The sequence below is a fragment of the Ranitomeya imitator genome, chromosome 3 (genome assembly GCF_032444005.1).
Source record: "Ranitomeya imitator isolate aRanImi1 chromosome 3, aRanImi1.pri, whole genome shotgun sequence".
Taxonomy (NCBI): Eukaryota; Metazoa; Chordata; class Amphibia; order Anura; family Dendrobatidae; genus Ranitomeya; species Ranitomeya imitator.
In genome coordinates this window covers 305,580,264-305,868,621 of record NC_091284.1, presented here as the reverse complement: position 1 = coordinate 305,868,621, position 288,358 = coordinate 305,580,264, and positions in this window count along the sequence as shown.

Genomic DNA, 288,358 nt, shown 5'->3' with positions numbered 1-288,358 from the left:
TAACCGGCTGAATAGCGCAGATTGCGCTATTTTCCTTGAAGCTGCGCAGTGGATTCGCCACTTGGACATGCGCACACCACTACGCCACCAACGGAGATCTGGGGGAGAAACAGCGCTGTTACCACGCCCATATGACCTGACCAGCCTGAGTGACAGCCCAAAATGGCGACTTTACAAAGGTATTTTGGCAGCATAGGTGGGGAATAAAGGCTCCAAAATACACTAATGTAAAGCACAGCTCTGCCCCTATTTAACGCTATTTTTAGCTCTTCTTGAAAAAACGGGGTGACAGGTTCCCTATAATGAGTAACATTTCCCACATGTCTACTTTACATCAGCACAACTTAGGAGCTAAAAAATTTTTTGTTAGGGAGTTATAAGGGTTAAAAGTTGACCAGCAATTTCTCATTTTTACAGCATCATTTTTTTAAGGGACTACATCACATTTGAAGTCACTTTGAGGGGTATATATAATAGAAAATACCCAAATGTAACAACATTCTAAAAACTGCACCCCTCAAGTTGCTCAAAACCACATTCAAGAAGTTTATTAACCCTTCAGGTAGTTCACAGGAATTTTTGGAATGTTTTTAAAAAAAATGAACATTTAATTTTTTTTTTTTACAAAAAATTTACTTCAGCTCCAATTTGTTTTATTTTACCAAGGGTAACAGAAGAAATTGGACCCCTAAATTTGTTGTACAATTTGTCCTGAGTACGCTGATGCCCCATATGTGGGGGTAAATCACTGTTTGGGCGCATGGCAGAGCTCGGAAGGGAAGGAGCGCCATTTGACTTTTCAATGCAAAATTGGCTGGAATCGAGATAGGACGCCATGTCGCATTTGGAGAGCCTCTGATGTGCCTAAACATTGAAACCCCCACAAGTGACACCATTTTGGAAAGTCGACCCCCTAAGGAACTTATCTAGATGTGTGGTGAGCACTTTGACCTACCAAGTGCTTCACAGAAGTTTATAATGTAGAGCCGTAAAAATAAAAAATCATATTTTTTCATAAAAATTATATTTCACCCCTAATTTTTTTATTTTCCCAAGGGTAACAGAAGAAATTGGACCATAAAAGTTATTGTGAAATTTGTCCTGAGTACGCTGATACCCCATTTGTGGGGGTAAACCACTGTTTGTGTGCATGGCAGAGCTCGGAAGGGAAGGAGCTCCGTTTGACTTCTTCAATGCAAAATTTACAAGAATTGAGATACCATGTCACGTTTGGAGAGCCCCTGATGTGCCCAAACATTGAAACCCCCCACAAGTGACACCATTTTGAAAAGTAGACCCCCGAAGGATCTTATCTAGATGTGTTGTGAAAACTTTTAACCCCCAAGTGTTTCACTACAGCTTATAACACAGAGCCATGAAAATAACAATTTTTTTTCCACAAAAAATATTCTTTAGCCACCAGTTTTGTATTTTCCCAAGAGTAACAGGAGAAATTGGACGACAAAAGTTGCTGTCCAATTTGTACTGAGTACGCTGATACCCCATATGTGGGGGGGGGGGACCACCGTTTGGGTGCATGGCAGAGCTCGGAAGGGAAGGAGCGCCATTTGGAATGCAGATTTAGATCGATTGGTCTGCAGGCGTCATGTTGCATTTAAATCCGATAAGAAAAAATGTACACAGGAACCAATTATATAAAAAATTACAATTTTATTGACAATAAAACAAAAGTGAAAAACATACAAACATAGGTATTAAAAAGTGGGAAACCAAAATTTGGCAGAGGAACGCACCATGCTTTCTACAGAGGCACTACAAAAAAACTAAACACACCGATGTAATAAACATAGCTATACGTCAAACACCAAAATATATGAGTACATAATACAAGATTAGTATAACTATAAACGTAAGGTAATTGCATAAAAGTGTCCAATAGTAGTGTAAAAATTATTACCTATGGTGGGTGCCAATGCCTGCCCCTACGCACGTTTTGGCAAACTGCCTTCTTCTGGGGGTGGCAACACACCAACAAGAGCAAGGTTATATAGTTTAAAAAGACCAATCACATAAAACATAACAAATCAGCGACAAACTAACAATCCCTCTCTATGGTTGATACTGCATCCATCTAAAATCAGCAAGGGGGGTGTAGAATAACACATGTATACACCCAATTATTGATCACGACTACCACACAGGCCATATTGCCCGCCCATCTAATTTACATAAGAGCATATACTGCACTATAGAAGTGGGTTAAACATTGTATAACTAGCGGCCAATCAAATAATAAAGGTGTGTCCCAAAATCAAATTCGTATACAGGAGACACCCCCAAAAAAATAGTGCCTATCAAATTTGTAAAAAGACATCCAGTGAAGATGAACGAAATGTCTACAATAGTGTACCAGATACTTGCAGCGCACACTGCTCCGTCTGATGCGGAGAGGGACATCGTGGAGCCCATCAGAGTCAATGATCCGGACACGAACCAGACTCCGCCGAACACGTGGGCAAAAATCGGGTCACATGACCGGAGCGCCGAGTCGAAAGACATGCCCCGCGATGCCCCCAGGCCCCAAAGGCGGCAGCGCGTCCGCACATCTGCACATCATATGGAGCACCGAATCATAAGGTATGTAACCAAGGTGCCTGAACGTCACGCATACTCACAATCATCTACCAATCATTCGCATACACCCACAATTAAACATGCCCCAGCATGGAATGTATTACCATGCTGAGGAAAAAAGCCTAAAAAGGTGACTGTGCATATACAAAAATAACATGCATATACAGGTAATAGTAACATAGTAACATAGAAACATAGTTAGTAAGGCCGAAAAAAGACATTTGTCCATCCAGTTCAGCCTATATTCCATCATAATAAATCCCCAGATCTACGTCCTTCTACAGAACCTAATTGTATGATACAATATTGTTCTGCTCCAGGAAGACATCCAGGCCACTCTTGAACCCCTCGACTGAGTTCGCCATCACCACCTCCTCAGGCAAGCAATTCCAGATTCTCACTGCCCTAACAGCAAAGAATGCCCCCTTGTGCCCGTCACCTTCCTTGGTATAAACAGATCCTCAGCGAGATATTTGTATTGTCCCCTTATATACTTATACATGGTTATTAGATCGCCCCTCAGTCGTCTTTTTTCTAGACTAAATAATCCTAATTTCGCTAATCTATCTGGGTATTGTAGTTCTCCCATCCCCTTTATTAATTTTGTTGCCCTCCTTTGTACTCTCTCTAGTTCCATTATATCCTTCCTGAGCACCGGTGCCCAAAACTGGACACAGTACTCCATGTGCGGTCTAACTAGGGATTTGTACAGAGGCAGTATAATGCTCTCATCATGTGTATCCAGACCTCTTTTAATGCACCCCATGATCCTGTTTGCCTTGGCAGCTGCTGCCTGGCACTGGCTGCTCCAGGTAAGTTTATCATTAACTAGGATCCCCAAGTCCTTCTCCCTGTCAGATTTACCCAGTGGTTTCCCATTCAGTGTGTAATGGTGACATTGATTCCTTCTTCCCATGTGTATAACCTTACATTTATCATTGTTAAACCTCATCTGCCACCTTTCAGCCCAAGTTTCCAACTTATCCAGATCCATCTGTAGCAGAATACTATCTTCTCTTGTATTAACTGCTTTACATAGTTTTGTATCATCTGCAAATATCGATATTTTACTGTGTAAACCTTCTACCAGATCATTAATGAATATGTTGAAGAGAACAGGTCCCAATACTGACCCCTGCGGTACCCCACTGGTCACAGCGACCCAGTTAGAGACTATACCATTTATAACCACCCTCTGCTTTCTATCACTAAGCCAGTTACTAACCCATTTACACACAATTTCCCCCAGACCAAGCATTCTCATTTTGTGTACCAACCTCTTGTGCGGCACGGTATCAAACGCTTTGGAAAAATCGAGATATATATACATATATACAAACATATATACTTAAAATAATATAAGTGGTGAATACACCAAATTAATGAAATATAAAGACACACATTGTTAGGGCTAGCGGAACGCACCAAATTATAAGAGAGATGGTATAAGGTGCGTTCGCAGCCCGGGGTCCACCATGCAGAGATGGAACCTGCTGCTGAGTAATGACGGACTATATGGCGGTCCAATGTGGATATACACACGGGTTAACTTCACCCTGTGTGAGGGAAGCAAACCCTGTTGCGTCACAGGGCCGCGGTACCGCACCAAGAGAGCAAGCAAGGAGTCACAGGACTCTATCCCAAGGTACAGGATTAGAGTACATTCAGACCACTTGCGCTCGACACCACAACTGGGGTGTCAGAGTAACTGAAAATATAACTTAAATGCACAAGAGTGCGTGCTGTGCCGCGTTGGCGGATGCCACTAACCACCCAGACTTGGGATAGGAAAGTGTTGTGAATTCTGTGGCAGAGCTCCCTCCTGTGGTCACAAGTGGTACTTCGGCTGGTTCTCTCTGTGAGCTTCCGTTGGTGGAGGAAAGTGGTACTGCGGCTTCTGAGTTTCCTTCCTCAGGTGATGTGGTGAAGTCGTTAGGTGCTGCTCTATTTAACTCCACCTAGTGCTTTGATCCTGGCCTCCAGCCAATATTCTAGTATTGAACCTGTTTCCTCCTGGATCGTTCCTGTGGCCTGCTGCTCTGCATAGCTAAGTTACTCTTTGCTATTTGTTTGCTGTTTTTTTCTGTCCAGCTTGTCAATTTGTTTTTTCTGCTTGCTGGAAGCTCTGGGACGCAGAGGGTGTACCTCCGTGCCGTTAGTTCGGTACAGAGGGTCTTTTTGCCCCCTTTGCTTGGTTTTTGTAGGGTTTTGTGTTGACCGCAAAGTTACCTTTCCTATCCTCGCTCTGTTCAGAAAGTTGGGCCTCATTTTGCTAAATCTATTTCATCTCTACGTTTGTCTTTTCATCTTAACTCACAGTCATTATATGTGGGGGCTGCCTTTTCCTTTGGGGTATTTCTCTGAGGCAAGGTAGGCTTATTTTCTATCTTCAGGCTAGCTAGTTTCTCAGGCCGTGCCGAGTTGCATAGGGAGCGTCAGGCGCAATCCACAGCTGCCTTTAGTGTGTTGGAGAGGATTAGGGATTGCGGTCAACAGAGTTCCCACGTCTCAGAGCTCGTTCTTGTTTTTTGGGTTATTGCCAGGTCACTGTATGTGCGCTGACCTCTATGTCCATTGTGGTACTGAATTACCTTTCATAACAGGAAAGTGCTCTAATAGCGCACCGCGCCACACAGGCGGTCAGAGCAATTAGATGCTGTTTCGTGTGTTTATTGCTGATAGCTCAGCCGGGCGCTAGATAGCAGACATCCACCTTACGCGAGCAGTCATACACAAGGGAGGGAATGACTAAAGAACGACTTGCACTCATCAACACACACACGTTTTCAAATGTACACTAGCGCATGGCCGAGCGGCCATGCAAACCTTTTATAGCGGCAGTGGTACAAGACCTCCCAGATGGACCAATAGGAGCCACAACAGGACCTGAGCATGTGACCCCCGACCTCCAATGGGAGGTCGTCCCATGGGCATGCTCAGTATGGGAAAAACAGGACTTAGTCCCAGAAAGACCTGCTCGCTGCTGAACATTGCTGGCTACAAGGGCAGAGCCTGGAAGGGCAGTAGTAACCTGTCGTCCAGTATCAGCCTGAGCTAGACGCTGGGACCGACGTCTCCGCTGAGCAGACTCCACTGTGGCTGGAGAAGAATGAGAGACCGCAGTGGAGATGGTTCGAGATTTCCCCTGTGCAGAGGCAGGAACTCGACACCTAACACACATAAAAATGAATTGTATATATAAGGCTATAGAGCATGGCATTGATACAAATATAACAAGCACAATAAATATAGTGTAGTTAACATCATATAGTATAGTGACCAACTATAAAGTGAAAAAAATATATCATTCTTCACATTCATCATGAGTAGAGTTGAGCGACCTTGACCTTTTTAGAGTCGAGCCGGGTTTTGCGAAACCCGACTATGTCCAAAGTCGGGTCGAGTGAAATCGGCCGATTATGACGTAAAGTCGGGATCGACCGAAACACGAAACCCAATGCAAGTCAATGGGGCAGCATAGTCGGCAGTGAGTGGGGGCCAGGAAAACACCTAGAGTACCCATTTTAATGTCAAAACCATCCATTCTTCTTAATGAAGCTTGTCAAGCGTAATTTACCTTATAATAATTGGAAGGCATTTGAAATTGGGGGTCATTTGGCTAAAGTTGTGGGGGGTAGGGCTGGTTCAAGTAATTAGTGGGCCCAGGAAATCTGGACCACGTCACGGCAGTGGAGCAGGGAGAGGTAAGTATTTCAACTTTGCAAGTGCTGTGAACCTGAGCAAGCAGGGGGGGCCCACTCGTTGGCATTGGCACTGGCACAGGGCCCCTCAAAGTACAGCGGTGTGTTTGCACGGCGGGGGCGCCTCCCACCGGCAGCAACACTTTTGCGTACTATGAGAGGCCCTGTGCCAGTGACGTCGCCAACTAGTATTCCTCCCCCCACCTGATGAAGGAACCTGCACTTTCATCTGTACCTTCCTCTTTGTCCCCGTGTAAGGTGGTATGGTATGCGGGAAGAGCAACCTGACTTTCAGCAGGGTCACAATGTTGTTGTGTAGCGTGCACGGGGAATGTTGCGTTATGGGTCAATGTACCAGCAGACTCATCTATCACTGGCTGGGCAATGGGCACGATGAAGTGGAAACACAGATATAGGCCCAAAGAAGAAAGTGGGCTAAATGCAGTTCAAAATTGGTAACACAGGAATAACCAGGGGGCATTGCAGTGGAGGACAACTGGAATGAGAGGCTGACACAGAGAGTAGGGCCAAATCAGTAAGTAGTCGAAATGCAGTTCAAAATTGGCAACCGTAGTAAACAGGCGGCACAGCTTTGTTCAGTGGAGGAGAACAGCAAGGAGTGGCAGACACCGATAGTAGGCCCCAACCCAACTAGTAGGCCAAATGCAGTCTAACATTAACAACTACTTAACGAGAGGCTGAAAATGGAATTTCAGGACAGGAAACCAGGAGAACAGCAAGGAGTGGCAGACACCGATAGTAGGCCCCAAACCAACTAGTACGCCAAATGCAGTTGTTCCATTTAACCACAATTTAATGAGAGCCTGAAGATAGAAGCTCAGGAAAGGCAACCTGGGGAACACCTTGGAGTGTAACACACCATCTCTCTCCACCCCATACCCATTTTGTAGGCCTAATGCTGTGTACTTTTCTACAACTACTAAACGAGAGTCGGAAGACCGAAGCAATGGCAAGGAAACCTGGGGAACACCTTGGAGTGTAACACACCATCTCTCTCCACCCCATACCCAATTTGTAGGCCTAATGCAGCCTACTTTCCGACACCTACTAAACGAGAGCATGAAGATCGAAGTTCAGGAAAGGCAACCTGGGGAACACCTTGGAGTGTAACACACCATCTCTCTCCACCCCATACCCATTTTGTAGGCCTAATGCAGCGTACTTTTCTACAACTACTAAACGAGAGCATGAAGATCGAAGCTCAGGAAAGGCAACCTGGTGAAAACCTTGGAGTGTAACACAACCTGTCTCTACACCCCATACCAAATTTGTAGGCCTAATGCAGCGTAGTTTCCACCAACTACTAAACGAGAGCCGGAAGATCGAAGCTCATGAAAGGCAACCCGGGGAACACCTTGGGGTGTAACACAACCTCTCTCTACACCACGAAAGGGCTGATTCTTAGGAAGGAAGGCTGTTGTAAATAAGCATTGCGCGTCCGAGGGTGATTATATTCTTATTCGGTATCTACTCACCCTCGGACGCGCCATGCTTCTTGATTTGTAATTAATGTTTATTTGCAATGTGCTTTTGACTTACTCAATTATTTTTTTAATTATTGATTTTATTAAATTAATAGTTTAACATCTTATTGGAAATAATTTAAAGGAGACGCGACAGGACAACACTCGGTGGATGCCATATCTGTGTTAACAACTCCAAAAAACTTTCAGTTAACTTCTTGCAGGAGAAAGAAATTGTAGCTGTTGGACCTTTGTAGTACAGTTCCAGATATTTGTTGTGTGTTTGTTTTGATTGTTAAAATGTCTGCATTTGAGATCTCAACACGATCTTATTTTTTATAATCAAATTAATTTTTTAAATATTTTATTAGGTTGGTTCAAGGGGTACACGGGCCGCAGTAGACAGGTCAGTGGAGGCCTAGTGGAAGGAGGGACCGCAGATGCGCCACTGTTTCACCCATACACAATTAGTAGGCCTAATGCAGCGTAGTTTCCAACAGCTACTAAACGAGAGCCGGAAGATCGAAGCTCAGGAAAGGCAACCTGGGGAACACCTTGGAGTGTAACACAACCTCTCTCTACACCACGGAAGGGCTGATTCTTAGGAAGGAAGGCAGTTTTAAATAAGCATTGCGCGTCCGAGGGTGATTATATTCTTATTCGGTATCTACTCACCCTCGGACGCGCCATGCTTCTTGATTTGTAATTAATGTTTATTTGCAATGTGCTTTTGACTTACTCAATTATTTTTTTAATTATTGATTTTATTAAATTAATAGTTTAACATCTTATTGGAAATAATTTAAAGGAGACGCGACAGGACAACACTCGGTGGATGCCATATCTGTGTTAACAACTCCAAAAAACTTTCAGTTAACTTCTTGCAGGAGAAAGAAATTGTAGCTGTTGGACCTTTGTAGTACAGTTCCAGATATTTGTTGTGTGTTTGTTTTGATTGTTAAAATGTCTGCATTTGAGATCTCAACACGATCTTATTTTTTATAATCAAATTAATTTTTTAAATATTTTATTAGGTTGGTTCAAGGGGTACACGGGCCGCAGTAGACAGGTCAGTGGAGGCCTAGTGGAAGGAGGGACCGCAGATGCGCCACTGTTTCACCCATACACAATTAGTAGGCCTAATGCAGCGTAGTTTCCAACAGCTACTAAACGAGAGCCGGAAGATCGAAGCTCAGGAAAGGCAACCTGGGGAACACCTTGGAGTGTAACACAACCTCTCTCTACACCACGGAAGGGCTGATTCTTAGGAAGGAAGGCTGTTTTAAATAAGCATTGCGCGTCCGAGGGTGATTATATTCTTATTCGGTATCTACTCACCCTCGGACGCGCCATGCTTCTTGATTTGTAATTAATGTTTATTTGCAATGTGCTTTTGACTTACTCAATTATTTTTTTAATTATTGATTTTATTAAATTAATAGTTTAACATCTTATTGGAAATAATTTAAAGGAGACGCGACAGGACAACACTCGGTGGATGCCATATCTGTGTTAACAACTCCAAAAAACTTTCAGTTAACTTCTTGCAGGAGAAAGAAATTGTAGCTGTTGGACCTTTGTAGTACAGTTCCAGATATTTGCTGTGTGTTTGTTTTGATTGTTAAAATGTCTGCATTTGAGATCTCAACACGATCTTATTTTTTATAATCAAATTAATTTTTTAAATATTTTATTAGGTTGGTTCAAGGGGTACACGGGCCGCAGTAGACAGGTCAGTGGAGGCCTAGTGGAAGGAGGGACCGCAGATGCGCCACTGTTTCACCCATACACAATTAGTAGGCCTAATGCAGCGTAGTTTCCAACAGCTACTAAACGAGAGCCGGAAGATCGAAGCTCAGGAAAGGCAACCTGGGGAACACCTTGGAGTGTAACACAACCTCTCTCTACACCACGGAAGGGCTGATTCTTAGGAAGGAAGGCTGTTTTAAATAAGCATTGCGCGTCCGAGGGTGATTATATTCTTATTCGGTATCTACTCACCCTCGGACGCGCCATGCTTCTTGATTTGTAATTAATGTTTATTTGCAATGTGCTTTTGACTTACTCAATTATTTTTTTAATTATTGATTTTATTAAATTAATAGTTTAACATCTTATTGGAAATAATTTAAAGGAGACGCGACAGGACAACACTCGGTGGATGCCATATCTGTGTTAACAACTCCAAAAAACTTTCAGTTAACTTCTTGCAGGAGAAAGAAATTGTAGCTGTTGGACCTTTGTAGTACAGTTCCAGATATTTGTTGTGTGTTTGTTTTGATTGTTAAAATGTCTGCATTTGAGATCTCAACACGATCTTATTTTTTATAATCAAATTAATTTTTTTTATATTTAATGATGTTGGTTCAAGGGGTACACGGGCAGCAATAGACAGGTCAGTGGAGGCCTAGTGGAAGGAGTGACGGCAGACAGGCATCAAAGGCCTAACATTGGGCTGGCTGTAGGCAAGTTAAAATTGGTTCCAGGGGAACACGGCCATCAGTGGCCTGGTCAGTGTAGTTGTAGTTGAAAGAACGGGACGCAGACAGGCTTCGAAGGCCTAACATAATAACATAGGGCTGGCTGTAGGCAAGTTAAAATTGGTTCCAGGGGAACACGGCCATCAGTGGCCTGGTCAGTGTAGTTGTAGTTGAAAGAACGGGACGCAGACAGGCTTCGAAGGCCTAACATAACAAACTTGGGCTGGCTGTAGGCACTTTTAAATTGGTTCCAGGGGTACACGGGCAGCAGTGGTCTGGTCAGTGGAAGTCTAGTGGAAGGAGTGACCGCAGACAGGCTTCCAAGGCCTAACATAACAAACTTGGGCTGGCTGTAGGCACTTTTAAATTGGTTCCAGGGGTACATGGGCAGCAGTGGTCTGGTCAGTGGAAGTCTAGTGGAAGGAGTGACCGCAGACAGGCTTCCAAGGCCTAACATAACAAACTTGGGCTGGCTGTAGGCACTTTTAAATTGGTTCCAGGGGTACACGGGCAGCAGTGGTCTGATCTGTGGAAGTCTAGTGGAAGGAGTGACCGCAGACAGGCTTCGAAGGCCTAACATAACAAACTTGGGCTGGCTGTAGGCACTTTTAAATTGGTTCCAGGGGTACACGGGCAGCAGTGGTCTGGTCAGTGGAAGTCTAGTGGAAGGAGTGACGGCAGACAGTCTTCGAAGGTCTAACATAACAAAATTGGGCTGACTGTAGGCACTTTTAAATTGGTTCCAGGGTAACACGGCCAGCAGTGGCCTGGTCAGTGTAGTAGTTGTAGAAAGAAGGGACCGCAGACAGGCTTCGAAGGCCTAACATAACAAAAATGTCAAAACAATGGTATTGTCAGTGCCAGGCATTGAAGGATGTCAGCGCCTAGACTACACATTGGTGAAGCTGTGAGAGATAATTTTGCTAGTGGTAGAGCACTGTTTGAGCTGGGGGGGGGAACTGTCTTGTGGCCGGCGGTACAGGCACAGGGCCCCTCATATTACAACGGTGTGTCTGACGTTGGGTGCGCACCACCACCGCCAGAGACACTTTATTGTACTATGAGGGACCCAGTGGCAGTGCCGTCGACCAAAAGCGGCCACACCCACCTCTTCAGACAAACAGCACTCTCAAGGGTCCAAGCGCAAAGTGGCGATAGCACGGCCCCGTGTGGGGAGTTTGGCCATTTCGTGAGGTGGAAACATGTCGTATGCTGGACAATCAGGTGAAGAAAATTACGAGATTGGAAAAGTCATTCAGAATAGTCCACAGGCAAGACCTTTTCATAGGAAAGCTAGGTGTCAGCCGGGCAGGGTGGGGCAAAAGATTTTGAAATCCAGTTGTGGTTCATTTTAATGAAGGTTAGATCATCTACATTTTGTGTAGCCAGACGAGTCCTTTTTTCTGTTAGTATTGAACCTGCAGCACTGAATACTCTTTCTGATAGGACACTAGCTGCCGGGCAAGCAAGCTCCTGCAATGCATATTCTGCCAATTCTGGCCAGGTGTCTAATTTGGATGCCCAGTAATCAAATGGGAATGACGGTTGAGGGAGAACGTCGATAAGGGATGAAAAATAGTATGTAACCATACTGGACAAATGTTGTCTCCTGTCACTTTGAATTGATGCTGCAGTACCTGTCCTGTCTGAGGTCATAGAAAAATCACTCCACAACCTGGTCAGAAAACCCCTCTGGCCAACGCCACTTCTGATTTCTGCCCCTCTAACACCTCTGGTCTGCTGGCCCCTGGAGCTCGTGTGAGAACGATCACGGGCGCTGTGTGCAGGGAATGCCAGAAGCAAACGGTCAACAAGAGTTGATTGTTTTGTTGCTAATATTAGTTCCAAGTTCTCATGTGGCATAATATTTTGCAATTTGCCTTTATAGCGAGGATCAAGGAGGCAGGCCAACCAGTAATCGTCATCGTTCATCATTTTTGTAATGCGTGTGTCCCTTTTGAGGTTACGCAAGGCATAATCCTCCATGTGGGCCAAAGTTCCCGTTGTCAAATCTGCGGTTGTGCTTGGTTGAGGGGCAGTTGCAGGCAAATCTACGTCACTTGTGTCCCTCAAAAAACCAGAACCCGGCCTTGCCACGCCACCAATTTCCCGTGCCCCCGGGAAAGCTTCCTCATTAAAAATATACTCATCCCCATCATCCTCCTCATCCTCCACCTCCTCTTCGCCCGGTACCTCGTCATGTACACTGCCCTGACCAGACAATCGCTGACTGTCATCAAGGCTTTCCTCTTCCTCTGGTGCAGACGCCTGATCCTTTATGTGCGTCAAACTTTGCATCAGCAGACGCATTAGGGGGATGCTCATGCTTATTATGGCGTTGTCTGCACTAACCAGCCGTGTGCATTCCTCAAAACACTGAAGGACTTGACACATGTCTTGAATCTTCGACCACTGCACACCTGACAACTCCATGTCTGCCATCCTACTGCCTGCCCGTGTATGTGTATCCTCCCACAAAAACATAACAGCCCGCCTCTGTTCGCACAGTCTCTGAAGCATGTGCAGTGTTGAGTTCCACCTTGTTGCAACGTCTATGATTAGGCGATGCTGGGGAAGGTTCAAAGAACGCTGATAGGTCTGCATACGGCTGGAGTGTACAGGCGAACGGCGGATATGTGCGCAAAGTCCACGCACTTTGAGGAGCAGGTCGGATAACCCCGGATAACTTTTCAGGAAGCACTGCACCACCAGGTTTAAGGTGTGAGCCAGGCAAGGAATGTGTTTCAGTTGGGAAAGGGAGATGGCAGCCATGAAATTCCTTCCGTTATCACTCACTACCTTGCCTGCCTCAAGATCTACAGTGCCCAGCCACGACTGCGTTTCTTGCTGCAAGAACTCGGACAGAACTTCCGCGGTGTGTCTATTGTCGCCCAAACACTTCATAGCCAATACAGCCTGCTGACGTATGCCAGTAGCTGCCCCATAATGGGAGACCTGGTGTGCAACAGTGGCAGGTGCGGATGGAGTGTTTGTGCGACTGCGGTCTGTGGACGAGCTCTTGCTTCTGCAGGAGGACGAGGAGGAGAAGGAGGAGGAGGGGGTGCGAACGGCTACAGACAACTGTTTACTAGACCGTGGGCTAGGCAGAACTGTCCCAAACTTGCTGTCCCCTGTGGACCCTGAATCCACCACATTTACCCAGTGTGCCGTGATGGACACGTAACGTCCCTGGCCATGCCTACTGGTCCATGCATCTGTTGTCAGGTGCACCTTTGTGCTCACAGATTGCCTGAGTGCATGGACGATGCGCTCTTTAACATGCTGGTGGAGGGCTGGGATGGCTTTTCTGGAAAAAAAGTGTCGACTGGGTAGCTCGTAGCGTGGTACAGCGTAGTCCATCAGGTCTTTGAAAGCTTCGCTTTCAACTAACCGGTAGGGCATCATCTCTAACGAGATTAGTCTAGCTATGTGGGCGTTCAAACCCTGTGTACGCGGATGCGAGGCTAAGTATTTCCTTTTTCTAACCATAGTCTCATGTAGGGTGAGCTGGACTGGAGAGCTGGAGATCGTGGAACTAGCGGGGGTGCCGGTGGACATGGCAGACTGAGAGACGGTGGGAGATGGTATTGTTGCCGCCGGTGCCCTAGATGCAGTGTTTCCTACTACGAAACTGGTGATTCCCTGACCCTGACTGCTTTGGCCTGGCAAAGATACCTGCACAGATACAGCAGGTGGTGCGCTAAATGGTGGTCCTACACTGCCGGAAGGGATGTTGCGTTGATGACTAGCTTCATTGGCCGAGGGTGCAACAACCTTAAGGGACGTTTGGTAGTTAGTCCAAGCTTTCAAATGCATGGTGGTTAAATGTCTATGCATGCAATTAGTATTGAGACTTTTCAGATTCTGACCTCTGCTTAAGGAAGTAGAACATTTTTGACAGATGACTTTGCGCTGATCAATTGGATGTTGTTTAAAAAAATGCCAGACTGCACTCTTTCTAGCATCGGATACCTTTTCAGGCATTGCAGACTGAGCTTTAACCGGATGGCCACGCTGTCCTCCACCAGGTTTTGGCTTTGCCACGCGTTTTGGGCAAGATACGGGCCCGGCAGATGGAACCTGTGGCGATGTTGATGCCTGCTGCGGCCCCTCCTCCTCCTCTGCTTCAGAACTGCTGCCGCCTGCACCCTGTTCCCCCAATGGCTGCCAAGCGGGGTCAAGAACTGGGTCATCTAATAACTCTTCTTGTACCTCCTGCGCAACTTCGTCTGTGTCACCGTGTCGTTCGGTGGTATAGCGTTCGTGATGGGGCAACATAGTCTCATCAGGGTCTGATTCTTGATCAGCACCCTGCGAGGGCAATGTTGTGGTCTGAGTCAAAGGACCAGCATAGTAGTCTGGCTGTGGCTGTGCGTCAGTGCACTCCATGTCAGATTCAATTTGTAATGGGCATGGACTGTTAACTGCTTCACTTTCTAAGCCAGGGACGGTATGTGTAAAGAGCTCCATGGAGTAACCCGTTGTGTCGCCTGCTGCATTCTTCTCTGTTGTTGTTTTTGCTGAAGAGGACAAGGAAGTGACTTGTCCCTGACCGTGAACATCCACTAACGACGCGCTGCTTTTACTTTTACCAGTTTCACGAGAGGAGGCAAAAGAGCTAGAGGCTGAGTCAGCAAGATAAGCCAAAACTTGCTCTTGCTGCTCCGGCTTTAAAAGCGGTTTTCCTAATCCCAGAAAAGGGAGCGTTCGAGGCCTTGTGTAGCCGGACGACGAACCTGGCTCCACAGCTCCAGACTTAGGTGCAATATTTTTTTCCCCACGACCACCTGATGCTCCACCACTACCACTACCCTCATTACCAGCTGACAATGAACGCCCCCGGCCACGACCTCTTCCACTAGACTTCCTCATTGTTTTAAAAACGTAACCAAACTAACGTTATTTGTTGCAGTCACACAACTTACACGGTGAGCTATAACTTCAGTATGATTTAGCTACCCCTTTACAGGTTGGTGAGACCACAGCGAAAATCAGGCCCAATGTTACACACTCTTTTTTTGGTGGCTGCAAATTAGAGAGATGCCCCACACGCAGGACTGTCACTGAAGCACAAATGTTAATATTAATGTCACACTATTATTTTTTTTTTATTTTTATTTTTTTCAGGAACACTTTAGAAACCCCCCCCAAAAAAAAAATAGATTTTTGCAGGGAGAATTTAGAAAACAAATGTAACAAACTATATGCTTTCTATGGGCCACTGAGTGAGAGATGACGCACACAGGAATCAGGAGTGGCACACAAGCCCAGAGGCCAATATTTTTCTACCAATGATTGATGGAGTTATTTTCTCTGGTAGATTTTGGAACCCAAATCAAGGAAAAAAAATATAGGCTTTCTATGGACCACAATTGGAGAGAGAGAGAGAGAGAGAGAGAGAGAGAGAGATGGCACACCCAGGAGTCAAGACTGGCACACAAGCAGAAAGGCCAATATTAATCTCCCATTTTTTTGGGGTTTTTTTTTTTTTTTTTTTTTTTTTCAGGGAGACTTTAGAAAAAAAAATAATAAAAAAAATATGATTTTATCAGGAAGAATTTAGAAACCAAATAAAATAAAATTATTTTTTCAGGGAGAATTTATAAAACAAATAAAAACAAAAATAGGCGTTCTATGGCCCACTGACTGAGAGATGACGCACACAGGAGTCAGGAGTGGCACACAAGCCCAGAGGCCAATATTTTTCTACCAATGATTGATGTAGTTATTTTCTCTGGTAGATTTTGGAACCCAAATCAAGGAAAAAAAATATAGGCTTTCTATGGACCACAATTGGAGAGAGAGAGAGAGAGAGAGAGAGAGATGGCACACCCAGGAGTCAAGACTGGCACACAAGCAGAAAGGCCAATATTAATCTCCCACTGTTTTTTTTGTTTGTTTTTTTTTTTTTTTTTTCAGGGAGACTTTAGAAAAAAAAATAATAAAAAAAATATGATTTTATCAGGAAGAATTTAGAAACCAAATAAAATAAAATGATTTTTTCAGGGAGAATTTATAAAACAAATAAAAACAAAAATAGGCGTTCTATGGCCCACTGACTGAGAGATGACGCACACAGGAGTCAGGAGTGGCACACAAGCCCAGAGGCCAATATTTTTCTACCAATGATTGATGTAGTTATTTTCTCTGGTAGATTTTGGAACCCAAATCAAGGAAAAAAAATATAGGCTTTCTATGGACCACAATTGGAGAGAGAGAGAGAGAGAGAGAGAGATGGCACACCCAGGAGTCAAGACTGGCACACAAGCAGAAAGGCCAATATTAATCTCCCACTGTTTTTTTTTTTTTTTTTTTTTTTTTTTTTTCAGGGAGACTTTAGAAAAAAAAATAATAAAAAAAATATGATTTTATCAGGAAGAATTTAGAAACCAAATAAAATAAAATGATTTTTTCAGGGAGAATTTATAAAACAAATAAAAACAAAAATAGGCGTTCTATGGCCCACTGACTGAGAGATGACGCACACAGGAGTCAGGAGTGGCACACAAGCCCAGAGGCCAATATTTTTCTACCAATGATTGATGTAGTTATTTTCTCTGGTAGATTTTGGAACCCAAATCAAGGAAAAAAAATATAGGCTTTCTATGGACCACAATTGGAGAGAGAGAGAAAGAGAGAGAGATGGCACACCCAGGAGTCAAGACTGGCACACAAGCAGAAAGGCCAATATTAATCTCCCACTGTTTTTTTTGTTTGTTTTTTTTTTTTTTTTTCAGGGAGACTTTAGAAAAAAAAATAATAAAAAAAATATGATTTTATCAGGAAGAATTTAGAAACCAAATAAAATAAAATGATTTTTTCAGGGAGAATTTATAAAACAAATAAAAACAAAAATAGGCGTTCTATGGCCCACTGACTGAGAGATGACGCACACAGGAGTCAGGAGTGGCACACAAGCCCAGAGGCCAATATTTTTCTACCAATGATTGATGTAGTTATTTTCTCTGGTAGATTTTGGAACCCAAATCAAGGAAAAAAAATATAGGCTTTCTATGGACCACAATTGGAGAGAGAGAGAGAGAGAGATGGCACACCCAGGAGTCAAGACTGGCACACAAGCAGAAAGGCCAATATTAATCTCCCACTGTTTTTTTTTGTTGTTTTATTTATTTTTTTTCAGGGAGACTTTAGAAAAAAAATAATAAAAAAAATATGATTTTATCAGGAAGAATTTAGAAACCAAATAAAATAAAATGATTTTTTCAGGGAGAATTTATAAAACAAATAAAACCAAAAATAGGCGTTCTATGGCCCACTGACTGAGAGATGACGCACCCAGGAGTCAAGACTGGCACACAAGCAGAAAGGCCAATATTAATCTCCCACTGTTTTTTTTTTTTTTTTTTTTTTTTCAGGGAGACTTTAGAAAAAAAAATAATAAAAAAAATATGATTTTATCAGGAAGAATTTAGAAACCAAATAAAATAAAATGATTTTTTCAGGGAGAATTTAGAAAACAAATAAAACCAAAAATAGGCGTTCTATGGCCCACTGACTGAGAGAGAGAGAGAGATGGAACGCTTAGTACTGGCACACAAGCCCAAAGGGCAATATTAATCTCCCTTTTTTTTTCAGGGAGAATTTCTAAAACCCAAAAAAAAAAAAAAATAGGCTTTCTATGGCCCACTATTTGTGAGAGAGATGGGACGCTCAGGACTGGCACAGATGGCACGCTCAGGACTGGCACAGAAGCCCAGAGGCCAATATTAATCTCCCTTTTTTTCTGGGAGAATTTATAAAACCAAAAAAATATTTAAATAGGCTTTCTATGGCCCACTATTTGTGAGAGAGATGGCACGCTCAGGACTGGCACAGATGGCACGCTCACAACTGGCACACAAGCCCAGAGGCCAATATTAATCTCCCTTTTTTCAGGGAAAATTTATAAAACCAAAAAAAAAATTAAATAGGCTTTCTATGGCCCACTATTTGTGAGAGAGATGGCACGCTCAGGACTGGCACAGATGGCACGCTCACAACTGGCACACAAGCCCAGAGGCCAATATTAATCTCCCTTTTTTCAGGGAAAATTTATAAAACAAAAAAAAAAATAAATAGGCTTTCTATGGCCCACTATTTGTGAGAGAGATGGGACGCTCAGGACTGGCACAGATGGCACGCTCAGGACTGGCACAGAAGCCCAGAGGCCAATATTAATCTCCCTTTTTTTCAGGGAGAATTTATAAAACCAAAAAAAAAATTAAATAGGCTTTCTATGGCCCACTATTTGTGAGAGAGATGGCACGCTCAGGGCTGGCACAGATGGCACGCTCAGGACTGGCACACAAGCCCAGAGGCCAATATTAATCTCCCTTTTTTTCAGGGAGAATTTATAAAACCCAAAAAAAAATAAAATAGGCTTTCTATGGCCCACTATTTGTGAGAGAGATGGCACACTCAGGACTGGCACACAAGCCCAAAGGCCAATATTAATCTCCCACTGTATTTTTATCAGGGAGAATTTATACACCCCACAAAAAAAAATACAGAAAAATGAAAAGGCTTTCTATGGCCCACTATGTGAGAGAGATGGCACACACAGGGATGGCACTCTAGCAGAAATGCCAAATTGCCAATCTTAATCTCCCACCAAAAAAAAAAAAAAAAAAAAAACAGGGAATGTCCTACAATTACTATCTCCCTGCCTGCAGTAATCTCAGCCAGGTATGGCAGGCAGCTACTATCTCCCTGCCTGCAGTAATCTGAGCCAGGTATGGCAGGCAGCAATAAGGAGTGGACTGATGCACAAATGAAATAAAAAGTGTGGACAAACAAAAAAGATAGCTGTGCAGAAAGGAAGGAACAAGAGGATTTGTGCTTTGAAAAAAGCAGTTGGTTTGCACAGCGGCGTACACACAGCAATGCAGCTATCAGGGAGCCTTCTAGGGCAGCCCAATGAGCTACAGCGCTGAGGGGAAAAAAAAAAAAAAAAAAACTTCCACTGTCCCTGCACACCGAGGGTGGTGTTGGACAGTGCAAATCGCTGCAGCACAAGCGGTTTTGTGGTTAATGGACCCTGCCTAACGCTATCCCTGCTTCTGACAAAGCGGCAGCAACCTCTCCCTAAGCTCAGATCAGCAGCAGTAAGATGGCGGTCGGCGGGAACGCCTCTTTATAGCCCCTGTGACGTCGCAGACAGCAAGCCAATCACTGCAATGCCCTTCTCTAAGATGGTGGGGACCAGGACCTATGTCATCACGCTGCCCACACTCTGCGTTTACCTTCATTGGCTGAGAAATGGCGCTTTTCGCGTCATTGAAACGCGACTTTGGCGCGAAAGTCGCGTACCGCATGGCCGACCCCGCACAGGGGTCGGATCGGGTTTCATGAAACCCCGACTTAGCCAAAAGTCGGCGACTTTTGAAAATGTTCGACCCGTTTCGCTCAACCCTAATCATGAGTATAATACAATAAACCAAATGCGATAATAATATATAAATATAGAAAAATTCTTCAAGTACATCTTCATCTGTTCAAGAATAAATAGTTCCTCCCAAAAAAAAGTAACAGAATCACACCAAACCCCGAATGCAGCCACTCAGCCAGAGGGTACATAAGTAATAAACACTTGACTCTAAAATTAAAAACAAAAATAAATACAAATTAGAAAGATAATACAGGTATGATAAAAGTTGATGTGGGATGATCAGAGAAAAGGACCAAAACTAAGGGCTTCATTAAGTCTATTAGGATGCATTGACCCCAGGGGTCCAGATCCACCTCATCTCTAAACGAGCCAGAGCACGACTTACTTCCCCTCCCCTAGCCCCTAATACAATTCGGTCTATACCCCTTACCTGAAGACCCCTTGGGTCACATTGATGGAACAATTTAAAATGTCTTGGCAGGGTACGTAAATAATCCACATCCCTCTCCTCTTTGGCGGCAGCAATATCACGAACATGCTCTCTTATTCGGACTTTTAGTGCCCTAGTTGTCAGGCCTATATGGATTTTATTACATGGACAACGGGCATGGTAAATTACAGTCTTCGTTGAGCATGTAATTGTTTGAGTAATCTTAAATTCCTTACTGCCATCTGAGGAGTGAAACGTGGTAGCGCATTTAATGTTCGGGCAGGCTACACATTTCCCACAAGGGGAACACCCCCATTTACTTCCGTGGGGTTGTGCAAAAGGAAGTGTTGTTTGATCACTTTTATTGTAATGACTCTGTACCAAAATATCTTTAAAATAACGGGCCCATCTTGCAGTGATACTCGGTCTTGGAAGTAGGTATGTCTGGAGTGTCTGATCTGCCAAAAGGATTGGCCAATATTTTGTAACAGCTTTCTGCATCAAATTCCACTGTGAATGATATCTAGTAATTAGCCTAACCTTATTGCTTTCATTATTAGATTTAACCTTACCCGAACCTGATGTATACAGGAGAGCATGTCTATTTTGTTTCCGGGCTCTATTATAGGCCGTCTTTATTTGTCTATTACTGTAACCTCTTGCACGAAAACGGTCCTTCAGATCTAGTGCTCTCTTCTCAAAATCAATGTCCAATGAACATAATCGACGTATCCTCAAAAATTGTCCAGTTGGTATCGACCTGATAACCTGTGGAGAATGTGCAGATTCCGCATGCAAGACCGAATTAAGGGATGTCTCTTTGAAAAAAAGGTCTGTTTGTAAAAACCCATCAACATTGCGTTTTACCGTTACATCTAAGAAGTCTATTGCTTCCTTGTGAGTATTATATGTAAAATGCAAGTTGACATTATTGATGTTGAGGTCTTCAAAAAAAGTTACAAGTGCCTGTGGACTTCCCTGCCAGGTCATAAACACATCATCAATGTAGCGCGCCCAAAAAAGGATGTGGTCCATTGATAGGTGCTGATCCGACAGGAATAGGTCCCTCTCCCACAGCCCCAGGAACAGATTAGCATAGGAGGGCGCAAAGGCTGCTCCCATGGCTGTCCCCTGGAGCTGTAGGCAGAAGGACCCACCAAAAAAGAAAAAATTGTGTTTGAGAGCAAACTCCAATAGATCCAAAATAAATTGGGCTTCCTCTACCGTAAAGGTAGTCATTAACAAATAATACTGCTTCTAAGCCATCCTTATGTCGTATACTAGTATACAACGCCTCGATGTCACAAGTAACAAGAATCGCCCCCTCATCTATATTTATAGAATCAATTTTTTGGAGAAAATCTCCTGTATCTCGAATAAATGATGGTAAATTTTCCACTAAAGGTTTCAATTGTGTACCTATGTATTTGCACGCTTTTTCAAGAAAGTTACCAGTACCCGATATAATGGGTTTACTGGGAGGTGTTTTACAATCTTTATGAACCATAGGTAAAAGGTACAAGGTGGAGATCCTAGGTTCTGCTACGATCATTGCGTCACATAATTGTTTGGAGATAATTTGTCTCTCACAAATCTTAAAAAATGCCTCTGTGTAAGATGTCAACGGATTGAAAGACAGTCTCTGATAGCATTGTTTGTCACGCAACTGGCAGTAGGCCTCCTTCTCATAGTGTTTACATGGCCATACCACTATGTTCCCACCCTTGTCCGCAGGCTTATATACAACATCTTGTATAATTTAAAGTCTATTCAAGCTCTTCCTTTTGTCCACTGTTAAGTTGTCCCTGTAAATCTTATTTGGGATATTCCGCAATTCTTCAGATACCAACTTCACAAACAGTTTGACATTAAGGCATGTGGACAAGGGTGGGAATTTGCGCGATTTCTGATATAAACAATGCGGAATCTTACCCATATCAGCTTCATCCTGTTCTTTCAATAACTCCTCCAAAGTTTGCAAGACCTGTTGTTCCTCTTTATTTGGAAAAGTCTGCTGTAAATCCTCATTATGGAACCACTTCTTAAATATTAAAGTTTGACCAAAGATATGGAGGTCTTTAATTACTGTAAAGAGGTCAAAACGTGAGCTAGGTGAAAAAGTTAGGCCTTTTGATAGCAGTTTCAACTCAAGTGCAGAAAAGACATGATCAGACAAATTAATTACCTTCAAATGACCAGATTCACTTTTGGACTGCTTGGGTTTATTACCCCTCTGAGTGGTTTCCCAGTGGTGAGTTGTTTTCTTCTTACCCAACCGTCTATTAACAAAAATCCCAGATGTCTGTGAAGCATCAGATTGACCACTAACAGATGATAGATACAGATGAAATAGATGCAGATCTGTTCGGTCTATGGTTAATTCTTGATTTCCTCCATCTATACACTTTTCTTTGGGTGTAATCCAAAGTATCCCTAGTTAGTTTTTTTGACTGGGTATCCTGAATTTGTTTTTCCCATGCATCAGAGGAGGATTCCATTTGTTCATTAAAAGCAATCAGTTTATCATTAGGAATAGAATTCTTCAGAAGTGAATATGAAGTATCCAGTTTTTTTTTCAATATTATCAATCATTATCTGATTATGTGCAACAACAACTCCATAAATTTATGTGAACTATTGTTACACCCATTTCAATATAAAGTTCTCATCTTCGATAGGGAACGAGGGGAACACCTGGACCCTGAGGCCACGTGGAATCATTTGTTTAGCCAGGATTCCCTGGCCTGGGAATCCTCCTGGTGTACTAAACTTGACAAGGTCTTTCAGAGTGAGGCTCCCAATGATGTGGGCGATCAGAGGAATGTAATTGAGGTACAACAAAGGCGTACAAAAGTTTGGTGGAACAAAGTTTTTTTAGAGTATTATGTGGCTAAACAAATGATTCCACGTGGCCTCAGGGTCCAGGTGTTCCTGTTATTGGGGCCTGGGGGCATTGTGGGGCGTGTCTTTCAACTCGGTTCTCGAGTCATGAGACCCGAGCTTCGCCCACGTGTTGGGCGGAGCCTGGTTCATGTCTGGATCATTGACTGTAAATGAGATGGGTGGGCAATATGGCCTGTGTGGTAGTCTTGATCAATGATTGGGTGTATACATGTGTTATTCTACACCCCCCTTGCTGACTTTAGATGGATGCAGTATCAAGTTCTGGTAGCTACTCTGCCATAGAGAGGGATTGTTAGTTTGTCGCTGATTTGTTATGTTAAATGCTCCAACTACTACTACCACCATCATCATCTTCTGAATAGAGGCAGTCACTGCGCACATTGAAAGTCTGAGGAGCAGAGTGTGAACTCTTGGGCGGTGTTGTACTCTGTCTCTGTATTACGAAGGCGTGTGCTCCCACCAATAAAAACGTTACAGGCAGAAAGCGAGGAGCCATGTTCACAGTGACCGCCAGAGAGCGAGGCACCGTGCGCTCCATCACCGTGAATACAGCGCAGGTTCGCAGTAGATAGATACAGTTCATGCTCTGTGTTCAGCTTTGCCAAACAATAATTAAAGGGCACAGAGGAATGACAGAGGATGTTGGTACAGTCAGCAATGTACTCCCTCAGCATTTTCGCAAACAAAGCACTCCTTGTGAGAGTCCCCCATGTCTCAGGGCCAGGGCGATAGGAGGGTCTGAGAAAACTCTCCCCGAGCTTTGACACTGTTCCACTGCCTCTGCTGGATTGGAGTTGTGTCTCTCTCACCTGTACTCCTTGCTTGGCCAACGAACTGTGACCTCTTCTGTCATTGTTTTCAGATGGGAATTTTTTTAATAATTCAGCAAGAAAGGCCCTATTGTCCTCCAACATTGTAGTACACCTATCTGCCTCTGGAATAAGAGAAATAAAGTTCTCCTTGTAGCGTGGGTCAAGAAGTGTCACCAATCAGTATTCCCTGTCACCCAAAAGGACAGGAGGGTGATGGGGAAGGCAGCGGAACATAAACTCAGCCATGCGTGCAAGACTGCTAACAGTCGATACTTCCGTGTCATCACCAAGAGGACAACTCACCATGCTCTCCGCCTCCTCTTTGTCCTCAGGCCTCCACAACTTTCGACAAACCTCAGTAATATCATTGTAAATACATTCCCCTGTAGTTTTTATCTCCTACACCTCATTGTGGATTGTAAGCTGTCACGAGCAGGGTTGTTTTATTTCTGTTTAATTATTGTATTATTGTTATCGTTGTTACTTAGGACTGTTGTGTTTCAAACTGTAAATATGTTGACGCTATATAAATAACTATAAATATTAATATTAGAACACAGAGAGGCAGGATGGAGATGTTAATTATGGTGTCATTGCCGCTCACCATCTTGGTGAATTCCTCAAAGTTTTGGAGGATGGTACATATGTCTGACTTCCATCTCGACTCTTGAGATCTTATGTGTGAAATCAGAACTGAATACCAACGGCCTTGTTGATGCTGGTAGTCAACAACTGCCCTCTTCTGCTCACAAATCCTTTCCAAAATGTGCAGTGTAGAGTTTCAATGAATGGGGAGGACATCACACACCAGTTGGTGAGCCAGAAGCTGCAAGCGCTGCAGAAGCGCGGCAAGGGCAGATGAAGCTCTAGCTGACTTCCTAAAATGGGTACGCAGGGCGTCGTACTTTTCCTAGCAGATCTGGCACCTCCATGTCGCTTTTCAGAAAACGTTGAACAATGAGGTTAAACACATGGGCCAGGCACGTGTGTGAGCTCACCTCGACACAGCGCAGCCATCAGGTCCCGGCCATTGTCACACACGACCATGCCTGGCTGTAGGTTCAGTGGTATCAGCCACAGATCTGCCTGCTCTTTCAGAGCTGTCCACAACTTTTCATCATTGTGCGGTTTGTCACCTAAGCATATTAGCTTCAGCACAGACTGTTGCCGCCTACCTGAGGCAGTGCTGCAGTGCTTCCAGCTTGTGACTGATGTGTTACTTTCGGAGATGGAGGCCGAAAAAGATGCGTAGGAGCAGGAGGTGCAGGAGCTGTAGACTGTGGTGGCAACCCTGATTGATGTAGGACCCGCAATACTCGGGGTTAGGAGGACGTGCACCATCCCAAGGTCGGACTGGGTCCCGGCTTCCACTATGTTAACCCAGTGTGCCGCTGGTGTGATGTACCGTCCCTGACTACAAGCACTTGTCCACGTGTCTGTGGCTAGGTGGACTTTCACAATAGCAGCATTTTGGAGGGCACGGGAAATGTTGTGGGACATGTGCCTGTGTAATGCCGGGATGGCACACCGGTACAAATAGTCCCGCATGTTCAGGCCCTCGGGGTGATCCTCGACGCTGCCCTCTCTTTCAAGATACATATCCAAGCCCTTGCCTCCTCCTGCCCACTTCAACTCAAAAACATTTCCAGGATCCATACATTCCAAGAAACTGCAAAAATGTTTGCTCACGACCTCATGATCTCCCACCTCCACTATTGCAACCTTCTACTCTCTGGCCTCCCCTCTAGCACTCTTGCACCACTCCAATCTAATCCTAAAGTCTGATGCCTGAGTAATCCAACTGTCCCTCTGTTATTCCCTAGCCTCTCCTCTCTGCCAGGCCCTTCAGTGCCTTCCAATTGCCCAGAGGCTACAGTTTAAAACCCTAACTATGACAGACAAAGCCTTCCACAACCTGTCTCCATACATCTGAAACATGGTCTCCCAATGTCTGACTGGGTCATGGCTTCCTCTATGCTAACACAGTGTGCCGTCAGCGAGATGTACCATCCCTCCCCACATGCACTTGTCCAAGTGTCCGTGTTTAGGTGCACTTTCCCTGTAACAGCATTGTAGAGGGCCCAAGTAATGATGTGGGACACAAGCTTGCTTGTGTAATGTCGTGACGGCAGACCGGGAAAAATTGTGGCAGCTGGGTAAAAAGTACCTTCTGATGGTCACCGGCATCAGGTTGCGGAAAACTTACGTCTCCCACGGGCCTAAAATGCAACTTTAAGAGAGCAAGCAGACGAGAAATGTATGAATTTAGTACTGTGGTATTGGCTGCTTATTTCCGCTTGAGTTCCAAAGACAGGGGTATGGACAACTGAACACTGCGCTGAGACAAGGACGTGGACGTGCTTGTTAATGGTGCTAGTTGAGTTTGTGTGCAACTGCAGATGCAGGGCATCTTTGCATGCACCATGGACAGGGGATTGGCTTGCACGCATAACATCGGAAGAAGCAGTGGTATCACCCGCAGACACTGTTCATGGAGCCTTGTGTTCAAACAATAAAGTCGGGTGCTTTGCTGCCACGTGCCTGATCATGCTTGTGGTGGTTAGGATAGGAGTTTTGCTACCCCTGCTGATTTGGGCATGGCATTTGGGTCAAATGGCCTTTTGGGAGATATTGGCAGAAACTTTAAAAAACAACCAGGGTGTTACTGGGACATTCAGTGTCTCCCTCTCCCACACCACCTCCTCACCTTGACCACGGTCTTTCGGTGTTCCCCAAGGCTCAGTTCTAGAACCCCTATTCTTCTCCATCTACACCTTCGGCCTGGAACAGCTGGTATAATGGCACGGTTTGCAATATCATCAGTACGCCGTTAACATGCAGATCTACCTATCTGTACCTGACATTACCTCCTAACTGACCAAAATTACACGTCTTGCCGCAATTCCATCCTTCTTTTCTGCTCGCTTTCAAAAAGTGGGCATGAACAAAACAGAATACATCATCTTTCAACCATCTCACGCTAAATAGACATGAGAGCTGTGTATGCATCATTCGGTACCACTTTAGTAAGAGGGAACGTTTGCCCAAGAGAAAATGATTTTCCAGACATTCACGACCTTTTTTGCATATTTTTTTGCAGCTATGATCTTCATCTTCTTGGTGTTGATGTGGTAAATGATGTGGTAAATTTCAAAGTCATCACCAATATCATCATCGTCCATATCTTGTAAAGAGGAGATCTGGTGTTTCTCAGGGTCGTGGTTATCTACGTTTAGTGGCATTCCTTTAACAGTGTTCGTTACACTAGAACAAATAATTTTCGACTGTGACATTTGGATATTATTGGTAATATGTATGGGTGAAGATGAAGAAGCTTGTGCCACGGGTGTGTTTAAAGTTACCGACGGTGCCCTCTTCTTTAAACTTAGTTTTTCACAAGCATCCATCAGTTTGTTTGGTTTTCCTCCAACACTGATCTGCTTTCTATAATTCAGCATCTCACGAACATGTTGCACTTTGCCCTTTAGACAGACATGTGTGTCTTTGGTTTGGCAACATATTTTTGACAGGCATTTTTTAGGCCGAGTCAAACACGTGCATCTATTACACTGATCTTCTGATGGGCATGAAACACATTCTGGTAATTGGTGGTGGCTAAACGACTAATCATTGTAGGCTGTATCCTGGATCTCATACCTCCCATTGCCACTGCTGTTATTAATCATGTACGTTCCCATTCCTGTCATCACCATGCCCCTTTTCCTGATCACTTCTTCCAACAATTCGTCCGCTATATTTTTACTAAAAACCTGCACCTTCCTAGCAGCAACTGTGTAGGAAATCACTTTACAGTTTTGCAAGGTGTTTATGATGCCCGTAAAATATATTTTTTTAAATTGCCACCCACCCTTGTGGAAATGTTTGTCAGCCCATGCACTTAGTGTATGGGCATTACAAGTCTAGGAGATCCGCTCCTTTACATTGGACCTACTTTTTAATGAGGCCTTCCTCCACCTCTCATCATTTTCCACCAGTAGATCACCAGGGTTTATGTGTTCCGTGCTGCTATACACAGTCAATTTTTTGGAAAGGGTGTCTAGGATGCCCATAGTATGTTTTTACTAAATGTGTCCCCCTTGGGGAAATGTTTGTTAGCCCATGGGCACTTAGTGTATGGGCATTACAAGTGTAGGAGGCACAATCCTCTACATTGGGCCAAGGTTTTAATGAGGCCTTCAGCAATGTCTGTTCATTTTCCACCACTAGATCACCAGGGTTCACATGTTCCGTGCTGCTACAGACAGTCAATTTTTGGGAAAGGGCGTCTAGGATACACATGAAAGATTTTAAAAAAAATTAACCACCCTTGAGCAAATGATTGTCAGGCCAGGCACTCCATTACAAGTCTAAGAGACCCACACCCCTACATTGGGCCTACTTCTTAACTCTGTCTTCTGCAATGTGTCCTTTACTTTGCCACTAGATCACCAGGGTGAATGTGCTCTGTGTTAGGGCTGGCAGAACGCACCAAGTTAATTTGAGAGATGTTATTTGGTGCGTTCACAGCCCGGGGTCCACTGTGCAGGAGAGGACCTGCTGCTGGCAAATGGCGGACCTATATGGCGGTAGAAACGCACTCTGTTACTTCACAGAGACGCTGTTCCAGATCTCACTCTGACCCTCGGTGGCTTTTAAGCCCGCGCCAGAGGATGCCCCGAGTCAGCAGCTGAGACTTTGGCAACTAAGAAATGCGGAACCCTGTTTACTTTACAGGAGTATCCAGCAACTGTCGAGCTGAAGGCAGTGTGTGGCAAAACAAACATACAATCTCCTCACTGGAGGAGCCGGTATTCTAGGGGCTTATTACAGCCGGGGCCCTAAATCCATGCACACAATCTCCACGCCGGAGGTGCCGGTATTCTAGGGGGTTATTTCAGCCGAGTCCCTGAACACACATAAATGTGACCACACTGGCACATGCACATAACTGATTCAATACTAGCGCATGGCCGTGTGGTCATGAGAGCCTTAAATAGCTGCAGCAAGTACAGGACCTTCCAAGAAGGACCAATGAGAGGCTACTACAGAGCCTGAGCACCTACAGGACCTTCCTAGAAGGACCAATGGATTTAGCTGCAGTATCTGAACATGTGACCCTCGATCTCCACTGAGAGATCTTACTCTGGGCATGCTCAGAACGAGAAAAGCAGGACTTAGTCCTAGAAGCGTCTGCGCACCGCTGCCCAACACTGACTTCAATGGCAGAAGCAGGAAAAGCAGTAGTAACCCTTTGTACAGAGTTAGACTGAGCAAGACGTTGGGACTGACGTCTCTGCTGAGCAGGCTCCACTGTGGCAGGAGAAGAATGGGAGACCGCAGTGGAGATGGTTCGAGATTTCCCCTAAACACTCTGTATGGTGCATTTTGGGCAAGGGGGCTGTGATGGCACTATGTTATTTAGTAAAGAAATGACCCCACATTGAGGAATTGGGCATTACATTACATTGGGCCTACTTCTTAACTCTGTCTCCTGCAATGTGTCCTTTACCTGCAACTAGATCACCAGGGTGAACATGCTCTGTACTGTTATAGGCCGGTGAAGTTTGGGCAAGGGGCCTGCGATGGCACTAGTCTATTATTAAAAAAGTACCCCCATTGGGGAATTGTTTGGCAGATCATCCACTGCATTACAAGTCTCAGAGACACATACCACTACATTGGGCCTAATTCTTAACTCTGTCTCCTGCAATGTCTCTTGTTTAACTGCCACTAGATCACAAGGGTAAACGTGCTTTATACTGTTATAGGTCAGTGAAATTTTGGCAAGGGGGGCTTTGATGGCAATAGTATATTTTTTAAAAAGGTAGAAGAAGAAGTTTTCAAGCTCCTCGCTTCTGCTTGGCCTATAACCCCATTCCTTCTCATATCCTGCAGTCTCTCTCACCAGTGGTCACCACTCACCTGACTAAAATATTTAACCTCTCTCTTTCTTCAGGTATCTTTCCCTCCTCATTTAAACACGCCATCATAACCCCTTTACTTAAAAAGCCATCCCTGGACCAGAACTGCACTGCTAACTACAGACCTGTCTCTAACCTTTCCTTTATCTCTAAACTCCTGGAACGCTTGGTCCACTCCCATCTAATCCGCTATCTCTCGGATAACTCCGCTCTTTACACTCCACTGAAACTGCCCTCACTAAAGTCTCTAATGACCTAATAACAGCTAAATCCAAAGGTCATTGCTCTCTGCTGATTCTCCTGAATCTCTCTGCCGCATTTGACCCTGTGGATCACCAGCTCCTTCTCACTATGCTCCACTCTATATGCCTCAAGGACAGAGCCCTCTCCTGGTTCTCCTCCTACCTCTCTGACCACTCATTCACTGTATCTTTTGCCAGTTCCTCTTCCTCTCCTCGTCCCCTTACTATCGGGGTTCCGCAAGGCTCAGTCCTAGATCCCCTCCTCTTCTCTCTTTACACGGCCCCTATTGGACAAACAATCAGCAGATTTGGCTTCCAGTATCATCTCTATGCTGATGACACCCAATTATCCACGTCTTCCCCCGACATCACCCCTACCCTAATTCAAAATACCAAGGATTGTCTGTCTGCTGTCTCTAACATCATGTCCTCCCTTTACCTGAAACTTAATCTCTCCAAAATGGAACTTCTTGTGTTTCTCCCTTCTACTAACCTCACTCTACCCAACATCGAAATTACCCTAGAGGGTTCAACCATAACTCCCAAGCAGCATGCCCGCTGTCTTGGGGTCATATTCGACACCGAACTTTCCTTTACTCCCTATATCTGATCACTCACTCGCTCTTGTCACCTGCATCTTAAAAACATCTCCAGAATCCGACCTTTTCTCACCGTTGAAACTGCTAATACTCTTACTGTCGCTCTCATTCATTCCCGTCTGGACTACTGCAACTGTCTTCTGATCGGTCTCCCTCTTACCAAACTTTCTCCTCTCCAATCCATCTTGAAGGCTGCAGCCAGAATCATATTTCTGTCCAGCCGCTTCACTGATGCCTCCATATTGTGCCAGTCATTACACTGGCTACCCATTCGCTACAGGGTCCAGTATAAACTCATCTCTCTCACCCACAAAGCTCTCCACTGTTCTGCACTGCCTTATATCTCCTCTCTCATCTCTGTCTATCGCCCTACACGTGCCCTTTGTTCTACAAATGACCTAAGACTAACATCCCCTGTAATCCGAACCTCACACCTCTGTATCCAAGATCTCTCTCGTGCTGCGCCAGCTCTCTGGAATGCACTTCCCCAGACGATCAGACTGATACCTAGCCCCGACCTGTTCAAGCGCGCTTTCAAAACCCATCTCTTCAAACAAGCCTACCACATCAACTACTCAGTAAACTAACTTTGCCCTGTTCCCTCCTTCCAAATATTATTCTGAATCTACACCCTACTATTCATCTGTCTCCACACCCTCCATACACATGATAACTGCACTTGATACTTGACTATTGCACTTAAACACACGGGCTGATGACCAAATCATGCAGCTTTGTATGAAAATCCCTATTTATTATAATTGCCAGACCTGAAATAACAAGCACTTTTCACCTATTGTGTTTCCCCATTTCCTTGTAGATTGTAAGCTTGCGAGCAGGGACATCACTCCTAATGTCACTGTTTAAATTGTCTTAACTCGTACCGAATTTATTGTTTGTACATGTCCCCGCTTAATTGTAAAGTGCTGCGGAATATGTTGGCGCTATATAAATAAAAATTATTATTATTACCCCACATTGGTGAAATCAAATCCTTGTTGGCAAAGACTTTGTAACATTTGTGTCACGGGGCTACTGCGACAGAGAGGTTCCAGAGAACCGCAGCGCTCTGGGCCTCGTTCACACACAGTGAACAGAAGCTCTTCACCTGTATTCTGACCTGGCTGCTTTGTGCGAGCAGTGCAGGAGTTAAACTTATTGCTGAGTTGCTGAGAGCTGGGTCTCTCTCAGCTGAAGTGGATTTCGTAATCTGATCCTCTATATAGACCCAGTCCTGACTTCAGCTATTGTCAGTGATCAGTTCTACTGCCTGGCTTAGAGGTTGAAGGAGCATAGTGTTGGTGTTGGAGGTTTATTTACAGAGAGTGGTGTCTGCTGTTTTGGTTGCATGTTTAACCTGTTTTCCTTCCTAGTTTATTCCTTCTCTTCCCTTCTCTGTGTTTCCTCTGTGGTTGTGTGAGCATTTGGTGAGTTTGAGACTTTTAGTTACCTTGTCTGTATACCCTGTTATTTGTTGTATTATTACACTGGTGCGGTCCACCTCCTTTGGGGGGGCCACTGATAGGGCCTGCACAGGAGACAGGGATACGCTGGTGGCTCGGGCCTCCTAACGATCATAGGTACCCCTGAGACAAGCGAAAGCCAGGGCCCCATTAAAGTGGTAGGGACAGGTGTGGGTCCCAGTACGCCATCCTGCCTCTTTAACGCCACTTACGGCGTGACAGTATCACTGACCTTAAAAAATTTTCTTGGTCCAATATGGACCCCATTGCTGCTTTAGCTGGACAAATGCAGCAACTCAGTTTAGAGGTGGCTGACCTCCGCTCGGCGGTTGTGCATCGCACTCCAGTGGCCACTGCAGGGGTTGCTACACCTCCACAAGCTTCGCTGGAGCCTAAAATTGCATTACCTGACAGGTTCTCTGGGAGGGCGCGACAAATATGTTACTTTCAGGGAGGCCTGTAAATTGTATTTTAGGTTGCGTCCTCACACTTCAGGTTCAGAGGAGCAGAGGGTTGGAATTATAGTATCGCTCCTACAAGGTGACCTTCAGGCCTGGGCATTTTCACTTCCCACTGACACTTTGCCGTTACGGACTGTGGAGGAGTTTTTTCGAACCTTAGGTCAAGTGTATGATGATCCTGACCGCGTCTCCCTCGCTGAGTCCACAATACGCCATCTTACACAGGGAGACCGGCCAGTAGAGGAATACTGCTCTGAGTTTCGGAGATGGACTACTGATACAATGTGGACCCTGCACTCCACAGTCAATTTTATCAGGGCCTATCTGATAAAATAAAAGATGCCTTCGCCCTACAGGAGACACCAACCACACTGGAGGCAGCTATGTCTCTTGCGATCCGTGTGGACCACCCCCTGCGCCAGAGACTTAATGAATCGCCGCTATTCAAGGGTAATTCAGATTTGGACTCACCAGAATCTGAGTCTCTAGGAGAACTTATGCAGTTGGGTGGCGCTTCTCGTTCTAAGGGGGCTGCAGTAGTACGGCGTAAGGAAGGTGCATGTTTTTTTTGTGGCAGAAGGGGTCATTATGTGAATGTGTGTCCTTTTAGAAGACAACCGCTGGAAAACTATTGAGCCCTGGTTGCGGGGAGGTTGGCAACTCGGGTGTACTAATTTCCTCCTTAGGTACACCACAATTATTCCTACCAGCCGAGATTCGTCTTGGTGAAAATAGGTTCAATATCTCTGCCTTTCTGGACTCTGGGGCAGGGTTTAATTTAATTGATGCTGGGTTTGTTCAGGCACATGGGTTTAAGACTCAAGAGTTGTCTAGACCCATACCTATAATTGCCATTGAATCTGCACCCTTGAGCCAGGGGTCTTTCACTCAGATCGTCCATAGGGTGAGTCTACAAATAGGGGTGTTGCACTCTGAGTCATTATATTGTTATGTGTTGGGGGGTTTGCCGTCGCCTGTAGTTCTCGGTTTACCATGGCTCACGTTGCACAACCTGGTGTTAGACTGGCAGACTCGGGAGATTACTAGATGGAGTGAGTTTTGTCAGGAACATTGCCTTGGTATTCAGCTGGCCGGATTGAGTTCTCAGGTTTTGCCAGAGTTCATCTCAGATTTTGAGGATGTATTCTCTGAGGAGGGGAGTTGAGAGCTACCTCCACACCGTTCTTATGATTGCACCATACGTCTCATTCCTGGTGCTAAACTGCCTAAGAGTAGGCTATACAACATCTGTGCCCCAGAGAGACAAGCCAAGGACTATATCACGGAAAGTCTGGCAAAGGGTCATATCAGACCCTTGTCGTCACCCATTGCTGCCGGTTTCTTTTTTGTTAAGAAGAAGGATGGTGGTTTACGCCCATGCTTAGACTTCCGTGAATTAAATCAGATTACGGTTCGGGATTCTTTTCCGCTCCCTCTTATTCCAGACCTCTTTAACCAAATTGTGGGGGCTAAATGGTTCTCCAAATTAGATCTCAGGGGGGCATATAATCTCATTCGGATGAAGGAGGGGATGAATGGAAGACGGCGTTTAATACTCCAAAGGGACATTACGAGAACTTGGTTATGCCTTTTGGGTTAAGTAATGCTCCTGCTGTGTTTCAACACTTTGTCAATGATATACTTAGTCACTTAATAGGTAGGTTTGTGGTGGTATATCTCGATGACATCTTAATTTATTCCCCTGACCTCGAGTCTCATCAGGATCATGTACGGCAGGTCCTTCAGGTACTCAGGGACAATAAACTGTTTGCCAAACTTGAGAAATGTGCATGTTCGCGGTTAAAGAGATTCCGTTTCTGGGTTATTTCTTATCCTCCACAGGTTTTCGTATGGATACGGCTAAGGTCAGGGCGGTCTTGGAGTGGGATCATCCTGAGGACCTTAAGGCTTTACAGAGGTTTTTAGGTTTTGCAAATTTCTATCGCAAATTTATTAAATACTTTTCAGTGGTAGCCAAACCATTGACAGACATGACCAAGAGAGACACGGATTTCTCCGTATGGTCCAGTGCGGCCAGTAAAGCTTTTGAAACTTTGAAAAAGTGTTTTTCCACTGCACCCATATTAATACAGCCTGATATCACTCAGCCATTTGTGGTAGAGGTGGATGCCTCTGAGGTAGGGGTGGGAGCTGTATTGTCTCAAGGGATTTCTCAGAGTAAGTGGCGTCCGTGTGCATTTTTCTCTAAAAAATTATCTCCTACGGAGAAGAATTATGACATTGGTAACAGGGAGCTGTTGGCAATTAAATGGGCATTTGAGGAATGGCGTCATTTTTTGGAGGGAGCACTTCACCCTCTCATGGTGATCACAGATCACAAAAATCTGTTATATTTAGAATCTGCAAAGCGTCTTACACCTAGGCAGGCAAGGTGGTCTCTGTTCTTTGCCAGGTTCAATTTCTACATTACGTACCAGCCAGGAAATAAGAATGTCAAGGCTGATGCGTTATCCCGTTGTTTTTCGGGGGTGGGGATAATTGTGAACCAGGTCCTATACTGCATAAGGGTGTAGTAGTCACCGCAATTATTTCTGATCTTGAGAAAGAGGTGGTAGAGGCACAGGGGGACGCCCCAGCAGCCAGTCCGTTAGGTAAACTTTTTGTTCCAGCTAATCTCCGTCTCAGGGTCATAAATGAGCATCATGACTCGGTTTTGGCCGGACACCCTGGAAGTAATTTTACCGCGGACCTACTCACTCAGCATTTTTGGTGGTCTGGGTTAAGACATGACGTACAGGAATATGTCGCTGCCTGCAGTGTGTGTGTGCGCGTTCCAAGTCCTCTCGTTCTCGCCCGTCTGGGTCTCTCCAACCTTTGGAGATTCCCAATAGACCTTGGACTCATTTGTCAATAGACTTCATCACTGACTTACCGGTTTCGGAGGGTAATACAGTTATTTTAGTCGTAGTTGATAGATTTAGCAAGATGTCTCATTTCATTGCGCTCCCCGCATTACCAAATGCTGAGACTCTGGCACAGGTCTTTATTAAGGAGGTTGTGAGACTGCATGGTATTCCTTCAGATATTGTCTCAAACCGGGGGGTGCAGTTTATTTCTAAGTTTTGCAGGGCTTTCTGCAGCCGGCTGGGGACTCATTTGTCGTTTTCTTCAGCTTTTCATCCTCAATCCAATGGTCAGACTGAACGTGTAAATCAAAATCTTGAGACTTATCTCAGGTGTTTCATCTCAGAGAATCAGGAGGACTGGGTTAAATACTTACCGCTAGCAGAATTTGCTATAAACAATCGTACTCATGAGTCTACTGGTAAGTCCCCGTTTTTGGGGCATATAGTTTTCATCCTCAATCTAGTTCATTTAATAGGAGGGATTCCTCAGGTGTTCCTGAAGAGGAGAGGTTTTCTTCATCCATCACGTCCGTATGACAAGGGGTTCTTGAAAAATTGAAGAGGATGGGTTCCAGGTATAAGAATGCGGCTGATTGGAGACATGTGGAAGGTCCAGACCTGTGTGTGGGTGATTGGGTTTGGTTGTCCTCAAAAAATATTAAGCTGAGAGTTCCCTCATGGAAATTGGGCCCTAGGTTCATTGGCCCTTATAGGATTGTGGCCGTCGTGAAATCCGTTGCTTTTCGGCTGGCTTTGCCTCAGTCATTTAAGATCCATAATGTTTTTCATCGCTCCTTACTCAAAAAGGTTGTGGCGTCATCCAATCAGTCTCCTTCACCTCCATCTCCAGTCCTTGTTGATGGAAATCTCGAGTTCCAGATTTCCAGGGTTATGGATTCTCGTTTAGTCCCTACAATATCTGGTACACTGGAGAGGGTACGGTCCTGAGGAAAGGACATGGGTACCTGCTGCCGATGTCCATGCAGTTAGGTTGGTTCGGGCATGTCATACAGCTCATCCTGAGAAACCTGGTCCTGAGGTTCCAGAGGTCCCTCGCAGAAGGGGGGGTACTGTCATGGGGCTACCGCGACAGAGAGGTTCCAGAGAACCGTAGCGCTCTGGGCCTCGTTCACACACAGTGAACTGAAGTTATTCACCTGTATTCTGACCTGGCTGCTTTGTGCCAGCAGTGCAGGAGTTAAACTTATTGCTGAGTTGCTGAGAGCTGGGTCTCTCTCAGCTGAAGTGAATTTTGTAATCTGATCCTCTATATAGACCCAGTCCTGACTTCAGCTATTGTCAGTGATCAGTTCTACTGCCTGGCTTGGAGGTTGAAGGAGCGTAGTGTTGGTGTTGGAGGTTTATTTACAGAGATTGGTGTCTGCTGTTTTGATTGCATGTTTAACCTGTTTTCCTTCCTAGTTTATTCCTTCTCTTCCCTTCTCTGTGTTTACTGTTATGACCTGGTGGTCAGGACAATAATGGACCTGGTGGTTAAGAGCACACGGAATGACCTGATAGTTACTGATAATAAAGGACGAGCTCTGGGACGTGGGAACTCTGCTGACCGCAATCCCTAATCCTATCAAACACACTAGAAATAGCCGTGGATTGCGCCTAACGCTCCCTATGCAACTCGGCACAGCCTAAGGAACTAGCTAGCCCTGAAGATAGAAAAATAAAGCCTACCTTGCCTCAGAGAAATTCCCCAAAGGAAAAGGCAGCCCCCCACATATAATGACTGTGAGTAAAGATGAAAATGCAAACACAGAGATGAAATAGATTTAGCAAAGTGAGGCCCGACTTACTGAACAGACCGAGGATAGGAAAGGTTACTTTGCGGTCAGCACAAAAACCTACAAAAAGACCACGCAGAGGGCGCAAAAAAGACCCTCCGCACCAACTCACGGTGCGGAGGCGCTCCCTCTGCGTCCCCGAGCTTCCAGCAAGCAAGACAACAATAAAAATAGCAAGCTGGACAGAAAAATAGCAAACCAAAGACACAAAATCTTGAATGTTTTGTACCCATGTAGTGAGATTATCCATCCAAGAGGACAGACCTTGAATGTCCATGTTAACACCTGTGTCCTGAACCACCCAGAGGTAAAGGGGAAAAGAGAGACAAAACACACTGCAAAGAAAAAAAAATGGTCTCAGAACTTCTCTTATCCCTCTATTGAGATGCATTAGTACTTTGGGCCACCTGTACTGTTATGACCTGGTGGTCAGGACAATAATGGACCTGGTGGTTAAGAGCACACGGAATGACCTGATAGTTACTGATAATAAATGACGAGCTCTGGGACGTGGGAACTCTGCTGACCGCAATCAAAATAGCAAGCTGGACAGAAAAATAGCAAACCAAAGAAATACAAGCTGGAACTTAGCTTCTGCTGGGAAGACAGGTCACAAGAACGATCCAGGAGTGAACTAGACCAATACTGGAACATTGACAGGTTGCATGGAGCAAAGATCTAAGTGGAGTTAAATAGAGCAGCCAACTAACAAATTAACCTCGTCACCTGTGGAAGGAAACTCAGAAACACCCACCAGAGGAAGTCCATAGACAGAACCAGCCGAAGTACCATTCATGACCACAGGAGGGAGCCCGACAACAGAATTCACCACTGTACCCCCCCCCTTGAGGAGGGGTCACCGAACCCTCACCAGAGCCCCCAGGCCGACCAGGATGAGTGTTATGATAGGCAATTCAGTAACACAATGTACATAGCGATCAGAGCACATACAGTGATCTGACAATAACCCAAAATAATAGAACGAGCTCTGAGACGTGGGAACTCTGTAGACCGCAATTCCTGATCCTCTCCAAACACAACTAGAGGCAGCCGTGGATTGCGCCTGACGCTCCCTATGCAACTCGGCACAGCCTGAGAAACTAACTAGCCTGAAGACAGAAAAATAAGCCTACCTTGCCTCAGAGAAATACCCCAAAGGAAAAGGCAGCCCCCCACATATAATGACTGTGAGTAAGATGAAAAGACAAACGTAGGGATGAAATAGATTCAGCAAAGTGAGGCCCGATATTCTAGACAGAACGAGGATAGGAAAGATAACTTTGCGGTCTACACAAAACCCTAAAGAAAACCACGCAAAGGGGGCAAAAAGACCCTCCGTACCGAACTAACGGCACGGAGGTACATCCTTTGCGTCCCAGAGCTTCCAGCAAAACAAATAGACAAGCTGGACAGAAAAAATAGCAACAAATAGCAAAGAAGCACTTAGCTATGCAGAGCAGCAGGCCACAGGAATGATCCAGAGAAACACAAGTCCAACACTGGAACATAGACAGGAAGCATGGATCAAAGCATTAGGTGGGGTTAAGTAGAGAAGCAGCTAACGACCTCACCAGATCACCTGAGGGAGGAAACTCAGAAGCTGCAGTACCACTTTCCTCCACAAACGGAAGCTCCCAGAGAGAATCAGCCGAAGTACCACTTGTGACCACAGGAGTGAACTCTGCCACAGAATTCACAACAGTACCCCCCCCTTGAGGAGGGGTCACCGAACCCTCACCAGAGCCCCCAGGCCGACCAGGATGAGCCACATGAAAGGCACGAACAAGATCGGGAGCATGGACATCAGAGGCAAAAACCCAGGAATTATCTTCCTGAGCATAACCCTTCCATTTAACCAGATACTGGAGTTTCCGTCTTGAAACACGAGAATCCAAAATCTTCTCCACAATATACTCCAATTCCCCCTCCACCAAAACCGGAGCAGGAGGCTCAACAGATGGAACCATAGGTGCCACGTATCTCCGCAACAATGACCTATGGAATACGTTATGTATGGAAAAAGAATCTGGGAGGGTCAGACGAAAAGACACAGGATTAAGAACCTCAGAAATCCTATACGGACCAATAAAACGAGGTTTAAACTTAGGAGAGGAAACCTTCATAGGAATATGACGAGAAGATAACCAAACCAGATCCCCAACACGAAGTCGGGGACCCACACGGCGTCTGCGATTAGCAAAACGTTGAGCCTTCTCCTGGGACAAGGTCAAATTGTCCACTACTTGAGTCCAAATCTGCTGCAACCTGTCCACCACAGTATCCACACCAGGACAGTCCGAAGACTCAACCTGTCCTGAAGAGAAACGAGGATGGAACCCAGAATTGCAGAAAAACGGCGAAACCAAGGTAGCCGACCTGGCCCGATTATTAAGGGCGAACTCAGCCAAAGGCAAAAAGGACACCCAGTCATCCTGATCAGCAGAAACAAAGCATCTCAGATATGTTTCCAAGGTCTGATTGGTTCGTTCGGTCTGGCCATTAGTCTGAGGATGGAAAGCCGAGGAAAAAGACAAGTCAATGCCCATCCTACCACAAAAGGCTCGCCAAAACCTCGAAACAAACTGGGAACCTCTGTCAGAAACAATATTCTCTGGAATGCCATGCAAACGAACCACATGCTGGAAGAACAAAGGCACCAAATCAGAGGAGGAAGGCAATTTAGACAAGAGTACCAGATGGACCATCTTAGAAAAGCGATCACAGACCACCCAAATGACTGACATCTTTTGAGAAACGGGAAGGTCAGAAATAAAATCCATAGAGATATGTGTCCAAGGCCTCTTCGGGACCGGCAAGGGCAAAAGCAACCCACTGGCACGAGAACAGCAGGGCTTAGCCCGAGCACAAATCCCACAGGACTGCACAAAAGTACACACATCCCGCGACAGAGACGGCCACCAAAAGGATCTAGCCACTAACTCTCTGGTACCAAAGATTCCAGGATGACCAGCCAACACCGAACAATGAAGTTCAGAAACACACAAAACTCCTAGACAGAGCATCCGCCTTCACATTTTTAGAGCCCGGAAGGTACAAAATCACAAAGTCAAAACGGGCAAAAAACAATGACCAACGAGCTTGTCTAGGATTCAAGCGCTTGGCAGACTCGAGATAAGTCAAGTTCTTATGATCAGTCAATACCACCACGCGATGCTTAGCTCCTTCAAGCCAATGACGCCACTCCTCGAATGCCCACTTCATGGCCAGCAATTCTCGGTTGCCCACATCATAATTTCGCTCAGCAGGCGAAAACTTCCTGGAAAAGAAGGCGCATGGTTTCATCACTGAGCAACCAGGACCTCTCTGCGACAAAACAGCCCCTGCTCCAATCTCAGAAGCATCAACCTCGACCTGGAACGGAAGAGAAACATCCGGTTGACACAACACAGGGGCAGACGAAAAACGACACTTCAACTCCTGAAAAGCTTCCACAGCAGCAGAAGACCAATTGACCAAATCAGCACCCTTCTTGGTCAAATCGGTCAATGGTTTGGCAACACTAGAAAAATTGCAGATGAAGCGACGATAAAAATTAGCAAAGCCCAGAAACTTTTGCAGACTTTTCAGAGATGTCGGCTGAGTCCAATCATGGATGGCTTGGACCTTAACCGGATCCATCTCGATAGTAGAAGGGGAAAAGATGAATCCCAAAAATGAAACCTTCTGCACACCAAAGAGACACTTTGATCCCTTCACAAACAAAGAATTAGCACGCAGGAGCTGAAAAACCGTTCTGACCTGCTTCACATGAGACTCCCAATCATCCGAGAAGGTCAAAATGTCATCCAAGTACACAATCAGGAATTTACCCAGGTACTCACGGAAGATGTCATGCATAAAGGATTGAAACACTGATGGAGCATTGGCAAGCCCGAACGGCATCACTAGATACTCAAAATGACCCTCGGGCGTATTAAATGCAGTTTTCCATTCATCGCCTTGCCTGATTCTCACCAGATTATACGCACCACGAAGATCTATCTTAGTGAACCAACTGGCCCCCTTAATCCGAGCAAACAAATCAGATAACAATGGCAAGGGGTACTGAAATTTAACAGTGATCTTATTAAGAAGGCGGTAATCTATACACGGTCTCAGCGAACCATCCTTTTTGGCTACAAAAAAGAACCCTGCTCCCAATGGCGACGATGACGGGCGAATATGCCCCTTCTCCAGGGATTCCTTCACATAACTGCACATAGCGGTGTGCTCAGGCACGGATAAATTAAACAGTCGACCTTTTGGGAATTTACTACCAGGAATCAAATTGATAGCACAATCACAATCCCTATGCGGAGGTAGGGCATCGGATTTGGGCTCATCAAATACATCCCGGTAATCAGACAAGAACTCTGGAACCTCAGAAGGGGTGGATGACGAAATTGACAGAAATGGAACATCACCATGTACCCCCTGACAGCCCCAGCTGGACACCAACATGGAATTCCAATCCAATACTGGATTATGGGCTTGTAGCCATGGCAACCCCAACACGACCACATCATGCAGATTATGCAACACCAGAAAGCGAATAACCTCCTGATGTGCAGGAGCCATGCACATGGTCAGCTGGGTCCAGTATTGAGGCTTATTCTTGGCCAAAGGTGTAGCATCAATTCCTCTCAATGGAATAGGGCACTGCAAGGGCTCCAAAAAAAACCCACAACGTTTAGCATAATCCAAGTCCATCAAATTCAGGGCAGCGCCTGAATCCACAAACGCCATGACAGAATACGATGACAAGGAGCATATCAAGGTAACGGACAGAAGAAATTTTGACTGTACAGTACCAATGGCGGCAGACCTAGCGAACCGCTTAGTGCGCTTAGGACAATCAGAGATAGCATGAGTGGAATCACCACAGTAGAAACACAGCCCATTCAGACGTCTGTGTTCTTGCCGTTCAACTCTGGTCATAGTCCTATCGCACTGCATAGGCTCAGGTTTAATCTCAGGTAACACCGCCAAATGGTGCACAGATTTACGCTCACGCAAGCGTCGACCGATCTGAATGGCCAAAGACATAGACTCATTCAAACCAGCGGGCATAGGAAATCCCACCATGACATCCTTAATGGCTTCAGAGAGACCCTTTCTGAAAATGGCTGCAAGCGCAGATTCATTCCATTGAGTGAGCACGGACCATTTTCTAAATTTCTGGCAATATAGCTCTATCTCATCCTGAGCCTGACAAAGAGCCAGCAAATTTTTTTCTGCCTGATCTACTGAATTAGGCTCATCGTACAGCAATCCAAGCGCCAGGAAAAACGCATCGATATCACCCAATGCAGGATCTCCTGACGCAAGAGAAAATGCCCAGTCCTGAGGGTCACCACGCAAAAAAGAAATGACGATCCTAACCTGTTGCGCTGGGTCACCAGAAGAGCGAGGTTTCAAAGCCAGAAACAGTTTACAATTATTCTTGAAACTCAGAAACTTAGTTCTATCTGCAAAAAACAAATCTGGAATAGGAATTCTCGGTTCTAACAAAGAATTCTGAACCACAAAATCCTGAATATCTTGAACTCTTGCCGTGAGCTGATCTACACATGAAGACAGACCTTTAATGTCCATTGTAACACCTGTGTCCTGAACCACCCAAATGTCTAGGGGAAAAAAAAGACAAATCACAGTGCAAAGGAAAAAAAATGGTCTCAGAACTTCTTTTTTCCCTCTATTGAGAATCATTAGTACTTTTGGCTTCCTGTACTGTTATGATAGGCAATTCAGTAACACAATGTACATAGCGATCAGAGCACATACAGTGATCTGACAATAACCCAAAATAATAGAACGAGCTCTGAGACGTGGGAACTCTGTAGACCGCAATTCCTGATCCTCTCCAAACACACCTGGAGGCAGCCGTGGATTGCGCCTGACGCTCCCTATGCAACTCGGCACAGCCTGAGAAACTAACTAGCCTGAAGACAGAAAAATAAGCCTACCTTGCCTCAGAGAAATACCCCAAAGGAAAAGGCAGCCCCCCACATATAATGACTGTGAGTAAGATGAAAAGACAAACGTAGGGATGAAATAGATTCAGCAAAGTGAGGCCCGATATTCTAGACAGAACGAGGATAGGAAAGATAACTTTGCGGTCTACACAAAACCCTAAAGAAAACCACGCAAAGGGGGCAAAAAGACCCTCCGTACCAAACTAACGGAACGGAGGTACACCCTTTGTATCCCAGAGCTTCCAGCAAAACAAATAGACAAGCTGGACAGAAAAAATAGCAACAAATAGCAAAGAAGCACTTAGCTATGCAGAACAGCAGGCCACAGGAATGATCCAGAGAAACACAAGTCCAACACTGGAACATAGACAGGAAGCATGGATCAAAGCATTAGGTGGGGTTAAGTAGAGAAGCAGCTAACGACCTCTCCAGATCACCTGAGGGAGGAAACTCAGAAGCTGCAGTACCACTTTCCTCCACAAACGGAAGCTCCCAGAGAGAATCAGCCAAAGTACCACTTGTGACCACAGGAGTGAACTCTGCCACAGAATTCACAACAGATGAGCCAAATGAAAGGCACGAACCAGATCGGCAGCATGAACATCAGAGGCAAAAACCCAGGAATTATCTTCCTGACCATAACCCTTCCACTTGACCAGGTACTGGAGTTTCCATCTCGAAACACGAGAATCCAAAATCTTCTCCACCACATACTCCAACTCCCCCTCAACCAACACCGGGGCAGGAGGATCAACGGATGGAACCACAGGCACCACGTATCTCCGCAATAACGACCTATGGAACACATTATGGATGGCAAAAGAAGCAGGAAGGGCCAAACGAAATGACACAGGATTGATAACCTCAGAAATCTTATACGGACCAATGAAACGAGGCTTAAACTTAGGAGAGGAAACCTTCATAGGAACATAACGAGACGACAAACAAACCAAATCCCCAACACGAAGTCGGGGACCCACACAGCGCTGGCGGTTAGCGAAACGTTGAGCCTTCTCCTGGGACAATGTCAAATTGTCCACCACATCAGTCCAAATCTGCTGCAACCTATCCACCACAGTATCTACACCAGGACAGTCCGAAGACTCAACCTGCCCTGAAGAGAAACGAGGATGGAAACCAGAATTGCAGAAAAACGGCGAAACCAAAGTAGCCGAGCTGGCCCGATTATTAAGGGCGAACTCAGCCAACGGCAAAAAGGACACCCAATCATCCTGATCAGCAGAAACAAAGCATCTCAGATATGTTTCCAAAGTTTGATTAGTTCGTTCAGTTTGGCCATTTGTCTGAGGATGGAAAGCCGAGGAAAAAGACAAATCAATGCCCATCCTTGCACAAAAGGATCGCCAAAACCTCGAAACAAACTGAGAACCTCTGTCAGAAACGATGTTCTCCGGGATACCATGTAAACGAACCACATGTTGGAAAAATAATGGCACCAAATCAGAGGAGGAAGGCAATTTAGACAAAGGTACCAAATGGACCATCTTAGAAAAGCGATCACAAACCACCCAAATGACCGACATCTTTTGAGAGACGGGGAGATCCGAAATAAAATCCATAGAAATATGTGTCTAGGGCCTCTTCGGGACCGGCAAGGGCAAAAGCAACCCACTGGCACGAGAACAGCAGGGCTTAGCCCGAGCACAAGTCCCACAGGACTGCACAAAAGAACGCACATCCCGTGACAAAGATGGCCACCAAAAGGATCTAGCCACCAAATCTCTGGTACCAAAGATTCCAAGATGCCCAGCCAACACTGAACAATGAATCTCAGAGATAACTCTACTAGTCCATCTATCAGGGACAAACAGTTTCTCCGCTGGGCAACGGTCAGGTCTATCAGCCTGAAATTTTTGCAGCACCCGCCGCAAATCAGGGGAGATGGCAAACAAAATTACCTCCTCCTTGAGAATACCCGCCGGCTCAGGAACACCCGGAGAGTCAGGCACAAAACTCCTTGACAGGGCATCAGCCTTCACATTCTTAGAGCCCGGAAGGTACGAAACCACAAAATCAAGACGGGAGAAAAATAACGACCATCGAGCCTGTCTCGGATTCAACCGTTTGGCAGACTCAAGATAAGTCAAATTCTTGTGATCTGTCAAGACTACCACGCGATGCTTGGCTCCTTCAAGCCAATGACGCCACTCCTCGAATGCCCACTTCATGGCCAACAACTCACGATTACCAACATCATAATTACGCTCAGCAGGCGAAAACTTTCTAGAAAAGAAAGCACATGGCTTCATCACCGAGCCATCAGAACTTCTTTGCGACAAAACAGCCCCTGCTCCAATCTCAGAAGAATCAACCTCAACCTGAAACGGGAGCGAAACATCTGGCTGGCACAACACAGGGGCAGAAGAAAAACGACGCTTCAACTCCTGAAAAGCCTCTACAGCTGCAGAAGACCAATTGACCACATCAGCACCCTTCTTGGTCAAATAAGTCAACGGTTTAGCAACAGTAGAAAAATTAGCGATGAAGCGCCGATAAAAATTGGCAAAGCCCAAGAACTTTTGCAGGCTCTTCACAGATGTCGGCTGAGTCCAATCGTAAATGGCCTGGACTTTAACAGGGTCCATTTCGATAGTAGAAGGGGAAAAAATGAACCCCAAAAATGAAATCTTCTGAACTCCAAAGAGACACTTTGACCCCTTCACAAACAAGGAATTTGCGCGAAGAACCTGGAACACCATTCTGACCTGCTTCACATGAGACTCCCAATCATCCGAAAAGACCAAAATATCATCCAAATACACAATCAGGAATTTATCCAGGTACTCTCGGAAGATGTCATGCATAAAGGACTGAAATACTGATGGAGCATTGGAAAGCCCGAATGGCATAACCAGGTACTCAAAATGGCCCTCGGGCGTATTAAATGCTGTTTTCCATTCATCGCTTTGTTTAATACGCACAAGATTATACGCCCCCTGATGACGACGGGCGAATATGGCCTTTCTCCAAGGATTCCTTTATATAACTCCGCATAGCGGCGTGTTCTGGCATAGATAAATTGAACAATCGGCCCTTAGGAAACTTACTACCAGGAATCAAATTAATTGCACAATCGCAATCCCTATGAGGAGGTAGGGCACTGGCTTTGGGCTCATCAAATACATCCCGATAATCCGACAAAAACTCTGGAACTTCAGAAGGAGTGGAAGACAAAATAGACAAAAATGGAACATCACCATGTACCCCCTGGCAACCCCAGCTGGACACAGACATAGATTTCCAGTCCAATACTGGATTATGAACCTGTAGCCATGGCAACCCCAAAATGACCACATCATGCAGATTATGCATCACCAGAAAGCGGATATCCTCCTGATGTGCAGGAGCCATGCACATGGTCAATTGGGTCCAGTACTGAGGCTTATTCTTGGCCAAAGGCGTAGCATCAATTCCTCTCAATGGAATAGGATACTGCAAGGGCTGCAAGAAAAAACCACAGCGCCTAGCATACTCCGAGTCCATCAAATTCACGGCAGCGCCTGAATCCACAAATGCCATAACAGAATAGGATGACAAAGAGCAAATCAGAGTAACGGACAATAGAAATTTAGACTGTACCGTACCAATGGTGGCAGACCTAGCGAACCGCTTAGTGCGCTTAGGACAATCGGAGATAGCATGAGTGGAATCACCACAGTAAAAACATAGCCCATTCCGACGTCTGTGTTCTTGCCGTTCAGCTCTGGTCAAAGTCCTATCACATTGCATAGGCTCAGGTCTATGCTCAGATAATACCGCCAAATGGTGCACAGCTTTACGCTCACGCAAGCGTCGATCGATCTGAATGGCCAAGGACATAGACTCATTCAGACCAGCAGGCATGGGAAATCTCACCATGACATCCTTAATTAAGGGCTTCAGAGTGACCCTTTCTGAAGATTGCTGCCAGGGCACATTCATTCCACTGAGTGAGCACAGACCATTTTCTAAACTTCTGACAATATATCTCTGCTTCATCCTGACCCTGACACAGAGCCAGCAAGATTTTCTCTGCCTGATCCACTGAATTAGGTTCATCATAAAGCAATCCAAGCGCCAGAAAAACCGCATCAACATCACGCAATGCCGGATCTCCTGGCGCAAGGGAAAATGCCCAGTCTTGAGGGTCACCACATAACAAAGAAATAATGATCTTCACTTGTTGAACAGGGTCACATGAGGAGCAAGGTTTCAAGGCAAGAAACAATTTACAATTATTTTTGAAATTCAAGAACTTAGATCTATCACCAAAAATCAAATCAGGAATTGGAATCCTAGGCTCTGACATCGGATTCTGAACCACAAAATCTTGAATGTTTTGTACCCTTGTAGTGAGATTATCCATCCAAGAGGACAGACCTTGAATGTCCATGTTAACACCTGTGTCCTGAACCACCCAGAGGTAAAGGGGAAAAGAGAGACAAAACACACTGCAAAGAAAAAAAAATGGTCTCAGAACTTCTCTTATCCCTCTATTGAGATGCATTAGTACTTTGGGCCACCTGTACTGTTATGACCTGGTGGTCTGGACAATAATGGACCTGGTGGTTAAGAGCACACGGAATGACCTGATAGTTACTGATAATAAAGGACGAGCTCTGGGACGTGGGAACTCTGCTGACCGCAATCAAAATAGCAAGCTGGACAGAAAAATAGCAAACCAAAGAAATACAAGCTGGAACTTAGCTTCTGCTGGGAAGACAGGTCACAAGAACGATCCAGGAGTGAACTAGACCAATACTGGAACATTGACAGGTGGCATGGAGCAAAGATCTAAGTGGAGTTAAATAGAGCAGCCAACTAACAAATTAACCTCGTCACCTGTGGAAGGAAACTCAGAAACACCCACCAGAGGAAGTCCATGGACAGAACCAGCCGAAGTACCATTCATGACCACAGGAGGGAGCCCGACAACAGAATTCACAACAGTTTCCTCTGTGGTTGTGTGAGCATTTGGTGAGTTTGAGACTTTTAGTTACCTTGTCTGTATACCCTGTTATTTGTTGTATTATTACACTGGTGCAGTGCAACTCCTTTGGGGGGAGAGGGGGCCACTGATAGGGCCTGAACAGGAGACAGGGATATGCTGGTGGCTCGGGCCTCCTAACCATCATAGGTACCCCCGAGATAAGGGAAAGCCAGGGCCCCATTAAAGTGGTAGGGACAGGTGCGGGTCCCAGTACGCCATTCTGCCCCTTTAATGGCGCTTACGGTGTGACAATTTGTGTACCTTAAAGCTCCCTTAAAAAGCTACTTTTTGTGTTGCCTGGTTGCTCACATTGGACACAATACACTTCATATAAATTTGATAAAGCAATGCTGTCAGTTTGGCTCAGTAGTTCATTAAAAATATAGCTTTGTCCACTATATTAGTTTCTCTCCTTGAGAGCCATAACTTTGGCTGCCTCAAATGTACAAATGGCGAATATACAAATGGCGATTTGTAAACAAGATTGAAATACTGTATACCGAATGCATTCACACAACCACATAGCTGCATTTCTTGTAAAACATTTACAGATGTGACAGACAATGCTCATAGTGACATAACCTTGATAAATATTTGTTTATTCCCTTCACAAACAGTTCTAAGCCTCTATATGTTTGCTGTTTGTCATTGTAAAACATTAAGGTTTACTGAAACTCTGCCTGTGGTGGTTTGATCTAAATCCTTGTGGCTTTTATTTTCTAGGGGTTTATGGCCCCTCGTCTGATGACTCCATGATATCTCAGTTTCATCCAACCTTGAAAAGTGGCCACTTGAAGGTCTGGGTGAAACTAGAGTTACTATATAGTGTAAATCACTATATAAGACCAGAGAAACATGACTAAGACAGATGCCAAAACTGGGGTACCTGTACATGTACAATCTGCTGATACATAATTGGGGATGCCCATGCAGTGTAGGTAATCTCCCAGGAGTTCTCTGTCTTGGTGTTGCTTCTCTGATATTCCAGTAGGATGATGTTTGAAAGCCTCTTGGTGATGATCTAAGTATACTGTATATAGTTAATCTTCATATACACGTAATCACTATATTTATTTAATCCTTATATGTACTTATTAACCTTTGTATGTAAACATATACAAAAGTGTACGCACTCACACTATTCAATCATACTATTCCTTGAATTTTGTGGTTTGCAGTTTCCAAGAAGTATCGTTTCTCCTTGCGGAGAGTGACATGATAAGCATGTCGAGGTGAGGAGATTTAAAGCCGCAATGCTCCTCTGGGAAATATGCAAATTGTCTCTTCAGAGAGGGAGAGGACTGGAACTCTAGTGCCACCTATTGGAAGTAGCAATCCTAACAGTCAATGTCGACCCTTTTAAGGAGCCTTGTCACATTACTTAGGATAATAGCCAAACCAGAATCTCAATTTGCAGACACTGTGTTTCGGGGTACTGCCCCTCGTCAGTGCAAAGTGGAGATCTGGTTTGGCTGATTGAGAGGCGTCTGACCGGGATCCAAGAAGTATCGTTTCTCCTTGCAGAGAGTGAAATGATAAGCATGTCGAGGTGAGGAGACTTAAAGCCGCAATGCTCCTCTGGGAAATATGCCAATTGTCTCTTCAGAGAGGAAGAGGACTAGAACTCCAGTGCCACCTATTGGAAATAGCAATCCTAATAGTTAATGTCGACCCTTTAAGGAGCCTTGTCACATGACTTAGGATAATAGCTATACCAGAATCTCAATTTGCAGACACTGTGTTTCGGGGTACTGCCCCTCGTCAGTGCAATAAAATTGCTTTGTATGGCAAGTATTAGCCTTTTTTAAAGCCGTATCTGAACCTTAGTGTTAAAAACATAAAATTTCCAAATTCTCCTGTAAATAATTCTGCAAAGAGTGAACCATCATACCATTAAAAAATACGAGTGGATTTTCATGGGCCCATTCAGTATGTGGGTTCCAAGGCGTAATGGGGTGCATATGACTGACTATGCAGCAGTGTATACAATAAACTCAAATCGGTTGTAAGGTGAGTTACAACCGATTTGAGTGCCAAGTTTATTGTATACATTGATTGACGGGTTGGAGACCCTACTTGAGCACCATATCTCACCATCCAGCAGAGTGCCGTGTTTTGTACCTTATTTGACTATGCAGCAGGGCTGGCCTTGCTGCCAATGTGTAAAACAAAGGAGTACAGGAGTACAAAATGAATATTGTGAAGTGGATTTTCCTGGGCCCATCCAGTATGTGGGTTCCAAGGTGTAATGGGGTGCATATGAATTGCTAGCAGGGTGTGGCGTCCCACGGTCCTGGTCATCACAGTAGCATTGCTCTCCTCTCGGAGAGAGTGATGTTGCACCTGGAAGTGTGAAGGATAACTCTTATCAGGTAACCACCACACACACAACATGTTCACACTCCAGGCCTCAATGGGGAGCTTTTGATCCTATTTCATAGGTGACTCCCCTATATATATATATTGTGGTTTGGAGGGAAAGTGAGAGAGTTCATGCCAGACAGCAGACTGGAGCAGTCTGAGGCAATAAGAGAGCAACCTAATGGACTGGAGGGGCCGTTCAGCCAGAAAGTGCTGAAGCTCCTGGGCAGAGATTATGTCGACAGCTGAACATCGTTGAGTGAGCGTGAAGGAGAGTGAAGCACAGGGGAAAGATATCAGGGGAGACCAGCTAAGAGCAGGCTGCCTCCCTCTGAGGCGCAGATAACCGGTAGCCGGACCACCAAGGTTGTAAGGACTCTATGACTTACATCAGAGACCGGCAGGACAGCTGAACTGCAAGTTACCTGTCCGCCTTAATACCCAGGAGACACGGTGACACCTATAGAGCCCAGGGCGTGTTAGAGTCCCTGTAAAAAGTCTCAAGTCACCAGTCATATGGGTTATGTCCTATCCTATATGGGGGACAGATAGAACAACTGGGAGGACCTTAAGTGAAGCCATAAGCAGTAAGGGACTACAAGACCACCTGAGTAAGGCTTTTAACTCCCACCTAGTAAAGGGGACTCTGGATTCGCTTCCAAGCCGGCCGGACCCTGCCTGCCCTGTGATCTGGTGCCCTGGACTGTGGCTGCCTGAAGTCTTCAGTAAACCAGGTAATGAGACTGCAAACCTGTGTCCTCGTTCTTTACTGCGCCATTCACCATCTTTCATCTACACACCGGGAGCCCTGGGGACACAGTTCACCTGTGGGAAGCTATACCATCTAGCTGCAATAACATCACCCCAGTGGACCCCTTAAAGCAGCGTCGGTCCCCACTGACCGAATACCACAGGTGGCGTCATGAACATAAACTTTATTCAAAATCTACCCTTTTACATGGGTGCCCAGGGCCACGGACCGGGTCACCGCCACGTGACATCCCCCTGGGAACACCAGACCCGGTACCAGGTACCCCGTGGCCCTGGCGGGAGACTCATCTTGACCCTGAGATGACTGACCCTGAGAATAGGGTCATGTGCACCTTAAAGACTGTGCCTGAACTGTGCTTTATTGAGAGACTGTGAACTGTAAATTGCCGCCAAAACTGCCGACATTACAGCGCCACGAGAAGCGCCGGAGAAGAAGGGCGTGCCAGCATGGGAGGAGACTGCCAGAGCGGTGCGAACAGTGATGAATGCCCACTTTACATGTTATTACACGACGAGGACGTGCCCATCTGCCAAAGAGGTCCGCCTCCTGATATACTATGGCGGGAACAAGGGGGAGAAGAAGCCCTGCCCCCGGAAGAGAGAGCAGCAGCATGCACATGTGGCCGCAGACCCGGGAGAGAGGATGGTGACCAGCAGTCACCCGGAGCATGGGGAAGCAGCTGAAGAGAACCCGGACTCATCATTGCCAGAGAGTCCAGACTTCCTGGAAGCACAGGTGGAGGAGCTGAGCCGCCAGCTCCTGGATGCCGAGCTGACTGCAGTGAAGAAATGGAAAGCAGCCCTGCACATGAAGATCGTGCTGGAGGAGCCACAGCAGCAGCCAAAGTCAGCAGCCTCACCAGCGGAGCGGATCGACACCGGTGGAACCACATCAGACGCAGGTATAGGAAACGACCCTGCCCCGGTGACCGACCCCGCTCCCATGACTACTCCTTCCCCAGCTAGTGACCGTGCTCCAGCGACTGTTCCTGCCTCAGCCACCGACTCCACTACCACGACAGCTCCTGCTCCAGCTGATGGCCCTGCTTTAGTGACTACTACGGCTGCCACCGATGAGACATTGGTAGGCCCGCTCCCCGCTCTATCAGCCCTCCGATCTGGTTGGGGCCACTATAACATCCACATCCCCTGGTATCAGGACTCCGGGATGAAGAGGCACCTGAGCGCTCCACTAACACCCATCGGCACCTCACTGGAGGTGAGCGCAGAGGGTGTAGTCTTCCAATGGAACAAATTGAGAGCAGAACTAATCGGGTTTCCTGGGAAGGCCCAGCCAGAGGGATCTCATATAGAAGTCTTCACTTGGGTGGAGTATAGCCAGCGTCTAGAGCTAAAATGGAGAAAGGAGGATGAGAAGTACCAGGCCAGGTGCAGAGATTTTAATGAAAGGGATCTACACGCTAAGGCTCAGGCCCGCTAGGACTGACTAACAAATCAGGCCCCGATAAGGCAGGGCACAGTGGTAACCATCAAGCTAAGGGGAGGCTGCAAATCTGTGTCCTCGTTCTTTACTGCACCATTCACCATCTTTCATCTACACACCGGGAGCCCAGGGGACACACTTCACCTGTTGGAAGTTATACCATCTAGCTGCAATAACATCACCCCAGTGGACCCCTTAAAGCAGCTTCGGTCCCCACTGACTGAATACCACAGGTGGCATCATGAACATAAACTTTATTCAAAATCTACCCTTTTACATGGGCGCCCAGGGCCACAGATTGGGTCACTGCCACCGTGACATCCCCCTGTGAACACCGGACCCGGTACCAGGTACCCCACGGCCCTGGCAGGCGACTCAAGGGCAGGCCTTGAATTCAATGCAACACTTTTTCAGGAGTCCCCACTGAACATCTTATAAAAGGGATATTGTGGTGCGTCGTAATTCTTGGCAGCCCATCCACTCACAGCCTAGGCTACAACAGCTTAGGAGACCCACAGTTTAATAATGGCCCTTTAAGAAGATTAATGCCGCCTGATGCACCAGTAAAAATAGGCTCTGTGACTTTAAGAGTCCCTCCTTCATAAATGAAACAAGATGGGTCTGCGTATGTGGTCACACACCACATGGCCAGCTAGGGTTGTTAAATGTTACAATGACATTTCCCAGTGAATGCGTTTGTACTGGTTGAAAGCAATGTTAAAGTTGAAAAACGCTTACAAAATGCTGCATCTGAACTAATACTAAATGGGGGAGGAAATTTTCAGTCTGGGGTTAAATATTTGGCCTTACAGGCAAGTCATGAACCTGCAAAGGATGTACCTTGTCATATTTCCCAGCAAAACCAGTTTTGGTTTCGTTTTAATGTGTTTTTTGTGGTATCGGGAAAAATGGCATGAATCTCATAAAACAATGATTAAGGCTGTGAACTAGGAGTCAGGAATGCTTCCAGGGGCGATCCCCATGATGTCCCTATGTCATTTGAGCAGTGTTTCCATCATTTTCAGATGTTTTTACACCTTAAAAGGACCCCCAGGGGGATCGCAGTAAAAATACTCGGGTCTCCCATAGACTTACATTGGGCTCGTTGTTCTGGCCGAGTACCCGAGTATACCAATCTGCTCGACCCGAGCAACGAGCACCCAAGCATTTTACTCCTCACTCATCACTAACTGAGACCCATGTGTTTATCTTCGGAGGCCTTACATAGGCCCAGGCTGATGGTCACATGGGAGCACGCAGGGCTATCTATAAAGCCCAACGTAGAGCACCACAGAGTTTAGAAGACGAGGCTGATGGAAAGCCAGAAACTGAAACAGGTTTGCAACAATGGTCCAATTGTCCTGAGCATCTCATTTGATTGAAAGAAAACCATGGATTTCTCTGAAATAAGACTTCAGATCGCAGATATCAAGGTATCATCTTATTCAGCTTCCTATAACCTGCATGCCCAAATAGACAGCTTAGGAGGGTTAATCTTATAGACAGATTTGCTTTAAATATGCAAACATATGACCAAAGATCATGAACATATTTGCCACAGCATGGCTCTCTGTTGCTGAACAATAATAAATGACGCTGGATAACAAGCAGTACATAGGTGCTTTGTAAAGTCTATCCTTGTAAATGAGTCTTGGTCTTTACTTTCAGCTTCCTGTAAGGTGTGAGAAAACTTAAGCAATAGTATATTTGTCAAATTGACATATTGAGAGGCCTAAGCGCTGACCCACATCCTCACTCCTCAGTGAGTGCTCAATGCTCTCACCAGTATTGCAACAAATAGAGAAAATGTCAATTTGGAGATTTAAAACTTACTTCAACTTTGCCTTTAATTTGACAGCTTTATTTTTTTTATTATTTTTTATTTTTATATAGCGCTAACATATTCCGCAGCGCTTTACAGTTTGCACACATTATCATCACTGTCCCCGTTGGGGCTCACAATCTAGAATTTTCTCTAGTAACACAATTGTTTTAATTCTATCATTGCTCATGCTTGTTGCACATAACAAACTAATGCATCATTTCTACCTTGTGCTGAAACAAGTTTAGTGACACTGCTGAGAAAAGAATTATGAGTTACACTTTGTTTCCATTTCATAAAGGAACAAATTCCACACTAATTTCTTAAACAAATCTCAAACTTCTTTGATCACTCTTCTACCTTGACACATAATAATCAATATAGTTTTCACAAAATCAAAGAGTCACTCTACAAACTAAGATTTATTTATTTTACTCGCATGCATAGCACCGTTAATCTCTTCATGAGTGGGCAGTTGTCTGTTTTTATATTTTCGTTTTTTCCTTCCTTTCTTCCAAGAGCTATACCTTTTTATTTTTCTATCCACATACCCATATGAGGGCTTGTTTTTGGGGGACAAGTTTCACTTTTGAATGACACCATTCATTTTATCATGTGATGCACTAAATTACAATTGAGTTAAAATTGCAAAAAAAAGTGCAATTTCACCATTTATTTTTTTCGTTTTTATTTACTATGTTTACCATATGGTAAAACTGACTTGGCAATATGATTCTCCAGGTCAGTACAATTACGCAGATACCAAACATGTATACCGTAGTTCTTTTTTTAATTTAAAGGGTGAAAAATAAATTGGAAATTTGTACATTTTTTTGCTTGTGCTGACAGTTTCCAAGACCAGTAACATTTTACATTTTTTGGATATGGGGCAATGGGGTAGCTTATTTTTAGTGCCCTGAGATAATGTTTTGATCACATCTTATTGCATTTTATTGCAATGTTGCAGCAGCTAAAAAACATAATTCTGGTGTTTCAAATTTTTTTCTGGTTTACTGATCTGAATCATTTATTTTATATTTTGATAGATGAGACTTTTACGAATGCAGAAATACCAAATATGTGTATTTTTTATTGCTTAATTTTAAAGGGGTGATTTGAACTTTTACTTTTTTAACATTTTTAAATCTTTTTTTTCTTTCATTTTTTTACTGTATTTGTTCATCCCCTTAGGGAACTTGAAGCTGCGTTCATCCGTTCGCTGGTACTATACTAAGCAGTGCATTAGCAAAATTCTTGTCCTCCTATGAACGTCAGGTAAACACTGTCGTTTACAAGAGATTCATGATGTCCAGCACGGAGGTCTTCAGCAGATCCCATGTCTAGGCAACCCATCAGCCCCCCCCCCCCCCCCCCCGCAATCATATCATGAGCATGGAATGACATGCCCACCTGCTGCTGCGTGTTAAATTCCACTGTCAGAGATGGATGGCAATATTTAACATGTTGTGGTGGGTCTCCACTGTCTGTGGGGGGGAAGCAGGGCTGGACTGGCCATCGGGCAGTTCTGGCATTTGCCAGAGGGGCCGCCCCTGCCGTAGGCCGCTCCCTCTGCAGGAGTACTGTTGTGAAATCTGTGGTCGAGCTCCCTCCTGTGGTCATGAGTGGTACTTCGGCTGGTTCTGTCTATGAGATTTCTCTGGTGGATGTGAGTGGGGCTGCGGCTTCTGAGTTTCCTTCCTCAGGTGACGAGGTTAAGTCGTTAGGTGCTGCTCTATTTAACTCCACCTAGTTCTTTGTTCCTTGCCTCCAGTCAATGTTCCAGTATTGGTCTTGCTCTCTCCTGGATCGTCTTGTGGCCTGTCTGCCCTGCATAAGCTAAGTTCTGCTTGTGTTACTTTTGCTTGCTATTTTTTCTGTCCAGCTTGCTATATTGGTTTTTCTTGCTTGCTGGAAGCTCTGGGACGCAGAGGGAGCACCTCCGTGCCGTTAGTCGGTACGGAGGGTCTTTTTGCGCCCTCTGCGTGGTTGTTGGTAGGTCTTTGTGCTGACCACAAAGCTATGTTTACTATCCTCGGTCTATTCAGTAAGTAGGGTCTCACTTTGCTAAAACCTATTTCATCTCTGTGTTTGTATTTTCATCTTTACTCACAGTCATTATATGTGGGGGGCTGCCTTTTCCTTTGGGGAATTTCTCTGAGGCAAGGTAGGCTTATTTTTCTATCTTCAGGGCTAGCTAGTTTCTCAGGCTGTGCCCGAGGCGCCTAGGTCTGGTCAGGAACGCTCTACGGCTACCTCTAGTGTGGTGTGATAGGATTAGGGATTGCGGTCAGCAGAGTTCCCACGTCTCAGAGCTCGTCCTATGTTATTAGTAACTATCAGGTCACTTTGTGTGCTCTTAACCACCAGGTCCATTGTGTTTCTGAATCACCAGTTCATAACAGTACTGGAGGCCCAAAGTACTAATGCATCTCAATAGAGGGAAAAGAGAATTTCTGAGACCATTTTTTTTTCTCTGCACTGTGTTTTGTCTTTCTTTTCCCCTAGACATTTGGGTGGTTCAGGACACAGGTGTAGTTATGGACATTAAAGGTCTGTGTTCTTGTATGGATCATCTCGCTGCAAAAGTACAAAATATTCAAGACATTGTGGTTCAAAAATCTATGTTAGAACCTAGAATTCCTATTTCTGACTTATTTTCTGGAGATAGAGCTAAGTTTCTGAATTTCAAAAATGATTGTAAACTGTTTCTGGCTTTGAAACCGCGCTCCTCTAGTGACCCAGTTCAACAAGTTAAGATCATTATTTCTTTATTACGTGGCGACCCTCAAGACTGGGCATTTTCCCTTGCGCCAGGAGATCCTGCATTATGCGATATTGATGCGTTTTTTCTGGCGCTCAGATTGCTGTATGATGAACCTAATTCAGTGGATCAGGCAGAGAAAAATTTGCTGGCTCTGTGTCAGGGTCAGGATGAGGTAGAGATATATTGTCAGAAGTTTAGGAAGTGGTCTGTGCTCACTCAATGGAATGAATGTGCGCTGGCAGCTATTTTCAGAAAGGGTCTCTCTGAAGCCCTTAAGGATGTCATGGTGGGATTTCCTATGCCTGCTGGTCTGAATGAGTCTATGTCCTTGGCCATTCAGAGCGATCGACGCTTACGTGAGCGTAAAAATGTGCACCATTTGGCGGTATTATCTGAGCATAAACCTGAGCCTATGCAATGTGATAGGACTTTGACCAGAGCTGAACGGCAAGAACACAGACGTCGGAATGGGCTGTGTTTTTATTGTGGTGATTCCACTCATGCTATCTCCGATTGTCCTAAGCGCACTAAGCGGTTCTCTAGGTCTGCCACCATTGGTACGGTACAGTTGAAATTTCTTTTGTCCGTTACTTTGATCTGCTCTTTGTCATCCTATTCTGTCATGGCATTTGTGGATTCAGGCGCTGCCCTGAATTTGATGGACTTGGACTTTGCTAGGCGCTGTGGGTTTTTCTTGGAGCCCTTGCAGTATCCTATTCCATTGAGAGGAATTGATGCTACGCCTTTGGCCAAGAATAAGCCTCAGTACTGGACCCAACTGACCATGTGCATGGCTCCTGCGCATCAGGAGGATATTCGCTTTTTGGTGTTGCATAATCTGCATGATGTGCTCGTGTTGGGGTTGCCATGGCTACAGGTCCATAACCCAGTATTGGATTGGAAATCTATGTCTGTGTCCAGCTGGGGTTGTCAGGGGGTACATGGTGATGTTCCAGTTCTGTCTATTTCATCATCCACCCCTTCTGAGGTCCCGGAGTTCTTGTCGGATTACCGGGATGTATTTGATGAGCTCAAGTCCAGTGCCCTACCTCCGCATAGGGATTGCGATTGTGCTATCGATTTGATTCCTGGTAGTAAGTTTCCTAAGGGTCGACTGTTTAATTTGTCTGTGCCTGAGCACGCCGCTATGCGGAGTTACGTAAAGGAATCCTTGGAGAAGGGTCATATTCACCCGTCGTCGTCGCCATTGGGAGCAGGGTTCTTTTTTGTGGCCAAGAAGGATGGTTCGTTGAGACCTTGTATTGATTACCGCCTTCTAAATAAAATCACAGTCAAATTTCAGTACCCCTTGCCGCTGCTGTCTGATTTGTTTGCTCGGATTAAGGGGGCTAGTTGGTTCACCAAGATAGATCTTCGTGGTGCGTATAATCTTGTGCGTATTAAACAGGGCGATGAATGGAAAACAGCATTTAATACGCCCGAGGGCCATTTTGAGTACCTGGTTATGCCATTCGGGCTTTCCAATGCTCCATCAGTATTTCAGTCCTTTATGCATGACATCTTCCGAGAGTACCTGTATAAATTCCTGATTGTATACTTGGATGATATTATGATCTTCTCGGATGATTGGGAGTCTCACGTGAAGCAGGTTAGAATGGTGTTCCAGGTCCTGCGTGCGAATTCTTTGTTTGTGAAGGGGTCAAAGTGTCTCTTTGGTGTTCAGAAGGTTTCATTTTTGGGTTTCATTTTTTCCCCTTCTACTGTCGAGATGGACCCTGTTAAAGTTCAGGACATTTATGATTGGACTCAGCCGACATCTCTGAAGAGTCTGCAAAAGTTCCTGGGCTTTGCTAATTTTTATCGTCGCTTCATCAATAATTTTTCGAGTATTGCTAAACCGTTGACTGATTTGACCAAGAAGGGTGCTGATGTGGTCAATTGGTCTTCTGCTGCTGTAGAAGCTTTTCAGGAGTTGAAGCGTCATTTTTCTTCTGCCCCTGTGTTGTGCCAGCTAGATGTTTCGCTCCCGTTCCAGGTCGAGGTTGATGCTTCTGAGATTGGAGCAGGGGCTGTTTTGTCACAAAGAAGTTCTGATGGCTCGGTGATGAAGCCATGTGCTTTCTTTTCTAGAAAGTTTTCGCCTGCTGAGCGTAATTATGATGTTGGCAATCGAGAGTTGTTGGCCATGAAGTGGGCATTCGAGGAGTGGCGTCATTGGCTTGAAGGAGCTAAGCATCGCGTGGTGGTCTTGACTGATCACAAGAACTTGACTTATCTCGAGTCTGCCAAACGGTTGAATCCTAGACAGGCTCGTTGGTCGCTGTTTTTCTCCCGTTTTGACTTTGTGGTTTCGTACCTTCCGGGCTCTAAGAATGTTAAGGCGGATGCCCTGTCTAGGAGTTTTGTGCCCGACTCTCCGGGTTTGCCTAAGCCGGCGGGTATTCTCAAAGAGGGGGTAATTTTGTCTGCCATCTCCCCTGATTTGCGGCGGGTGCTGCAAAAATTTCAGGCTAATAGACCTGACCGTTGCCCAGCGGAGAAACTGTTTGTCCCTGATAAATGGACGAGTAGAGTTATCTCTGAGGTTCATTGTTCGGTGTTGGCTGGTCATCCTGGAATCTTTGGTACCAGAGATTTGGTGGCTAGATCCTTTTGGTGGCCGTCTCTGTCGCGGTATGTGCGTTCGTTTGTGCAGTCCTGTGGGATTTGTGCTCGGGCTAAGCCCTGCTGTTCTCGTGCCAGTAGGTTGCTTTTGCCCTTGCCAGTCCCGAAGAGGCCCTGGACACATATCTCTATGGATTTTATTTCGGATCTCCCCGTCTCTCAAAAGATGTCGGTCATTTGGGTGGTTTGTGATCGCTTCTCTAAGATGGTCCATTTGGTACCCTTGCCTAAATTGCCTTCCTCCTCTGATTTGGTGCCATTGTTTTTCCAGCATGTGGTTCGTTTACATGGCATTCCGGAGAACATCGTTTCTGACAGAGGTACCCAGTTTGTTTCAAGGTTTTGGCGAGCCTTTTGTGCTAGGATGTGCATTGATTTGTCTTTTTCCTCGGCTTTCCATCCTCAGACAAATGGCCAAACTGAACGAACCAATCAGACCTTGGAAACATATCTGAGATGTTTTGTTTCTGCTGATCAGGATGATTGGGTGTCCTTTTTGCCTTTGGCTGAGTTCGCCCTTAATAATCGGGCCAGCTCAGCTACTTTGGTTTCGCCGTTTTTCTGCAATTCTGGTTTCCATCCTCGTTTCTCTTCAGGGCAGGTTGAGTCTTCGGACTGTCCTGGGGTGGATACTGTGGTGGATAGGTTGCAGCAGATTTGGACTCATGTAGTGGACAATTTGACATTGTCCCAGGAGAAGGCTCAACGTTTCGCTAACCGTAGGCGCTGTGTGGGTCCCCGACTTCGTGTTGGGGATTTGGTTTGGTTGTCGTCTCGTTATATTCCTATGAAAGTTTCCTCTCCTAAGTTTAAGCCTCGATTCATTGGTCCGAATAGGATTTCTGAGGTTCTTAATCCTGTGTCTTTTCGTTTGACCCTTCCAGCTTCTTTTTCCATCCATAATGTATTCCATAGGTCATTGTTGCGGAGATACGTGGCACCTGTGGTTCCATCCGTTGATCCTCCTGCCCCGGTTTTGGTTGAGGGGGAGTTGGAGTATATAGTGGAGAAGATTTTGGATTCTTGTATTTCGAGACGGAAACTCCAGTACCTGGTTAAGTGGAAGGGTTATGGTCAGGAAGATAATTCCTGGGTCTTTGCCTCTGATGTTCATGCTGCCGATCTGGTTCGTGCCTTTCATTTGGCTCATCCTGGTCGGCCTGGGGGCTCTGGTGAGGGTTCGGTGACCCCTCCTCAAGGGGGGGTGGTACTGTTGTGAATTCTGTGGTCGCGCTCCCTCCTGTGGTCATGAGTGGTATTTCGGCTGGTTCTGTCTATGAGATTCCTCTGGTGGATGTGAGTGGGGCTGCGGCTTCTGAGTTTCCTTCCTCAGGTGACGAGGTTAAGTCGTTAGGTGCTGCTCTATTTAACTCCACCTAGTTCTTTGTTCCTTGCCTCCAGTCAATGTTCCAGTATTGGTCTTGCTCTCTCCTGGATCGTCTTGTGTCCTGTCTGCCCTGCATAAGCTAAGTTCTGCTTGTGTTACTTTTGTTTGCTATTTTTTCTGTCCAGCTTGCTATATTGGTTTTTCTCCCTCCTGGAAGCTCTGGGACGCAGAGGGAGCACCTCCGTGCCGTTAGTCGGTACGGAGGGTCTTTTTGCGCCCTCTGCGTGGTTGTTGGTAGGTTTTTGTGCTGACCGCAAAGCTATCTTTACTATCCTCGGTCTATTCAGTAAGTCGGGCCTCACTTTGCTAAAACCTATTTCATCTCTGTGTTTGTATTTTCATCTTTACTCACAGTCATTATATGTGGGGGGCTGCCTTTTCCTTTGGGGAATTTCTCTGAGGCAAGGTAGGCTTATTTTTCTATCTTCAGGGCTAGCTAGTTTCTCAGGCTGTGCCCGAGGCGCCTAGGTCTGGTCAGGAGCGCTCCACGGCTACATCTAGTGTGGTGTGATAGGATTAGGGATTGCGGTCAGCAGAGATCCCACGTCTCAGAGCTCGTCCTATGTTATTAGTAACTATCAGGTAACTTTGTGTGCTCTTAACCACCAGGTCCATTGTGTTTCTGAATCACCAGTTCATAAGAGAGTACTATTGATGTGATAGGACAGGAGCCGCGCAGGAGAAGGAGGCATGGCCTCAGCTGCTCTGTACATGTGAGCAGCAGCAGTGAGACACAGGAGTCGGCAGTGAGGAGGAAGGGCAGAGGCAAGGTGGAGGGAGGAAGGGCTCCTGCTCATGGCCGGCCGGATAATTTACATACCTCTCTGGTGGCATCAGATCCATATCGCCAGCACAGCTGCTGACTGTAGCACCCAGCCAATGAAAACAAGCAGGACAGCTACAGAAACCAATGAGGAGGTGGGCGGGGCCAGTGCTGTGAGGAAAAAAAGAATGGAAGATCCCAGCACTGAGCTCCTCCAATAGCAGCTGCAGCGTTCCCTCCTCTGCCGTATCAGAGCTGGAGGATTCAGGGCTGAGAGAGGAGGGATCAGGCCTGTGTGCAACCGCTAGCAACGGAGCTGAAATTCCCTGCTCCTAGGAAGTAAGGTCACATGAAGAAATCCAGCTGCCTGCAGAAAGGAGTGAGTATATAGGCTTATGCTCAATGTGTGTATATGTGCAAGTCTTGTGTCTGTAGTTTATGTATATATATATGTACTGTGTATATGTGTATGTATATGCATGCACCTTATGTGTCTGTATATGTACTGTATGTGAGTCTGTGTATGCACTGTATGTGTGTGTATATGTACTGTATGTGAGTGTGTCTGTATATGTACTGTATGTAAGTGTGTTTGTGTATATGTACTGTATGTGAGTGTGTCTGTATATGTACTGTGTGTAAGTGTGTGTCTGTATATGTACTGTATGTAAGTGTGTTTGTGTATATGTACTATATGTGAGTGTGTCTGTATATATACTGTATGTAAGTGTGTGTCTGTATATGTACTGTATGTAAGTGTGTGTCTGTATATGTACTGTATGTAAGGGTACTTTCACACTAGCGTTTTTTGTAAATCCGTCACAATGCGTCGTTTTGCAGAAAATACGCATCCTGCAAAAGTGCTTGCAGGATGCGTTTTTTCCCCATAGACTTCTATTGGCGACGCATTTGCGACGGATTTGCACACTTCGCATCCGTCGCAAGACGGATGCGTCGTGCTTTGGCGGACCGTCAGGGAAAAAAACCCTACATGTAACGTTTTTTTCTCCCGACGGACCGCTTTTTCCGACCGCGCATGCGCGGCTGGAACTCCGCCCCCACCTCCCCGCACCTTACAGTGGGGCAGCGGATGCGCCAGAAAAATGCATCCGCTGCACCCATTGTGCAAAGCGTTAAACGCTAGCGTCGGAATCTCTCCCCGACGCATTGCGACGGGGAGATTCCGACGCTAGTGTGAAAGAAGCCTAAGTGTGTGTGTATATGTACTGTAATGCTGCAGAATCACGCCCCCTCCAGGCTGCCCACCCTGTATGTCTGTGACTGGCATTTTACTGCCCTGTGTTGCAGATTTGTGGACACAAATATATTTATAAAGGGAACATATCACCAGTGTTTGAGTCTTTCAACAAATGCAGCCGGCTTTACCTGCTCTGTGCTGCATTAGGGTATGTTTCCGTGTGGTGTATTTGGTCTGGATTTGCTGCGGATTGAACGCTGCGTACAGCCGCAGCGTCCAGATGTTACAGCATAGCGGAGGGGATTTTATGAAATGCCATCTCCACTATGCGTACAGGGATGTGGGTGACACACCTGAAATTACGCACATGCGGCGTGTCTTTATAGACCACAGCATGTCTATCTTGCGGAGACGATCAGTCTCCACAAGATAAATATCCCTCTTTTATGTATAGGATGCACTGATGCAGTGATTAAGCATGTGTTCAAAGAACACATGCGGTATCACCGCATGTACACAGGCGGCAGCGCTTTGGGTGGAGCTGGTTATCCGCTGTGTCCAAAGCGCTGTCAGTACGCAGCGTGGAGACATACCCTTACACCGACATGTATATTGACTCCTAACCCCCTGCCTAACCCCAAACAAAACATTTGAGTTGCTCCCACGCTGTATTTAAGTGAGGCTGGTCGGGCGTCATCTCTGTGGTCCGTGCGTCTCCTTTCTGCTCCTAAACGTCGTCCTTCGGCTCTGATAAATATGGATGACTTGTCATCCACATAGCACAACAAAATCTTATGCCTGCACAGTAGCATCGCTGTCCCAAGCAGGCACACTTTCACCGGTGCTGGAATTACATCTTTGCCACATATCCAATAATGTGCCTTGCTCCACCCGCAGAGCAAAGTGGACGGGCCGGCGATGCTACTGCACAGGCGCAAGATTTCGTTGCACTATGTAGATGACGCAGGACGAGTCATCCACAACAATCAGAGAAGGTGGATGGTAATTAGGAGCAGGAAGGAGGCGCACACACCGCAGATAGTTTGCGGGTTATACAGGAGAAGGTAGGAGTCAATATACACATTTGTGTAATGCAGCACAGAGCAGAAAACAGAGGTGACACTGGTTGATAGACTCAAAAACTGGTGACAGGTTCCCTTTAAAATTCTAAATAGCTTTAAACACTTTTTTTTTCTTTTCAATCTGCTTTTTTTTGTGGGGTCGGTGGGGTGGTCCTATGCCTCCATCTACCTTTTTCTTTAAATGACGCATTCTTTTAAACTGCAGCAATTTTCAAATAATTTTTTCTTATAACATGTACATGACCACCGACCAGCTATACACACCTCAGTCAGCATCCTATACGGCCTATTGACACAGGAGGACCGCACTTCTCTGTGCACACAGTGACTGTTAATATGTTTTGTGCACATAGAATTTCCTGTCCTTGGGAGCGTATGTCCTGTTTACCAGGGCAATATGCTACCAAGAACCTTGATTTTTAAGCAGGTGATTACTGACCTATTTAAATGAGCCAATAATCAGGAAGATGCGCTCTTACAATGACACATTTCATAATTATTGGCTCATCTAAATTGGCCATAATTCAGTGGCTGATGGCTACGGAGGTCCGCAACACAAAGCGTTTTGATTGTATGCTGCTGACCTGTACTTAGACTATCTAGAGAGCAAGAGTACAGAAGTTACAAGACGTGGGCCTGTGTTCTTAAAAATGCCAGGGCTGAATTTCAAATAATGTACAAAACACGGCACTCTGCTGGATGGTGGGGTATGGTGCTCAAGTAGGGTCTCCAACCTGTCAATCAATGTATACAATAAACTTGGCACTCAAATCGGTTGTAAGGTAAAGTTGATTGACTTTATTGCATGTCCCAGAAACAGTTTCAACAGTTAAACGTTTTCGGTCCCACTGGACCTTCTTCAGAGCAATTTCCCTCTCTGGCGATCCAGCGCCACGCAGATCTGAGCTCCTCATCCTGATTATGGGCCACAGACTCCATTAGTGGCTTAGTTTGCCTAGACCCCCTTCGTTTTTTCATTTGTTGCATTGCTCCACAGTTTCTCGTTAGAAGGTGATTTTCCTTCCACATGTTGTAACCAGCTTAACCAGATAAATTGGAAATTGTTCTGAAGAAGGTCCAGTGGGACCGAAAACGTTTAACTGTTGAACCTGTTTCTGGGACGTGCAATAAAGTCAATTAACTTTACCTTACAAGTTACAACCGATTTGAGTGCCAAGTTTATTGTATACAGGGCTGAATTTAAGTCCCAGTCCGGCCCTGGGGGGAAGTACTCACTTGGCTGGTCACTGAGGAATATATCCGGGACACTCAGGGTTAAAAGTCCACTCAGATTATTTGTACACAGCATAAACCTCTTTTCAGGAACTTGGTGACATACAGCATCCCGTGCACAATCCAGCAACCATTCGGCCTCATAGCACCTACAGTCCTTGTTGAGCTATGGTATGTCTAATGCTGGTTAGAAGTAAAAGAAAAATTACCGCACACTCGAAACTGGTATGATGCAAAAAGGTATATGCCAGATTTATTAAAACAAACAACGTCGGGTTTCTATCTACGAATTATCACAGTGGCAATTCTATTTGTTGACTTTTTTTTTAATAAATCTGGCATATACCTTTTTGCATCATACCAATTTCGAGTGTGCGGTAATTTTTCTTTTACTATTGACTTGACCACACGGTCTGTTTTACCAGCACCTCCGTGTCCTTGACCAGAGTGCACACCATTATCCTTGTCCTTAATGCTGGTTAGAGTCCGTTACCTGTCAGTAATGCCCGCACAGGTTAACCAGATACCTCTTATTCTCAGAGGCAGGGCCGGCTGCAGGTTTTCATGGGCCCTGGGCGAAAGAATTCCGGTGGGCCCCTTTAACACATACCACAATTCATAATGCACCGATACGGCAGAGAAATATAGGTATAGTACAATGCCAAAGATTTCACGTCTTACATTGCATGAGTAATATCTATTGCACATTCTACATTAGCTCAGAAACCAGACAGTATAGACCTCTATACAGAATAATGAGCCCCATATATTGCTCCAAACAGAATAATGAGCCCCATATATTGCCCCATACAGTATAATGGCCCCATATAGTGCTCCATACAGTATAATTGGCACCACACAGTCCTCTATACAGAATAATGAGCCCCATATATTGCTCCAAACAGAATAATGAGCCCAATATTATTCTCCATAATAATAATAATAATAATTTTTATTTATATAGCGCCAACAAATTCCGCAGCACTTTACAATAAGCCGGGACATGTACAGACAATAAATTCAGTACAAGTTAAGACAATTTAAACAGTGACATTAGGGGTGAGGTCTCTGCTCGCAAGCTTACAATCTACAAGGAAATGGGGGGACACAATAGGTGAAAAGTGCTTGTTATTTCAGGTCTGGCAATTATAATAAATAGGGATTTTCATATAAAGCTGCATGATCCGGTCATCAGCCCGTGTGTTTAAGTGCAATAGTCAAGTATCAAGTGCAGTTATCATGTGCATGGAGGGTGTGGAGACAGATGAATAGTAGGGTGCAGATTCACATGCAGATAATATTTGGAAGGAGGGAACAGGACAAAGTTAGTTTACTGAGTAGTTGATTTGGTAGGCTTGTTTGAAGAGATGGGTTTTTAAAGCGCGCTTGAATAGGTCGGGGCTAGGTATCAGTCTGATCGTCTGGGGAAGTGCATTCCAGAGAGCTGGTGCAGCACGAGAGAAGTCTTGGAGACGGAGGTGCGAGGTTCGGATTAAGGGGGATGTTAGTCTTAGGTCATTTGTAGAATGGAGGGCACGTGTAGGGCGATAGACGGAGATGAGAGAGGAGATATAAGGCGGTGCAGAACTGTGGAGAGCTTTGTGGGTGAGAGAGATGAGTTTATACTGGACCCTGTAGCGTGTAGATGGAGGCATCAGTGAAGCGGCTGGACAGAAATATGGCCCTGGCTGCCGCATTTAACCCCTTAGTGACAGAGCCAAATTTTTGAAATCTGACCAGTGTTCCTTTATGTGGTAATAACTCTGGAACGCTTCAGCAAAGCCCAGTGATTTTGAGATTGTTTTTTCGTGACACATTATACAGGGTGGAGCGCGGTAATTTGCTTTTTTGCACTGCATGCTGTGGCGGCACTGTCGGTCGAAGAGAGGGGAGAGTGGGTGTGGCTTACAGTGGCTGATGGGAGATTTGTATTCCTCTGCCTTTCAGTTGCCATCATGCAGTGGACACGTGAGGAGAGGTCATTTTGTGTTGAAGCGTATTTTTCAAATGCCCACTCGATCATTGCAGTGCAGCGTGCTTTTCGTTTACAATTCGCTGTTCCTCCACGCGGACGTGTTCCTGGACGGCAATCAATTGTAAATTGGGTGAATGCATTCAGAACAGCAGGGAATGTGTCATGTGTACGAAGGGGACCTGAGAGAAGGATTACAACACCACAAAACATCGAGAGAGTTAGAGCAGCAGTACTGCAATCTCCGAAACGCTCTGCTCGGAAGCAATCATTTGCTCTTGGCATTTCAAGACGTTCTCTCCACCGGATTCTTCATGATGAACTGAATTTTCACCCGTATAAAATGTGCGTGGTCCAACATTTGTCAGCATGGGACTATTTGACACGGCGGACCTCTTGTGAAGACATGTTAGCAACGATACCCCGTGACGCAATTGTGTTTTTTTCTGATGAGGCACATTTTCACCTCATTTTCACTGTGTGGTGCGCCATATCACGAGTAGGCATCATTGGTCCTTACTTTTTTCAGGATAATGGTCGTGCCATAACTGTGAACTCCGAACGGTACTTGTCTATGATACAGGATTATTTTCAGCCGGCTCTTGAGGCAATGGAACTAGAGGATACATGGTTCCAACAGGATGGTGCCACTGCCCACACAGCGAGGGTTACCATGAATTGTTTGAGGCAAATGTTTCCTGGACGGCTTATCTCTTTGAGGGGAGATGTGAACTGGCCAGCACGCTCACCAGATTTAGCCCCATGCGATTTTTTCCTTTGGGGTTACCTGAAGTCTAAGGTGTATATCAACCGTCCCAACACCTTGGAAGACCTAAGGAACAATATTGAAGCTGAAATTGGCAGAATACCAGTGGACATGCTTGTTAGAGTTCATGAAAACTTCAGAAAACGTATGCAGCAGTGTGTGGATAGCGAAGGTCGATATTTGCCAGATACACTATTTAAAACCATGTAATTTAAAAATTCCATTACTGTTCAGTATAATTAAAATATAAAATAAATTTTTCTAATGATCATAATTTTTTTATTTCATTCCCAAATCAGCAAATTACCGCGCTCCACCCTGTACTTTATGATAATGGTAAATTTAGGTTGATAGGTTTTGTGTTTATTTATAAAAAATATCAGAAATTTGAAAAAAATGTTAAAAAATTAGCAATTTTCAAACTTTGAGTGATTATCCCTTTAATTCCGATAGTCATACCATAGCAAATCATTAATAAATAACATTTCCCACACGTCTGCCTTACATCAGCACCATTTGCAAAATGTTATTTTATTTTGTTATCATTTTAGGAGGTTTAAAAATATAGCAGCAATTTAAATTTTTTTCAAGGAAATTTACAAAATGTTTTTTTTTAGGGACCTATCCATGTTTGAAGTGAATTTGGGGATCCTATATATAGGAAAACCCCCACAAGTGATACCATTTTAAAAACAGCACCCCATGACATATTGAAAACTGCAGTCAGGTAGTTTATTAACCCTTCAGGTGATTTTCAGGAATTAATGCAAAGTGGCATGACAGAAATGAAAAAGTGTATTTTTACCACCTAAACGTCACTAGCTTCTGAACAGATTACTACAGCCGGCAGACTTTAAGGCCGCTATTAGGTTGTGAATTGCCATGGTAAACATCAGGACCACACAATCATGATCTGAGGGCACCAATTGGGATAAAGAGGAAACCCCCACGCTCTGTTAACCATTTACAATGATGTAGTCACTACTGACAGCAGCATCTAAGGGGTTAAATAGATTTGGATGGTGCAAAAACTGATCATGGTTGATGCAGCAAGTTGTCAGCTATAGTGTCCAGTCGACAGCTGCTGGATTGTCGCCTGTATGGGGATATAAGTCTCTTATATATCAGGTCAGTTAAAAGGCGTATTGGCGGTCATTAAGGATGGATTGGAGAGGAGAAAGTTTGGAAAGAGGGAGACCGATCAGAAGAGAGTTGCAGTAGTCCAGACGAGAATGAATAAGAGCGACAGTAAGAGTCTTAACAGTTTCAAAGGTGAGAAAAGGTCAGATTCTGGAGATGTTTTTAACCCCTTTCTGACATCGGACGTACTATCCCGTCCATGTGGGGTGGGCCCCTATGACCATGGACGGGATAGTACGTCCAGCGCGATCGGCGGCGCTCACGGGGGGAGCGCCGCCGATCGCGGCCGGGTGTCAGCTGCCTATCGCAGCTGACATCCGGCACTATGTGCCAGGAGCGGTCACGGACCGCCCCCAGCACATTAACCCCTTGCACACCGCGATCAAAGATGATCGCGATGTGCCGGCGGTGCAGGGAAGCACCGCGCAGGGAGGGGGCTCCCTGCGGGCTTCCCTGAGCCCCCCGCAGCAACGCGATGTGATCGCGTTGCTGCGAGGGTCTTACCTCCCTCCCTCCCTCCCTGCTCGAGCCCCGGATCCAAGATGGCCGCGGATCCGGGTCCTGCAGGGAGGGAGGTGGCTTCACAGAGCCTGCTTAGAGCAGGCACTGTGAAGGCTGCAGCGCTGCATGTCAGATCAGTGATCTGACAGAGTGCTGTGCAAACTGTCAGATCACTGATCTGTGATGTCCCCCCCTGGAACAAAGTAAAAAAGTTAAAAAAAAAATTTTCAAATGTGTAAAAAAAAATAAAAAAAAATATTCCAAAATAATGAAAAAAAAAAAAAATATTATTCCCATAAATACATTTCTTTATCTAAATTAAAAAAAAAAAACAATAAAAGTACACATATTTAGTATCGCCGCGTCCGTAACGGCACGACCTATAAAACTGACCCACTAGTTAACCCCTTCAGTAAACACCGTAAGAAAAAAAAAAAAAAAACTAGGCAAAAAACAACGCTTTATTATCATACCGCCGAACATAAAGTGGAATAACACGCGATCAAAAAGACAGATATAAATAACCATGGTACCGCTGAAAACGTCATCTTGTCCCACAAAAAACGAGCTGCCATACAGCATCATCAGCAAAAAAATAAAAAAGTTATAGTCCTGAGAATAAAGCGATGCCAAAATAATTATTTTTTCTATAAAATAGTTTTTATCGTATAAAAGTGCCAAAACATAAAAAAATGATATAAATGAGGTGTCGCTGTAATCGTACTGACCCGAAGAATAAAACTGCTTTATCAATTTTACCAAACGCGGAACGGTATAAACGCCTCCCCTAAAAGAAATTCATGAATAGCTGGTTTTTGGTCATTCTGCCTCACAAAAATCGGAATAAAAAGCGATCAAAAAATGTCACGTGCCCGAAAATGTTACCAATAAAAACGTCAACTCGTCCCGCATAAAACAAGACCTCACATGACTCTGTGGACCAAAATATAGAAAAATTATAGCTCTCAAAATGTGGTAACGCAAAAAATATTTTTTGCAATAAAAAGCGTCTTTCAGTGTGTGACGGCTGCCAATCATAAAAATCCGCTAAAAAACCCACTATAAAAGTAAATCAAACCCCCCTTCATCACCCCCTTAGTTAAGGAAAAATTAAAAAAATGTATTTATTTCCATTTTCCCATTAGGGCTAGGGCTAGGGTTAGGGCTAGGGTTAGGGCTAGGGTTAGGGCTAGGGTTAGGGCTAGGGTTAGGGTTAGGGTTAGGGCTAGGGTTAGGGTTAGGGTTAGGGCTAGGGTTAGGGCTAGGGTTAGGGCTAGGGCTAGGGTTAGGGCTAGGGTTAGGGTTAGGGCTAGGGCTAGGGTTAGGGCTAGGGTTATGGCTAGGGTTAGGGCTAGGTTTAGGATTAGGGTTAGGGCTAGGGTTAGGGCTAGGGCTACAGTTTGGGTTGGGGCTAAAGTTACAGTTAGGGTTTAGATTACATTTACGGTTGGGAATAGGGTTGGGATTAGGGTTAGGGGTGTGTCTGGGTTAGAGGTGTGGTTAGGGTTACTGTTGGGATTAGGGTTAGGGATGTGTTTGGATTAGGGTTTCAGTTATAATTGTGCCTAAACAGTGGAAACCCCACATCAGGGGCTCTCCAAACGCGACATGGCGTCCGATCTCAATTCCAGCCAATTCTGCGTTGAAAAAGTAAAACAGTGCTTCTTCCCTTCCGAGCTCTCCCGTGTGCCCAAACAGGGGTTTACCCCAACATATGGGGTATCAGCGTACTCAGGACAAATAGGACAACAACTTTTGGGGTCCAATTTCTCCTGTTACCCTTGGGAAAATACAAAACTCGGGGCTAAAACATATTTTTTGTGGGAAAAAAAAGATTTTTTATTTTCACGGCTCTGCGTTATAAACTGTAGTGAAACACTTGGGGGTTCAAAGTTCTCACAACACATCTAGATTAGTTCCCTGGGGGGTCTAGTTTCCAATATGGGGTCACTTGTGGGGGGATTCTACTGTTTAGGTACATTAGGGGTTCTGCAAACGCAATGTGACGTCTGCAGACCATTCCATCTAAGTCTGCATTCCAAATGGCGCTCCTTCCCTTCCGAGCTCTGCCATGCGCTCAAACGGTGGTTTCCCCCAACATACGGGGTATCAGCGTACTCAGGACAAATTGGACAACAACTTTTGGGGTCGAATTTCTCCTCTTACCCTCGGGAAAATACAAAACTGGGGGCTAAAAAATAATTTTGGGGGGAAAGATTTTTTTTTTTAATTTTCACGGCTCTGCGTTACAAACTGTAGTGAAACACTTGGGGGTTCAAAGCTATCACAACACATCTAGATGAGTTCCTTAGGGGGTCTAGTTTCCAAAATGGTGTCACTTGTGGGAGGTTTCTACTGTTTAGGTACATTAGGGGCTCTGCAAATGCAATGTGACACCTGCAGACCATTCCATCTAAGTCCTCATTCCAAATGGAGCTCCTTCCCTTCCGAGCCCTCCCATGCGCCCAAACAGTGGTTCCCCCCCACATATGGGGTATCAGCGCACTCAGGACAAATTGGACAACAAATTGTGGGGTCGAATTTCTCCTGTTACCCTCGGGAAAATACAAAACTGGGGGCTAAAAAATAATTTTTGTGGGAAAAAATTTTTGTTTTATTTTTACGGCTCTCCATTATAAACTTCTGTGAAGCCCTTGGTGGGTCAAAGCGCTCAGCACACATCTAGATAAGTTCCTAAGGGGGTCTACTTTCCAAAATGGTGTCACTTGTGGGGGGTTTCTACTGTTTAGGTACATTAGGGGCTCTGCAAACGCAATGTGACCCCTGCAGACCATTCCATCTAAGTCTGCATTCAAATGGCACTCCTTCCCTTCTGAGCCCTCCCATGTGCCCAAACAGTGGTTCCCCCCACATATGGTGTATCATCGCACTCAGGACAAATTGGGCAACAAATTTTGGGGTCCAATTTCTCCTGTTACCCTCAGGAAAATACAAAACTGGGGGCTAAAAAAATAATTTTTGTGGGAAAAAAATTTTGTTTTATTTTTACGGCTCTGCATTATAAACTTCTGTGAAGCACTTGGTGGGTCAAAGTGCTCACCACACCTCTAGATAAGTTCCTTAGGGGGTCTACTTTCCAAAATGGTGTCACTTGTGGGGGGTTTCAATGTTTAGGCACATCAGTGGCTCTTCAAACGCAACATGGCGTCCCATCTCAATTCCTGTCAATTTTGCATTGAAAAGTCAAACGGCGCTCCTTCCCTTCCGAGCTCTCCCATCCGCCCAAACAGTGGTTTACCCCCACATATGGGCTATCAGCGTACTCAGGACAAATTGTACAACAACTTTTGGGGTCCAATTTCTTCTCTTACCCTTGGGAAAATAAAAAATTGGGGGCGAAAAGATAATTTTTGTGAAAAAATATGATTTTTTATTTTTACGGTTCTACATTATAAACTTCTGTGAAGCACTTGGTGGGTCAAAGTGCTCACCACACCTCTAGATAAGTTCCTTAGGGGGTCTACTTTCCAAAATGGTGTCACTTGTGGGGGGTTTCAATGTTTAGCCACATCAGGGGCTCTCCAAACGAAACATGGCGTCCCATCTCAATTCCAGTCAATTTTGCATTGAAAAGTCAAATGGCACTCCTTCGCTTCCGAGCTCTGCCATGCGCCCAAACAGTGGTTTACCCCCACATTTGGGGTATTGGCATACTCAGGACAAATTGTACAACAATGTTTGGGGTCCATTTTCTCCTGTTACCCTTGGTAAAATAAAACAAATTGGAGCTGAATTAAATTTTTTGTGAAAAAAAGTTAAATGTTCATTTTTATTTAAACATTCAAAAAATTCCTGTGAACCACCAGAAGGGTTAATAAACTTCTTGAATATGGTTTTGAGCACCTTGAGGGGTGTAGTTTTTAGAATGGTGTCACACTTCGGTATTTTCTATCATATAGACCCCTCAAAATGACTTCAAATGAGATGTGGTCCCTAAAATAAAATGGTGTTGTAGAAATGAGAAATTGCTGGTCAACTTTTAACCCTTATAACTCCCTAACAAAAAAAAATTTTGGTTCCAAAATTGTGCTGATGTAAAGTAGACATGTGGGAAATGTTACTTATTAAGTATTTTGTGTGACATATCTCTGTGATTTAATTGCATAATAATTAAAAGTTGGAAAATTGCGAAATTTTCATAATTTTCGCCAAATTTCCGTTTTTTTCACAAATAAACGCAGGTACTATCAAAGAATTTTTACCATTGTCATGAAGTACAATATGTCACGAGAAAACAGTGTCAGAATCACCAGGATCCATTGAAGCGTTCCAGAGTTATAACCTCATAAAGGGACAATGGTCAGAATTGTAAAAATTGGCCCGGTCATTAACGTGCAAACCACCCTTGGGGGTAAAGGGGTTAAGATGCAGGTGACAGGAGCGAGTGAAAGATCGGATATAGAGAGTAAAGGAAAGTTTGGTGTCGAATATCACCCCAAGACAGCGGGCATGCTGCTTGGGAGTTATAGTTGAACCCTCCAGGGTAATTTCGATGTTGGGTAGAATGAGGTAAGTAGAAGGGAGAAACACAAGTAGTTCAGTTTTGGAGAGATTTAGTTTCAGATAGAGGGAGGACATGATGTTAGAGACAGGAGACAGACAATCCTTGGTATTTTGAATTAGGGTAGGGGTGATGTCGGGGGAAGAAGTGTATAATTGGGTGTCGTCAGCATAGAGATGGTACTGGAACCCAAATCTGCTGATTGTTTTTCCAATAGGGGCAGTGTATAGAGAGAAGAGGAGGGGGCCCAGGACTGAGCCCTGCGGAACCCCGATAGTAAGGGGACGAGGAGAGGAAGAGGAGCCAGCAAAAGATACAGTGAAGGAGCTGTCAGAGAGGTAGAAGGAGAACCAGGAGAGGGCTGTGTCCTTGAGGCCTATGGAGCGGAGCATGGTGAGAAGGAGCTGGTGATCCACAGTGTCAAATGCGGCAGAGAGATCCAGGAGAATCAGCAGGGAGCAATGACCTTTGGATTTAGCTGTTATTAGATCATTAGAGACTTTAGTGAGGGCAGTTTCAGTGGAGTGTAAAGAGCGGAAACCAGATTGTAAGGGGTCAAGAAGAGAGTTATCCGAGAGATAGCGGATTAGACGGGAGTGGACCAAGCGTTCCAGGAGTTTAGAGATGAAGGAAAGGTTAGAGACAGGTCTGTAGTTAGCCGTGCAGTTCTGGTCCAGGGATGGCTTTTTAAGTAAAGGGGTAATGATGGCATGTTTAAATGAGGAGGGAAAGATGCCTGAGGAAAGAGAGAGGTTAAATATTTTAGTCAGGTGAGTGGTGACCACTGGTGAGAGAGACTGCAGGAGAGGTGAAGGAATGGGGTCACTATTGCAGGTTGTAGGCCGAGCAGAAGCGAGGAGTAGGGTTGAGCGACTTTTACTTTTATAGGATCTTTTTCAAAAGTCGGGTCGAGTGAAATCGGCCGATCCTATAAAAAAGTCGGGGTCGGCCGAAACACGAAACCCAATGCAGTGCATTGGGTTTCCAATGGTTCCCAGGGTCTGAAGGAGAGGAAACTCTCCTTCAGGCCCTGGGATCCATATTTAAGTGTAAAATAAAGAATTAAAATAAAAAATATTACTATACTCACCCTCTGACGCGCCCTGGTACTAACCGGCAGCCTTCCTTCCTTAGAATCAGTGCGTGAAGGGCCTTAGATGACATCGCGGCTTGTGATTGGTCGCGCGACCGCCCATGTGACCGCTCACGCGACCAATCACAAGCCGCGACGTCACCGAAGGTCCTTCAAGCGCTGATTCTTAGGAAGGAAGGCTGCTGGAAAGAAGCAGGGCGCGTCCGAGGGTGAGTATATACCTAATAGGAATATACTATTCTAAGGAAGGAAGGCTGCCGGTTAGTACCAGGGCGCGTCAGAGGGTGAGTATAGCAATATTTTTTATTTTAATTCTTTATTTTACACTTAAATATGGATTCTGATACCGATTTCCGATATTGCAAACATATCGGAACTCAGTATCGGAATTCCGATACCAGATTCAGAAGATCGCCGACCTCATGGCCGACCCCACACAGGGGTCGGGTCGGGTTTCATGAAACCCGACTTTGCCAAAAGTCGGCGACTTCTGAAAATGGCCGACCCGTTTCGCTCAACCCTAGCGAGGAGCTTGGAAACTTCTTCTTCTGAAACAGGCTCAAAGATGTCTAGTGAGCTTGAGGTGCGGCAGGGAAGGGGATCCAGGCACTGGGGAGATTGGGCTGAGATATCCTGATGGATGTGGTTGATTTTTTCTAGGAAATAAGTGGCCAGATCCTCACCACTGAGATTGGAGATGGGGGCCTGTACTTTAGGTTTCAGGAGGGAGTTTAAGGTTTCAAAAAGTCGTTTTGGGTTGTTGGATAGTGAGGTGATGAGGGTGGTAAAGTAGGATTGTTTGGCCAGAGAAAGGGCAGACTTATAGGTTTTGAGCATGAACTTATAGTGGATGAAGTCTTCTGCTAAGAGAGATTTTCTCCACTGCCGCTCTGCACACCTTGAGCAGCGCTATGTTTGCATAGTGTGCCAGGGCTGCCGCTGTCTGTGTCGGGTCTTTCTGCGTGTAGAAGGTGCTGCTTCATCCAGGGCATTCTTCAGTGTAATATTGAAGTGTGACAATGGTAAGTCTGGACAGGAGAGTGAGGAGACGGGGGCTAAAGATGTGTGGAGGTTGTCCTTAAGCTGCTGGGTATTAATGGTACGTGTATTCCGATAAGTGTGGTAAGTGGGGGTATCCTGGGTGAGGAGACAATTCTTGACAGAGAAGGAAAGAAGGTTGTGGTCCGAGAGCGGGAGAGGGGAGTTAGTAAAGTCGTGCAGCGCTCCGGGACGGGAGAAAACCAGGTCCAGAGTATTCCCGTCCTCATGCATAGGAGAATTAGTAAACTGTGAGAGATTGAATGAAGAAGTTAGAGAAAGAAGATGAGAGGCAGATTGGGAGAGGGGATCATTGATGGGGATGTTAAAGTCTCCCATGATGAGGGCGGGGATGTCACAGGATAGAAAGTGAGTAAGCCAGGTGGCAAAGTGGTCTAGAAACAGGTGGGAGGAGCCTGGAGGGCGATAAACAACCGCCACCCGCAAGGGGAAGGGTTTAAAGAGTCTGATGACATGGACTTCAAAGGAAGGAAATGTAAGTGAGGAAAGCGGAAGGATGACCTGGAAAGCACATTGTGATGAAAGGAGTAAACCAACACCTCCACCCTGTCTGTTCTCAGGTCTGGTGGTATGTGAAAATTTCAGCCCACCAAACGAGAGCACGGCAGCAGCAGTGGTGTCTGAGTGCTGGATCCAGGTTTCTGTAATAGCCAGAAGGTTAAGAGAATTAGAGAGGAAAAGATCGTGAATGTAAGTTAGTTTGTTACACACACAGACCGTGCATTCCAGAGAGCAAAGTGGAAAGCAATAGGAGAAGGCATGCACTGAATGTTAATAAGATTAGCAGGGTTTCTATATGTAGCTGGAGGAGAGTAATGTATACAGAATAATGAGCCCCATATAATGCTCCATACAGTATAATGGGCACCACAGAGTGCTCCATGCAGAATGAGCCGCATATATTGCTCCATACGGAAGTGACCCCATATAATGCTCCATACAGTATAGTGAGCCACATATAATTCTCCATACAGTATATCAGGGGTGTCAAACTGCATTTCTCAAGGGCCGCAAACAGGTCATGTTTTCCGGATTTCCTTGTATTGCACAGGTGATAATTTAATCACCTGCACAGAGAATGATTCGAGCACCTTGTGCAATGCTAAGGAAATCTTGAAGACATGCACAGTTTGCGGCCCTCGAGGAATGCAGTTTGACACCCCTGCAGTATATGATGGGCCCCATCTATTGCTCCATATATAATAGGCCTCATATAATGCTCCATACAGTATACTGAGTCCCATACATTGCTCCATACAGAATGGGCCCCATATGATGCTCCATACAGAATGGGCCCCATATGATGCTCCATACAGAATGGGCCCCATATAATACTCCTTACAGAATGGGTCCCATATAATGCTCCAAAAATATTTGGCCCCATAAGACGCTCCATGTATAATGGGCCCTATATAATGCTCCATATATAATTGGCCATATAAAATGCTCCATGTATAATTAGTCCCATAAGATGCTTCATATATTATTGGCCCCATATACTGCTTCATATGTAATTGTCCCCATATACTGCCCCATATTGAAATGGCCCCCATAAGATGCTCCATATTAAATTGGCTCCATATTAAATTGGTCCCATATAATGCTCCCTATAGAATTGAATTCATAAGATGCTCCCTATATTATTGGCCCTATAAGATACTCCATATAGATTTAGCCGCATATAATGCTCCATATATGGGATGGTCCCCATATATTGCTCCAAATATAAAAAAAAAATGAAATACTCACCTCTTGTTGCTTCTCACTGCTCTGCTCTGGACTCCTCACCATCGGCATCTTCCTGCTCTTTGTGCTGCGACTGCTCAGGCAGAGGGTGTGCACTGGAGACGTCATCGCACCCTCTGACCTGAACGTCACAGTCAGAGGATGGAAGACGCTGCAGCGCTGGAACCGGGAGAGGTAAGTATTGCAAGTGCCAGGCCGGGGCCCGGAGCAGGCGAGGGGTCCACTCACCGGGGCCCACACTATAGCGCGCCAGTGTCCCCGACGGTGAGTGGGCCCCCTGCCTACTCAGGGCCCCGGCACTTGCCCCGGTGCGTTGGGTGCTGACGCCGGCCCTGCTTAGAGGCAACCTGCAAACACTTTTCACTCTGGCTCAGACTTGCCAGCCCTGCCACCCATGCACAAACATACAGACTCCATCTTGGGTCTCTAGACACACCCCATTGGGTGGGGTATGTAGATGAATAGACCCACCCATCTCTCCAAATCTCCTGGAAGCCTTCCCAAGGTATAGTAAAACCCTCAGCAGTAAATCTGCTGAGAAAACAAGCTCAAACTTCCATCACAGGGCCACCCACCTCTGCAATACATACAAACCATTAACCACATGACCAGTGGCCATACCACAATGTTAACAGCCGCGAGCTGAGTTCCTCCCACGGCTGTTAGATGCAGATGATGGCTAAATAACACAGCCATCATCTGCCAGGAAAGATATGGGCTTGCAAGTTGAGCTGGCCATGATATATGAAGTAGTTGTGTGTCAAATGTTGGGAAGGAGTTTATTTACACAGTGCTTTACATCTTCACTCTCCTCACTGGTGTTCACAATCTAAATTTGAAAACAAGTTCAGGATTTCCTCACAGGGCCACCTACCTCTGCAATACATACCGCCCATTAACCACATGACCAGTTGCCGTACCACCCCCTCTGCCTAAAGCCATGCGGCTTGGCAATTTCCATTACCCGACCAGAAACCCTTCTCGGTTGCCTTTGAAAGTCAAACCATCTGTCAAAACCCAGCCCTGTCACTGAACTCTGTTGGAACATCCTCAGATAGGGTTGCCCCTTTGTCAGATCACCCCCATCCCCGGCGATCAGTACAGTGTTGCGATTCCCTTGAACCCATACCTTCTGTCTGGTCTGACTTTTTGTAACCATGTCCACTACCAGGTCTCCCGCCTATACCACTCAGCACTGAGCTAACAAAGGAGCCTCTACTTCTAACTCTTCCATCAGGCCACCTTCAATTGTCTCTCTATTGGCCATTTCTCCTATTGTCTTTATTACCCAGAGAGCAGTCATTCCATTTATCTCTAGTTTTCATTTTAGCCTCAGGCTTACTTCCACCTTTTAGAGAACCCCTTCATTTCTCCATATCTTGGGTTGAAAATGGCCGCCGTCTTCTTTGCATTTCCACTGTTTATTGATCTGCAGCATGTCCAGTCTTAGCTGCTCTACCTCTCTTAAGTACACCACATGATCTTTAAGGAGTATTTGGATATTCTTAAGGCTCTCCATTGACCCGACAGTGAAAAATGGAACCATCCTATCTTCACCAGCTATCTGGGTTTCCTCATCAGCCATAATCCTCACTGTTTTCACACCAGTCTTATCTACGATTTCCTGTATTAACCTTACCAGTCTTCCAATAACTTTTTTCACCAGATTCCTGGGCACATGACCAATGTCCTTCACCAATTCCAACCTACTTTGAGCTTTCTTTGCACGCTCCAGACATCAAGCGTCTTCCTCATTCCTCAACAGGATACTCTGTTTTGTGTGAAGACAGTGTAGGTGCATGTCACTCAGGATAGCCACCCGCTTCACCGTGACTTCCCTAGTCGACAGTATAACTAACTGCTTAGACTCTGGTGCCCAGTTCACACTACAGACTTTCACCGCCTTTCTAATTTCCTCATGCACAGCCTCACTGGCACAAGCTTCTCGCAAGTCCTCAGGTACTTCTACTGCGCACTTGAAGAGCGAAGTCTCATCCTCTCCATGGACGGGCGGCTCCTGGTTTGCGTTGGACAATTCCCTCAAGTCATCTACCATCACCGGATGATCATCTTGTTCAGCTTTTAGAGCAAGCTCTGCCTCCTTACCACTCTGGCACTGCCGCTGTACCTTTGCGACCACCACCTCCTTCTCCTGTAGAAGTCCCCTTAACGCTTGTCTGAGCACCTCCATATCTTCCGAAATGGCCTTGTTCACGGTTTGACATGTTGACAGATGATCTCTGAGTTCATAGACTTCCTTTTCCAGCTCATCAACTTTGTGTTCAGCCGCTTGTCTCAGGATCTTTTCTCGTTCTGCACAGTTTCTTACTGTCTCCTTAAGCATCTCCATTTTGTGATCCTATTCCCTTTTTCCTAGCATGTGTCGCACCATAAACTCGTTAATCATATTTTCAGATGGGGCAGCTTGCCCACCCATTTTCTGACGCATTTAGAGATCCACCTGTTCCTTCATCAGCAGGTTCAGCTTTCTCTCGGGTCTTCCTCGCATTATCTTCGACTGCCTCAAGGGTCTGTGCTGGGCTTTCAGAAGATTCAATGTTTTCTCCCCAGCCTCGGGTTCTCTGGAGTTCTCACCACCTCTTGTCCTGGTATCATTTGCCTCAGTATACAGTTCCTTGCCCTCCCAGAGGTTTGGCGTAGTTGTCATTTTCCACACCCTCAAAGGTGAATGAACCACCAGTCTGCTCTCTGTAACATTTGTGGGTTTTCCCTCCACCCGTGCTCTCTGGGACTTCTTCTACCGTGGCCTTTGCTTATGGGTCTTCACTGTCACAATGTGCCAGTTTTATAATCAGCACATCATTGACTACCTCTTTGCTGGGGTTTGTCAGCGGCAATGTGATGTCCTTATCAAGGATATTAAGCTTATTTGCACTTGACCCTGTCTTTCTGCAGCCACCATGTCCCCGGTGATGAGGGGAAGACTTGCCATTTTTACTCGGGTCCAGCTCACCTCTGAGCAATCATACAATTTCCTCTCCTCCCACAAATCCAAAAACTATTTAAAGTCCTGGCCTATTATAATAGGGTATGGCAAGTCCAGGACCACAGGGACGTCATGGCTGTTGATAACCGTAGGTGTCTCAATGATCACCTTGGACACCGGGTAGTCCCTAGTGAGCTCATGGATGCAGTGAACATCCATCTTCCTTCAGGGAATCAGATAAACCTGGAGGGTGGCGCTCACCAGAGTCACCGAGTTCCCTGAGTCTAGAAGTCCAGTCACACTCTCTCCATTGACTTACTCAGAACACATCTGTGACAACTTGTCAAATGGAAAGTCAGCACATAAACTTGGACATCAGCTGTTCAAACATTGTTCCCGGCAACAGTCCTTTGGTGCACTCATCACCACCCCTATTTGGGTCACTGACCCTTTTTTGGGACTACACTCCCTTTTGGGCAACCATCCCTGTTTGGGTCACTGCCCTGTTATGAATTCAGCTTTTGGGCTCCCTCCGGTGGTTGTAGAGGGTAATGCAGTTGTGCCTGGATTGCAGGAGTGGACATGTGTATCTACTAATTGCAGGACTGACTGGGGTATATAGCTTTGCAGGATCCTTTAGTCAGTGCCAGTTGTCCATTGTTCTTGAAGGATTCACTTCCCTGCTGGTCTCTCCAAAATGCTGTGTTTTTCTACAAAGATAAGTCCTGGCTTTGTTTTTGCTGTCCACCTGCAGTGGACCTTATAGTTCTGTGCATTTTCATGTTTTTGTCTTGTCCAGCTTGGTCTGTGAAGGATTTTTTGCAGCCTAGCTATTTCTCTGGAGATGCAGATATACCCCCATGTCTTTAGTCAGATGTGGTGATCCGTATTTTCTGTGGTGGATATTTTCTAGTGTTATTATACTGACCGCATAGTACTCTGTTCTATTCTTTCTTTTTAGCTAGTATGGCCTCCTATGCTAAAATCTGATTTCATATCTGGGTATGTTTTTTCCCTCTCCTCTCACAGTCAATATTTGTGGGGGGGCTATCTATCCTTTGGGGATTTTCTCTGAGGCAAGATAGGTTTCCTGTTTCTGTCTTTAGGGGCAGTTAGATCTTAGGCTTTGCCGAGGGGTCTAGGGAGTGTTAGGTACCCCCCACGGCTACTTTTAGTTGCGCTGCTAGGTTCTGGGTTTGCGGTCAGTATAGGGACCACCTTCTCCAGAGTACGTCTCATGCTGCTCCAAGGCCACCAGATCATAACACTGCCCCCTCCTGCGACTGCACCCCTTTTGGGCAACCATCCTTGTTTGGGTCACTGCCCCCTTTTGGACTCCACCCCCTTTCAGGCAACCATCGCTCCTTGGTCACCAGCCCCCTTTGGCCCCTTTGGGACTCCACCCCTTTTTGGGGTGCCCACCATGGACTCCCCATGGCACTCTCAGGCCCCTCACCGCCTATGCACAGCAGTCTTTCTTCCCCAACAGTTCCTCAAAGCAAGGCTTCGCACTGCTCCGCAAGGCTCTGCCTGGCTCCGCTAGGCTGTGCACGGCTCCACACAGCTCTGCATGGCTCCGCACCACTCTGCCAGGTTCTGCACTGCTCCACAAGGCTCTGCATGGTTCTGCACAGCTCCGCAAGCCTCCGATCTACAGATTTTGTGGACCCGCCAATCCATAGCAAGCCACCCGGAGTTCGTGAACCTGCCGATCCACAGCAAGACGCCTGGAGTTCGTGAATCTGCTGATACACAGCAAGCCGCCCAAAGTTCGTTTACCCACCGATCCACAGCTAGTCGCATGGAGTTTGTGGACCTGCCGATCCACAGTAATCACCTGCTGTAATACTCCCATGCACCTCCTGGACCAATGCCCACAGTCTAGCACCAACTGTGGTGGGTCTTCACTGTCTGTGGGGGGAGGCACTCACTCGGCTGGTCGTTGAGGAATATACCCAGGACATTCAGGGTTAAAAGTCCACTCAGATTATTTGTACACAGCATAAACCTCTTTTCAGGAACATGGCAATATACAGCATCCCTCTTATCCTCGGCGGCATCCTCCAAACACTTCTCACTCTAGCTCTGACTCTGCAGCCCTATCGCCTGTCCACAAACACACAGACTCCATCTTGGGTCTCTAGACACACACCCTTGGGTGGGGTATGTAGATGACTGGACCCATCCATCTCTCCACGTAACCTGGAAGCCTTCCCAATGTATAGTAAAACCCTCAGCAGTAGATCTGCTAAGAAAACAAGCTCAGGCTTCCATCACAGGGCCACCCACCTCTACAATACATACTGCCCAATAACCACATGACCAGTCGCCATACCACAACGTTAACAGCCGTGAGCTGAGTTCTGCCCAAGGCTGTTAGATGCAGATGATGGCTAAATAACACAGCCATAATCTGCCAGGAAAGATATGGGCTCGCAAGTTGAGCTGGACACAATGTATGAAGTAGTTGTGTGTCAAATGTTGGGAAGGAGTTCATTTACACAGTGCTGTACGTCTTCACTCTCCGCACTGGTGTTCACAATCTAAATTTCCCATCAGTATGTCTTTTGAGTGTAGGAGGAAACCCACACAAACATGAGGGGAACATACAAGCCCTTTGCAGATGGTATCGTTGGTGGAATTTGAACCAAGGACCGCAAAGCAATAGTGCTAACCACTGAGTCATTCTGCTGCCCTAGAATAAGTTATTGTGCACTAAGTAAAGATGTTTTTAACCACTCAAAGTGGTTGTCCACTACTCAGACAACCCCTTCTCAATCCCTATAATTTGGCCTTATAAAATAACACATCCAGTGCTTGTGCCCTTCCATAGGTGTTTGTAGAGGAGCTGCGGAGACACCATCACGTGTTTCTCAACGCAGGCAGTGAATAGCCAGGCTTTTCCCCGGGAAGGAACAACCAAGGGAAGGGCAGCATCCAATAAAGGAAAACATCCAATAAAGGAAAACCACCTATGCCAAGCATGGTATCCATCCACAGACAGCTGTTTCGGGGTTTTTGCCCCTCATCAGTGTGGAGTAGGAAACTGGCTATCAGGAGCAGTGCCTAGTAGAAAGTCTATAAAGGCACGGATGATTGACCTCGTGGAGACCAAAACATCCAACACCGCGGAGACACCATCACGTGTTTCTCAACGCAGTGATCCAGAACACTGCCCCCAAATATGCATATGCATGTAGAGGAGCTGCGGAGACACCATCACGTGTTTCTCAACGCAGGCAGTGAATAGCCAGGCCTTTCCCCGGGAAGGAACAACCAAGGGAAGGGCAGCATCCAATAAAGGAAAACATCCAATAAAGGAAAACCACCTATGCCAAGCATGGTATCCATCCACAGACAGCTGTTTCGGGGTTTTTGCCCCTCATCAGGGTGGAGTAGGAAACTGGCTATCAGGAACAGTGCCTAGTAGAAAGTCTATAAAGGCACGGATGATTGACCTCGTGGAGACCAAAACATCCAACACCGCGGAGACACCATCACGTGTTTCTCAACGCAGTGATCCAGAACACTGCCCCCAAATATGCAAATGCATGTAGAGGAGCTGCGGAGACACCATCACGTGTTTCTCAACGCAGGCAGTAAATAGCCAGGCCTTTCCCCGGGAAGGAACAACCAAGGGAAGGGCAGCATCCAATAAAGGAAAACCACCTATGCCAAGCATGGTATCCATCCACAGACAGCTGTTTCGGGGTTTTTGCCCCTCATCAGTGTGGAGTAGGAAACTGGCTAACAGGAGCAGTGCCTAGTAGAAAGTCTATAAAGGCACGGATGATTGACCTCGTGGAAACCAAAACATCCAACACCGCGGAGACACCATCACGTGTTTCTCAACGCAGTGATCCAGAACACTGCCCCCAAATATGCAAATGCATGTAGAGGAGCTGCGGAGACACCATCACGTGTTTCTCAACGCAGGCAGTGAATAGCCAGGCCTTTCCCCGGGAAGGAACAACCAAGGGAAGGGCAGCATCCAATAAAGGAAAACATCCAATAAAGGAAAACCACCTATGCCAAGCATGGTATCCATCCACAGACAGCTGTTTCGGCAGTGGCTATTCAGGGGATCAATGTGAACAATCAGCACTGGCTTCACTCTCCCAACCTTGGAATGAATCACATACATCTGGAGTACGTGAGTGAGCAGCAACATGTATGTGATTTGTCCAAAGGCACGGAGAGTGAAGCTAGGCCTGATTAGTTGGAAAGCCAGTGCAACACTGTTGAAATGGCGCCGGCACAACAGGTGAGTGTAGTTGTTATTATTTCCAAGGGTGAAACATATGTATTAAGAAGGGTTGTGTCACGGGTGTGTCAGAGGCTGCAGTCGCACTGCATCTAGCTGCAGAAGGTCTCTAGGTTTGGCCTTTTAGACACCTTCTTAATCCTTCTGAGTCTTAGACTCAGTGGCAACATTTCTCCAGCTCTAATTGACACACCTGGATCTGGTTGTTTATAGACACCCAGCCTGCTACTGGGAGTTGCCAGAGATTTTTCCATTTCCCCCTGTTGATTCTTGGAACCATAGCAGTCGGCTATCTTTCTATTTGGTGTTGCTGGAGGATATCTGTGTTACCTCTCTGAGTCTACTCAAGATAAGTGTTCCCCTTGTTCGTCTATTCCAACTGTCTTTAGTGGTAGTGGGGATCGACTAGTGCAATACCATCATCCCCTAAGTAGGACTTATCACCAGGGTCAGGCAGGGATTAGGTTCCTGCTGGGCGATAGGTGCAGAACCTATGCCTAGGGGGTCTCCACTCCCTCCTTCCTTGTTGTTGGGCACCCTTCCACTAATCCATTCGTGTTGCACTTAGTGTTTCTACACTCCGTGTGACAGGTTGTCCTAGTAGTGAACAAACCCTTTAAGGACATTATTTGTTTCTGCGTATTCCTTCCTTTGTACCAAAAACTATGTTTTTTATTCTATCATTTACATAGCTGTATGAAGGTTTGTTTTTGCGGGACAAGTTTTAGTTTTTAATTACATTGTTAATTTCACCATGTAATGCACAGAAAAATTGGATAAAAAATTCCAAGTTTTATTTTTTTGTTTTATTTTGCCATGTTTATTAAGCAGTAAAAATGGCAATATCATTCTCCAGGCCAGCACAATTACAGCGATGACAAATATATACTTTATTTATTTTAGTGGTTAAAAAAAATTCAGAATTTGTGATAAAAAAATGTTGTTTTTGCAATTTTCTGAGACTTGAAACTTTTTTTATTTTACCATCCAAGAAACTGGATGTGGGCTTGTTTTTTTGTTTCTGAGCTTCAGTTTTTACGGATACTGTTTTGTACATCAGACATTTTGATCACTTTTATTGTATTTTTCCAGGCTAGGATGACAGCTAAAAATTTGCAATTCTGGCATTTCCATTTTTTTTTCTTTTTGGCATTTAACATACAGTTTAAATAACTTTTTAATTTTCTTACAAACAGTAGTGGAGTTTGAATGATACAAGTGACAATCTATATACAGTATATATAAAGCTTAGTGTATGAATGTGTGTGTGTGTGTGTGTGTGTGTGTGTGTATAGGTATCAAGCCACCCCCACTCCACATAGCCATGCCCACTCCGCATAGCCACACTCACTCCATATGCAAAGGCCAGTCAACACAGCCCACGTTGTTAGGGTACACATGTGGAGACACATTCACCTCGAAAGCCACCCTGCAAAACTCAATGGCTGTTACATCCCAGCCACTGCAAGCTACAATTAGGGCCACCACCTTCAGAATATCAGTGCGTGGCAGGCACAGACCACATCTAGCTCTGTCATGTCTAGAATGGAGTTGCTCCTGTGAAGCATGATGTCAAGGGAAAGGGAGGAGCCTTATGGATTACACCACTGTGCTCATAACAGAAAGTTGCTGTGCAAGTGTGAGGGGAAGAGAGGAGTGAGGTGAAAATGAGAGGGGTAAGGTTAAATTGAGAGGAGTGATGGGAAAATGAGAGGAGTGGGGGGAAAATGAGAGGAGTGAGGGGACAATGAGAGGAGTGAGGGGACAATGAGAGGAGTGAGGGAAAAATAGTGGAGTGAGGGGGAAATGAGAGGTGTGAGGTGAAAATGAGAGGTGTGAGGTGAAAATGAAGAAGTGTGAGTGGAAAATAAGAGGAGTGAGGGGAAAATAGTGGAATGATTGGAAAATGACAGGTGTGAGGTCAAAATGACAGGTGTGAAGGGGAAAAATGAGAGGAGTCAGGGGGAAAACTAGAGGGGTGAGGGGGAAAATGAGAGGCGTGATGGGAAAATGAGAGAAGTGAGATGCTGCTGCAGAATGAGGCTGTGAATATATAATGTATTTTTTTATGTGCAATAAAATCATTATATTTTGTTATTACTAACCACAGTCAGTTACTATGCCAGGCAACGCCAGGCTCTACTGCTAGTAATTAATAATGATAAAATCATGTCTATGATTTAAGTCATTCGCATCTCTTGTTTAAGGGCAAATATCCAGAATGCTTCACGACTAAGACCTCATTCACACATCAGTATTTTGCAGTAGTGCTTGTGTGTCAAAATCAGGAGTGGAACGTACAGAGAAAAACTATATAATAGAAAGGGATCATACCCATATGTGAGAAAAAAAATGGTATGTAATCTGGACCGAAAAAATGGACGAGTGCCATGCGAGTGTCATGTGAGTACAATGCGATTTTCACACCTAACATCTGGTTTACATCTGAGTGTGTTACGATTGCTATCCGATTGCAATGCGATTTTAACATGAGCTTTAACATACAGCAGTTCTCTATGTCATTTATACATCGTTTTCAAACTAAATATTCGTCAAATCACACACATATATACAGCTCTGGCAAAAATTAAGAGACCAGTGCACAGTTTTATAAAAATCAGCTTCTCTACATGTCTGACAGCCATTCCATTCCAGTGTCAGTTGAATTCCAACCAGAGTTCACCTCATTCTACTTAATGTGCTTCTGATTAGGTGATCACATGAACCAAATCTTAGTTAACAAAGGAAAGTATAAAAAACACTGCTGTGGTGTACACAATCCTCTTGCAATAGTGCAAGCTGGATGGCAAAACAAGTGCTAGTAATATCCCAAAAGTAATAGGAATGGAAAAATAACTTTTAACCATGCCTAAGGAGTTGAAAAGAAAAGTGAGGTAAAGAAGGGCTCAATTCAGGCTTTACTAGCAGAGGGACAGAGTGATCATGAAGTTGCCTCCATCCTTAAAATTTCTAATACAGCAGTCCATTACAACAAGGTGAAGCAGCAGACATTGGGGACAACAAAGCTACAGACCGACAGAGGGCGAAAATGACTCTACACTGACCGGGATGACCGTCATCTTATTTGAATGTCACTCAGCAACCGCATGATGACATCAAGTGACCTACAAAGGAACGGCAAATGGCAGCTGGGGTGAAGTGCACGGCAAGAACAGTTTGGAACAAGCTCCTAGAGGCAGGACTCAAGTCATGTAAAGCTAGAAAAAAAACCTTTCATCAATGAGAAGCATAGGAGAGATAGGGTGAAGTTTGCCAAATACCATAAGGATTGGACCATAGAGGACTGGAGTAAGGTAATCTTCTCTGATGAGTCTAATTTTCAGCTTTGCCCAATATCTGGTGGCCTAATGGTTAGACAGAGACCTGGAGAGGGGTACAAGCCGCAGTGTCTTGCACCCACTATGAAATTTGGTGGAGGATCGGTGATGTAAGGCTGGCATTGGGTAGGTTAATCTTTGTGAAGGATGTATGAGTCAAGCCGCAAACAAGGTTATCCTGGAAAAACAGTTGATTCCTTCTGCTCAGGCAATGTTCCCCAACTCTGAGGACTGGTTTTTCCAGCAGGACAATGTGATAAGCCACTCAGCTAGGTCAATCACGGTGTGGATGAAGGACCATCACATCAAATCCCTTTCATGACCAGCCCAATCTCCAGACCTGAACCCCATTGAAAACCTCTGGAATGTAATCAAGAGGAAGCCATCAAACAAAGAAGAACTGCTTATATTTTTGTACCAGGAGTGGCATAAGGTCTCCCAAAAGTAATGTGAAAGACTGGTGGAAAGCATACCAAGACGCATGAAAGCTGTGATTAAACATCATGGTTATTCCACAAAATATTGATTTCTGAACTCTTCCTGAGTTAAAACATTAGTATTGTTGTTTCTAAATGATTATGAACTTGTTTTTTGCATTATTTGAGGTCTGCAAGCAATGCATTTTTTGGTTATTTTGACCATTTCTCATTTTCAGAAAATAAATACAACATTTATTGCTTGGAACTTCAGAGACATGTTGTCAGTAGTTTATAGAATAAAAAAAGAATTTACATTTTACTCAAAAATATATCTATGAAGAGAAAAATCAAAGTGAAAATTTTGCAGTTGCCTCTTAATTTTTGCCAGAGCTGTATATATATATATATATATATATATATATATATATACAGTACAGACCTAAAGTTTGGACACACCTTCTCAATCAAGGATTTTTCTGTATTTTCATGACTATGAAAATTGTACATTCACACTGAAGGCATCAGAACTATGAATTAACACATGTGGAATTATATACTTAACAAAAAAGTGTGAAACAAATGAAAATATGTCTTATATTCTAGATTCTTCAAAGTAGCCAACTTTTGCTTTGATGACTGCTTTGAAAACTCTTGGCATTCTCTTGATGAACTTCAAGAGGTAGTCACCGGAAATGGTCTTCCAACAGTCTTGAAGGAGTTCCCAGATATGCTCAGCACTTGTTGGCCCTTTTGCCTTCACTCTGCGGTCCAGCTCACCCCAAACCATCTTGATTGGGTTCAGGTCTGGTGACTGTGGCGGCCAGGTCATCTGGCGTAGCACCCCATCACTCTCCTTCTTGGTCAGATAGCCTTTACACAGCCTGGAGGTGTGTTTGAGGTCATTGTCCTGTTGAAAAATAAATGATGGTCCAACTAAACGCAAACCGGATAGAATAGCTTGCCGCTGCAAGATACTGTGGTAGCCATACTAGTTCAGTATGCCTTCAATTTTGAATAAGTCCCGAACAGTGTCACCAGCAAAGCACCCCCACACCATCACACCTCCTCCTCCATGCTTCACGGTGGGAACCAGGCATGTAGAGTCCATCCGTTCACCTTTTCTGCGCCGCACAAAGACATGGTCGTTGGAACCAAAGATCTCAAATTTGGACTCATCAGACCAAAGCACAGATTTCCACTGCTCTAATGTCCAATCCTTCTGTTCTTTAGCCCAAACAAGTCTCTTCTGCTTGTTGCCTGTCCTTAGCAGTGGTTTCCTAGCAGCTATTTTACCATGAAGGCATGCTGCACAAAGTCTCCTCTTAACAGTTGTTGTAGAGATGTGTCTGCTGCTAGAACTCTGTGTGGCATTGACCTGGTCTCTAATCTGAGCTGCTGTTAACCTGCAATTTCTGAGGCTGGTGACTCGGATAAGCTTATCCTCAGAAGCAGAGATGACTGTTGGTTTTCCTTTACTGGGGCAGTCCTCGTGTAAGCCAGTTTCTTTGTAGCGCTTGATGGCTTTTGCCACTGCACTTGGGGACACTTTCAAGGTTTTCCCAATTTTTTGGACTGACTGACCTTCATTTCTTAAAGTAATGATGGCCACTCTTTTTTCTTTACTTAGCTGCTTTTATCTTGTCATAATACAAATTCTAACAGTCTATTCGGTAGGACTATCAGCTGTGTATCCAGCAGACTCCTGCACAACAAAACTGATGGTCCCAACACCATTTATAAGGCAAGAAATCCCACTTATTAAACCTGACAGGGCATACCTGTGAAGTGAACACCATTTCCGGTGACTACCTCTTGAAGCTCATCAAGAGAATGCCAAGAGTGTGAAAAGCAGTCATCCAAGCAAAAGGTGGCTACTTTGAAGAACCTAGAATATAAGACATAATTTCAGTTGTTTCACACTTTTTTGTTAAGTATATAATTCCACATGTGTTAATTCATAGTTTTGATGCCTACAGTGTGAATGTACAATTTTCATAGTCATGAAAATGTAGAAAAATCTTTAACCCCTTTACCCCCAAGGGTGGTTTGCACGTTATGGACCAGGCCAATTTTTACAATTCTGACCACTGTCCCTTTATGAGGTTATAACTCTGGAACGCTTCAACGGATCCCAGTGATTCTGACATTGTTTTCTCGTGACATATTGTACTTCATGATAGTGGTAAAATTTCTTTGATATTACCTGCGTTTATTTGTGAAAAAAATGGAAATTTGGCAAAAATTTAGAAAATTTTGCAATTTTTCAAATTTGAATTTTTATACAATTAAATCACAGAGATATGTCACACAAAATACTTAATAAGTAACATTTCCCACATGTCTACTTTACATCAGCACAATTTTGGAACCAAAATTTTTTTTATTAGGGAGTTATAAGGGTTAAAAGTTGACCAGCAATTTCTCATTTTTACAACACCATTTTTTTTAGGGACCACATCTCATTTGAAGTCATTTTGAGGTCTATATGATAGAAAATACAAAAGTGTGACACCATTCTAAAAACTGCACCCCTCAAGGTGCTCAAAACCATATTCAAGAAGTTTGTTAACCCTTCTGGTGCTTCACAGGAATTTTTGGAATGTTTAAATAAAAATTAACATTTAACTTTTTTCACAAAAAATTTACTTCAGCTCCAATTTGTTTTATTTTACCAAGGATAACAAGAGAAAATGGACCCCAAAAGTTGTTGTACAATTTGTCCTGAGTACACCAATACCCCATATGTGGGGGTAAACCACTGTTTGGGCACATGACAGAGCTCGGAAGCGAAGGAGAGCCATTTGACTTTTCAATGCAAAATTGACTGGAATCAAGATGGGACACCATGTTGTGTTTGGTGAGCCCCTGATGTGCCTAAACATTGAAACCCCCCACAAGTGACATCATTAATTAAATTTTCGCCCCCAATTTTTTATTTTCCCAAGGGTAAGAGAAGAAATTTGACCCCAAAAGTTGTTGTACAATTTGTCCTGAGTACGCTGATACCCCATATGTGGGGGTAAACCACTGTTTTGGTTGGGCGCATGGGAGAGCTCGGAAGGGAAGGAGCGCCGTTTGACTTTTCAATGCAAAATTGACAGGAATTGAGATGGAACGCCATGTTGCGTTTGGAGAGCCACTGATGTGCCTAAACATTGAAACCCCCCCACAAGTGACACCATTTTGGAAAGTAGACCCCCTAAGGAACTTATCTAAATGTGTGGTGAGCGCTTTGACCTACCAAGGGCTTCACAGAAGTTTATAATGCAGAGCCGTAAAAATAAAACAAACATTTTTTCCCACAAAAATTATTTTTTTGCCCCAAGTTTTTTATTTTCCCGAGGGTAACAGGAGAAATTGGACCGCAAAATTTGTTGTCCAATTTGTCCTGAGTGCGCTGATACCCCATATGTGGGGGGGAACCACTGTTTGGGCACATGGGAGGGCTCGGAAGGGACAGAGCACCATTTGAAATGCAGACTTAGATGGAATGTGTTATGAACTGGTGGTTTAGAAACACAATGGACCTGGTGGTTAAGAGCACACAAAATGACCTGATAGTTACTAATATCATAGGACGAGCTCTGAGACGTGGAAACTCTGCTGACCGCAATCCCTAATCCTATCACACCACACTAGAGATAGCCGTGGAGCGCTCCTAACCAGACCTAGGCGCCTCGGCACAGCCTAAGAAACTAGCTAGCCCTGAAGATAGAAAAATAAGCCTACCTTGCCTCAGAGAAATTCCCCAAAGGAAAAGGCAGCCCCCCACATATAATGACTGTGAGTAAAGATGAAAACACAAACACAGAGATGAAATAGATTTTAGCAAAGTGAGGCCCGACTTACTGAATAGACCGAGGATAGGAAAGATAGCTTTGCGGTCAGCACAAAAACCTACAAACAACCACGCAGAGGGCGCAAAAAGACCTTCCGCACCGACTAACGGTACGGAGGTGCTCCCTTTGCGTCCCAGAGCTTCCAGCAAGCAAGACAAACCAAAATAGCAAGCTGGACAGAAAAAATAGCAAACAAGAAACACAAGCAGAACTTAGCTTATGCAGGGAAGACAGGCCACAAGAACGATCCAGGAGAGAGCAAGACCAATACTGGAACATTGACTGGAGGCAAGGAACAAAGAACTGGGTGGAGTTAAATAGAGCAGCACCTAACGACTTAACCTCGTCACCTGAGGAAGGAAACTCAGAAGCCGCTGCCCCACTCACATCCACCAGAGGAAGACCATGGACAGAACCAGCCGAAGTACCACTCATGACCACAGGAGGGAGCTTGACCACAGAATTCACAACAGTACCCTCCCTTGAGGAGGGGTCACCGAACCCTCACCAGAGCCCCCAGGCCGAACAGGATGAGCCAAATGAAAGGCACGAACCAGATCGGCAGCATGAACATCAGAGGCAAAGACCCAGGAATTATCTTCCTGACCATAACCCTTCCACTTAACCAGGTACTGGAGTTTCCGTCTCGAAATACGAGAATCCAAAATCTTCTCCATCACATACTCCAACTCCCCCTCAACCAAAACCGGGGCAGGAGGATCAACGGATGGAACCACAGGTGCCACGTATCTCCGCAACAATGACCTATGGAATACATTATGGATGGAAAAAGAAGCTGGAAGGGTCAAACGAAACAACACAGGATTAAGAACCTCAGAAATCCTATACGGACCAATGAAACGAGGCTTAAACTTAGGAGAGGAAACTTTCATAGGAATATGACGAGATGACAACCAAACCAAATCCCCAACACGAAGTCGGGGACCCACACAGCGCCTGCGGTTAGCGAAACGTTGAGCCTTCTCCTGGGACAATGTCAAATTGTCCACTACATGAGTCCAAATCTGCTGCAACCTATCCACCACAGTATCCACACCAGGACAGTCCGAAGACTCAACCTGCCCTGAAGAGAAACGAGGATGGAAACCAGAATTGCAGAAAAACGGCGAAACCAAAGTAGCCGAGCTGGCCCGATTATTAAGGGCGAACTCAGCCAAAGGCAAAAAGGACACCCAATCATCCTGATCAGCAGAAACAAAGCATCTCAGATATGTTTCCAAGGTCTGATTGGTTCGTTCAGTTTGGCCATTTGTCTGAGGATGGAAAGCCGAGGAAAAAGACAAATCAATGCCCATCCTAGCACAAAAGGCTCGCCAAAACCTCGAAACAAACTGGGAACCTCTGTCAGAAACGATGTTCTCCGGAATGCCATGTAAACGAACCACATGCGGGAAAAACAATGGCACCAAATCAGAGGAGGAAGGCAATTTAGACAAGGGTACCAAATGGACCATCTTAGAGAAGCGATCACAAACCACCCAAATGACCGACATCTTTTGAGAGACAGGGAGATCCGAAACAAATCCATAGAGATATGTGTCCAGGGCCTCTTCGGGACCGGCAAGGGCAAAAGCAACCCACTGGCACGAGAACAGCAGGGCTTAGCCCGAGCACAAGTCCCACAGGACTGCACAAACGAACGCACATCCCGCGACAGAGACGGCCACCAAAAGGATCTAGCCACCAAATCTCTGGTACCAAAGATTCCAGGATGACCAGCCAACACCGAACAATGAACCTCAGAGATAACTCTACTCGTCCATTTATCAGGGACAAACAGTTTCTCCGCTGGGCAACGGTCAGGTCTATTAGCCTGAAATTTTTGCAGCACCCGCCGCAAATCAGGGGAGATGGCAGACAAAATTACCCCCTCTTTGAGAATACCCGCCGGCTCAGGCAAACCCGGAGAGTCGGGCACAAAACTCCTAGACAGGGCATCCGCCTTCACATTCTTAGAGCCCGGAAGGTACGAAACCACAAAGTCAAAACGGGAGAAAAACAGCGACCAACGAGCCTGTTTAGGATTCAACCGTTTGGCAGACTCGAGATAAGTCAAGTTCTTGTGATCAGTCAAGACCACCACGCGATGCTTAGCTCCTTCAAGCCAATGACGCCACTCCTTGAATGCCCACTTCATGGCCAGCAACTCTCGATTGCCAACATCATAATTACGCTCAGCAGGCGAAAACTTCCTGGAAAAGAAGGCACATGGTTTCATCACCGAGCCATCAGAACTTCTTTGCGACAAAACAGCCCCTTAGCTTATGCAGGGAAGACAGGCCACAAGGACGATCCAGGAGAGAGCAAGACCAATACTGGAACATTGACTGGAGGCAAGGAACAAAGAACTAAGTGGAGTTAAATAGAGCAGCACCTAACGACTTAACCTCGTCACCTGAGGAAGGAAACTCAGAAGCCGCAGCCCCACTCACATCCACCAGAGGAAGACGATGGACAGAACCAGCCGAAGTACCACTCATGACCACAGGAGGGAGCTTGACCACAGAATTCACAACAGGAATGGTCTGCAGGTGTCACATTGCGTTTGCAGAGCCCCTAATGTACCTAAACAGTAGAAACCCCCCATAAGTGACACCATTTTGGAAAGTGGACCCCCTAAGGAACTTATCTAGATGTGTGGTGAGCGCTTTGACCCACCAAGAGCGTCACAGAAGTTTATAATGCAGAGTCGTAAAAATAAAACAAACATTTTTTCCCACAAAAATTATTTTTTTAGCCCCGAGTTTTGAATTTTCCTGAGGGTAACAGGAGAAATTGAACCCCAAAAGTTGTGGTGCATTTTGTCCTGAGTGCGCTGATACCCCATACGTGGGGGGGAACCACCGTTTGGACGCATGGGAGGGCTCGGAAGGGAAGGAGCGCCATTTGGAATGCAGACTAAAGGTACCGTCACACTAGACGATATCGCTAGCGATCCGTGACGTTGCAGCGTCCTGGATAGCGATATCGTCCAGTGTGACAGGCAGCAGCGATCAGGCCCCTGCTGTGATATCGCTGGTCGGGGAAGAAAGTCCAGAACTTTGTTTCGTCGCTGGATCTCCCGCTGACATCGCTGAATCGGCGTGTGTGACGCCGATTCAGCGATGTCTTCGCTGGTTACCATCGTTAAAGTAAAAAAAAAAAACACTACATACTTACCTACCGCTGTCTGTCCCCGGCGCTGTGCTTCTCTGCACTCCTCCTGCACTGGCTGTGAGCACAGCGGCCGGAAAGCAGAGCGGTGACGTCACCGCTCTGCTTTCCGGCTGCCCGGCGCTGACAGTGCAGAGGAAAGCAGAGCGCCGGGGACAGACAGCGGAAGGTAAGTATGTAGTGGTTGTTTTTTTTTACTTTAACGATGGTAACCAGGGTAAACATCGGGTTACTAAGCGCGGCCCTGCGCTTAGTAACCCGATGTTTACCCTGGTTACCGGCATTGTAACCGGATCGTTGTCGGTATCGCTGCAGCGTCGCTTAGTGTGACGGTACCTTTAGATGGAATGGTCTGCAGGCGTCACATTGCGTTTACAGAGCCCCTAATGTACCTAAACAGTAGAAGCCCCCCACAAGTAACACCATTTTGGAAAGTAGACCCCCTAAGGAACTCATCTAGATGTGTTGTAAGAGCTTTGAACCGCCAAGTGTTTCAGTACAGTTTATAACGCAGACCCGTGAAAATAAAAAAAACATTTTCCCCCCAAAATTATTTTTTAGCCCCCAGTTTTGTATTTTCCCGAGGGTAACAGGAGAAATTGGACCCAAAATTTGTTGTCCAATTTGTCCTGAGTGCGCTGATACCCCATATGTGGGGGGAACCACTGTTTGGGCGCATGGGAGGGCTCGGAAGGGAAGGAGCGCCATTTGGAATGCAGACTTAGATTGAATGGTCTGCAGGCATCACATTGCGTTTGCAGAGCCCCTAATGTACCTAAACAGTAGAAACCCCCCACAAGTGACCCCATATTGGAAACTAGACCCCCCAAGGAACTTATCTAGATGTGTTGTGAGAACTTTGAGCCCCCAAGTGTTTCACTACAGTTTATAACGCAGAGCCGTGAAAATAAAAAAATTTTTTTTGTTCCCACAAAAATAATTTTTTAGCCCCCAGTTTTGTATTTTCCCAAGGGTAACAGGAGAAATTGTACGCCAAAAGTTGTTGTCCTATTTGTCCTGAGTACGCTGATACCCCATATGTTGGGGTAAACCCCTGTTTGGGCGCACAGGAGAGCTCAGAAGAGAAGGAGCACTGTTTTACTTTTTCAACGTAGAATTGGCTGGAATTGAGATCGGACGCCATGTCGCGTTTGGAGAGCCCCTGATGTGCCTAAACAGTGGAAACCCCCCAGCTTATAACTGAAACCCTAATCCAAACACACCCCTAACCCTAATCCCAACAGTAACCCTAACCACACCTCTAACCCTGACACACCCCTAACCCTAATCCCAACCCTATTCCTAACCGTAAATGTAATCTAAACCCTAACCGTAACTTTAGCCCCAACCCTAACCCTAACTTTAGCCCCAACCCTAACTGTTGCCTTAACCCTAGCCCTAACCCTAGCCCTAGCCCTAACCCTAGCCCTAACCCTAACCCTAGCCCTAATGGAAAAATGGAAATAAATACATTTTTTAAATTTTTCCCTAACTAAGGGGGTGATGAAGGGGGATTTGATTTACTTTTATAGCGGGGTTTTTAGTGGATTTTTATGATTGGCAGCTGTCACACACTAAAAGACACTTTTTATTGCAAAAAATATTTTTTGCGTTACCACATTTTGAGAGCTATAATTTTTCCATATTTTGGTCCACAGAGTCATGTGAGGTCTTGTTTTTTCGCAGAACGAGTTGACGTTTTTATTGGTAACATTTTCGGGCACTTGACATTTTTTGATCGCTTTTTATTCCGATTTTTGTGAGGCAGAGTGACCAAAAACCAGCTATTCATGAATTTCTTTTGGGGGAGGCGTTTATACCGTTCCGCGTTTGGTAAAATTGATAAAGCAGTTTTATTCTTCAGGTCAGTACGATTACAGCGATACCTCATTTATATCATTTTTTTATGTTTTGGCGCTTTTATACGATTAAAACTATTTTATAGAAAAAATAATTATTTTGGCATTGCTTTATTCTCAGGACTATAACTTTTTTATTTTTTTGCTGATGATGCTGTTTGGTGGCTCATTTTTTGCGGGACAAGATGACGTTTTCAGCGGTACCATGGTTATTTATATCTGTCTTTTTGATCACGTGTTATTCCACTTTTTGTTTGGCGATATGATAATAAAGCGTTGTTTTTTGTCTCGTTTTTTTTTCTTACGGTGTTTACTGAAGGGGTTAACTAGTGGGCCATTTTTATAGGTCGGGTCGCCAGGGACGCGGCGATACTAAATATGTGTACTTTTAATGTTTTTTTTTTATTTAGATAAAGAAATGTATTTATGGGAAAAATATATATTTTTTTTCATTATTTAGGAATTTTTTTTTAAATTTTTTTTTACACATTTGGAAAAATTTTTTTAAACTTTTTTACTTCGTCCCATTGGGGGACATTACAGATCGGTGATCTGACAGTTTGCACAGCACTCTGTCAGATCACCGATCTGATTTAGAGCAGTGCAGGCTTACCAAGCGCCTGCTCTGAGCAGGCACTTGGTAAGCCACCTCCCTCCCTGCAGGACCCGGGTGCCGCCGCCATCTTGGATCCAAGCCTGCTACAGGGAGGGAGGTAAGGAGACCCTCGGAGCAACGCGATTACATCGCGTTGCTGCGGGGGTCTCAGGGAAGCCCGCAGGGAGCCCCCTCCCTGCGCGACGCTTCCCTATACCGCCGTCACACCGCGATCATGTTTGATCGCGGTGTGCCGGGGGTTAATGTGTCGGGGGCGGTCCGTGATCGCTCCTGGCACATAGTGCCGGATGTCAGCTGCGATAGCGCGGCGAATCGCTATGACGTACTATCTCGTCGGTGGTTATACGGGCCCACCCCACCTCGACGGGATAGTACGTCATATGTCAGAAAGGGGTTAAATGAGAAGGCGTGTACAAACTTTTGGTCTGTACTGTATATATATATATATATATATATATTTATATATATATTAGATAGATAGACAGATAGATAGATAGATAGATAGATAGATAGATAGATAGATAGATAGATAGATAGATAGATAGATAGAAGAAAAGCTGGCAATTCCTGTGCACGTTCAGTGAAATCACACTGACAGGTTAGAATAGAATAGATATATACTAGTGATGAGCGAATATACTCATTACTTGAGATTTCTCGAGCATGCTCGGGGGTCCTCAGAGTATTTTTTAGTGCTCCGAGATTTAGTTTTTCTTGCCGCAGCTAAATTATTTACATCTATTAGCCAGCATAAGTACATGTAGGGGTTGCCTGGTTGCCAGAGAATCCCCACATGTACTTATGCTGGCTAACAGATGTAAATCATTCAGCTGTGGCAAGAAAAACTAAATCTCCGAGCACTAAAAAATACTTGGAGGACCCCCGAGCATGCTCGAGTAAATCTCGAGTAACGAGTATATTCGCTCATCACTAATATATACACATAGAATATATATATTTAAATAAATATATATACAGTATATATATATATATACATGCCAGTAACACACACACATATATATATACTAGCTATTGAACCCGTTCTACGCCCGGGTGGCGAGCATTTATATTGGTATATGGTCTCCATCCTGGTATGTGCTGCTCCATCCTGCGTCCCCATCCTGTCATGTGCTGCTCCATCCTGCGTCCCCATTCTGTCATGTGCTTCTCCATCCTGCATCCCCATCCTGTCATGTGCTGCTCCCATCCTGCGCCCCCGTTCTGTCATGTGCTGCTCCCATCCTGCGCCTCCATTCTGTCATTTGCTGCTCCCATCCTGTCATGTGCTGCTCCCATCCTGCGCCCCTGTTCTGTCATGTGCTGCTCCCATCCTGCGCCCCCATTCTGTCATGTGCTGCTCCCATCCTGCGCCCCCGTTCTGTCATGTGCTGCTCCCATCCTGCGCCCCCGTTCTGTCATGTGCTGCTCCCATCCTGCGCCCGTTCTGTCATGTGCTGCTCCCATCCTGTGCCCCCGTTCTTTCATGTGCTGCTCCCATCCTGCTCCCCTGTTCTGTCATGTGCTGCTCCCATCCTGCGCCCGTTCTGTCATGTGCTGCTCCCATCCTGCGCCCCCGTTCTGTCATGTGCTGCTCCCATCCTGTGCCCGTTCTGTCATGTGCTGCTCCCATCCTGTGCCCCCGTTCTTTCATGTGCTGCTCCCATCCTGCTCCCCTGTTCTGTCATGTGCTGCTCCCATCCTGCGCCCGTTCTGTCATGTGCTGCTCCCATCCTGCGCCCCCGTTTTGTCATGTGCTGCTGCCATCCTGCGCCCGTTCTGTCATGTGCTGCTGCCATCCTGCGCCCGTTCTGTCATGTGCTGCTGCCATCCTACGCCCGTTCTGTCATGTGCTGCTGCCATCCTGCGCCCGTTCTGTCATGTGCTGCTGCCATCCTGCCCCCGTTCTGTCATGTGCTGCTCCCATCCTGCGCCACCATTGTATTATATGCCCCCCATAAGACGCTCCAGTGTGTATGCCCCCGTATGCTGCTGCCATATAAAAAAAAAAATATACCATACTCACCTATCGTCCGGCTCCTCTGCAGGTGTGTCTTCAAGAAAATGGCGCCGGAAAGCGCGGACTGCGCAGGCGCCGATTCCGGCAGCAGGAATCGGCGCCTACGCAGTCCGCGCTTTCCGGCGCCATTTTCTTGAAGACACACCTGCAGTGGAGCCGGAGTGTGTCTTCAAGAAAATGGCGCCGGAAAGCGCGGACTGCGCAGGCGCAGATTCTGGCAGCAGGAGGAGCAAGACAATGGCGCCGGAAATGCCGTATGTAAAAACTTACTGTGCCATGAGGCTGTGGCACTTCATGCCACAGCAATTTGTTACTTACGGAATTTCCGGCGCCATTGTCTTGCTCCTCCTGGTGCCGGAATCGGCGCCTGCGCAGTCCGCGCTTTCCGGCGCCATTTTCTTGAAGACACACTGCTGTGTGTCTTCAAGAAAATGGCGCCGGAAAGCGCGGACTGCGCAGGCGCCGATTCCGACACCAGGAAGAGCAAGACAATGGCGCCGGAAATGCCGTAAGTAAAAACTTACTGTACTGACAGACATACGGCGCCCCCGTGCTCCCGACCCCCTGCTCTCGGCGGCATCTATAATAGACGGCGCCCCCGTGCTCCCGACCCCCTGCTCTCGGCGGCATTTTCTATAATGTAATGCTAGGAGCGTCGCGCCTGCGCAGTCTATTAAGGCTTCGAACAGAGTGACGCTCCCAGCGAAAAGCCGGTAATTCATCTGCCGGCTTCTGTAAAATCACTGCAGGAGCCGACAGGATAGAAGAGATGGATCACATACAGTAAATACAAATAGAATAGGTAGATATATAGGTGTCAGTGACAAATACATTTAGTACAGTGTGTGTGCAAATTACTGGACATGTATTTAATTAAAAGATTATTTATCTGAAAAAATGGTGTGGGCTCCTGCACAATTTTCAAAACCAGCAGAGGGAAAGCCAGCAACTGGGGGCAGATGATTATAGCCTGGGAAGGGGGTAATACCCATGGAGCTTCACAGGCTATTAATATTAGCTCACAACTGTATACTTAGCCTTTACTGGCTATTAAAATGGGGGACCCCACAAAAAAATAAGGCAGCACACTGCAGCGCTAAAGCATGCAAACTTGAAACATGAAAATTGAACTGCATTACTGCACTAGAAATATGAAAAAATGAGATCATTTAGTGCATAAATTGGCCAATTCATGTGTACCTGGTAGCCACATTAGGGTATCTCTCGTATACCAGGTCCTACACTTTCCTTTCCTCGCTGAGAATAAACGTCTTCATCTGAATGGGTACCTGTGAAACCTCTTCTGAGACTAAATTTCTCTCTCTCTGTGGAGGGGTATTGGACCTGCTGCGATTAAAACACCTGTGGCAAAGAGGCGGAGTGCTCAGTCAGAAGGCTAGTGAATACAAATTTAAAAAAACTGACTGTCACATCCAAACATAGACTAAGTGTGAACAGGTGCAGCCTGGGGGTCACGTGACCCGGACTCAGCCACCGGAATAGCGCCGCTCACAGGCGAAACGGCAATGGAAGGTATTTGCACAATTCATTAGAGGCCCCGGGGGGATACATTGGGGGGTTAATTGAAAGTAGTGGACAACCCCTTTAACGTACTGATGTCTCAATTAATTTTACTTTTATTGGTATCTATTTTTATTTTTGACATTTACCAGTAGCTGCTGCACTTTCCACCCTAGGCTTATACTCGAGTCATTAAGTTTTCCCATTTTTTTGTGGCAAAATTAGGGGTCTCAGCTTATACTCGAGTCGGCTTATACTCAAGTACATACGGTATTTAGGGAAGAAGCAGGCAGCTGGTATTCTATCTGTATTGGAGTGGCCGGCGCAGTCACCAGATCTCAACCCCATTGAGCTGTTGTGAGAGCAGCTAGACCATATGGTACACTGTTGTGAATTCTGTGGCAGAGCTCCCTCCTGTGGTCACAAGTGGTACTTCGGCTGGTTCTCTCTGTGAGCTTCCGTTGGTGGAGGAAAGTGGTACTGAGGCTTCTGAGTTTCCTTCCTCAGGTGATGTGGTGAAGTCGTTAGGTGCTGCTCTATTTAACTCCACCTAGTGATTTCATCCTGGCCTCCAGTCAATGTTCTAGTATTGGACCTGTTTCCTCCTGGATCGTTCCTGTGGCCTGCTGCTCTGCATAGCTAAGTTCCTCTTTCCTATTTGTTTGCTGTTTTTTTCTGTCCAGCTTGTCAATTTGTTTTTTACTGCTTGCTGGAAGCTCTGGGACGTAGAGGGTGCACCTCCGTGCCGTTAGTTCGGTACGGAGGGTCTTTTTGCCCCCTTTGCGTGGTTTTTGTAGGGTTTTGTGTTGACCGCAAAGTTACCTTTCCTATCCTCGCTCTGTTCAGAAAGTTGGGCCTCACTTTGCTAAATCTATTTTATCTCTACGTTTGTCTTTTCATCTTAACTCACAGTCATTATGTGTGGGGGCTGCCTTTTCCTTTGGGGTATTTCTCTGAGGCAAGGTAGGCTTATTTTCTATCTTCAGGCTAGCTAGTTTCTCAGGCCGTGCCGAGTTGCATAGGGAGCGTTAGGCGCAATCCACGGCTGCCTTTAGTGTGGTTTGGAGAGGATTAGGGAATGCGGTCAACAGAGTTCCCACGTCTCAGAGCTCGTTCTTGTTTTTTGGGTTATTGCCAGGTCACTGTATGTGCACTGACCTCTATGTTCATTGTGGTACTGAATTACCTTTCATAACAGTACTGGAGGCCAAAAGTACTAATGATTCTCAATAGAGGGAAAAAAGAAGTTCTGAGACCATTTTTTTTCTTTGCACTGTGTTTTGCCTTTTTTTTCCCCTAGACATTTGGGTGGTTCAGGACACAGGTGTAGCAATGGACATTTAAGGTCTGTCTTCATGTGTGGATCAGCTCACGACAAGAGTACAAAGTATTCAAGACTTTGTGGTTCAGAATTCTATGTTAGAACCGAGAATCCCTATTCCTGATTTGTTTTTTGGAGATAGAACTAAATTTCTGAGTTTCAAAAATAATTGTAAACTATTTCTGGCTTTGAAACCTCGCTCCTCTGGTGACCCAGTTCAACAAGTTAGGATCGTTATTTCTTTTTTGCGTGGCGATCCTCAGGACTGGGCGTTTTCCCTTGCGCCAGGGGATCCTGCATTAAGTAGTATCGATGCATTTTTCCTGGCGCTCGGATTGCTGTACGATGAGCCTAATTCAGTGGATCAGGCAGAGAAGAATTTGCTGGCTCTGTGTCAGGGTCAGGATGAAATAGAGGTATATTGTCAGAAATTTAGAAAGTGGTCCGTACTCACTCAGTGGAATGAAGGTGCGCTCGCAGCTATTTTCAGAAAAGGTCTCTCTGAAGCCCTTAAGGATGTCATGGTAGGATTTCCTATGCCTGCTGGTCTGAATGAGTCTATGTCTTTGGCCATTCAGATCGGTCGACACTTGCGCGAGCGTAAACCTGTGCACCATTTGGCGGTATTACCTGAGCTTAAACCTGAGCCTATGCAGTGCGATAGGACTCTGACCAGAGTTGAACGGCAAGAACACAGACGTCTGAATGGGCTGTGTTTCTACTGTGGTGATTCCACTCATGCTATCTCTGATTGTCCTAAGCAAACTAAGCGGTTCGCTAGGTCTGCCACCATTGGTATGGTACAGTCAAAATTTCTTCTGTCTGTTACCTTGATCTGCTCTTTGTCATCATATTCTGTCATGGCATTTGTGGACTCAGGCGCTGCTCTGAATTTGATGGACTTGGAGTATGCTAGGCGTTGTGGGTTTTTCTTGGAGCCCTTGCAGTGTCCTATTCCATTGAGAGGAATTGATGCTACGCCTTTGGCCAAGAATAAGCCTCAGTACTGGACCCAGCTGACCATGTGCATGGCTCCTGCACATCAGGAGGTTATTCGCTTTCTGGTGTTGCATAATCTGCATGATGTGGTCGTGTTGGGGTTGCCATGGCTACAAGTCCATAATCCAGTTTTAGATTGGAAATCCATGTCTGTGTCCAGCTGGGGTTGTCAGGGGGTACATGGTGATGTCCCATTTCTGACTATTTCGTCATCCACCCCTTCTGAGGTTCCTGAGTTCTTGTCTGATTACCGGGATTTATTTGATGAGCCCAAGTCCGATACCCTACCTCCGCATAGGGATTGTGATTGTGCTATCGATCTGATTCCTGGTAGTAAATTCCCAAAAGGTCGACTGTTTAATTTATCTGTGCCTGAGCATGCCGCTATGCGGAGTTATGTGAAGGAGTCTTTGGAGAAAAGGCATATTCGCCCGTCATCGTCGCCATTGGGAGCAGGGTTCTTTTTGTAGCCAAGAAGGATGGTTCACTGAGACCTTGTATAGATTACCGCCTTCTAAATAAAATCACGGTCAAATTTCAGTACCCCTTGCCATTGTTATCTGATTTGTTTGCTCGGATTAAGGGGGCTAGTTGGTTCACCAAGATAGATCTTCGTGGTGCGTATAATCTTGTGCGTATTAAGCGAGGCGATGAGTGGAAAACTGCATTTAATATGCCCGAGGGCCATTTTGAGTATCTAGTAATGCCATTCGGACTTGCCAATGCTCCATCAGTGTTTCAGTCCTTTATGCATGACATCTTCCGAGAGTACTTGGATAAATTCCTGATTGTGTACTTAGATGACATTTTGATCTTCTCGGATGATTGGGAGTCTCATGTGAAGCAGGTCAGAACGGTGTTTCAAGTCCTGCGTGCTAATTCTTTGTTTGTGAAGGGATCAAAGTGTCTCTTTGGTGTTCAGAAGGTTTCATTTTTGGGGTTCATCTTTTCCCCTTCTACTATCGAGATGGATCCTGTTAAGGTCCAAACCATCCATAATTGGACTCAGCCGACATCTCTGAAAAGTCTGCAAAAGTTCCTGGGCTTTGCTAATTTTTATCGTCGCTTCATCTGCAATTTTTCTAGTATTGCTAAACCATTGACCGATTTGACCAAGAAAGGTGCTGATTTGGTCAATTGGTCTTCTGCTGCGGTGGAAGCTTTTCAAGAGTTGAAGCGTCGTTTTTCTTCTGCCCCTGTGTTGTGTCAACCAGATGTTTCGCTTCCGTTCCAGGTCGAGGTTGATGCTTCTGAGATTGGAGCAGGGGCTGTTTTGTCGCAGAGAAGTTCTGATTGCTCGGTGATGAAACCATGCGCCTTCTTTTCCAGGAAGTTTTCGCCTGCTGAGCGAAATTATGATGTGGGCAATCGAGAGTTGCTGGCCATGAAGTGGGCATTCGAGGAGTGGCGTCATTGGCTTGAAGGAGCTAAGCATCGCGTGGTGGTCTTGACTGATCATAAGAACTTGACTTATCTCGAGTCCGCCAAGCGGTTGAATCCTAGACAAGCTCGTTGGTCGTTGTTTTTTGCCCGTTTTGACTTTGTGATTTCATACCTTCCGGGCTCTAAAAATGTGAAGGCGGATGCTCTGTCTAGGAGTTTTGTGCCCGACTCTCCGGGTGTATCTGAGCCGGCGGGTATCCTCAAAGAGGGAGTAATTGTGTCTGCCATCTCCCCTGATTTGCGGCGGGTGCTGCAAAAATTTCAGGCTAATAAACCTGATCGTTGCCCAGCGGAGAAACTGTTTGTCCCTGATAGGTGGACGAATAAAGTTATCTGTGAGGTTCATTGTTCGGTGTTGGCTGGTCATCCTGGAATCTTTGGTACCAGAGAGTTAGTGGCTAGATCCTTTTGGTGGCCATCTCTGTCGCGGGATGTGCGTACTTTTGTGCAGTCCTGTGGGATTTGTGCTCAGGCTAAGCCCTGCTGTTCTCGTGTCAGTGGGTTGCTTTTGCCCTTGCCGGTCCCGAAGAGGCCTTGGACACATATCTCTATGGATTTTATTTCAGATCTTCCCGTCTCTCAAAAGATGTCAGTCATTTGGGTGGTCTGTGATCGCTTCTCTAAGATGGTCCATTTGGTACCCTTGTCTAAATTGCCTTCCTCCTCTGATTTGGTGCCATTGTTTTTCCAGCATGTGGTTCGTTTACATGGCATTCCAGAGAATATCGTTTCTGACAGAGGTTCCCAGTTTGTTTCGAGGTTTTGGCGAGCCTTTTGTGGTAGGATGGGCATTGACTTGTCTTTTTCCTCGGCTTTCCATCCTCAGACTAATGGCCAGACCGAACGAACCAATCAGACCTTGGAAACATATCTGAGATGCTTTGTTTCTGCTGATCAGGATGACTGAGTGTCCTTTTTGCCTTTGGCTGAGTTCGCCCTTAATAATCGGGCCAGCTCGGCTACCTTGGTTTCACCGTTTTTCTGCAACTCTGGGTTCCATCCTCGTTTCTCTTCAGGGCAGGTTGAGTCTTCGGACTGTCCTGGTGTGGATACTGTGGTGGACAGGTTGCAGCAGATTTGGACTCATGTAGTGGACAATTTGACTTTGTCCCAGGAGAAGGCTCAACGTTTCGCTAATCGCAGATGCCGTGTGGGTCCCCGACTTCGGGTTGGGGACTTGGTTTGGTCATCTTCTAGTCATATTCCTATGAAGGTTTCCTCTCCTAAGTTTAAACCTCGTTTTATTGGTCCGTATAGGATTTCTGAGGTTCTTAATCCTGTGTCTTTTCGTCTGACCCTTTTTCCATACATAACGTATTCCATAGGTCATTGTTGCGGAGATACGTGGCACCTATGGTTCCATCTGTTGATCCTCCTGCCCCGGTTTTGGTGGAGGGGGAGTTGGAGTATATTGTGGAGAAGATTTTGGATTCTCGTGTTTCAAGGCGGAAACTCCAGTATCTGGTGAAGTGGAAGGGTTATGCTCAGGAAGATAATTCCTGGGTCTTTGCCTCTGATGTCCATGCTCCCGATCTTGTTCGTGCCTTTCATATGGCTCATCCTGGTCGTCCTGGGAGCTCTGGTGAGGGTTCGGTGACCCCTCCTCAAGGGGGGGGTACTGTTGTGAATTCTGTGGCAGAGCTCCCTCCTGTGGTCACAAGTGGTACTTCGGCTGGTTCTCTCTGTGAGCTTCCGTTGGTGGAGGAAAGTGGTACTGCGGCTTCTGAGTTTCCTTCCTCAGGTGATGTGGTGAAGTTGTTAGGTGCTGCTCTATTTAACTCCACCTAGTGCTTTGATCCTGGCCTCCAGTCAATGTTCTAGTATTGGACCTGTTTCCTCCTGTGGCCTGCTGCTCTGCATAGCTAAGTTCCTCTTTGCTATTTGTTTGCTGTTTTTTTCTGTCCAGCTTGTCAATTTGTTTTTTACTGCTTGCTGGAAGCTCTGGGACGCAGAGGGTGTACCTCCGTGCCGTTAGTTCGGTACGGAGGGTCTTTTTGCCCCCTTTGCGTGGTTTTTGTAGGGTTTTGTGTTGACCGCAAAGTTACCTTTCCTATCCTCGCTCTGTTCAGAAAGTTGGGCCTCACTTTGCTAAATCTATTTCAGCTCTACGTTTGTCTTTTCATCTTAACTCACAGTCATTATGTGTGGGGGCTGCCTTTTCATTTGGGGTATTTCTCTGAGGCAAGGTAGGCTTATTTTCTATCTTCAGGCTAGCTAGTTTCTCAGGCCGTGCCGAGTTGCATAGGGAGCGTTAGGCGCAATCCACGGCTGCCTTTAGTGTGGTTTGGAGAGGATTAGGGATTGCGGTCAACAGAGTTCCCACGTCTCAGAGCTCGTTCTTGTTTTTTGGGTTATTGCCAGGTCACTGTATGTGCACTGACCTCTATGTTCATTGTGGTACTGAATTACCTTTCATAACAGTACACAAAAAGTGCCCGTCAAGCCAAGCCAACTTGTGGGAGGGGCTTCCGGATGCACGGGGTGATATTTCTCCAGATTACCTCAGCAAATTAACTGCTAGAATACCAAAGGTCTGCAATGCTGTAATTGCTGCAAAGGGAGCATACTTTGATGAAAACAAAGTTTGAAGGAGAAAATTATTATTTCAAATAACAAAAAATTTTTTTCGAACCTTGTCAAGTCTGGACTAGATTTTCAATTCATTTGGCAACTCATTTGATTAATAAAAGTATGAGTTTTCATGGAAAACACAAAATTGTCTGGGTGATCCTAAACTTGATGGAATGGTAGTGTATCTCTGAAAGCTTACATAAGGGTCACATCCATCCCTCTGTCTCTCCAGTGGTGGCTGGATTCTTTTTGTAAAAAAATAAGATGGTGGTTTACGCCTGTGCCTCGTTTTTCGGGAATTAAATAAGAGCACAATGAGAAATACTTATCCCCTCCCGCTCATCCCGCTGATTTGTATAACCAATTATCTGGAACCAAGTGGTTTTCTAAATTGGACGTCAGGGGAGCATATAATCTGATCCGTATTTGGGACGGAGATGAGTGGAAAATGGCATTTCTCACCTCTGAGGGTTTGTTTGAGAATTTGGTTATGCCCTTTGGTCTTACTAACGTGTCAGCCATCTTTCAGAATTTTATTAACCATATATTTTCTGATTTCATTGGGCACTTTATGGTGGTTTACTTAGATGATATCCTGGTATTCTCATCTGACGAACAAGATCACATGGGTCATCTATGTGCAGTTCTCCAGAGGTTACGGGAGAACTCTCTTTTTGCTAAACCTGAAAAATGTTCATTTTTCGTCCAAGAGCTGTCCTTTTTGGGGTTCATCCTGTCTACCAAGAGGTTTCGTATTGACGCTTGGAAGGAACGGGCCATTGTGGATGGGTGCAACCCAGAGACCTGAAGGGTCTTCAGGGTTTTTTGGGGTTTTCCAATTACTACAGGAAATTCTTTAAAGGGTTTTAACAGGTGGTCAAGACTCTCACAAATCTAACTCGTAAGGGGGCTGATGTCAAAAACTGGTCAGCTCCAGCAGTGGTGGTGTTTTCTTCATTGAAGGAATGCTTTATGTCTGCTCCTTTTATGATCCAGAATGATTCATTTGAACCATTTATTGTTGAGGTGTATGCATCAGAGGTGGGGGTAGAACGGTGTTGTCCCAAGGACCAAACAATTTGACTAACCTGAGACCATGTGCCTTTTTCTCTAAGAAATTCTCTCCCGCTGAGAGAAATTACGATGTCGGGAATCGGGAGTTGTTTGTTATAAAGTTGGCTTTTGAAGAATGGAGGCACTTTTTGGAGGGGGCGGTTCATCAGATCACGGTGATTATGGACCACAAGAACATGTCCTATATTGAGTCTGCCAAATATTTAACTCATAGACAGGCGAGGTGGTCACTTTTTTCACGCTTTAATTTTCTCATCACCTTTTGACTTGGTTCCAAAAATGTCAAGGCCAATGCCTCGTCTCGTTACTTGGATCCGATATCACCTCCCGAACCTCCTTCCATTCTCCAGCATGGGGTGGTCATGACAGCAGTGTCCTCAGAATTTGAGTGGGAGATTTGTGAGGCTCAGTCTCTTGCTCCTCCGTCATTACCTGATAACAAGCTCTTCATCACTGTTCAGTACCGGTTGAGGCTGCTCCAGGAGTTCCACAATTCTGCTCTTAGTGGAAATCCTGGAATCTCAGCCCCTAGAAGAGCTATTGCTAGGCTGCTTTGGTGGTCCTCTATGGCCTCTGATGTTGTGTTTGTGTCTGCTTGTGATACTAGTGTCCGTGCTAAGAACTCCGATAACAGGCCAGTCAGGGAATTGGTGCAATTGCCAATTACGGATAGACCTTCGACTCATTTGTCCATGGACTTTACCACTATTCTACCTCTGGGTATTGGTGGACAGATTCAGTAAACAGGTTCATTTTGTACCCTTGGCAAGCCTGTCTAATGCTGAAACACTATCGAAGTTGTTTGTTAAAAATGTGGTGCGGTTGCATGGTGTGCCTCCAAGTGTTGTTTCTGATAGAGGGGTATAATTTGTGTCCAAATTCTGAAGGGCTTTTTATAAAAGGTTAGGTATTAGTTTGGCCTTCTCCTCGGCCTGTCATCCTGAAACCAACGGTCAGATGGAGAGGACCAATCAGTCTCTTGAACAAATTTTGCTGTGTCTTGCCAGGTCCCAGCAGGATGATTGGTGCTCTTTGGTGCCAGTGGCAGAATTTGCATTTAACAATTGGATCAATCAGTCCACAGACACCTCTCCATTCACCATTTTGGTGAATTCTCTTGGCTGGATTCTGGGTGTCGTGGGGCTGATTCGGCTATTCAGCGGTTGCAGGAGGTTTGGAGGAGATCCAGAAGAACATTGGGGAGGCTCAGGGCAAGTATAAACATTTTGCTGACAAGCGAAGGTCTTCAGGCCCGGTATTTTTAGTAAGGGATAAGGTATGGTTGTCTACCGAGAATATATGGTTGAAGGTTCCTTCTGTTAAGCTGGATCCCAAGTTTATTGGTCATTATGAAATCATTGAGGTTGTCAATTAGGTTGCCTTTTGCTTACGCCTTTCTCCATCACTTTGGATCCTCAATGTGATCCATAAGTCCCTCCTGAAGCCATTTGTGTCTCCCTCTGTTGAAGCTCCATCCCTTCTGCCACCTGTCACTGTGAATGGTCAGACTGAGTATGAAGTGGAGCGGATTCTGGATTCTCCCATGGTCCGCCATTCAGTTGAGTACTTGGTTCATTGGAAGGGTTACGGTCCTGAGGAGCGATCGTGGCTCCCAGCGCGATCTGTCCATGCGGATCAATCGGTTTGGGCATTTAATTCACGTTATCCTGGGAAACCAGGTGGTCCAGTGCCCCTTTCCCCCCCCCTTAAGAGCAGGGTACTGTCATGATCCAGGCTGGGTTTTGAGTCCAGTCTCTCCCTTTTTCCGGTCTGGTCATGCCAGGGATTAACTATCTCAGCCTCAGTCTGGTCTCAGGTTTGCTATTTATCTCTGCTGTGTCCTGCTGACCATGTCAGTTATAGTTTCTGCCTATGGCCTGTGTAGCTGACTATGTTTGCCCTGATTTGTCCTGCTGCTTGCTTACTGAACCTGTGTCTTTTTATCCCCTCTTCCTTTTCTGACTCCGTATACCCCTTTCATCTATTGATTCACTGGTTTTGACTTGGCTTGGACCCTGACCTGTTATTTTGTTTCTTGTCTTTGGCATATCTGCTCCTGACTGTTACTGACACATTTGGCTTGTTATTGACTCTGTGTTTACTTATTTCTTTTGTACTGCGCTACAGTCTTATACTGACTCGGCTTGTTTTGACAATTCTGCTGCCACCAAGTGGTGGCATCGCCACTGCCTTGCAAGTCTGGTCTTGCTGTGTTTAGTCCTTCCTCCACTCTATTGCCACCTAGTGGAGCTTGCAATTACTTGCATTGCAGCTGCATGACATCTACATATTTTATTTGTCTTTACTGTATGTAATCCATCTCTTCTATCCTGTCGGCTCCTGCAGTGATTTTACAGAAGTCGGCAGATGAATTACCGACTTTTCTTCAGTCCATCATTCTGTGCAATATAAATACATATATACGTGTATGTTACTAACATGTGTATATATATATATATATACTAGATTGTGGCCCAATCCTAACGCATCGGGTATTCTAGAATATGCATGTCCCCGTAGTATATGGACAATGATGATTCCAGAATTCGCGGCAGACTGTGCCCGTCGTTGATTGGTCGAGGCAACCTTTATGATATCATTGTCGCCATGGCAACCATTATGACATCTACGTCGATACTGTGCCCGTCGCTGAATCAGAAACGTGGGATTTCTATGTCCTTTATGACATCATCGTCGCTGTGCCCGTTGCTGATTGGTCGAGGCCTGGTGGCCTCGACCAATCAGAGACGCGGGATTTCTATGTCGATACTGTGCCCGTCGCTGATTGGTCGAGGCCTGGCGGCCTCGACCAATCAGAGACGCGGGATTTCCAGGACAGACAGACAGACAGAAAGACAGACAGACAGACGGAAAAACCCTTAAGGTACCTTCACACATAACGATATTGTTAACGATATCGTTGCTATTTGTGACGTAGCAACGATATCGTTAATGAAATCGTTCTGTGTGACAGCGACCAACGATCAGGCCCCTGCTGGGAGATCGTTGGTCGCTGAATAAAGTCCAGAACTTTATTTCGTCGCTGGACTCCCTGGAGACATCGCTGGATCGGCGTGTGTGACACCGATCCAGCGATGTCTTCACTGGTAACCAGGGTAAACATCGGGTAACTAAGCGCAGGGCCGCGCTTAGTAACCCGATGTTTACCCTGGTTACCATGCTAAAAGTAAAAAAAACAAACACTAGATACTTACCTAACGCTGTCTGTCCTCCAGCGCTGTGCTCTGCACTCCTCCTGTACTGTCTGTGAGCCGGAAAGCAGAGCGGTGACGTCACCGCTCTGCTTTCCGGCTCACAGACAGTACAGGAGGAGAGCAGAGAAGCAGAGCGCAGCGCTGGAGGACAGACAGCAGTAGGTAAGTATCTAGTGTTTGTTTTTTTTAACTTTTAGCATGGTATCCAGGGTAAACATCGGGTTACTAAGCGCGGCCCTGCGCTTAGTTACCCGATGTTGACCCTGGTTACCGGCATCGCTGGTCGCTGGAGAGCTGTCTGTGTGACAGCTCTCCAGCGACCAAACAGCGACGCTGCAGCGATCCGGATCGTTGTCGGTATCGCTGCAGCGTCGCTTAATGTGAAGGGGCCTTTAGACAATTATATATATAGATATAGATATATATATATATATATATATATATATATACTTGCATATGTATTCTATGTGTATATTTCTATTCTATCTATTCTATTCTAACCTGTCAGTGTGATTTCACTGTACTGTATACAGTACATGAATTACCGGATTTTCAAAGGACATCGGTGTGTAAAAAATGGACAGCACTCGCATGGTGCGAGTGCTGTGTGTTTTTATCTCACATCCGTTGACCTGCATTTGCAAGACTCGTCCGAGGTACTCAGCAAATCGCAGCATGCTGTGATTTCTTTCTCAGTCCGATTTCAGCTGAGAAAAAAATTGCAGATGAGATGTAACCCATTGAGTAACATTGGTCAGAGTGCAATCCAATTTTTTATTGTCCATTTGTCTCGCAAATTAGTATGAGCCCAAAGACTGACATCTGTTCTGTGTTTTGGAGACACTCCTGGTTTAGGCAAAGAAATACTAATGAAATACTGATCAAAAATACTGATGTGTGAATATAGCCCTAGCAGGAGTCTTTTGTAATCACCTCCTTTACTAGTTAAATGAACTCTTTTTGAAACTTCCAAACCTGTTGTACTCCTGAAACCCCTGTGTAACGTCTTGCCATTGCAAAGACATTTTTACTAGTGATGAGCGAGTGTACTCATTGTTCGGGTTTTCCCCAGCACGCTCGGGTGGTCTCTGAGTAGAAGTTGACCAGCAATTTCTCATTTTTACAACACCATTTTTTTTAGGGACCACATCTCATTTGAAGTCATTTTGAGGGATCTATATGATAGAAAATACCCAAGTGTGACACCATTCTAAAAACTGCACTCCTCAAGGTGCTCCTCAAAACCACATTCAAGAAGTTTATTAACCCTTCAGGTGTTTTACAGGAATTTTTGGAATGTTTAAATAAAAATGAACATTTAACTTTTTTTCACACAAAATTTATTTCAGCTCCAATTTGTTTTATTTTACCAAGGGTAACAGGAGAAATTGGACCCCAAAAGTTGTTATACAATTTGTCCTGAGTACGTTGATACCCCATATGTGGGGATAAACCACTGTTTGGGCGCATGGCAGAGCTCGGAAGGAAAGGAGCGCTATTTGACTTTTCAATGCAAAATTGACTGGAATTGAGATGGGACGCCATGTTGCGTTTGGAGAGCCCCTGATGTGCCTAAACATTGAAACCCCCCACAAGTGACACCATTTTGGAAAGTAGACCCCTTAAGGAACTTATCGAGATGTGTGGTGAGCACTTTGACCCACCAAGTGCTTCATAGAAGTTTATAATGCAGAGCCGTAAAAATAAAAAATCATATTTTTTCACAAAAATGATCTTTTTGCCCCCAATTTTTTATTTTCCCAAGGGTAAGAGAAGAAATTAGACCACAAACGTTGTTGTTGTGCAATTTGTCCTGAGTACGCTGATACCCCATATGTGGGTTTAAACCATTGTTTGGGCGCATGGCAGAGCTCGGAAGGGAAGGAGCGCCATTTGAGTTTTCAATACAAAATTAACTGGAATTGAGATGGGACGCCATGTTGCATTTGGAGAGCCCCTGATGTGCCTAAACATTGAAACCCCCCAAAAGTGACCCCATATTGTAAACTAGACCCCCCAAGGAACTTATCTAGATGTGTTGTGAGAACTTTGAACCCCCAAGTGTTTCACTACAGTTTATAACGCAGAGCCGTGAAAATAATTTTTTTTTTTCACAAAAATGATTTTTCAGCCCCCAGTTTTGTATTTTCACAAGGGTAACAGGATAAATTGGACCCCAAAAGTTGTTGTCCAATTTGTCCTGAGTACGCTGATACCCCATATGTGGGGGGGGGGGAACCACTGTTTGGGCGCATGGCAGAGCTCGGAAGGGAAGGAGCGCCATTTGGAATACAGACTTAGATGGATTGGTCTGCAGGCGTCACGTTGCATTTGCAGAGCCCCTGATGTACCCAAACAGTAGAAACCCCCCAAAAGTGACCCCATATTGGAAACTAGACCCCCCAAGGAACTTATCTAGATGTGTTGTGAGAACTTTGAACCCCCAAGTGTTTCATTGCAGTTTACAACGCAGAGCCGCGAAAATAAAAAAATCTTATTTTTCCCACAAAAATGATTTTTAGCCCCCCACATTTTTATTTTCCCAAGGATAACAAGAGAAGTTGGACCCCAAAAGTTGTTGTCCAATTTGTCCTGAGTACGCTGATACCCCATATGTTGGGGTAAACCCCTGTTTGGGCACACGGGAGAGCCCGGAATGGAAGGAGCACTGTTTTACTTTTTCAACGCAGAATTGGCTGGAATTGAGATCGGACGCCATGTCGTGTTTGGAGAGCCCCTGATGTGCCTGAACAGTGGAAACTCCCCAATTCTACCTGAAACCCTAATCCAACAACACCCCTAACCATAATCCCAACGGTAACCCTAACCACACCCCTCACCCTGACACACCCTAACACTAATCCCAACCCTAATCCCAACCGTAAATATAATCCAAACCCTAACCCTAACTTTAGCCCCAACCCTAACCCTAACTTTAGCCCCAACCCTATCCCTAACTTTAGCCCCAACCCTAACCCTAACTTTAGCTCCGAACCCTAAACCCCAACCCTAACCCTAGCCCTAACCCTAGCCCTAACCCTAGCCCCAACCCTAACCCCAACCCTAGCCCCAACCCTAACTTCAACCCTAGCCCCAACCCTAAACCTAGCCCTAACCCCAGCCCCAACCCTAGCCCCAACCCTAGCCCCAACCCTAGCCCTAACCCCAACCCTAGCCCTAACCCTCGCCCTAACTCTAGCCCTAACCCTAGCCCTAACCCTAGTCCTGATGGGAAAATGGAAATAAATACATTTTTTTATTTTATTATTTTTCCCTAACTAAGGGGGTGATGAAGGGGGTTTGATTTACTTTTATAGCGTTTTTTATATCAGATTTTTATGATTGACAGCTGTCACACACTAAAAGACACTTTTTTATAGCAAAAAAGTTTTTGCGTCGCCACATTTTGAGACCTATAATTCTTCCATATTTGAGTCCACAGAGTCATCTGAGGTCTTGTTTTTTGCGGGACGAGTTGCTGTTTTTATTGGTAACATTTTTGGACACGTGACAGTTTTTGATCACTTTTTATTCCGATTTTTGTGAGGCAGAATGACCAAAAACCAGCTATTAATGAATTTCTTTTGGGGGAGGCGTTTATACCGTTCCGCGTTTGGTAAAATTGATAAAGCAGTTTTATTCGTCAGGTCAGTACGCTTACAGCGATATCTCATTTATATCATTTTTTTATGTTTTATGTTTATACGATAAAAGCTATTTTATAGAAAAAATAATTATTTTGGCATCGCTTTATTCTCAGGACTATAACTTTTTTATTTTTTTGCTTATTATGTATTGTGGCGGCTCGTTTTTTGCGGGACAAGATGACGTTTTCAGCAATACCATGGTTATTTACATCCGTCTTTTTGATCGCGTGTTATTCCACTTTTTGTTCGGCGGTATGATAATAAAGCGTTGTTTTTGGCTCGTTTTTTTTTTTTTTTTCTTACGGTGTTCACTGAAGTGGTTAACTAGTGGGACAGTTTTATAGGATGGGTCGTTACGGACGCGGTGATACTAAATATGTGTACTTTTATTGTTTGTTTTTTTTAGATAAAGAAATGTATTTATGGGAATAATATTTTTTTTAAATTTATTTACTTAGTAATTTTTATTTTTTTTTTACACATGTGGAAATTTTTTTTTTAACTTTTTTACTTTGTCCCAGGGGGGGACATCACAGATCGCCGATCTCACAGTTTGCACAGCACTCTGTGAGATCGGCGATCTCACTCATCGCTGCAGGCTTACAGAGCTGCAGCTGCAGCCTGCTCCTGACCCGGAAGTACTCCCTGCAGGACACGGATGCAGCCCCGCGGCCATTTTGGATCCGGGGCCTGCAGGGAGAAGACCTCGGTACAAGGTGAGCACATCACCTTGTACCGATCGTCTCAGGGAAGCCCGAAGGGAGCCCCCTCCCTGCGCGATGCTTTCCTGTACCGCCGGCACACCGCGATCATGTTTGATCGCGGTGTGCCGGGGGTTAATGTGCCGGGAGCGGTCCGTGACCGCTCCTGGCACATAGTGCCGGATGTCAGCTGCGATAGTCAGCTGACACCCGGCCGCGATCGGCCGCGCTCCCCCCGTGAGAGCGGCCGATCGCCTATGAAGTACTATTCTGTCGGTGGGAATTAAGGCCCACCCCACCTCGACGGGATAGTACATCATATGGGATTAAGGGGTTAAATATATCAGAAATTAAAAGCCTCAATGAATGTATGACTGAATTTATAATATTTCTATTTTCATCTATAGATGAGAAAATTTGGCTTCCGTCTATATGTTTACAAATAGTGATGAGCGAGTGTGCTCATTACTCGACTTTTCCGAGCATGATCGGCTATTCTCTCAGTATTTTGGGCATGCTCCTAGATTATGTTTGTGTCCCCGCAGCTGCATGATTTGCGGCTGTTATATAAACTGGACACATTCAGGGATTGCCTGTTTGTTAGGGAATCCCCACATATATTCAGGCTGTGTAGGAGCCACAAATCATGCAGGTGGGGGGGATGGGGGAAACATAATCTACGGGCATGCCCAAGATACCCGGAGAACCCGAGCATGCTCGGAAATCTCGAGTAACGAACACATTCGCTCATCACTATTTAGATATGTTATGCCCTTATCTGTTAGGGTATATGCACACGTTGCAGACATGCCTGAGGAATTTTCTGTGCAGATTCTTTCCTCTCTTGCCAGAAAACACAGGTGCGGATTTGATGCGTTTTTTTAATGTATTTTTGAAAGGTAAATAAAGATCTATTTAACAAAAAAAAATAATTGTGATGTCATTTCTTTTCCAACCTCTTCATTTACATACTCCATTGAAGAATAATGCTTACACAGACAGACAGATAGATACAGGTCCTTCTCAAAAAATTAGCATATAGTGTTAAATTTCATTATTTACCATAATGTAATGATTACAATTAAACTTTCATATATTATAGATTCATTATCCACCAACTGAAATTTGTCAGGTCTTTTATTGTTTTAATACTGATGATTTTGGCATACAACTCCTGATAACCCAAAAAACCTGTCTCAATAAATTAGCATATCAAGAAAAGGTTCTCTAAACGACCTATTACCCTAATCTTCTGAATCAACTAATTAACTCTAAACACATGCAAAAGATACCTGAGGCTTTTATAAACTCCCTGCCTGGTTCATTACTCAAAACCCCCATCATGGGTAAGACTAGCGACCTGACAGATGTCAAGAAGGCCATCATTGACACCCTCAAGCAAGAGGGTAAAGGCCCCTTCACATTTAGCGACGCTGCAGCGATACCGACAACGATCCGAATCGCTGCAGCGTCGCTGTTTGGTCGCTGGAGAGCTGTCACACAGACCGCTCTCCAGCGACCAACGATGCCGGTAACCAGGGTAAACATCGGGTAACTAAGCGCAGGGCCGCGCTTAGTAACCCGATGTTTACCCTGGTTACCATGCTAAAAGTAAAAAAAAAACAAACAGTACATACTTACCTACAGCTGTCTGTCCTCCAGCGCTGCGCTCTGCTTCTCTGCTCTCCTCCTGTACTGTCTGTGAGCCGGAAAGCAGAGCGGTGACGTCACCGCTCTGCTTTCCGGCTCACAGCCAGTACAGGAGGAGTGCAGAGCACAGCGCTGGAGGACAGACAGCGGTAGGTAAGTATCTAGTGTTTGTTTTTTTTTTACTTTTAGCATGGTAACCAGGGTAAACATCGGGTTACTAAGTGCGGCCCTGCGCTTAGTTACCCGATGTTTACCCTGGTTACCAGTGAAGACATCGCTGGATCGGTGTCACACACGCCGATCCAGCGATGTCTCCAGGGAGTCCAGCGACGAAATAAAGTTCTGGACTTTATTCAGCGACCAACGATCTCCCAGCAGGGGCCTGATCGTTGGTCGCTGTCACACATAACGATTTCATTAACGATATCGTTGCTACGTCACAAATAGCAACGATATCGTTAACAATATCGTTATGTGTGAAGGTACCTTAAGACCCAGAAAGAAATTTCTCAGCAAATAGGCTGTTCCCAGAGTGCTGTATCAAGGCACCTCAATGGTAAGTCTGTTGGAAGGAAACAATGTGGCAGAAAACGCTGTACAACGAGAAGAGGAGACCGGACCCTGAGGAAGATTGTGGAGAAGGACCGATTCCAGACCTTGGGGAACCTGAGGAAGCAGTGGACTGAGTCTGGTGTGGAAACATCCAGAGCCACCGTGCACAGGCGTGTACAGGAAATGGGCTACAGGTGCCGCATTCCCCAGGTAAAGCCACTTTTGCTAAGTGGTCCCAAGTACTTTTTTCTGATGAAAGCAAATTTTGCATGTCATTCGGAAATCAAGGTGCCAGAGTCTGGAGGAAGACTGGGGAGAAGGAAATGCCAAAATGCCTGAAGTCCAGTGTCAAGTACCCACAGTCAGTGATGGTGTGGGGTGCCATGTCAGCTGCTGGTGTTGGTCCACTGTGTTTCATCAAGGGCAGGGTCAATGCAGCTAGCTATCAGGAGATTTTGGAGCACTTCATGCTTCCATCGGCTGAAATGCTTTATGGAGATGAAGATTTCATTTTTCAGCACGACCTGGCACCTGCTCACAGTGCCAAAACCACTGGTAAATGGTTTACTGACCATGGTATTACTGTGCTCAATTGGCCTGCCAACCCATAGAGAATCTGTGGGATATTGTGAAGAGAAAGTTGAGAGACGCAAGACCCAACACTCTGGATGAGCTTAAGGCCGCTATTGAAGCATCCTGGGCCTCCATAACATCTCAGCAGTGTCACAGGCTGATTGCCTCCATGCCACGCCGCATTGAAGCAGTCATTTCTGCCAAAGGATTCCCGACCAAGTATTGAGTGCATAACTGAACATTATTATTTGATGGTTTTTTTGTTTGTTATTAAAAAACACTTTTATTTGATTGGATGGGTGAAATATGCTAATTTATTGAGACAGGTTTTTTGGGTTATCAGGAGTTGTATGCCAAAATCATCAGTATTAAAACAATAAAAGACCTGACAAATTTCAGTTGGTGGATAATGAATCTATAATATATGAAAGTTTAATTGTAATCATTACATTATGGCAAATAATGAAATTTAACACTATATGCTAATTTTTTGAGAAGGACCTGTATATGTATTGTGTGCTAGCTCTTTAGTTCATTCTATCTACTCTGATGGGTACGCTGTGGAGATTTACTGTATATGGATACTTACATGGTATGATCTACCTTTATATCTACTTAGTTTCTTCATATGCTCCACGTGTATTTCTTTGTACCTCACTAAGTGTTATACAATATATAGCTAGATACTATTGTTGATTATCTTTATACTACTGCTGTGTATGCTTTTACATTGAGGTCATCCCCGAGTGTGTCCCACCGTTGCTGCTGCACTGGTGGCTATTGCCTTGTTTTTATTCTATTTATATGTATGTTCAATAAAATTTAATTTTTTTATTCATACTTTTTGGTCCTTTTGTGAAGGCTTTTCATTTTGGTATTCTCATTATTGTTCCTTCATGGTCCTGTTAGGGATATTATTTGGTGTTTTTTTTTTTTTATAGATATATCTATCCATCTTTCTATAGATATACAGGTGCATCTCACAAAATTAGAATATCATCAAAAAGATTATTTATTTCAGTTCTTCAATAAAAAATGTGAAACTCATATATTATATAGAGTCACTACAAACAGAGTGATCTATTTCAAGTGTTTATTTCTATTAGTGTTGATGATTATGGCTTACAGCCAATGAAAACCCAAAAGTCATTATCTCAGTACATTAGAATACTTTATAACACCAGTGTGATAAAAATATTTTAAAATCCGAAATGTTGGCCTACTGAAATGAACATTCAGTAAATGCACTACTTAGTTGAGGCTCCTTTGGCATAAATTACTGCATCAATGTGGTGTGGCATGGAGGCGATCAACCTGTGGTACTGCAGAGGTATTATGGAAGCCCAGGTTGCTTTGATAGCAGCATTCAGCTCGTCTGCATTGTGGGGTCTGGTGTCTCTTATCTTCCTCTTTATAATACCCCATAGATTATCTATGGGGTTAAGGTCAGGTGAGTTTGCTGGCCGATCAAGCACAGTGCTACTGTTGTTTTTAAACATGGTATTGGCACTTTTGGCAGTGTGGACAGGTGCAAAGTCCTGCTGGAGAATGACATTTTCATCTCCAAAAAGCTTGTCAGTGTCATGATTCATTCCAGGATTTAATCCTGTCTGCCCTTTTTCCAGGTCGATCATGTCAAGGGTTAACTTTGCTCTGCCTCATTCTGTTTTCAGGTTTACTATTCAGCTCCGATGCATCCTGCTGGTGGTGTCATCAATAGTTCTGCCTTCAGCGTGTGTACCTGACTCTGGTAGCTCGTGATTTGTCCTGCTGTGATCCCTGACTTGCCCCGTGTCTGTTGACTCCCTCTGTCTGCCCTTTTCCCAGTGTTTCCCTGTTTGTTGGTTTGATTCTCTGTTTTTTAACTCGGGTTGTATACTGACTCGCTTGTGCCTTCTGTCTTTGTCTTATCTGCTTCTGACCATTGCTGAACCCCCTGGCTTGTTCCTGACCATGTGTACTGCTGCTACCTTTGCTACTTCTGCTTTTTGACTGTTTTTTGACTCGGCTTGTCTGACCAGTCTCTCACTACTTGGTGGCGCCAAGACAGTTAACAGAGGGAAGCATGAAGTGCTCTAAAATTTCCAGGTAGACGGCTGCAGTGACTTTGGTCTTCATATAAAAAAACACAGTGTGCTGTATAAATACCAGGAGATGACATAGCTCCCCAAACCATCACTGATTGTGGAAACTTCACACTAGACCTCAGGAAGCTTGGATTGTCTGTCTCTCCACTCTTTCTCCAGACTCTGGGACCTTGATTTCTAAGGTCTAGCGTGAAATATCCACAATCAATGATGGTTTCGGGAGCAATGTCATCTGCTGGTGTAGGTCCACTCTGTTTTATCATGACCAAAGTCAGCACAGCCATTTCCCAGGAAATTTTAGAGAACTTCATGCTTCCCTCTGCTAACAAGCTTTTTGTACATGGAAATGTCATTCTCCAACAGGACTTGACACCTGTCCATACTGCCAAAAGTACTAATACCTGGTTTAAAAACAACAGTATCACTGTGTTTAATTGGCCAGCAAACCTGCCTGACCTTAACCCCATAGACAATATATGGGGTATTGTCAAGAGGAAGATGAGAGACACCAGTCCCAACAATGACAAATGAGCTGAAGGCTGCTATCAAAGCAACCTGGGCTTTCATAACACCTCAGCAGTACTACAGACTAATCGCCTCCATGCTACGCCGCATTGATGCAGTAATTGATGCAAAAGGAGCCCGAACCAAGTATTGATTGCATTTACTGAACATATATTTCAGTAGGCCAACATTTTGGATGTTAAAGTCATTTTTTCAAACTGGTGTTATGAAGTATTCTAATTTACTGAGATAATGACTTTTGGGTTTTCATTGGCTGTAAGCCATAATCATCAACATTAACCGAAATAAACACTTGAAGTAGATCACTCTGTTTGTAGTGACTGTCTAATATATGAATTTCACTTTTTGTATTGAAAAACTGAAATAAATTAACTTTTTGATGATATTCTAATTTTATGAGATGCACCTGTATCTATCTATCTATAGATAAATCTATCTATAGATAGACAGATATACCTATGGATAGATATAACTATAGATAGATAAATATATCTATAGATAAATAGATAAATCTATAGATAGATGGATAGATATATCTATAGATGGATAGATAGATAGTACCAAGCCCGATGTTTAGTAATAAACATAATAAAATGGTACATAAAGAGTTAAATAAAGACACACACAAAATCTGTGTTGATCGGGGTCACACTTGCGAGAAACTCGTACGAGTCTCGCACCTCAATACCCGGCACTGCCGCCTCACTGTGCCTGGAGCATTCAGCTACATAGAAATACATGTAGCCGCACACTCCGGTCCCAAGTGCCAGCGGCAGTGCCGGGTATTGAGGTGCAAGACTCGTGCGAGTTTCTCGCAAGTGTGACCCCGGCCTTAAACGCAATATCTTTTTAATTTTAAAAAAATGGAAAAAAAATTGCCCAATTTTCACATCCAGAGTGAGAAAGCCAGCGACTGGGGGAAGATGTTTATAGTCTGGGAAGAGGTTAATACCCATGGAGCTTCCCATGCTATGAATATCAGCCGCAGCTGTATATTTAGCCTTTACTGGCTATTCAAATAGGGGGACGCCACGTAATTTATAGCCTGAAAGGCTATGCAGACAGCTGCGGGCCGATATTCATAGCCCAGAGAGCAAGCTGCTCCCAGCCACCCCAGAAATGGCGCATCTGTAAGATGTGCCAATTCGGGCACTTAGCCTCTCTTCCCACTGCCCTGTAGCGGTGGCATATGGGGTAATAAGGGGTTAATGTCACCTTTGATTGAAAGGTGATATTAAGCCCGGTTAGTAATGTAGTCATTAAGATATCTATCCATTACTAATCCTGTAGTAGTGAAAGAGTTAAAAAAAGACAGAGCCAGAAAAAAAGTATTTTAATATTCTTAATTTCACCATACTTACAACCACCATCGATCACCTGCAAAAAATAAAAAATAACCCACGATGATCTTGCATCATTGAAGAGGTAATTTTAGTTCATTCTCTCACTTTACGGCAATGTTGCATGGGAATTTTCTCACACAGCGTTGCCGGCGAGAGAATGAACTTAAGTGACCTCTCTCCCGGCAGCGGCGGAGGGATATACATCACGGAGGATTACCCCAGCTGTCAGTTCATCGCGGGGCCCCTGTAGAGCGCTGACATCTGCCGATGTCAGTGTTCTACATGGTAGATCATCGTGGGACACTCGTTATTAACTGGACTAGGGGGGAAAGGTACTGTAAGTATAGGTTGGTTTATTATGATATTTTTATTGCACGAGAATTGAGGGCTTCAGGGACTAGATGATTGGTAAGTATGTACTCTGTTATGTGTTTTATGTTATGTGTATGTACTGTATGTTATATGTTGTAGGTTCTATATGTTTTTTTATTTTTTTTACTACTGAACACAGCCATTGTCTGATGGGACTACGTTCCTATCATCAGCAATGCTGTCACTATGAGCATTCATTGCCGACCCGCACACACACAGGGACACATGCAAACAGACACAGATGCACACACACATACATGCACATAGCTCCGCCCTCACTCCGCTCACACTCTTCCCCCTCCCGATCTGCAGCGTTTCATCCGCAGCAAAACCGCAGATCTTTTTTACATCTGTAGGTTTGTTGTGGATGTACCTGACACAATGGATATCAATGGGTGCAGAAACACTGCAGATCCGCAAAAAGAAGTGACATGGTCCTTTTTTGAATCTGCTGCGTTTTCCATGTGGATTTTTCCGCACCATTAGCACAGCGTTTTTTTTTTCCCATTGATTTACATTGTACTGTAAATCACTTGCGGATCTGCAGCTTTTCGGCACGGAAAAAAACGCTACAGATCCACAGGAAATCTGCAACGTGTGCACATACCCTTGCATCCTCTAGTTTGAATTACTAGTTTATCTGTTTTCAAAAAGATTCAGTGATCTTTTTTTGTGCAAGCGTTGGAGCTATTTTTGCCACCATACTGACACCATATTGATATCAGCTCTTATTCTATCTTACATTAATATTTCTAAACAATTCTAAAAAATGTCTTTAATGTGAGTAAACTCCATGCTGTAAGTAGTTACAAAATGTGTCTGACTGTTTATTTTCCTATGGTTTAGGTGTTAATAATTCCTTTCTATTCTTCGTGTTAACTCTGTGTTTTGCTTTATTAATCATCCACCCAGAATAACCTCTTTGTGATAATCTTTGACATATTTTATCCTGTTCATGATGCCATACTTACTCATCCGAGTAGTTTCTCCTTGCTCTGGTGAGTTCAGCTATACGGATTGCGTTTTTGCACATGACTTGGATTGCATTACACTGAATGAAGCTACGTGTTGCCATATATTAATAATTGAATCAATAATACCAGTATCAGGATTAGATGTAATGTTTAGATCGAAAAGATTTTTGGAATATTCAGCTTCCTCAGTAGATTAAAGATTAACAGAATTCTCATTAAAATATTTAAAGAAACACTCCTCCCATCAAAGTTTTTATCCTCATAATATATTGCAGTCATCATATTATACGGTGCACTTACAATTGCAAATGTTGTCCTTCTACCAAGTTAATTATTTTCTTATAGGTGAATAAGAGCAGATTAGCTGAGTCCTTCCAAGCTCTATGTAGAAACAAAATGTCTCTTTTCCTTAGAGCTACACTTCTTCATCCCTGCAAAGTTCCTGGCAGCCTATCGCCACCTCCTTTTCAACTCCTGACCCAGCTGCTCTGCTCCTATCTTCTTCCAAGGACTTTGGAGTGATGCAGGATTGTAATTCTGATGATGACACATGCAGGGAAAATAGACTTCCTGTCTCTGCATAGATTTTAGAAGGATTCATCTAGTCTATTTCTAATATACAGTACGTGATGTCACTGACCTAGCGGAAAAGAGAATAATTAACTGGGTAGAAGGGAAACATGAATAATTGTAAGTAAACAGTGCTATATGATATGATGATTGCAATATTTTAAGATGATAAAAACGATTACACTGTAAATATGATCTCATCTAGTGTGCTGAAAATAGGAAAAAATCCAAGTAGGATGAAAAGGTGAAAAAAAAGTTATACTTTTTAAATATATACCGTATTTTTCGGATTATATGATGCACTTTTTTCCTCAAAATTTGTGGGGGAAATGGGGGTGTGTCTTATAATGCAAATGTTTGGTACCGTAGCTGCAGGCCGCAGGCTGGGATGAAAGGGTGTCCTGTGCTGCTACCCAGTGCTCTGTGGGTGTCTCCTATTCCCGACGGCGCTGCGGGGGTGTCCGGTGCTGCTACCTGGTGCTCTGCTGGTGTCTCTGGTGCTGCGAGTGCACGGCCGGCGCTGCCGATGCTGCTGCGGTGATCAGAGATGAGATTTCATCTGTGTATGCGCCGATCCCCCGGCGGCCATTTTACCGGGGTCCGTCGCACAGGAAATCATGGGACTGCCGGGGCTCTGGTCTTTCACAAAATGTCGGCAGAGCCCCGGCAGCACCGGAGACTGCCGCAGCAGCATTGGGCACCTGCAGCACCAGAGATAACAGCAGAGCACTGGGCAGCAGCGCCGGACACCCGCAGGAGGACCACAGAGCACCAGGCAGCAGCGCTAACACCAGCAGCACTGCCGGGACACCCCTTCATCCCAGCCTGCGGCCTGCAGCATCACCCCGCTTCTACCTCCTCCAACAGTAACCCGCAGCCACTACCCCCTGTAAGCAATAAGATGCATGTATTATAAGAAGCACCACCATTTTATTAAAAAAAATTATTTTCTTTTCCTCAAAATTTGGGGTGCATTTTATAATCTGGAGCGTCTTATAAAGCAAAAAATACGGTACATACAAAGAATGGAGAGGTCTTGACTAGTGATAAAAATTCCCCATTAAATGTCACCTGCTTAACCCAGCAGGAAGTGCGGCGACGTCTAAAAATCACTAAAATTGACAAATCTCCGGGCCCGGATGGGATACACCCTCGAGTACTGCAGGAATTAAGTACAGTCATTGATAGACCATTATTTTTAATCTTTAAAGACTCCATAATAGCAGGGTCTGTACCACAGGACTGGCGTATAGCAAATGTGGTGCCAATATTCAAAAAGGGGACAAAAACTGAACTCGGAAATTATATGCCAGTAAGCTTAACCTCTACTGTGGGTAAAATCCTGGAGGGCATTCTAAGTATCTGAAGAGGAATAACCTCATGACCCAGTATCAGCACGGGTTTACTAGGGACCGTTCATGTCAGACTAATTTAATCAGTTTCTATGAAGAGGTAAGTTCCAGATTGGACCAAGGGAACCCAGTGGATGTAGTGTATATGGACTTTTCAAAAGCTTTTGATACGGTGCCACACAAAAGGTTGATGCATAAAATGAGAATAATGGGGATAGGGGAAAATATGTGCAAGTGGGTTGAGAGCTGGCTCAGGGATAGGAAACAAAGGGTGTTTATTAATGGAGCACACTCGGACTGGGTAGCGGTTAGCAGTGGGGTACCACAGGGGTCAGTATTGGGCCCTCTTCTATTTAACATATTTATTAATGACCTTGTAGGGGGCATTCAGAGTAGAATTTCAATATTTGCAGATGACACTAAACTCTGCAGGGTAATCAATACAGAGGAGGACAATTTTATATTACAGGATGATTTATGTAAACTAGAAGCTTGGGCTGATAAATGGCAAATGAGCTTTAATGGGGATAAATGTAAGGTCATGCACTTGGGAAGTAATAAGATGTATAATTATGTGCTTAATTCTAAAACTCTGGGCAAAACCGTCAATGAAAAAGACCTGGGTGTATGGGTGGATGACAAACTCATATTCATTGGCCAGTGTCAGGCATCTGCTACAAAGGCAAATAAAATAATGGGATGCATTAAAAGAGGCATAGATGCTCATGAGGAGAACATAATTTTACCTCTATACAAGTCACTAGTTCGACCACACTTAGAATACTGTGCACAGTTCTGGTCTCCGGTGTATAAGAAAGACATAGCTGAACTAGAGCGGGTGCAGAGAAGAGCAACCAAGGTTATTAGAGGACTGGGGGGTCTGCAATACCAAGATAGGTTATTACACTTGGGGCTATTTAGTTTGGAAAAACGAAGACTAAGGGGTGATCTTATGTTAATATATAAATATATGAGGGGACAGTACAAAGACCTTTCTAATGATCTTTTTAATCATAGACCTGAAACTGGGACAAGGGGGCATCCTCTGCTTTTGGAGGAAAAAAGGTTTAAGCATAATAACAGACGTGGATTCTTTACTGTAAGAGCAGTGAGACTATGGAACTCTCTGCCGTTTGATGTTGTAATGAGTGATTCATTACTTAAATTTAAGAGGGGACTGGATACCTGTTGTGAATTCCGCTCTTGGGCTCCCTCCGGTGGTTGTAAGTGGCACTTTTGTGAGTTTTGCTCTTGGGCTCCCTCTTGTGGTTTTTAGTGGTATGGCTGCTCCTTGGAGTTAGCTGTCATCAGCTGCCTCCACTTATCGTCTCTTCTGCTCTGCTATTTAGGCCTGGCTCTTTCTTCAGCCAGTGCCACTTGTAAATGGTTCCTGGTTGGATTCACATCTCTTTGGAGTTCCCTGTTATCCTGACCAGTTCAGCAAAGCTAAGTTTTTGCTTGCTCTTTTCTGTCCATAGATTGTGGACTTATCCATTCTGTGCTTTCTATGTTTGTCCAGCTTATCAGTGTGAATCAATTCTGTCTTGCTGGAAGCTCTGGGAGGCAGATTTGCCCTCCACACCTTTAGTCAGGTGTGGAGATTTTTTGTAAACTCTGCGTGGATTTTTGTAGTGTTTTATACTGACCGCACAGTATTCCATCCTGTCCTATCTATTTAGCTAGACTGGCCTCCTGTGCTCATCCTGGTTTCATTCTGTGTATGTCTTTTCCCTCTCCACTCACAGTCATTATTTGTGGGGGGTTAATCTATCCTTTGGGGATTTTCTCTGAGGCAAGATAGCTTTCCTGCTTCTTTCTTTAGGGGTAGTTAGCTCTTAGGCTGTGACGAGATGCCTAGGGAGAGATAGGAGCATTCCACGGCTACTTCTAGTGTTGTGTTGAGCTTAGGGACTGTGGTCAGTACAGTTACCACTTCCTTCAGAGCTCGTTCCATGTTGCTCCTAAACCACCGTATCATAACAGATACCTTTCTGGAAAAGTATAATGTTACAGGGTATATACACTAGATTCATTGATAGGGTGTTGATCCAGGGAACTAGTCTGATTGCCGTATGTGGAGTCGGGAAGGAATTTTTTTCCCCAATGTGGAGCTTACTCTTGTCACATGGGTTTTTTTTGCCTTCCTCTGGATCAACATGTTAGGGCATGTTAGGTTAGGCTATGGGTTGAACTAGATGGACTTATAGTCTTCCTTCAACCTTAATAACTATGTAACTATGTAAGTTTTATCATAGGCACACTGCAACTGTAAAATCCAGAAAATCAAATTGTATGATTTTTACATAATGAATTTTGAACTTTATGGCATGAAATAAGTAGTTAATACATTAGAAAAACAGAACATAATATTTGGTACATAAACCTTTATTTGCAGTTACAGAGGTCAGACATGTCCTGTAGTTATTGACCAAGTTTTCACATGCTGATCCAGGGATTTTGGCCCACTCCATCATACAGATCTTCTCCAGATCATTCAAGTTTTGGGGCTGTCACTTGGCAACATTGAGTTTCAGCTCCCACCAAAGATATTCTGTCGGGTTCAGGTCTGGAGACTGGCTAGGCCACTCCATGACCTTGAAATGCCTTACGGAGCCACTCCTTATTTGCCCTGGCTGTGTTTTTTGGGTCATTGTCATGCAGGAAGAACCAGCCATGGCCCATTTTCAATTCTCTTATTGAGGGAGAGATTGTTAACCAAAATCTCAAAAAACATGACCCCATCTATCTTTCCTTCAATATGGTGCAGTCGTCCTGTTACCTTTGCAAAAAAGCACCCCCAAAATATTATGTTTCCCCCACTATGCTTCATGGTTGGGACGGTGTTCTTGGTTTTGCACTCATCCTTCTTCTTCCTCCAAACATGGAGAGTGGAGTTGATATCAAAAAGTTCTATTTTGGTCTCATCTGAACACATGACCTTATCCCATGCCTTCTCTGCATCATCCAGATGGTCATTGGCTAACTTCAAACAAGCCAGGATATGTGCTAGAGTGACCAGGCAGACTTTGAGTGCCCTGCAGGATTTTAATCCATGATGGCATTGTAAAGGACACACAGATTGTGTCCAGGGAATGAACGCTAGGAGAAGTGAATGGGGAGACACCAGTAACTAATAGAAGTATGTGGCTGCTCCAGAGAGCGAGTTGCACTAATAGGACCTGAGACACATGATCACAGGGGGAGTGGCTGGAGAAGGAGCTAAGCTTCGTGCAAGGGGGAAAAAGAGTGGTAAGACAAGCCAGGTTCAAAAGCCAGAGAGCAATGCATTATCCAAGGGCACAGACTAAAGAATGTTCAAATACATGCCGAAGTCAGGAAAGCCAGACAGGAACGCAGTAACCAAGGACACAGACAAGGAGGGCAGTCAGAGAACAAGCCAGAGATCAGAACCAGAGAAATAGCAGAGGTACAAAATCAGAGTGCAGACACAAAACTAGGGACAAGCCGGATCATACACTAGACAAGCACATGGGAACAAATGGTATGCACAGGCATAGCAAGGTCAGCTGCTCAGCCAAAACTATCACTGACAAACCCCCCACAGGAGAATGGGTTAATATAGCCCTCCCCAAACCAAAAGGAGGCCAGCAAAGTTAACTCCGTACAGCCCTGGACGGGGAAAGGAATTCCCACCAGATCCCCAGGTTTCCCAGGATGTCTGATATGAAACGCTCAGACCAACTGACCAGCATGAACAGAATGAGCTGGCACCCATGACCGATCCTCCAAACCATACCCCTTCCAGTGAACAAGATACTGCAAAGTACCACGCACCCACTGAGAATGCACAATGTGTTCCACCTCGTACTCCATGTGGCCATCAACAAGTACTGGGGGAGCCGCAGACAAAGACCCCTCATCCACAGTTCCTAAAGGCTTCAAAAGAGATTTGTGAAACACATTGGAAATCTTAAAGGAGCCTGGGAGGCGCAACCTAAAGACAACTCGATTATCAATCTCAATAATTTCATATGGGCCAATAAACTTAGGACCTAGATTAGCAGAGGGAACCATAAGTTTAATGTTTCGAGTGGATAACCACACCTTCTGCCCAACCTGGAAAGTGGGACAAGACACTAGCTTCTTATCTGCAAAAAATGTGTACTTTTTCTGTGCCTTGGTAATGTTTTGTCGAACCTCGGTCCACAATTCCTTCAGACACTGCACAGCCCCCTCAGCCCCAGGACAGCCAGAGTCCAAACAAAAGAACTCCCCAAAATGTGGATTAAACCCATAATTGGCCAAAAAGGGGGACATGCCAGTGGCCTGACTGACACGATTATTAAAAGCGAACTCAGCTAAAGGCAAAGCATTGCACCAATCCTCTTGTCGAGTGGAGGCTAGACATCGTAAAATTTCGTACGTTCAATCTGGCCATTTGACTCTGGATGATATGCAGAGGAAAACAACAAAAAAAAAAAACTTTTTACAAAATGCCCTCCAGAACTTAGCGACAAATTGGACACCTCTGTCAGATACCAAATTCAATGGCACGCTCTGCAAACGCATCACGTGTTGCACAAACAACCTGGACAAGGTCTCTGCAGAAGGTAGCGCAGATAAAGGTACAAAATGGGCTTGCTTAGAGAGCCTGCCCATTACCACCCACACAATGGTATTACCCCTGAAAGGAGGGAGATTGGTGATAAAATCCATGGACAGATGAGTTCATGGTCTATCAGGAATTGGCAAAGTCACCAATTCCCCGGCCGGCCGGCTTTAAGTTCTCTTAGTTCTGGCACAAGTTCCACACGCAGACACAAACTTTCTAACATCAGCCATCAGTGAGGGCCACCAAAAGACCCTAGTCATTACCCCACAAGTGGCCAACATTCCAGGATGCCCACTCAAAACAGACTAATGGAACTCCTGAAGGAGCCTTAAAAGGAATTGTTCAGGGACAAACAATTTGCCAACTGGTTTAGACCTAAGAGCAAGGGATTGGACCATCATGATCTCCCATTCCAATTCAGATGAGATATCAGCCACAACCTCCCCAGGTTGAAGAATGGAGGATGGAGGCTCAGCAGAGGACACAAGGTCAAAACTTCGGGACAATGCATCGGCTTTAATGTTTTTAGAACCAGGACGAAATGTAATAGAAAACTGAAACCGGGAAAAAAAGGAACCACCGGGCCTGCCCAGGAGTCAATCTTTTGGCAGACTCAATGTAGGCTAAATTTTTATGATCAGTAATCACAGTGATGGGATGAGCTGCACCCTTCAAAAAATGCCTCCATTACTCAAAAGCCAACTTAGCCGCATGAAGTTCCCTGTTACCTACATCATAATTTCTCTCGGCTGGGGAGAACTTCTTGGAAAAGAAGGCGCATGGTTTAAGATTGGTAAGAGTGGCGGGACCCTGTGACAAGACTGTCCCCACCCCCTGTCGTGGTACAGCAATGCAGGTATGTGCAGACTCCCTGAAGGAGAGTGGGTGACAGAAAAAGATGTCAAACTCGCCACACCGCAGCCCAGTGCAAGCTACACTGCGCCACCAGGTGGTGACAGAGAGTGATCAAAACAAGCCAAGTCCGTAACAGTTGGTAAGCATATAGTTTAAAGGGGGAAAACAGAACTCGTGGTCAATATACAAGCCGAGGGTCCAAACCAGCCAGGAGCAAAGGTACCAGAGACATGAGACAGAGGAGACATGAGACAGAGATCGGAGTCAGAGTAAGCCAAAAGGTCAAAAAGCCAGACAGACGCGTGGTAACAAAAATGGGAAGCAGGAGACAAAGTTAGAGTCTTAGCCGGGTCACAAACGGAAGGGATACACACCAGAGTCAAACTAGGTCGGGTACAGGAGACAGGTCAGGTACAAGTAAGGGAGGTCAGAGGCAAATGAACACAGGGGTTTCACAGGTAGCGGTCTCAGCCAGCCGAAAACTATCACTGACACAAGCTGCCAGCAAGAGAACCAAGAAAAAGCCACTCCCAATTCAAAGAGAGGCAGGAATAGTTAACCCCACCATGACCAGGCCGGAGCAAGAGAAACATGGCAAACTCCGACCCGATCATGACAGTACCCTACTCTCAAGGGGGGCCACTGGACCCCCAGGTTTCCCAGGATGTGAAAGGCCCGGACCAATTGATCCGCATGGACCGACCGCGCCGGAACCCAAGTCCTCAGGACCGTAATCCTTCCAATGAATGAGAACCTGGAGGGAACGACGGACCATGCGGGAGTCCACAATCTGTTCCACCTCAAATTCATTTTGGCCTTTCACTGACACGGGTGATGGAGGAGAAGGATACCTCCCTGAGGAAGGACCCAATGGTTTCAAAAGGGCTTTATGGAACATGTTGGGAATCCGGAAAGATGGAGGAAGATGTAAACGAAAGGACACCGGGTTGACCACCTCCATAATCTCGTAAGGGCCAATGAACTTAGGCCCCAACTTAGCTGAAGGAATCTTGAGCTTTATATTCCGGGTAGAGAACCATACCTTATCCCCAACCCAGAATATAGGCCCTACAGATCGTTTTTTGTCAGCAAAGAATTTATATTTACCTTGAGCCCGCCAATATTCTTTTGAACTTCCTGCCACACCTCCCCTAACCATTGAACTGCAAAATCAGCCCCAGGACATCCCGAATCCAGTTGGGAAAATTCCCCAAAATGAGGGTGAAAACCATAGTTACAGAAGAAAGGGGAGGTACCTGTGGACTGATTAATGCGATTATTAAAAGCAAACTCGGCCACAGTCAAAGAGGAACACCAATCGTCCTGCCGAGCCGTGACCAGACATCGCTAAATTTGTTCCAGAGACTGATTGGTTCTCTCTGTCTGACCATTAGTCTCAGGATGGTAAGCAGAAGAAAAGGTCAAACAGACACCCAGCCTTTTACAAAAAGCCCTCCAGAACTTGGACACAAACTGCACCTCTCTGTCTGCAACCACATTCAAAGGCACACCATGCAATTGCACCACATGTTCCACAAACAACTTAGCAAGCGTCTCAGCATCCGGCAAACCTGACAAAGGCACAAAATGCGCCTGCTTACTAAATCTGTCCACCACCACCCAAATGACAGTTTTTCCATTAAAAGGAGGAAGATCGGTGATAAAATCCATGGACAGATGGGTCCATGGTCTATCAGGAATTGGCAATGGCACCAATTCCCCAGCCAGCCGATTACGAGTTCTTAGCACGGGCACATACAAAACAGGAAGACACAAATCTATCCACATCTGAGGCCAATGAGGACCACCAAAACAACCTAGCAATCACTCTACGGGTGGCCGCGATTCCAGGGTGCCCACTCAAAACAGAATCATGAAATTCTAGGAGAACTCTGAGACGAAATTGAAAAGGCACAAAGAGCTTACCCACAGGCATAGACAGAGGAGCAATAAACTGGGCCTCACGAATCTCTCGCTCCAACTCAGAGGAAACCCCGGCCACCACCACACCAGGCTGAAGAATGGAGGAAGGAGGCTCAGGAGGTGACATCGGGTCCAGACTACGAGACAAGGCATCAGCCTTAATGTTTTTAGAACCTGGCCGAAAGGTGATAGAGAGCTGAAACTAAGAAAAAAAAGTGACCATCTAGCCTGTCATGGAGTCAGTCTTTTGGCCGACTCAATATAAGCTAGATTCTTATGGCCGTAATTACAGTGATTTTATGGACAGCCCCCTCCAAGAAATGCCTCCATTCTTCAAAAGCCAATTTAATGGCCAACAATTCTCGATTCCCCACATCATAATTCTTTTCTGCGGGAGAGAATTTCCTAGAGAAGAAAGCACAGGGTCTTAAGTTAGTTAGAGTAGCAGGTCCCTGCGACATCACCGCTCCTACCCCCACCTCAGAGTTGTCCACCTCTACAATAAATGGTTCTGATGGATCTGGTTGAATCAAAACAGGGGTGAACATGAAACATTTTTTTAATGCCGAAAAGGCCGCTACAGCAGGAGCCGACCAATTCTTGACATCAGACCCTTTCTGAGTTAAATCTGTGAGGGGTTTGACAATCTGCGAAAATCCCTTTATAAATTTTCAGTAATAATTTGCGAATCCTAAGAAACGCTGGAGACTCTTAAGATCTTTAGGTTGCACCCAATCAACAATGGCCTGAACCTTTCTAGGGTCCATACGGAACCCCTCAGCAGACAAAAAAAACCCCAGAAAGGATAATTCCCGAACAACAAATAAACATTTCTCAGGTTTAGCAAAAAGACAATTCTCCCGGAGCCTCTGGAGAACTGCATGAAGATGACCTATGTGATCCTGTCTAGCCTTTGAGTACACCAGAATATCATCGAGATAGACTACCATAAAGCGCCCAATGAAGTCAGAGAAGACATGATTGATAAAATTCTGGAAAATTTGTGGCACATTTGTCGGACCAAAAGGCATAACCAAATTCTCAAACAGTCCCTCTGAGGTGAAATAGGCAGTTTTCCACTCATCCCCCTCACGTATATGGATAAGATTGTATGCCCCACGGAGGTCTAATTTAGAAAACCACTTGGCCCCAGACAGTTGGTTATGCAAATCAGGGATAAGCGGGAGAGGATAAGTGTTCTTCACAGTAATCTTATTTAGCTCTCGGAAATCGAGGCATGGGTGCCGACCACCATCTTTTTTTTAACAAAAAAGAACCCAGCCGCCACAGGGGATACAGAGGGGCGAATGTGCCCTTTACGAATACTCTCAGAGATGTATTCTTTCATGGCAGATCTCTCAGAACCGGATAGATTGTATAAACGGGCCTTGGGCAATTTAGCATTAGAAACCAGGTCTATAGTACAATCAAATGGGCGGTGTGGTGGTAAAGCCTCAGCCTCTTTTTCCGAGAACACATCCTTAAAGTCTCTCAGATACTCCGGAATACCCTCGAGACTGACGGATGACACAGACACCGAAATAAGGCAACATTTAGAACAATTAGGTCCCCACTTAACAATATCCCGGAACCCCCAGTCAATAACTGGGTTATGTAGTTGTAACCATGGAAAACCTAGCACCAGTCCAGCCGGGAGATTGTCCAGGACAAAGCATGACATACGCTCCTGGTGTAAGGCCCCCACCTTGAGGGTAAACTCCTCAGAGATTAAATTAACCTCACTCTTTGCAATAGATGAAGAGTCGATAGCCACAAGTTTAATCGGAGTCTCCAGCCTAAGTGTCCCTAACTTGCAAGTGGCCACCAGTTTGGAGTCATTAAAATTCATGGAGGACCCGCAGTCCACAAAAGCCGAGGTGGCAAAAACACAGTCCATAACAGTTAGTTCCACTTTCAACAATATCTTTGAAAATCAAGAAAAAGGTACCTGTGAATCTGGGTGACCACCACGACAATCACCCAGATTCAGTCGCTTGTTAGTCGGTGAGAAGGACAGTCCATTTTCCAATATCCGGGATCTCCACAGTAGAAACAGAGTTTGCCAAGTCGCCGACATCTCCTCGCCTTTTCTTTGAGAGTGATGGCTCCCACTTCCATGGACTCAACAGGTGGCAAAGACTCTGGTTTACCAGGAAGAAAAGGAGCCTCCCGTTGCATTACTCCTCTTTCTCGTAACCTCCGATCCATGCGGACAGCCTGAGTCATGGCCTCTTCCAAGGAACTGGGTGAAGGATAGAGAGCCAGAGCATCCTTTAAATGTTCAGATAGTCCCCTCAGGAACAAACACTTGAGAGCTGAGTTGCTCCAGGAAATCTCTGAAGACTGCCGCCGGAACTCCGAACAGTACCACTCAGCTGAGAGCTTACCCTGAGAGAGCCCCATAATAGTGTCCTCTGCCAGTTTAACACGATCCGGTTCATCATATATCAGTCCCAGAGCATCAAAGAACATATTCACAGACATTCTTTAAGGGGCGGTCGGAGGTAAGGAAAATGCCCACGACTGCGGACCCTCCCGAAGTAAAGATATAACTATCCCAACCCGCTGATTCTCATACCCTGACGATCGGGGTCTAAGGGAAAATAATAATTTGCAACTCTCCTTGAACACGTGGAATTTTTTCTTCTCACCAGAGAATGTGTCAGGTAATTTAACATAGGGTTCAGAAGAGTGCAGAAAAACATCAGTCATCTCACCTGACTTACTAACTTACTGACAGAGGGAGAGGAAACACCCTGGACTATCTTAACTGTTTCTGCAAGCTCCCTCTGCACCTGCTTCTGAGAGGTAGTCAAGGTCCTATGCTCCATGGATAATGTCTGCATCATCTGTGTCAAGTTAGTTATTTGATCCACCAAGGTATGCAGCGGATCCATGACCAGAGAGAGAGAGAAAAGAAAAAAAAAAGTGTGAAATCTCTTTTATATGTTTCAGGGTCAGTGATAATGTCGTGGTGCAGCAATGCAGGTATGTGCAGACTCCCTGAAGGAGAGTGGGTGACAGAAAAAGAGGTCACACTTGCCACACCGCAGCCCAGTGCAAGCTGCTCTGCGCCACCAGGTAGCGACAGAGAGTGGTCAAAACAAGCCAAGTCCGTAACAGTCGGTAAGCGTATAGTTTAAAGGGGGAAAACAGAACTCGTGGTCAATATACAAGCCGAGGGAGCAAAGGTACCATAGATGTGAGACAGAGATCGGAGTCAGAGTAAGCCAAAAGGTCAAAAAGCCAGAGCCAGACAGACGCGTGGTAACAAAAATGGGAAGCAGGAGACAAAGTCAGAGTCTTAGCCAGGTCACAAATGAAAGGGATACACACCGAAGTCAAACTAGGTCAGGAACAGGTAAGGGAGGTCAGAGGCAAAGGAACACAGGTATTTCACAGGTAGCGGTCACAGCCAGCCCAAAACTATCACTGACACAAGCTGCCAGCAAGAGAACCAAGAAATAGCCACTCCCAATTCAAAGAGGCAGGAATAGTTAACCCCACCATGACCAGGCCGGAGCAGGAGAAACATGGCAAACTCCGACCCGGATCATGACACCCCACTTCAGAAATGTCAACCTCCAGGATAAAAGGTCTGGACGGATCCGGTTGCACCAGCACCGAAGCGAACATAAAACACTTTATTAAGGTAAAAAAAGAATTCCACAGCAGATATTAACCAGTATTTTACATCCGCACCCTTAAGTGTAAGATCAGTAAGTGGTTTGACCACCTGTGAAAATTCTTTAATGAATTTCCGTTAGTAGTTTGCAAACCCCAGAAAGTGCTGCAACACCTTCAAGTCCAGAGGCTGAACCTAATCGACGATAGCCTGGACCTTCTTGGGGTCCATGCAAAAACCCTCCGTAGATACAATAAACCCCAAAAATTACAATTCTTGCACAAAAAATTAGCATTTTTCCAACTTAGCAAAAAGTTGATTCTCTCTAAGTCTCTGGAGAATGGTGCGCAAATGTCCGACATGAACTTGTTTGTCAGAGGAATAAATCAAAATGTCATCTAGGTATATAACAAAGTGACCAATGAGATCTGAAAGCACAAAATTTATAAAATTTTGAAAGATAGCTGGAGCATTTGTCAGTCCAAAAGGAATAACCAGATTTTAAAATGACCCTCGGATGTGAGAAACGCCATCTTCCATTCGTCTCCCTCTCGTACCCTAATCAAGTTATAGGCTCCCCGTAAATCTAACTTAGAAAATGATCTAGCCCCAGACAATTGGTTACACAAATCGGGAATAAGAGGGAGCGGGAACGTGTTTCTCACCGTGAGCTTATTAAGTTCCCGAAAGTAGAGGCAAGGGCGCAAACCACCATCTTTCTTTTTAGCAAAGAAAAACCCGGGCTGCCACAGGAGAAACAGAAGGATGAATATGCCCATTACAGAGGCTCTCAGCAATATACACCTTCATGGCAACCCATTTAGGGCCTGAAAGGTTAAACAACCGGACCTTGGGCAATTTAGCCCCCGGAATCACATGAATGGCGCAATCAAAAGGATGATTTGGTGGTAAAACCTCAGCCTCGCTTTCAGAGAACACGTCCTTGAAATCCTTTAGGTACTCCGGAATACCCTCCAGACCAACAGATGAAATAAACACAGAATTACACCATTGTTTAACACAATTGGATCCCCATTGGACAGTTTCTCTGGTCTCCCAATTAATTACAGGATTATGACATTGCAACCAGGGAAAACCCAGAACCAACCCAGCAGGTAATTTGTCCAAAACAAAGAAAGTAATATGATCCATATGAGCAGAGCCCACCTTAAGCAAGAATATTTCTGAGACATGGATGATTCCTCACTTGGTGAGGGGAGTGGAGTCAAAGGCCACAACTTTTAGTAGCATCTAAAGCCTAACTGTCCCTATCTTACAGAGTGGAACCAAGTTAGAGTCAATCAAATTAATGGTTGATCCACAATCCACAAATCTATAGTAGGGAATAGATTAACATCTACCCAAGCTCCATCTGGAGCAGAATTTTAGACATTGAGGAAAAGTGTACCTGAGGGTCTGGGTAACCTCCTCGACTGTTACGCAGGATGGAGGGCAAGAGGGGCCGTCCTTTCTCCAGAGCCCCACTGTAGAAGCAAAGTTTCTTTTCCTTGTGGCATCTCCTCTCCTTTTCCTTAAAAGGCACAGCTCCCACCTCCATGGGTTCCACAGATGATGAAGAATCAGCCTTGACAGGATACAAAGGGGTCTCCTGCTGCATCACTCCTCTAGGTCCATGCAGACGGCCTGTGTCATGGCCTCCTCTAGAGTATCAGGCAAAGGATGTAATGCCAAAGCGTCCTTAAGGTGTTCAGACAGACCTTGGTGGAACAATCCCCTGAGAGCCGAATCATTTCAAGACACCTCTGTAGCCCACCACATAAACTCTGAACAGTACCACGCGGCCAAGTGCTTCCTTTGGGACTGACTCATAACCATATCCTCAACCACTTGCACATGATCAGGTTCATCATAGATTTGCCCAAGGGCCTCAAAGAACCGATCCACAGACATTATTTCCGATGCCGTGTGGAAAGAGAAAAAGCCCAAGCCTGCAGAGCCTCCCTTAATAAAGAGATGACAACCCCCTGTTAGGACTGGCGGAACGCACCGTGTACTAGATGAAATGGAACTAGGTGCGTTCGCAGTCCGAGGTCCACCGTGCAGGTAAAAAACCCTGTTGCTAGTAAGACGGACTATATGGCGGTACGCTAAAGTATACACGCGTGGGTTAACCTCACCCAGCGTGAAAGAAGCAATCCTGTTAAGTCACAGGACCGCGGTACCGCACCTAAAGCGCGAGCAGGTAGTCAGCGAACTCAACCCTAACTAGGATTGAAGTCCGATTAGACCCCTGCTGGCACAACACCGCAACTGGGTGTGTAAGGAAACTGAACAACAGTATTTAGGCACAAGAGTGCATGCAGTGCCGCACTGACGAACGCCACTAACCACCCAGGCTTGGGTAAGGAAAGCACAGAGGAAGTGCACGGCGCCGTACTGGCGGTCACAGCAACTGGACGCTGTAATGTGTGATTAGTGCTGTAGGATAAGTCGGGCGCTAGATAGCAGCCATACACCTTCCGCGAACAGACATTCAATAGGGTAGGGGTATCCAAGGACGACTTGCACTCACAACATACACACATTAGCAATTGTAAGACAATACTAGCGCATGGCCGTGCGGTCATGCGCAGTTTATATAGCTGCAGCACAGGAAACAGCTACAGAAGTTTTGCCCTTTCAGGACCTGCCAAAAGGACCAATGAGATGTGCTGCAGTACCAGAGCATGTGACCCTCGATCTCCAACAGGAGATCTTGCCCTGGGCATGCTCAGTGTGTGCAAATAAGGACTTAGATCCAGAAACGTCCACTCGCCGCTGCCCAGCACTGGCTTCAATGGCAGAAGCAGGAAAAGCAGCAGTAACTCTTCGCACAGAGTCAGACTGAGCGAGACGCTGGGATTGACGTCCCTGCTGAGCAGACTCCACTGCGGCTGGAGGAGAATGGGAGACCGCAGCGGAGACGGATCGAGATTCCCCCTGTGCAGCAGAGGAAACTCGACTCCTAACATTACCCCCCCTCCTAGGGCCCCCCTCCTTGGGCCTCGCTACTTTCGAAGGCAGCAATGAGCTGCGGGGCCCGAATGTGCTCAACAGGCTCCCAGGACCTGTCCTCGGGGCCATAACCCTTCCAGTCTACCAACTAAAATTTTTTGCCACGTACCACCTTGCACCCCAAAATAGCGTTCACCTCATAATCGTCCGTAGACGAACCCGATGTCCCAGCAGATGACTCGGAGAACCGGGACATATACACGGGTTTCAAGAGGGACACATGAAAGGTGTCGGTGATACCCAGGCGTGGCGGAAGGGCCAAACGATAGACCACAGGATTAACCTGCTCGAGGACCTTGAATGGGCCCAAGTAGCGAGGAGCAAATTTAGTGGACTCAACTCGCAGCCTGATGTTACGGGCGTAGAGCCACACCAAGTCGCCAGGAGCAAAGGTCGGAGCGGGGCGCCGATGAGCATCGGTGGAGGACCTCATTCTCTCCTTAGAGGCCCGAATGGCATCCTGAGTGTGGTCCCAAATATCCCGTGCCTCCACAGCCCAGTCTGCCACCCCGGAGTCGGCGGAAGACACGGGCATAGGCACAGGTATCCGTGGATGCTGACCATAGTTGAGGAGGAATGGGGTTTGTCCAGTGGAGTCGGCTACGGCGTTGTTCAGTGCAAACTCTGCCCATGATAGCAAGGATGCCCAGTCATCCTGCCTGGCTGAAACAAAATGTCGCAGGTATGTGACCAAGGTCTGGTTGGCCCTCTCTACCAACCCATTCGTCTCGGGATGATATGCGGAAGAGAGATTTAACTCAATGCTGAGAAGACGACAAAGCTCTCTCCAGAACCGAGACGCAAACTGGGGACCCCGGTCACTGACAATTTTGTCTGGCATGCCGTGTAGGCGGAAGATGTGTCTTATGAACAACGCTGCCAAGGCCCGTGCAGAAGGTAACCGTGGGAGCGGCACCAAATGCACCATTTTCGAGAAATGATCGGAAATAACCCAAATGACGGTACAGCCGCGAGACTTGGGCAAACCCACTACAAAGTCCATCCCGACCATCTCCCAGGGCCTGTCTGCCACCGGCAATGGATAGAGTAAGCCAGATGGCCGTTGTCGAGGAGACTTATTTTTGGCGCATGAGACACATGCCAGAACGTAATCTCTGACATCACGGACCATATGCGGCCACCAGTACGTCCTCGCCAGTAGCTCAGATGTTCTCTTTGTCCCAAAGTGTCCACCCACCCTGGACGAATGAGCCCAAGAGAGAACCTCCGGTCGCAAATTAATGGGCACAAAAGTCTTGCCCGGAGGCACAGACTCTAGCGAAACCGGCGCTACGGTTCTCAGGCTCCCGGAAGGGACAATAAGCCGAGGCTCCTCTTCCTCCTCCTCAGTTGACATAAGGGAGCGAGAGAGAGCGTCAGCACGGATATTCTTCTCCCCGGCGAGATAATGAAGGGAAAAGTGGAACCGGGAGAAGAACAGGGACCATCTGGCCTGGCGAGAATTTAGCCGCTGGGCTGTCTGCAAATAGACCAAATTTTTGTGGTCCGTGTAAACTTGGAAGGGAAACCGCGCACCTTCCAGAAGGTGTCTCCACTCTGAAAAGGCCAACTTCATTGCTAGCAACTCCCTGTCCCCGATGGAGTAGTTTCTCTCCGCTGGCATGAAGGTCTTAGAGAAGAAGAAGCATGGATGCTTCCGACCTTAAGCATCCTTTTGATAGAGGACTGCTCCAGCACCAACGGACGAGGCATCCACCTACATTAGGAATGGCTTATCCACATCGGGACGATGTAAGATGGGAGCGCTAGCAAAGTGGGACTTAATAGAAGTGAAGGCCTTGGAGACCTCTTCCGACCACAATTTGGGATTCGCTCCCTTCTTGGTGAGGGCTACCAAGGGAGCTACCAGAGTTGAGAAGTGGGGAATGAACTGGCGGTAATAGTTTATGAACCCCATAAAGCGCTGCACCGCTTTAAGAGAATGGGGCTCTTGCCAGTCCATCACAGCCTGTAGTTTGGCAGGATCCATAGCCAATCCCTGGGCGGAGATGATATAGCCTAGGAAAGGTAAAGACTCCTGCTCAAACATACACTTCTCCAACTTTGCATAAAGAGAGTTTGCCCGTAGGAGGTCGAAGACTCTGCCAACATCTCTCCGGTGGGAGTCAATATCTGGAGAAAAGATGAGAATATCATCCAGATAGACTACAACTGAGGTGGAAAGCATATCCCGGAAGATGTCGTTGACAAAGTCTTGAAAAACGGCTGGGGCATTACAGAGCCCGAAGGGCATTACCAGATACTCATAGTGCCCATCTCTGGTGTTAAACGCCGTTTTCCATTCGTCCCCTGTTGTGAGTTCTGTTTTTGGGCTCCCTCTGGTGGTTACTGATGGTACTGGGTGACTTGTCTTTCCTGGGTCTCTGGGTTCCACCTGTTCCATCAGGATATGGGAGTTTCCTATTTAACCTGGCTTTGCTGGCATTTCCTCGCCGGTTATCAATGTATCCAGTGTGTCTTGTTACCTTTGCTCCCTGCTCCTAGAATCTTCTGGTCAAGCTAAGTTTGGATTTTCCTGTTTTGGTGTTTTGCTTTATTTGGTTTTTAGTCCTGCCTGCAGATATGTGATTATTGCTGCTGGTTGCTCTAGTGGGCTGAAATTGCTCCTCATGTACCATGAGTTGGCACATGAGTTCAAGTAATTTCAGGATGGTTTTTTGAAGGGTTTTTCGCTGACCGCGCAGTTCACTTTTGTATCCTCTGCTATCTAGCTTTAGCGGGCCTCATTTTGCTGAAACTGTTTTCATACTGCGTATGTGCTTTCCTCTCATTTCACCGTCATTATATGTGGGGGGCTGCTATTTCTGTGGGGTATTTCTCTGGAGGCAAGAGAGGTCTGTGTTTCTTCTAATAGGGGAAGTTAGATCTTCGGCTGGAGCGAGACGTCTAGGATCATCGTAGGCACGTTCCCCGACTACTTTTATTTGTGTGTTAGGTTCAGGGTCGCGGTCAGCTCAGGTTCCATCGCCCTAGAGCTTGTTTGTATCTGTGCTTGTCCTTTAGTGATCCCCTGCCATTGGGATCATGACAGTATAACCGGCCCACAAAGTGTTAATTGTATTGGCTGAAGTAGGAGGATAAGTAGTCTGAGGAAGTTTTTTTTTTTTTTTTTTTTTCCCCTCAGAGTTTGCTGCCTAGCCTTATTGCAGCCTGGCTACTTCCTCCTCTTCTTAATCTTTGAATGGCTCTGATCCCAGCTGTTTATCATGGACGTCCAGAGTTTGGCTTCCAGCCTGAATAATCTTGCCGCTAAGGTTCAAAATATACAGGATTTTGTTGTACATGCTCCTATGTCTGAACCTAGAATTCCTGTCCCAGAGTTTTTTTCTGGAGATAGATCTCGTTTTCTGAATTTTAGGAACAATTGCAAGTTGTTTCTTTCTTTGAAATCTCGCTCCTCTGGAGACCCTGCTCAGCAAGTAAAGATTATTATATCTTTCCTGCGGGGTGACCCTCAGGATTGGGCATTTGCATTGGCACCAGGGGACCCTGCGTTGCTTAATGCGGATGCGTTTTTTCTGGCATTGGGTTTGCTCTATGAGGAACCTAACCAAGAGATTCAGGCTGAAAAAGCTTTGTTGGCCCTCTCTCAGGGGCAAGATGAAGCAGAAATTTATTGTCAAAAATTTCGGAAGTGGTCGGTGCTTACTCAGTGGAATGAGTGCGCCCTGGCTGCAAGGTTCAGAGATGGTCTTTCTGAGGCCATTAAAGATGTTATGGTTGGGTTCCCTGCGCTTACTGGTCTGAATGAGTCTATGACTATGGCTATTCAGATTGATCGGCGTTTACGGGAGCGCAAACCTGTGCACCATTTGGCGGTGTCGTCTGAACCGTCACCTGAGATAATGCAATGTGATAAAATTCAGTCCAGAAGTGAACGGCAAAATTATAGGCGGAAAAAAAGGTTGTGCTTTTATTGTGGTGATTCAGCTCATGTTATATCAGCATGCTCTAAACGCACAAAAAAGGTTGATAAGTCTGTTGCCATTAGTACTTTACAGTCTAAGTTCATTCTGTCTGTGACTCTGATTTGTTCATTATCATCCATTTCCGTCGATGCCTATGTGGATTCAGGCGCTGCCCTAAGTCTTATGGATTGGTCATTTGCCAATCGCTGTGGGTTTAGTCTGGAGCCTCTGGAAGTCCCTATTCCTTTGAAGGGAATTGACTCTACACCTTTGGCTATGAATAAACCTCAGTACTGGACACAAGTGACCATGCGTATGACTCCTGTTCATCAGGAGGTGATTCGCTTCCTGGTACTGTATAATTTGCATGATGTCCTAGTGCTTGGTCTGCCATGGTTACAAACTCATAATCCAGTCCTTGACTGGAAATCGATGTCTGTGTTAAGCTGGGGTTGTCAGGGGGTTCATGATGATGCACCTCCGATTTCTATCGCTTCATCTACTCCTTCTGAGATTCCTGTGTTTTTGTCTGACTATCGGGATGTTTTTGAGGAGCCTAAGCTCAGTTCGCTTCCTCCTCACAGGGATTGCGATTGTGCTATAAATTTAATTCCAGGCAGTAAATTTCCTAAAGGTCGTTTGTTCAATCTGTCAGTGCCAGAGCATACTGCTATGCGGGATTATGTTAAGGAGTCCTTGGAAAAGGGACATATCCGTCCATCTTTGTCCCCTTTGGGAGCAGGTTTTTTTTTCGTGGCCAAAAAAGATGGTTCCTTGAGGCCTTGTATAGATTATCGTCTTTTGAATAAGATTACCGTAAAATATCAGTATCCTTTGCCATTGTTGACTGATTTGTTTGCTCGCATTAAGGGGGCTAAATGGTTCACTAAGATTGATCTTCGGGGTGCGTATAATCTTATACGAATAAAGCAAGGTGATGAGTGGAAAACCGCATTTAATACGCCTGAGGGCCATTTTGAGTATTTGGTAATGCCTTTCGGACTTTCTAATGCTCCTTCAGTCTTCCAGTCCTTTATGCACGATATTTTCCGTGAATATCTGGATAAATTTATGATTGTGTATTTGGATGATATTTTGTTTTTTTCTGATGACTGGGAGTCTCATGTTCAGCAGGTCAGGAAGGTGTTTCAGGTCCTGCGGGCCAATTCCTTGTTTGTAAAAGGCTCAAAGTGTCTCTTTGGAGTCCAGAAGATTTCTTTCTTGGGGTATATTTTTTCCCCTTCTACTATTGAGATGGATTCCGTCAAGGTTCAGGCTATTTGTGACTGGACGCAGCCTACATCTCTTAAGAGTCTACAGAAGTTCTTGGGCTTTGCTAATTTCTATCGTCGTTTTATAACTAATTTTTCTAGTGTTGTTAAGCCTTTGACGGATTTGACTAAGAAGGGTGCTGATGTTGCTAATTGGTCTCCTGCGGCTGTGGAGGCCTTTCAGGAACTTAAGCGCCGGTTTTCTTCTGCTCCTGTGTTGCGTCAGCCAGATGTTTCGCTCCCTTTTCAGGTTGAGGTTGATGCTTCCGAGATTGGAGCGGGGGCGGTTTTGTCACAGAGAAGCTCCGATGGCTCAGTGATGAAGCCATGCGCGTTTTTTTCTAGAAAGTTTTCGCCGGCTGAGCGGAATTATGATGTTGGTAATCGGGAACTTTTGGCCATGAAGTGGGCATTTGAGGAGTGGCGTCATTGGCTGGAGGGTGCTAGACATCGTGTGGTGGTCTTGACTGATCACAAAAATTTGATTTACCTTGAGTCTGCCAGGCGTCTGAATCCTAGACAGGCTCGTTGGTCACTGTTTTTCTCTCGTTTCAATTTTGTGGTTTCATACCTGCCAGGTTCAAAGAATGTGAAGGCGGATGCTCTTTCTAGGAGTTTTGTGCCTGACTCCCTTGGAAATTCTGAGCCCTCTGGTATCCTTAGGGATGGGGTGATTTTGTCTGCTGTCTCCCCAGACTTGCGACGTGCTTTGCAGGAGTTTCAGGCGGGTAAACCTGATCGTTGTCCGCCTGAGAGACTGTTTGTTCCGGATAATTGGACCAGTAGAGTCATCTCCGAGGTCCATTCTTCTGCGTTGGCAGGTCATCCTGGAATATTTGGTACAAGAGACTTGGTGGCCAGGTCTTTTTGGTGGCCTTCCTTGTCGAGGGATGTGCGTTCTTTTGTGCAGTCTTGTGAGGTTTGTGCTCGGGCTAAGCCTTGCTGTTCTTGGGCCAGTGGATTGTTGTCACCTTTGCCTATCCCGAAGAGGCCTTGGACGCACATTTCCATGGACTTTATTTCGGATCTCCCTGTCTCTCAAAAAATGTCCGTCATCTGGGTTGTGTGTGATCGCTTTTCTAAAATGGTTCATCTGGTACCCTTGCCTAAGTTACCTTCCTCCTCTGAGTTGGTCCCTCTGTTTTTTCAGAATGTGGTTCGTTTGCATGGGATTCCTGAGAACATCGTTTCTGACAGGGGATCCCAGTTTGTGTCTAGATTTTGGCGGACGTTCTGTGCTAAGATGGGCATTGATTTGTCCTTTTCGTCTGCATTCCATCCTCAGACGAATGGCCAGACTGAACGAACTAATCAGACCTTGGAAACTTATTTAAGGTGTTTTGTTTCTGCTGATCAGGATGACTGGGTTACCTTTTTGCCGCTGGCCGAGTTTGCCCTTAATAATCGGGCTAGTTCTGCTACCTTGGTTTCTCCTTTCTTTTGTAATTCGGGGTTTCATCCTCGTTTTTCCTCTGGTCAGGTGGAACCTTCTGATTGTCCTGGAGTGGACATGGTGGTGGATAGGTTGCATCGGATTTGGAGTCATGTGGTGGACAATTTGAAGTTGTCCCAGGAGAAGGCTCAGCAGTTTGCTAATCGCCGTCGCCGCGTGGGTCCTCGACTTCTTGTTGGGGACTTGGTGTGGTTGTCTTCTCGTTTTGTTCCTATGAAGGTCTCTTCTCCTAAGTTCAAGCCTCGGTTCATCGGTCCCTATAGGATCTTGGAAATTCTTAACCCTGTGTCGTTTCGTTTGGATCTCCCGGCATCGTTTGCTATTCATAATGTATTCCATCGGTCGTTGTTGTGGAAGTATGAGGTACCTGTTGTTCCTTCGCTTGAGCCTCCTGCTCCAGTGCTGGTGGAGGGAGAATTGGAGTATGTTGTGGAGAAGATCTTGGATTCTCGTGTTTCCAGACGGAAACTCCAGTATTTGGTCAAGTGGAAGGGTTATGGTCAGGAGGATAATTCTTGGGTGGTTGCCTCGGATGTTCATGCTGATGATTTGGTTCGCGCTTTTCATAGGGCTCATCCTGGTCGCCCTGGTGGTTCTCGTGAGGGTTCGGTGACCCCTCCTCAAGGGGGGGGTACTGTTGTGAGTTCTGTTTTTGGGCTCCCTCTGGTGGTTACTGATGGTACTGGGTGACTTGTCTTTTCTGGGTCTCTGGGTTCCACCTGTTCCATCAGGATATGGGAGTTTCCTATTTAACCTGGCTTTGCTGGCATTTCCTCGCCGGTTATCAATGTATCCAGTGTGTCTTGTTACCTCTGCTCCCTGCTCCTAGAATCTTCTGGTCAAGCTAAGTTTGGATTTTCCTGTTTTGGTGTTTTGCTTTATTTGGTTTTTAGTCCTGCCTGCAGATATGTGATTATTGCTGCTGGTTGCTCTAGTGGGCTGAAATTGCTCCTCATGTACCATGAGTTGGCACATGAGTTCAAGTAATTTCAGGATGGTTTTTTGAAGGGTTTTTCGCTGACCGCGCAGTTCACTTTTGTATCCTCTGCTATCTAGCTTTAGCGGGCCTCATTTTGCTGAAACTGTTTTCATACTGCGTATGTGCTTTCCTCTCATTTCACCGTCATTATATGTGGGGGGCTGCTATTTCTGTGGGGTATTTCTCTGGAGGCAAGAGAGGTCTGTGTTTCTTCTAATAGGGGAAGTTAGATCTTCGGCTGGAGCGAGACGTCTAGGATCATCGTAGGCACGTTCCCCGGCTACTTTTATTTGTGTGTTAGGTTCAGGGTCGCGGTCAGCTCAGGTTCCATCGCCCTAGAGCTTGTTTGTATCTGTGCTTGTCCTTTAGTGATCCCCTGCCATTGGGATCATGACAGTCCCCCTCATGGATGCGAATCAGGTTGTAAGCACCCCGCAGATCTAGTTTAGTAAACACCCTTGCTCCCCGAAGCCTATCGAAAAGCTCAGATATCAAGGGCAAAGGATACTTGTTCTTAACGGTGATAGCGTTAAGACCCCTGTAGTCTATGCATGGACGTAGTTCCCCATTCTTCTTCTGCACGAAAAAGAACCCTGCCCCAGCAGGTGACACTGACTTCCTAATGAACCCTCTTGCCAGATTCTCTTGAATGTACTGAGACATTGCCTCCGTCTCCGGGAGAGATAATGGATAGACTCGACCCCGGGGAGGCTCAGCACCAGGCAAGAGATCAATAGGACAGTCATAGGGGCGATGGGGCGGAAGGATCTCCGCCGCCTTTTTGGAGAACACGTCTGCATAAGACCAATATTGCTTGGGGAGAGAGGATAGATCTGCGGGTACCTCTGTAGTAGCAACCTGAACGCACTCTCGGTGACACCTACCCCCACAAGATTCACCCCATCCCAGAATTCTGCCTGAGGACCACTCGATGTGAGGAGAGTGGTACCGTAGCCAGGGTATCCCCAACAGGACCTCATCAATCCCCTCAGGAATGATGAGCAGTGATATAATCTCCTGATGGGATGGCGACACGGACAGGGTAAAAGGGATGGTCTGATGTGTTATCTGTGAGGGCAGTGTCGACCCATTCACCACTCGTATCGTTACTGGTTGAGCTAGCATAACCAGGGGTATTGCGTGACGTTGGGCGAAGGCAGAAGACATAAAATTGCCCTCCGCCCCAGAATCCACGCAGAGCTCTACCGAGTGGGAGGATGAGCCTAATGTTATTGTCCCCTTAAAGGACAATTTGGAGGCAAACGTCGCCGTGTCTAGTGTACCTCCACCTACTACCACTAAACGCTGACGTTTCCTCGACCACTGGGAACATCTGGTGGCAAGATGTCCTGACTGCTGGCACACATGACAAACCTGGAGTGCACGAGCGGTCCGGGAATTAGATCCCGCTCGTGACACTACCATAGGCTCATGGGACTCAGGGGCCTGGACTGGAGATTCCAAAGGTTTGGCGAAGGTGGGAGCCAGCCGAAACCTCTGCCTACACTGGGCTCGCTCTAACCTCCGCTCGTGGAAACGGAGGTCAATACGAGTGGATACTGTTATTAATTCCTCCAGTGTGGCGGGAATCTCCCTAGTGGCCAGGGCGTCCTTAACGTGGTCAGCCAGCCCCCTCCAAAATATAGGAATGAGGGCTTTGTCCGACCACTCCAGCTCAGATGCTAGGGTGCGGAAGTGTACGGCAAAATGGCTGACCAAGGACGAGCCCTGAGTCAATGCCAACAGTTGGAGCGCCGTATCATGGGTGACACGAGGTCCTAAAAAGACCTGTTTCAGAGTGCTCAGGAATAACGGAGCACTCTGCACCACATGATCGCCACGCTCCCACAGCGGCGTAGCCCACTGCAATGCCCTGTCTGACAGGAGAGACACGATAAACCCCACCTTTGCCCGCTCTGTAGGGAAACGAGAGGCCAGAAGCTCGAGATGTATAGAGCACTGACTCACGAAACCCCTACAAGACTTACTGTCACCAGAAAATTTCTCTGGTAGCGGGAGGCGAGATAGAGTCGGAACAGGGGTGGCAGTGGACAAGGTAGCTGCAGCCACGCTAGCAGCCTGAACAGCGACAGCAGTGACATCCACAGCTGAGGTTGAACGCTCTAGAGCCGCCAACCTTCCCTCCAGCTGCTGGATGTACCGCTGTAAACGCTGATCGTCCGCCATTTACTAGCCAGACCTTGGCGCTAGTATTATGTTAGGACTGGCGGAACGCACCAAGTACTAGATGAAATGGAACTAGGTGCGTTCGCAGTCTGAGGTCCACCGTGCAGGTAAAAAACCCTGCGGCTAGTAAGACGGACTATATGGCGGTACGCTAAAGTATACACGCGTGGGTTAACCTCACCCAGCGTGAAAGAAGCAATCCTGTTAAGTCACAGGACCGCGGTACCGCACCTAAAGCGCGAGCAGGTAGTCAGCGAACTCAACCCTAACTAGGATTGAAGTCCGATTAGACCCCTGCTGGCACAACACCGCAACTGGGTGTGTAAGGAAACTGAACAACAGTATTTAGGCACAAGAGTGCATGCAGTGCCGCACTGACGAACGCAGCACAGGAAACAGCTACAGAAGTTTTGCCCTTTCAGGACCTGCCAAAAGGACCAATGAGATGTGCTGCAGTACCAGAGCATGTGACCCTCGATCTCCAACAGGAGATCTTGCCCTGGGCATGCTCAGTGTGTGCAAATAAGGACTTAGATCCAGAAACGTCCACTCGCCGCTGCCCAGCACTGGCTTCAATGGCAGAAGCAGGAAAAGCAGCAGTAACTCTTCGCACAGAGTCAGACTGAGCGAGACGCTGGGATTGACGTCCCTGCTGAGCAGACTCCACTGCGGCTGGAGGAGAATGGGAGACCGCAGCGGAGACAGATCGAGATTCCCCCTGTGCAGCAGAGGAAACTCGACTCCTAACACCCCCACCCTTTGACCCTCATCCCCTGAAGAACGGGGTCGCAAAGAAAAAAATACCTTACACCGCTCTTTAAAGGCCTGAAATTTTCTCTTATCCCCAGAGAAGGTATCGGGTAACTTAACTGCAGGTTCAGGGGAAAATAACGAAACATCAGTAACTCCCCCACCCTAAGCCCCCGAGAGAGGAGCACCTCGAACAGCATCAGCAACCTCTCTCTGAACCTGCTGATGGGGCTGAACCAGATTCATCTGCTCCACAGACAATTTCTGCATCATCTGGGTTAAATTGGCGACCTGCTCTGAGAGAGCACGCAGAGGATCCATAATAACACGAGAGAAAAAAGAAAAATCCCAACCCTAACACAATGGGGAAAAAAGGTTTTTTGCTTTTTTTAAGTCAGTGCTAATGTAATGGACACACAGCTGGTGTCCAGGGAATGAACGCTAGGAGAAGTGAATGGGGAGACAGCGTAATTAATAGAAGTGTATGGCTGCTGCAGAGAGTGAGCTGCACTAACCACTAACAGGACCTGAGACACGTGATCATGGGGAGTGGCTGGAGAAGGAGCTAAGCTTCGTGCAAGGGAGAAAGAAAGTGGTAAGACAAGCTAGGTTCAAAAGCCAGAGAGCAACGCAGTATCCAAGAGCACAGACTAAAAAATGGTCACATACATGCCGAAGTCAGGAAAGCCAGACAGGAACGCAGTAACCAACAGCACAGACAAGGAGGGCAGTCAGAGAAAAAGCCAGAGATCAGAACCAAAGAAATAGCAGGGGTACAAAATCAGAGTGCAGACACAAAACGAGGGACAAGCCGGATCATTCACTAGACAAGCACACTGGAACAAATGGTATACACAGGTATAGCAAGATCAGCTGCTCAGCCAAGGACAGAACTATCACTGACAAACCCCCCACAGGAGAGTGGGTTAATATAGCCCTCCCCAAACCAGAAGGAGGCCAGCAAAGTTAACTCTGTACAGCCCAGGACGGGGAAAGGAATTCCCGTCCAGAGCTATGACAGGCGTAGTATTTTACTAATGGTAATGTTTGAGACTGTGGTCCCAGCTCTCTTCAGATCATTGGCCAGGTCCTCCTGTGAAGTTCTTGACTGATTCCTGACCTTTCTCAGAATTTTCCTTATCCAACGAGGCAAGATCTCACTTGGAGCCCCAGAATGAGGAAGCTTGACAGTCATCTTGTGTTTCTTCCATCCTCTAATAATTGCCAACCGTTGTTGCCTTCTCACCAAGTTGCTTGCCTATTGTCCTGTAGTCCATCCCATCTTTGTGCCGATCTACAATTTTGTCCCCGGTGTCCTTAGACAGCTCATTGATCTTGGCCATGGTGGAGTGATTGTGTGTGGAAAGGTGTTTTTTAAAGAGGTAAAAAGTTCAAACAGGATTAATTAATAAAGGTAATGACTGCAGAATAGGAGGGCTTCTTCAAGAAAAACAAACAGGACTGTGAGAGCCAGAATTATTGCTGGTTGGTAGGCAATCATTTGATTTGAGCACTTGATCACCTACCAACCTTTCTCCTCCCTCAACATGGCAAGTGTTCTCACACAGAAGCCAGCCCTTGTTTGCGCAGTTGTGGTTAAGTAAAAGATTGCTTCCTTCCACACATGGCAAAGCTTAAGGTACCTTCACACATAACGATATTGTTAACGATATCGTTGCTATTTGTGACGTAGCAACGATATCGTTAATGAAATCGTTCTGTGTGACAGCGACCAACGATCAGGCCCCTGCTGGGAGATCGTTGGTCGCTGAATAAAGTCCAGAACTTTATTTCGTCGCTGGACTCCCTGGAGACATCGCTGGATCGGCGTGTGTGACACCGATCCAGCGATGTCTTCACTGGTAACCAGGGTAAACATCGGGTAACTAAGCGCAGGGCCGCACTTAGTAACCCGATGTTTACCCTGGTTACCATCCTAAAAGTAAAAAAAAACAAACACTACATACTTACCTAACGCTGTCTGTCCTCCAGCGCTGCGCTCTGCACTCCTCCTGTACTGTCTGTGAGCCGGAAAGCAGAGCGGTGACGTCACCGCTCTGCTTTCCGGCTCACAGACAGTACAGGAGGAGAGCAGAGAAGCAGAGCGCAGCGCTGGAGGACAGACAGCGGTAGGTAAGTATCTAGTGTTTTTTTTTTTTAACTTTTAGCATGGTATCCAGGGTAAACATCGGGTTACTAAGCGCGGCCCTGCGCTTAGTTACCCGATGTTTACCCTGGTTACCGGCATCGTTGGTCGCTGGAGAGCTGTCTGTGTGACAGCTCTCCAGCGACCAAACAGCGATGCTGCAGCGATCCGGATAGTTGTCGGTATCGCTGCAGCGTCGCTTAATGTGAAGGGGCCTTAAGAGCTTGAACTTCACAATTTCCAATCTACCAATAATCTTTCTTTATATAGCGCAAACATATTCCTCAGTGCTTTAAAAGTCAGCAGTTCACATAAAACAGTCATAAGTTACAAAGTAAATGATAATCCAATAATTAAAGCAAAAATAATGACAACCCTGCCCTTCAGAGTTTATAATCTACAAGGAGGTGGGGGTGACACAAAGTACAGGTGCTGATTTATAATGATAATTCGGGGATCTTGAGGAAATGGGGGAGAGATAAAGGCTGGCTGAGGGTGTAACCAGTAAATATTTATAGTGCTTTTGAGTGTGGTGGAGTTTGTTGGCAAATTATATTTAGAGATGTAAAGAATGGGCTATATACAGTATAATAAGAATTTTGCTTAGGGAACGTGATAGATGTGTTTAGAGAGCTCCTAAAACTGTGCAAGTTGTGATCAGTCCTAATTTCTTGGGGCAGAGACGGGAAGAGGTGAGTTAACTACTTAGGAGATTGAACAGAGCCAAACAAAAAACAGTTCTAGGGTGTTACCGTTTTTTGTGTGTCTCAGAGGTTGAAAGTTGTGAGAGGATAAGAGAAATGGTTAGAGATACAAGCTGAGATGCAGTAATGGGGGTGGGGCTGTTTATGGGGATGTTGAAATCTCCCAGAATAAGGGTTGGCAATTCTGAGGACATGATGTGGGGAAGCCAAGCACAAAAGTGGTCAAGGAAATGGGTGGATGAGCCTGGGGGACGGTGTATGACCGCTACTCTGAAAGAGAGAGGATGGAAGAGCCTGATGGTGTGGACCTAAAAAGAAGAATGTCGTCCAATCAGTCTGTATTTATTTGTAGTAAAAAAAAAATTGGTGGTGGCAGCGAGTAGTGTGGGGTTATCGTTGAGTTAGCAGTGATCGTACGGCAGTATATCCACGAATTCCATAAGCTCACTGTTAGTTTACCGATAACTATTGGCAACAGCCTGCGGCCTCCTTGTTTGATTATTGGCCAAATGTGGAATTGTCTGGAGTCAGCTGAGAGCTGTTTGCTCCAATAATTCTGTGGGTACTTCTGTGTGGCTACCGGCCGGTAATCAAAAAACAAATGTAAATATTAGACAAAGATAGCAGAAAATGCAGTTGTTAAAATAAGGTCTATATTAAGGGAAAAATAAATCCAAACCTACCGGCTCCTGTGTGAAAACTGATTGCGCCAAAGCCCTGAAAACATAAATTAACTGTGGTTTATAACATCTTTAAAAAGCTGAGTTCAATTTCCATGGCAACACAAAGGCCTGATTACTGCCACACCTGTTCTCAATCAAGTCCACTTAAATAGGACCTGCCTAACAAAGTGAAGATCCTCAAAAGCTAGACATCATGCTGCTATCCAAAGAAATTCAGGAACAAAGGTTATAAAGCCAGTTCTAAAGCTTTTGGACTCCAGTGAACCACAGCATTATCCACAAATAGCAAAAACACAGAACAGTGGTGAACCCTCCCAGAAGTTGCAAGCCAATCAAATTACTCCAAGAACGCAGCAACGACTCATCCAAGAGGTCACAAAAAACCCCACATCAACATCCAAAGAATTATAGTCTTCACTTGCCTCAGGTAAGGTCAGTGAAAAAAACACAAAAATTGAGCTTGATTTGAGTTGGTATACATGCAGCACATAAACGCATGTTCACATTAGCCATAAAACATACAAAACCAACAAGAAACAAAATGAGCAAAAACCCTGTTGTACCTAAATAAGCAAAAAGCAAAAGTGCGTTTAAACAACTCAGAGTTCTTAATAATGCTGTGTTTGATCAAAAATAGCATAAAAGCCATCCCACCATTGACAAGGTGACTGTGATCGGGACAGTCCTATGCCGTCTAATATTAAAAACCTTACCATGTGTCAGAATTGACCTCCATGTGTGAATAAGGGCAGACAAAAGGCCCGGGACCTAACCAGTGGACACCAGTCTGGGGAAGCCTTTAAATGTAATTTCCAGCTCAGGAGAGGGAGGCCACACCCTGGTTGGCACATAATGCAAAAATGCAAAGAAAAAAACACAAAAATTGAGCTTGGTTTGAGTTGGTGTACATGCAGCACATAAACGCATGTTCACATGAGCCATAAAACATACAAAACCTACAAGAAGCAAAATGAGCAAAAACCCTGCTGTAACTAAATAAGTAAAAAAGCAAAAGTACATTTAAGTAACACAGAGTTCTTAGTAATACTGTTTTTGATCAAAAATTGCAGTGAAAGCCATCGCACTAAAGAACTGCAGGCCTCACTTGCCTGAGGTAAGGCCAGTGTTCATGACTCCACCATAAGAGACTGGGACAAAATAGCATGCATGGCAGAGTTCCAAGATGAAAACAACTGTTGAGCAAAAAGTACATAAAGGTTCAACTCAGATTTGCCATAAAACATTGTGATGATCGCCAAGACTTTTAAGAGAATACACTGTGAACTGACGAGACAAAAGTTGAACTTTTTAGAAAGTGAATGTCATATTACATCTGGCATAGAAGTAGCACAGCATTTCAGAAAAAGAACATCATAACAACAGTAAAATATGATGGTGGTAGTGTGATGATCTAGGACTGTTTTGCTGCTTGAGGACCTGGAAGACTTGCTGTGGCAAATAGAACCATTAATTCTGCTCTCTACCAAAATCTTGTAGGAAAATGTTCAGCCATCTGTTTGTGACCTGAAGTTGAAACGTGCTTGGGTTATGCAGCATTACATTGATCCAAAACACACTAGCAAGTCCAACTAAGAATGGCTTAAGAAAAACAAAAGTAAGACTTTGGAGTGGCCTAGTCAAATTCCTGACCTTAATTCAATTGAAATGCTGTGGCATGACCTTAAAAAGGTTGTTCATGCTTGGAAACCCTCCAATGTGACTGAATTACAACAATTTAGCAAAGATGAGTGCGCCAAAATTCCTCCAGAGCTTTGTAAAAGACTCATTGCTAGTTATTACAAATGCTTGAGTAATGGGAATGGTGGAACCACTGTGCCGTGGTCAGAGGAGAGCCTGGAGGGGCATAACTAGGTGATCACCTGACTATTCACTAGAATCCCTGATGGTGAAGTTAGACTTGGCTCCCAATGAACACCAGGAGCTACTCCAGAACAGAACCACAGATGCATGGCCGCTGACCTCCAAGGGAATGGTAGCAGGAATGACCCAGATGAAGGGACAGGAGATGCAGGCAGGCACTATAGGAACACGGACCACCAATACAGACAAGTCCATCTGGTATACAGATAGGCACTGGGTGATATACCGAAGAGCACTGGCAGGTGCGGACCAGACCAGCTGTTATACAGCTGAACATTGGCAGTTGTGGACTGGATCTACTGTTGTACAGATAAGTGCTAGCATTTGCAGACTGGACAAACTGATGTACAGATTAGCACTGGCAGGTGCGGACTGGACCAGCTGTTATACAGCTGAACACTGGCAGTTGTGGACTCGATCTACTGTTGTACAGATAAGTGCTAGCATTTGCAGACTGGACAGACTGATGTAAAGATTAGCACTGGCAGGTGTGGACTGAACCAGCTGAAGTATAGATGAGCAACGGCAGGTGCGAACTGGACCCGCTGTTGTACAGATGAACAGTGGCAGGCGAGGTCTAGACCAGCGGATGTACAGATTTGCAAATACTAGGATTTCATCAGCTCACCCAACCAAATGTATTAGAGTCTCAATAGACATGTGCAAAGCACTGATCACCACCAAGTTCCTGCCGGCTGACTCCCAGATGAAAATGCAAATCATTCACTTGCGGACTTACATTCTTCGGGATAATGGGGAAGAGACAGGCGGCAGCTCTGGTGGTGGTGAGGCGGCAGCTCGGGTGGTTGGTGAAGTGGCAGCTCGGGTGGTTGGTGACGTGGCAGCAGTTCGGGTGGTTGGTGGGGTGGCAGCTCGGGTGGTTGGTGAGGTGGCAGCTCTGGTGGCTGATGAGGATGCAGTTCGGGTGGTTGGTGAGGCGGCAGCTCGGGTGGTTGTAAGAAAATGCCTAATTTGATTTCCTTGGCTTATCTTTAGAAGGCATCACACTTCCCACCCTCCTGAACAAATGTCCTACTGTAGTATTCTTTAAATGTTGTGCTTTTTTCTTATTAATCAACTGTATATACTCGAGTATGAGCCGAGATTTTCAGCCCAGTTTTTTGGACTGAAAGTCCCCCTCTCCGCTTATTCTCGATTCATACCCAAGGGTCGGCAGAAGAGGGGGAGCGGGGGCTGTCTAGTTATACTCACCTGCTCCTGGTGCGGTCCCTGCAGGTCCCTGGTTCCCCGGTGCCGCAGCTTCTTCCTGTACTGGGCAGTCACATGGTACCGCTCATTACAGTAATGAATATGCGGCTCCACCTTCCATGTGGGTGGAGCCGCATACTCATTACTGTAATGAGCGGTAACGGTGAACGCTTAATACAGGAAGAAGCTGCGGCTCCGGGGAACCAGGGACCGCGCCAGGAGCAGGTGAGTATAATGGGGCGGGGGAGCGCTGTGCGATAGTCACCTCCTCCTCGTTCCAGGCGCCGCTCTGTCTTCAGCATCTTGTGCAGCATTATATGGGGCATTATATGGGGCAAGTGTCTATATGGAGCATCTTATGGGGCCATAATTAACGTTTGTGCAGCACTGTATGGGGCAAGTGTCTATATGGTGTATCTTATGGGGCCATAATTAACGTTTGTGCAGCATTATATGGGGCAAGTGTCTATATGGAGCATCTTATGGGGCCATAATTAACGTTTGTGCAGCACTGTATGGGGCAAATATCTTTATGGAGCATTTTATGGGGCCATAATTAACGTTTGTGGAGCATTGTATGGGGCAAGTGTCTGTATGGAGCATCTTATGGGGCCATAATCAATGTTTGTGCAGCACTATATGGAGCATCTTATCGGGCCATTATTAACCTTTATGCAGGATTATATGGGGCATATTTTAATATGGAGCATCTTATGGGGCACATCATAAACTTTATGGAGCATTATATGGGGCTCTTGATTCAATATTAATATTCAAAAACAACCTACTGATGTCTCAATTAATTTTACTTTTATTGGTATCTATTTTTACTTTTGACATTTACCGATAGCTGCTGCATTTCCCACCCTAGGCTTATACTCGAGTCATTACATTTTCCCAGGTTTTTGGGGCAAAATTAGGGGGGTCGGCTTATACTCGGGTCGGCTTATACTCGAGTATGTTAGAGAAGGGATTTCTAACCTACTCAGGTGTTCTATCTTTTAGGTATCTAAGCGATGAAGCAATTATCAGAGAGACACACGCTCGTTGTCTGTCCAAATAGTCTCTGGTCTTTATTTTTAGGGCTGGGCTTTTAAAGGCCCAAGATCAAAAGGAAATGTAGAGTTACATAATAAATTGGCAAGGAGATATATTATACAATGAGTTGTTATACACATCGTGGTATACAAGAGAGATCACTAGGGTTGAGCGACCTTGACTTTTTTAGAGTCGAGTCGGGTTTCGCGAAACCCGACTATCTCAAATGTCGAGTCGAGTGGAATCGGCCGATTATCGCGAAAAGTCGGGGATCGACCGAAACACGAAACCCAATGCAAGTCAATGGGGGAGCATAGTCGGCAGTGAGTGGAGGCCAGGAAAACATGTACAGAGCCCATTTTAATGGCAAAAACATCCATTCTTGTTACTGAAGCTTGTCAATCTTAATTTATCTTATAATAATAGTAAGGCATTGGAAATTGGGGGTCATTTGGCTAAAGTTGTGGGGGGTAGGGCTGGTTCAAGTAATTAGTGGGCCCAGGAAATCTGGACCACGTCACGGAAGTGGAGCAGGGAGAGGTAAGTATTTCAACTTTGCAAGTGCTGTGATCCTGAGCAAGCAGGGGGGGCCCACTCGTTGGCATTGGCACTGGCACAGGGCCCCTCAAAGTACAGCGGTGTGTTTGCACGGCGGGGGCGCCTCCCACCGGCAGCAACACTTTTGCGTACTATGAGGGGCCCTGTGCCAGTGACGTCGCCAACGAGTATTCCTCCCCCCACCTGATGAAGGAACCTGCACCTTCATCTGCACCTTCCTCTTTGTCCCCGTGTAAGGTGGTATGGTATGCAGGAAGGGGAACCTGACTTTCAGCAGGGTCACAATCTTGCAGTGTAGCGTGTACGGGGAATGTTGCGTTATGGGTCAATGTACCAGCAGACTGATCTATCACTGGCTGGGCAATGGGCAGGATGAGGGGGAAACAAATATGGGCCCAAAGAATAAAGTGGGCTAAATGCAGTTCAAAATTGGTAACAGGACTAACCAGGGGGCATTGCTTTGTTCAGTGGAGGACAACTGGAATGAGAGGCTGACACAGAGAGTAGGCCCAAATCAGTAAGTAGTCTAAATGCAGTTCAAAATTGGCAACAGTAGTAAACAGGCGGCACAGCTTTGTTCAGTGGAGGAGAACAGCAAGGAGTGGCAGACACCGATAGAAGGCCCCAACCCAACTAGTAGGCCCACTGCATTTTTAAAATTCCGATAGGCTGAAAACCAGATAATTGTAGGTCATTTTTTGTAAAGAGGACAGCTGTATTGAGTGGCGCAGCCAGACACTACAAGTAGGCCTTAAACCACAAAGTTGGCTCGAAGCAGGTTTAAAAAAGGTTACATGGGTACACGGTCTGCATTGGTGTGCTCAGTGGAGGACAATTGGGAGGAGGGACCGCAGAAAGACTTTGTAGGCGTAAAATTACAAAATAGGCTCTATGCAGCTTCGATTATGTGGCAACCTGGAGAACACCTTGGAGCGGCAGACACCGTCTCTACAACCCAGACCCAACTTGTAGGCTTAATGTAGTGTTGTTTCAACAACTACTAAACGAGAGCTAGAAGCTCGAAGCTATGGAGAGGAAACCTGGAGAACACCTTGGAGTGGAAGACACCGTCTCTACAACCCAGACCCAACTTGTAGGCCTAATGCAGTGTTGTTTTCAACAACTACTTAAGACGAGCATGAAGATTGAAGCAATGGAGAGGAAACCTGGGGAACACCTTGGAGTGGAAGACACTGTCTCTACAACCCAGACCCAACTTGTAGGCCTAATGCAGTGTTGTTTTCAACAACTACTTAAGACGAGCATGAAGATTGAAGCAATGGAGAGGAAACCTGGAGAACAACTTGGAGCGGAAGACACCGTCTCTACAACCCAGACCCAACTTGTAGGCCTAATGCAGTGTTGTTTTCAACAACTACTAAACGAGAGCTAGAAGATCGAAGCTATGGAGAGGAAACCTGGAGAACAGATTGGAGTGGAAGACACCATCTCTACAACCCAGACTCAACTTGTAGGCCTAATGCAGTGTTGTTTTCAACAACTACTAAACGAGAGCTAGAAGCTCGAAGCTATGGAGAGGAAACCTGGGGAACACCTTGGAGTGGAAGACACCGTCTCTACCACCCAGACCCAACTTGTAGGCCTACTGCAGTGTTGTTTTCAACAACTACTTAAGACGAGCATGAAGATTGAAGCAATGGTGAGGAAACCTGGAGAACACCTTGGAGCGGAAGACACCGTCTCTACAACCCAGACCCAACTTGTAGGCCTAATGCAGTGTTGTTTTCAACAACTACTAAACGAGAGCTAGAAGATCGAAGCTATGGAGAGGAAACCTGGAGAACACCTTGGAGCGGCAGACACCGTCTCTACAACCCAGACCCAACTTGTAGGCTTAATGTAGTGTTGTTTCAACAACTACTAAACGAGAGCTAGAAGCTCGAAGCTATGGAGAGGAAACCTGGAGAACACCTTGGAGTGGAAGACACCGTCTCTACAACCCAGACCCAACTTGTAGGCCTAATGCAGTGTTGTTTTCAACAACTACTTAAGACGAGCATGAAGATTGAAGCAATGGAGAGGAAACCTGGGGAACACCTTGGAGTGGAAGACACTGTCTCTACAACTCAGACCCAACTTGTAGGCCTAATGCAGTGTTGTTTTCAACAACTACTTAAGACGAGCATGAAGATTGAAGCAATGGAGAGGAAACCTGGAGAACACCTTGGAGCGGAAGACACCGTCTCTACAACCCAGACCCAACTTGTAGGCCTAATGCAGTGTTGTTTTCAACAACTACTAAACGAGAGCTAGAAGATCGAAGCTATGGAGAGGAAACCTGGAGAACAGATTGGAGTGGAAGACACCATCTCTACAACCCAGACTCAACTTGTAGGCCTAATGCAGTGTTGTTTTCAACAACTACTAAACGAGAGCTAGAAGCTCGAAGCTATGGAGAGGAAACCTGGGGAACACCTTGGAATGGAAGACACCGTCTCTACCACCCAGACCCAACTTGTAGGCCTACTGCAGTGTTGTTTTCAACAACTACTTAAGACGAGCATGAAGATTGAAGCAATGGTGAGAAAACCTGGAGAACACCTTGGAGCGGAAGACACCGTCTCTACAACCCAGACCCAACTTGTAGGCCTAATGCAGTGTTGTTTTCAACAACTACTAAACGAGAGCTAGAAGATCGAAGCTATGGAGAGGAAACCTGGAGAACAGATTGGAGTGGAAGACACCATCTCTACAACCCAGACTCAACTTGTAGGCCTAATGCAGTGTTGTTTTCAACAACTACTAAACGAGAGCTAGAAGCTCGAAGCTATGGAGAGGAAACCTGGGGAACACCTTGGAGTGGAAGACACCGTCTCTACCACCCAGACCCAACTTGTAGGCCTACTGCAGTGTTGTTTTCAACAACTACTTAAGACGAGCATGAAGATTGAAGCAATGGTGAGGAAACCTGGAGAACACCTTGGAGCGGAAGACACCGTCTCTACAACCCAGACCCAACTTGTAGGCCTAATGCAGTGTTGTTTTCAACAACTACTAAACGAGAGCTAGAAGATCGAAGCTATGGAGAGGAAACCTGGAGAACACCTTGGAGCGGCAGACACCGTCTCTACAACCCAGACCCAACTTGTAGGCTTAATGTAGTGTTGTTTCAACAACTACTAAACGAGAGCTAGAAGCTCGAAGCTATGGAGAGGAAACCTGGAGAACACCTTGGAGTGGAAGACACCGTCTCTACAACCCAGACCCAACTTGTAGGCCTAATGCAGTGTTGTTTTCAACAACTACTTAAGACGAGCATGAAGATTGAAGCAATGGAGAGGAAACCTGGGGAACACCTTGGAGTGGAAGACACTGTCTCTACAACTCAGACCCAACTTGTAGGCCTAATGCAGTGTTGTTTTCAACAACTACTTAAGACGAGCATGAAGATTGAAGCAATGGAGAGGAAACCTGGAGAACACCTTGGAGCGGAAGACACCGTCTCTACAACCCAGACCCAACTTGTAGGCCTAATGCAGTGTTGTTTTCAACAACTACTAAACGAGAGCTAGAAGATCGAAGCTATGGAGAGGAAACCTGGAGAACAGATTGGAGTGGAAGACACCATCTCTACAACCCAGACTCAACTTGTAGGCCTAATGCAGTGTTGTTTTCAACAACTACTAAACGAGAGCTAGAAGCTCGAAGCTATGGAGAGGAAACCTGGGGAACACCTTGGAATGGAAGACACCGTCTCTACCACCCAGACCCAACTTGTAGGCCTACTGCAGTGTTGTTTTCAACAACTACTTAAGACGAGCATGAAGATTGAAGCAATGGTGAGAAAACCTGGAGAACACCTTGGAGCGGAAGACACCGTCTCTACAACCCAGACCCAACTTGTAGGCCTAATGCAGTGTTGTTTTCAACAACTACTAAACGAGAGCTAGAAGATCGAAGCTATGGAGAGGAAACCTGGAGAACAGATTGGAGTGGAAGACACCATCTCTACAACCCAGACTCAACTTGTAGGCCTAATGCAGTGTTGTTTTCAACAACTACTAAACGAGAGCTAGAAGCTCGAAGCTATGGAGAGGAAACCTGGGGAACACCTTGGAGTGGAAGACACCGTCTCTACAACCCAGACCCAACTTGTAGGCCTACTGCAGTGTTGTTTTCAACAACTACTAAACGAGAGCTAGAAGCTTGAAGCTATGGAGAGGAAACCTGGGGAACACCTTGGAGTGGAAGACACCGTCTCTACAACCCAGTCCCAACTTGTAGACCTAATGCAGTGTTGTTTTCAACAACTACTTAAGACGAGCATGAAGATTGAAGCAATGGTGAGGAAACCTGGAGAACACCTTGGAGCGGAAGACACCGTCTCTACAACCCAGTCCCAACTTGTAGGCCTAATGCAGTGTTGTTTTCAACAACTACTAAACGAGAGCTAGAAGATCGAAGCTATGGAGAGGAAACCTGGGGAACACCTTGGAGTGGAAGACACCGTCTCTACAACCCAGACCCAACTTGTAGGCCTAATGCAGTGTTGTTTTCAACAACTATTAAACGAGAGCTAGAAGCTCGAAGCTATGGAGAGGAAACCTGGCAGACACCGTTAGTAGGCCCTACCGAAGTAGTAGTAGTAGCCCCAATGCAGTTTTCAAATTCCTATAGGCTGAAAACCAGACTATTGACGCTCAGCTTTTTTAAAAGGAGGACAGCTGTATTGAGTGGCGCAGAAAGACACAGGTAGTAGGCCTTAAACACAAAACTTGGCTCAATGCAGTTTAAAAAAGGTTACAGGGGTACACAGGCAGCATTGGTCTGTTCAGTGGAGGACAATTTCCATTATGGACCACAGACAGAGTTTGTACGCCTACTATTAAAAAAAGGATGCTCTATGCAATTTAAAATAGATTCCAGGGGTACACGGGCAGCAGTGGTCTGGTCAGTGGAGGACTAGTGGAAGGAGGGACCGCAGACAGGCTTAGTAGGCCTAACATAACAAAATTAGGCTGTAGGCACTTTAAAATAGGTTCCAGGGGTACACGAGCAGCAGTGGTCTGGTCAGTGGAGGACTAGTGGAAGGAGGGACCGCAGACAGGCTTAGTAGTTCTAACATAACAAAAGTGGGCTGTAGGCACTTTAAAATAGGTTCCAGGGGTACACGGGCAGCAGTGGTCTGGTCAGTGGAGGACTAGTGGAAGGAGGGACCGCAGACGGGCTTAGTAGGCCTAACATAACAAAATTAGGCTGTAGGCACTTTAAAATAGGTTCCAGGGGTACACGGGCAGCAGTGGTCTGGTCAGTGGAGGACTATTGGAAGGAGGGACCGCAGACAGGCTTAGTAGGCCTAACATAACAAAATTAGGCTGTAGGCACTTTAAAATAGGTTCCAGGGGTATACGGGCAGCAGTGGTCTGGTCAGTGGAGGACTAGTGGAAGGAGGGACTGCAGACGGGCTTAGTAGGCCTAACATAACAAAATTAGGCTGTAGGCACTTTAAAATAGGTTCCAGGGGTACACGGGCAGCAGTGGTCTGGTCAGTGGAGGACTAGTGGAAGGAGGGACCGCAGACAGGCTTAGTAGGCCTAACATAACAAAATTAGGCTGTAGGCACTTTAAAATAGGTTCCAGGGGTACACGGGCAGCAGTGGTCTGGTCAGTGGAGGACTAGTGGAAGGAGGGACCGCAGACAGGCTTAGTAGGCCTAACAACAAAATTAGGCTGTAGGCACTTTAAAATAGGTTCCAGGGGTACATGGGCAGCAGTGGTCTGGTGAGTGGAGGACTAGTGGAAGGAGGGACCGCAGACAGGCTTAGTAGGCCTAACATAACAAAAGTGGGCTGTAGACACTTGGAATTCTCTTGCAGGGGTACACAGGCAGCATTGGTGTTGTCAGCGGAGGCCGATTGTAATGAGTGTCTGACAGTTAGTACTCACAAAAAATAAATAGATGTTAATGTCTCGCAATACAACAAAACCAAAACACAAAAGGGTGGAATAATAAGGTACAGGGGTGGGCTCCTCTGCTGAGTTTCAGACCTAGTAATTTGGCGCTAAGTATTTACTGGTGTAAATATAGGACACTGCCCCTGACTATTTTAAGTACCATCATACATGTCAACACATTGGTATTGTCAGTGCCAGGCAATGAAGGATGTCAGCGCATAGACTAAACATTGGTGGAACCGTGAGAGATAATTTTGCAAGCGGTAGAGCACTGTTTGAGCTGGGGGGGGAACTCTCTTGTGGCCGGCGGTACAGGCCCAGGGCCCCTCATGTTACAACGGTGTGTCTGACGTTGGGTGCGCACCACCACCACCAGAGACACTTTATTGTACTATGAGGGACCCAGTGGCAGTGCCGTCGACCAAAAGCGTGCACACCCACCTCTTCAGACAAACGGCACTCTCACGGTGTTGTGAATTCTGTTGTCGGGCTCCCTCCTGTGGTCGTGAATGGTACTTCGGCTGGTTCTGTCCATGGGCTTCCTCTGGTGGTTGTGAGTCAGGCTGCGGCTTCTGAGTTTCCTTCCACAGGTGACGAGGTTAATTCGTTAGCTGGCTGCTCTATTTAACTCCACTTAGATCATTGCTCCATGCCACCTGTCAATGTTCCAGTATTGGTCTAGTTCGCTCCTGGATCGTTCTTGTGACCTGTCTTCCCAGCAGAAGCTAAGTTCCTGCTTGTTTTTCTCTGTTTGCTATTTTTTCTGTCCAGCTTGCTATTTTGATTTTAGTCTTGCTTGCTGGAAGCTCTGGGACGCAGAGGGAGCGCCTCCGCACCGTGAGTCGGTGCGGAGGGTCTTTTTGCGCCCTCTGCGTGGTCTTTTTGTAGTTTTTGTGCTGACCGCAAAGTTAACTTTCCTTTCCTCTGTCTGTTCAGTAAGTCGGGCCTCACTTTGCTAAATCTATTTAATCTCTGTGTTTGTAATTTTCATCTTAACTCACAGTCATTATATGTGGGGGCTGCCTTTTCCTTTGGGGAATTTCTCTGAGGCAAGGTAGGCTTTATTTTTCTATCTTTAGGGCTAGCTAGTTCTTTAGGCTGTGACGAGTTGCATAGGGAGCGTTAGGAGCAATCCACGGCTATTTCTAGTGTGTGATAGGATTAGGGATTGCGGTCAGCAGAGTTCCCACGTCTCAGAGCTTGTTCTGTATTATTAGTAACTATCAGGTCATTCCGTGTGCTCTTAACCACCAGGTCCATTATTGTCCTAACCACCAGGTCATAACATACGGGTGCTTCCGCCAAGTGGCGAGACCACGGCCCCGTGGGGGAAGTTTGGCCATTTAGGGAGGTGTAAACATGTCGTATGCTGGACAAACAGCTGCTGCAAATTACGAGATTGGAAAAGTCAGTCAGAGCAGTCCACAAGCAAGACCTTTTCATAGGAAAGCTAGGTGTCAGCCGGGCAAGGTGGGGCAAAAGAATTCGAAATCCAGTTGTGGTTCATTTTAATGAAGGTTAGATCATCAACATTTTGGGTAGCCAGACGAGTCCTTTTTTCGGTTAATATTGAACCTGCAGCACTGAATACTCTTTCTGATAGGACACTAGCTGCTGGGCAAGCAAGCTCCTGCAATGCATATTCTGCCAATTCTGGCCAGGTGTCTAATTTGGATGCCCAGTAATCAAATGGGAATGACGGTTGAGGGAGAACGTCGATAAGGGATGAAAAATAGTTAGTAACCATACTGGACAAATGTTGTCTTCTGTCACTTTGAATTGATGCTGCAGTACCTGTCCTGACTGAGGTCATAGCAAAATCACTCCACAACCTGGTCAGAAAACCCCTCTGTCCAACTCCACTTCTGATTTGTGCACCTCTAACACCTCTGGCCTGCTGCCCCCTGCAGCTCGTGTGATAACGATCACCAGTGCTGTGTGCTGGGAATGCCTGAATCAAACGGTCAACAAGAGTTGATTGTTTGGTTGCTAATATTTATTCCAGGTTTTCATGTGGCATAATATTTTGCAATTTGCCTTTATAGCGAGGATCAAGGAGGCAGGCCAACCAGTAATCGTCATCGGCCATCATTTTACAAATACGTGTGTCCCTTTTGAGGATACGTAAGGCATAATCCGCCATGTGGGCCAAAGTTCCAGTTGTCAAATCTGCGGTTGTGCTGGGTTGAGGGACAGTTTCAGGCACATCTAAGTCACTTGTCTCCCTAAAAAAACCTGACCCTGGCCTTGCAACGCCACCAGTTGCTATTGGCCCCGGAGAAGCTTCCTCATTGCAAAAATAATCATCCCCATCATCCTCCTCGTCCTCCTCCTCCTCCTGTTCGCCCGCTACCTCGTCCTGTACACTGCCCTGACCAGACAATGGCTGACTGTCATCAAGGCTTTCCTCTTCCTCTGCTGCAGACGCCTGCTCCTTTATGTGCGTCAAACTTTGCATCAGCAGACGCATTAGGGGGATGCTCATGCTTATTATGGCGTTGTCTGCACTAACCAGCCGTGTGCATTCCTCAAAACACTGAAGGACTTGACACATGTCTTGTATCTTCGACCACTGCACACCTGACAACTCCATGTCTGCCATCCTACTGCCTGCCCGTGTATGTGTATCCTCCCACAAATACATAACAGCACGCCTCTGTTCGCACAGTCTCTGAAGCATGTGCAGTGTTGAGTTCCACCTTGTTGCAACGTCGATGATTAGGCAATGCTGGGGAAGGTTCAAAGACCGCTGATAGGTCTGCATACGGCTGGAGTGTACGGGCGAATGGCGGATATGCGAGCAAAGTCCGCGCACTTTGAGGAGCAGGTCGGATAACCCCGGATAACTTTTCAGGAAGCACTGCACCACCAGGTTTAACACTAGGACTACTGGCATAGTCATTTTGACTACTTGCACTTCAGTAGTTCTAGTTGGGATCACGAGTCCAGTAGTCCTAGTGTTAAGGTGTGAGCCAGGCAAGGAATGTGTTTCAGTTGGAAAAGGGAGATGGCAGCCATGAAATTCCTTCCGTTATCACTCACTACCTTGCCTGCCTCAAGATCTACAGTGCCCAGCCACGACTGCGTTTCTTTCTGCAAGAACTCGGACAGAACTTCCGCGGTGTGTCTGTTGTCGCCCAAACACTTCATAGCCAATACAGCCTGCTGACGCTTGGCAGTAGCTGCCCCATAATGGGACACCTGGTGTGCAACAGTGGCAGCTGCGGATGGAGTGGTTGTGCGACTGCGGTCTGTGGACAAGCTCTCGCTTCTGCAGGAGGACGAGGAGGAGGAGGAGGGGGTGCGAACGGCTACAGCCAACTGTTTCCTAGACCGTGGGTTAGGCAGAACTGTCCCAAAATTGCTGTCCCCTGTGGACCCTGCATCCACCACATTCACCCAGTGTGCCGTGATGGACACGTAACGTCCCTGGCCATGCCTACTGGTCCATGCATCTGTTGTCAGGTGCACCTTTGTACTCACAGACTGCCTGAGTGCAAGGATGATGCGCTCTTTAACATGCTGGTGGAGGGCTGGGATGGCTTTTCTCGAAAAGAAGTGTCGAGTGGGTAGCTCGTAGCGTGGTACAGCGTAGTCCATCAGGGCTTTGAAAGCTTCGCTTTCAACTAACTGGTAGGGCATCATCTCTAACGAGATTAGTCTAGCTATGTGGGCGTTCAAACCCTGTGTACGCGGATGCGAGGCTAAGTACTTCCTTTTTCTAACGAGAGTCTCATTTAGGGTGAGCTGGACTGGAGAGCTGGAGATCGTGGAACTAGCGGGGGTGCCGGTGGACATGGCAGACTGAGAGACGGTTGGAGACGGTATTGTTGCTGCCGGTGCCCTAGATGCAGTGTTTCCTACTACGAAACTGGTGATTCCCTGACCCTGACTGCTTTGGCCTGGCAACGAAACCTGCACAGATACTGCAGGTGGTGCGGAAAATGGTGGCCTTACAGTGTCGGAAGGGATGTTGCGTTGCTGACTAGCTTTATTGGCCGAGGGTGCTACAACCTTAAGGGACGTTTGGTAGTTAGTCCAGGCTTGCAAATGCATGGTGGTTAAATGTCTATGCATGCAACTTGTATTTAGACTTTTCAGATTCTGACCTCTGCTTAAGGTAGTTGAACATTTTTGACAGATGACTTTGCGCTGATCAATTGGATGTTGTTTAAAAAAATGCCAGATTGCACTCTTTCTAGCATCGGATACCTTTTCAGGCATTGCAGACTAAGCTTTAACCGGATGGCCACGCTGTCCTCCAACAGGTTTTGGCTTTGCCACGCGTTTTGGGCCAGATACGGGCCCGGCAGATGGAACCTGTTGCGATGTTGATGCCTGCTGCGGCCCCTCCTCCTCCGCTTCAAAACTACTGCCGCCTGCACCCTGTTCCCCCAATGGCTGCCTTGGGGGAACAACTGGGTCATCTATAACCTCCTTTTCTATCTCGTGTGCAACTTCGTCTGTGTCACCGTGTAAGTCGGTGGTATAGCGTTCGTGACGGGGCACCATAGTCTCATCAGGGTCTGATTTTGGATCAGTACACTGCGAGGGCAATGTTGTGGTCTGAGTCAAAGGAACAGCATAGTAATCTGGCTGTGGCTGTGCATCAGTGCACTCCATGTCCGATTCAACTTGTAATGGGCATGGCCTGTTAACTGTTTCACTTTCTAAGCCAGGGACGGTATGTGTAAAGAGCTCCATGGAGTAACCCATTGTGTCGCCTGCCGCATCCTTCTCTGTTGTTGTTTTTGCTGAAGAGGACAAGGAAGTGACTTGTCCCTGACCGTGAACATCCACTAACGACGCGCTGCTTTTACATTTACCAGTTTCAGAAGAGGAGGCAAAAGAGCTAGAGGCTAAGTCAGCAAGGTAAGCCAAAACTTGCTCTTGCTGCTCCGGCTTTAAAAGCGGTTTTCCTACTCCCAGAAAAGGGAGCGTTCGAGGCCTTGTGTAGCCAGACGACGAACCTGGCTCCACAGCTCGAGACTTAGGTGCTATATTGTTTTTCCCATGACCACCTGATGCTCCACCACCACTACCATCATTACCAGCTGGCATTGACCGCCCACGGCCACGACCTCTTCCACCAGACTTCCTCATTGTTTTAAAAACGTAACCAAAGTAACGGTATTTGTTACTGTAAAACAACTTACAAGGTGAACTCAAACTTCTGTAGGATTTAGATATCCCTTTATAGGTGGGTGAGACTGCAAGGAAAATCAGGCACAATGTTACACACTCGGTTTTCTGTGGCACCAAATGAGAGAGATGCCACACACGCAGGACTGTCACTCAAGCACAAATGCCAATATTAATCTCCCACTGTTTATTTTTTTTTTCAGGGAGAATTTAAAAACCAAAAACAGACACTAGGCTTTCTGTGACCCACTGTTTGAGAGAGATTGCTCACAGGACTGGCACACAAGCACAAAGGCCAATATTAATCTCCCACTGTTTTTTTTTTTTTCAGGGAGAATTTAAAAACCAAAAAAAAAAAAAATACAGACACTAGGCTTTCTGTGGCCCACAATTTGAGAGAGATGGCACACACAGGACTGGCACACAAACACAATGTTAAGGACTGGCGGAACGCACCAAGTATAGATGATATGAAAATGGGGGGGGGGGGTTCGCAGTCCGAGGTCCACCGTGCAGGTAAAAACCCTGCTGCTAGTAAGACGGACTATATGACGGTACTATAAGTATACACGCACGGGTTAACCTCACCCTGCGTGAAGGAAGCGATCCTGTTGAGTCACAGGACCGCGGTACCGCACATAGAGCACAAGCAAGAAGTCAGCAAACACAACCCCAACACAGGATTGAAGTCCGATTAGACCACTTGCTGGCACAACACCGCAACTGGGTGTGTAAGGAAACTATTAAAAAAGTATATAAAGGCACGAGAGTGCATGCAGTGCCGCACTGACGGACGCCACTAACCACCCAGGCTTGGGTAAGGAAAGCGCAGAGGAAGCGCACGGCGCCGTACAGGCAGTCACAGCAACTAGACGCTGTTATGTGTGTAACGTTCTGTTGGATAAGTCGGGCGCTAGATAGCAAACATACACCTTCCGCGAACAGTCATCCAAAAGGGAGGGTATTTTAAAGAGCGACTTTCACTCACAACACACACACATATTATCAAGACAATACTAGCGCATGGCCGTGCGGTCATGCGCAGTTTATATAGTTGCAGCACAGGAAGCTGCTACAGAAGTTTTGCCCTTTTAGGACCTGCCAAGAGGACCAATGGGATGTGCTGCGGCACCTGAGCATGTGACCCTCGATCTCCAACGGGAGATCCTGTCCTGGGCATGCTCAGTGGGTGCAAATAAGGACTTAGTCCCAGGGAAGCCCGCTCGCCGCAGATCAGTGCAGGGTACAACAGGAGAGCCGGAAAAGGCAGCAGTAACCCTTTGCACAGAATCAGTCCCAGCGAGACGCTGGGAGCGACGCCTCCGCTGAGCAGAGCCCACTGCGGCCAAAGCAGAATGGGAGACTGCAGCAGACACGGATCGATATTCCCCCTGTGCAGCAGAGGAAACTCGACTCCTAACATTACCCCCCCTCCTAGGGCCCCCCTCCTTGGGCCTCGCTATGTTCGAAGGCAGCAATAAGCTGCGGAGCCCGAATGTGCTCAGCAGGCTCCCAGGACCTATCCTCAGGGCCGTAACCCTTCCAGTCCACCCAAAAAAATTTTTTGCCACGTACCACCTTGCACCCCAAGATAGCGTTCACCTCGAAATCGTCCGTAGACGAACCCGATGTCTCGGCAGATGACTCAGAAAACGGGACATGTATATGGGCTTAAGGAGGGACACATGAAAGGTGTCGGTGATACCAAGGCGTGGAGGAAGGGCCAGACGGTAGACCACAGGATTAACCTGTTTGAGGACCTTGAAGGGACCCAAGTAGCGAGGAGCAAACTTACTGGACTCAACTCGCAGCCTGATGTTACGGGCGTAGAGCCACACCAAGTCGCCAGGAGCAAAGGTCGGAGCGGGGCGCCGATGAGCTCATCGGCGGAGGACCTCATTCTCTACTTAGAGGCCCGAATGGCATCCTGAGTGCAGTCCCAAATATCCCGTGCCTCCACAGCCCAGTCTGCCACCCTGGAGTCTGCTGAAGACACGGGCATAGGCACAGGTACCCGTGGATGCTGACCATAGTTGAGGAGGAATGGGGTTTGTCCAGTGGAGTCGGCTACGGCGTTGTTCAGCGCAAACTCTGCCCACGATAGCAAGGATGCCCAGTCATCCTGCCTGGCTGAAACAAAATGTTGCAGGTATGTGACCAAGGTCTGGTTGGCCCTCTCTACCAACCCATTCGTCTCGGGATGATAAGCGGAAGAGAGATTCAACTCAATACTGAGAAGACGACAAAGCTCTCTCCAGAACCGAGATGCAAACTGGGGACCCCGGTCACTGACAATTTTGTCAGGCATACCATGTAGGCGGAAGATGTGTTTAATGAACAACGCTGCCAAGGCCCGTGCAGAAGGTAACCGTGGTAGCGGCACCAAATGCACCATTTTTGAGAAATGATCGGTGATGACCCAAATGATGGAACAGCCGCGAGATTTGGGTAAACCCACGACAAAGTCCATCCCGACCATCTCCCAGGGCCTATCTGCCACCGGCAAGGGATAGAGCAACCCAGCTGGCCTTTGCCGCGGAGATTTATTTTTGGCGCAGGAGACACACACCAGAATATAATCCCTGACATCCCGGACCATATGCGGCCACCAGTACGTCCTCGCCAGTAGCTCAGATGTCCTCTTTGTCCCAAAGTGTCCACCCACCCTGGACAAATGAGCCCAAGAGAGAACCTCCGGTCGCAAATTAATGGGCACAAAAGTCTTGCCCAGAGGCACAGACTCCAGCGAAACCGGCGCTACGGTTCTCAGGCTCTCAGAAGGGACAATAAGCCGAGGCTCCTCTTCCTCCTCTTCAGTTGACATAAGGGAGCGAGAGAGAGCGTGAGCACGAATATTCTTCTCCCCGGCGAGAAAATGAAGGGAAAAGTGGAACTGGGAAAAGAACAAGGACCATCTGGCTTGGCGAGAATTTAGCCGCTAGGCTGTTTGCAAGTAGACCAAAGTTTTGTGGTCCGTGTAAACTTGGAAGGGAAACCGCGCACCTTCCAGAAGGTGTCTCCACTCTGAAAAGGCCAATTTCATTGCTAGCAACTCCCTATCCCCGATGGAGTAGTTTATCTCCGCTGGCGTGAAGGTCTTAGAGAAGAAGGAGCATGGATGCTTCCGACCTTGAGCATCTTTTTGATAGAGGACTGCTCCAGCACCAACGGATGAGGCATCCACCTCCATTAGGAATGGCTTATCCACATCGGGATGATGTAAGATGGGAGTGCTAGCAAAGTGGGACTTAATAGAAGTGAAGGCCTTGGAGACCTCTTCCGACCACAATTTGGGATTCGCTCCCTTCTTGGTGAGGGCTACCAAGGGAACTACCAGAGTTGAGAAGTGGGGAATGAACTGGCGGTAATAGTTAATGAACCCCATAAAGCGCTGCACCGCTTTAAGAGAATGGGGCTCTTGCCAGTCCATCACAGCCTGTAGTTTGGCAGGATCCATAGCCAATCCCTGGGCGGAGATGATATAGCCCAGGAACGGTAAAGACTCCTGCTCAAACATACACTTCTCCAACTTAGCATAAAGAGAGTTTGCCCGTAGGAGGTCGAAGACTCTGCCAACATCTCTCCGGTGGGAGTCTATATCTGGAGAAAAGATGAGAATATCATCCAGATAGACTACAACTGAGGTGGAAAGCATATCCCGGAAGATGTCGTTGACAAAGTCTTGGAAAACGGCTGGGGCATTACAGAGCCCGAAGGGCATCACCAGATACTCATAGTGCCCATCTCTGGTGTTAAACGCCGTTTTCCATTTGTCCCCCTCACGGATGCGAATCAGGTTATAAGCACCCCGCAGATCTAATTTAGTAAACACTCTAGCTCCCCGAAGCCTATCGAAGAGCTTGGATATCAAGGGCAAAGGATACTTGTTCTTAACGGTGATAGCGTTAAGACCCCTGTAGTCTATGCATGGACGTAGTTCCCCATTCTTCTTCTGCACGAAGAAGAACCCTGCCCCAGCAGGTGACACTGACTTCCTGATAAATCCTCTTGCCAGATTCTCTTGAATGTACTGATACTTGGCCTCCGTCTCCGGGAGAGATAATGGATAAACTCGACCCCGGGGAGGCTCCGCACCAGGCAAGAGATCGATAGGACAGTCATAGGGGCGATGGGGCGGAAGGGTCTCCGCCGCCTTTTTGGAGAACACGTCTGCGTAAGACCAATATTGCTTGGGGAGAGAGGATAGATCTGCGGGTACCTCAGTAGTAGCAACCTGAACACACTCTCGGTGACACCTACCCCCACATGATTCACCCCATCCCAGAATTCTGCCTGAGGACCACTCGATGTGAGGAGAGTGGTACCGTAACCAAGGTATCCCCAACAGGACCTCATCAATCCCCTCAGGAATGATGAGCAGAGATATAATCTCCTGATGGGATGGTGACATGGACAGAGTAAAAGGGATGGTCTGATGTGTTATCTGTGCGGGGAGTGTCGACCCATTCACCACTCGTACCGTTACTGGTTGAGGTAGCATAACCAGGGGTATTGCGTGACGTTGGGCGAAAGAAGAAGACATAAAATTGCCCTCCGCCCCAGAATCCACGCAGAGCTCTACCGAGTGGGAGGATGAGCCAAAAGTAATTGTCCCCTTAAAGGACAATTTGGAGGCAAACGTCGCAGTGTCTAGTGCACCTCCACCTACTACCACTAGACGCTGACGTTTCCTCGACTGCTGATGACATCTGGTGGCAAGATGTCCTGACTGTTGGCATACATGGCAAACCTGGGGTGCACGAGTGGTCCGGGACTTAGATCCCGCTCGTGACACTACCTTAGGTTCATGGGGCTCAGGAGCCTGGACTGGAGATTCCAAAGTTTTGGCGAAGGTGGGAGCCAGCCGAAACCTCTGCCTACACTGGGCTCGCTCTAACCTCCGCTCGTGAAAACGGAGGTCAATACGAGTAGATACTGTTATTAATTCTTCCAGTGTGGCGGGAATCTCCCTAGTGGCCAGGGCGTCCTTAACGTGGTCAGCCAGCCCCCTCCAAAATATAGGGATAAGGGCTTTATCCGACCACTCCAGCTCAGATGCTAGAGTGCGGAAGTGGACGGCAAAAAGGCTGACCATGTACGAGCCCTGAGTCAATGCCAACAGTTGGAGCGCCGTATTATGGGTGACACGAGGTCCTAAAAAGACCTGTTTTAGAGTGCTCAGGAATAACGGAGCACTCTGCACCACATGATCGCCACGCTCCCACAGCGGCGTAGCCCACTGCAACGCCCTGTCTGACAATAAGGATATGATAAAGCCCACCTTAGCCCGCTCTGTAGGGAAACGAGAGGCCAGAAGCTCGAGATGTATTGAGCACTGACTCACGAAACCCCTACAGGACTTACTGTCACCAGAAAATTTCTCTGGTAGCGGGAGGCGAGATAGCGTCGGTACAGGGGCGGCACTGGACAAAGTAGCTGCAGCCACACTTGCAGCCTGAACAGCGACAGCAGTAACATCCACAGCTGAGGTTGAACGCTCTAGAGCCGCCAACCTTCCCTCCAGCTGCTGGATGTACCGCTGTAAACGCTGATCGTCCGTCATTACTAGCCAGACCTTGGCGCTAGTATTATGTTAAGGACTGGCGGAACGCACCAAGTATAGATGATATGAAACTAGGTGCGTTCGCAGTCCGAGGTCCACCGTGCAGGTAAAAACCCTGCTGCTAGTAAGACGGACTATATGACGGTACTATAAGTATACACGCACGGGTTAACCTCACTCTGCGTGAAGGAAGCGATCCTGTTGAGTCACAGGACCGCGGTACCGCACATAGAGCACGAGCAAGAAGTCAGCGAACACAATCCCAACACAGGATTGAAGTCCGATTAGACAACTTGCTGGCACAACACCGCAACTGGGTGTGTAAGGAAACTATTAAAAAAGTATATAAAGGCACGAGAGTGCATGCAGTGCCGCACTGACGGACGCCACTAACCACCCAGGCTTGGGTAAGGAAAGCACAGAGGAAGCGCACGGCGCCATACAGGCGGTCACAGCAACTAGACGCTGTTATGTGTGTAACGTGCTGTTGGATAAGTCGGGCGCTAGATAGCAAACATACACCTTCCGCGAACAGTCATCCAAAAGGGAGGGTATTTTAAAGAGCGACTTTCACTCACAACACACACACATATTATCAAGACAATACTAGCGCATGGCCGTGCGGTCATGCAAAGTTTATATAGTTGCAGCACAGGAAGCTGCTACAGAAGTTTTGCCCTTTCATGACCTGCCAAGAGGACCAATGGGATGTGCTGCGGCACCTGAGCATGTGACCCTCGATCTCCAACGGGAGATCCTGTCCTGGGCATGCTCAGTGGGTGCAAATAAGGACTTAGTCCCAGGGAAGCCCGCTCGCCGCAGATCAGTGCAGGGTACAACAGGAGAGCCGGAAAAGGCAGCAGTAACCCTTTGCACAGAATCAGTCCCAGCGAGACGCTGGAAGCGACGCCTCCGCTGAGCAGAGCCCACTGCGGCTGAAGCAGACACGGATCGAGATTCCCCCTGTGCAGCAGAGGAAACTCGACTCCTAACACACAAAGGCCAATATTAATCTCCCACTGTTTATTTTTTTTTTCAGGGACAATTTAAAAAACAAAAACAGACACTAGCCTTTCTGTGGCCCACTATTTGAGAGAGATGGCTCACGGGACTGGCACACAAGCACAAAGGTCAATATTAATCTCCCACTGTTTATTTTTTTTAAGGGAGAATTTAAAAACCAAAAGAAAAAGAAAAAACAGACACCAGGCTTTCTGTGGCCCACTATTTGAGAGAGATGGCACACAGGACTGGCACACAAGCACAAAGGCCAATATTAATCTCCCACTGTTTTTTTTTTCAGGGAGAATTTAAAAACCAAAAACAGACACTAGGCTTTCTGTGGCCCACTATTTGAGAGAGATGGCACACAGGACTGGCACACAAGCACAAAGGCCAATATTAATCTCCCACTGTTTTTTTTTTTCAGGGAGAATTTAAAAACCAAAAACAGACACTAGGCTTTCTGTGGCCCACTATTTGAGAGAGATGGCACACAGGACTGGCACACAAGCACAAAAGCCAACATTAATCTCCCACTGTTTATTTTTTTTTTTCAGGGACAATTTAAAAACCAAAAACAGACACTAGGCTTTCTGTGGCCCACTATTTGAGAGAGATGGCACACAGGACTGGCACACAAGCACAAAGGCCAATATTAATCTCCCACTGTTTTTTTTTTTCAGGGAGAATTTAAAAACCAAAAACAGACACTAGGCTTTCTGTGGCCCACTATTTGAGAGAGATGGCACACAGGACTGGCACACAAGCACAAAGGCCAATATTAATCTCCCACTGTTTATTTTTTTTTCAGGGAGAATTTAAAAACCAAAATAAAAAAAATAACAGACACTAGGCTTTCTGTGGCCCACTATTTGAGAGAGATGACACACACAGGACTGGCACACAAGCACAAAGGCCAATATTAATCTCCCACTGTTTATTTTTTTTTTAAGGGAGAATTTAAAAACCAAAAATAGACACTAGGCTTTCTGTGGCCCACTATTTGTGAGAGATGGCACACACGACTGGCACAGAAGCACAAAGGCCAATATTAATCTCCCAGTGTTTTTTTTTTTCAGTGACAATTTAAAAACCAAAATAAAAAAATAAATAAAACAGACACTAGGCTTTCTGTGGCCCACTATTTGAGAGAGATGGCACACAGAACTGGCACACAAGCACAAAGGCCAATATTAATCTCCCACTGATTTTTTTTTTTTCAGGGAGAATTTAAAAACCAAAAACAGACACTAGGCTTTCTGTGGCCCACTATTTGAGAGAGATGGCACACAGGACTGGCACACAAGCACAAAAGCCAATATTAATCTCCCACTGTTTATTTTTTTTTTCAGGGACAATTTAAAAACCAAAAACAGACACTAGGCTTTCTGTGGCCCACTATTTGAGAGAGATGGCACACAGGACTGGCACACAAGCACAAAGGCCAATATTAATCTCCCACTGTTTTTTTTTTTTCAGGGAGAATTTAAAAACCAAAAACAGACACTAGGCTTTCTGTGGCCCACTATTTGAGAGAGATGGCACACAGGACTGGCACACAAGCACAAAGGCCAATATTAATCTCCCACTGTTTATTTTTTTTTTCAGGGAGAATTTAAAAACCAAAAATAGACACTAGGCTTTCTGTGGCCCACTATTTGAGAGAGATGGCACACACGACTGGCACAGAAGCACAAAGGCCAATATTAATCTCCCAGTGTTTTTTTTTTTTTCAGTGACAATTTAAAAACCAAAATAAAAAAATAAATAAAACAGACACTAGGCTTTCTGTGGCCCACAATTTGAGAGAGATGGCACATACAGGACTGGCACACAAGCACAAAGGCCAATATTAATCTCCCACTGTTTATTTTTTTTTAAGGGAGAATTTAAAAACCAAAAACAGACACTAGGCTTTCTGTGGCCCACTATTTGAGAGAGATGGCACACACGACTGGCACAGAAGCACAAAGGCCAATATTAATCTCCCACTGTTTTTTTTTTTTTCAGTGACAATTTAAAAACCAAAATAAAAAAATAAATAAAACAGACACTAGGCTTTCTGTGGCCCACAATTTGAGAGAGATGGCACATACAGGACTGGCACACAAGCACAAAGGCCAATATTAATCTCCCACTGTTTATTTTTTTTTAAGGGAGAATTTAAAAACCAAAAACAGACACTAGGCTTTCTGTGGCCCACTATTTGAGAGAGATGGCACACAGGACTGGCACACAAGCACGAAGGCCAATATTAATCTCCCACTGTTTATTTTTTTTTTCAGGGAGAATTTAAAAACCAAAAACAGACACTAGGCTTTCTGTGACCCACTGTTTGAGAGAGATGGCTCACAGGACTGGCACACAAGCACAAAGGCCAATATTAATCTCCCACTGTTTTTTTTTTTTTTCAGGGAGAATTTAAAAACCAAAAAAAAAAAAAAATACAGACACTAGGCTTTCTGTGGCCCACAATTTGAGAGAGATGGCACACACAGGACTGGCACACAAACACAATGTTAAGGACTGGCGGAACGCACCAAGTATAGATGATATGAAACTAGGTGCGTTCGCAGTCCGAGGTCCACCGTGCAGGTAAAAACCCTGCTGCTAGTAAGACGGACTATATGACGGTACTATAAGTATACACGCACGGGTTAACCTCACCCTGCGTGAAGGAAGCGATCCTGTTGAGTCACAGGACCGCGGTACCGCACATAGAGCACAAGCAAGAAGTCAGCGAACACAACCCCAACACAGGATTGAAGTCCGATTAGACCACTTGCTGGCACAACACCGCAACTGGGTGTGTAAGGAAACTATTAAAAAAGTATATAAAGGCACGAGAGTGCATGCAGTGCCGCACTGACGGACACCACTAACCACCCAGGCTTGGGTAAGGAAAGCGCAGAGGAAGCGCACGGCGCCATACAGGCAGTCACAGCAACTAGACGCTGTTATGTGTGTAACGTTCTGTTGGATAAGTCGGGCGCTAGATAGCAAACATACACCTTCCGCGAACAGTCATCCAAAAGGGAGGGTATTTTAAAGAGCGACTTTCACTCACAACACACACACATATTATCAAGACAATACTAGCGCATGGCCGTGCGGTCATGCGCAGTTTATATAGTTGCAGCACAGGAAGCTGCTACAGAAGTTTTGCCCTTTTAGGACCTGACAAGATGACCAATGGGATGTGCTGCGGCACCTGAGCATGTGACCCTCGATCTCCAACGGGAGATCCTGTCCTGGGCATGCTCAGTGGGTGCAAATAAGGACTTAGTCCCAGGGAAGCCCGCTCACCGCAGATCAGTGCAGGGTACAACAGGAGAGCCGGAAAAGGCAGCAGTAACCCTTTGCACAGAATCAGTCCCAGCGAGACGCTGGGAGCGACGCCTCCGCTGAGCAGAGCCCACTGCGGCCGAAGCAGAATGGGAGACTGCAGCAGACACGGATCTAGATTCCCCCTGTGCAGCAGAGGAAACTCGACTCCTAACATTACCCCCCCTCCTAGGGCCCCCCTCCTTGGGCCTCGCTACGTTCGAAGGCAGCAATAAGCTGCGGAGCCCGAATGTGCTCAGCAGGCTCCCAGGACCTATCCTCAGGGCCGTAACCCTTCCAGTCCACCCCAAAAAAATTTTTGCCACGTACCACCTTGCACCCCAAGATAGCGTTCACCTCGAAATCGTCCGTAGACGAACCCGATGTCTCGGCAGATGACTCAGAAAACGGGACATGTATACGGGCTTAAGGAGGGACACATGAAAGGTGTCGGTGATACCAAGGCGTGGAGGAAGGGCCAGACGGTAGACCACAGGATTAACCTGTTTGAGGACCTTGAAGGGACCCAAGTAGCGAGGAGCAAACTTAGTGGACTCAACTCGCAGCCTGATGTTACGGGCGTAGAGCCACACCAAGTCGCCAGGAGCAAAGGTCGGAGCGGGGCGCCGATGAGCATCGGCGGAGGACCTCATTCTCTACTTAGAGGCCCGAATGGCATCCTGAGTGCAGTCCCAAATATCCCGTGCCTCCACAGCCCAGTCTGCCACCCTGGAGTCTGCTGAAGACACGGGCATAGGCACAGGTACCCGTGGATGCTGACCATAGTTGAGGAGGAATGGGGTTTGTCCAGTGGAGTCGGCTACGGCGTTGTTCAGCGCAAACTCTGCCCACGATAGCAAGGATGCCCAGTCATCCTGCCTGGCTGAAACAAAATGTCGCAGGTATGTGACCAAGGTCTGGTTGGCCCTCTCTACCAACCCATTCGTCTCGGGATGAAAAGCGGAAGAGAGATTCAACTCAATACTGAGAAGACGACAAAGCTCTCTCCAGAACCGAGATGCAAACTGGGGACCCCGGTCACTGACAATTTTGTCAGGCATACCATGTAGGCGGAAGATGTGTTTAATGAACAACGCTGCCAAGGCCCGTGCAGAAGGTAACCGTGGTAGCGGCACCAAATGCACCATTTTTGAGAAATGATCGGTGATGACCCAAATGATGGAACAGCCGCGAGATTTGGGTAAACCCACGACAAAGTCCATCCCGACCATCTCCCAGGGCCTATCTGCCACCAGCAAGGGATAGAGCAACCCAGCTGGCCTTTGCCGCGGAGATTTATTTTTGGCGCAGGAGACACACACCAGAATATAGTCCCTGACATCCCGGACCATATGCGGCCACCAGTACGTCCTCGCCAGTAGCTCAGATGTCCTCTTTGTCCCAAAGTGTCCACCCACCCTGGACGAATGAGCCCAAGAGAGAACCTCCGGTCGCAAATTAATGGGCACAAAAGTCTTGCCCAGAGGCACAGACTCCAGCGAAACCGGCGCTACGGTTCTCAGGCTCTCAGAAGGGACAGTAAGCCGAGGCTCCTCTTCCTCCTCTTCAGTTGACATAAGGGAGCGAGAGAGAGCGTGAGCACGAATATTCTTCTCCCCGGCGAGAAAATGAAGGGAAAAGTGGAACTGGGAAAAGAACAAGGACCATCTGGCTTGGCGAGAATTTAGCCGCTAGGCTGTTTGCAAGTAGACCAAAGTTTTGTGGTCCGTGTAAACTTGGAAGGGAAACCGCGCACCTTCCAGAAGGTGTCTCCACTCTGAAAAGGCCAATTTCATTGCTAGCAACTCCCTATCCCCGATGGAGTAGTTTCTCTCCGCTGGTGTGAAGGTCTTAGAGAAGAAGAAGCATGGATGCTTCCGACCTTGAGCATCTTTTTGATAGAGGACTGCTCCAGCACCAACGGATGAGGCATCCACCTCCATTAGGAATGGCTTATCCACATCGGGATGATGTAAGATGGGAGTGCTAGCAAAGTGGGACTTAATAGAAGTGAAGGCCTTGGAGACCTCTTCCGACCACAATTTGGGATTCGCTCCCTTCTTGGTGAGGGCTACCAAGGGAACTACCAGAGTTGAGAAGTGGGGAATGAACTGGCGGTAATAGTTAATGAACCCCATAAAGCGCTGCACCGCTTTAAGAGAATGGGGCTCTTGCCAGTCCATCACAGCCTGTAGTTTGGCAGGATCCATAGCCAATCCCTGGGCGGAGATGATATAGCCCAGGAACGGTAAAGACTCCTGCTCAAACATACACTTCTCCAACTTAGCATAAAGAGAGTTTGCCCGTAGGAGGTCGAAGACTCTGCCAACATCTCTCCGGTGGGAGTCTATATCTGGAGAAAAGATGAGAATATCATCCAGATAGACTACAACTGAGGTGGAAAGCATATCCCGGAAGATGTCGTTGACAAAGTCTTGGAAAACGGCTGGGGCATTACAGAGCCCGAAGGGCATCACCAGATACTCATAGTGCCCATCTCTGGTGTTAAACGCCGTTTTCCATTTGTCCCCCTCACGGATGCGAATCAGGTTATAAGCACCCCGCAGATCTAATTTAGTAAACACTCTAGCTCCCCGAAGCCTATCGAAGAGCTTGGATATCAAGGGCAAAGGATACTTGTTCTTAACGGTGATAGCGTTAAGACCCCTGTAGTCTATGCATGGACGTAGTTCCCCATTCTTCTTCTGCACGAAGAAGAACCCTGCCCCAGCAGGTGACACTGACTTCCTGATAAATCCTCTTGCCAGATTCTCTTGAATGTACTGAGACATGGCCTCCGTCTCCGGGAGAGATAATGGATAAACTCGACCCCGGGGAGGCTCCGCACCAGGCAAGAGATCGATAGGACAGTCATAGGGGCGATGGGGCGGAAGGGTCTCCGCCGCCTTTTTGGAGAACACGTCTGCGTAAGACCAATATTGCTTGGGGAGAGAGGATAGATCTGCGGGTACCTCAGTAGTAGCAACCTGAACCCACTCTCGGTGACACCTACCCCCACATGATTCACCCCATCCCAGAATTCTGCCTGAGGACCACTCGATGTGAGGAGAGTGGTACCGTAACCAAGGTATCCCCAACAGGACCTCATCAATCCCCTCAGGAATGATGAGCAGAGATATAATCTCCTGATGGGATGGTGACATGGACAGAGTAAAAGGGATGGTCTGATGTGTTATCTGTGCGGGGAGTGTCGACCCATTCACCACTCGTACCGTTACTGGTTGAGGTAGCATAACCAGGGGTATTGCGTGACGTTGGGCGAAAGCAGAAGACATAAAATTGCCCTCCACCCCAGAATCCACGCAGAGCTCTACCGAGTGGGAGGATGAGCCAAAAGTAATTGTCCCCTTAAAGGACAATTTGGAGGCAAACGTCGCAGTGTCTAGTGCACCTCCACCTACTACCACTAGATGCTGACGTTTCCTCGACCGCTGATGACATCTGGTGGCAAGATGTCCTGACTGTTGGCATACATGGCAAACCTGGGGTGCACGAGTGGTCCGGGACTTAGATCCCGCTCGTGACACTACCTTAGGTTCATGGGGCTCAGGAGCCTGGACTGGAGATTCCAAAGTTTTGGCGAAGGTGGGAGCCAGCCGAAACCTCTGCCTACACTGGGCTCGCTCTAACCTCCGCTCGTGAAAACGGAGGTCAATACGAGTAGATACTGTTATTAATTCTTCCAGTGTGGCGGGAATCTCCCTAGTGGCCAGGGCGTCCTTAACGTGGTCAGCCAGCCCCCTCCAAAATATAGGGATAAGGGCTTTATCCGACCACTCCAGCTCAGATGCTAGAGTGCGGAAGTGGACGGCAAAAAGGCTGACCATGGACGAGCCCTGAGTCAATGCCAACAGTTGGAGCGCCGTATTATGGGTGACACGAGGTCCTAAAAAGACCTGTTTTAGAGTGCTCAGGAATAACGGAGCACTCTGCACCACATGATCGCCACGCTCCCACAGCGGCGTAGCCCACTGCAACGCCCTGTCTGACAATAAGGATATGATAAAGCCCACCTTAGCCCGCTCTATAGGGAAACGAGAGGCCAGAAGCTCGAGATGTATTGAGCACTGACTCACGAAACCCCTACAGGACTTACTGTCACCAGAAAATTTCTCTGGTAGCGGGAGGCGAGATAGCGTCGGTACAGGGGCGGCAGTGGACAAAGTAGCTGCAGCCACACTTGCAGCCTGAACAGCGACAGCAGTAACATCCACAGCTGAGGTTGAACGCTCTAGAGCCGCCAACCTTCCCTCCAGCTGCTGGATGTACCGCTGTAAACGCTGATCGTCCGTCATTACTAGCCAGACCTTGGCGCTAGTATTATGTTAAGGACTGGCGGAACGCACCAAGTATAGATGATATGAAACTAGGTGCGTTCGCAGTCCGAGGTCCACCGTGCAGGTAAAAACCCTGCTGCTAGTAAGACGGACTATATGACGGTACTATAAGTATACACGCACGGGTTAACCTCACCCTGCGTGAAGGAAGCGATCCTGTTGAGTCACAGGACCGCGGTACCGCACATAGAGCACGAGAAAGAAGTCAGCGAACACAACCCCAACACAGGATTGAAGTCCGATTAGACAACTTGCTGGCACAACACCGCAACTGGGTGTGTAAGGAAACTATTAAAAAAGTATATAAAGGCACGAGAGTGCATGCAGTGCCGCACTGACGGACGCCACTAACCACCCAGGCTTGGGTAAGGAAAGCACAGAGGAAGCGCACGGCGCCGTACAGGCGGTCACAGCAACTAGACGCTGTTATGTGTGTAACGTGCTGTTGGATAAGTCGGGCGCTAGATAGCAAACATACACCTTCCGCGAACAGTCATCCAATAGGGAGGGTATTTTAAAGAGCGACTTTCACTCACAACACACACACATATTATCAAGACAATACTAGCGCATGGCCGTGCGGTCATGCGCAGTTTATATAGTTGCAGCACAGGAAGCTGCTACAGAAGTTTTGCCCTTTCATGACCTGCCAAGAGGACCAATGGGATGTGCTGCAGCACCTGAGCATGTGACCCTCGATCTCCAACTGGAGATCCTGTCCTGGGCATGCTCAGTGGGTGCAAATAAGGACTTAGTCCCAGGGAAGCCCGCTCGCCGCAGATCAGTGCAGGGTACAACAGGAGAGCCGGAAAAGGCAGCAGTAACCCTTTGCACAGAATCAGTCCCAGCGAGACGCTGGAAGCGACGCCTCCGCTGAGCAGAGCCCACTGCGGCTGAAGCAGACACGGATCGAGATTCCCCCTGTGCAGCAGAGGAAACTCGACTCCTAACACACAAAGGCCAATATTAATCTCCCACTGTTTTTTTTTTTTTTCAGGGACAATTTAAAAAACAAAAACAGACACTAGGCTTTCTGTGGCCCACTATTTGAGAGAGATGGCACACAGGACGGGCACACAAGCACAAAGGCCAATATTAATCTCCCACTGTTTATTTTTTTAAGGGAGAATTTAAAAACCAAAAACAGACACTAGGCTTTCTGTGGCCCACTATTTGAGAGAGATGGCACACAGGACTGGCACACAAGCACAAAGGCCAATATTAATCTCCCACTGTTTTTTTTTTTCAGGGAGAATTTAAAAACCAAACACAGACACTAGGCTTTCTGTGGCCCACTATTTGAGAGAGATGGCACACAGGACTGGCACACAAGCACAAAGGCCTATATTAATCTCCCAATGTTTTTTTTTTTCAGGGAGAATTTAAAAACCAAAATAAAAAATAAAAAACAGACACTAGGCTTTCTGTGGCCCACTATTTGAGAGAGATGGCACACAGGACTGGCACACAAGCACAAAGGCCAATATTAATCTCCCACTGTTTATTTTTTTTTTCAGGGAGAATTTAAAAACCAAAAACAGACACCAGGCTTTCTGTGGCCCACTATTTGAGAGAGATGGCACACAGGACTGGCACACAAGCACAAAGGCCAATGTTAATCTCCCACTGTTTATTTTTTTTTTCAGGGAGAATTTAAAAACCAAAAGAAAAAAAGAAAAAACAGACACTAGGCTTTCTGTGGCCCACTATTTGAGAGAGATGGCACACAGGACTGGCACACAAGCACAAAGGCCAATGTTAATCTCCCACTGTTTATTTTTTTTTTCAGGGAGAATTTAAAAACCAAAAGAAAAAAAGAAAAAACAGACACTAGGCTTTCTGTGGCCCACAATTTGAGAGAGATGGCACACACAGGACTGGCACTCTATCAGAAATGCCAATCTTAATCTCCCACTCCTTTTTTTTGTTAGGGAGAATTGCCAAGAAATCAGGGCCAGTATTACACACTAGGCTTTCTGTGCCCCAAAATTGGAGAGAGATGGCACACACAGGACTGGCACTCTAGCAGAAATGCCAATCTTAATCTCCCACTGCTTTTTTTTGTTAGGGAGAATTGCCAAGAAATCAGGGCCAGTATTACACACTAGGCTTTCTGTGACCCACTATTTGAGAGAGATGGCACACAGGACTGGCACACAAGCACAAAGGCCAATATTAATCTCCCACTGTTTATTTTTTTTTTTCAGGGAGAATTTAAAAACCAAAAACAGACACTAGGCTTTCTGTGGCCCACTATTTGAGAGAGATGGCACACAGGACTGGCACACAAGCACAAAGGCCAATATTAATCTCCCACTGTTTTTTTTTTTTCAGGGAGAATTTAAAAACCAAAAGAAAAAAAAGAAGAAACAGACACTAGGCTTTCTGTGGCCCACTATTTGAGAGAGATGGCACACAGGACTGGCACACAAGCACAAAGGCCAATATTAATCTCCCACTGTTTATTTTTTTTTTCAGGGAGAATTTAAAAACCAAAAGAAAAAAAGAAAAAACAGACACTAGGCTTTCTGTGGCCCACAATTTGAGAGAGATGGCACACACGACTGGCACAGAAGAACAAAGGCCAATATTAATCTCCCACTGTTTTTTTTTTGTCACGAAGAATTTATAAACCAAATAAAAAAAAAACAGACACTAGGCTTTCTGTGGCCCACAATTTGAGAGAGATGGCACACACAGGACTGGCACTCTATCAGAAATGCCAATCTTAATCTCCCACTCCTTTTTTTTGTTAGGGAGAATTGCCAAGAAATCAGGGCCAGTATTACACACTAGGCTTTCTGTGCCCCAAAATTGGAGAGAGATGGCACACACAGGACTGGCACTCTAGCAGAAATGCCAATGTTAATCTCCCACTGCTTTTTTTTTGTTAGGGAGAATTGCCAAGAAATCAGGGCCAGTATTACACACTAGGCTTTCTGTGCCCCAAAATTGGAGAGAGATGGCACACACAAGGACTGGCACTCTAGCAGAAATGCCAATCTTAATCTCCCACTCCTTTTTTTTTGTTAGGGAGAATTGCCAAGAAATCAGGGCCAGTATTACACACTAGGCTTTCTGTGCCCCAAAATTGGAGAGAGATGGCACACACAGGACTGGCACTCTAGCAGAAATGCCAATCTTAATCTCCCACTGCTTTTTTTGGTTAGGGAGAATTGCCAAGAAATCAGGGCCAGTAATACACACTAGGTTTTCTGTGCCCCAAAATTGGAGAGAGATGGCACACACAGGACTGGCACTCTAGCAGAAATGCCAATCTTAATCTCCCACTACTTTTTTTTTTAGGGAGAATTAAAAAATAAAAAAAAAGGATTATAGACACTAGGCTTTCTGTGCCCCACAATTGGAGAGAGATGGCACACACGACTGGCACTCAAGCACAAATGCCAAGATTAATCTCCCACTATTGATTTTTTTTCAGGGACAATTAAAAAAAAAAAAAAAAACAGGGACTGTCCTACAATTACTATCTCCCTGCAGTAATCTCAGCCAGGTATGGCAGGCAGCAATAACAAGGAGTGGACTGCTGCACAAATTAAATCAAAAGTGTGGACAAACAAAAACGATAGCTGTGCAGAAAGGAAGGAACAACAGGATTTGTGCTTTGAAAAAAGCAGTTGGTTTGCACAGCGGCATACGCACAGCAATGCAGCTATCAGGGAGCCTTCTAGGGCAGCCCAATGAGCTACAGCACTGAGGAAAAAAATGTAGCTTCCACTGTCCCTGCAAACAAAAGGTGGTGTTGGACAGTGGAAATCGCTACAGCACAGGCGGTTTGGGGGTTAATGTACCCTGCCTAACGCTATCCCTGCTTCTGACGAAGCGGCAGCAACCTCTCCCTATGCTCAGATCAGCAGCAGTAAGATAGCGGTCGGCGGGAACGCCTCTTTATAGCCCCTGTGACGCCGCAGACAGCAAGCCAATCACTGCAATGCCCTTCTGTAAGATGGTGGGGACCAGGACCTATGTCATCACGCTGCCCACACTCTGTGTCCACCTTCATTGGCTGAGAAATGGTTCTTTTCGCGTCATTGAAACGCGACTTTGGCGCGAAAGTCGCGTACCGCATGGCCGACCCCACACAGGGATCGGGTCGGGTTTCATGAAACCCGACTGTGCCAAAAGTCGGCGACTTTTGAAAATGAACGATCCGTTTCGCTCAACCCTAGAGATCACATGAGAAGAATGGGGGGGGGGGTGCTTTGTACATGTCTGCATTTAATTAGATTTTGGCTGAACATTCTGGATTTTGGGATTTTGGGTGGATAAAGACAAAACAGACATAGAATCGGTGATTCTGAGAAATTCTGACCACTACTATGTGGAATGTCCAGGAAATTGTCCACAAGGAGAGACAGATGATAACATCTTGCACAATACTTTGTTTTTCTGCTATTTTTCTGATATTTAACAAAATGAAGATTAACCATTTATTTAACAAGTATATACAGTATTTGTAATCTTGCCTGAAGAAGGCGCCACTGTGCTCTGAAAGCTTGCAAACATATTATTTTCTGGTTAGCCAATAAGGTATCACTCCTAGAATACTTTTGTCATCATTGGGCTGAAAAGTATTCACATCGACTTATGTGTTTTGGGAATACAATGAAATATTGGTATTTTAGGATCATATACCCACACATATTCCTTTTCTTTAGCCGACATGATATTGCATTCCACCAAATCCAACAGCAGACTTTTCAATTCAGCCTGATATTTTGCAGTTGGCTCACCACTCAATATTTGAAATTTTATATTGTATTTACATGTGTATGTATATATATATCTATATATATATATATATATATATATATATAGATATATATAGATATATATCTATATATATATATATATATAGATATATATCTATATATATCTATATATATATATATATATATATATATATATATATTGGCAAAGGGTATTGTTGCACTCTTACAATTTGTGCTTGCAATATTGCATATAGACTTGGTGGCTATAACATTTGTATAACACTCAGGTTGGGCAGGGTGTGAGTCTTTGTTCAATGGGTACTCAGGTGTTTGATATATGGTTAATTGACATGTATTGTGATTGGATGTAGCCTTTTCTTATGTGCCATTATATATTGTGTTGCAATGTGTTTTTATTATGCTATGAATAAGGGCAGTACTGCTTGAGACACGTCAGCTTGTTTTTATTATGCACTAATAAAGGACAAGATTTTATTCTATTTTCATCTCGTCCATTCAATATTTGCATGAGCTGGACAAGTGAGTGATGTGCAGATGAGCACATGCAGGTACAGACTGGACAGACTGTTCTACAGATCAGCACTGGCAGGAGCGGACTTGACCGGCTGAAACTGAGATAGACAAGCAAGTCCGGGTAGACAGGTCCACGACAGATAGACTAACTGATGGGTACTGGGTACCTGACAAATAGCAAGCATGTTACGGGCTAACTAATCATGTTGCTCAGACACCTCTATGCTGGAGGAGATGCCTTAAATAGAAGGTATCACATAGTTATTGGCTGGGGACACTTTAGGATGGTGCACATGGCCCCTTTAAAAAAGAGGGAATGCGTGCCGCAAGCACGCCTGGGCAACAGCAGACATGCAAGAAAGAGAAAATATGGGATGGAGGCTGCGGTGGTGAATAAGCTGGCGTACCTTCCAGGGAAGAGAGGCAGCATGCAGGGATGCTGGCGCTATAGTACCACCCTTATGCCCCCCCTTCTTCAAATCCACAAGAAATCTCTCCAGGAGGAGAGGGGCATGGGTTCTCTCCCTGGGCTCCCAGGACCTCTCCTCAGGACCAAACCCCTTCGAATCAGAAAAAAAAGGATTTTCCTCTTACCCTCTTGGTGGCTAGAATGTTCTCTACCTCAAAAAGTCTTTAATGCTGACAGGAGCAGGAATGATACCAGGATCTTCAGAAAAAGGTCTAAGGAAAACAGGCTTGAGGAGAGACACATGAAAAGAATTGGGGATCATTGAAGAGCCAGGGAGTTTTAGCTTGTAGGCCACCGGATTAATCTGTTTAACCTCAAAGGGAGTGATGACGTGAGGACCCAGTTTATACGAGGGTACCTTGAGATGAACACACTTGAGCAACAGCCAGACCTTGTACCCAGGACGAAACAGAGGCAGATCTAGAGATCTAGACGTCTCTTGTCTGCAGGTCTTTTCATCAGCTCAGAAGACTTCAATAATGTGGACTTGGTGTCCTCCCAAATTTCAGAAAAACTCTCCACAAGGGATTCTGCAGAAGGAATATCGGAGGTAGTAGAGACAGGGAATGGAATATTGGTATGCTGACTGTAAACCACAAAGAATATATGAGAACTCGACCCAAGGCAGGAGTTCAGCCAAGTCATTGTGTCCGTACAATGCAGCAGAGGAGCAGAGGAGAAGGTCTGTTTTAAAGACACAAAGGCACTTTCGACCTCTGGAATCCATATCTTAGCATTGGCCCCCTTGCGGGTCGCGGCAGTTCGGGAGGAGAAATGGGGACTCAACTGGTGGTAGTAATTTGCGAATCCGAGAAACCGCTGGATGGCTTTCAAACCATCCAGTCTTGGAGATAATGTATCCAAGAAGCATAAGAAAAGTCTGCTCAAAAACACACTTTTCATATTTGGAGTACAGATAGTTCTTCCTTAACCTCTGCAGAACCTGAGGTACATCTCTTCGGTGTGAAGGCAGAACAGGGGAAAACATCAAGATATCATCCAAGTACACTACTACACACATGTAGAGAAGATCTTGGAAGATGTCATTCACCGCTTCTTGAAAGACTGCCGGTGTGTTACAGAGTCCAAACATCATAACCCAAATCTCATAGTGGCTATCACGGATATTAAAGGCTGTTTTACATTCATCTTCCTGGTGATTCTAGTTCAGGTTGTATGCCCACCAAAGGTCAGAGGTCTAGTTTCTTGAAGAATTTGGAACCTCTAGGACGATTGAACAGCTCAGAGATGAGGTGCAAAAGATGTTTGTTTTTGATTGCTATATGATTGAGTCCCCTATAGTCAATACAGGGTCAAAGTGAACTGTCCTTCTTTACAAAGAAGAATCCTGCTCCAGCCGGGGAGGAAGATTTGCGGATAAATCCCTTAGCAAGATTCTCCTTAACGTATTTGGTCATGGCTCAGGTCTTAGCCTGCGACAAGGGATAAATTTGACCTCGTGGAGGAGATGCGCCTGGAAGGAGATCAATAGAACAGCCATATGGCCTATGAGGTGGTACCGTCTCAGCTTCCTTCATGTCAAAGACATCGGCATCCCCCCAATATGATGCAGGAAAGCCAGGTATGAAATAGCTGGTGGTCGAGAAGGACGAATGGAAAGTAGACAAGTCTCCAGTCCAAGACAGATCCATGTCTCCGCAGCCATGGCAAACCTAGTAGCAGAGGGTGAGACATAGCAGACAGCACGTAGAGCGGAATTTTCTCCAAGTGTTGCATTCCTACCTGAAGTACCATGGGCTCAGTAATGAACAGGATGGACTCGGAAAGAGGTCTCTCATTCACTGAAGGAAACCACCAACGGGTCCTGTAGACGTTGGATCTGGATTTTATACCGCTGCACAAAGGTCTTTTGGATGAGATTACCTGCGGAACCTGAGTCCAGGTGGGCCGACTTGGGAAAACAGATGTTGCCGCAGGATACGGACACTGCCAGAGTCAGTGAGGGAGAGGAGTGTCTCCCGCCCATGGAAGCCTCTCCAACTGACCTTAGGCTCTGGAGTTTCCCGGTCTCTATGGGCAGGATCGAATAAGATGTTCAGTGCTGCCACAATAGAAGAATTTTCACTCTCCATGGTGAGCCTTCTTCTGATGCTTAGTCATGTTCAACTGATCAGTCTGCATGGACTTTAGGGGAGGTGCCAAAGTTGAGGCTTGCTATGCAACTGCCTTTGGAAGGTTGGAGCTATGCGCACAGTTCTTCTTTCAAGGATTACCTCATTGGATCGCTCCTGAAACCTGAAGTCTATCCAAATTGTCGTGGACACCAGGTCATCCAGCTAAGTGGGTATATCAGGACAGACCAGCTCATCTTTAATTCACCTAGAACTGCCCTCCCAGTAGGTAGCCACCAGAGTCTCATTATTCCAGCTGAGTTTTGATGACGGTGTGAAAGTGAACAGCGTACTTGCCCACTGTTAGTTTACCCTGTCACAGCCTGAGTAGAGATGCTGCTGCAAAGGAAGCATGGCCGGGCTTGTCGAAGACCTCCTTTGAGGCATCAAGGAAGGACTGGAGGTTCGGCACAAGAGGGTCCCCTTTTTCCCATAGGGAATGAGCCATGCCAAAGCTTTGCCAGTGATATTAGACATGATGAAAGCCACTTTGGCCTGGTTGGGTCACAGACGAGGTGGTTGCAGCATGGATAGGTGCAGGCTCTGCCAAAGTTGCCAACGTATCAAGACGGGAGGTTACTGTCCACCAGTAGGCAAGTATTTTATCCTGCTGCTCCTTCTGGCAGGAGAGCTCCTTGTACAGATCTGAGAAAGGGGAGGCCAGAGAGTCAGCAGATTCCAAGGCTTGAGCAAACTGTAATGGGAATGGTGGAACCACTGTGCCGTGGTCTGAGGAGAGCCTGGAGAGGTGTAACTAGAGCCCCTGATGGTGGGATTAGGCTTGGATCCCAATGAACACCAGGTGCTACTCCAGGACAGACCAAGGACGCATGGCAGCTGACCCTCAAGGGACTGGTAGGGAGAACAGCAGATGCAGGAATGGATTGAAGGAAAATAGGCACCATAGATACAGATGGATCCTGCTGGTGTACAAATAGGCACTGGCTGGTGCAGGCTGGTCCGGCTGATATACAGAAAAGCACTGGCAGGTGCGGACTGGACCGGCTGATATACAGTACATGTAAGCAGGTTGCGGAATGCAGTGATGGACAGGAGGCAGAGCAAGGGTTAACAAGTTTAATAACAGGGGAATACTACACGTAGCGAGGTAAAGGGTTAAACAGTATAATGGGAAATGGATGTTGGGAGGTAAAGGGATAAACAGGGGATTCAACAGTTTAGATGGCAAAGGATATTGTAAGTAGGAGAACAACGGTTCAGATAATGGCAGTGGCTAACAAGTGTACAAGCCACAATACTGTACGAGCCCAGCATGTCTCTGCAACTATATTCCAGGTGAAGCCAGGTCACAATGGTCTGGGCAAATATTCGCTATCAAAGTCAGGGTGCAAGCGTCAGTCTTGTATGCGGTCCCTCTTATGTGGTGCGTGTGCAGTACTCACAGACACTTAGCATGCGGCGCCTTTCTCCTGATTAGCCACTGGACATACACTGCATGTCCCTCTTGCTCTCTGGTCCACGCTGTTTTCGGCGGGGCTGCTGTACGGACGCAGGCCTGTGTGATGCTGATGCTCCCGGGACGGAGCACTTCTCTTACTGGCTGCTGCTGCTCACCCCTGGCTCTCTACACTCTGCAGCAGTCCCTATCTCTTGATTGCTGCTGGGCACACTGCTTCTCACCACGCAGCAGTCCCTGTCCTTCTGGCCTGCTGCAGCATGGCCTGTCGCTGCGCTGGTTCTCTTTGTCGAGACGGGGAGCAGAGCGCACCACTCACCTGACTGCATGCTGCCCTCAGTTTGCACCAAATTGCTCTGCTGCGCACGCTTTTTTTTCCTCTTCCTCCACCCCCTCGGTCAGCAGGAAGGAGCCCCTCACCAGCACTTCCCTCAGGCAGCAGGGGAAGGTCCGCCTTACTAATGCTTCCCCCCCTCGGGAACAGTGGATACAGCCTCTCTAGTTCCGGACCCGGCACGTAGGTACCTGCTGTCTCGTCGTCCCCCTTACATGCAGATGAGCACTGGCAAGTGTGGACTGGACAGGCTGATATTCAGATAAGTATGGCAGGTGCAGACTGGACTGGCTTAACTGAGCTAGACAAGCAAGTACGTGCAGACAGGTACAGGACTGGTAGACTGATGGGTACTGGGGACCTGACAATTAGCAAGCATGCTAAAGGCTAACTAACCACGTTGTTCAAGAACCTCCATGCTGGAGGAGGAACCTTAAGTAGAAGGTGTCACCCAGCTATTGGCTGTGGGGGGACACTTTAGGATGGTGTGCAGGGCCCCTTTAACAAAGAGGGAGTGCTTGTGCTCCCTAAGCACAGTGCCCGAGGATCTGCTCACTGTGCGCATATCCAGAGCAGCAGCAAACATGGAGGAAGGAGGAAGGGTAGGACAGGGGCTGTGGCGTTGAGTAAGCTGGCGTCCCTGCTGGAATGCAGGAATGCCAGCGCTACAGCTTGATTGCAGCTGTTGCTGCAAAGGGTGGCCCAAATAGTTATTAGGTTTAGGGGCAATCACTTTTTCACATAGGGCGATGTAGGTTTGGATTTTTTTCCCTTAATAATAAAGACCTTCATGTAAAAACTGCATTTTATGTTTACTTGTATTATCTTTGCTAATATTTTAATTTGTTTTGAGATCCGAAACATATAAGTGTAACAACAAACATGCAAAAGAATAGGAAATCAGGAAGGGGGCCAACACTTTTTCACACCACTGTATGTGTACTATTTATGGTTTGCATAGGTCTGTCTTTGCAAATGGGGTATTTGTTGTGATGTGCCATTTATTCCATTGCCCATTCAGTAGAGAACTTGCTAAAAATTTAAATCCTACTCCCCTAAACATTAAAAACTAATTTTCCATTGACATTCACCTTGATGTGGGCATTTTTATGGTTAGAATTACTGTCTTATGCCAAATGCAAAAGCACTGCAATGACTAAAGAAGATGGAAATACTTGAATATGTTGAATGTTAAGATACAGTATTACAAATATGTGAATTATTTTTGTGACATAAAAACTAATATCAATTATTTCCATGATGTTTCTCATGAAAAGCATTTACATCTTTAAAATAGAATCCACTGTTGCATGTCATGAAATAATACAGGAATCAGTGCATCAAAGGAAACTGCTTGAGCTTTGGCTTGGCCTTTGCTCTGCTTCCCTGGCATGGCATGTATATTAATGTTCTCCAGTCACAGTGATTAACTTGGACCTTGGCCTATTTCTACACATTTCCAGCCATCCTGCTAATTAAGTGGATACTATTTTCTGGTCCATGTCTCTTACAACCTCATTTCGCTCTTCTTCAGAATTGTTATGATTGCCCTGTTCCCATTAATGTACTTCATTAATTCCCCTCAACAGGTGATCCTACTCATTACCTTTTTGAGAGAGATGGGACATATAGTTTCCCAGAACAGGAGCTCCTGTACCAAACATTCTCAGGCTTTTCCAGACTTTAACAGTATACATTACGGGGACGGTTCACACGAATGTTATTTCCTTTGTATCTTATCAGATTCACTCAGTTAGTTGAAACATAAAAAAAAGGATTAATGATACCTGAATAGGACTAAACTGTATTTATGAAATATAATATTTAAATAACGTACATTAAAAAGTTTAAAAATGATGCCTTCGTTCTGCTTTTGCCTTAGTGGATATAAAACTGGTACCTGTAGTTTATTAACTGAAAACTAATAAATCCATCCTCATTAAAGTAAGTTAGTACTTTAGGATCAATGCTGGATTAGTATACTAATTAATTCATTGTTTCTTTACACCCAAATGGTGTACATAGTCTCAAACTGTTAATACTTTTAACCCCTTCACGACATATGACGTAACTATACGTCATGATCGGGAAGAGGTTCCCGCAAAATGATGTACAGTTATGTCATGGTGATCATGTGGACACATAAGCTGCCGTGATAGCCTGCACCATCCTTAATAATCTTTTTTTAAATTATTTTTATATAGCGCTAACATATTCCGCAGTGCTTTACAGTTTGCACACATTATCATCGTTGTCCCCGATGGGGCTCACAATCTAGAATCCCTATCAGTATGTCTTTAGAATGTGGGAGGAAACCGGAGAACCCGGAGGAAACCCACGCAAACACGGGGAGAACATACAAACTCCTTGCAGATGTTGTCCTTGTTGGGATTTGAACCCAGGACCCCAGCGCTACAAGGCTGGAGTGCTAACCACTGAGCCACCATGCTGCCCTTGGCCACTTAACCCCTAAATACTGCAATCAATATCGATTGCAGCATTTAGGAGGCTTGGAGAGGGAGGGGGCTCCCTTTTCCACACAATCAGCACCCCCGCAATGTAATCAAAAGGGTCCGGTGGCAGTCATGGCAACTGGAGGTCACATGACGACCACCAGGTTTGCCAGCTATGAAACATGACCATGAAACATGGTCTAAAAGGAGTTCTGTCAGTTTAACACTGACATCTACAGTATAATACATTGCAGTACATGTGCATTGCAATGCATTAGACCAGTGATCAGAGTAATAAAAGTTAAAGTCTCAAAGGGGGACTAAGTAATACAAAAGTAAAAAAAAAAAAAAGAAGAAACATTTTAAAAAAAAATCACACAATAAAAACGCAAAAAATGATAAAAATAGCAAACCAATACATACGTACATTTATGTAAAAACAGAAACAAATTTTAAAAAAAAAATACATATACCTGGTTTTGCCACATCCAGAACAACACGATCAATAAAACTGTCACAGTATTAACCCTTTTAATGAAAACCATAAAAAAAACTTAGCAAAATAGAATGCTTTTTCACCATACCTCCGGAAAATAAGTGGAATAACAAGTGATAAAGTTCAATATAAATAAAAATGGTATAGATAAAAACATAATCTTGTCTTTCAAAAAACAAACCACAAAACAACTCTCTCAGTAGAGAAATAAAAAAGTTATAGCTATCACAATATAGCAATGCAAAAACAATTATTTTTTCTATCAAATTGTTTAAATTGTGTAAAATTGACAAAATATGTTAAAAAATTATATAAATGTCCTATCGCTGTAGTCATATTGACTTGCAGAATAAAGGTGTCTTATCAGTTTTGCCAAATGGGAATGGCATAAAAAATTAAATCAATACCTGAATTGCTGGTTTTTGTTAATTTTGCATTTCAAAAATTGGAATAGAAAGCGGTTACAAAATGTTATGTGCAAAATAATAGTACCAATAAAAAAGTCAACACTTCCAACAAAAAAACAAACTGTAACATGACTCTGTAGGCAGAAATATAAGAATATTATAGCTCTCAAAATTTGGCAATGCAAAAATTTTTTTTGTAAAAACAATGTATCTTTTACAGTGTGACAGTAGCCAAGCATAAAAAAATTATACAAATGTGTTAGGCTAGTTTCACATTTGCATTTAAATCCGCAGCGTTTAAAACGCATCCGCAAGTGGTGTAAAAAACGCATATAAACGCGTACAAACGCAGCGTTTTTTAGACGCATGCGTTGTCGCATGCGGTTAAAAAAAGCCGCGTTTGTACGCGTTTACATGCGTTTTTCCTGCGTTTGCGTTTTTGATGCGCATGATGAGAAACTTCACAAGAGAAAAATCAAGATAACCAGACACCGCCAATGGGACTACAGAGGGCGTGTATAATGGGATCTCTATATATAGATCCTAGAGCTACTGAAATTTTAACAGTTTGCTACTGTATCCTGTGTCATGATGGATCTTCGCATGGAGAGCTTTTATTTCAACCTGGATTTCAGCTTCAAGCTCTTTCTTGCCTGTGCTTTTGCTTGGGAGCAAGATAGAAATCGCGAAAGATGGAGAAGGAGACAACGTAGGCGTTTTTGGAGGCACCCCATTATCGAACTACGTGAGAGCCGTGGAGCCTATCACACGCTCTATGCCGAGCTTAATGCCAACCCGGAGAAATTCCAGGAATACACACGAATGTCGCAAGACTCATTCCGGGATTTGCTTTCTCGTGTCCAAGGAGCCATACAGCGACAGGACACCCAGCTCCGTAGAGCGATTCCACCCGAGGAACGTCTGCTGGTTACATTAAGGTACGTTCAAAATCTAAACCAATAACAGTCCAAATTAAGTGTTTTCTGACATGTATTTTTTGTGTATTTTCCTTTCTTTTTTTATCGTAACCACACCATAAAAAAAATAGATTGTAATTTTTTTTGTGTTTGTTTTTCTTCCAGATTTCTGGCCACCGGAGAGAGTTTATCATCCCTCCACTTCCAATACCGGCTTGGAATATCCACCCTGTCCGGAATAGTTGCGGAAACCTGCCGGGCTTTGTGGAATGTACTCCGGGATGAGTTTATACCCCTACCCACTTTGGTCATGTGGCTTGAAATTGCGGAAAAATTCTGGAATGTGTGTGATTTCCCCAACTGTTTAGGAGCGGTGGATGGGAAGCACATTCGCATTATCAAACCAGCCAGGACAGGATCAGAGTACTTCAATTACAAAAAATATTTTTCTGTGGTGCTCATGGCAATAGCTGATGCGAACTGTCGCTTCATCGCCGCAGACATTGGAGCTTTTGGCCATGGCAACAATTCCCAGACTTTCAAGAACTCGGATATGGGCCGCCGTGTGTATGGCAACAATTTCAATTTTCCACCGCCACAGCATCTCCCCAACACTCAAGGTCCACCGATGACATTTTTTATGGTTGGCGATGAGGCCTTCCAGATGTGTGAAAACCTACTGAAGCCATATTCCAGTCGGGACTTGAACCACACTAGAAGGATCTTTAACTACAGACTGACCAGGGCCCGAAGAACAGTAGAGTGTACCTTTGGCATTCTGGCCGCTAAATGGCGCATTCTTGCATTAGCCATAAATCTAAAAGTGGAAACAGTCGACGAGGTGGTCAAAGCCTGTTTGGTTCTGCACAATTATATAATGGTTAAGGAGCAACCCAACATTGAACTGGATGAACCAGTTGCACACCCACTGCCCGATTTCCAGCATCACCCGCTGCGGTCAACTGCAGCCGTTGGTCACATGCGGGACCAATTTGCTGCCTTTTTTTATTCAGATATTGGACGTGTGTCATGGCAGGACAATGTTGTGTAAATGTCCTGTTGTAATTACATCTGTACCAGTAATTTTCTACAATGATAATAATATTTCTCATTAATAAACTTTAGTTTTGGTTGTGTTGACCGTCTCTCCTATCTTTTTCCTCTCCAAACCAAGGTTGTCCTAAAACTGGCAGTATTTGATCTGTATTTAACCCCTTCATGACCCAGCCTATTTTGACCTTAAAGACCTTGCCGTTTTTTGCAATTCTGACCAGTGTCCCTTTATGAGGTAATAACTCAGGAACGCTTCAACGGATCCTAGCGGTTCTGAGATTGTTTTTTCGTGACATATTGGGCTTCATGTTAGTGGTAAATTTAGGTCAATAAATTCTGCGTTTATTTAAGATAAAAACGGAAATTTGGTGAAAATTTTGAAAATTTCGCAATTTTCACATTTTGAATTTTTATTCTGTTAAACCAGAGAGTTATGTGACACAAAATAGTTAATAAATAACATTTCCCACATGTATACTTTACATCAGCACAATTTTGGAAACAAAATTTTTTTTTGCTAGGAAGTTATAAGGGTTAAAATTTGACCAGCGATTTCTCATTTTTACAGCGAAATTTACAAAACCATTTTTTTTAGGGACCACCTCACATTTGAAGTCAGTTTGAGGGGTCTATATGGCTGAAAATACCCAAAAGTGACACCATTCTAAAAAATGCACCCCTCAAGGTACTCAAAACCACATTCAAAAAGTTTATTAACCCTTCAGATACTTCACAGCAGCAGAAGCAACATGGAAGGAAAAAATGAACATTTAACTTTTTAGTCACAAAAATGATCTTTTAGCAACAATTTTTTTATTTTCCCAATGGTAAAAGGAGAAACTGAACCACGAAAGTTGTTGTCCAATTTGTCCTGAGTATGTGGGGGTAAACCACTGTTTGGGCGCACGGCAGGGCTTGGAAGGGAAGGAGCGCCATTTGACTTTTTGAATGAAAAATTGGCTCCACTCTTTAGCGGACACCATGTCACGTTTGGAGAGCCCCCGTGTGCCTAAAAATTGGAGCTCCCCCACAAGTGACCCCATTTTGGAAACTAGATGCCCAATGGAACTTATCTAGATGCATAGTGAGCACTTTGAACCCCCAGGTGCTTCACAAATTGATCCGTAAAAATGAAAAAGTACTTTTTTTTCACAAAAAAATTCTTTTAGCCTCAATTTTTTCATTTTCACATGGGCAACAGGATAAAATGGATCCTAAAATTTGTTGGGCAATTTCTCCTGAGTACACCAATACCTCACATGTGGGGGTAAACCACTGTTTGGGCACATGGTAAAGCTCGGAAGGGAAGGAGCGCCATTTGACTTTTTGAATGAAAAATTATCTCCATTGTTAGCGGACACCATGTCGCGTTTGGAGAGCCCCTGTGTGCCTAAACTTTGGCGCTCCCCCACAAGTGACCCCATTTTGGAAACTAGACGCCCAATGGAACTTATCTAGATGCCTAGTGAGCGCTTTAAACCCTCAGGTGCTTCACAAATTGATCTGTAAAAATGAAAAAGTACTTTTTTTTCACAAAAAAATTATTTTCGCCTCAATTTTTTCATTTTCACAGGGCAATAGGATAAAATGGTTCATAAAGTTTGTTGTGCAATTTCTCCCGAGTACATCGATACCTCACATGTGGGGGTAAACCACTGTTTGGGCACACGGCAGGGCTCGGAAGTGAAGGCGCGCCATTTGACTTTTTGAATGGAAAATAAGCTCCAATTGTTAGCGGACACCATGTCGCGTTTGGAGAGCCCCTGTGTGCCTAAACATTGGAGCTCCCCCACAAGTGACCCCATTTTGGAAACTAGACCCCCCAAGGAACTTATCTAGATGCATATTGAGCACTTTAAACCCCCAGGTGCTTCACAGAAGTTTATAACGCAGAGCCATGAAAATAAAAAATAATTTTTCTTTCCTCAAAAATGATTTTTTAGCCTGGAATTTCCTATTTTGCCAAGGGTAATAGGAGAAATTGGACCCCAAATGTTGTTGTCCAGTTTGTCCTGAATACGCTGATACCCCATATGTGGGGGTAAACCACTGTTTGGGCGCACGGCAGGGCTCGGAAGGGAAGGCACGCCATTTGGCTTTTTAAATGGAAAATTAGCTCCAATCATTAGCGGACACCATGTCACGTTTGGAGAGCCCCTGTGTGCCTAAACATTGGAGATCCCCCACAAATGACCCCATTTTGGAAATTAGACCCCCAAAGGAACTAATCTAGATGTGTGGTGAGGACTTTGAACCCCCAAGTGCTTCACAGAAGTTTATAACGCAGAGCCATGAAAAAAAAAAAAATTATTTTCTCAAAAATGATCTTTTAGCCTGCAATATTTTATTTTCCCAAGGGTAACAGGAGAAATTTGACCCCAAAAGTTGTTGTCCAGTTTCTCCTGAGTACGCTGATGCCCCATATGTGGGGGTAAACCACTGTTTGGGCACATGCCGGGGCTCGGAAGTGAAGTAGGGACGTTTTGAAATGCAGACTTTGATGGAATGCTCTGTGGGCGTCACGTTGCGTTTGCAGAGCCCCTGATGTGGCTAAACAGTAGAAACCCCCCACAAGTGACCCCATTTTGGAAACTAGACCCTGAAAGGAACTTATCTAGATGTGTGGTGAGCACTTTGAACCCCCAAGTACTTCACAGAAGTTTATAATGCAGAGCCGTGAAAATAATAAATACGTTTTCTTTCCTCAAAAATAATTATTTAGCCCAGATTTTTTTAATTTTCCCAAGGGTAACAGGAGAAATTTGACCCCAATATTTGTTGTCCAGTTTCTCCTGAGTACGGTGATACCCCATATGTGGGGGTAAACTACTGTTTGGGCACATGCCGGGGCTCGGAATTGAAGTAGTGACGTTTTGAAATGCAGACTTTGATGGAATGCTCTGCGGGCGTCACGTTGCGTTTGCAGAGCCCCTGATGTGGCTAAACAGTAGAAACCCCCCACAAGTGACCCCATTTTGGAAACTAGACCCCGATAGGAACTTATCTAGATGTGTGGTGAGCACTTTGAACCCCCAAGTGCTTCATAAAAGTTTATAATGCAGAGCCATGAAAATAATAAATACGTTTTCTTTCCTCAAAAATAATTATTTAGCCCAGAATTTTTTATTTTCCCAAGGGTTACAGGAGAAATTGGACTGCAAAAGTTGTTGTCCAGTTTCTCCTGAGTACGCTGATACCCCATGTGTGGGGGTAAACCACTGTTTGGGCACACGTCGGGGCTCAGAAGGGAAGTAGTGACTTTTGAAATGAAGACTTTGATGGAATAGTCTGCGGGCGTCACGTTGCGTTTGCAGAGCCCCTGGTGTGCCTAAACAGTAGAAACCCCCCACAAGTGACCCCATTTTAGAAAATAGACCCCCCAAGGAACTTATTTAGATATGTGGTGAGCACTTTGAACCCCCAAGTGCTTCACAGACGTTTACAATGCAGAGCCGTGAAAATAAAAAATCATTTTTCTTTCCTCAAAAATGATGTTTTAGCAAGCATTTTTTTATTTTCACAAGGGTAACAGGAGAATTTGGACCCCAGTAATTGTTGCGCAGTTTATCCTGAGTATGCTGGTACCCCATATGTGGGGGTAAACCACTGTTTGGGCGCACATCGGGGCTCGGAAGTGAGGGAGCACCATTTGACTTTTTGAATACAAGATTGGCTGGAATCAATGGTGGCGCCATGTTGCGTTTGGAGACCCCTGATGTGCCTAAACAGTGGAAACCCCTCAATTCTACCTCCAACACTAACCGCCCACACCCCTAACCCTAATCCCAACTGTAGCCATAACCCTAATTCCAACCCTAACCCTAAGGCTATGTGCCCACGTTGCGGATTCGTGTGAGATTTTTCAGCATCATTTTTGAAAAATCCGCGGGTAAAAGGCACTGCGTTTTACCTGCGGATTTTCAGCGGATTTCCAGTGTTTTTTGTGCGGATTTCACCTGCGGATTCCTATTGAGGAACAGGTGTAAAACGCTGCGGAATCTGCACAAAGAATTGACATGCTGCGGAAAATACAACGCAGCGTTTCCGCGCGGTATTTTCCGCACCATGGGCACAGCGGATTTGGTTTTCCAAAGGTTTACATGGAACTGTAAACCTGATGGAACACTGCTGCGAATCCGCAGCGGGCAATCTGCTGCGGATCCGCAGCCAAATCCGCACCGTGTGCACATAGCTTAATTCTAAAGGTATGTGCACACGCTGCGGATCTGCAGCAGTTTCCCATGAGTTTACAATTCAATGTAAACCTATGGGAAACAAAAATCGCTGTACACATGCTGCAGAAAAACTGCACGGAAACGCAGCGGTTTACATTCCGCAGCATGTCACTTCTTTCTGCGGATTCCGCAGCGGTTTTACAACTGCTCCAATAGAAAATCGCAGTTGTAAAACCGCAGTGAAATGCGCAGAAAAAACGCGGTAAATCTGCCATAAATCCGCAGCGGTTTAGCACTGCGGATTTATCAAGTCCGCAGCGGAAAAATCCGCAGAGGACCAGAATACGTGTGCACATACCGAAACCCTAACCCTAACCCTAGCCCTAACCCTAGCCCTAACCCTAACCCTAGCCCTAACCCTAACCCTAGCCCTAACTCTACCCCTAACCCTAACCCTAGCCCTAACCCTAACCCTAGCCCTAACCCTAACCCTAGCCCTAACCCTACCCCTAACCCTAACCCTAGCCCTAACCCTAACCCTAACCCTATTCTAACATTAGTGGAAAAAAAAAATTCTTTATTTTTTTTATTGTCCCTACCTATGGGGGTGACAAAGGGGGGGGGGTCATTTATAATTTTTTTTATTTTGATCACTGTGATAGATTATATCTCAGTGATCAAAATGCACTTTGGAACGAATCTGCCGGCCGGCAGATTCGGCGGGCGCACTGCGCATGCGCCCGCCATTTTGGAAGATGGCGGCGCCCAAGGAGAAGACGGACGGACCCCGGCAGGATCGGTAAGTATGATGGGGTGGGGGGGGAGCATGGGGGGGGATCGGAGCATGGGGGGGTGGATCGGAGCGCGGGGGGTGGAACGGAGCATGGGGGGGTGGAACGGAGCACGGGGGGTTGAACGGAGCACGGGGGGGTGGAACGGAGCACGGGGGTGGATCGGAGTGCAGGAGGGGTGATTGGAGCATGGGGGGGTGATTGGAGCACGGGGGGTGCGGACAAGAGCACGGGGGGAGCGGAGCACAGGACGGAGGGGAGCAGGAGCAGTGTACCGGACAGATCGGAGGGCTGGGGGGGCGATCGGTGGGGTGGGGTGGGGGCACATTAGTGTTTCCAGCCATGGCCGATGATATTGCAACATCGGCCATGGCTGGATTGTAATATTTCACCAGTTTTAATAGGTGAAATATTACAAATCGCTCTGATTGGCAGTTTCACTTTCAACAGCCAATCAGAGCGATCGTAGCCACGGGGGGGGTGAAGCCATCCCCCCTGGGCTAAACTACCACTCCCCCTGTCCCTGCAGATCGCGTGAAATGGGAGTTAACCCTTTCACCCGATCTGCAGGGACGCGATCTTTCCATGACGCCACATAGGCGTCATGGGTCGGATTGGCACCGACTTTCATGACGCCTACGTGGCGTCATGGGTCGGGAAGGGGTTAATATCAGTTTTTGTAATCCAAAACCAGGAGTGGGTGATAAAGGCAGAGGTGCTAGTTATTATGATAATATCATAATTTACCTCTAATTGTTCCACTCCTTGTTTTGGTTTACAAATACTTATATAAAACACTGGCCACATACTGCTAGTAATGGCAGCCATGTTGCTTTATTGGTAAGCTTGTTGACGTCATTGCATCATGATTGTCTTCTCCTGTATCCATTGGACACAAACTGAAGAGACAATCACTGTCATCTATACTCATCAAGTCAAGTGTCAGAAATAATGAATTCATGATAAACATATACAGGCTCATGAATTCACTATTTCTGACACCTGGGCAGGTGAGCATAGATATGTAGCGTGTGACCACCATTGTCCCCTCAATTTGTGTGTAATAGATTATGTATAAAGAAGAGAAAATGGTGGTTATACAAGGCAGTTCTGTACTCAACAGGTCAGGTGTCATAACTAATGAGTTTTTTGACACCTGACCTGTTCAGTAGAGGACTGCACTGTATTTCCACCATTTTCTCTTCATACTGCCACACTAGGCATAGACAAAAAGAGATTATGGAGATACATGTAATATTTTTTGGCCCACCTCATATCTGTATAGTAAAGACACACAAAGCTGCAGTCTTTTTATTTTTAACTATTGGAGATATGATGTGGCCCAAAAAATAAGTGTGTGGCGACGTTTCTTGGCGCACGGTGTGTGTTGCCGGCGGCGATAGACACAATAAACCAAACATAATTGTGGCAAATCAAACTTTTTTTATTTTGTTAACAACTGAAAAAAATATTTTTTACTGCGGCGGCTTGGGGTAGAGGGATGTAAACGGGGGGTGTGAAGAACTGAGGCCTGGCTAACTGGAAGTTCGGGGATGGGGCTTGACAGATGAGAGGCTTGAGACGCACTGGAAGGGTGAGACAAACCTGACATTACAGACACATTGGTAGGTGAAGGGGGAGGAATGCTAAGAGTCCTCTGTTTTTTTTTCTGGGTTTTTTTTGGTTTGCCTGGTTGGGGGAGGTCTTGGTGGGCTCATATGCCGTGGCGTGGTGGCGGGTGACCTGTCAGGGTCTGGCTGCACTGTGTCAGAGTCCATAGTGCTCGTAGAGCGTGCAGCCATGCCAGAGTCCATAGTGCTCGTAGAGCGTGCAGCCATGCCAGAGTCCATAGTGCTCGTAGAACATGTAGCCATGCCAGAGTCCATAGCGCTTGTAGAGCGGAAGGCCATGCCAGGGTCCTGCTGCATCGTGGAGGTGGCGGTACGGAAGGCCATGCCAGGGTCCTGCTGCATCGTGGAGGTGGCGGTACGGAAGGCCATGCCAGGGTCCTGCTGCATCGTGGTGTCAGTGGAGGAGGTCCAAGCAGGAGCAGCGGATGTCATGGTGGTGGCGGTGGGATGTCCAACTGCACTCGGCATGGTGGTGCTGTAGTGGTGTCCGGCTGTGGAAAGAATTGAGGTGGCCGTGCAGTGGGATGCAGCAGAGGTCAGCATTGAGGACAATCGTGACAGTGAAGGTACAGGTGGATATGCCCCCACTGTCTGCTGGAAATACCGACTCTGCTGCATAGCCTGCACCAGAGGCGTAGCTAAGGGTTCAGCTCAGGGGGGGCGAACCATCTGAGTGGGCCCCTAAACCTTGATTACAACTATGGTGGCTCACTTTAATCATGGGTATAGGGGGAAGCTCAGCAGATGATCCTGCTGTAATTAAAAATGTATAATGGCCCCCGCATTAGCCCCCACATTGTATCTCCCTTGGATTCTGGTCTCTGTCCCTTTCTGTGGGCTGCAAATTGCAGAAAATAAAAACAACCAGTAAATGCGTATAGAGTCCATCATATGGGAATAGGTACCTGAATGAATCCAGGTAACCCTAAAAAGAATACTCTTGTCTGGACAAGACCCTAAAGAGGTGAATGGAAAGAAAGAGGAAAGCAGAAGAAAGGGGGGGAGGTAAAATATCACACAATGAAAGAAGAAAGTGCGCCCCCCTGTATGTCATCTCTTCTTTTTTCCCTTCTCCCCATTTGTGGGCCATGTTATTCAGACTGAGTATACATATGCATCTATATGTGATTGTGATTATCTATACTCACCTACTGGCTGTTCCCATTTGTATTCTATTTGGCTCTTCATCATATATATTTATCCTCAACTTTATGGGGATTTTTATTGTTTATATAAATGGCATTTTCATGTTTGTTACCTTGTATTTACTGATATGAGATGAGACACATTGGACTGATAGGACCCTGACCCTGGCTACAGGACCACATTACAAGAGACAGAGAGAGAGATGCTGAGAGAGAGACTGAGAGAGAGAGACAGAGAGAGACTGAGAGACAGACAGATAGACACAGAGACTGAGATTGAGACAGAGAGAGCAAGTCAGAGAGAGAGCGAGACTGAGACAAACAAAGAGAGAGTGAGACAGAGAGAGACTGCCAGAGAGTCACAGAGACTAAGAGGCTGACACAGAGACTCAGAGACAGAGAGAAAGACACAGAGACTCAGAGACAGAGAGAAAGACACAGAGACTCAGAGACAGAGAGAAAGACACAGAGACTCAGAGACAGAGAGAAAGACACAGAGACTCAGAGACAGAGAGAAAGACACAGAGAATCAGAGACAGAGAGAAAGACACAGAGACTCAGAGACAGAGAGAAAGACAGAGACTCAGAGACACAGAGACTCAGAGACACAGAGAGAGAGCGAGACAGAGAGAGAGCAAGACAGAGAGAGAGCGAGACAGAGAGAGAGAGCGAGACAGAGAGCGAGACAGACTGACCCTGAGACAGAGAGTGAGCGAGACAGAGAGCGAGACAGACTGACCCTGAGACAGAGAGTGAGCGAGACAGAGAGTGAGCGAGACAGAGAGAGTGAGAGAGACAGAGAGCGAGGGAGACTGAGAGAGACTGTCAGAGACAGAGCAAAACGGATGCAAGAAACCTCAGGGACTTGTCAGGAGGGGAACAGTGTCCTGCCTCCTCCTTACTGCACAGTGCAGTCACCTCTGGCCCCCTGCAGCCTGAGCTCCTACGTCATCCTATCTCCTGTCCTGCTCCTGTATACAGGGCTCACGGAGGGAAGAAGCCGCGTCCTGACTTTCTGCTCCTCTCAGCAGGAAGCCGGTGCCCTGCGCTGTGAGGTCTCTCCTGCAGACACAGCGTGCAATGTGGGCATGTCTGCAGTTTGACCCCTGCAGCTTAGGTACAGTTCCGGGCCGGCATTCAGCGTCCCGGTCTATAGAACAGACAGCTGTAGTGCAGGGAGATCATGTCTCTCTGCACTACAGTGGAGCTTACCTATATCGGCGTGCTGTGCACACCAATATAGTTAGCATTGGCAGTAGCTCCAGGTGGGCCCCTTTGAGCTCCGGGCCCGGGGCGACCGCACCCTCTGCCCCCCTGGTAGCTACGCTACTGGCCTGCACGTAAGCAGCATTGCAGGCCTGCATGACACTCAGCTGGAGATCAGGAGTAAGGTATTCCGACATGCCCTGCTCAATTTGGTTAAAAAAATGATGAGCTGGCCTCTGGAGGTCGGCTTTCACTTGATCAAGGCTTTTGGTGACCTCCTGGATACGTGCATTCAAGAGGTTATGTGAAACATCCATTCGGTCACCTAAAGCCTTGATTGCTTCGTGTAAAACCGAGTTCAAGTGCAAAAACTCGGGCATGAGTGACCTGTCCGAAGCCCTCTGCCGCTGCCGGGATGAGCCCAAAAAAAAGGGGTCAGTGGAAGAGGACTGCGAAAGGGGAAGACCTGATGGACAAGCTCCCTGGTCTCCAGTTAGTGTGGAAGGCCCACTTGCTGCTGCGCTGCTGGATGGCTGGGACGGGTCCGTGGCTGTCGGATGAAAGACCGCTCCAGAACCTGGGCCGACAGTCGTGCGGTATGTGCTGTGAAAAAAGGAAAAATAAAATTATTATCAAAAATTTACCAGACGCAAAATCCTGTGGAATTTAAAAATACAGATTATGGCAATACAATACAACCTAAAGCATGTGATAAATACTTGCGTTCTCTGGGCAAGGACCGGTCTTAAAAATTCCAGAACGCGATGGTATTTGTAAGTTCGGATCCTTGCTCCTGAACCACTGGGAACACGGCTCTCTTGACGCAGGTCCTTGTTGAAGCGGTCCTTCATCGAATGCCAACGTATTTTGACTTTGCCCACTGTTAAAAAAAAAACATTATGGTCAGAAAATGGACTTTTTGCCGTGCTCAGACAACTGTGTGTGATGAGAAAAACTCCTGAGAGTTTCTTTCATCACACACAGTCGAGTGAGCAAGGCCAAGGTCTCTGCTGCTTCACACTGCAGTGCAATACTTACCAAATGCACTTCGGACCCGTGTCGGGGCGTTGTCCCAGCCATCCCACATCGCTTGGGCCACCTCATTCCATAACCGCCGGATCGTGGTGTTGTTCGAGTGCAGTGGATCCCGGCTGTCCCACAACGGGACTCGCTCCTGGACCAGGGTGATAAGGAGGTCATTGTCTATCAGGTCATCGTCCCGTTGTGAAACCTAAAAATTAAAGAAAGTCATTAAAATTTGCTCAATTACATAAGGAAAAGAAAGAAAAAAGACGCTGAGAAATGGCATGAATAGGAAAGTCAACATACAAAAGGATTCCAGAAGAAAAAAGTTAAGAAATACGAGTGGAAAGAAAGGAAGATTCAAGACTATTACACTGAGGACAGTCAGCCTTGTATATGTACCCCCTGCCGTCTTTCCACCGGACCTTGACTCCGCTGCTCCTGCCCTGTCTGTGCCTCAGAAGAAGAGCTCTAAAAAAAAGGAAAAATCAAATTGTCACATGTGTCGATGTGACAGTGAATACTTACCGATCTGACGAGGCAAATACTCACCTCACTGACATGCTCCACTTCACGTGGCCGAAACTCCTCACCAGAAGAACAATCCGAAGAAGACATTCTGATGCATGTAGAAAGAAAGAAATTGCAGAAATTAGGACATGTAGAGACAGAAAATAGAAAATAAAGGCATTGGCTAGGATATACTCACATTGTTCAGGGTCTTGTTATCCTCCAAGATGTAGCCTGTCTGTGACTCGTCTGCTTCAGAGTCTGGTGACCTGCAACTGTCCACATCCTCCCTTTTATCACCTTGATGGTGGAGGGTGGCTTATCAGTATCTAGACATGGTTTTCTCAATTGAAACACTTGCGTTCAAAAACGCAACCAAACGCATGTGCTTAAAAATGCATGCGTTTACATAGACAGCAATGCGGTTTTTTTAACGCAAACCTTGCGCAATCGAATGCATGCGTTTCCTGGCAGCAAATAGACGCCTCTAGAAATTACTACATATGTTGCATTTCCGCGCCAAGACGCAAGCATCGAAAAGACGCACAACGCGAACAAAAAAAAAGCATGCGTTTTTAATGTTAAATATAGGAAAACACGACGCATGCGTTTATATGCGGTACAAACGCAGCGGCAAAAAACGCAAATGTGAAACCAGCCTTATACGTGTAATAGCACTAAGTCAGAGTATAAAACTGTCTTATCACTTATACCGCACAGTCAATGGCGTAAAAAATAAGTAAGATACAATCTTGACCTCTTGTTAATGTGTTTATTTTTCCTCCCAAAGATCGCAGTAAGGCGCATTTATCCTGCGCTCTGCACTGAGCGCTTACATGTTTTCTGCGTAAATCTGAAATATACGTGATTCAGATGGAACCCTGATAGAAAATTCTCTGTAATAAAGCATATGGAGACAACACTTTGGCCTATGATCTGTCTGCCCTATGGTCCCAAACACAGATGGAGTCAAAATCACCACTACACTTGAAGATAAATTTCCAAATGGGGTAATTTAAGGTTAGATCCTGCTCTTCTGCCTCTTAAGGGTTCTGTATGGAATCTGCAAACTATTCTATGAAAATGTGTTCTCCAAGAATCAAATAGCGTTCTGTCCCTCCTGAGTCTCACCGTGTGGCTAGCCTTACTGTAAAACCACATATGGGGTATAGCCACATTAATCAGAAAATGTGTGGTATAAAATTCTGTGACATACCTGTGGTGTCAATATGATCACTGCACCCTTTGATATAGTTTGTAAAATTTGTAAAATGGGGTCACTTTTAGGAGGTTCTGCTGTTCTGGCACCAAAGGTGCTCTGCCAATGTGACATATCACCCACAAACCATAACAGCAAAATGTGCACTACAATATGGCGCTCATTCTCTTCTGAGTGTTGCACTGTTTCTCAAAAGTAGTTCATGACTACATGGGTACTGGAGAACTCAGGAAAAATTGCACAACAAACTATGAGGTCAGATTTTTCCTATTAGCCATTATAAAAGCTACAAACTTGGGGCTAAAACAACATTTTAGTGGTAAAAATGTAATTATTCTTTCTTTACCACCCAGTGGAATAAAAATGTGTGAGGCACCTGTGGTGTCAACAAGCTCTCTGCACTCCTAGATGAATTCATTGAAGGGTGTAGTTTGTAAAGTGGCATTTTGCTTTTCTGGCATGTCGGGCGCTTTGCCAGTATGACATGGCATCATCAAACCATTCGAGCAAAATCCAAACTCCAATATGATGTTTGTTGCCTTCTGAGGGTATCATTTTCTACAATTACCCTTTTTGAAAATTAAAAGCTTGGGACAAAAGCAACATTTTATTGAAAAAACATGGTAATTTTTCATTTGCTCAGCCCAATGTTATGGATTGTGCTGAGTAACCTACTGATAGTGTTAGGTTGGCACCGTTATACGTACTGATTAAAATGATACCTTGGTTGTTGAAATCTGTCTTGTGGTTGTTGTTTAATCTTGACAAGTCACTGATCCCACAGTGTCCTGCCCTCTATTTTACATGCTAAATAATATATGTATTGAAAAAAAATCACATTCAGCGGATCGCCAATAGATGCTACTGCGCAGGTGCAGTGAGCGCTGTTTTGAGACAGATTTTTTTTTTTCAAAATAAATTTCTAGCAGCAAATAAAGTAATTTAATGCACATTATACATCCGATCATGCTGCAGCTGTGATTTTTTTAACACATATAATATTTAGTTACCCAAAAAAAGATATGTGCATGTGAGTGCATATATCAGTATTCGCGCTGATTTTTAGCCCGTTTGGGAGAAAAAATACAGTGGTAGTGTATAAATGGCTGTATGATTTAAAAGTCACCGCTATGGCAATTCATCAAATGAATTCAGACTGCCTCCAGAATCTCCCCTAGGTTTTCCAATGTGTTGCACAAAGGGGTTCTAAAGCACCATAGATAAGCTGATAAGGTTCTTACCCTAATAAGAGGTCCGTAAAAATGAAGAAAATCTTGCTGGAGGCAATAGTCCAAATGTCAATCGATAGCTGCCCCGGCCGGTGGCAGCATATCGCTCCTTTGTATCCAGCGTGTAGAGGCAGACGTCCTCCCTATTGCGAGTGGTGAGAGCAGCGCTAACGGAGGACCTGCGTGCCGGGGTGAGCAGTGTGACCGCGCATGTGACTAGAGGCAAAGTACGGATGGCGGTAGGGACCAAACAACCGACGCGTTTCGGAGACGTATAATATTTAGTATGTAAAATAGGGGGCAGGTCACTGAGGGATCAGTGACCTGTCATAAGCCATCAATATGAATAGCTAAGCAGAGCGCCACATAAAGACCCCCACACACACAGGCCCCCCAAAGCAAGAGAATCTCATTAACCTAAAACTGAAAATAAAGATTAAACAGCAACCATAAGAGGGATTTTATCAACCAAGGTATCATTTTACTCAGTATAGCAGTGCTAATCTGAGACTGTGTGTAGGTTACTCAGCACAATCCTGCTGACAGGTTCCCTTTAAACTAGAACGTTATGTTACACAAAATAGTTAATAAATAACATTTCTCATATGTTTACTTTACATCTGTATAATTTTTTAAACATATTTTTTATTGTTAGGAAGTTAAAGTTATAAGGGTCAAAAGTTGATCAGTAATTTCACATTTTTCAAACAAAATTTACAAAACCATTTCTTTAGGGACGACCTCACATTTGAAATGACTTTGGTTGGCCTATATGACAGAAAATACCAAAAATTGACACCATTCTAAAAACTCACCTTTCAAAGTCGTCAAAACCACATTCAAAAAGTTTATTAACTCTTCCGGTGCTTTACAGGCTCTAGAGCAATGTGGAAGGAAAAAATGAACATTTAACTTTTTTTCACAAAAATGTTACTTTAGCTCCAAATTAGTTTTTTTCACAGGAGAAAATGGACCCTAAAATTTGTTGCGCATTTTCTATTGAGTATGCCGATACCATATATGTGGGGGAATGCTACTATTTTGGTGCATTTCAAAAACCTGACCTGCACATCCAAACATAGACTCAGTGTGAACAGGTGCTGAACCTAGAGTCGCCAACTCGTATATAGTTAAGTAAATAAGGCAGCACACTGCTGCGCTAAAACATGCAAACTTGAAAACATTAGCCTTCTGATCGTGCACTCCGCCTCCTAAGCTTCAGGTGTTTTAATTACAGCAGGTCCAATACCCCTCCACAGAGAGAGAGAATTTTAGTCTAAGAAGAGGTTTCACATGTACCCATTCAGATGGAGACGTTTATTCTCAGCGAGGTAAGGCAAGCGTAGGACCTGGTATAAGAGAGATGCCGTGAAGGGGCTACCAGGTACACATAAAATTGGCCATTTTTATGCGCTAAAAGCTCTCATTTTTCATATTTCTAGTGCAGTAATGCAGTTCAAATTTCGTGTTTTCAAGTTTGCATGTTTTAGCGCAGCAGTGTGCTGCCTTATTTACTTAACTATTTTGGCGCATGGCAGGGCTTGAAAGAGAAGGTGCACCGTTTGAGTTTCTGAACGCAGAAACAGCTGGAATCGAGAGCGGACGCCATGTCGCGTTTGGAGAGCCCCTGATGTGCCTAAACAGTGGAAGCGCCCCACAAGTGACACTATTTTTTAAATTAAACCCCTCAAGGAAGTTATCTAGCTGTGTCATTACCACCTTGAACCTTTAGGTGCTTCACAGAAGTTTATAACGTAGATCTGTGAAAATAAAAAAAAAAATCACATTTTACCCTCTAAAATGAACTGTTAGCCACTTTTTTTTGTTTTCTCAAGGATAACGGCTGAAAATGGACCCCAAAATTTGTTGTGCATTTTCTACTGAGTACACCGATACCCCTTTACTCCATATGTGGGGGAATACTACTATTTGTTTGAAAAACAGAGGGAAATATGGGGTACAAGAATAGTCAGCTCACCAAACTTTGATTTGCAGACTTCATCTGTTAGTTAGAGCACGGAGCCATTACGGACTACATATTTTTTATATTTTTGGCTACCACTGGAGGATATTCTTTCTATTTTCTTTTAATACTACTATTTGGGTACAGCATAAGCTAACTCTGACTATGTTTGTCAAATAGGACCTAGATTTTTTAGGGAACACAAGTGGCTAACCATGTTCCACTAAGAGCCCAGACTCCCAGAGCTCCCAACATGGCTGATTAACCCCATTACTGACAAAAGAAATTTGCACCATTTAAAGGGAACCTGTCACCAAGTTTGGCCGACATGAGTTACGGCCACCGCCTGTCAGAGCTTATATACAGCATTCTGTAATGCTGTAGATAAGCCCCAACCAGACCTGCAAGAGAAGAAAAATAACTTTTATCATACTCACCTCTGGGGCGGTCCGGTCGGAGTGCTGTCATTCTTCTTGGTCCGGAGCCTCCCATCTTCTTGCGATACCGTCCTCATTCTTGGTTAGTGTGTATGACGCGTCCCTGCATCATACACACAGGCTCCTCATCTTTGCGCAGGCGTACTTATCTGCCCTGTTAAGGGCAGAGCAAAGTCCTGCAGTGCACAGGCACTGGGCCTCTTTGACCTTTCCTGGCGCCTGCATACCACCTCACAGGTGAGTATAGTAAAAGTTATTTTTCTTGTCTTACAGGTCGGATCGGGGGCTTATTTACAGCATTATAGAATGCTGTATATCAGCCCTGAAAGGTGGTGGCCGTAACTCGTATCTGCCAAACCTGTTGACAGGTTACCTTTAAAAAGAAGGCTGAGTGCAGGAGTAGGAGCAATCAGGTGCTGCGGTCTTCTGGCTCATCTCTGTTGCAGTAACCCCGTGACAGTAATAGGAGAAAATGGACCCCAAAATTTGTTGTGCAATTTGTCCTGAGTACACCCATACCCCATATGTGGCCCCAAATGTGGAGTAAAACCACTGTTTGTGCACATATCAGTGCTTGGAAAGAAAGTAGTGACGTTTTAGAATGTAGACTTTGATGGAATGGTCTGCGGGCGTCATGTCGCTTTTGGATAGCCCTTAATATGCCTAAACAGTGGAAAAAAACACAAATGACCCAATTTTGGAAAATACACTCCTCACAGATTTTATCTAGGGGTATAATGAGCATTTTGATCCCACAGGCGCTACACAGAATTTGATAACATTTGATCATCATATTGAAAATTTTCATTATTTTCACAAAAATGTTGTTTTAGCCCCAAATTTGCAATTTTCACAATTGATAATAGTAGAAAACAGACCCCATACAGTTATATGAAAAAGTTTGGGCACCCCTATTAATCTTAAGCTTAATGTTTTATTAAAAAATTGTTTTTTTTGCAACAGCTATTTCAGTTTCATATATCTAATAACTGTTGGACACAGTAATGTTTCTGCCTTGAAATGAGGTTTATTGTACTAATTGAAAACGTGCAATCTGCATTCAAACAATATTTGACAGGTGCATAAGTATGGGCACCCTTATAATTTTCTTGTTTTAAATACTCCTACCTACTTTTTACTGACTTACTAAAGCACTTTTTTTGGTTTTCTAACCTCATTGCGCTTTGAACTTCATAGCCAGGTGTATGCAATCATGAGAAAAGCTACTTAAAGTGGCCACTTACAAGTTGTACTCCTGTTTGAATCTCCTCTGAAGAGTGACATCATGGGCTCCTCAAATCAACTGTCTAATGATCTGAAAACAAAGATTATTCAACATAGTTGTTCAGGGGAAGGATACAAAAAGCTGTCTCAGAGATTTAATCTGTCAATTTCCACTGTGAGGAACATAGTAAGGAAATAGAATAACACAGGTACAGTTCTTGTTAAGGCCAGAAGTGGCAGGCCAAGAAAAACATCAGAAAGGCAGAGAAGAAGAATGGTGAGATCAGTCAAGGATAATCCTCAGACCACCTCCAGAAAGCTGCAGCATCAACTTGCTGCAGATGGTGTCACTGTGCATTGGTCAACTATACAACGCACTTTGCACAAGGAGAAGCTGTATGGGAGAGTGATGCGAAAGAAGCCGTTTCTGCAACCACGCCACAAACAGAGTCGGCTGAGGTATGCAAAAGCACATTTTGAGAAGCCAAATTCTTTTTGGAAGAAGGTCCTGTGGACTGATGAAACCAAGATTGAGTTGTTTGCTCATACAAAAAGGCGTTATGCATGGCGGCCAAAAAACACAGCATTCCAAGAAAAACACTTGCTACCCACAGTAAAATTTAGTGGAGGTTCCATCATGCTTTGGGGCTGTGTGGCCAATGCCGGCACCGGGAATCTTGTTAAAGTTGAGGGATGCATGGATTCCTCTCAGTATCAGCAGATTTTTGACAATAATTTTCATGAACCAGTGACAAAGTTGAAGTTACGCAGGGGATGGATCTTTCAGCAAGACAATGATTCAAAACACCATTCCAATTCTACTCAGGCATTCATGCAGAGGAACAATTACTGTCATGCACGCGCCCAGACTGGTTGGCGCGGGCATACGGGGGTGTGGCCCCACTGGACCACAGACCAAACTTCCCTGGAAGGGGCGTAACTAAGTAGCCTCCTAGGTGTTCGCTGGAGCTTCTGATGGTGAGGTCAGACTTGTGCAATAGGAAGCTACCAGGTGCCACTCCAGGGTGATGTCTGGCTGTGGCTGCTGATCCCACTAAGGAACGGAGCAGGCACGGCTGGCACTCTGGCTGACAGGCGGGCACGGCTGGGACACAGGCAGGCAGACGGGTACAACAGAGACACTGGCGGGCAGGCGGACACGGCTGGCTCTCTGGTAGGCAGGCGGGTACGGCTGGAACATAGGAAGAACCGGTAGGGACCGGTCTGCAGGCAGGTATGTGAAACAGGTTGGAACCTGTTCAGACAGGAGGACTAAGTAACAAGGAGAAAGACTGCAAGAGCGGATGCAGAGCGAAAGCACAAGAGCTAGAACCAAGAATAGAAACGCAGGAGGCTGAGTACGAGTAGAAGGTGGAACTAAGAGAAGAGAAGGAGAAGGCAGAGCCAAGGGCGGAGCCGCAAGAGGCGGAGCCAAGGGCGGAGACACTGGAGGCGGAACCAAGAGCGGAGACGCTGGAGGCGGAGCCAAGAGCGGAGACGCTGGAGGCGGAGCCAAGAGCGGAGACGCTGGAGGCGGAGCCAAGAGCGGAGACGCTGGAGGCGGAGCCAAGAGCGGAGATGCTGGAGGCGGAGCCAAGAGTGGAGATGCTGGAGGCGGAGCCAAGAGCGGAGATGCTGGAGGTAACGCCAAGAGCGGAGACGCTGGAGGCGGAGCCAAGAGCAGAGACAGAGCCAAGTGCAGAAACACAGGAGGCAGAGCCAGATAGTACCGCAGAGAGCGGAGCCAGACAGAACCGCAAAGAGCGGAGCCACAGAGCAAAGCCAGAGAGTGCGAAGCAAGGTCTGAGTGCAGAGCCGCAAGAGTGCGGAGTGTAAGCAGACAGAAAACACAAGGAAAGAAAGCAGGGAAGGAAGCCACAGACAAGGAGACCGAGAAAAGACAAAGTACAGACAAGGCAATAGAACAAGACACAGGGACAAAGACACAGGGACCAGGATATTCTGCCTCCTGGAGGGCGGACTACAAGATCAAGGCAATAGCACAGAGAAAAGCTCAGAGGGAGTAACTCAGAGCAAGGCCAGGCAAACTCAGCAGCAAAACACTAACTGAGCTAACACATTGCACAGGCCCAGACCACAGGGTGGAGCTGCACTATATACAGGAGGCCTCTTGGTAATTGGTCAGAAACTGATTAGACAGATGCACCTGATTCCTATAAGAACCAGAGAGTTCAGGCGCCGGCCCCCTATACACATAGCCATGAGGCATGCACAGAGCAGAGACACAGAACATGGAGCTGGCATTAAAGAGAAAGCACATCATGGCCTGGAGCAGTGGGTAAGATTGTGTGAGAGATGTGAGGCCATGCTGTGATGCCAGCAGAGTTGTTACAATTACACTGTTCTGGAATGGCCATCCCAGTCCCCAGACCTGAATATCATTGAACATCTGTGGGATCATTTGAAGAGGGCTGTCCATGCTCGGCGACCATCAAACTTAACTGAACTGGAATCGTTTTGTAAAGAGGAATGGTCAAAAATACCTTCATCCAGGATCCAGGAACTCATTAAAAGCTACAGGAAGCGACTAGAGGCTGTTATTTTTGCAAAAGGAGGATCTACTAAATATTAATGTCACTTTTCTGGTGGGGTGCCCATACTTATGCACCTGTCAAATTTTGTTTGAATGCAGATTGCACATTTTCTGTTAGTACAATAAACCTCATTTCAAGGCAGAAACATTACTGTGTCCAACAGTTATTAGATATATGAAACTGAAATAGCTGTTGCAAAAAAAACTATTATTATAAAACATTAATCTTAAGATTAATAGGGGTGCCCAAACTTTTTCTTATAACTGTATTTTCTGACACAATTTGTCCCGAAAGCGACCATATCCCACATGTGGTCAAAAACTAGACACATAGCAGGGCTAGGAAAGGAAAAAGTGTTATTTGCCTGGGATAGATTGTGAATGTTATGTAGCATTTGAAGAGCCCCTGACATGTGAAAACAGCAGAAACCCCCCATATGTCACCTCATTTGGAAAGCAGACCTCTCAAATAATTAATCTAGGGGTGTAGTAAATATTTTGAACCCATAGGTGCCTCACAAAATTTTATAAAATTGAGATGTGGAAATATGACATTTTAGTGGTAAAATATAATTTTTGAATTTGTGGCAAATTTGGCAGGTACACAAGGGTAAATAGGTGAAACTAGACCCCACGATTTTGCTAGAATAGTTGTAGGCAACATTTGCGGAGCCCCGAAGATGCCGAACAGCCGAAAAACCCCAATTGTATAAACAGTGACCCCCATTGTAGAAAACTGCACCACTAAATGAATTAATCTATGACTGTAATTACTATTTTGTAACATCCATGCCAGACTTTTTTTTTCTGGAGTATTGCAAATCTGCCAGTGTAGTACTCAAACATTGTGCCCCCAAATAGTGTAGAGCTCTAATATATTGTGGTAACCCCAAACATTGTGCCCAACTTGTGCTTCTGGTTATCCGCTCTCGTAAATTAAGTCCGTCTCTCCATTACAATAAGGCCAACCATGTGACCCGTTCCTGTTGTTTAGACATAGTGGGGCTCTGAAGGAGGGGGCATTTGGATTTGGGAGTGCACAATTCACTGGATTTTATTTGAGAGGGCGGGAGACATGTTGCTTTTCCATTGTCTCTGTTCTAGCAGTAAAGTGGGAACTCCCTATAGTTCCAGTGATAGATGATGGACCTGAGTGGGGGCTGGTTTTGTGTGGGATAAATTAGAGTTTATTATCGGTAACATTTTGGAGTACATAATATTTTTAAATCGTTTCCAGAATAAGGCTGGGATCATATTCATGTGTTCTACGCTGAGCACTTACGTGGGGGTTTCCATGTAAATCCCACAAAAATGCGACTCAGATGAAACCCCCAATGGGACCACCCACCATGTGGCAGATGGAGACACTTTGCACTCCATTTGGCATCTGCTCCGATGTAATGCATCTTTTTAGGCGTGCATAGATCTGTGATTGCCCACACTTCTGCTTTAATTAGATACCTAGAATGATGGGACACTGCTGGAAAGTCCAAAGTGACTCCATCTGCATCATAAGTGAGTGGTTCCATCCGGGTTTTGTCTGAATCGCGGTTTTGTGAAATTTACACAGAAAACCCAATGTTAGCGATGATCAGAGAGCACAGGATAAATGTGAGCAGAGCCTTATTCTGATTTTTGGGAGGTACTTGAAGAATGAACAAATAGACAGCAGTACAAGAGTAGTTCTTATTTTTATTTTTGTGCAGTCCACCATGTGATACAATTGATATGGTGGATTTATTCTTCAGGTCGGTGCAACTTCAGCCATACCAGATATATATAGTTTTTTTTTTTTAGGTTTTGCCAATATCACACAGTAAAAATACTTTTTAACAAAAAGTAGTTTTTTTGTCATCATATTCTGAGAGCCGTAACTTTTTTATTTTTTAGAGAACAGAGCTGTATGAGGGCTTATTTTTATTCAAGATGAGTTGCAGATTTTTTTGGTACCATTTTGGGGCACATATTATTTTTTGATCGCTTTTTATTCCGATTTTTCAGACACAGAATTAACAAAACCCAGCAATTTACAGTAGTTATTGTTTTTATTTATTTTTTCTTGCACCTTTCACTGTGCGGTCAAAGTGATAAGATTGATTTGTTCATCGGGTCATTACGATTGCAGTGATACCAGATTTTTTTTTTTTTTTAATCTTTGCACTTTTTACAAACTAAAAACAATATTTTAGCATATTATTTAGTTTTTGCATCGTCATATTCTGAGAGCTGTAACTTTTTCATTGTTTGCCAAATGAGCCATGCGGTGAAATATGTATATATATATATATATATATATATATATATATATATATATATATACTAGCTATTGAACCCGTTCTACGCCCGGGTGGCGAGCATTTATATTGGTATATTGTCTCCATCATGGTACCAGGGATTCAAGCTTCAGGAGGCTAATTTGCATATTCCAGGTGCCTTCTGGGAGAAGCGAAGTCTCCCTAAGCTAGAAGATCGTTGGGTACAGCCGGGACCAGCTGCTTCGAAAGCATCACCAAACCAGGGATTCAAGCTTCAGGAGGCTAATTTGCATATTCCAGGTGCCTTCTGGGAGAAGCGAAGTCTCCCTAAGCTAGAAGATCGTTGGGTACAGCCGGGACCAGCTGCTTCGAAAGCATCACCAAACCAGGGATTCAAGCTTCAGGAGGCTAATTTGCATATTCCAGGTGCCTTCTGGGAGAAGCGAAGTCTCCCTAAGCTAGAAGATCGTTGGGTACAGCCGGGACCAGCTGCTTCGAAAGCATCACCAAACCAGAGATTCAAGCTTCAGGAGGCTAATTTGCATATTCCAGGTGCCTTCTGGGAGAAGCGAAGTCTCCCTAAGCTAGAAGATCGTTGGGTACAGCCGGGACCAGCTGCTTCGAAAGCATCACCAAACCAGGGATTCAAGCTTCAGGAGGCTAATTTGCATATTCCAGGTGCCTTCTGGGAGAAGCGAAGTCTCCCTAAGCTAGAAGATCGTTGGGTACAGCCGGGACCAGCTGCTTCGAAAGCATCACCAAACCAGGGATTCAAGCTTCAGGAGGCTAATTTGCATATTCCAGGTGCCTTCTGGGAGAAGCGAAGTCTCCCTAAGCTAGAAGATCGTTGGGTACAGCCGGGACCAGCTGCTTCGAAAGCATCACCAAACCAGGGATTCAAGCTTCAGGAGGCTAATTTGCATATTCCAGGTGCCTTCTGGGAGAAGCGAAGTCTCCCTAAGCTAGAAGATCGTTGGGTACAGCCGGGACCAGCTGCTTCGAAAGCATCACCAAACCAGGGATTCAAGCTTCAGGAGGCTAATTTGCATATTCCAGGTGCCTTCTGGGAGAAGCGAAGTCTCCCTAAGCTAGAAGATCGTTGGGTACAGCCGGGACCAGCTGCTTCGAAAGCATCACCAAACCAGGGATTCAAGCTTCAGGAGGCTAATTTGCATATTCCAGGTGCCTTCTGGGAGAAGCGAAGTCTCCCTAAGCTAGAAGATCGTTGGGTACAGCCGGGACCAGCTGCTTCGAAAGCATCACCAAACCAGGGATTCAAGCTTCAGGAGGCTAATTTGCATATTCCAGGTGCCTTCTGGGAGAAGCGAAGTCTCCCTAAGCTAGAAGATCGTTGGGTACAGCCGGGACCAGCTGCTTCGAGAGCATCACCAAACCAGGGATTCAAGCTTCAGGAGGCTAATTTGCATATTCCAGGTGCCTTCTGGGAGAAGCGAAGTCTCCCTAAGCTAGAAGATCGTTGGGTACAGCCGGGACCAGCTGCTTCGAAAGCATCACCAAACCAGGGATTCAAGCTTCAGGAGGCTAATTTGCATATTCCAGGTGCCTTCTGGGAGAAGCGAAGTCTCCCTAAGCTAGAAGATCGTTGGGTACAGCCGGGACCAGCTGCTTCGAAAGCATCACCAAACCAGGGATTCAAGCTTCAGGAGGCTAATTTGCATATTCCAGGTGCCTTCTGGGAGAAGCGAAGTCTCCCTAAGCTAGAAGATCGTTGGGTACAGCCGGGACCAGCTGCTTCGAAAGCATCACCAAACCAGGGATTCAAGCTTCAGGAGGCTAATTTGCATATTCCAGGTGCCTTCTGGGAGAAGCGAAGTCTCCCTAAGCTAGAAGATCGTTGGGTACAGCCGGGACCAGCTGCTTCGAAAGCATCACCAAACCAGGGATTCAAGCTTCAGGAGGCTAATTTGCATATTCCAGGTGCCTTCTGGGAGAAGCGAAGTCTCCCTAAGCTAGAAGATCGTTGGGTACAGCCGGGACCAGCTGCTTCGAAAGCATCACCAAACCAGGGATTCAAGCTTCAGGAGGCTAATTTGCATATTCCAGGTGCCTTCTGGGAGAAGCGAAGTCTCCCTAAGCTAGAAGATCGTTGGGTACAGCCGGGACCAGCTGCTTCGAAAGCATCACCAAACCAGGGATTCAAGCTTCAGGAGGCTAATTTGCATATTCCAGGTGCCTTCTGGGAGAAGCGAAGTCTCCCTAAGCTAGAAGATTGTTGGGTACAGCCGGGACCAGCTGCTTCGAAAGCATCACCAAACCAGGGATTCAAGCTTCAGGAGGCTAATTTGCATATTCCAGGTGCCTTCTGGGAGAAGCGAAGTCTCCCTAAGCTAGAAGATCGTTGGGTACAGCCGGGACCAGCTGCTTCGAAAGCATCACCAAACCAGGGATTCAAGCTTCAGGAGGCTAATTTGCATATTCCAGGTGCCTTCTGGGAGAAGCGAAGTCTCCCTAAGCTAGAAGATCGTTGGGTACAGCCGGGACCAGCTGCTTCGAAAGCATCACCAAACCAGGGATTCAAGCTTCAGGAGGCTAATTTGCATATTCCAGGTGCCTTCTGGGAGAAGCGAAGTCTCCCTAAGCTAGAAGATCGTTGGGTACAGCCGGGACCAGCTGCTTCGAAAGCATCACCAAACCAGGGATTCAAGCTTCAGGAGGCTAATTTGCATATTCCAGGTGCCTTCTGGGAGAAGCGAAGTCTCCCTAAGCTAGAAGATCGTTGGGTACAGCCGGGACCAGCTGCTTCGAAAGCATCACCAAACCAGGGATTCAAGCTTCAGGAGGCTAATTTGCATATTCCAGGTGCCTTCTGGGAGAAGCGAAGTCTCCCTAAGCTAGAAGATCGTTGGGTACAGCCGGGACCAGCTGCTTCGAAAGCATCACCAAACCAGGGATTCAAGCTTCAGGAGGCTAATTTGCATATTCCAGGTGCCTTCTGGGAGAAGCGAAGTCTCCCTAAGCTAGAAGATCGTTGGGTACAGCCGGGACCAGCTGCTTCGAAAGCATCACCAAACCAGGGATTCAAGCTTCAGGAGGCTAATTTGCATATTCCAGGTGCCTTCTGGGAGAAGCGAAGTCTCCCTAAGCTAGAAGATCGTTGGGTACAGCCGGGACCAGCTGCTTCGAAAGCATCACCAAACCAGGGATTCAAGCTTCAGGAGGCTAATTTGCATATTCCAGGTGCCTTCTGGGAGAAGCGAAGTCTCCCTAAGCTAGAAGATCGTTGGGTACAGCCGGGACCAGCTGCTTCGAAAGCATCACCAAACCAGGGATTCAAGCTTCAGGAGGCTAATTTGCATATTCCAGGTGCCTTCTGGGAGAAGCGAAGTCTCCCTAAGCTAGAAGATCGTTGGGTACAGCCGGGACCAGCTGCTTCGAAAGCATCACCAAACCAGGGATTCAAGCTTCAGGAGGCTAATTTGCATATTCCAGGTGCCTTCTGGGAGAAGCGAAGTCTCCCTAAGCTAGAAGATCGTTGGGTACAGCCGGGACCAGCTGCTTCGAAAGCATCACCAAACCAGGGATTCAAGCTTCAGGAGGCTAATTTGCATATTCCAGGTGCCTTCTGGGAGAAGCGAAGTCTCCCTAAGCTAGAAGATCGTTGGGTACAGCCGGGACCAGCTGCTTCGAAAGCATCACCAAACCAGGGATTCAAGCTTCAGGAGGCTAATTTGCATATTCCAGGTGCCTTCTGGGAGAAGCGAAGTCTCCCTAAGCTAGAAGATCGTTGGGTACAGCCGGGACCAGCTGCTTCGAAAGCATCACCAAACCAGGGATTCAAGCTTCAGGAGGCTAATTTGCATATTCCAGGTGCCTTCTGGGAGAAGCGAAGTCTCCCTAAGCTAGAAGATCGTTGGGTACAGCCGGGACCAGCTGCTTCGAAAGCATCACCAAACCAGGGATTCAAGCTTCAGGAGGCTAATTTGCATATTCCAGGTGCCTTCTGGGAGAAGCGAAGTCTCCCTAAGCTAGAAGATCGTTGGGTACAGCCGGGACCAGCTGCTTCGAAAGCATCACCAAACCAGGGATTCAAGCTTCAGGAGGCTAATTTGCATATTCCAGGTGCCTTCTGGGAGAAGCGAAGTCTCCCTAAGCTAGAAGATCGTTGGGTACAGCCGGGACCAGCTGCTTCGAAAGCATCACCAAACCAGGGATTCAAGCTTCAGGAGGCTAATTTGCATATTCCAGGTGCCTTCTGGGAGAAGCGAAGTCTCCCTAAGCTAGAAGATCGTTGGGTACAGCCGGGACCAGCTGCTTCGAAAGCATCACCAAACCAGGGATTCAAGCTTCAGGAGGCTAATTTGCATATTCCAGGTGCCTTCTGGGAGAAGCGAAGTCTCCCTAAGCTAGAAGATCGTTGGGTACAGCCGGGACCAGCTGCTTCGAAAGCATCACCAAACCAGGGATTCAAGCTTCAGGAGGCTAATTTGCATATTCCAGGTGCCTTCTGGGAGAAGCGAAGTCTCCCTAAGCTAGAAGATCGTTGGGTACAGCCGGGACCAGCTGCTTCGAAAGCATCACCAAACCAGGGATTCAAGCTTCAGGAGGCTAATTTGCATATTCCAGGTGCCTTCTGGGAGAAGCGAAGTCTCCCTAAGCTAGAAGATCGTTGGGTACAGCCGGGACCAGCTGCTTCGAAAGCATCACCAAACCAGGGATTCAAGCTTCAGGAGGCTAATTTGCATATTCCAGGTGCCTTCTGGGAGAAGCGAAGTCTCCCTAAGCTAGAAGATCGTTGGGTACAGCCGGGACCAGCTGCTTCGAAAGCATCACCAAACCAGGGATTCAAGCTTCAGGAGGCTAATTTGCATATTCCAGGTGCCTTCTGGGAGAAGCGAAGTCTCCCTAAGCTAGAAGATCGTTGGGTACAGCCGGGACCAGCTGCTTCGAAAGCATCACCAAACCAGGGATTCAAGCTTCAGGAGGCTAATTTGCATATTCCAGGTGCCTTCTGGGAGAAGCGAAGTCTCCCTAAGCTAGAAGATCGTTGGGTACAGCCGGGACCAGCTGCTTCGAAAGCATCACCAAACCAGGGATTCAAGCTTCAGGAGGCTAATTTGCATATTCCAGGTGCCTTCTGGGAGAAGCGAAGTCTCCCTAAGCTAGAAGATCGTTGGGTACAGCCGGGACCAGCTGCTTCGAAAGCATCACCAAACCAGGGATTCAAGCTTCAGGAGGCTAATTTGCATATTCCAGGTGCCTTCTGGGAGAAGCGAAGTCTCCCTAAGCTAGAAGATCGTTGGGTACAGCCGGGACCAGCTGCTTCGAAAGCATCACCAAACCGCGCGCCGTAATTTTTGCCTGTAGGACATTATTGCAAGAGAGCTTGGCTGAGTAGATTACACAAGAAGGAAAACACACAGCAAGTCAGCAGGATCTAGGAGCAACATGGCAGATGTGACAACCTACATGGTGAGCTGCAGCATGTGCTACATGTTCACAGATCGACCAGAAGAAGAATCCAATTTCACCTGTCAGAAGTGTAGACTAGTGGCCCTTTTAGAAGAAAAGGTGCGGGGTCTGGAAGAAAGAATAGCAACTTTGAAACTCATCAAAGAGAATGAAGACTTTCTAGACAGAACAGAAGCATCTCTACTGGTCACAGAAGGTGCAAAAAGTGTCAGAGAACCTCCAAAAGCAGATGAGTGGAAGCATGTGACCAAAAGAAGCAAGAAGACCATGGAGAAATCACCAACCACACAACTGAAGAACCGATATCAAATCTTTGTAGAGGATGAAGATGGCACACCTAAGAATGAAGCAATACCAGCAAGCAAAAAAGAAAAGGGCACACAGCAACAAGTGACAGCAAAAAGTACAGCCAAGAAGCAACGAAGAGTGGTGGTGGTGGGAGACTCACTACTGAGAGGCACCGAAGCAGCCATCTGCAGACTGGACATAACTGCAAGAGAAGTATGCTGCCTTCCAGGTGCGATGATCAAGGATGTGACCGATAGGATACCAAAGCTCTTCAGCTCCAAGGACGTCCACCCATTTCTTCTGATACATGTTGGCACCAATGACACGGCAAGGAAGGACCTACCGACAATCTGCAAGGACTTTGAAGAGTTGGGGAAGAAAGTAAAGGAACTGGATGCACAGGTAGTTTTTTCTTCTATCCTTCCAGTAGACGGGCATGGCACCAGGAGATGGAACAGGATCCTTGATGCAAACAACTGGCTAAGACGATGGTGCAGACAACAAGGATTTGGATTCCTGGACCACGGTGTGAATTACTGGTATGATGGACTCCTCGCCAGAGACGGACTACACCTCAACAAACCTGGGAAACACACATTCGCCAGAAGACTCGCTACACTCATCAGGAGGGCGTTAAACTAGAAGAAGAGGGGACGGGAAGAAAAACATTAGACTCGAACAAAGACGACCCAGGAAAACATACTCAGAAGGGAGGTAAGAACATTTCTAAAACAATCCACAGTGAGGAGATTGGAACAAAACAAAATCCTCTAAACTGCATGCTCGCAAACGCCAGAAGCCTGACAAACAAGATGGAAGAACTAGAAGCAGAAATATCTACAGGTAACTTTGACATAGTGGGAATAACCGAGACATGGTTAGATGAAAGCTATGACTGGGCAGTTAACTTACAGGGTTACAGTCTGTTTAGAAAGGATCGTAAAAATCGGAGAGGAGGAGGGGTTTGTCTCTATGTAAAGTCTTGTCTAAAGTCCACTTTAAGGGAGGATATTAGCGAAGGGAATGAGGATGTCGAGTCCATATGGGCTGAAATTCATGGAGGGAAAAATGGTAACAAAATTCTCATTGGGGTCTGTTACAAACCCCCAAATATAACAGAAAGCATGGAAAGTCTACTTCTAAAGCAGATAGATGAAGCTGCAACCCATAATGAGGTCCTGGTTATGGGGGACTTTAACTACCCGGATATTAACTGGGAAACAGAAACCTGTGAAACCCATAAAGGCAACAGGTTTCTGCTAATAACCAAGAAAAATTATCTTTCACAATTGGTGCAGAATCCAACCAGAGGAGCAGCACTTTTAGACCTAATACTATCTAATAGACCTGACAGAATAACAAATCTGCAGGTGGTTGGGCATTTAGGAAATAGCGACCACAATATTGTGCAGTTTCACCTGTCTTTCACTAGGGGGACTTGTCAGGGAGTCACAAAAACATTGAACTTTAGGAAGGCAAAGTTTGACCAGCTTAGAGATGCCCTTAATCTGGTAGACTGGGACAATATCCTCAGAAATGAGAATACAGATAATAAATGGGAAATGTTTAAGAACATCCTAAATAGGCAGTGTAAGCGGTTTATACCTTGTGGGAATAAAAGGACTAGAAATAGGAAAAACCCAATGTGGCTAAACAAAGAAGTAAGACAGGCAATTAACAGTAAAAAGAAAGCATTTGCACTACTAAAGCAGGAGGGCACCATTGAAGCTCTAAAAAACTATAGGGAGAAAAATACTTTATCTAAAAAACTAATTAAAGCTGCCAAAAAGGAAACAGAGAAGCACATTGCTAAGGAGAGTAAAACTAATCCCAAACTGTTCTTCAACTATATCAATAGTAAAAGAATAAAAACTGAAAATGTAGGCCCCTTAAAAAATAGTGAGGAAAGAATGGTTGTAGATGACGAGGAAAAAGCTAACATATTAAACACCTTCTTCTCCACGGTATTCACGGTGGAAAATGAAATGCTAGGTGAAATCCCAAGAAACAATGAAAACCCTATATTAAGGGTCACCAATCTAACCCAAGAAGAGGTGCGAAACCGGCTAAATAAGATTAAAATAGATAAATCTCCGGGTCCGGATGGCATACACCCACGAGTACTAAGAGAACTAAGTAATGTAATAGATAAACCATTATTTCTTATTTTTAGTGACTCTATAGCGACAGGGTCTGTTCCGCAGGACTGGCGCATAGCAAATGTGGTGCCAATATTCAAAAAGGGCTCTAAAAGTGAACCTGGAAATTATAGGCCAGTAAGTCTAACCTCTATTGTTGGTAAAATATTTGAAGGGTTTCTGAGGGATGTTATTCTGGATTATCTCAATGAGAATAACTGTTTAACTCCATATCAGCATGGGTTTATGAGAAATCGCTCCTGTCAAACCAATCTAATCAGTTTTTATGAAGAGGTAAGCTATAGACTGGACCACGGTGAGTCATTGGACGTGGTATATCTCGATTTTTCCAAAGCGTTTGATACCGTGCCGCACAAGAGGTTGGTACACAAAATGAGAATGCTTGGTCTGGGGGAAAATGTGTGTAAATGGGTTAGTAACTGGCTTAGTGATAGAAAGCAGAGGGTGGTTATAAATGGTATAGTCTCTAACTGGGTCGCTGTGACCAGTGGGGTAGCGCAGGGGTCAGTATTGGGACCTGTTCTCTTCAACATATTCATTTATGATCTGGTAGAAGGTTTACACAGTAAAATATCGATATTTGCAGATGATACAAAACTATGTAAAGCAGTTAATACAAGAGAAGATAGTATTCTGCTACAGATGGATCTGGATAAGTTGGAAACTTGGGCTGAAAGGTGGCAGATGAGGTTTAACAATGATAAATGTAAGGTTATACACATGGGAAGAGGGAATCAATATCACCATTACACACTGAACGGGAAACCACTGGGTAAATCTGACAGGGAGAAGGACTTGGGGATCCTAGTTAATGATAAACTTACCTGGAGCAGCCAGTGCCAGGCAGCAGCTGCCAAGGCAAACAGGATCATGGGGTGCATTAATAGAGGTCTGGATACACATGATGAGAGCATTATACTGCCTCTGTACAAATCCCTAGTTAGACCGCACATGGAGTACTGTGTCCAGTTTTGGGCACCGGTGCTCAGGAAGGATATAATGGAACTAGAGAGAGTACAAAGGAGGGCAACAAAATTAATAAAGGGGATGGGAGAACTACAATACCCAGATAGATTAGCGAAATTAGGATTATTTAGTCTAGAAAAAAGACGACTGAGGGGCGATCTAATAACCATGTATAAGTATATAAGGGGACAATACAAATATCTCGCTGAGGATCTGTTTATACCAAGGAAGGTGACGGGCACAAGGGGGCATTCTTTGCGTCTGGAGGAGAGAAGGTTTTTCCACCAACATAGAAGAGGATTCTTTACTGTTAGGGCAGTGAGAATCTGGAATTGCTTGCCTGAGGAGGTGGTGATGGCGAACTCAGTCGAGGGGTTCAAGAGAGGCCTGGATGTCTTCCTGGAGCAGAACAATATTGTATCATACAATTATTAGGTTCTGTAGAAGGACGTAGATCTGGGTATTTATTATGATGGAATATAGGCTGAACTGGATGGACAAATGTCTTTTTTCGGCCTTACTAACTATGTTACTATGTTACTATGTTACTATGGTATGTGCTGCTCCATCCTGCGTCCCCATCCTGTCATGTGCTGCTCCATCCTGCGTCCCCATCCTGTCATGCGCTGCTCCATCCTGCGTCCCCATCCTGTCATGTGCTGCTCCATCCTGCGTCCCCATCCTGTCATGCGCTGCTCCATCCTGCGTTCCCTTTCCTGTCATGCGCTGCTCCCATCCTGCATCCCCATCCTGTCATGCGCTGCTCCCATCCTGCGTCCCCATCCTGTGATGCGCTGCTCCCATCCTGTGATGCGCTGCTCCCATCCTGCGTCCCCATCCTGTCATGTGCTGCTCCATCCTGCGTCCCCATCCTGTCATGCGCTGCTCCATCATGCGTCCCCATCCTGTCATGCGCTGCTGCATCCTGCGTCCCCATCCTTATGTGCTGCTGCATCCTGCGTCCCCATCCTGTCATGCGCTGCTGCATCCTGCGTCCCCATCCTTATGTGCTGCTGCATCCTGCGTCCCCATCCTTATGTGCTGCTGCATCCTGCGTCCCCATCCTTATGTGCTGCTGCATCCTGCGTCCCCATCCTTATGTGCTGCTCCATCCTGCGTCCCCATCCTTATGTGCTGCTCCATCCTGCGTCCCCATCCTTATGTGCTTCTCCATCCTGCGTCCCCATACTGTTATGTGCTGCTCCATCCTGCGTCCCCATCCTTATGTGCTGCTCCATCCTGCGTCCCCATCCTTATGTGCTGCTCCATCCTGCGTCCCCATCCTTATGTCCTGCTCCATCCTGCGTCCCCATACTGTTATGTGCTGCTCCATCCTGCGTCCCCATCCTTATGTGCTGCTCCATCCTGCGTCCCCCATCCTTATGTGCTGCTCCATCCTGCGTCCCCATCCTTATGTCCTGCTCCATCCTGCGTCCCCATACTGTTATGTGCTGCTCCATCCTGCGTCCCCATCCTTATGTGCTGCTCTATCCTGCGTCCCCATACTGTTATGTGCTGCTCCATCCTGCGTCCCCATCCTTATGTGCTGCTCCATCCTGCGTCCCCATCCTTATGTGCTGCTCCATCCTGCGTCCCCATCCTTATGTGCTGCTCCATCCTGCGTCCCCATCCTTATGTCCTGCTCCATCCTGCGTCCCCATCCTTATGTCCTGCTCCATCCTGCGTCCCCATACTGTTATGTGCTGCTCCATCCTGCGTCCCCATCCTTATGTGCTGCTCCATCCTGCGTCCCCATCCTTATGTGCTGCTCCATCCTGCGTCCCCATCCTTATGTCCTGCTCCATCCTGTGTCCCCATCCTTATGTCCTGCTCCATCCTGCGTCCCCATCCTTATGTCCTGCTCCATCCTGCGTCCCCATCCTTATGTCCTGCTCCATCCTGCGTCCCCATCCTTATGTCCTGCTCCATCCTGCGCCCCCATACTGTTATGTGCTGCTCCATCCTGCATCCCCATCCTTATGTGCTGCTCCATCCTGCGTCCCCATCCTTATGTGCTGCTCCATCCTGCGTCCCCATCCTTATGTGCTGCTCCATCCTGCTTCCCCATCCTTATGTGCTGCTCCCATCCTGCGTCCCCATCCTGTCATGTGCTGCTCCATCCTGCGTCCCCATCCTTATGTGCTGCTCAATCCTGCGTCCCCATCCTTATGTGCTGCTGCATCCTGCGTCCCCATCCTTATGTGCTGCTCCATCCTGCGTCCCCATCCTTATGTGCTGCTCCATCCTGCGTCCCCATCCTTATGTGCTGCTCCATCCTGCGTCCCCATCCTTATGTCCTGCTGCATCCTGCGTCCCCATCCTTATGTGCTGCTCCATCCTGCGTCCCCATCCTTATGTGCTGCTCCATCCTGCGTCCCCATCCTGTCATGCGCTGCTCCATCATGCGTCCCCATCCTGTCATGCGCTGCTGCATCCTGCGTCCCCATCCTTATGTGCTGCTCCATCCTGCGTCCCCATCCTGTCATGCGCTGCTGCATCCTGCGTCCCCATCCTTATGTGCTGCTGCATCCTGCGTCCCCATCCTTATGTGCTGCTGCATCCTGCGTCCCCATCCTTATGTGCTGCTGCATCCTGCGTCCCCATCCTTATGTGCTGCTCCATCCTGCGTCCCCATCCTTATGTGCTGCTCCATCCTGTGTCCCCATCCTTATGTGCTTCTCCATCCTGCGTCCCCATACTGTTATGTGCTGCTCCATCCTGCGTCCCCATCCTTATGTGCTGCTCCATCCTGCATCCCCATCCTTATGTCCTGCTCCATCCTGCGTCCCCATACTGTTATGTGCTGCTCCATCCTGCGTCCCCATCCTTATGTGCTGCTCCATCCTGCGTCCCCCATCCTTATGTGCTGCTCCATCCTGCGTCCCCATCCTTATGTCCTGCTCCATCCTGCGTCCCCATACTGTTATGTGCTGCTCCATCCTGCGTCCCCATCCTTATGTGCTGCTCTATCCTGCGTCCCCATACTGTTATGTGCTGCTCCATCCTGCGTCCCCATCCTTATGTGCTGCTCCATCCTTCGTCCCCATCCTTATGTGCTGCTCCATCCTGCGTCCCCATCCTTATGTGCTGCTCCATCCTGCGTCCCCATCCTTATGTCCTGCTCCATCCTGCGTCCCCATCCTTATGTCCTGCTCCATCCTGCGTCCCCATACTGTTATGTGCTGCTCCATCCTGCGTCCCCATCCTTATGTGCTGCTCCATCCTGCGTCCCCATCCTTATGTGCTGCTCCATCCTGCGTCCCCATCCTTATGTCCTGCTCCATCCTGCGTCCCCATCCTTATGTCCTGCTCCATCCTGCGTCCCCATCCTTATGTCCTGCTCCATCCTGCGTCCCCATCCTTATGTCCTGCTCCATCCTGCGCCCCCATACTGTTATGTGCTGCTCCATCCTGCATCCCCATCCTTATGTGCTGCTCCATCCTGCGTCCCCATCCTTATGTGCTGCTCCATCCTGCGTCCCCATCCTTATGTGCTGCTCCATCCTGCGTCCCCATCCTTATGTGCTGCTCCATCCTGCGTCCCCATCCTTATGTCCTGCTGCATCCTGCGTCCCCATCCTTATGTGCTGCTCCATCCTGCGTCCCCATCCTTATGTGCTGCTGCATCCTGCGTCCCCATCCTTATGTGCTGCTCCATCCTGCGTCCCCATCCTTATGTGCTGCTCCATCCTGCGTCCCCATCCTTATGTGCTGCTCCATCCTGCGTCCCCATCCTTATGTCCTGCTGCATCCTGCGTCCCCATCCTTATGTGCTGCTCCATCCTGCGTCCCCATCCTTATGTGCTGCTCCATCCTGCGTCCCCATCCTTATGTGCTGCTCCATCCTGCGTCCCCATCCTTATGTCCTGCTCCATCCTGCGTCCCCATCCTTATGTGCTGCTCCATCCTGCGTCCCCATCCTTATGTGCTGCTCCATCCTGCGTCCCCATCCTTATGTGCTGCTCCATCCTGCGTCCCCATCCTTATGTCCTGCTCCATCCTGCGTCCCCATCCTTATGTGTTGCTCCATCCTGCGTCCCCATCCTTATGTGCTGCTCCATCCTGCGTCCCCATACTGCCTCTGACCCGCTCGGCGCCGAGTGCTGGGGGGCCTGAGCAGGCGGGGACACCGGCGCGCTGTGGGGGTCAGGTGCCGGTATCGCCGCCAGCTCAGGCCCCCCAGCACTTACTATATTCACCTGTCCCCGTTCCATCGCTGAGCGGCGCCATCTTCCCGGTCTCCTGGCTGTGACTGTTCAGTCAGAGGGCGGCGCCGGCGCGCATTAAGCGCGTCATCGCGCCCTCTGAACTGAAGGCCACAGACCGAAGACCGGGAAGATGGCGCCGCTCAGCGATGGAACGGGGACAGGTGAATATAGGCCGATACTCATCCTCCTGGCGGTCCCTGCTTCTGCGGTGGAGATCGCGGTGTGTGTTCAGTGTGAACGCACACCGCGATCTCCCGGGAGCGTCGCTCTGTGAGGCCCAGACTGCGCCGGCGCTTGCGCTTGCGCAGTCTATAGAGGCTTCAGACAGAGTGACGCTCCCAGCGTTATATTATAGATATATGTGTATACAGTGGGGCAAAAAAGTATTTAGTCAGTCAGCAATAGTGCAAGTTCCACCACTTAAAAAGATGAGAGGCGTCTGTAATTTACATCATAGGTAGACCTCAACTATGGGAGACAAACTGAGAAAAAAAAATCCAGAAAATCACATTGTCTGTTTTTTTAACAATTTATTTGCATACTATGGTGGAAAATAAGTATTTGGTCAGAAACAAACAATCAAGATTTCTGGCTCTCACAGACCTATAACTTCTTCTTTAAGAGTCTCCTCTTTCCTCCACTCATTACCTGTAATAATGGCACCTGTTTAAACTTGTTATCAGTATAAAAAGACACCTGTGCACACCCTCAAACAGTCTGACTCCAAACTCCACTATGGTGAAGACCAAAGAGCTGTCAAAGGACACCAGAAACAAAATTGTAGCCCTGCACCAGGCTGGGAAGACTGAATCTGCAATAGCCAACCAGCTTGGAGTGAAGAAATCAACAGTGGGAGCAATAATTAGAAAATGGAAGACATACAAGACCACTGATAATCTCCCTCGATCTGGGGCTCCACGCAAAATCCCACCCCGTGGGGTCAGAATGATCACAAGAACGGTGAGCAAAAATCCCAGAACCACGCGGGGGGACCTAGTGAATGAACTGCAGAGAGCTGGGACCAATGTAACAAGGCCTACCATAAGTAACACACTACGCCACCATGGACTCAGATCCTGCAGTGCCAGACGTGTCCCACTGCTTAAGCCAGTACATGTCCGGGCCCGTCTGAAGTTTGCTAGAGAGCATTTGGATGATCCAGAGGAGTTTTGGGAGAATGTCCTATGGTCTGATGAAACCAAACTGGAACTGTTTGGTAGAAACACAACTTGTCGTGTTTGGAGGAAAAAGAATACTGAGTTGCATCCATCAAACACCATACCTACTGTAAAGCATGTTGGTGGAAACATCATGCTTTGGGGCTGTTTCTCTGCAAAGGGGCCAGGACGACTGATCCGGGTACATGAAAGAATGAATGGGGCCAAGTATCGTGAGATTTTGAGTGCAAACCTCCTTCCATCAGCAAGGGCATTGAAGATGAAACGTGGCTGGGTCTTTCAACATGACAATGATCCAAAGCACACCGCCAGGGCAACGAAGGAGTGGCTTCGTAAGAAGCATTTCAAGGTCCTGGAGTGGCCTAGCCAGTCTCCAGATCTCAACCCTATAGAAAACCTTTGGAGGGAGTTGAAAGTCCGTGTTGCCAAGCGAAAAGCCAAAAACATCACTGCTCTAGAGGAGATCTGCATGGAGGAATGGGCCAACATACCAACAACAGTGTGTGGCAACCTTGTGAAGACTTACAGAAAACGTTTGACCTCTGTCATTGCCAACAAAGGATATATTACCAAGTATTGAGATGAAATTTTGTTTCTGACCAAATACTTATTTTCCACCATAATATGCAAATAAAATGTTAAAAAAACAGACAATGTGATTTTCTGGATTTTTTTTTCTCAGTTTGTCTCCCATAGTTGAGGTCTACCTATGATGTAAATTACAGACGCCTCTCATCTTTTTAAGTGGTGGAACTTGCACTATTGCTGACTGACTAAATACTTTTTTGCCCCACTGTATATATATATACATATACATATATATATACAGTTAGGTCCATATATATTTGGACAGAAACATCATTTTTCTAATTTTGGTTATAGTCCTTACCACAATAAATATTAAGCAAAACAATTCAGATGCAGTTGAAATTCAAACTTTCAGCTTTCATTTGAGGGCATCCAAATTGGATGACGGGTTTAGAAGTTTCAGCTCCTTAACATGTGCCACCCTGTTTTTAAAAGGGCCAAAAGTAATTGGACAGATTCAATAATTTTAAATAAAATGTTCATTTTTAGTACTTGGTTGAAAACCCTTTGTTGGCAATAACTGCCTGAAGTCTTGAACTCATGGACATCACCAGACACAGTGTTTCCCCCTTTTTGATGCTCTGCCAGGCCTTCACTGCAGTGGTTTTCAGTTGCTATTTGTTTGTGGGCCTTTCTGTCTGAAGTTTAGTCTTTAACAAGTGAAATGCATGCTCAATTGGGTTGAGATCAGGTGACTGACTTGGCCATTCAAGAATATTCCACTTCTTTGCTTTAATAAACTCCTGGGTTGCTTTGGCTTTATGTTTTGGGTCATTGGTCGTCGCTTTATACTACAAATGGACAATCAGTTTTGCTGCACTTGGCTGGATCTGAGCACACAATATGTCTCTGAATACCTCAGAATTCATTCGGCTGCTTCTGTCCTGTGTCACATCATCAATAAACACTAGTGACCCAGTGCCACTGGCAGCCATGGATGCCCATGCCATCACACTGCCTCCGCCGTGTTTTACAGATGATGGGGCATGCTTTGGATCATGAGCTGTACCACGCCTTCACCATACTTTCCTCTTTCCATCATTCTGGTAGAGGTTGATCTTGGTTTCATCTGTCCAAAGAATGTTCTTCCAGAACTGTGCTGGCTTTTTTAGATGTTTTTTAGCAAAGTCCAGTCTAGCCTTTTAATTCTTGATGCTTATGAGTGGCTTGCACCGTGCAGTGAACCCTCTGTATTTACTTTCATGCAGTTTTCTCTTTATGGTAGATTTGGATATTGATACGCCTACCTCCTGGAGAGTGTTGTTCACTTGGTTGGCTGTTGTGAAGGGGTTTCTCTTCACCATGGAGATTATTCTGCGATCATCCACCACTGTTATCTTCCGTGGGTGCCCAGGTCTTTTTGCATTGATGAGTTCACCGGTGCTTTCTTTCTTTCTCAGGATGTACCAAACTGTAGATTTTGCCACTCGTAATATTGTAGCAATTTCTCGGATGGGTTTTTTATTTTTTCGCAGCTTAAGGATGGCTTGTTTCAACTGCATGGAGAGCTCCTCTGACTGCATGTTTACTTCACAGCAAAACCTTCCAAATGCAAGCACCACACCTCAAATCAACTCCAGGCCTTTTATCTGCTTAATTGAGAATGACATAACGAAGGGATTGCCCACACCTTTCCATGAAATAGCCATGGAGTCAATTGTCCAATTACTTTTGGTCCCTTTAAAAACAGGGTGGCACTTGTTAAGGAGCTGAAACTCCTAAACTCTTCATCCAATTTTAATTTGGATACCCTCAAATGAAAGCTGGAAGTCTGAATTTCAACTGCACCTGAATTGTTTTGTTTAAAATTCATTGTGGTAATGTCTAGAACCAAAATTAGAAAAATGTTTTCTCTGTCCAAATATATATGGACCTAACTGTATATATTTATATATATATATATATATATATATATATATATACAGTACAGACCAAAAGTTTGGACACATCTTTTCATTTAAAGATTTTTCTGTATTTTCTTGACTATGAAAATTGTAAATTCACACTGAAGGCATCAAAGCTTTGAATTAAAGCATGTGGAATTATATATTTAACAAAAAAGTGTGAAACAACTGAAAATATGTCTTATTTTCTAGGTTCTTCAAAGTAGCCACCTTTTGCTTTGATGACTGCTTTGCACACTCTTGGCATTCTCTTGATAAGCTTCAAGAAGTAGTCACCGGAAATGGTTTATACTTCACAGGTGTGCCCTGTCAAGTTTAATAAGTGGTATTTCTTGCCTTATAAATGGGGTTGGGATCATCAGTTGTGTTGAGCAGAAGTCTGGTGGTTACACAGCTGATAGTCCTACTGAATAGACTGTTAGAATTTGTATTAGGGCAAGAAAAAAGCAGCTAAGTAAAGAAAAACGAGTGGCCATCATTATTTTAAGAAATGAAAATCAGTCAGTCCGAAAAATTGGGAAAACTTTGAAAGTGTCCCCAAGTGCAGTTGCAAAAACCATCAAGCGCTACAAAGAAACTGGCTCACATGAGGACCACCCCAGGAAAGGAAGATCAAGAGTCACCTCTGCTTCTGAGGATAAGTTTATCCGAGTCACCAGCCTCAGAAATCGCAGGTTAACAGCAGCTCAGATTAGAGACCAGGTTAATGCCACACAGAGTTTTAGCAGCAGACACATCTTTACAACAACTGTTAAGAGGAGACTTTGTGCAGCAGGCCTTCATGGTAAAATAGCTGCTAGGAAACCACTGCTAAGGACAGGCAACAAGCAGAAGAGACTTGTTTGGGCTAAAGAACACAAGGAATGGACATTAGACCGGTGGAAATCTGTGCTTTGGTCTGATGAGTCCAAATTTGAGATCTTTGGTTCCAACCACCATGTCTTTGTGCAACGCAGAAAAGGTGAACGGATGGACTATACAAGCCTGGTTCCCACCGTGAAGCATGGTGGAGGAAGTGTGATGGTGTGGGGGTGCTTTGCTGGTGACACTGTTGGGGATTTATTCAAAATTGAAGGCATATTGAACCAGCATCGCTACCACAGCATCTTGCAGCGGCATGCTATTCCATCCGGTTTGCGTTTAGTTGGACCATCATTTATTTTTCAACAGGACAATGACCCCAAACACACCTCCAGGCTGTGTAAGGGCTATTTGGCCAAGGAGAGTGATGGGGTGCTACACCAGATGACCTGACCTCCACAGTCACCAGACCTGAACCCAATCGAGATGGTTTGGGGTGAGCTGGACCGCTGTTATGACCTGGTGGTTAGGAGCTTCCGGAATGACCTGATAGTTAAACCTCATACAGGACGAGCTCTAGGATGTGGGAGCTCTGCTGACCGCAAGCCCTAATCCTATCACACACACTAGAAATAGCCGTGGAGCGCTCCTGACCAGACCTAGGCGCCTCGTCACAGCCTAAGAACTATCTAGCCCTAGAGATAGAAAATAAAGCCTACCTTGCCTCAGAGAAATTCCCCAAAGGTAAAGGAAGCCCCCCATATATATTGACTGTGAGTAAAGATGAAAGTCACAAACGCAGAAATGAAACAGGTTTCAGCAAAGGGAGGCCAGACTTACTAAATAGACAGAGGATAGGAAAGGTAACTTTGCGATCAGCACAAAAACCTACAAAAGACCACGCAGAGTGTGCAAAAAAGACCTCCGCACCGACTCACGGTGCGGAGGGGCCACTCTGCATCCCAGAGCTTCCAGCTAGCAAGACAAAATCATGAAAACCAGCTGGACAAGAAAACAGTGAACAAATAATGACTATCAGGAACTTAGCTTCTGCAGGAGAAGGCAGGTCACCAGAGAGATCCAGGAGCGAACTGAACCAATGCAAAAACATTGACAGCTGGCATGGAGTAACGATCTGAGAGGAGTTAAATAGAGCAGTCAACCAAAGGATAAACCATGTCACCTGTGTAAGGAACCTCAGAAGCAGCAGCTTCACTAACAGCCACCAGAGGGAGCCCATAGACAGAACTCGCCGAAGTACCATTCACGACCACAGGAGGGAGTTCGACAACAGAATTCACAACAGTACCCCCCCCTTGAGGAGGGGTCACCGAACCCTCACCAGAGCCCCCAGGCCGATCAGGATGAGCCAAATGAAAGGCATGAACAAGATCGGCAGCATGAACATCAGAGGCAAAAACCCAGGAATTATCTTCCTGACCATAACCCTTCCACTTGACCAGGTACTGGAGTTTCTGTCTCGAAACACGAGAATCCAAAATCTTCTCCACCACATACTCCAACTCCCCCTCGACCAACACCGGGGCAGGAGGATCAACGGAGGGAACCATAGGCGCCACGTATCTCCGCAACAACGACCTATGGAACACATTATGGATGGCAAAAGAAGCTGGAAGATCCAAATGAAATGACACAGGATTAAGAACTTCAGAAATCTTATATGGTCCAATGAAACGAGGCTTAAACTTAGGAGAGGAAACCTTCATAGGAACGTGACGAGATGACAGCCAAACCAAATCCCCAACACGAAGTCGGGGACCAACACAACGCCGGCGGTTAGCGAAACGTTGAGCCTTCTCCTGGGACAATGTCAAATTGTCCACCACATGAGTCCAAATCTGCAGCAACCTGTCCACCACCGCATCCACACCAGGACAGTCCGAAGGCTCAACCTGCCCTGAAGAGAAACGAGGATGGAAACCAGAATTACAGAAAAAAGGAGAAACTAAAGTAGCCGAGCTGGCCCGATAATTAAGGGCGAACTCAGCCAAAGGCAAGAAAGACACCCAATCATCCTGATCAGCAGAAACAAAGCATCTCAGATATGTCTCCAAAGACTGATTAGTTCGTTCGGTTTGGCCATTAGTCTGAGGATGGAAAGCCGAAGAAAAAGACAAATCAATGCCCATCTTAGCGCAAAAGGACCGCCAAAACCTCGAAACAAACTGGGAACCTCTGTCCGAGACGATGTTCTCTGGAATGCCATGCAAACGAACCACATGCTGGAAAAACAATGGCACCAAATCAGAGGAGGAAGGCAGTTTAGATAAGGGTACCAAATGGACCATCTTAGAGAAGCGATCACAAACCACCCAAATGACCGACATCTTTTGAGAAACAGGGAGATCAGAAATAAAATCCATGGAAATATGCGTCCAGGTCCTCTTCGGGATCGGCAAGGGCAAAAGCAACCCACTGGCACGAGAACAGCAGGGCTTAGCCTGAGCACAAATCCCACAGGACTGTACAAAAGAAGGCCACTGTGACAAAGAAGGCCACCAAAAGGATCTGGCCACCAAATCTCTGGTACCAAAGATTCCAGGATGACCAGCCAATACTGAACGATGAATCTCCGAGATAACTCTACTAGTCCATCTATCAGGGACAAACAGTTTCTCCGTAGGACAACGGTCAGGTCTATCAGCCTGAAACTTTTGCAGCACACGCCGCAAATCAGGGGAAATGGCAGACAAAATTACCCCTTCTTTAAGAATACCCGCCGGCTCCGGAACACCCGGAGAGTCAGGCACAAAACTCCTTGACAGGGTGTCAGCCTTCACATTCTTAGATCCCGGAAGGTATGAAACCACAAAATTAAAACGGGAGAAAAAGAGCGACCATCGAGCCTGTCTAGGATTCAACCGTTTGGCAGACTCGAGATAAGTCTAATTCTTGTGATCCGTCAAGACCACCACGCGATGTTTAGCTCCTTCAAGCCAATGTCGCCACTCCTTGAATGCCCACTTCATGGCCAACAACTCCCGATTGCCCACATCATAATTGCGCTCAGCAGGCGAGAATTTTCTAGAAAAGAAGGCACAGGGTTTCATCACCGAGCCATCAGAACTTCTTTGCGACAAAACAGCCCCTGCTCCAATTTCAGAAGCATCAACCTCCACCTGAAAAGGGAGCGAAACATCTGGCTGGCACAACACAGGGGCAGAAGCAAAACGACGCTTCAACTCCTGAAAAGCCTCTACAGCCGCAGAGGACCAATTGACCACATCAGCACCTTTCTTGGTCAAATCAGTCAACGGCTTAGCAACACTGGAAAAGTTAGCGATGAAGCGACGATAAAAATTAGCAAAGCCCAGGAACTTCTGCAAGCTCTTCACAGATGTCGGCTGAGTCCAATCGTAAATGGCCTGAACTTTAACAGGGTCCATCTCGATAGTAGAAGGGGAAAAAATGAAACCCAAAAATGAAACCTTCTGAACTCCAAAGAGACACTTTGACCCTTTCACAAACAAGGAATTCGCACGAAGGACCTGAAACACCATTCTGACCTGCTTCACATGAGATTCCCAATCATCCGAAAAGACCAAAATGTCATCCAAATATACAATCATGAATCTATCCAGGTACTCTTGGAAGATGTCATGCATAAAGGACTGAAACACAGATGGAGCATTAGAAAGCCCGAATGGCATAACCAGGTACTCAAAATGGCCCTCGGGCGTAATAAATGCCGTCTTCCATTCATCAGCCTGTTTAATTTGCACAAGTTTATACGCACCACGAAGATCTATCTTGGTGAACCAACTAGCCCCCTTAATCCGAGCAAATAAATCAGACAGCAGCGGCAAAGGATACTGAAATTTGACTGTGATCTTATTAAGAAGGCGGTAATCAATACAAGGTCTCAAAGAACCATCCTTCTTTGCCACAAAAAAGAACCCTGCTCCCAATGGTGACGACGACGGACGAATATGACCCTTCTCCAAGGATTCCTTTATATAACTCCGCATAGCGGCGTGCTCTGGCACAGATGAATTAAACAGACGGCCCTTAGGAAACTTACTACCAGGAATCAAATTAATAGCACAGTCGCAATCCCTATGAGGAGGTAGGGCACCAGATTTGGGCTCTTCAAATACATCCCGGTAATCTGATAAAAACTCAGGGACTTCAGAAGGAGTGGAAGGTGAAATTGAGAGCAATGGAACATCACCATGTACCCCCTGACAACCCTAGCTGGACACAGACATAGATTTCCAATCCAACACTGGAATATGGACTTGTAGCCATGGCAACCCCAAAACGACCACAACATGCAGATTATGCAACACCAAAAAGCGAATATCCTCCTGATGTGCAGGAGCCATGCACATGGTCAATTGAGTCCAGTACTGAGGCTTATTCTTGGCCAAAGGCGTAGCATCAATTCCTCTCAATGGAATAGGATACTGCAAGGGCTCCAAGAAAAAACCACAGCGCCTGGCAAACTCCAAGTCCATCAAATTCAGGGCAGCGCCTGAATCCACAAATGCCATTACAGAATAGGACGACAGAGAGCAAATCAGAGTAACGGACAAAAGAAATTTAGACTGTACCATACCAATGGTGGCAGACCTAGCGAACCGCTTAGTGCGCTTAGGACAATCGGAGATAGCATGAGTGGATTCACCACAGTAAAAACACAGCCCATTTCGACGTCTGTGTTCTTGCCGTTCAGCTCTGGTCAAAGTCCTATCACACTGCATAGGCTCAGGCCTATGCTCAGAGAATACCGCCAGATGGTGCACAGCTTTGCGCTCACGCATGCGCCGATCGATCTGAATGGCCAAAGACATAGACTCATTCAGACCAGCAGGCGTGGGAAATCCCACCATGGCATCCTTAAGGGCTTCAGAAAGACCCTTTCTGAAAATTGCCGCCAGGGCACATTCATTCCACTGAGTAAGCACAGACCACTTTCTAAACTTCTGACAGTACACCTCCGCTTCATCCTGACCCTGACACAAAGCCAGCAAGATTTTCTCTGCCTGATCCACTGAATTTGGTTCATCATAAAGCAATCCAAGCGCCAGAAAAAATGCATCAACATCACGCAATGCCGGATCTCCTGGTGCAAGGGAAAATGCCCAGTCTTGAGGGTCACCACGCAACAAAGAAATAATGATTTTTACCTGTTAAATGGGGTCACCAGAGGAGCGGGGTTTCAAAGCTAGAAACAGTTTACAATTATTTTCGAAATTCAAGAACCTAGATCTATCCCCAGAAAATAAGTCAGGAATAGGAATTTTAGGCTCTAACATAGGATTCTGAACCACAAAATCTTGAATGTTTTGTACCCTTGTAGAGAGATGATCCATACAAGAGGACAGACCTTGAATGTCCATATCTACACCTGTGTCCTGAACCACCCAAAGGTCTAGGGGAAAAGAAAGACAAAACACAGTGCAAAGAAAAAAAAATGGTCTCAGAAGTTCTCTTATCCCTCTATTGAGATGCATTAATACTTTGGGCCAGCTGTACTGTTATGACCTGGTGGTTAGGAGCACCCGGAATGACCTGATAGTTAAACCTCATACAGGACGAGCTCTAGGATGTGGGAGCTCTGCTGACCGCAAGCCCTAATCCTATCACACACACTAGAAATAGCCGTGGAGCGCTCCTGACTCTACCTAGGCGCCTCGTCACAGCCTAAGAACTATCTAGCCCTAGAGATAGAAAATAAAGCCTACCTTGCCTCAGAGAAATTCCCCAAAGGTAAAGGAAGCCCCCCACATATATTGACTGTGAGTAACGATGAAAGTCACAAACGCAGAAATGAAACAGGTTTCAGCAAAGGGAGGCCAGACTTACTAAATAGACAGAGGATAGGAAAGGTAACTTTGCGATCAGCACAAAAACCTACAAAAGACCACGCAGAGTGTGCAAAAAAGACCTCCGTACCGACTCACGGTGCGGAGGGGCCACTCTGCATCCCAGAGCTTCCAGCTAGCAAGACAAAATCATGAAAACCAGCTGGACAAGAAAACAGTGAACAAATAATGACTATCAGGAACTTAGCTTCTGCAGGAGAAGGCAGGTCACCAGAGAGATCCAGGAGCGAACTGAACCAATGCAAAAACATTGACAGCTGGCATGGAGTAACGATCTGAGAGGAGTTAAATAGAGCAGTCAACCAAAGGATAAACCACGTCACCCACCTGTGTAAGGAACCTCAGAAGCAGCAGCTTCACTCACAGCCACCAGAGGGAGCCCATAGACAGAACTCGCCGAAGTACCATTCACGACCACAAGAGGGAGTTCGACAACAGAATTCACAGCAGACCGCAGAGTGAAGGCAAAAGGGCCAACAAGTGCTAAGCATCTCTGGGAACGCCTTCAAGATTGTTGGAAGACCATTTCTGGTGACCACCTATTGAAGCTCATCAAGAGAATGCCAAGAGTGTGCAAAGCAGTCATCAAAGCAAAAGGTGGCTACTTTGAAGAACCTGGAATATAAGACATATTTTCAGTTGTTTCACACTTTTTTCTTAAGTATATAATTCCACATGTGTTAATTCATAGTTTGGATGCCTTCAGTGTGAATTTACAATTTTCATAGTCATGAAAATACAGAAAAATCTTTAAATGAGAAGGTGTGTCCAAACTTTTGGTCTGTATATATATATATATATATATATATATATATATGTGTGTGTGTGTGTAGGGACATAAGTCTAGGGTTATATGTGTGACTAGTAATAATGTAACATGGGTCCTGCAGGCAAGTCGCACCTAGGTGTTAATAGGTACTTCCTTGGGACTAGTAGAAATTCTGTCTCCATATCCCACCAGGAGGTCTGGCTAAGGCCAAGAAGAAAGAAACACTTGACACCTGTTAGGTCTTGGAGGGGAGATGCTAAATTGCGGCCTGAAGTGATCTATTCCTGAGAACCTTTTCACAAGAGAAAATAATATATTCATTAGTAGAGCGGTCGTGCCCAATCAAACAGACCGCAATTATGATATTAACCTGGGAGGCCGGTCTAGAAACCTGACCTCAGACCAAAGTTATAAATTTAGGCTGCAGACAGAGAATTGTGTTCACATGATGGGGGCAGCCTGAGAAGCTGATGTGATCCAATCTACATTCTTCCTTCCCTCAGGGAGCAGAAAGCAACTACCAGTTAGATAATTTCTGTAAGTTTTCTCCTGTTTATTTTGACACTGTTTTGCATAAGTTGTATGTCTTTTTATTATCATATTTTTATACCTTTTTCTTATTGTAAGCATTGAACCCTTTGTTATTTAAGTAAAACTTTAACAAGTTGAACCTTGAATGGTCTAAAAGAATCCATAGCCTAAAGGTGTGTGAGCCTTATGAGTGATAGACATATTTTTATTAGTATTATTATTAGTCCGGGACTCATCGCCCGTGTATTCGATGAGTGGTGGCAGAGCGTATGAGCGGGTGTGTGGCCTGGGTCGGTGTGTGATTTTTGCTCCCATTACAGCATAGGACAGAGGTTGAATGCTGGACTGAAGGACTGGGGAGATAGATTAACCCTTGCAGGCACAACCCCAAGTCACGTCACGTCAAGGGATCCGTGACAATTGGTGGCGAGCGGTGGGATAGAATTATTTCTATTAGAGCATTAGTGCATGGTTTAAAGGGAACCTGTCACCCCGTTTTTTCAGATTGAGATATAAATACTGTTAAATAGGGCCTGCACTGTGCGTTACTATAGTGTATGTAGTGTACCCTGATTCCCCACCTATGCTGAGAAATACATTACCAAAGTCGCCGTTTTCGCCTGTCAATCAGGCTGGTCAGGTCGGGTGGGCGTGTTCACAGCGCTGTTTCTTCCTCAGCTTTACGTTGGTGGCGTAGTGGTGTGCGAATGTTGAAGTGACTAATCCACTGTGGGCACGTGAACAAGCATCGCGCGATCTTCGCTGTCATCCCTTTCATCGGTGGGGGCGGCCATCTTCCTGGGGCCGCGCGTGCGCAGATAGAGTGCTCTGCTGCACGGGGCTTCAGGAAAATGGCCGCGGGATGCTGCGCGTGCGCAGAAGAGATCGCAGCGGCCATTTTCCCAAAGCCGAGTTTGCATCTCGGCTTTGGGAAAATGGCCGCCGCAATCTCTTCTGCGCACGCGCGGCATCCCGCGGCCATTTTCCTGAAGCCCCGTGCAGCAGAGCACTCTATCTGCGCACGCGCGGCCCCAGGAAGATGGCCGCCCCCACCGATGAAAGGGATGACAGCGCAGGGAATTCGGAACTTGGACATGCGCACACCACTACGCCACCAACGGAAAGCTAGGGAAGAAAAGAGCGATGTCACCACGCCCACCCGACCTGACCAGCCTGATTGACAGGCGAAAACGGCGACTTTGGTAATGTATTTCTCAGCATAGGTGGGGAATCAGGGTACACTACATATACTATAGTAACGCACAGCGCAGGCCCTATTTAACAGTATTTATATCTCAATCTGAAAAAACGGGGTGACAGGTTCCCTTTAAGCAATTATTCCCTGTACTAAAGAATTGGTATCCTTGCAAGGAGTGCACCAGTTCTTCAAGGTTCAACTCAGTGCTTACTTAGACATACTTGCAAACAGTTTCCCCTCCCCGTTTTTCTTTTCTATCTTTTATTTGGCAAAGGCTGTTCATCGATATGGCAGCCCTGTACAAGAAGCTGAGCAAAGAGGCTTTAACTGGCCTCTGTGAGCAGAGAGGAATAGAGACAGCCGACAGATCCAGGGAGCGGCTGATCTGTTCCTTGATTGAGCATGACATGGAGCAAAGTGCTGAAGCATCGGGCCAAGGAGAGAGTCTACCTCAGAAAGACCCAGCAATTCCAGCTCTTGCACCGGAGATACCTGCTGGAAATGCCAGTGCTGAGAAGCCTATGGACTGTACTTTGCAAATGGACTTACAACGGCTGGGAACAAGTGATCCTAATCTGCACATGCAGCTTATTCTACAGTACCGACAGGCTGCTGCTGCAGAACACCGTGACCGGGCAGAGAGGGAGGCTGCAGAACACCGGGAGGACAGAACTTTCCAGCTTCAGATGGCTCGAATAGAAAGGGGTATCAGTTCTCAGATAACCCCCTCCCAGGACGTAAATCTAAGGAGACCTCGTCTAGAAAACTTAGGTCTGGTACGACCGTAATGCCAGACTAAGGGCCTACGAGGAAGGGCAGAAGGTTTGGGTGTTGGTCCCTATGTTACAGAATAAATTGCAGGCCGCATGGGAGGGACCATATACTGTATATAAGTGGCTGAATGATGTTAATTATGTGGTGACACTAGATGAGCATGCAAAGCGTCAGAAAGTGTTTCATGTAAATATGTTGAAGGCGCATCATGCCAGGGAGGCATGTGTCTTACCTGTCTGTAGCCTGCCTGAAGAGGGGGAGGCTGATCTGTTACTGGATGTGGGGGCCGGGACTCAGTATGTGGAGTCCCTGGAGTCAGCAGAGTTTAACCCTGAGCTATCCCACAGTCAGAGGTCTGAGCTGATGGGGGCGCTCAGCGAGTTCACCGAAGTCTTCACAGGGGAGCCTGGGAGGACACACTTAGCAATTCACCATGTGGACACTGGTACTAATTCCTCAGTACGGCAGTCTGCATACCGTGTGTCAGCAGAGGTGAAGGCACACATGAGGAAACAGGTAGAGGAGATGCTGAAACTGAAGGTGATACAAAAATCCCAGAGTGCCTGGGCCTCGCCTGTGGTTCTTGTCCCAAAAAAGGACAGTACTACCTGGTTCTGTGTAGACTACAGGAAATTATATGTACTGACTACATGTGAGGTCTACCCCCTGCCGAGGATAGATGAGCTGTTACAGCAGCTAGCTAAAGCATCGTACCTCACCATCATAGAACTAAGTAGACGTCTGTACTTTAGCAGGAATCTCCTGCCCAGAAAATTGGCTTATGCGACCATTGAAAAAGAATGTTTGGCAATCGTGTGGGCTCTGCAGAAGCTGCAACCATACCTCTATGGGCGCAACTTCACCGTGATCACAGATCATAACCCATTGAGTTGGCTCAACAGAGTAGTTGGGGACAATGGGAAATTGCTTAGATGGAGTTTGATATTTCAGCAATATGATTTCACAATTCAGCATAAGAAGAGAGTTGATCATGGCAATGCGGATGGCCTGTCTCGCCAAGATGGGGCAGAACCAGATACGTGCTCGGGAGCTGACCTGTAAGTCAACCCCCATGCACGTTCATAAGGAGGGAGGTGTGGTGAAATATGTGTATATATATCTATATGTGTGTAGGAACATATGTCTAGGGTTATATGTGTGACTAGTGATAATGTTACAGAAGAAGTAATCAGGCTCCTTGCATCTTCTCGCCCAACCACTTGCACCAGTGACCCCTTCCGTCACATCTCCTCCAGTCCCTTTCCCCGGCTATCATCTCTCACCTAACAAAAATATTCAACCTTTCTCTCACTTCTGGTATTTTTCCATCCTCATTTAAGCATGCCATCATACATCCATTACTTAAAAAACCATCCCTCGATCACAACTGTGCCGCTAATTATAGACCTGTCTCTAATCTTCCCTTCATCTCAAAACTCCTCAAGCGCCTGGTCCACTCCCGTCTTACCCGCTATCTCTCAGATAACTCTCTTCTAGATCATCTTCAATCTGGTTTCCGCTCTTTACACTCTACTGAAACTGCCCTCACTAAAGTCTCTAATAACCTACTAACAGCTAAATCTAATGGTCACTACTCCATGCTAATTCTCTTGGATCATCAGCTCCTCCCCACTATGCTCTGCTCCATCGGCCTCAAGGACACTGTTCTCTCCTGGTTCTCCTCCTATCTCTCTGACCGCTCCTTCACTGTATCTTTTGCTGGTTCCTCCTCCTCTCACCTTCCCCTTAATGTTGGGGTTCCTCAAGGATCAATACTAGGCCCCCTCCACTTCTCTTTGTATTCTGCCCCTATTGGACAAACAATCAGTAGATTTGGTTTCCAGTACCATCCCTATGCTGACGACACCCAATTATACATTTCTTCTTCTGTTATCACGCCGACCTTTTTAGTAAACACCAGTGATTGTCTTACCGTTGTCTCTAACATCATGTCCTCCCTCTATCTGAAACTGAACCTGTCAATAACTGAAATCCTCGTGTTTTCTCCCTCTATTAACCTACCTTTGCCTGACATTGCCATCTCCATGTGTGGTTCCACCATTACTCCAAAGCAACATGCCTGCTGCCTTGGGGTCATACTTGATTTCGAGCTTTCATTCACCCCCCCCTCCCCCCACATCCGATCACTGGCTCGCTCTTCTTGTCAGCATCTCAAAAACATTTCTAGAATTTGCCCTTTTCTTACTTTCGAATCTGCAAAAACTCTTACTGTTTCACTTATTCATTCTCGTCTGAACTATTGTAACTCTCTACTAATCGGCCTCCCTCTTACCAAACTCTCCCCGCTCCAATCTGTCCTGAATGCTGCAGCCAGGAACATATTCCTCACCAACCGTTACACCGATGCCTCTACCTTGTGCCAGTCATTACACTGGCTACCCTGTTGTGAATTCTGCTCTTGGGCTCCCTCCGGTGGTTATGAGTGGTAGTGCTGCTGTCTGTGGATCGCAGCATTCATCAGCTGTGTTCAATTTGGACTCAGCTATTTAGTCCTGCTTGATCCTTTAGTCAGTGCCTGTTGTCCATTGTTTTTGGAGGATTCACTTCCCTTCTGGTCTCTCCTGTTTGCTGTGCTTTTCTACAAAGATAAGTCCTGGCTTTGTTTTTGCTGTCCACCTGCTGTGGACCTTATAGTTCTGTGCATTTTCATGTTTTGTCTTGTCCAGCTTTGTCTGTGTAGGATTTTTTTGCAGCCAAGCTGTGTCTCTGGAGATGCAGATATACCCTCCATGTCTTTAGTCAGATGTGGTGATTTGTATTTTCTGTGGTGGATATTTTCTAGTGTTTTAATACTGACCGCATAGTACTCTGTTCTATTCTTTCTTTTTAGCTAGTATGGCCTCCTATGCTAAATTCTGATTTCATGTCTGCATATGTTATTTCCCTCTCCTCTCACAGTCAATATTTGTGGGGGGCTATCTATCCTTTGGGGATTTTCTCTGAGGCAAGATAGGTTTCCTGTTTCTGTCTTTAGGGGAAGTTAGTTCTTAGGCTGTGTCGAGGGGTCTAGGGAGTGTTAGGTACCCCCTACGGCTACTTCTAGTTGCGCTGCTAGGTTCAGGGTTTGCGGTGTTGTGAATTCTGTTATCGAACTCCCTCCTGTGGTCATGAATGGTACATCGGCGAGTTCTGTTCATGGACTCCCTCTGGTGGCTGTGAGTGGAGCTGCTGATTCTGAGGTTCCTTCCACAGGTGACGTAGTTTATTGTTTGGCTGGCTGCTCTATTTAACTCCACTCAGATCGTTACTCCATGCCAGCTGTCAATGTTCTTGTACTGGTTCAGTTCACTCTTGGATCTTTCTGGTAACCTGTCTACTCCAGCAGAAGCTAAGTCCCTGTTAGTTAATTATTTGTTCATTGTTTCCTTGTCCAGCTTGCTATCATGATTTTGCCTTGCTAGCTGGAAGCTCTGGGATGCAGAGTGGCACCTCCGCACCGTGAGTCGGTGCGGAGGTCTTTTTGCACACTCTGCTTGGTCTTTTTGTAGTTTTTTTGTGCTGACCGCAAAGATACCTTTCCTATCATCAGTCTGTTTAGTAAGTCTGGCCTCCCTTTGCTGAAACCTGTTTCATTTCTGTGTTTGTGACTTTCATCTTACTCACAGTCAATATATGTGGGGGGCTGCCTTTTCCTTTGGGGAATTTCTCTGAGGCAAGGTAGGCTTTATTTTCTATCTTTAGGGCTAGTTAGCTCTTAGGCTGTGAAGAGGCGTTTAGGCCGTGTTAGGTACGTTCCACGGCTATTTCTAGTTGTGTGATAGGATTAGGGGTTGCGGTCAGCAGAGCTCCCACTTCCCAGAGCTTGTCCTGTGTGAGTTTAACCATCAGGTCGTTCTGGGTGCTCCTAACCACCAGGTCCATAACATTGCGGTCAGTACAGGGACCACCTTCTCCAGAGTCCGTCTCATGCTGCTCCTAGGCCACCAGATCATAACAGTACAACTGGCCAACAATTTGTTAATTGCATCTCAGAAGAAGGGAGGGAAGGTTTTGAGCCATTTTTTTTCCTTAGCCTGTTTTGTATTTTCCTCCCTCTTAATCTCTGGGTGGCTACGGAATCTAGTAATAACATGAATGTTCAGGAGTTAGTTTCTCGGGTGGATCAGCTTGCTGCTAGGGTACAGGGTATTTCAGATTATATTGTTCAGACTCCTGCCTTGGAACCTAAGATTCCCACTCCTGATTTATTCTTTGGTGACAGATCCAAATTTTTGCGTTTCAAAAATAACTGTAAACTGTTTTTTGCATTGAGACCCCGGTCTTCTGGTGATCCTATTCAGCAGGTTAAAATCATCATATCTCTGCTGCGTGGTGACCCACAGGATTGGGCATTTTCCCTGGAAACTGGCAATCCTGCTTTGCTTAATGTTGATTCTTTCTTTCAGGCATTGGGGTTGTTGTATGATGAGCCTAATTCTGTGAATCAGGCTGAGAAAATCTTGTTGGCCCTGTGTTAAGGTCAAGAAGCGGCAGAATCGTATTGCCACAAATTTAGAAAATGGTCTGTACTGACTAAATGGAATGAGGATGCCTTGGCGGCAATTTTCAGAAAGGGTCTTTCTGAATCTGTTAAAGATGTTATGGTGGGGTTCCCCACGCCTGCTGGTCTGAGTGATTCTATGTCTCTGGCCATTCAGATGGATCGGCGCTTGCGTGAGCGCAGAGTTGTGCACACTGTGGCGTTGTCCTCTGAGCGGAGCCCTGAGACTATGCAGTGTGATAGAATTTTGTCTAGAGCTGAACGTCAAAGATTCAGGCGTCAAAATAGGTTGTGTTTTTACTACGGCGATTCTGCTCATGTTATTTCTGATTGCCCTAAGCGTACAAAGAGAATCGCTAGTTCTGTTACCATCAGTACTATACAACCTATATTTCTGTTATCTGTGACCTTGATCTGCTCATTATCATCATTTTCTGTCATGGCATTTGTGGATTCAGGCGCCGCTCTGAACTTAATGGACTTAGAATTTGCCAGACGTTGTGGTTTCCCCTTGCAGCCTTTGCAGAACCCTATTCCTTTAAGGGGCATTGATGCTACACCGTTGGCTAAAAATAAACCTCAGTTTTGGACACAGCTGACCATGCGCATGGCGCCAGCCCATCAGGAAGATTGTCGTTTTCTGGTGTTGCATAATTTGCATGATGATATTGTGCTGGGTTTTCCATGGTTACAGGTACATAATCCGGTGTTGGATTGGAGATCTATGTCTGTGACTAGTTGGGGTTGTCAGGGGGTTCATGGTCACGTTCCTTTGATGTCAATTTCCTCTTCCCCCTCTTCTGAAATTCCTGAGTTTTTGTCAGATTTCCAGGATGTATTCGATGAGCCCAAATCCAGTTCCCTTCCACCGCATAGGGACTGTGATTGTGCTATTGACTTGATTCCAGGTTGTAAGTTCCCTAAGGGCCGACTTTTCAACCTGTCTGTGCCAGAACATGCCGCCATGCGGAGCTATATTAAGGAGTCTTTGGAGAAGGGGCATATTCGGCCATCTTCTTCACCATTGGGAGCAGGTTTTTCTTTTGTTGCCAAGAAGGATGGCTCCTTTAGAACCTGTATTGATTATCGCCTCTTGAATAAGATCACGGTCAAATTTCAATACCCTTTGCCTTTGCTTACTGATTTGTTTGCTAGGATTAAGGTGGCTAGCTGGTTTACTAAGATTGACCTTCGAGGGGCATATAATCTTATTCGTATTAAGCAGGGTGACGAATGGAAAACTGCATTTAATACGCCCGAAGGCCATTTTGAATACCTTGTGATGCCATTCGGACTCTCTAATGCCCCATCTGTGTTCCAATCCTTCATGCATGATATCTTTCGGAGTTATCTTGATAAATTCATGGTTGTATATTTGGATGATATTTTGATTTTCTCCGATGATTGGGAGTCTCATGTGAAACAGGTCAGGATGGTATTTCAGATCCTCCGTGATAATGCTTTATTTGTGAAGGGGTCTAAGTGCCTCTTTGGAGTACAGAAGGTTTCTTTTTTGGGCTTCATTTTTTCTCCCTCATCTATAGAAATGGATCCGGTTAAGGTTCAGGCCATTCATGATTGGATTCAGCCCACATCTGTGAAGAGCCTTCAGAAATTCTTGGGCTTTGTTAATTTTTATCGTCGTTTCATTGCCAACTTCGCCAGTGTGGTTAAACCTCTGACCGATTTAACGAAGAAAGGCGCTGATGTGACGAATTGGTCCTCCGCGGCTGTTTCTGCCTTTCAGGAGCTTAAACGCCGATTTACTTCTGCCCCTGTGTTGCGTCAGCCGGATGTTTCTCTTCCATTTCAGGTTGAGGTTGACGCATCTGAGATTGGGGCAGGGGCCGTTTTGTCTCAGAGAAATTCTGATGGTTCCTTGATGAAACCGTGTGCCTTCTTTTCTCGGAAGTTTTCGCCTGCGGAACGCAATTATGATGTCGGCAATCGGGAGTTGTTGGCTATGAAGTGGGCATTTGAGGAGTGGCGACATTAACTTGAGGGGGCCAAGCACCGTATTGTGGTCCTGACCGATCATAAAAATCTGATTTACCTCGAGTCTGCCAAACGACTGAACCCTAGACAGGCTCGATGGTCCCTGTTTTTCTCCCGTTTTGATTTTGTGGTCTCGTATCTTCCGGGTTCTAAGAATGTTAAGGCTGATGCCCTCTCTAGGAGCTTTTTGCCTGATTCTCCTGGGGTCCTTGAGCCGGTCGGCATTCTGAAGGAAGGGGTGATTCTTTCTGCCATCTCCCCTGATTTACGACGGGTTCTTCAGGAATTTCAGGCTGATAAACCTGACCGCTGTCCAGTGGGGAAACTGTTTGTTCCTGATAGATGGACTAGTAAAGTGATTTCTGAGCTTCATTGTTCTGTGTTTGCTGGCCATCCTGGGATTTTTGGTACCAGAGATTTGGTTGGTAGGCCCTTTTGGTGGCCTTCTTTGTCGCGGGATGTGCGTTCTTTTGTGCAGTCCTGTGGGACTTGTGCGCGGGCCAAGCCTTGTTTTTCCCGTGCTAGTGGGTTGCTTCTGCCTTTGCCGGTCCCTGAGAGGCCTTGGACGCATATTTCTATGGATTTTATTTCAGATCTTCCGGTTTCCCAGAGGATGTCGGTTATCTGGGTGGTTTGTGATCGGTTTTCTAAGATGGTTCATTTGGTACCTTTGCCTAAATTGCCTTCATCTTCTGATTTGGTTCCGTTGTTTTTTCAGCATGTGGTTCGTTTGCATGGCATTCCGGAGAATATTGTGTCCGATACAGGTTCCCAGTTTGTTTCTAGGTTTTGGCAGGCCTTTTGTGCAAGGCTGGGCATTGATTTATCTTTTTCTTCCGCATTTCATCCTCAGACAAATGGCCAAACAGAGCGAACTAATCAGACTTTGGAAACTTATTTGAGATGCTTTGTGTCTGCTGATCAGGATGATTGGGTGGCTTTCTTGCCATTGGCCGAGTTTGCCCTTAATGATCGGGCTAGTTCTGCTACCTTGGTTTCGCCTTCTTTTTGTAATTTTGGTTTTCATCCTCGTTTTTCTTCATGGCAGGTTGAGCCTTCTGATTGTCCTGGTGTGGATTCTGTGGTTGACAGGCTGCAGCAAATTTGGGCTCATGCGGTGGACAATTTGGTGTTGTCTCAGGAGGAGGCTCAGCGTTTTGCTAACCGTCGTCGGTGTGTTGGTTCCCGGCTTCGGGTTGGGGATTTGGTCTGGTTGTCTTCCCATCATGTTCCTATGAAGGTTTCTTCCCCTAAGTTCAAGCCTCGGTTTATTGGTCCTTATAGGATTTCTGAGATTATCAATCCAGTGTCTTTTCGTTTGGCCCTTCCAGACTCTTTTTCCATCCATAATGTTTTCCACAGATCTTTGTTGCGGAAGTATGTGGTGCCCGTTGTTCCCTCTGTTGATCCTCCGGCCCCGTTGTTGATTGATGGGGAGTTGGAGTATGTGGTTGAGAAGATTTTGGATTCTTGTTTTTCGAGGCGGAACCTTCAGTATCTTGTCAAATGGAAGGGTGATGGCCAGGAGGATAATTCTTGGGTTGTTGCCCCCGATGTTCATGCTGACGATTTGGTTCGTGCCTTTCATTTGGCTCGTCCTGATCGGCCTGGGGGCTCTGGTGAGGGTTCGGTGACCCCTCCTCAAGGGGGGGGGGTACTGTTGTGAATTCTGCTCTTGGGCTCCCTCCGGTGTTTATGAGTGGTAGTGCTGCTGTCTTTGGATCGCAGCATTTATCAGGTGTGTCCACTTATTGCAATTTGGACTGGGCTATTTAGTCTTGCTTGATCCTTTAGTTAGGGCCAGTTGTCCATTGTTTTTGGAGGATTCACATCCCTGACTGGTCTCTCCTGTTTTGCTGTTCTTTTCATCAAAGATAAGTTCTGGCTTTGTTTTTGCTGTCCACATGCTGTGGGCCTTATAGTTCTGTGCATTTTCATGTTTTGTCTTGTCCAGCTTTGTCTGTGTAAGGATTTTTTCGCAGCCAAGCTGTATCTCTGGAGATGCAGATATACCCTCCATGTCTTTTGTCAGATGTGGAGATTTGTATTTTCTGTGGTGGATATTTTCTAGTGTTTTGATACTAACCGCATAGTACTCTGTCCTATTCTTTCTTTTTAGCTAGAAAGGCCTCCTTTGCTAAATCCTGATTTCAGTCTGCATATGTCATTTCCCTCTCCTCTCACAGTCAATATTTGTGGGGGGCTGTCTATCCTTTGGGGATTTTCTCTGAGGCAAGATAGTTTTCCCGCTTCTATCTTTTGGGGAAGTTAGTCCTTAGGCTATGTCGAGGTGTCTAGGGAGTGTTAGGTACATCCCACGGCTACTTCTAGTTGCGGTGCTAAGTTCAGGGTCTGCGGTCAGTACAGGTACCACCTTTTCCAGAGTACGTCACATGCTGCTCCTAGGCTACCAGATCATAACACAAAATGTTCACTATAACTCTTGCCTGCAGCAAGGGCCGGCGTCAGCACCCGGCATACCCAGGCAAGTGCCAGGGCCCGGGCGAGAGAGGGGGGCCCATTTAGGGCCGGCGTTAGGGGCAGGCAGCTGCCTAGGACCCCCGCTCCCCCAGGGTCCCTCAGCTATCGGCACATCACGCAGCCGCTAAGGGGCCTCTGTGAGGCAGGGGGGCCCGCCTGTTGCCAGCACCAACTCCCCCGCATTGAACTATACCGGCATCTGCCGGTAAAGTTCAAAGAAAATGATGGAGGAGAGAGCGTCACCTGACGCTCCCTCTCCCATCATTCCCCACTCTGCCTCTGACACTGCCGCTGCGTGTGCGCGATGACATCATCGCGCACTCGCTGTGTGTTAGGCAGTGCAGCGGCAGCCGCCAAGACCAAAGCAGGGAGCAGCGCGGGCACGTTGAGAGGTGAGGAGTGTTGTTTTTTTTTATAACTATAACAGTGAGTACTGGACTATGGGGCCATTCTTGGGGGAGGGGGGCTGTGCTGTATACTACATGTCTGTGCTATATACTACATGGGCCGTGTTATATACTACGTGGGCTGTGCTATATACTACATGGGCCGTGTTATATAGTATGTGGCTGTGCTATATACTATATGGGCTGTTATATGCTACGTGGGCTGTGCTATATACTACATGGCTGATCTATATACTACATGGGCCGTGTTATATACTATGTGGCTGTGCTTTTTACTATATGGGCTGTTATATGCTACGTGGGCTGTGCTATATACTACATGGCTGTTCTATATACTACGTGGGCCGTGTTATATACTATGTGGCTGTGCTATATACTATATGGGCTGTTATATGCTACATGGGCTGTGCTATATATTATGTGGCTGTGTTCTATAATATATGGGCTGTTATATGCTATGTGGGCTGTGCTATATACTACATGGCTGTTCTATATACTACATGGGCCATGTTATATACTATGTGGCTGTGCTATATACTATATGGGCTGTTATATGCTACGTGGGCTGTGCTATATACTACGTGGCCTGTTGTGAATTCTGCTCTTGGGTTCCCTCCAGTGGTTGTTGGTGGGAATGCAATTGTCTCTGACTCACAGTCCTGGCCAGGTGTATCGGATAATTACAATTCTGACTGGGATATTTAGGTGTGCAGGATCCTTTAGCCCTTGCCAGTTGTCAATGTTTCTTTGGAAGTGTTGGATCTCTGCCTGGCCTCTCCTGCTTATCTGCCAGTTCAGCAAAGATAAGTGTCTTTTTCTTTTCCTGTGGCACACATGCAGTGTGCTTATTTTCAGTACTGTTCGTTTGTTTTTCTTTTGTCCAGATTAGACTGTGTCTGTGTTTTCTCAGTCTGGTTGGTTTCACTGGAGTTGCAGATATACGCTCCTACATCTTTAGTTAGATGTAGGAAGTTTTTGTATATTCTGCTGTGGATTTTTTGAAGGGTTTTAATACTGACCGCACAGAACTCTGTCCTATTCTGTCCTATCTAGCTAGAGTGGCCTCCTGTGCTAAATCCTGTTTTTTCTGCCTGTGTATGTTTTTTCCTCTCCAACTCACCGCCAATATTTGTGGGGGGCTGTCTATCCTTTGGGGATTTTCTCTGAGGCAAGATAGTATTCCGATTTCCATCTTTAGGGGTATTTAGTCCTCCGGCTGTGACGAGGTGTCTAGGTGTGTTAGGTACACTCCACGGCTACTTCTACTTGCGGTGTTAAGTTCAGGGTTGCGGTCAGTATAGTGGCCACTTTCTCCAGTGAAAGTTCTCATGCAGCTCCAAGGTCACCGGATCATAACAGGGCACATGTCAACTGTTTAAAACAGCTGACATGTCCCGGCTTTGATGTGGGCTCGCCACAGGAGCACGCAGCAAAGCGGGGGTTCTGCCATTGGATGTACTATTCCGTCCGATGGCATAGAGGGGTTAAAGGTGAACTTCAAGCTCAAAGAACATCAGTGTTAGATAGCACCATCCATCGTTGTCTGAGCCAAAGTGGACTTCATGGGAGATGTCCAAGGAGGACACCATTGTTGAAAAAAAATCATAAAAATGCCAGACTGGTATTTGCCAAACTACATGTTGACAAGCCACAAAAGTTCTAGTAGAATGTCCTAAGGATAGATGAGACAAAAATGGAACTGATGGCACATCAGCTCTATGTTTACAGACGGAAAAATTAAGCATATCAAGAAAAGAACACTGCTCTACTGTGAAACATGGAGGAGGCTCTGTTATCTTCTGGGGCTGCTTTGCTGCATCTGGCACAGGTTGTATAGAATATGTGCAGGGTACAATGAAATCTCAAGACTATCAAGGGATTCCAGAGAGAAATGTGCTGCCCAGTGTCAGAAAGCTTGGTCTCAGTCGCAGGTCATGGGTCTTGCAACAGGATAGTGACCCAAAAGACACAGCTAAAACACCCAAGAGTGGCTAAGAGGAAAACATTGGACTATCATGAAGTGGCTTTCTATAAATCCCATTGAGCATCTTTGGAAAGAGCTGAAACATGCCATCTGGAAAAGGCAACCTTCAAGCATGAGACAACTGGAGCAGTTTGCTCTTGAGGAGTGGACCAATATACCTGTCGAGATGAGCAGAGGTCTCATTGAGAGTTACAGGAATCGTTTTATTGCAGCGACTGCTTCAAAAGTTTGTGCTACAAAATATTAAGTTAAGGGTACGATCATTTTTGTCAAGGCCTACTTCACGAGTTTTTTTTTTTTTAATTCTGTGGAAGCATGGTTGAAAAGCAATGTCTGACTTTCATTTGTTCATTTTCATAGATTTTTTATTTATTATTACTTTTGTCAGATTCAAATTATTTCTGTGACCATTGTGGGTTTTTCTGTCATTAAACGAGGGGTACCAACAATTTTGACTATGTGTTTCTTTAGATTTTGTATTAGTCTATGCCAGATGAACAGAAGTGAGTAGTCTCAAAAGCTTGCAATTTCTTACCATCTTTTCAGTTAGCCATTAACCCTGTGATTGTGTGATATGCTATGTGGGTATCATTTTTGCATATTTTTCTACTTTATTTTCATGGTGTTCATGGAGTTATTTGCTAATGATGAATGGCTGTTGCTGCCATCTGATATCAGCCCCCACAGTACTGTATGCTAATGACATGTTGACCTAGTTTGTTGAAACAATGAGCCCCTGAGACCTTCCCCCTCCTGACCTGTGAATGAGGAGGGGGACTTGTAAATATCAGGGAGGTGAGACACAGATCAGTCCTGTGTGGATTGATGATGTGTTCATAGCATCTCAGAGAGAAAGAAGAGTATATGGACTATGCTATCCTCTGTCTGCTGGATTGTTGGACTTTTAGCCTGTTACTGAACTGCATTCGTGTTCTGGACTATTTTATCATTTGTGTGGTGGATCGTATATGGTGGGTGCCAGCCCGGCCACCTCGTCCCATATGTCTGAAGGACGAGCAATGGAGATGAGGACCCCCACCCCAAAAAGACAGTGGGTGGTGTGGTACGAAGAAGAGATAACGGTTCTGGGCCCCGGTGTCTCTCAGGAGTACAAGGAGGAGGCTGCCCGCCGGGCACAGTGGAGTCAAGAAGCAATGGAGCTTGAAAGAGGGAGTAACACAATGTGGAATGTAAACCCAACAATCCGGGAGCCTGTACGGATCACCCAGAGAGAGTTTAAGCCATTTGATGAGGCTTCTGGAGATGTGGAGGGGTTCTTCAAGGACTTTGAGCAGCAGTGTGCTGTGATGGAGGTGTTCCACTCTGGCTGGATGCATTTGTTAGTGGGAATCCTGAATGGTAGCCTGGCGGAGGCTTACCGAACCATTGACTCACAGGGGAATCGGGATTATAACGTTGTAAAGCAGACTATCCTGGATTACCATGCTATCACCCCAGACTCATATAGGGCCAAGTTCCATGACCTCCCATGCACTATGGGGGGATCATTTTGGAAGTATGCACATAAGATGTCCCAGGCATGTCAGAGATGGCTGGAAGCAGAAAATGCCTTTACTGTGGAAAATGTTATACAGGCTTTCCTTATAGAACAATTTCTTGCCCCGCAGAGGTACGGGAATGGGTCCGGGAGCGCACGCCATGCACCGTGGATAGAGCTGCAGCCCTGGCCGATGAAGCCTTTACTATCCGACCGCAATGGAGGCTTCTGGACAATGAACCACGGCCTTCTTGCACCCCGTCCACCTCCAATTATATCTGCCCTTCCACCTAGTCACAAGCCGATGACAATCATGCCTCACAATCCTGGGCCCCAACAGTTCCGATCACAACCTGGGGGCATCACAGAGAGGAGATGTTATGGGTGTGGGCAACCTGGACATTTGCAGTCTGGCTGTCCCTCAAGGATTCGGAGGGAGCCCCACCTCATCCAGTACATCTTGTGCACTCCATCCCGCCTGAGGAAGAGCTACTACCACCCCCACCAGAGTGGACCACCGACCACGGAACCATAGATACCCCTCCTGCAATGTATGGACTTCGGCCTTTGTCCATCAGAAATACAGAGCAACGGCATTGCCACCTGCAGGATGTCTTAATTGATGGATACAAAGTGTCATTATTTAGAGAAACGGGGGCATTCCTGACTATTGCTGACCCCCGTGTGGTTAGACCTGAGGCAATTCACCAAGGCCCGGGAATTCCCATTGTCCTGGCGGGGGGTGTCCGCAAATATACAGTATTCAGTGAGCTTTGGTACGTTTGGATTATGGTTTTGGAGAAAAACTGTGTTGGATTGGAGTTATGGGACGACTTCCTGCAGATATCCTCCTTGGAAATGACATTGGGGAATTACAAAGTCATTTTGTGGGAGCAGAAGGTCCGTGGGCTTCTCACTCTTCTGAAAGAACAATTGGAGGGAGATATCGCAGATACCGGAACGCCCATCATTCCCTATATTCTAGAGTTCAGAGACTGTCTCGCCCAGCTAGCTACCTTGGCTAATGAACATCAGCGAACAGCCCAGTCCAGTCAAAAAGCCGGGTATGACCATAAATCCAGGACCCGGGAATTTATGGACAAGTGCTCATGATTATTGCAACCGCTGCCACTGTACAAGGAACTATAAACTATTGAGCAATGTGGACTAAAGTGAGCATGCCAGAGGTCTGTGTAGACCTCATAGCGTGCTCACTTATTATGAGGGGGAGAGGTTATGATGGTGTGATATGCTATGTGGGTATCATTTTTCTGTATATTTCTATTTTACTTATTTTCATGGTGTTCTCTTGTAGAAGGAGTTATTTGTAATTGATGAATGGCTGTTGCTGCCATCTGATATCAGCCCCCACATTACTGTATGCTAATGACATGTTGACCTAGCTTGTTGAAACAATGAGCCCCTAAGACCTTCCCCCTCCTGACCTGTGAATGAGGAGGGGGACTTGTAAATATCAGGGAGTGTTCTGGACTATTTTATCCTTTGTGTGGTGGATCGTATATGGACCTTTCGTATTTTTGCCTAAATAAAGGTCTTGGAATTGGTTTCTATACTCTAGCTCTGTTGATTGTGTGATATCAGAGAAGGACCCCGTGACAAACCCCTTTACCCCCAAGGGTGGTTTGCACATTAATGACCGGGCCAATTTTTACAATTCTGACCACTGTCCCTTTATGAGGTTATAACTCTGGAATACTTCAACGGATCCCAGTGATTCTGACAATGTCTTCTCGAGACATATTGTACTTCATGATAGTGGTAAAATTTATTCTATATTACTTGTGTTTATTTGTGAAAAAAACGGAAATTTGGAGAAAATTTAGAAACTTTGAATTTTCATGCCCTTAAATCACAGAGATATGTTACACAAAATACTTAATGAGTAACATTTCCCACATGCCTACTTTACATCAGCACAATTTTGGAACAAATTTTTTTTTTTGTTAGGGTGTTATAAGGGTTAAAATTTGACCAGCGATTTCTCATTTTTACAACACCATTTTTTTTTTTTTAGGGACCACATCACATTTGAAGTCACTTTGAGGGGTCTATATGATAGAAAATACCAAAAAGTTACACCATTCTAAAAACTGCACACCTCAGGGTGCTCAAAACCACATTTAAGAAGTGTATTAACCCCTAAGGTGCTTCAGAAGAATTTTTGGAACCACCCTCGTTCATCAGGGAGTGAGGAGCAAAGGGTGGGAATCATCGTTCCCTGGGCTTTCTCCCTGCCTACCGGTTCACCATCCCTACGGTCAGTGGACAAGTTTTTTTACAGCTCTGGTGCTGGTGTATGGTGAGCCTGATGGCGTCTCCCTGGAGGGCTGGCCAGCTGTGGAGTACCGTTCAGAGTTCAGGAGGTGGGCCACAGACACACAGTGCCCTTAGGAACCATTTTGTGCAGGGTCTGTCCCCTAGGTTGCAAGATACTCTGGTGCAGTACGCCACCCCAGGTCATTGGAGGCTGCCACGTCCCTTGCCATCTGGGTGGATAGACGCTTGAGGGAGATGCATACACCAAATGTGCCCCCTGTAGTCCTTGCTAGGGCGTTGGGGACACCTGAGCAGGCAGACGAACCCATGCAAGTGGGAGGAGTTGGTTCACAATGAGGTTGCCTGTGGTTCGCTGTGGAGTAGGGGCATGTTTTTTCTGTGGGCAGACCAGTCATTTTATCAATGTCTGCCCAGCACATGCCAAAGTACCTACACCATCTAAAGAGCCGCGTCCACCTGGTCGTGTGGAAGGAGGCGACCAGGGTGTGTATTTCCTCCAATTTTTTATCTCAGTGTACCTTACCTGCTGAGGTGGTTACTGGTGGGGTAACTGAGGATATTCCGGTGCCTGTAGACAGTGGAGCAGGAGTCAATTTGGTGGATGCTCATTTTGTCCAGACCCATGGCCTGATGAATAGGATGCTAGCGAGACCCTTAAGCGTCCAGGCTATTGGCTCTGCTCCACTCAGCCAGGGGAGCATTACGCAAGTCGTAGACAACATACATCTTCGTACAGGGGCTTGTCATGAAGAGTCTTTATCATGCTACGTCTTGCAGGACATACCAACTCCCATGGTTTTAGGACTCCCTTGGTTGAAAAGACATTACCCCGGTCATAGACTGGCGGTCCAGGGAAGTAGTCAGCTGGGGTCAGTCATGTAAGGACTGCTGCCCGGGAGCTATGATCTCTGCCGTTCTTCTACAACCTACCCCTTCTTCTCCAGTGGGGACAGTAGAGGTGCTGCCAGGGAGTAGGAGCAAGACTTTACCCTCACTACATGTTAAACCGGTCTGTCAGAGACCTCTTAAGAGGAGAGGTCAGAGAAGGGTGGTGGTTCCCTCGGTGCGTAGTGGGGGTGTGAATTTGGTGACACAGGGGGACGCCTCTGTTTTTGGTTCTGTAAAGAGTTCATAGCCTTGTGGCAGACTCATGTATGAAAATAAACGTTCAGGTCCGGACCTGTGTGTGAATGAGTATGTATGGGTTTCCACCAAAAACATCAGGTGGAAATGTGCAACTGGGACCTGGAGTTCCAGGGTGATTGGGGTGTCGGCTATTCTCAGCCCGGGGACTTTTCAGTTGGAGTTACCCCCAGTTATGCATGTACACAACTCATTCCCAGGTCGGCGCTCTGGAGATTTGTGGCACCTCCGGAGCCTACGTTGTTGGCATTTTCATCAGGCCGCGTTTGCCATAAACCTGAGAGTCAGGTGACTGTCGAGATGAACTCTGGTGGATCAAGGCATCCTCACCGTAGGTTATTTGGTGAGGTCCAGTGTTGAGTGTCCAGAGGCTCCTCATTGAAAGGGGGGTACTGTCACGATCCGTGTTTGGTTCTGTGGCAGATCTGGTTTTCTCTGATTAAAACCTTTTTCCCTTTCTGGTCATCGAGGGTTAATGCAGTTCCCGCCCCCCCCCCGGTGGCCGCTGGTCTTATTGCCTTTCATTGCTGCCCGGTCAGCTGATGTTGGTGGTGACCACTCCCACCATTCTTCATAAGGTCACCTGATGCATCAGCTGACTGTTGGTTATACAGGTCCTTCTGGTGATCAACCTAGCTGGAGAAGGAGTTTGCTGAGTGCGGTGGTTCTTCAGCTGAATACTTATTCCTGGTGCCTTATTCTGCTGTGCAGTGCATTGCAGCAGATGAAAGCTAAGTGTTTTTTGCTTATACCTTGTTTGGCTTTCTTTCCCTTTGTGTTTATTAGTGCAGCGGTGGGACCAGTGTTCTCACTCACCAATTCCATACCCAGGGATAGGTGCAGGGTGAGTGAGGGCTAAGGTATCCAGCTCGGCGAAAGGTTGAAAAACATTAGGGCATATCCTTAGGAGAGTACAGGAGCTATCCATTACCCTGTTCCCTATCGCAGGGCCCACCGTTGTTATTGTGTCCCCGGTGTTCCCTTGTGAGTCTCGCCGCTCGCCACTTTGTGACCGACCACCCGTTGGGTCGTGCCATGCTTGGATAGTCACTTCTTGACAAGTAGACCCCCTAAGGAACTTATCTAGATGTGTGGTGAGCACTTTGAGCCCTCAAGTGCTTGACAGATGTTTATAATGTAGAGCCAATTTTTTATTTTCCCAAGGGTAACAGGAGAAAATGGACCCAAAACGTTGTTGTGCAATTTGTCCTGAATACTCTGATACCCGATATGTTAGGGTAAACCATTGTTAGGATGCATGGCAGAGCTTGGAAGGGAAGGAGCACCGTTTGACTCTTCAATGCTAAATTGGCTGGAATTGAGATAGGACACCATGTCGAATTTGGAGAGCCCCGATGTGCCTAAACAGTGGAAACCCCCACAAGTGACACCATTTTGGAAAGTAGACCCCCTAAGAAACTTATCTAGATGTGTGGTGTGCACTTTGAGCTCCCCGTTGTTTCACTAAAGTTTATAATGTAAATGCCGTGAAAATTAAAAAATCCTTTTTTTTTTCCACAAAAATGATCTTTTAGCCCCCAATTTTGTATTTTCCCAAAGATATCTGGAGAAATTGGACCCCCACAAGTGACCCCATATTGGAAACTAGACCCACAAGGAGCTTAACTAGATGTGCTCTGAGAATCTTGAACCCCCAAGTGTTTCACTAAAGTTTATATGTAACGCAGTGTCGTGAAAATAAAAAATCTTTTTTTTCCACAAAAATGAATTTTTAGCCCCAAAATGTTTCATTCCCAAGGATAGCACGAGAAATTGGACAGCAAAAGTTGTGGTCCAATTTGTCCGGAGTACGCTGATGCCCCATATGTGGGGGTAAACCACTGTTTGGTCGCACGGCAGAGCTCGAAAGGGAAGGAGCACCGTTTTACTTTTTCAACGCAAAAATGGATGGAATTGAGATTGGACGTCATGTTGCGTTTGCAGAGCCCCTGATGTGCCTAAACAGTGGAAACCCCCAATTCTAACTCCAACCCTAACCCCAACACACCGCTAATCCCAACCCTATCCACACCCCTAACCACGACCCCCCCCAACCATAACCCTAACCACACCCCTAACCCAGACACACCCCTAACCCAACCATAAACCTAATCCAAACCCTAACCCCAACTCTAGCCCCAACCCTAATCTAACTTTAGCCCCAACCCTAACCCTAACTTTAGCCCCAACCTTAACTTTAGCCCCCAACCCTAACACTAACCCTAATGGGAAAATGGAAATAAATACATTTTTTTAATTTTATTATTTTTCCCTAACTAAGGCGGTCATAAAGGGGGATTTGATTAACTATTTATAGCAGGTTTTTATATCGGGTTTTTATGTTTGGCAGCTGTCACACACTAAAAGACACTTAGTTTTTGCGTCACCACATTTTCAGAGCTATCATTTTTCAATATTTTGGTCCAAAGAGTCTTGTGAGGTCTTGTTTTTTGCGGGATGAGTTGTCGTTTTTATTGGTACCATTTTCGGGCACATGAAATTTTTTTATCGCTTTTTATTCTGATTTTTGTTACAGACAGAATGAACAAAAACCAGCAATTCATGAATTTCTTTTGGGGGGGGCGTTTATACCGTTCCGCGTGTGGTAAATTTGATAAAGCAGTTTTATTCTTCGGGTTAGTACGATTACAGTGAAATCTCACTTATATCTTTTTTATGCTTTGGCACTTTAATACAATAAAAACTATTTTGTATAAAAAATAATTATTTTTGCATCACTTTATTCTGAGGGCTATAACTTTTTTTTTATATTTTTGCTGCTGATGCTGTAAGGTGACTCATTTTTTGCATGACAAGACGATGTTTTCAGCAGTACCATGTTTATTTATATCCGTCTTTTTGATAGCGTGATATTCCACTTTTTGTTCGGCAGTATCATGATAAAGCATTGGTTTTTACCTCTTTTTTTATTTATTTTTTTACGGTGTTCACTGAAGGGGTTAACTAGTGGAAGAGTTTTATAGATCGGGTCGTTACGGACGCGGCAATACTAAATATGTGTACTTCTATTGTTTTTTTTATTTACATAAAGAAATGTATTTATTGGAACAGTATTATTTTCTGCATTTAGGATTTTTTTTTAAAATATTTTAACACAGTGTAATTTTATTTTTTTTTTACTTCGCCCCAGGGTAGGACATCACTATATAATGTCAGATTGCTGATCTGACACTTTGCAGAGCACCGTGTCAGATCAGCGATCTGACAGGCAGTGTTGGAGGCTTGCCGGCGCCTGCTCTCAGCAGGCACTGACAAGCCACCTCCCTGCAGGACCCATAAGGACACCGTGGCCATCTTGGATCCGGGAGCCTGCAGGGAGGAGACAGGTGAAGTCACTTGGAACAACACGATAACATTGCGTTGTTCTGAGGGTCTCAGGGAAGCACACAGGGAGCCCCCTCCCTGCGCGATGCTTCCCTATGCCACAGGAACTCTGCGATCATGTTTGATCACAGTGTTGCAGGGGTTAAAGTGCCGGAAGCGGTCTGTGACGGCTCCTGGAACATAGTGATGGTTGTCATCTGTGATAATCAGCTGACACCCGGCCGCGATTGGCCGCGCTCCTCCCATGAGCATGGCTGATCGCATATTACGTACTATCCCGTCGATGGTCATACGGGCCCAGGTCACCTTGACAGGATAGTACATCTAATGTCAAAAAGGGGTTAAGGGAGGGAAAACCCTAGGCCCAGACAGTTTTCCCATAATTTATTTAAAAAGATTTGCAGATGTTTTAATCCCACGATTGGTTGAGCTCTTCAACTCTTTTTTACGGGGCACAACCCCTCCCCCCCTGACTTTAGAAGCTTATATCACAATTATTCCCAAGGAGGGGAGAGATGACTCCTTGTGTAGTAGTTATCGTCCTATATCATTGCTTAACACAGATGTCTAATTATGGGCCAAGATGGCAACTAGGATTAATAAGCCCTTAATATTTCAGCTGACATAAAATATATTCGGTTACTCAAAAATTCTACTCCTTTTAAATGGCCCAAAGATAAAATTAAATACTTAGGAATTTTTATTTCAGACAACCCACTGTTAGTTCTCGCTTCTGCACAGGGGGAATCTCGAGCCATCTCCGCTGCGGTCTCCCATTCTTATCCAGCCGCAGTGGAGCCTGCTCAGCAGGGACGTCGGTCCCAGCGTCTTGCTCAGTCTCACTCTGTACAGAGAGTTACTGCTGCTTCTTCAGCTTCTGCCATTAAAGCCAGTGCTGGTCAGCAGCGAGCGGACTTCTCTGGGACTAAGTCCTTGTCTGCACACACTGAGCATGCCCAGGGCAAGATCTCCCGTTGGAGATCGAGGGTCATGTGCTCAGGCTCTGCAGCGCATTCCATTGGTCCTCTTGGCAGGTCTTGGAAGGGCAAAGTTTCTGTGGCCACTTCCTGTGCTGCAGCTATATAAACTGCGCATGACCGCACGGCCATGCGCTAGTGCACAATTGTTAATGTGTGTATGTTGTGAGTGCAAGTCGTCCTTGGAAACCCCTACCCTATTGAATGTCTGTTCGCGGAAGGTGTATGGCTGCTATCTAGCGCCCGACTTATCCTACTGCACGAATCACACATTACAGCGTCCAGTTGCTGTGACCGCCAGTACGGCGCCGTGCACTTCCTCTGTGCTTTCCTTACCCAAGCCTGGGTGGTTAGTGGCGTTCGTCAGTGCGGCACGGCATGCACTCTTGTGCCTTAATATTGTTATATAGTTTCCTTACACACCCAGTTGCGGTGTTGTGCCAGCAAGGGTCTAATCGGACTTCAATCCTAGTTGGGGTTGAGTTCGCTGACTACTTGTTCGCGCTCTATGTGCGGTACCGCGGTCCTGTGACGCAACAGGATCGCTTCTTTCACGCTGGGTGAAGTTTAACCCACGTGTGTATACTTATGAGTACCGCCATATAGTCCGTCATTACTTGGCAGCAGGTTCCATCTCTGCACGGTGGACCCCACCATACTCTATCTGTCTTATTATTTGGTGCGTTCTGCTAGCCCTAACACCCACATTTCCTCTTCCAATACAATTTTATCCCCCTCTTGAGGAATATAAGGAGCCTTCTTGTCTCTTTTGATTTCCCTTTCCTATCTTGGATGTGTAGAGTTAATATATTTAATATAGTATATAAAGAAAGGGTGCACTCTAGCTGTAAAGAGAATCCACAGTGTGCAGAGCCAAGTCCAATATAATGAATAACAGACTAAACAAGAAAAAAGAATGGACTATAGAAAGGCTCGCGCAACCAAATATAGAAAAGTAACAAAATAATGTTTATTCAAACACCACAACAACAAACATAATAAAAACATCTAAAATACAGAACCATACAATAACACCCCTATACAGTAGAAACTGAGGTATAGGATACCTATGGCCATAAAGAATGTGGATACTGTACATAAAGATGGTTAAACAGTAGGTGTAGGATAACAGAGCTAAACGCTGCTAGAGAAATAATATACAATGACTGTATCATATAAGGCCAGAGTCTCCTAAATAGGAGCCCTGGTCAAAAGATAGAATACCTACTGACATCCAATACAAACACAGCTATATAAATGACCAGTTGTATCAACCTAGGTCGAGCAGAAGCCCATACCTGGTCCGGCCATAGGATACCAACCCAGGTCCTTGCCTAGGAATCCGGCATAAGGACACACGATGGGGTGAGCCAAGAAAGCCCCACGCGTATCGCCGCCGCTGCGGCTTCGTCAGGGGAAGTGTGTGCAGTGTTGACAAGTCTACATATATATACAGACCGTGATTGGCAGGTGTGTAGACAGCTGGGAACATCTAGGCGCCGATGGCGGGAGTGCAGAGGATGCGCATCGGCTATGGAAGATGAGCGCTAAGCCGGAAGTGTAAACGATCTCCATGGAGATATACGGCGGCTGCGCAAAGACGACTCACAACTGAGTCGCATTGCGCAAGCGCCAAGAACAGAGTTACGACGCGTCAGCCTGATAGTCAGGAGATGAGTACAAGAGGACGCGGGAGAAGAGGGAAGGAAAAGGAGGAAAGTGGTGAAAAGGGGGAGGGGATGAATGGAACTGGCCAAATAAAAAGACGTGTGTCGCATAGCTCATGATCGTGGCGAGACCATACCTAAAAGGGGGGGGGGGGACAAATGCACGTTAGTATAAACATGCTAAGTAAATAAACAAATAAGTAGAACATCCCCAAATGTTCCTAGAGGTATATAAAGCAGATCGGTGTACAGATGATGACCGGCTTAGCGCTCATCTTCCATAGCCGATGCGCGTCCTCTGCACTCCCGCCATCGGCGCCTAGATGTTCCCAGCTGTCTACACACCTGCCAATCACGGTCTGTATATATATGTAGACTTGTCAACACTGCACACACTTCCCCTGACGAAGCCGCAGCGGCGGCGATACGCGTGGGGCTTTCTTGGCTCACCCCATCTTGTGTCCTTATGCCGGATTCCTAGGCAAGGACCTGGGTTGGTATCCTATGGCCGGACCAGGTATGGGCTTCTGCTCGACCTAGGTTGATACAACTGGTCATTTATATAGCTGTGTTTGTATTGGATGTCAGTAGGTATTCTATCTTTTGACCAGGGCTCCTATTTAGGAGACTCTGGCCTTATATGATACAGTCATTGTATATTATTTCTCTAGCAGCGTTTAGCTCTGTTATCCTACACCTACTGTTTAACCATCTTTATGTATCCACATTCTTTATGGCCATAGGTATCCTATACCTCAGTTTCTACTGTATAGGGGTGTTATTGTATGGTTCTGTATTTTAGATGTTTTTATTATGTTTGTTGTTGTGGTGTTTGAATAAACATTATTTTGTTACTTTTCTATATTTGGTTGCGCGAGCCTTTCTATAGTCCATTCTTTTTTCTTGTTTAGTCTGTTATTCATTATATTGGACTTGGCTCTGCACACTGTGGATTCTCTTTACAGCTAGAGTGCACCCTTTCCTTATATACTATATGTCTTGAGTCTGGCTCTGTGTTCCAGGGCTACGTTCTTAGGGTTGCACACACCTATTTTGGTGGTGCTGTGTATTATTATACTATTATCATACCATCATATTGTTATATTGATCGTTTTTGGTGTGTGCTTTTTTGTTAGGTGCCGGTATGGACTGGGAGGCTAGGGAAGCGGCCTTATTAGCCAAATCTTCCAGTTTGTTTGGGAGTACTGTGGTCCCTGTAGCTCATTTGGACAATGGCTTTTCCACACTTTGCTCGGATTTGACCAGGGCACATAAAACTTGTGTTAGACTATGGTGGAACATCAGGAGCCTTGATGAATACATCAAATCTGGCTATGTCCCAAGGGGGCTTCGTGTGTCGATTTTCCCAGCTTGGGAACCCTCTGAGACCTTTCAACAATTATCGGAACAGGGCTTAACATGCTGCTCTACTATTCTCATGAATTTATTACTCGATCATGACAGATCATTATTTGCAGCTACCAAAATCACCATCAAAGAATTGGAGACGAAACTGGGCACCTTTGATGAAGGGCAGGTTTTGACGTTTAAAAACAAGTTGAAAGAAACTATTGATAAGTATGAAATTGAGATTACCCAGCGCAAATGTAAGAAGTTCCAAAGGGACAAGTCTGACTTTGAACAGAAGATAGCCTATAAGTGGAGGCACAAGGGTAATGCCCGCCGCCCTAGAGCCCCTGGGGGTCAGTTTCCACCGTCGGCTATTGCCTCCTCTCAGGAGAATTCTAGTGATTTTTTGTCCTCCACCGGGAGCGAGGTGGACCATGGACCCGACGAGGGAGAAAACACAAGAATCGTAAGGAGAAGACTAACACGGCACAGGGGCCACACATCCCCCTTTCGCCACAACTATCCAACCAGACGGAGGTAGAGGAGTCAGATAGGTCCGGCCAGGTGACATCGAGCCAGGAGATGAGTCCGTTGACATTACAGGTAATTAATCTCTCTGATCATAATCTTACACCAGTTGAGCTATCAGTCCTGCAAAGGGGTCTTTCATTTGTCCCCACAAATCCGGTGGACAAATTCACCCTTATTAAAGATCTGTATTTATTTTGCAGAAGGCTTACTTTCCAGGTCATGTACAAAAGACCCGATGTCCTACAGACAATGCCTGTGGATGAACGTCGTACTTTCCAGGATCTCTTAGATTTATTGGAAGAAAATGAGTCTGGTTCGAACAGAAGAAGATTCCCATATAGAAATAAATCGCTTAGGACACCATCCTTTTCTTTGGTACCTGCTATCAAAATATTCTTTGAAGTGGTCAAGCGCGACATCCTCTCCATGTCCACTCGGGTAAGTGGCCCGCCAAATTTGAATTGGGAAGAGAAACAGGCTTTAAAAGCTCTACAAAATAATCAAGAATTTACCATCAAGGAGGCGGACAAAGGGGGCAAGGTGGTGTTGTGGCCAGTTCAACTTTATGAGGCGGAGGCCAAAAGACAGCTCAACAACACCCAGTACTACCAAAGGCTTCCCTCTGACCTTACCTCTCTTTTTCTCTCTAAATTCGAACAACTTCTTTGCAGGGCCGCACAGTTTTCCATCATCACCCCTCAAGAAAAACGGTATTTGGAGGTAGCCAATCCGGTCACAGCAACTTTCTACATGTTGGCGAAAATTCATAAAGATAGTGTGAGACCTCCTGGTAGACCTATTGTCTCCAGTATCGGCAGCATGTGCGAAAAGGCCGGTGGGTACCTGGATTTCTTTCTCCAACCGATTGCCTCATCTCTTCCCTCGTTTATCCGTGACTCCTCACATTTTATCGACATTTGTGGTCGTATTGAGTTACCAGAAAGATTCTCTCTAATTACATGTGATGTAGAGTCATTATATTCTAATATCGGTCATAAAGAGGGGGTCGAGGCGGTGGCTTATTTTTTGAACAAGAACAGTTCCATGGATAGAGGCCACGATTCTTTTCTGCTTGATTTGTTAACTTTTGTTCTCCATCACAACTTCTTTCTTTTTGATAGGGTATATTATCTACAGCGATCAGGCGTGGCGATGGGCGCGAAGTGTGCACCAGCCTACGCGAACATCTTTCTTGGCTGGTGGGAGGAGGTATTTGTTTATCCTCTTCCATCCTTCGCTGCCCACGTCCACGCCTGGTTTCGCTTCATAGATGATGTTTTTATCTTGTGGAAAGGGACTGAGGAAGAGTGTACTGAGTTTTTTAATACTCTTAACTCTAATCCATATAACATCTACCTCACCTATTCTTTTTCTGCCAGTGAGATTACCTTTTTGGACCTGAGGATTTTCCCTCAAGGGAGGAGCTTAGCAACTGATTTATACCGCAAGCCAACAGCAACTAATTCGCTTTTGGACTTTACAAGCTTCCATCCATGGCATACAAAGGTGGGTGTCCCCACAGGACAGTTTCTGCGCGTAAGGCGTAATTGTACGCGTGATTGTGATTTTCTGACCCAGGCTCGTGATCTCACGGACCGTTTCCATCGGAGGGGTTACCCAAAACGCATCATCTCTACGGCCTATCAGAGAGCGAGAAGTCAGGACCAGAGATCTCTGTTGTCCTCAAGGAGACAGCGCCAGGAGACACAGACTCGTTTCATTACAGACTTTAATAATGGCTGGAAACAGGTTAGTGGGATCCTGTCCAAACACTGGCAGATTCTTCAAGTCGACCTACAAACAGCAGATATCATTAGTGAGAGACCACTCATGGTGGCCCGGCGAGCTCCCAATTTAAGAGATTTGCTCACAAAGAGTCACTTTAATAGACCCACGACTAGGTTGAACAGGGGTGTAATTCTCAGGGGGTCCTTTCCATGTGGGGACTGTAACATCTGTCCCCACATGGAGGTCACACGGGATTTCTTTCTTCACCCCACCCGCTCCAGTAGACATCGGCTTAGGGCTTACATTAATTGTAAGTCTAAAGATGTGATTTATGCCCTTATCTGCCCATGTAAACTACTATATGTAGGACAAACATCACAGGAGTTGAGGAAGCGGGTCCAGAAGCATATTTCTACGATACATCTAGCGGCTTCAGACTCTAAAAAGGGCAAAACCCTCACTCCAGTGTCGGAACATTTCTTGACACATCATGGCGGTATTTCAAATGGTCTACGGGTAGTGGGCCTACAAAAACTTGTTTACAATGAAAGAGGAGGGGACAGGCGTAGGATCCTGTTGCAAGTGGAATCTAGGTGGATTTTCCAGTTGCAATCAGTGGCTCCCCTTGGATTGAATGAGGAGCTTCTCTTCACGGGGTTTTTAGGCTGACTTTTTGAGGAGAGTCTTTGGACCTATCTCTATGCATATATTTCTCTTATGTGATGTCCACCGTGATTTCTTAACATTAGGACTTAACATCTTTTCTATGCTGTTCCTATAGTTATCGTGGGTTTCGGAGCCGTTTATGGTATCATTTCATCTACTCCACTGTAGTCTGGCTATTGGACTCCTCCGTGCTTGTGAACTCGTGGCGATGGAAGCAGGACTACCAGATTATTGGATATTTCTTTCTTTCATCGCATTATGGGGATTTATTCTCTCCTTTTAGACATTCTGGCATCTGGGCCGGGCCGGACATAAGGCTCTATCGGTATCTTTTGTACATGACCTGGCGGTATTCCTTGGGCTCTAGGGACTCTTGAGCTCTTCAGCACACCACTTGGAGCACCTCGCAGGACCGGATATTTTTCTTCTCCACTACATGACGGGAACTCATTCCTTCTTTGGATTTGGACATCACGTTGCCTGCAATGGACTCTCCTGGCTCTTTGTGTGCGAGACTTGATTGCAACTATACTTATCGGCTACAGGGACGCAATATCTCTTGTGACGGGATGAGTTAACCACCGATGGTGGATATGCATTTATATGCCATCCTGTGTTATGGATGCCCAGGAGAGAGGCATTGCCTCGCATATTAGTTTGGGGGACACTACAATCCTCTTTATTTAGTGTCTCTGCTGGACACCCAGGCTCTGTGGATGATCTCTGCTGTGCTTTTTGGGGGTACTGTGGCTTATACTAAGCTTTCGGTGTATTTATCATCTGTACACCGATCTGCTTTATATACCTCTAGGAACATTTGGGGATGTTCTACTTATTTGTTTATTTACTTTGTATGTTTATACTAACGTGCATTTGTCCCCCCCCCCCCTTTTAGGTATGGTCTCGCCACGATCATGAGCTATGCGACACACGTCTTTTTATTTGGCCAGTTCCATTCATCCCCTCCCCCTTTTTCACCACTTTCCTCCTTTTCCTTCCCTCTTCTCCCGCATCCTCTTGTACTCATCTCCTGACTATCAGGCTGACGCGTCGTAACTCTGTTCTTGGCGCTTGCGCAATGCGACTCAGTTGTGAGTCGTCTTTGCGCAGCCGCCGTATATCTCCATGGAGATCGTTTACACTTCCGGCTTAGCGCTCATCTTCCATAGCCGGTGCGCGTCCTCTGCACTCCCGCCATCGGCGCCTAGATGTTCCCAGCTGTCTACACACCTGCCAATCACGGTCTGTATATATATATATATGTAGACTTGTCAACACTGCACACACTTCCCCTGACGAAGCCGCAGCGGCGGCGATACGCGTGGGGCTTTCTTGGCTCACCCCATCGTGTGTCCTTATGCCGGATTCCTAGGCAAGGACCTGGGTTGGTATCCTATGGCCGGACCAGGTATGGGCTTCTGCTCGACCTAGGTTGATACAACTGGTCATTAGAGTTGAGCGACCTTGACCTTTTTAGAGTCGAGCCGGGTTTCGCGAAACCCGACTATCTCAAAAGTCGGGTCGAGTGAAATCGGCCGATTATGACGTAAAGTCGGGATCGACCGAAACACGAAACCCAATGCAAGTCAATGGGGCAGCATAGTCGGCAGTGAGTGGGGGCCAGGAAAACACCTAGAGTGCCCATTTTAATGTCAAAACCATCCATTCTTCTTAATGAAGCTTGTCAAGCGTAATTTACCTTATAATAATTGGAAGGCATTTGAAATTGGGGGTCATTTGGCTAAAGTTGTGGTGGGTAGGGCTGGTTCAAGTAATTAGTGGGCCCAGGAAATCTGGACCACGTCACGGCAGTGGAGCAGGGAGAGGTAAGTATTTCAACTTTGCAAGTGCTGTGAACCTGAGCAAGCAGGGGGGGCCCACTCGTTGGCATTGGCACTGGCACAGGGCCCCTCAAAGTACAGCGGTGTGTTTGCACGGCGGGGGCGCCTCCCACCGGCAGCAACACTTTTGCGTACTATGAGAGGCCCTGTGCCAGTGACGTCGCCAACTAGTATTCCTCCCCCCACCTGATGAAGGAACCTGCACTTTCATCTGCACCTTCCTCTTTGTCCCTGTGTAAGGTGGTATGGTATGCGGGAAGAGCAACCTGACTTTCAGCAGGGTCACAATGTTGTTGTGTAGCGTGCACGGGGAATGTTGCGTTATGGGTCAATGTACCAGCAGACTCATCTATCACTGGCTGGGCAATGGGCAGGATGAGGAGGAAACACAGATATAGGCCCAAAGAATAAAGTTGGCTAAATGCAGTTCAAAATTGGTAACACAGGAATAACCAGTGGGCATTGCAGTGGAGGACAACTGGAATGAGAGGCTGACACAGAGAGTAGGCCCAAATCAGTAAGTAGTCGAAATGCAGTTCAAAATTGGCAACCGTAGTAAACAGGCGGCACAGCTTTATTCAGTGGAGGAGAACAGCAAGGAGTGGCAGACACCGATAGTAGGCCCCAACCCAACTAGTAGGCAAAATGCAGTCTAACATTAACAACTACTTAACGAGCGCCTGAAAACGGAATTTCAGGACAGGAAACCAGGAGAACAGCAAGGAGTGGCAGACACCGATAGTAGGCCCCAAACCAACTAGTACGCCAAATGCAGTTGTTCCGTTTAACCACAATTTAATGAGAGCCTGAAGATAGAAGTTCAGGAAAGGCAACCTGTAGAACACCTTGGAGTGGAACACACCATCTCTCTACACCCCATACCCAATTTGTAGGCCTAATGCAGTGTAGTTTCCAAGAACTACTAAACGAGAGCCGGAAGATCGAAGCTCAGGAAAGGCAACCTGGAGAACACCTTGGAGTGGAACACACCATCTCTCTACACCCCATACCCAATTTGTAGGCCTAATGCAGTGTAGTTTCCAACAACTACTAAATGAGAGCATGAAGATCGAAGCATTGGCGAGGAAACCTGGGGAACACCTTGGAGTGGAACACACCATCTCTCTACACCCCATACCCAATTTGTAGGCCTAATGCAGTGTAGTTTCCAAGAACTACTAAACGAGAGCCGGAAGATCGAAGCTCAGGAAAGGCAACCTGGAGAACACCTTGGAGTGGAACACACCATCTCTCTACACCCCATACCCAATTTGTAGGCCTAATGCAGTGTAGTTTCCAACAACTACTAAACGAGAGCATGAAGATCGAAGCATTGGCGAGGAAACCTGGGGAACACCTTGGAGTGGAACACACCATCTCTCTACACCCCATACCCAATTTGTAGGCCTAATGCAGTGTAGTTTCCAAGAACTACTAAACGAGAGCCGGAAGATCGAAGCTCAGGAAAGGCAACCTGGAGAACACCTTGGAGTGGAACACACCATCTCTCTACACCCCATACCCAATTTGTAGGCCTAATGCAGTGTAGTTTCCAACAACTACTAAACGAGAGCATGAAGATCGAAGCATTGGCGAGGAAACCTGGGGAACACCTTGGAGTGGAACACACCATCTCTCTACACCCCATACCCAATTTGTAGGCCTAATGCAGTGTAGTTTCCAAGAACTACTAAACGAGAGCCGGAAGATCGAAGCTCAGGAAAGGCAACCTGGAAAACACCTTGGAGTGGAACACACCATCTCTCTACACCCCATACCCAATTTGTAGGCCTAATGCAGTGTAGTTTCCAAGAACTACTAAACGAGAGCCGGAAGATCGAAGCTCAGGAAAGGCAACCTGGAAAACACCTTGGAGTGGAACACACCATCTCTCTACACCCCATACCCAATTTGTAGGCCTAATGCAGCGTAGTTTCCAACAACTACTAAACGAGAGCCGGAAGATCGAAGCTCAGGAAAGGCAACCTGGGGAACACCTTGGAGTGTAACAAACCCTCTCTCTACACCACGGAAGGGCTGATTCTTAGGAAGGAAGACACAAAAGAGAATAGTAAAACCAAAAACACTCAGTTTGAAAAAATGTTGCAGTAATCCGCAAGTGCTAGTAAAAGATGTAAAAAACAGGGTATTTGGTTGATACGTTTTTTGAAAAAATTGTATACTAAGCTGCTCTACCAATCTTCACGGTATACCCTTATCAGAGCAGTCCTAACTAATGTATGCAATCCCTATCTGATGTATTTAAAAACCTGATCATCTGTATATAACCTGTGTGAACAGGGTTCAGAGAGGAAAAATCCATGTGTGCATACAGGGTAGAACAGCTTGTGTGCAGATAGCCCAAGAGGAGTGGTGGAACTCCCCAGTCTTGTAGACACAAGAGAACAATTATGGAAACAGGAACACATGGGCTACTTGCACAGTGAACAAGTCTATATGATCATGTTCACACACCACCAAGAAACCTGAAGACACAAAAGAGAATAGTAAAACCAAAAACACTCAGTTTGAAAAAATGTTGCAGTAATCCGCAAGTGCTAGTAAAAGATGTAAAAAACAGGGTATTTGGTTGATACGTTTTTTGCAAAAATTGTATACTAAGCTGCTCTACCAATCTTCACGGTATACCCTTATCAGAGCAGTCCTAACTAATGTATGCAATCATACCCTGTATGCACACATGGATTTTTCCTCTCTGAACCCTGTTCACACAGGTTATATACAGATGATCAGGTTTTTAAATACATCAGATAGGGATTGCATACATTAGTTAGGACTGCTCTGATAAGGGTATACCGTGAAGATTGGTAGAGCAGCTTAGTATACAATTTTTGCAAAAAACGTATCAACCAAATACCCTGTTTTTTACATCTTTTACTAGCACTTGCGGATTACTGCAACATTTTTTCAAACTGAGTGTTTTTGGTTTTACTATTCTCTTTTGTGTCTTCAGGTTTCTTGGTGGTGTGTGAACATGATCATACAGACTTGTTCACTGTGCAAGTAGCCCATGTGTTCCTGTTTCCATTCTTAGGAAGGAAGCCTGTCGGAAAGAAGCAGGGCGCGTCCGAGGGTGATTATATTCTTATTAGGTATATACTCACCCTCGGACGCGCCCTGCTTCTTTATTTGTAATGAATGTTTATTTGCAATGTGGTTTTGACTTACTCTATTTTTTTGGTAAATAATGATTTTATTATTTTCATTGTTTTGCATCTTCTTGGCAATAATATAAAGAAGACGCAACAGGACAACACTCGGTGGATGCCATATCTGTGTTTAAAATTGAAAAAACCTTTCAGTTAACTACTTGCAGGAGAAAGTTATTGTAGCTGGTGGCCATTTTTAGTACTGTACCAGATTTTTGTTGTATGTGTTTGTTTTTAATGTTAAAATGTCTGCATTTGATATCTCTCCAGTATTTTCTTTTTTATAAGCAAAATACTTATTTTTATATTTTCTGATGTTGGTTCCAGGGGTACACGGGCAGCAGTGGTGTGGTCAGTGGAGGCCTAGTGGAAGGAGTGACCACAGACAGGCATCGAAGGCCTAAAATAATAACACATGGCTGTAGGCAATTTTAAATTGGTTCCAGGGGTACACGGGCAGCAGTGCCCTGGTCAGTGTAGTAGTAGTTGAAAGAATGGACCGCAGACAGGCATCGAAGGCCTAAAATAAAAAAATTGGGCTGGCTGTAGGCAATTTTAAATTGGTTCCAGGGGTACACGGGCAGCAGTGGTGTGGTCAGTGGAGGCCTAGTGGAAGGAGTGACCGCAGACAGGCATCGAAGGCCTAAAATAATAACACATGGCTGTAGGCAATTTTAAATTGGTTCCAGGGGTACACGGGCAGCAGTGGTGTGGTCAGTGGAGGCCTAGTGGAAGGAGTGACCGCAGACAGGCATCGAAGGCCTAAAATAATAACACATGGCTGTAGGCAATTTTAAATTGGTTCCAGGGGTACACGGGCAGCAGTGGTGTGGTCAGTGGAGGCCTAGTGGAAGGAGTGACCACAGACAGGCATCGAAGGCCTAAAATAATAACACATGGCTGTAGGCAATTTTAAATTGGTTCCAGGGGTACACGGGCAGCAGTGCCCTGGTCAGTGTAGTAGTAGTTGAAAGAATGGACCGCAGACAGGCATCGAAGGCCTAAAATAAAAAAATTGGGCTGGCTGTAGGCAATTTTAAATTGGTTCCAGGGGTACACGGGCAGCAGTGGTGTGGTCAGTGGAGGCCTAGTGGAAGGAGTGACCGCAGACAGGCATCGAAGGCCTAAAATAATAACACATGGCTGTAGGCAATTTTAAATTGGTTCCAGGAGTACACGGGCAGCAGTGGTGTGGTCAGTGGAGGCCTAGTGGAAGGAGTGACCGCAGACAGGCATCGAAGGCCTAAAATAATAACACATGGCTGTAGGCAATTTTAAATTGGTTCCAGGGGTACACGGGCAGCAGTGCCCTGGTCAGTGTAGTAGTAGTTGAAAGAATGGACCGCAGACAGGCATCGAAGGCCTAAAATAAAAAAATTGGGCTGGCTGTAGGCAATTTTAAATTGGTTCCAGGGGTACACGGGCAGCAGTGGTGTGGTCAGTGGAGGCCTAGTGGAAGGAGTGACCACAGACAGGCATCGAAGGCCTAAAATAATAACACATGGCTGTAGGCAATTTTAAATTGGTTCCAGGGGTACACGGGCAGCAGTGGTGTGGTCAGTGGAGGCCTAGTGGAAGGAGTGACCACAGACAGGCATCGAAGGCCTAAAATAATAACACATGGCTGTAGGCAATTTTAAATTGGTTCCAGGGGTACACGGGCAGCAGTGCCCTGGTCAGTGTAGTAGTAGTTGAAAGAATGGACCGCAGACAGGCATCGAAGGCCTAAAATAAAAAAATTGGGCTGGCTGTAGGCAATTTTAAATTGGTTCCAGGGGTACACGGGCAGCAGTGGTGTGGTCAGTGGAGGCCTAGTGGAAGGAGTGACCACAGACAGGCATCGAAGGCCTAAAATAATAACACATGGCTGTAGGCAATTTTAAATTGGTTCCAGGGGTACACGGGCAGCAGTGGTGTGGTCAGTGGAGGCCTAGTGGAAGGAGTGACCACAGACAGGCATCGAAGGCCTAAAATAATAACACATGGCTGTAGGCAATTTTAAATTGGTTCCAGGGTGACAAGGGCAGCAGTGCCCTGGTCAGTGTAGTAGTAGTTGAAAGAATGGACCGCAGACAGGCATCGAAGGCCTAAAATAAAAAAATTGGGCTGGCTGTAGGCAATTTTAAATTGGTTCCAGGGGTACACGGGCAGCAGTGGTGTGGTCAGTGGAGGCCTAGTGGAAGGAGTGACCACAGACAGGCATCGAAGGCCTAAAATAATAACACATGGCTGTAGGCAATTTTAAATTGGTTCCAGGGGTACACGGGCAGCAGTGGTGTGGTCAGTGGAGGCCTAGTGGAAGGAGTGACCACAGACAGGCATCGAAGGCCTAAAATAATAACACATGGCTGTAGGCAATTTTAAATTGGTTCCAGGGGTACACGGGCAGCAGTGGTGTGGTCAGTGGAGGCCTAGTGGAAGGAGTGACCGCAGACAGGCATCGAAGGCCTAAAATAATAACACATGGCTGTAGGCAATTTTAAATTGGTTCCAGGGGTACACGGGCAGCAGTGCCCTGGTCAGTGTAGTAGTAGTTGAAAGAATGGACCGCAGACAGGCATCGAAGGCCTAAAATAAAAAAATTGGGCTGGCTGTAGGCAATTTTAAATTGGTTCCAGGGGTACACGGGCAGCAGTGGTGTGGTCAGTGGAGGCCTAGTGGAAGGAGTGACCACAGACAGGCATCGAAGGCCTAAAATAATAACACATGGCTGTAGGCAATTTTAAATTGGTTCCAGGGGTACACGGGCAGCAGTGCCCTGGTCAGTGTAGTAGTAGTTGAAAGAATGGACCGCAGACAGGCATCGAAGGCCTAAAATAAAAAAATTGGGCTGGCTGTAGGCAATTTTAAATTGGTTCCAGGGGTACACGGGCAGCTGTGGTGTGGTCAGTGGAGGCCTAGTGGAAGGAGTGACCACAGACAGGCATCGAAGGCCTAAAATAATAACACATGGCTGTAGGCAATTTTAAATTGGTTCCAGGGGTACACGGGCAGCAGTGGTGTGGTCAGTGGAGGCCTAGTGGAAGGAGTGACCACAGACAGGCATCGAAGGCCTAAAATAATAACACATGGCTGTAGGCAATTTTAAATTGGTTCCAGGGGTACACGGGCAGCAGTGCCCTGGTTAGTGTAGTAGTAGTTGAAAGAATGGACCGCAGACAGGCATCGAAGGCCTAAAATAAAAAAATTGGGCTGGCTGTAGGCAATTTTAAATTGGTTCCAGGGGTACACGGGCAGCAGTGGTGTGGTCAGTGGAGGCCTAGTGGAAGGAGTGACCGCAGACAGGCATCGAAGGCCTAAAATAATAACACATGGCTGTAGGCAATTTTAAATTGGTTCCAGGGGTACACGGGCAGCAGTGGTGTGGTCAGTGGAGGCCTAGTGGAAGGAGTGACCGCAGACAGGCATCGAAGGCCTAAAATAATAACACATGGCTGTAGGCAATTCTAAATTGGTTACAGGGGTACACGGGCAGCAGTGGTGTGGTCAGTGGAGGCCTAGTGGAAGGAGTCACCACAGACAGGCATCGAAGGCCTAAAATAATAACACATGGCTGTAGGCAATTTTAAATTGGTTACAGGGGTACACGGGCAGCAGTGGTGTGGTCAGTGGAGGCCTAGTGGAAGGAGTGACCACAGACAGGCATCGAAGGCCTAACATAACAAAAATGTCAATACAATGGTATTGTCAGTGGCAGGCATTGAAGGATGTCAGCGCATAGACTAAACATTGGTGGAGCTGTGAGATAATTTTGCAAGTGGTAGAGCACTGTTTGAGCTGGGGTGGGGGGAAACTGTCTTGTGGCCGGCGGTACAGGCCCAGGGCCCCTCATATTACAACGGTGTGTCTGACGTTGGGTGCGCACCACCACCGCCAGAGACACTTTATTGTACTAGGAGGGACCCAGTGGCAGTGCCGTCGACCAAAAGCGGGCTCACCCACCTCTTCAGACAAACTGCACTCTCATGGGTGCTGTCGCCAAGTGTCGATACCACGGCCCCGTGTGGGGAGTTTGGCCATTTAGTGAGGTGTAAACATGTCGTATGCTGGACAATCAGGTGCAGAAAATTACGAGATTGGAAAAGGCATTCAGAATAGTCCACAGGCAAGACCTTTTCATAGGAAAGCTAGGTGTCAGCCGGGCAAGGTGGGGCAAAAGATTTCGAAATCCAGTTGTGGTTCATTTTAATGAAGGTTAGATCATCTACATTTTGGGTAGCCAGACGAGTCCTTTTTTCTGTTAGTATTGAACCTGCAGCACTGAATACTCTTTCTGATAGGACACTAGCTGCCGGGCAAGCAAGCTCCTGCAATTCATATTCTGCCAATTCTGGCCAGGTGTCTAATTTTGATGCCCAGTAATCAAATGGGAATGACGGTTGAGGGAGAACATCGATAAGGGATGAAAAATAGTTTGTAACCATACTGGACAAATGTTGTCTCCTGTCACTTTGAATTGATGCTGCAGTACCTGTCCTGTCTGCGGTCATAGCAAAATCACTCCACAACCTGGTCAGAAAACCCCTCTGGCCAACGCCACTTCTGATTTCTGCCCCTCTAACTCCTCTGGTCTGCTGGCCCCTGCAGCTCGTGTGAGAACGATCACGGGCGCTGTGTGCAGGGAATGCCAGAAGCAAACGGTCAACAAGAGTTGATTGTTTGGTTGCTAATATTAGTTCCAAGTTCTCATGTGGCATTATATTTTGCAATTTGCCTTTATAGCGAGGATCAAGGAGGCAGGCCAACCAGTAATCGTCATCATTCATCATTTTAGTTATGCGTGTGTCCCTTTTGAGGATACGTAAGGCATAATCCGCCATGTGGGCCAAAGTTCCAGTTCTCAAATCTGCGGTTGTGCTTTGTTGAGGGGCAGTTTCAGGCAAATCCACGTCACTTGTGTCCCTCAAAAAACCAGAACCCGGCCTTGCCGCGCCACCAATTTCCAGTGGCCCCGGAAAAGCTTCCTCATTAAAAATATAATCATCCCCATCATCCTCCTCGTCCTCCTCCTCCTCTTCGCCCGCTACCTCGTCCTGTACACTGCCCTGGCCAGACAATGGCTGACTGTCATCAAGGCTTTCCTCTTCCTCAGCTGCAGACGCCTGATCCTTTATGTGCGTCAAACTTTGCATCAGCAGACGCATTAGGGGGATGCTCATGCTTATTATGGCGTTGTCTGCACTAACCAGCCGTGTGCATTCCTCAAAACACTGAAGGACTTGACACATGTCTTGAATCTTCGACCACTGCACACCTGACAACTCCATGTCTGCCATCCTACTGCCTGCCCGTGTATGTGTATCCTCCCACAAAAACATAACAGCCCGCCTCTGTTCACACAGTCTCTGAAGCATGTGCAGTGTTGAGTTCCACCTTGTTGCAACGTCTATGATTAGGCGATGCTGGGGAAGGTTCAAAGAACGCTGATAGGTCTGCATACGGCTGGAGTGTACGGGCGAACGGCGGATATGTGAGCAAAGTCCACGCACTTTGAGGAGCAGGTCGGATAACCCCGGATAACTTTTCAGGAAGCACTGCACCACCAGGTTTAAGGTGTGAGCCAGGCAAGGAATGTGTTTCAGTTGGGAAAGGGAGATGGCAGCCATGAAATTCCTTCCGTTATCACTCACTACCTTGCCTGCCTCAAGATCTACAGTGCCCAGCCACGACTGCGTTTCTTTCTGCAAGAACTCGGACAGAACTTCCGCGGTGTGTCTGTTGTCGCCCAAACACTTCATAGCCAATACAGCCTGCTGACGTTTGCCAGTAGCTGCCCCATAATGGGAGACCTGGTGTGCAACAGTGGCAGCTGCGGATGGAGTGGTTGTGCGACTGCGGTCTGTGGACGAGCTCTCGCTTCTGCAGGAGGACGAAGAGGAGGAGGAGGGGGTGCGAACGGCTACAGCCAATTGTTTCCTAGACCGTGGGCTAGGCAGAACTGTCCCAAACTTGCTGTCCCCTGTGGACCCTGCATCCACCACATTTACCCAGTGTGCCGTGATGGACACGTAACGTCCCTGGCCATGCCTACTGGTCCATGCATCTGTTGTCAGATGCACCTTTGTGCTCACAGATTGTTGTGAATTCTGTGGCTGAGTTCACTTCTGTGGTCACAAGTGGTATTGCAGTCTCTGGGCTTCCTCCCTCAGGTGTTTTGGTGAGCTCGTTGGCTGCCTTGCTATTTAGCTCCACCTGAGTCTGTCTTCCTTGCTCCTTGTCAATGTTCCAGTGTTGGATCTGAGCTACTGCATCTTTCCTTGGGCCTGCTGCTCTGCTAGATAAGTGCTTCTAGTTTGTTTTCTGTTTTTTCTGTCCAGCTTGCTATTAACTTTTGCTGGAAGCTCTGAGAAGCAAAGGAGTGCACCGCCGTGCTGTTAGTTCGGCACGGTGGGTCTTTTTGCCCCTTTGCGTGGTTTTCGTTTTAGGGTTTTTTGTAGACTGCATAGTTCTCTTTGCTATCCTCGCTCTGTCTAGAATATCGGGCCTCACTTTGCTGAATCTATTTCATTCCTACGTTTGTCTTTTCATCTTGCTAACAGTCATTATATGTGGGGGGCTGCCTATTCCTTTGGGGTATTTCTCTGAGGTAAGTCAGGCTTGTATTTCTATCTTCAGGCTAGTCAGCTCCTCAGGCAGTGCCGAGTTGCATAGGTAGTGATAGGCGCAATCCACTGCTGCTTATAGTTGTGTGAGGATAGATCAGGTACTGCAGTCTACAGAGATTCCACGTCTCAGAGCTCGTCCTATTGTTTTTGGTTATTGCCAGATCTCTGTATGTGCGCTGATTACTGCACGCTGTGTTGCCTGATTGCCAGCCATAACAGTACAAGGAGCCACACCAATGATTCCCAATAGAGGGAAAAAAGAAATCCTGACATCATTTTTTTTTCTTAGCTCTGTCTTCAGTCTTTTTTTTCCCCTAGACATTAGAGTGCTTCAGGACACAGCTGTGGACATGGATATTCAGGCTCTGTGCTCCTCAATGGATAATCTCGTTGTAAATGTACAAAAGATTCAAGATACTATTGATCAGAAATCGATGCTAGAACCAAGAATTCCGATTCCTGATTTGTTTTTTGGTGACAGAACTAAGTTCCTGAGCTTCAGAAATAATTGTAAGCTATTTTTGGCCTTGAAACCTCATTCTTCTGGTAATCCTATTCAACAGGTTTTGATTATTATTTCTTTTTTGCGCGGCGACCCACAGGACTGGGCGTTTTCTCTTGCACCAGGAGATTCTGCATTGAGTAATGTTGATGCATTTTTCCAGGCGCTGGGATTGCTTTACGATGAGCCTAATTCAGTGGATCAGGCTGAGAAAAATCTGCTGGCTTTATGCCAGGGTCAGGATGATGTAGAAGTATATTGTCAGAAATTTAGGAAGTGGTCAGTACTCACTCTGTGGAATGAATCTGCACTAGCGGCTTTGTTCAGAAAGGGTCTCTCTGAAGCTCTTAAGGATGTAATGGTGGGATTTCCTATGCCTGCTGGTTTGAATGAGTCTATGTCCTTGGCCATTCAGATCGGTCGTCGCTTGCGCGAGCGTAAATCTGTGCACCATCTGGCGGTATTGTCTGAGAGTAAACCTGAGCCTATGCAGTGCGACAGGACTATGACTAAAGTAGAACGGCAAGAACACAGACGTCTGAACAGACTGTGTTTCTATTGTGGTGATTCTACTCATGCTATTTCTAATTGTCCTAAACGCACTAGGCGGTTCGATAGCTCTGCCGTTATTGGTACTGTACAGTCCAAATTCCTTTTGTCCATTACCTTAATGTGCTCTTTATCATCGTATTCTGTCATGGCGTTTGTGGATTCAGGCGCTGCCCTGAATCTGATGGATTTGGATTATGCTAAACGTTGTGGATTTTTCTTGGAGCCTTTGCGGTGTCCTATTCCGTTGAGAGGAATTGATGCTACACCTTTGGCCAAGAATAAGCCTCAGTACTGGGCCCAGCTGACCATGTGCATTGCTCCTGCACATCAGGAAGTTATTCGCTTTCTGGTACTTCATAATTTGCATGATGTGGTCGTGTTGGGGTTGCCATGGCTACAAACCCATAATCCAGTATTGGATTGGAACTCTATGTCGGTAACCAGCTGGGGTTGTCAGGGAGTACATGGTGATGTTCTATTTTTGTCTATTTCGTCATCCATTCCTTCTGACATCCCAGAGTTCTTGTCGGACTTTCAGGATGTATTTGAAGAGTCCAAGTCTGATGCCCTACCTCCGCATAGGAATTGTGATTGTGCTATCGATTTGATTCCTGGTAGTAAATTCCCTAAGGGTCGTTTATTTAATTTGTCCGTACCTGAACACACCGCTATGCGCAGTTATGTGAAGGAGTCCCTGGAGAAGGGACATATTCGCCCATCGTCGTCACCATTGGGAGCAGGGTTCTTTTTTGTAGCCAAGAAG